This window comes from Haliotis rubra, unplaced genomic scaffold (genome assembly GCF_003918875.1).
Source record: "Haliotis rubra isolate DU_JTF1 unplaced genomic scaffold, ASM391887v1 Scf7, whole genome shotgun sequence".
Classification (NCBI taxonomy): domain Eukaryota; kingdom Metazoa; phylum Mollusca; class Gastropoda; order Lepetellida; family Haliotidae; genus Haliotis; species Haliotis rubra.
In genome coordinates this window covers 1,216,533-1,461,895 of record NW_025767412.1, presented here as the reverse complement: position 1 = coordinate 1,461,895, position 245,363 = coordinate 1,216,533, and the positions used below count along the sequence as shown (strand labels likewise).

Sequence of the window (245,363 nt, the reverse complement as noted above, 5' to 3'; positions counted from 1 at the left end):
TGTTGTTTGATTGTCTGTTGTTTAACGCTGCACTTATCAATATTTCAGCTATATGGTGGCGGTCTAAAATAATCGAATCAGGACAAGACAACCCAGGGATTAACATCATGAGCATCGAGTTATGCTATTAAGACACGATAACACGTGGCAACCACCCGATCCCGTTGGAAAATGCATTAAGGGGCATATTTTTGCCATGGCCAAAACATTTGACCATTTTCTACATTAAACATATATGTGAGTGAGTGAGTTTAGTTTTACGCCGCACTCAGCAATATTCAAGCTATATGGCGGCTATACATATATGTATGCCTGACCACCGGATCTCGACAAGCATGGGTTGCTGGAGATCAATTCTAACCCGGATTTTCACGGGTTGAATCAAAGATGAAACATCGGTGCAGGAGAATACCCAGTTACGACTATCCTAAGAAATAGATTCCATTTTGTGTAGGGAGCAAACGAACCGGGAAAATTCATATGAATGGATCACTTTAAATGCTTCCAGATATTTACTGTTTGTTTGCTCGTTTGTTGTATAAAACCGCAATATTCCGGCCTCATGTCGGTGGCCTGTAAATAGTCGAGTCTGGCCCAGACAATCTAGTGATTAACTTCATGAACAACGATCTACGCAATAGGGCACGATGACACGCATCAACCACGTCAGCGGGCCTGACAACACAATTCCGTTGATCGCCTCTTCCGTCAAGCATGAGTTGCTGAAAAACAATTCTAGTCCAAATCATCTCAGGAATACTACTGGAATAAAGTAACTAAGTAATAATGTAAAACAGGTCCCAGGTGGTCCGCCACTTATGTTTCATTTAGGCGTTTCTTCATTCCAAAAACAATTACAGAGTAAAAAAGGGCGTAATATATAAAGTAATGACATGACACGAATTTCACTCCTACGCGTATCTCCAAGGAGTACGTATCTCCCTGAAGATAAAGCTGAAACGTGTAGGAGGGAAATTGTTGGGTTATGGTTTCGTGAATTTCATTAGATATGTACTGGTGTATACTGCTATACATATACTACTGGAATAAAGTAACTGTGCATTAGTTGATGTTATGCCATTTCTTAATGCAAAAGGGGCGATGGGTAGCCCAGTGGATAAAGCGTTTGCTCGTCACGCCGAAGACCCGGGTTCGATTCCCCACATGGGTACACTGTGTGAAGGCCATTTCTGGTGTCCCCTGCCTTGATATTGCTGGAGTAATGATAAAAGCGGTGTAAAACCCAACTCACCCACTCACTCACTGACGTAATGCAAAAAGAAATAACATGATTTCTTGTGTTTTCCTAAATCACTTTTTAACTGTTGACAGGATAATATCGAAATATGTATGATTTGACACTAGGCATCATAACATGCCCTTTAAGAGATGTGGTGTCAAAAGTCCGTAAACAAATTCAGTATCGTGTGTGTCCACCATTGGTGTTGATGCAGGTTTGGCAACGACGACGCATAGACGACACTTAGCGATTGAAGAAAGCTTGGGAAGTTTTGTTCCATGTCTGAACCAACGCTTGTCCAAATTCAGCTAACGCCAAAGGCTGATTCTGGGCTTGACGTAAGCGTCGCTCCAGTTTTACGCCGCTTTTAGAAACATCACGGCGAGGGACACCAGAAATGGACTTCACACATTGTACCCATAGAATCAAGCCTGGATCTTCAGCGTGACGAGCGGACGCTTTTACCATCAGTCTACCCCGACGCTCCAACGCCTTGAGGGATCTGCAGAAGCCCACTGAAGGATGCGTAGACATCACAGTTCCGAATTGAACTGCGGATACAAAATGAACAGAGGTAGGAAAAAGCAACAGCCGGAACACAGCGTATCAATGAGATAAGAAAAATGAAAACTGGATTTGAAATCTCAAACGTGATCAAAACGTTACAAGGTAAAAAAACACCCGTGAAATGTGTGTATTTACTGTTAATCACATGTCTTTTTCACCGTTGCCATGCCCTGACACACAATGACGATTCGTGTGGTTGTGGTGGGTTCGAATCTCTCTAGCGACACACATGTTTCATTAAAATCGTATTTAAAGTTTGTAATAGAATACACGTTTTGCTATCTCAAAGTGATGTTTTACTGGCTGTTCACTTGGTTCACAAGTTCACAAATAAATCTTTGTCTGAGTCATATTTTGTGTCTGAAATGACAATGTCTCGGTATGTTTATGCTACGGTCGTTCTAGATTATTATTGAACAGATGATGTAACGTCATACTGATAGCATTGCACAAAGTTATCTGGCACTTCTGAGACTATGTAGAAATTAAAGCGACAAAACTACGTCCACGATCAGAGCGATCTACTACTGGCAAGGATAAGTTGGACCGGCGCAGAGAACGCGTTTACGAGAAGTAGGCGGTGCACGACAATGAGCAAACACATTTGGTTTGTGAAAGGTAGAGCAGATGTAGGCTAGTACACGTGCATTGCATGACGATGAAATTGATTCCACGCGTAGCTGCACACGCCTTGCTCATAAGACTCTCACGTCGGTGTAGCAAGTCGCACTACACTTGATCGCGGACAACTTGGGGTCCCTTCGCTTACGATGGCAAGCGCCAGTGGGCGGCACTCATACATGCTAATACCGATCAACTGTCAGGTCGATGCTCAACTTATCCTTGTTTGCCAGTAAGAGCTGAGCCCAACATAGGGTTCTGACTGTATTATGAGCACGTGTTTGTCACTATCACTTTGTGATGATACCTGATAAGAAGCAGAGCGTATCCTGTCCCACCGACCGAACCCGTCAAACAAGCTACATTAAACATTAACTACAAAGAGAAGGGTGGTTTCTTGTCTTGTAAAATAATAGATATGTCTTAACAACGGGCGCCTCTTGTAATACTTTGCAAAACCATGAATTGAGAGAAATTTGACAAGATGAACCATAAGGTTTATTCTTACAATTCACTATAATATAAGGCGGAAATGACCCAATTAATCTGCGTCAAAGGTAACACAGCGGTGAAAATGAAACACAATCAGATCACCAGGTGTTCGAGAGACGCCAACTCATTCACATTTCTGTAACAACACATTCTGGACAATGTTATATTTGCTTTTATTATCATGTCATTAGTGTATACGACATCCTGCGAGGATAACTGATTAGAATTGTTCACCCACTGTGAATGCGTATATGCCACAACAACAAAATCAAAATATCACATAATCGTCACAATTGTAATGCTTCGTGAAATGAACCATAGAGTGGCGGGGTGATATATTATGGGTTTTTTAAAACTTCATTTCGATTTCTTTCTTATTACAGATACGAAGTAGAATAAACATCAAATGTAACGGAATACGAGACGACACTCACTTGTTAGAGCTTTATAATTTAAGGTCAATTCAGGTGATTTGTATAAGAGAGAGATTCTAAATAAATTCTATCATCGTCCCCTGCCAAATCCGATATTTTAAAAGCTAAGATTATACAAATGCGGGTGTATATAGATTTAGATTCAAAATCAGATTATAAACTAGTTTTAATCCATTTAACTCCAGAAAGGTATTGCATCTCTTCATGATGTCGTGTTTCATTATGTGTTGTCATGTATAATGCTTCCTTGTTAAATCTGCATGTTCTCCTACAGAGCCAGTTCCGGTTGTGTTGGCGGTGTGTAAGCAACCCTGATATCACACAGTCATCCGTTCAATAACACCCTCGGACATGGATACAGATCAAATTATTCTAGGATTAGGTAAACATGACTAATTTGTATTTCGATGACATACACAAAAACAGTTTTACTTCCAACAGACAAATGTGTAAATGAGATGGACAGGATCGTTAACGGGCTTGGCAGTAGCTCCAACAACACAGACCACCCGTGTTCTCGTTGTAAGTAGTGTAATAGATTAAAGACATAACTCATTTTATTGATTTGTCGAGCAATTTGTCCTGCCAGTAAAAGTAGCGATTGTCGGGGATTATCTGCAATGGACACGTCTCGTGGGGATTCTTGGCCAGTACTAATAGGGGTATGGGATCGACTCACTGGCTGTTGTAAGACTCCTAGAATGGACATTGTCGCGTTCATATCCTTACAGAAGCAGAAACTGCGACAACGCGAGATGTTTATTTAAGCTTTACTGCATTATAGTGAGTGAGTGAGCTTATTTTACGCCGCTTTTAGCAATATTACAGCAAAATCACGGCGGGGAACAACAGAACTGGGCTTCACACATTGTACCCATGTGGGAAATCGAACCCGGGTCTTCAGCGTGACGAGTCGACGCTTAAACCACTAGGTTACCCCACCACCCTGTTGCACTGTAGACGTAGAAGTAATTTTAGTGCTTTTAAGAAAGGTCAACAATGCATTAAGGCTTTCCTTTGCTCATCGTTTAACGCCACACACAATATTCCAGCTATTTGGTGGCGGTCTGTAAATAATTGGGCATCGAGCTACCAATTGCGATACGATGACATGTGTCAAGCAAATCAGCGAGCCGGACCCTCCGGTCCCGTTAGACAACGCATTAAGGTACATGTGTCATGGTCAAAACATGTATCAAATAATGTATCTACACACATACTGAAATGGTTATGCGCCTGTTCAAAATACCACCGTCTTTTGTTCAGATGTTTCTGAAACAAATATACTAATGGCACAATTGTAGTCTGTTGACTTTTACTCCACTTAAAGATGGCATGAGTGAGTGAGTGAGTTGGATTTTAAGCCACTTTTTGCAATATTCCAGCAATATCACGTCGGGGGACACCAGAAATTTGCTTCACAAATTGTACCCAGGTGGGGAATCGAACCCGGGCCTTCAACGTGACGCTTTAACCAGAGGGCTACCCCACCGCCCCTTGAAGATGACACGCAATGCTATAACTGAAATACTGTTAACGGCGGCGTTCAATCCCCAAACGTCTACATATGTTACCTGAATGTAACCAGATTCTATTCGTCTAATTCTAAAACTGAATACAATTCCTCTTCATTACACGTGAGATGCAAATTATACCTCAAATACTAACGGTTCAAAGCAGCATTAAACTATTTACTCACTCATGATAGCCACATCGACGAAGCGCGCTCAGATGACAGAGTATCGCTATGATGACAAAGGAGGCTTGAAACTACACTCACTCAAAGCATCGGTGGTTTAATGAGCCAGGCAGTCCGACTTGACCAACACAGGAGAAACATTAGTACTATCAACGCGAACAACCCATCCTGTGGTATCCCACGAAGATTACTGGCAGACAATTACGACTTATATCCACCTTGATGACAGTTGCTTACAGGCTTGACGTAGACAGCCCCGGCGGACAGCGTTCCAAGACAGGACTCTGAGACAAGTAAATGTCATAACGATAAACATATTGTAAATTACAGTCGTGAAATGTTTGGAATTTGAATGTTGCAGACCATTATGTGCTCACCGAATAATTCACTTATAAACCCCAAATAAGACAGCTTGATTAGAACTGGTCAGTGAATGAATGTAAATGTATTATTTGACATAAGGAAATCATCATTTATGTGTCTGCCTTAATAATGTGTGAGTGAGCTAAAATATACTGTCACATCGGCGGTATTTCAGCCATATCGCGACTATACAAGTTCTAAATACACTTAGATTATATAAACCTGTAAACGGGCTAACAGATCGCCAGAACCTGAAGAAAGACCACCACACCAGGGACCATGGGGACTTACCTGCATGGACGCTAGCTGGATTGACACCTTTCTTTCAGCCATTGGGGATTGTACTCAAATGTAGCCAAAAATTTACCATTATTCCAACATCAGGGCGGGTGACTCAAGGAATGGGCTTCAGACATTGCACCCATGAATCGAACCCGGATCTTAGGCGTGACGAGCAAACTCTTAAACCAGGAGGCTACCCCATAGCCCCGACTAAACATAGTAACATACGGATATGTTTGTAGAGATGTTAATTATAAAACAAGCATGTCAGTTGTACGAAACATTCCAATGTAATAGTGATATTTAACCGTAGAAAAATCCATTTGTTTTGTCCGTTAATCCAATAATGAGAAATAGAAACATTAGGCGTGAACTGATAGTAATGAGTTTTCAATGTGACACAATCGATCGAAGCGCCCTATAAGACAGCAGTCGGGAGTATACACGTCTCATGTACAATCGATGCCAATATACAACATGTGTACATGCATGAGGGGCGCACGGATGGCCCGGTCTATCGTTGCAGATGTCAGCTGACAGGTAAAGTACATAAGCACACATAGTATGACCAGAAATTATTAAGAATTTTAGGAATATGTTCAATTGGATTTCTAGTATAAACAACCTTGACCAGCTATCAAGTGCTTGGTTTCATTCAAGAGAGACAACTCCGTTAATCCTTTTTCATTAGTTTGTGAAGAGTTATCCCCCTTTGTTTACTTCGCTAGCAGACGACATTTTCAGTGCTCCTCAGTATGGATGATTTAGAGAAGAGGAAGTTGATTTTAGAGTATTATAACAAGGACATCAGATCAGCTAAAGCGATTTCAAGTAGAACAGGCATCCCTTTGTCCACTGTTTATCGTGTTTTGAAAAATATTGCAAATGGATATGGCATTGAGCACCAGGGAGGCGCAGGTAGGTCCAGAAAATTGACTGTCGGTGACAGGAGGCGGCTTGGTATTCTTGTTTCTAAAAACAAACGAAGGAGTTTAGGAACTTTAAGGCTGGATATGATTGATAGAGGAACTGTGGCTGTCTGTAAGGAGACAATTAGAACTGAGCTGCATGCAATGGGTTGGCAGAAAAGTCGAGGAATTCCATCACCGATCATGAAACCTGAACAAAAGGAGCGAAGGTTGAACTGGTGCTTACAGCATAGAAAATTCATCTGGGACAATGTGATTTTCTCAGATGAAAGTTCTGTGTGGCTGTTTCCTAATACACTGCAATTCTGGACCAAACAAACTGAAAAACCTTTGTATCAGCGCCCAAAGTACAGTCCGAAATTTAACGTATGGGGTGGCATATCTGTGTTAGGGGCAACGCCCCTCTGTGTATTTGAAGGTAATATGAACAGTGAGCTGTGCACAGATATTCTCGAGGGACATTTACTTCCATCTGCTCACGCGTTCTATGGAAATGTTTGGATTTTCCAGCAGGACAACGACCCAAAACATTGTTCAAAGCATCCACAGGCCTGGTTTCGCACCCTAAATATGACATTATTAGATTGGCCATGCTATAGCCCTGACCTAAATCCAATAAAAAATGTTTTGGGACTTATGAAGGAAAGTGTCAATAAGAAAAATCTGACAAATATTGCTGAAATGAAGAAGAGTGGTCCGATCATGGGACAGCATGGACCACGACTTTGTAACTTCTTTGATCAGTAGTATGCCCCGCCGCATTGAAGCCTACATTGCTGCCTATGGTGACTTGACAAAATACTAACTGTTCACCTTTCTTTGAATCTGGAGTTATGTTCTGCTAATACTCACATTTAATACGTGAGTAATGTTTGAAAAAATAAATTACAATCTTTAAATTCTCAATAATTTCTGGTTGTACTGTCTGTGTGAATTGAGCTAATATGATTAGGGTGTCACAGTTGTGTTTTGGACCTTGTGTGAGTGAGTTTAATTTTACGCCGCACTCAGCAATATTACAGCTATACAGCGACGACCTGTAAATACTTGGGTCTGCACCAGACAAGCCAGTGATCCACAGCATGAGCATCGATCTACGCAGTTGGGATACGATGACATGTGTCAACGACCCCGACCACCCGATCCCGTTAGTCGCCTCTTACGACAAGCATGGTTTACTGAAGACCAATTCCACCCCGGATCTTCACGGGTGGTATTTTTTACCTTGTAACGTTTTCATCACGTTTGAGATTTCAAATCCAGTTTTCATTTTTCATATCGCATTGATACACAGTGTTCCGGCTGTTGCTTTTTCCTACCTCTGTTCTTTTTGTATCCGCAGTTCAATTCGGAACTGTGATGTCTACGCATCCTTCAGTGGGCTTCTGCAGATCCCTCAAGGCGTTGGGGCGTCGGGGTAGACTGATGGTAAAAGCGTCCGCTCGTCACGCTGAAAATCTGGGCTTGATTCTATGGGTACAATGTGTGAAGCCCATTTCTGGTGTCCCCCGCCGTGATATTGATAAAAGCGGCTTAAAACTGGAGAGACGTTTTAGTCAAGCCCAGAATCAGCCTTTGAAATTAGCTGAATTTGGACAAGCGTTGGTTCAACCTTAGGAACAACATTCCCCAAGCTTTCTTCAATCGCTAAGTGCCGTCTATGCAAAGTCGTTTTCTAGTGTACATCAACGCCAGTGGTGGACACACACGATTCTGAATTTGTTAACGGACTTTTGACACCACACGTCATCAAGTGCGTGTCACGGTGCCTTGAGTCAAAATTTCGAAATTTTCCTGTTAACAGGTACACGGTGATTCAGGAAAACACAACAATGTTATCATGTTATTATATTTTTGCACTAAAATGGCATAGAATGAAATATTGCACAGTTATTTTATACCATGAAATCCACACAATAATAATGACACAACACGAATTTCCTTTAGCTTTTTCTTCGGGGAGATAAGTACTCTGGTGATAAAGCTGAAAGGCGTAGGAGGGAACTTTGTGTTGTGTCATTATTGTGTGGATTACACACACACACACACATATATATACACTCTCTATATATATATATATATATATATATATATATATATATATATATATATATATATATTGCATAGATAAATAAAAACAGAATGCCTTTTTCTCCAACATGTCTCGTTCTTTACTCTTCAGGGAGATTGTAGCGGTCTGTAACCGCTACAATCTCCCCTGAAGAGTAAAGAACGAAACATGTTGGAGAAAAAGGCATTCTGTTTTTATTTATCTATGCAATATTTATGACTGAACACCTGTACTACTTTGGACATTTTGTGCGTATATATATATATATATATATATATATATATATATATATATATATATATATATATATATATATATATATATATATATAAATGAAACATAAGTGGCACCAACAAAAAAATGCCAATCTAAGTGACACGTCGTAATTACGTCATTCTTTCAAACGAACCACAGCTATTTCAGGATTACATTGATTTCAATGAAAAACAAATTTACCTCGTAATCGATGAGAGGCAGACATTCACCCGAGATGATAATTGAATAACAATATTTTGAACACGTTTCCGAAGCAGGATTCATATACTCACTCCTATATAATTGTATATACGGTGATGAAATCGCCGTGCGACTGACAAGGTAATAACTGCCTTTAGATTGACCAAACCGTATAATCACATTAAAGGTGTACCCGCCGCTATTTGTTAGCAAAAAGTGGTAGAAATATCTTACACGCCGGTAATCAGTTCATAATTTCGTTATGGGAACTATCATGGATGAAGGTATAAGATTCTGACCATTTGTACTTTTCGCGGGACTCAGTTTCACTATGTTTCGCAAACTAAATTGAGTGAACCGTACCTATATAAACACGTAAAGACACACGCTAAAGAAACGTCTTTATTGACGTCCGCAACTGATATCATGTCCGTCATGAACACAAGTGAGTGAGTGAGTGAGTTAAGATTTGAAGTCACATTGGTAATATTTCAGCCAAACAGTGACTAAAGCAAGTCATACATTGATAATGAATAAAGTTTGATTGTAAAATCTGTCGACAAAGAACAGTAAAACAACACAGATGTAGATTTTTCAACATTGAACTTAACAAAAATAGACGATACTATATAAAAACTGGCTGTAGATCGCCAGCAACGGAAGGTAGATCACCACCATACTAGGACCATGGGGATTTACCTGCATGGACCCAAGCAGGATTTACAACATCCTCCTAATCGCTGGCGAAAGTTAGGAATTTTAGGCAAAATAAAAATGATAAATATTCTAAGTTTAAAAAATCAGCGGTAGACAAAATATACCATGAATGGTGAACAATACTTGTACAGTACTTCAACCTTCTACAACGGTACTGCCACCATCAATCTTAGTTATCAATTATTCTACCAATTTCATATCAGTCAAAATCTGTGTAAGAACTCAATTTCTTTTCTTTTTTAATAAAACCCAAACAAACAAGAATTAAAAATGAACTTACATTTAAAAGATCCTTCGTTGATCAACCTTTGAAACAGTTGACCCTTGTGATGGTAAAGTCGATGGTCAAGCAGGGGATGCGTGTGATTCTTTCATTACAGGGGTTAGAAAAAGGAGGATCCTCACCTGTTAATAAATTGAGTAGGTCTTGCATGGCCAATACGACATAGTCGCGTTCTGACTTCCTGAAATCTGGACTGACAACCCAAGTAGGTGTAACCGATGGTTTCACGCAATTTATTGATACGTACTTGGGTGTCCCACTTCTTTTGCGTTAGATCACGGATGTAAATTCTATAAATATCTTTGTAATCGCTGCATGTGATGAGAAGTGGTGTCACAGATTTGTTGATAGCTGCTTTAGCAGCAGCATTAGCCACTGTGTTCCCAGTAATTCCGACATGGCTGGGTAACCACCGGAAGACGACGTCGTGTTGTCCAGTATTGAGATAAGTAAATAATGCAAGTATTTGGATTAAAGATGTGTGGTTGATATTTTTATGCCTGAAGAGAAGAAAGAGAGTCTGAACAAATTATAAATTTTTTCTCTTTTGCTTGCTTACCAATGTATTCTAGTGCTGGGAATATGTCTTTTGATTCGGCTTTTGATAATATGGAGTTATCCAGCAGCCTTGATGATATGGTCCTGGATCCAATGACGGTGGCCTGGCAACTCATACTATCATCCTTGGATCCATCGGTCAATATAGATTTGTACATATCATTTGTTTCTTGACTGGTTATACTCTTGTAGATAAATAGGTTGATTTGTTTCAGATATCTTCCGATATCTGTAAGATCCACCTCAGGCTCTGCTAGCAGCCATGAGAAGAGATAACTCTAGCGGGGGCTATATTTTTAAGATGTATTTTAGCAAAAGAAATGTCAGTGGATTCGAATTCCGACTGGCGGGATAAGAGAATATTTTTTCTGCATATTTCTTTAAAAAGAGGATTTAAAATACAATCGTGTATCGGATTGGATTTTGTAGAACAAAATTTCGAAACATACTGAAGTCGTAAGTTTATTCGACGTTGTTTCAGTGAAGGCTCATCAGCCGTAACGTACAAACTTTGAATTCAGCGAAGTTCTCAAAGCACCAAGGCAAAGCCATAGTGCTTGGTGATGAATTTGATATAATGGTTTTGAATTGCTTCTTCAAGCTCCGCCATAAATGATGGAGCTGTAGTCAAGTTTAGAGCGGATCAGCGTTCCATATAGTTTGAGGTGGGTTTTCTGATCCCCTTCCCATTTCGATTTCGAAACTTATAAAATATCAAGTCCCTTCGGGCATTTATTCTTTAAATATTCTATATGTGGCCGAGAGGTCAAATGGTGATTGGAAATAATACCCAGAAACTCGCCTTTTACAATTTTAATAGGAGTACCGTCTAAATCTAATTCTGGATCCTCTTTTCGTTCATATTTTCGACATAAAAATAGATACAAAATGGCTTTTGAAGAAATATCAAAATCATCCACAAATAGCAATCCATCAAACCATTTGAAACCTAATAGAGGCTATATATCGCAATGCCAAATAATGTGACAGACAAAATACTACTTTGTGGAAAAACCTGATATTGACTATGATAATCGGACATGCTGAATTGAAATTGTCTGGCAATTAAAAACTTTCATGTAAATTGTTTTCTATGTTGTTTTACGCCGCACCCAACAGTATGCCTACCATTCCGGCGGCGGTATGTAAATAATCGAGTCTAGACCAGACAATCCAGTGATCAACAACATGAGCATCAATCAACGCGATTGTGAGGTGAGGTGAAATGGGGTTTAACGTCGCTCTTAAGAATATTTCGCTCACATGACGACGTGCATGCGTGTGTATGTGTGGCTGCTTGTACTACTCCAGACTTAAGCTGGTTTTATAGTGCTAGCTCACTGAGATACCATGCCGCAGTTAAGCATGAATACCCCCCAGACACATTATACTGACTCCGAGCCGACCAGTCCTAGCTACCCACGGATGCCGAGCACCAGGCAGGGACCAACAAGTACCATATTTTAACGTCTTTTGGTATGACGCGGCCGGGGATCGAACCCGCGACCTTCCACGCTCTTACCACTCCACCACGGAACCGGTGTCAACGCAATTGGGATACGATGACATGTGTCAACCAAGTCAGCGAGCCTGACCACCCGATCCCGTTAGTCGCCTCTTACGACAAGCATGGGTTACTCGAGACCAAGTCTTACCCATATCTTCACGGGTCAAATATATACTCCACCAGAAAGTTTCTTGTGACACATACATTTTTGGATACATTTGATCAGGTTTAACAAAAACATAAAAACACACGTCCACAAGACGATAACAGAGCGTAGAAACGCAACTTTGAAGTGGCTGTTTGAAAGATAGGTGAGATTGATTTTGCACGTGCAATTTCGTGAAAAACAAATCAATTTGTGGGTATTTTAACATGGGTTGCGGATAGATTTTTCCATTTTGGATAAAGACACGTTCAGTGAGTGTTACCTGAAACAACACTGAATTTCGAACCACAAGAAAAATCTCTTTTGATGCCAAGGCTTTCTGAAAATGACCGATGGCACTTGGAATGTTCTAAGCCGGAAGTTGCTCGTCGATTAAGGTCCATAGAAACACTGTACGGAACTTGGTTCGAGATCATTCCGCGACGTCCATCAAGGGACCGATTCTCACGTAACAACATCGACAACGACGCATACAGTGGGAAAGACAGCATGGGAGATGCCCTATACGCTAGTGTGATAGTGTCCTGTTCACTGATGAGTCCAGGTTTATGTTAAACAGAGCTGATGGCCTTTCACGAGTGTATCATCGACGTGGCAAGCGCTACTCTGATAACTGCGTTATCGGGGTCGATCGGTTAGGAGGCGGGAGCGTAATGATCTGGGGTAAAATCAGGACTACACACAGGACAGATTTGATCATCATCGCCGGCAATCTGACTGGGCAACGGTATCGGGATGAGGTGCTTCAACCAACGGTTTTACCGTTCATAAACGCAACATGGATCAGGGGTGACATTACAGCAGGACAAGGCTAGACCACATATCCTTCCATGCGACGGAGGTAAAATAAAGGTGTCAATCCAGCTAGGGTTCATGCAGGTGGCAAAGTGAGTGAGTGAGTTTAGTTTTACGCCGCATTCAGCAATATTCCAGCTGTATGGAGGTGGTCTGTAAATAATCGAGCCTGGACCAGAAAATCCAGTGATCAACAGCATGAGCATCGATCTGCGGAATGGGGAACCGCTTTCTTTTCCCACAGAGGTTACTCCTGTCATATCTTCCTACGTAACCTCTGTTCTAATACGGCCCTATCATGGTGTGAGCGTTCAAGACTCGTGATTGGAGACAATCAGATTTAGTTGTGCAATCAGCGACGTTGTTTCAAAAGTGATCATTCGCAAGGCCTCGGTAATTTCCGTATGCTTCGAGAAAACTAAACTTCTTCCCCTGCGCGATGCGCAAACGTTTTTTCTAGACAGAACTCAGTCATGTTATTGCGGATCAGTGGCGTCGCCCTTGTTGACAACGGACAAGCTAGCCATTAAAAGTCTTGTGTGTAACATCAACACAAGTCCCCGGCAGATGGGGGATATTTGTGGCCCCACATTTGCTTGTGTTAGTCAAGTTGAATCTAAGTCGATGTAACAGGTGTTCTGATTGGATGGAAAGAAGGGAGATAATTCGTGTTGCGAGCTTTTGCCGCTAGGGGATTTTACGAGAACCGGGAAATATGGCCGTATTAGAACAGAGGTTACGTAGGAAGATATGACAGGAGTAACCTCTGTGGGAAGAGAATGTGGGAACCGATGACATGGGTCAACCAAGCCAGCGAGCCTGACCACCCGATCCTGTTAGTCGCCTCTTACGATAAGCACGGGTTACTGAAGGTTCATTCTAACCCGGACCTTCACGGGTCTGCAGGTAGCAAAAGTACTGTAAGTCCCCATGGTCCCAAGTATGGTGATCTTTCTTCTGTTGCTGGCGATCTATAGCCCGTTTTTATACTGCATTGTCTAGATAGCAATGCAATTTCAGAAATAAATACTAGTAGAAATTCAGTTGATCATACTCCAGGGTACATAAGTATATATAGTTTGTGGATAGTTTGGGGAAACGAAATGGCGTGTAGCACAAATATAACAAAGGTACCACAACTTGTTTGACATCTGTAGAAATACTCACTGCATTTGATATTCATGTGGCATTAAGGGTAACTTCCCCGGAGAAGGTATGTAAGTCCAATTTCTTTCAAGGTATTTTTCATATTACGCATTTTTAATCGCCGAATATGTGTTCTTTTAATTTGGGGCTACATTTGAGTACAATCGCCAATGGCTGAAAGAAAAGTGTCAATCCAGCTAGTGTCCATAAAGGTAGCAAAAGTACTGTAAGTCCCCATGGTCCCTGGTCTTTCTTCATTTGCTGGCGATCTTTAGCCCGTTTCTATATTGTATTGTTCTCATTGAAAATATTTTCATTCATTGAATTAGAGACAAATGCTAGTTTTATATTCATTTTCTGTGATATGCTAGTGTTTTTTACTGTCTTCGATGACACGTTTTTAGGATCTGAATGTATCCACCATCTATTTAGAACTATTTTAGTCACGATATGGCTTTAGTCACGATTATGGAGAATAATCCCAAATATAAACTCACGGGCAAAAGAAACGTCACCAAAATGATTTTTTTAAAACTTTTATCGTATACTAAGTGATTATTCATATCTGTAGTTCGAACTTTCATCATTCAGAATGTTGTAAATCCATTACTTTTCCAAATATGATTGTTAAATTTCCAGAATCTGAGCATATGTTACAGTCGATGCGTGTTAACTACGATTTATGTATATAGGTTATCCACATTCACATCTCAAGGGTAAAATAGAATGGCATCCTCCAGGGACGTGCTTTAGCATAGGTCATACACCTATCTTGTGTGATTTTGAATAATAATATAATTGTATGACTATTTAACCGACCTCGGACAGCCCCCTTTTCATTGCTGCTTTTGTCTGTAGATGCAGGAGGAAGAAGAAAATCACTTGAAGTAGTAAAACCGTAAGTATAAAGAGCGAGTATTGCTCATCAGCAATCTTGCAGCTAATCGCTGCGAGAAAATGTCATTTGTTTTACAATAAACAAACGAAATTAAAAGTGATCTTAAAAATCAATAAAATATCAGTAAAATATCACATTCAAGGGTACAAAACTGTTCTTTGAGATATAAAGTCTATATGTTTTCAAATATTAGTTAATGTTCAATTAAGGTACAGATAAAATAGACGTGAAGATCCGGGTTAGACTTGATCTTCAGTAGCCCATGCTTGTCGTAAGAGCGACTTACGGAATCGGGTAGTCAGGCTGATTTGGTTGACACATGTCATCGTAGATCAATCCTCATGCTATTGATCACTAAACTGTCTGGTCCAGACTCGATTATCTACAGACCGCCGCCAAATAACTGGAATATTGCTGAGTGCGGCGTCCAACTAAGCTTACTGACTCACTCAGATAAAATAGGAACATCATCATAAAACGCTGTCTAATATGCGAATCATGAACACATTCTAGCAAAATATGCTTGATATTAACGGGTCTATGACAAGGGATGCATTGCGTTGGATCTTCTCCTAGTATTACAAAGGAATGTGTATAATAACTATACCCTATACGACATCGCCGTTTGTAAGTATGCTATGCAATAGAACGAGTAAACAGATCTCACTACTGGAATATGGTTTTGTCAAATGTAAAATTTGCATTGTGTTTATTACTATTACTATAACATGGAGATTTTGTCAACGACTCGGCATTTATGCAGTCCAAACTTATTTAAATGATCATACAAGGTATCACGTGCTTCCAGTTGACTGTGACGCAGTTGATATGAATTCGGATTTAAAACATAATAAATGATATATTTTACCTAATATGTTTTCATTACTGTGTTTGGTAATTGTTTCACTTTTGCTACAGTCTAGTTGTATGTTTAATGTTATGATTGTTCTTTGTGTCGTAACATAATTGAATATAGCACTAGAATTAGATTTAGTTTTAGGCCTGGAGCTGGAAACCTATTTTTCCTTTTGAAAATATGGTGTTTTCACGTCCCTATTATGACGGCCGGACTTTGTTTTGCAGCGAACTGTAGCAAATGTGGATATCGTATTGTGATATGAGTATTATATACTGGTTTTAAATCTTTATCTGTATTTCTACTTCTTTCTCTTAGTTGAAAGACGTTTTAGTCATATGATAGATAACTTGTGACAGTCATGATATGGCTGCAATGCTGCTGATGTGACTTAACCTAGTAATTGATCACTCACTAAACTATTGCACGTACATTGATTGCTGCTGTCACACCAACCTGTTTCTAACACTATATAGTTGAACTCACTACTCGTCACAACATATGTTTCAAACTCACAAGTTACCAGAATTCACACTTCAGGGGGCATCGCTGTCCTATCTTGTGCCAGCCGTGAATGAAATAGTGACTCAGTAATCGGTAAATTGCTCCTGAGACTAATCATTCTTTTCTCTGTCAAACCGAATATGTCGTGAACACGGTTGCAGTTGATACATGAACAAATATCCGTATTATTTGAATCGAACTATTTCAAGCAACCTCTCAGAACAGGCTGGATTTCAGACGGCTTTCCCAGTATCTAGTTTATGATCATGGCCTTTTGTACATTATTTTCCAGATACAATTCATCAATGGAAGCACACGTGGATCAGACAATTCCTGAGAGAATCTGCTTCTGGGGAGAGACTGAGCCTGACACGCCCGCCTTCATTTTCTGGAGCAAGAATGGCAGACATGTCTTGTCACGGGGAGATGTCCTGGATCTGTCTAGTAGGTTTGCCTTCAGACTGACTGAACTTGGTGTTCAACCTGGAGATGTGGTGTGCATTGCTCTTCCCAACTGTCCAGAACGAGTCATCGTAAGCTTTGGTGTACATTTAGCTGGAGCTGTGGCTATGAACGGCCAAATTCTACGTTCTGATGGTCAAGATATTATTGAATCCATGCGAAAGGCTAACTGCAAAACTTTTATCACTGATCCAAATCAGGAAAATGGGGCTTGGAGTATATGCAGTGGGTTTTTCGAGGTCGTATTGGATGGCAAGTACAGCTCTGAAATCAAATGTGTCAATGTGCCAAGTCTCACGAATGTGGTATATTGCAAAACAAAGAAACCAGAATGTGAGTTTCTCAGATCACTGCCTTCAAATAATAGGTATGTGAACAACAAGATGAAGCCGTCAGATGTTGTTCAAATATTCACGACATCAGGGAGTTCAGGATACACGAAGCTGGTCCAACATTCACACAAGGCCCTTCTGACTATAGGAAAGATGTTGGTTGAGATAATGGGTGCATATGGCAAAAATGAGAAATCTATATATAATGCTGCTCCACTTGGTTGGGTTGGAGGATTCCCATATTTTTTCCTTTTGCTTGGATGGCATCAGATTCTGATAGATGATTCTGTTGGGGTCCCCACAGACGATCTCCAGTTCGTATGGAACATCATCAGTCAGGAAGATATCAAAATAGCATGGCTTTCTTCTTTCCAGATTGTCGGTATCTGCAAACAAAGAGACATGTGGGAATCAAAAAATCACAAATTGCATTTAGTTAACACTGGTGGGCAGCCATTGAAGAAAGAAAGTCTTGAGTCAATTGGGAAACTTACTGATGCTGTCTTAAACGGTTATGGCTCAACAGAAGTCGGGCTGGTCTGTACCATTATGTTCAATGAGGAGAACATGTGTGACTTCAAGGAAAATATAGTAGGTTTTGCAGCGTCAGGCGTGGATGTAAAAGTTGTTGATTCAAGAATGGTTGAAGTTCAACCCAATGCTCATGGAGAAATCCTCATACGATCAGAGACTGTAACTAAAGGATATCTCGGAGACCCACATTTATCAACCCTACAAGATGGCTGGTTTGTAACAGGGGACCTGGGTTATAAAGACACCAGAGGATGTTTGTTTATTGAAGGCCGAAGTTCTGACGCCATCATGCACGGCCCCTACATCCTTTATCCAACATGGCTTGAGGAGAAGCTTGCCAAATGCCCTGGGATAAAGCAGAACTATATTGTTCCCGTTCCCGACAAGGTTCTCCACCACGAGATATGTGCTTGTGTCCAACTGGAAGAGGGAGCCAAGCTGACTCAATATGACATCATAAACTTTGTGAAAGGGGAAGTTAGTGCAGGCATTTCATCAGCTATGAATGTTGTTCCAAAGTATGTTGAATTCTTTGACACATTTCCTGTCCTGAACGCAATCAAAGTTGACCGAAAAACGCTGGCAAAGCTAGCTCGAGATCGACTGCAACTCTAGCTGTATATATAATTGGTATAACTTCTACATATTGCTGACTGCGACAGTTGCTATCATCCAACCCCTCTCATGTATCTTGAATTATGTGGGATTTTATGCGACTAACCACTCGAAATATGTGTGAGTTCGAATCTCGGATGGGGCTCAACTCAAAAAGTACTAGAATTTGTACTTTACTAAGAAAGTGTAATCCCAAATATAACATATGTTGCATTTGACCACTTTCAAAATGGCATTGTGTAATCAAAGCTTTCGGCCGTGGGAGCCGTGCCAATTAACACTTATCAGAGGGGTACACAAAGCCGGTAGTCTAGACTACCAGTTGTCCGACTTCCATTTTTGTGGAAGTCGCGGTAGCTGAGCGGGTTAGGCGGCTGACTTTGTGTGCTGGCGATTAGGTGCCTGACTCTGAGGGTGTGAGTTCGAATCCCGGATGGGGCTGAACTCAAAAAGTACTAGAATTTGTACTTTACTAAGAAAGTGTAATCCCAAATATAACATATGTTGCACTCGAAATATGCCTCATCCAATGAATAATATGGACTATACCACTAGGGTATGTTATGTCCATTGTTTTGGCAGGTTGATTTTCTGTGTATCAACCTTCTATCTGCACGTGCAGAGGTTGATATGTGGATAACAACCTTGGCGGTGCAGGAAACGCACGTGCAACAAGCAATGGACGAGTACATTCGGCGCCCACGTGGTGTAAGTAGGTTAGCACACCACACACACCCACCACCCACCCCTCTGCGGGTGATATGGATTCAACTCTCGAGCCGTCAGACGAGAGCGTTGAATCCATATCACCTTTGAGGAGGGTGCTAACGTATACATATCAGGGCTTAAACCACGAGGTTTCTCACCCGCCCCGCGTAATATGACTAACAAAGGGAACACATATTTGACATTGCAATACAATACATGAAGTGGATATTTTTGTGGTTTCAACCACAAGTGACACTTTGCAGGACCCCTGTGGGAAGACAATGTCTTGGAAATTCCTAATATTCATATAAGGATAACATTTTGCATACCATGAAGGCTTATATTTATATATCCGGCTTCTTTTCAGTTCAATTTCTCCATGATATAATATATGCAGATAAGACCAGTGCCTTTATTCCCACAAAAGAAACTATGGTTTGAAATTTATTGCGTCATACCGAGATTACAGCCTGAGGTATGTGTACCTACACTATTTGCAATTATTAAAATAATTCACGGAAGTGGTGAACCATTAAAAAAGATCTATAGATGTACATATAATAATTCAGTCTGGTGTTATTTCCTTGGAGTTGATATTTATAATAGTATCCATGCAGTTTGGTTAGGAGTTTGTATTTGAATTTTTATCATATATCTATTGACTTACTTATAATCATATATTTATGCAGCAAATGCGGGGTATATGAAATCAATGATTTATGCTAATGATTAAAACAATGCTTTTGTCATTCTTTCTCTGCATTCAAGTATTTAACATATCCTTTGAAGTTTAGCATTTCAAAGGATATTAACCATATACTCACGTACATTGTGATCATATTTTGTGCAAACTGTCAATCAATATGTATAACAGGGACATTTGCTTTTTATATATTGTCATAGTCAGTGGATCTTGACGGGGCATGCAAGATGATTTTATCATGAAATAAGACTTTTAACTGTTTTTGACTGTAATGGTACTCAAGACAAAACAAGCAAGTCCATTGTTCACGTGAAAAAACATGGAAATGTATCCAAAATGTCTCCAATATATGCTTGGAATCTTTGCTGAGGCCTTGAATGTGGTACTTTCTTCAGACAACTTTTCAGAGCAGGTTCTATGAAATCAACTTTTTGAAAACGAAAGATCAAGGCAGTTGTGCAAGGCTGATACCAAAGCCTTAAAAGGAAAATAGATAGCCGGAAAGCTCTTGCTATGCAAACGATTGCCAAATAGTACCTTGTGAAGGTCTGTGATGTCGAATAAAAAGGACATATACGCATTTAATGTACCCTTTGTGTATAGATTTATGTTGGAAAGGCTTGATCTTCACTACGTTTTAAATATGTCAAACACCCACACAAAAACTTATACGCGTTGTATGAACCCTTTGGGAATAGAGATGCACAATTGAGAAGAGTTGGTCAGCATATGGTATCTCATTATGTCCACCAACATTAATATTCTGAAAGTTTATCCATCCTTTGCATGAAAGTCTCAAAAATCATACTGAATAACCTATCATAAAGCCGATTTGACCTTGACTGCATTTAAGATATATCACAAACTCACACTTACTCAGCTTAAATTGGAAAGGTCATCTTCCAGAGGCGTGTCCCTGAATAGAAGAATCACGTCTTCTGAAACTTTCAGTTACAGTCACGTTGCATAACTAATAATACACACACATTCCACTTGCATTAAGACTTTCGTATGTATATACAGGAGAGGGACAATTAGACAAGGAGCAAAAGAACTGTAAGTTTTGTATTCATGAATATCTTAATTTTCTGGTGTAGGTGACATAACCAGCGTTCATACACAATTAAAAAGTTGGGGAGATTCCATACAAAGTTGTATGAGTGTACATAGATTTAGAAAATGATTGACCATTAACAACGTGTCATAAATTTCGTCCAAACACACCAATATCGTTCAAGTGTTTTTTCATTATTTCAGCAAACGACATATAACAGCTCTTAACTATACTCTTCCAAAAAAGAAACTTGACATAGGACAAATTTGAATTTTAGGAAATTATTTGAACTAAACCAATCCATGCTGAATCCCAGCATGTGGGGGAATGGTTGCCGACGACAAAACGTTTGAAAAAAGAAACGTTTAACAAAAACGTAACGTTACACTCACGTCTGTAGTGAATCGCTAAAACGCACCCTACATAAAATGCACGATCATCATGCAATTGTGTATCGACCTGAGCTGAAGTCTACAAGGACGGACATCGCAGCATGATGTGGCAAGGCATTTCAGCGTGTCCAGACAGACCATCTCAAACCTATGGACCCGATACAAAAATACTGTGGGTGTTCATGACAGACCCAGGTCAGGTCGACTTGGAATTCCCACGCCGCCCAGGATCGCCACATCCAGTTGAGACATTTTCGTTCAAACACCACGGCCGCATCATCCACAACAATCCAAATCCCTGGACTGCGCCGAATCTCCGACCAGACAGTGCCCAATTGGCTAAGGAAAGCCAGACTTTTGCCAGAAGACCAATTCAAGTCGTTCCCTACATCAACGTCAACGGTGGATCTTTGAAGCATGACAATGCTCGACCTCACGTTGCACGTGTTTGACAGGTCTTCCTCCAGCAATGTTCAGTTGTTACCTTGGCCTTCTCCATCACCGGATTTGTCCCCCATTGAACATCTATGGGATACTCTTGATCGACGCTTGCGCCAGCGTAATCCGCCACCTCAGACATTACAAGAACTGCACACAGCACGTCAGTAAGAGTATCAAAACATTCCTCAAGACAGCATTCGGCATCTCCTTTCTTCTATGGGTCACCGCTGCCAAGCTGTTATCGATGTTCATGGTGGTCACACCAGATACTGACATTTTACTCTGACCAAGTGGCTTTAATAGTCCACTGTGGTTTTACCAAAAACTTTCTGGATAATCATGTTTTGGAAATTTGTAAAGTGATGATTTTACTGTAACTGAGCGATGATGTCATGTTTGAATCAGTTATATTCACTCAGTAAGTAAACTCCAAAACACCATGTCAAGTTTCTTGTTTTGAAGAGTATATATTAATAGACACTCCAAACAAAAGCAATGTATAATCTTTTCAAACTTTTCATTTCGTGCCTTCAGGCTATCAAACACGTATCTTGCAAACATCCACTTTTAGTGGAAATAATCGAGTTTAAAAACGATCTTGCTACTGCCAATATGATATCGTCTTCTGTTGGTTTCCCAGCCATGTTGGAATTACTGGTTACACAATGGCCGCTTCTGCTGCTGTAATACCACTTCTCATACCATACTCTGATTACAAATCCGTCATTAGATTTTATATCCGTGATCTAATACAAACGAAGTGGGACACCCAAGTAGCTATCGATAAATAACATCAAATAATACCAACTATCGGTTACACCTACTTGGGTTGTCAGTCCAGATTTGAAGAGGTTGTTATGCCACGATGTCGCATTGACCGTAAAAGATTCACTCATGAATATTTCTTGAAAGGTGAGGGTCAAATATGTCCTGCTTGAATATGTTGATTTTTCCATTCCAAGGGATAAATATTTCAGTGTAAAACAGTGAAGGATGTTCTTGGTAATATTAATGATCTTTTGATTATTGATTTTTAAAAGAAATATAACTAGTGGAACATTATTATTGTTTATGTATTGTAGATAGGTGTATTGTGTTCAAAACTGGAAGTTTACATTACTTACTCAGATTGTTAGTGGCTGTATCCTCAAAAGGGGTTAAAGTGTAGTAAAACTATTGTCCCCTGATAAGGTACATAACTCCCTAAATCATATATATACACCTAAAACTATCCATAAAACAATATTTCTGTCTTCAACAATACAGCATAAAAATGGGCTACAGGTCGCCAACAACTGAAGGTAGATCACCATACTAGTAACCATGGGGACGTATAGAACCTTTGCTACCTGCATGGACTCTAAATGGATGTACACCATCCCTTCAGATGTTAACGATTCTGACAACTTTAGCCATGAATTAAATGAATACATATCCTACGATTAAATCATGATACTAATATATGTACTTTGAATGACGTGGTCTTACGTACTAATTGCTAAAGTCGTACGAATTGCTAAAGTCGATGTGTGTTAACTACAATTTAGGTATACTGACGGGCAAAAGAAACTTTCCGCTCGTTCAATTGATCTCACTAAAAACATGGGTCGACATGGGGTCAAACGAGAGAATTCACTATCAGTGGGTCCATTCGAGAAACACAACAAAGCATGAACAGAAGTCTCTAATAGCGAGTATGTCCACCTCTGGCTAGAATACATGCAAACGCACGTCTTCTGACTGAAGTTGTGAGGCGTCTGATGACGCCAGCTGGGATATACCTCCATTCTTCAACAAGGGCTTGAGTCATTTGCTGTACTGTAACTGGTGGATTCTGTCTCCGTCGAATAACTCTATCAAGGTGGTCCTTCGACTCACTGGGTGACCGAGTGCTGTTGACGCTGATGACGTTACCGTCAGGAAACGGTTACTAAGGTGTAATGTCCTCAGGTGGCGGTCTTTCTGCGCAGTTGTCACCCGGGATCTGCCTGTCCGGGGCCTGTCTGAGGTCTGACCAGTCTGTTGGTAACGCCGACGAAGATTCCTGACGGTCACGACGGAGCAATTGAGGGTTCATGCAACGCGACCCGGTATAGCGTCCATTTGCAGCATTCCGATGGCCCTCTCTCGCTCTGCTGAAGTTAACCTCGGCATTGTAAAGTGGTTTTGCTGAAGTACGATCTGCTCTGTACTGTGAGGAAGGTTTATACCATGCATGCACGTTCATTTTACCCTTACTTGCAAAACACGTGCATTTTGTTGTTTTCGATGCAAAGTTGTCAAGAGGTGCGTTTGAGCGCTGCTGTTTGTCAGAATCGAACTCTTGTTGCATTAACTTGGCGATAACTATGGTATGCAATTTTGCATTTGATTATATTTTCTTATGTTAATATTTTGAAGAATTTTGCAACAGAAAGTTTCTTTTGCCCATCAGTATATATAGGTTATCACAAAGTCACACCTAATAAGGGTAACATAGAATGTCATCTTCTAGGTGCGTGCTTTAGCACAGATGATACACCTGTCCTGTGTGACTTTGAATAACAATCTCATTGCATGACTATTAAAACGACCTCACACAGCCTCTCTTCAGTGCGGCTTTTGTCTGTAGATGCAGGAGGGGGAAGAAAATTACTTGAAGTAGTTAAACCGTAAGTATAAAGACCGAGCATTGCTAATCAGCAGGTTTGCAGCTAATCTAATTTGCAGAAAATGTCTTTTGTTTTATAATAAACAAAGGAAATCAAAAGTGATGTTAAAAATCAGTAAAATATCACATTCAAGGATACAAAACTGTCCTTCCAGATATAAATTCTATATTTTTTTCATATATTAATTAATGTTCAGATATAAAGGTTCAGATAAAGGAGGAACATCATCACAAAACGTTGTATTATATGTGAAACATCAACACATTCTAGCAAAATATGCTTGATATTGATGGGTCTATGACAAAGGATGCAATGGGTTAGATCTTCTCCTTGTAATGACATGGAATGTGTGTAATAACTATGCCCTACACGACATCGCCGTTTGTAAATATTCTATGAATATCTTACTTATTTGCAGGACGTTTATCAATATTATAGCACCATAGAAAATGGGTCAACGACTCGGCATTTTTAGGTCCAAACTTTATGCTTCAAGGTATGACTTGGTTCCAGTTTGTTTGTGGTGAATTGGGATTTAATACACAATGCATGATTCATTTTAACTAAAATGTTTCCATTACTGTGTCTGTAAATTGTTTCACTTCTACTACCGTCAGCGTGTATGTTTATATTAGGGCTGTTCTTAGTGTCATAAAATAATTGTATATAGAACTAGAATTTCAGGGTTCCTTTAGATTTAGTGTTTGGCCTGGAGCTGGAAAACTATTTTTCCTTTTGAAAATATGGTCTTTTCACGTCCCTATTATGGCGGCCTCTTTGCTGGCCAAATTGTATATCGTATCGTTATTAATGTTATTAATCTAGTTTTATCATATCGTATTATATACTAAAGCGTTTTATACTATATCGTATTGTTATAAAGCGGCGTAAAACCAAACTCAGTCAGTTATACTATATACTAGTTTTAAACCTTTATCTGTATTTTCTACTTCTTTCTCTTAGTTGACAAGACTTTATTGTCATGTGATAAATAACTTGTGACAGTCATGATATGGCTGCAGTACTGACTTAAAATAGTAACTCATTCACTATTTCACGTACATTGATTGCTGCTGTCACACCAACCTATTTGTAACACTATATATTTGAGCTCACTACTCGTCACAACATATGTCACAAACTCACTAACTACCAGAATTCACACTTTTGAGGGCCTCGTTGTCCCATCTTGTGCCAGCCGTGAATGAAATAGTGATTCAGTAATCGGTAAATTGCTCCTGAGACTAATCATTCTTTTCTCTGTCAAACTCAAATATGTCGTGAACACGGTTGCAGTTGATACATGAACAAATATCCGTATTATTTGAATCAAACTATTTCAAGCAACCTCTCAGAACAGGCTGGATTTCAGACGGCTTTCCCAGTATCTAGTTTATGATCATGGCCTTTTGTACATTATTTTCCAGATACAATTCATCAATGGAAGCACACATGGATCAGACAATTCCTGAGAGAATCTGCTTCTGGGGAGAGACTGAGCCTGATACGCCTGCCTTCATTTTCTGGAGCAAGGATGGCAGACATGTCTTGTCACGGGGAGAAGTCCTGGATCTGTCTAGTAGGTTTGCCTTCAGACTGACTGAACTTGGTGTTCAACCTGGAGATGTGGTGTGCATTGCTCTTCCCAACTGTCCAGAACGAGTCATCGTAAGCTTTGGTGTACAATTAGCTGGAGCTGTGGCTATGAACGGCCAAATTCTACGTTCTGATGGTCAAGATATTATTGAATCCATGCGAAAGGCGAACTGCAAAACTTTCGTCACTGATCCAAATCAGGAAAATGGGGCTTGGGGTATATGCAGTGGGTTTTTCGAGGTCGTATCGGATGGAGAGTACAGCTCTGAAATCAAATGTGTCAATGTGCCAAGTCTCACGAATGTGGTATATTGCAAAACAAAGAAACCAGAATGTGAGTTTCTCAGATCACTGCCTTCAAATAATAGGTATGTGAACAACAAGATGAAGCCGTCAGATGTTGTTCAAATATTCACAACATCAGGGAGTTCAGGATACACGAAGCTCGTCCAACATTCACACAAGGCCCTTCTGATGTTGGGAAAGATGTTCATTGAGATGATGGGTGAACATGGCAAATATGAGAATTCTGTTTACAATGCTGCTCCACTTGGTTGGGCTGGAGGATTCCCATATTTTTTCCTTCTAGCTGGTTGGCAACAGATTCTAATAAATGATTCTGTTGGGGTCCCCACAGACGATCTCCAGTTCGTATGGAACATCATCAGTCAGGAAGATATCAGAATAGCAATGCTTTCATCTTTCCAGATTACCGGCATTTGCAAAAGAAGAGACATATGGGAATCAAAAAATCACAAACTCTATCTAATCGGGACTGGTGGGCAGCCATTGAAGAAAGGAAGTCTTGAATCCATTGGGCAACTTACTGATGCTGTCTTTAACGGTTATGGCTCGACAGAAGTAGGGGTGGTCAGTTCCATTATTTTCAATGAGGAGAACATGTGTGATTTCAAGGAAAATATAGTAGGTTTTGCAGCGTCAGGCGTGGATGTAAAAGTTGTTGATTCAAGAATGGTTGAAGTTCAACCCAATGCTCATGGAGAAATCCTCATACGATCAGAGACTGTAACTAAAGGATATCTCGGAGACCCACATTTATCAACCCTACAAGATGGCTGGTTTCGAACAGGGGACCTGGGTTATAAAGACACCAGAGGATGTTTGTTTATTGAAGGCCGAAGTTCTGACGCCATCATGCACGGCCCCTACATCCTTTATCCAACATGGCTTGAGGAGAAGCTTGCCAAATGCCCTGGGATTAAGCAGAACTATATTGTTCCTATTCCCGACAAGGTTCTCCACCACGAGATATGTGCTTGTGTCCAACTGGAAGAGGGAGCCAAGACGACTCAAGATGACATCTTACACTTTGTGAAAGGGGAAGTTGGTGCAGGCATTTCAACAGCTATGAATGTTGTTCCAAAGTATGTTGAATTCTTTGACACGTTTCCTGTTCTGAACTCTTTCAAAATTGACCGAAAGCAGCTGGCGAAGCTTGCTATTGAAAGACTGCAACTGTAGCTGCTGTGTCAGAGCTGAAATTGTTTACAAGCGCTCCTAAAATGTCTTAGTATAATTACTCCAGAAACGATGTTATCATTACTCATATTGACTGTTGAGATATTAATCCATTGACTCACACCTTACTGCATCATTTTCAAAATTATGCCATAACACACCCTTATGTTATTTCATCATTTAATTCTAATCAGAACCTAGCCCATGCTTTTGCCTCAGAAGAATAGATACTGAGATTAACATGCTTGGGTTGCTTTCCACATATAAGGATCTGGTGTGTGGTTGGTTTGTTTATTACCGACTGACAGGCTGACTAGCATTGACCATCATGCAACCACTCTCTTTGTTACACACCTTCACATTTATAGCCACTAGAACACTTGAAATATCTTTCATCTATTGTACCAATTCTAAGAATCACTCCCAGAACACTTTAATTACCAAGGATACTCCATCGGCCCCATGTAATATAACTAAGAAATAGAACAAACGTTTGACTTTGTAGTGGAACATAGATATTGTTCTTATTTCTTTTAATAGTTTCCTCCGTATAGATTTTTTGCCAATGCCTTTCAGAGTGAGTGAATGAATTACGTTTTACGCCGCAGTATCTGGGTATCTTCTTTGAGTGGCATTTTAGAAGTTGGGAAGTACAATATAGAACAAGCAACGGTACAAGAATCTGTATCGAAACGTCGCACTCACGAATAAAAGAAGTTGTTATCCATAAAGTTTGTTCTATATTGTCTTTTGGTATGCCGAGATCGGGGATCGAACCCGCGACCTTCCGCTCTCCGGGCGGGCGTACGTTGGTAAAGCTTCATGTTTTTCTCTGAAAGATCATGTCTTGACTTTAAAGGAGACATACAGTAAAAATCTGAAATGAAATTATTGATAAATATATTGAAGAAAATATATTCATAAGTCAACATTTATAGCCAAAAACATAAAAAAACTACTCGTGTTCCGGAAACTACCGAGAGTTACCTTGAGACATTACAATCATCCACAAAAAAAAACGTCAACAGAACCGTTGAACACTTTCCATAAACTATTTATATGCTTAACAGTATTACCGATAAAATGCTACCTTGTGGGACACCATGATCTTGATCATGAATATCTGACAATGTGGATCCCTCACGAACCTGAAAATGCCCATTTGTTACATCATATGCTTTTTGTATCGGCAACTGATCGTACAACACCTGGAGATCAGATTGTTGAAGAAGAAGGAATATACAAAGAGCAAAATGTAAACGCAGTGTGCAATGTAAGTCTAACAGTAGCAGGTTGATGAATCACCTCCAGTGACACATGGATGGGGATCACTAACAACCCCACTACGACTGAAGAACCTACAGTGGCCCTAACTCCAGAGGCGAAAAACAATGGTATGGGCTGTTATGACGTAAGTTACTTTTATTTGTCCCTTTTATATACGTTTCTTGCAGACAAAATGATGATGGGTAAAATGCTTGGACCAATAACAGTAAAAACTGTTTTAAACCCCCTGAGACTTCTATCTCTTCGGATGTTTCAAACTTGTTATACAGCTTGATGGGATCATCGGATACTTGAGGTTGTTTCGTACAAGAAGATGTTGTGTCCGTTTTGTACCTTGTTTTAACATGTTTCCCTTTTCCAGATTATGCTTTTGGTGAATAAACTGTGTTAGAGTCACAGAAGGTGAAGACTCAGAGGTCTGTGTGGCTGGAAATTGACCAGCAGTCTGCGTAGCAGATTCAGATGGTAAAATGTTGTTAGGGTTGATTAAATTCACACATGTCAAATCTGAATGACATTAAACTGGCACTGTCCGTGTTGACATTGTGGGTATTTTTGCCTCAGTATGTTCATATATTCCCTGTAGGGAATGTTTCTTGCGCTTTTATTTGTTGATTTCCATCTCTCTTTTCCGGAGAGGACAAGATTTACTGGATGAAGTATGAGATGCGGGACAGATCTTATAAATTTTGTAATCACTGGTACATTCTCTTGTGACACGGGTGGTTTCGATACAGTGTGCACATGTGATATCCTTGTTGCAGGAATTGACATTGATTTCGGACATTCAAACCGCTCAGCGGTTTTAAATTTCAACATCTATTTTATATATCCTACTGATTTGTAGGAAATGAAAAGGAAAAGAGGAACGTGTTTGTGTTGATTGTTGTAATACCTTTACGTCTGGTACACCTTTTCACAAATGAAACTCCTTGCTCTCTCATTTCAGAAACAATAACCAGTTTTGATATATCTACAGTGAGTCTATCCCGATCTTAATGATGTTCCGCTGCTAGTATTGAGGGCTCTGGCAACATATATGTTAACAAAGACTCCAAGTTCATCAACGGACATCAAGTTTGGTGGTTGTTGTGACCCATACAATAACAATTGATCTTGTTCTCAACCTGAATACATGATACGTTTTATTGATAACAACTTCTTGTAATTCTTAAACCAAGGTTTCAGAGTTAATTCCTTAAACAAACTTAAAGGATTTACACGTGTTGGTCGAGGAATTTCCTTCAAGACTTCTGTTCTCATATTTTTAACATTTTTCACTATTAAATGAATGCCCCAAGTTAGTTTTGCAAAAGGGTTCAGAAAAAATTGAGGCATTGTCGGGTGTTACCACCACAAGGAAATTTGACCGGTACTTTGGAATTGCGTTTTACATCCTCAGTCTCAGGATAATTTGCATGAGTTCGTTTTGGGTTATTAGGGGGTTTGGAAAGCTTAAAACCATATCGGTATGAGTAAATAGAAGCGGCAAAACCCTTTCCATATTCATAAGAAGTCTCTGCTAAATTATGACTGTATCATGAGTATGTATGTGTTTCAGCAGTATTACAGCTGGATAATATTATTTATAAGCATATCGCGTCTGGACCAGACACTCCAGTGATTGTCACCATGCGATACGATGACAGAGCATGTGTTTATGAATCACTATGAAATAGTGATGGTACCAGGTGTTTGCGGAAAGGTGAATGTATCTTGCCCCACCGGTGGCACCCGCCATAAACATTTGCTATGTCTAGTCATCTGTTCACCCCCCGAAATAATTCGAGACCCAATACTGCCGCTGTTACAGGTCACTGGCTCCCTCCCTCTGCAAGCAGTTTGAGTTCTGCTGTTTATTTTGTTGACAGTTACATAGACAGATTCTTTAATACAAATGCATAAAATCGGTGATTTACAATGTGCTTAGGTTGTCTGACAAAACATCCACTTGCACAGTTTGAGATCGATTGGGTCATTGGATGAAGAGATATTTACAAAAAAACGGGTCCACATGCATTTCATGCCAAACTATATATTGTTCCCGTTCCCGACAAGGTTCTCCACCACGACATATGTGATTGTGTCCAACTGGAAGAGGGAGCCAAGCTGACTCAAGATGACATCATAAACTTTGTGAAAGGGGAAGTTGGTGCAGGCATTTCATCAGCTATGAATGTTGTTCCAAAGTATGTTGAATTCTTTGACACATTTCCTGTCCTGAACGCATTCAAAGTTGACCGAAAAACGCTGGCAAAGCTAGCTCGGGAAAGACTGCAATTATAGCTGTCGTATCAGATTTGATCTGTAGTATAAATACCCCAGAAACGCAGTTTGCATTACTCACATTGGCTGTTGAGATATTAATTCATTGACTCAAATGTCACTGCATCATTGTCCAAACTATTCATTAACAGTCCCTTATGTTATTCCATCATTTAATGTCATCAGGACGTACTCCATGTGCATACCTCAGAAGAATAGAAACTGAGATTCACATGCTGGTGAATCTGGTATGTGACTGGTCTCTTTATACAGATTGACAGGCTGGTATAGTGCTGACTGGCATTGACCATCATGCAACCACTCTCCTTGCTCCACGCCTTCTCATTTATCATGAATTATGAGTGTAGGTTTACGTGTCTAAAACACTTGAGATATCCTTCAGCTATTGTACAAATTCGAAAGGTCAGTTCCAGAAAACTTTAACAAGTGTAATCCATGTAATACGACTACCAAATGGAACAAATATTTGACTTTGCAGCAGGAACATATATATTCTCCTTCTTGTTTCCATTTAGTTTAGTGCCAGTTCCTTTACAAGTCGAGAGTGAGTGAGTATGGCTTTACAACCCTTTTGGCAATATTCCTACAATATCACGGCGCGGGACATCAGAAATGGGCTTCACACATTGTACCCATGTTGGGAACAAATCGAGAAGTGAAGTATATGCAGCGAGACCTTACAGGAACTGGAGAGTAGAAGGCTTTTTGAAAACTACTATGGATATTAAGATTTACCATAACATTGTAAATGCTTCTTTATAGTTCAGTAGCCCAGGAACAATGTAATATTTCTGTAGTAGACATTGTATACACATTAAACCACTGTCTTTGTGTCAACAACGGAATCTTAAGTTTGTTATTTGTTGCTTCAAACACACATGTATAATCATATATCACCAGTGCGTTAAATTTGGAAACCATGAATCGTTTTGAATGCTTTGCTGAAGCTTCGTACAAAGTTCTCTTCGCAAACAATTTCCGAACCCGAATCGAATGAAACGTGTTTAAAATAGAAAAAGGTAGAAACGGCATTAATTCCTTATAGCAGTCCCACATACTCACCTTTACACCGGCTGTTTACTACGTTATCTAATACCGGCCTTGTACCGTTTGGAGTTAGGTCAGCAACCCATGGAAACGGACGGTGGAGTTAGGTCAGCAACCCATGGAAACGGGTGGTGGAGTTAGGTCAGCAACCCATGGAAACGGGTGGTGGAGTTAGGTCAGCAACCCATGGAAACGGGTGGTGGAGTTAGGTCAGCAACCCATGGAAACGGATGGTGGAGTTAGGTCAGCAACCTATGGAAACGGGTGGTGGAGTTAGGTCAGCAACCCATGGAAACGGATGGTGGAGTTAGGTCAGCAACCTATGGAAACGGGTGGTGGAGTTAGGTCAGCAACCTATGGAAACGGGTGGTGGAGTAAGGTCAGCAACCCATGGAAACGGGTGGTGGAGTTAGGTCAGCAACCCATGGAAACGGGTGGTAGAGTTAGGTCAGCAACCCATGGAAACGGGTGGTTGAGTTAGGTCAGCAACCCATGGAAACGGGTGGTGGAGTTAGGTCAGCAGCCCATGGAAACGGATGGTGGAGTTAGGTCAGCAACCTATGGAAACGGGTGGTGGAGTTAGGTCAGCAACCTATGGAAACGGGTGGTGGAGTTAGGTCAGCAACCCATGGAAACGAGGTGGTTGAGTTAGGTCAGCAACCCATGGAAACGGGTGGTGGAGTTAGGTCAGCAACCTATGGAAACGGGTGGTGGAGTTAGGTCAGCAACCCATGGAAACGGGTGGTGGAGTTAGGTCAGCAACCCATGGAAACGGGTGGTGGAGTTAGGTCAGCAACCCATGGAAACGGGTGGTGGAGTTAGGTCAGCAACCCATGGAAACGGGTGGTGGAGTTAGGTCAGCAACCTATGGAAACGGGTGGTGGAGTTAGGTCAGCAACCCATGGAAACGGGTGGTGGAGTTAGGTCAGCAACCCATGGAAACGGGTGGTGGAGTTAGGTCAGCAACCTATGGAAACGGGTGGTGGAGTTAGGTCAGCAACCTATGGAAACGGGTGGTGGAGTTAGGTCAGCAACCCATGGAAACGGGTGGTGGAGTTAGATCAGCAAACCATGGAAACGGGTGGTGGAGTTAGGTCAGCAACCCATGGAAACGGGTGGCCAGGTTTGCTGCTGCGTCGCTTGATGCTCATGATATCAAACACTGGATATGTTTTCTCCAGTCTAATATTGCGTTAAGCAACAAACAAACGCCATAAACAGAAGTGACAAAACCATTTCCACATTCAAAAGAAATCTCTGCAAAAAGCAGAGTCGATTGTACAATTGTGATTATATCATGAGCAGATATTTGTTTCAGCAGTATTACAGCTATATGGTGTTGTTTGTAAATAAATCGGCTCTGAACCAGATTCTCACCAACAAACCAACCTTATACAAGCAATGTATCTACTATATGAGAACATTCAGTTGCTGGTGATCTATAGCCCGTTTTGGATATTGTATTGTCCTGCATTGCAGTATAGAGTTTTTAAGTTACATGTTAATTTTACATCTCTATCTGTGATAACATAGTTGTCTTACTGCCCTTTGTCGACAGGCTTTAAGGAATAACTTTATTTATTATTAATGTATATCTTGTTTCTGTCACGATATGGCTGAAATATTGTTGATGTTACTTTATTTTAATTCATTCATTCACTCACTCACTCACTCACTCACTCACTCACTCACTCACTCACTCGCTTGAGTACACGAGTACATCACTGTCGTCTCTTTCACTAAAGATAGGGCAGACCAAGCTGAGGAAAGTGTGTGATGTGCCCGAGACGCAATTTTAATGACGTCTCAAGCAAACTGTTAACTAACTTAATGGCTAGAGAACTTTACAATTTTGCAACCAACTATTACCCTTCCTGTTCTTCAAGCCTGTGCTTGTCGGTTCCACTTTGTGAACACCATTGTTTTTCGCTGGCACAATGTGGTACAGCTGCTCATCGCGACCTATCCATGACAGGTAATACACACATAAGGATGAATCTTGGCATTGACTGAGAAAGGAAGTATGTGCAAATGTCTACAATACACCTATATCTCCATAGTAATCCGTGTGTCGTTTTGAGTGACCATGTTAGTGTTATCTGGGCACTATATAGAGTATTGAATTCAAGAGACTACAAATTGCTATTGATACATTATCTTTCATACATGTTCCTTCCAAGTCCACCAACCTGTGAAGATCCGGGTTACAGTTGGTCTTCAGCAACTCCATGTTTGGCGACTAACGCGATCCGGTGGTCAGGCTCGCTGACTTGGTTGACACATGTCATCGGAACCCAGTTGTATAGATCGATGCTCATGCTGTTGATCAGTGTATGATCACTGGATTGTCTGGTCCAGATTCGTTTATTTATAGAATATAGCTGAGTTTACATATAGCTGAGTGAGGCGTAAAACTACTCACTCACAACAGAGCCTATGCCACTCTTTTTGCTCTATCGGTTTGGAGGATGGATAGCGAAATTACTCTTGCCAATCATGCTGAAATGTTAACCCCATTTATTGAGTACCTTTTGTGATTTTGCTGGACAATAGCAGGAATATATATTATTATTCTCTTTTGAAGGCCTGGATTCGCCGGGGTTCTTTTTGCTTAATTGTAGCGATCCATATACGTTCTTGAGGATTAAATGAAAGGAAGTATTACATTGGTGCAAGTATGTGGGTATCATCCTGAGTGCTGTGCTAACCATCAGGCAAACATTGGAAACAAGAGTGAGTGAGTAACATTAGTTTTACGCCTCGTTTAGCAATATTCCAGCAATATCAAAGCGGGGACACCAGAAATGGGCTTCACACATTGTACCCATGTTGGGAATCGAACCTGGCTCTTCGGCGTTACGTGTGAAATCTTTCACCACAAGGCTACCCCAATATTTACGGCAGATCTACTTCTGGGACGATCTTTCGTCGAATTGAAACAGGTATATCGATACCATAATCGAGATATGGTGCTGTGGTGGACGTTGAAGTGTCTTGCAACGGCAGACTGGGACTTCAATGGCGATATTTCTGTCCGTAGCATTCAATCTTGGCATTTTTTTATTTTCGTTTAAGTCGTAAATTTCGTAATGAAATCATAAATTTGGTTTGGCCTTTTATAGTCGATGTCTCTACTCATGTTTCCGACACATTGCACGTGCATTACGTGGAAAACCTTTTCTGCATGCACTTTTCATGTATCGTTTTCAGTTTTATGAAAAACGTTTACAAACACATTTTGGGATGCGTTCGCGGGCAATACACAACACCCACGACATGATTAACGGGGATTCAAACAAAGGAACTGACGATTGCTGTCAAAATATATCGAAATGAACAGCTGAAAACGCCTGTGCGTATTTGAGATTACACTATCTCAGTGAAGTACAACCGCCTTCGTTGTGTAGTGGTTAGCGCTCCGCGCGGGAGGTCGCGGGTTCGAAAACCGGCCGGGTCATACCAAAAGACGTTAAAACATGGTACTTGTTGGTGCCTACCTGGCACTCGGCAGTAATCGGTAAAACAAGGACTTAGACCTTACCGTGGACCTATCCTCACCCCTCGTCATCGGCGTGAACGTCTACATTTGCCCTACAACACCAAAGCTGGCGATACAGGCAATGGAGAACTGTTCTGTTCACAGATGAGAGTCGGTACGGTGTATCAACTGCAGATGGCAGAACAAAAATATGGCGACGACGTGGCCAGCGTTACTCAGACCAATGTGTTATGGAAAGAAACTCATGGGGAGGTGCCAGCATCATGGTATGGGGTGGAATAGGCCTGAACGAGAGAGCCCATACTGCCAGAGCTACACGGGACTTCCTACAGCAGAACGGTGTCAACATTATGCAGTGGCCAGCCCTTAGTCCTGATTTAAACCCAATTGAACATCTTTGGGATGAAATTCAGAGGAGACTGAATAATGTCATACCAAGGCCAAACACAGCCGATTTATTGCGCCAGGCCTTTCTCAGAGTGTGGATCCAGGTGCCAATGGCCTTCATCAATCGACTGGTGCACTCCACGCATAGACGCTGTGCTGCAGTTATTGCCGCTCGTGGTGGTCACACTAGATACCGAAGTCAAGAGTCTGAATGGACTGTAAACGTTGACGTAATGCCTTGAATTTGTGCTGAGTTATTCATTGATGTGTCAAGATATTGTACACAAAAATGTTTTTTGATCCGCTTATTATGTCCACTTCTGTAATGATTTTATTACAGTGCCTATCAAATTTTGAATTCGTACTGACGGGTTTTTTTGCTGCTGAGTATATATACATACATATGAGCCCAGAGCTCCATACCTAAAAGCGGCCTTAGCTCTGAAGTGATCATATCTCCAGTGCTATAGCATTGGCTTACGATTATTATATCATAATGATAATGTTCACCACAAGGACACATGCCACAAAACCATTGTTTGATTTATCGAGCAGTATCAATGTCAGCTTTGAGTTCGGCGTATCTATTTTGGCAGTGTAGATAATTTCACGCCTGGCAATGTTAATTTCGGGTCCAGAGAATCAAAATATTAATTTTCTTTCGTGTGGACAGTTTACCTAGCGTTGGCACCAATATGATGGTAACACGTCCGGAAACAAATAACCAGTCAGTAGGCACCTGTAAGCCGATTGTGTAAAGTCGAGACATGATTGATCATAGTTATGCTGTGCTGCACCAGACAAATTGTACCCTTTCTATGCAAACTGTGCAGAACAAGATTTGCATACCCTTTTCACGATCAGCTGGTGTCAGTGAAATTCAGTTATAAATTCACATAACTGATATCTGGACCTCGGTCCACACAGTGCTCTTAGCGCTTAAGTGATCGTAACTCCCACGCGTAACTTTGGCCTACTGTTGTAGCGCTAAGATCGCTTTGTAGAACGGGGTCCAGGCCTTGTCGTGTATCATCCGGGTTAGAACTGGTCTTCAGTAACACATGCTTGTTTGCCCGTGAAGATCCGGGTTAGAATAGGCCTTCAGTTACCCATGCTTGTCGTAAGAGGCGACTAACGGAATCGGGTGGTCAAGCTCGCTGACTTGGTCGACACATGTCATCGTATCCCAACTGCGTAGATCGATGCTCATGCTGTCGATCACTGGATTGTCTAGTCCAGACTTGATTAATTACAGACCGCCGCCAAACAGCTGGAATATTGCTGATTGTGGCGTTAAACGAACGAACAAACAAACAAAACACCTTTATGTGGCATAGAAAACCGAGGCACTAATCCATGTCTCCCTCAATAGGCAAAGCTTCTAAACAGGTGAAACTATATCTTTACACTTTCTCAGTGCATTCAACAGCCACTGTGCCAAATGAGATTCGATTATTTACAGACAGCAATCATATACACTACACCGTGTCTACTGCCTAGCAACATATTAAACAACAAACAAACTTTAAAATTACAACTGTTAAGATATACGAACTATTTTATACATAACGAACTAATGTCAAGCTGACAGTAAGTTTCGTCTCCTTGTCCTATTTACCCGCTATTGAAAGGTAAACTTTTACCTACTCGTGGTCGTTGATAACTGGCTTGTCACAATGCCCTTGAATAGGTCCAGATATAGGACAATCTCGATTCGTGTCGTATCTTATCTAGAGATTGACTGTGTAGATATAGCCAATATTTACACTAGAGCATAGGTTTCGTCCCACATTGTGTTGCTGACTACAACAATATCACTTACCGAGTATGTGAATCAGTGATTCAGGAGCAGTAGTTAATGCTTGCATACAGCAAACTGAAGGACCGGTAAGTATAAAGTATTGCACATTCATTAGACGTTAAGTCAAATTTAGTACTTAATGCTGGATATAAATTAATGTCAAATGAGTCAGACATTTCCTGAAACAAATGCATGTATTAATGTATCCTGGGACCCTATCCACAAAGCGGTCGTAGCACTGCGTCATTCGTAAGCTAGTGATGTAGTATGGAGTTACGATAGGTCGTAACGTTACGAACGCTTTGTAGATTGGTACCCAGATCTTCTATACTACTTATGGTTTGCTAAGGATCGCCAATTGAAATGTAATTCGTCAATGGGTGTACATATTTACATGGACGATATTGCGTGAAGACAACACGTGAACGTTTGAATGTGACACAAAATACCAACAGTCATGTGAACAATACTGACGGGTCACAGAAGTATCTGACCATAACTGAAACACCAGAATATCCAGAAAACAAATTCAATTTCCATTATTCCATCTAAAGAAGGCATTAAAGACCATGGCACGATGATGCGGTGAGACATCGTCATGACGATGTAGCCCTATCCGATGACGATGTGTGCAGCATACGGTGTCTCGTATCCACCCACTGAGGCACACATCTGGTACATGTATAATGCAGTGCTGTAAGACATGACGGTCGGTCCTTTCTGCTGCATGATCCGACTCTAAATCCAGATCATATTCAACTACGATGGAATCCTGAAGTCCTCGAGAACGACAAAGTGTAAAGTCGACACATGAACTCGACCAATCAGTGACAAGTTACTGGACCCAAGTCCTGGCCCCGATTTCTCGAAACAAACTTAAGTTTTTACTCAAATTTCAAACTGAGTTTGACAAATTGAAACAGCTGAATTTTTTACTTAGCTGCATTTTTAAAATATAAAAGCCCAAACAACTTAAGTAATCTATCCACCAAACTCAAATTGTCTACTATGTTTGAGTGTAATATCGATTTCAGTTCATATCTGGGAAATCCATTTTTCTCAAATTTGAGTAAAAACTCTAACTTAAGCCAAAAACGTTTGTTTCGAGAAATCGGGGCCTGGTCTTTCCAGGTGACGTGACCTTCAGCCTAATGAACATGTGCCTGTGATATCAGCTATAATGACACTCTGTGTGGGACCAGAGTCACCATACCTGTTCAGTAGCATGCAAATGTATGCCTCCGTAGCCGGAGACAAGTTTCCACCGTCTCTGGTGAAACCTTAACGTTTGGCATCCCGCAGGTCATTTCTGACTGACTGACTGAGTCTACTTTTACGCCGCTTTTAGCAATATTCCAGCAATATCACGGCGGGGGACACCAGAAATGGGCTTAACACATTGTGCCCATGTGGGGAATCGAACCCGGGTCTTCGGCGTGACGAGCCAACGCTTTAACCACTAGGCTACCCCACCGCCCCAGGTCATTTCTGAGAGTGGTTGCAGTCACAATGTGATGACGTTTTCCTGCAACAGGGGACACCTGTCTTGACGCTGTGTGGTTGAATGCTGGAAGCCCGCTTCATCTCGGGGGAGAGCTGATCCAAACGTTTAGTATCAGTCCCATGCCCTGCTGTGACACTGCCTGACACTAAACACGTTTGCATCGTGTCATTGTGTGTTGACGACCCGTGAAGGTCCGGGTTAGAATGAGCCTTCGGTAACCCATGCTTGTCGTAAAAGGCGACTAACAGGATCGGTGGATCAGGCGCGCTGACTTGGTTGACACATGTCATCGGTTCCCAATTGCGCAGATTGATGCTCATGCTGTTGATCACCGGATTGTCTAGTCCAGACTCGATTATTTACAGACCGCCGCCATATAGTAGGAATATTGCTGAGTGCGGCGTAAAACTAAACTCACTCACTCATTGTGTGTTGACACAGTTAAAACCATGCCTATGCATTTTCCCAATTCTCCAATTCCCAAGTGAATTTAGAGGGAGCTGCAGTGCCTTCAGTTCTAGAAATTCTCAGTGTCAAATGTCGTGCTCTCAGAATGTCAACAATAACGATAAACCCAATCATACAATTGCCCTACCAATGGTTACCCAATCACTTGGTGAGTGAGTTTAGTTCTACGCCGTTTTTAGCAATATTCCAGCAATATCACGGCGGGGGACACCAGAATTGGGCTTCACACATTGTACCCATGTGGGGAATCGAACCCGGGTCTTCGTTGTGACGAGCGAACGCTTTAACCATTTTGCTACCCCACCGCCCCAAAATCACTCGGTAACGGGATATTCCAGTCTATATTAGTTGGAAGATTTTGTATTGTCAGGAAACTCTAAGCGTTATGTGAACATGATAACAGTATATATCGTTTTATCACTGCTTTTAATCACAGCATTATCCATGCCTCCTGTCGGATGACACTGTTTTACTTTATTTAGATAACGACATCAAGATGGAAGAGAGCAGAAGTATCTCCACTGGTCAAACATTTACCGATCGAATCTGCTTCTGGGGAAAGACTGAGCCTGACACGCCCGCCTTCATTTTCTGGAGCAAGAATGGCAGACATGTCTTGTCACGGGGAGAAGTCCTGGATCTGTCTAGTAGGTTTGCCTTCAGACTGACTGAACTTGGTGTTCAGCCTGGAGATGTGGTGTGCATTGCTCTTCCCAACTGTCCAGAAAGAATCATAGTTGATTTCGGTGTACACTTAGCCGGAGCTGTTACAATGAACGGCCAGACTCTACGTTCTGATGGTCAAGATATTATTGAATCAATGTGCAAAGCGAAATGCAGAGTTCTTATCGCTGATCCAGATCAAGACAACGGCGCATGTAGTATATGTAAGCAGCGGTTTGAGTTGGTATCTGATAACAAACACAGTTCTGTTATCAAGAGCGAAGATGTCCCAAGTTTGATGCATATGGTATATTGCAGAGCCAGAAAGTCTGAATTCCTGACATCTCTTCCAAGTGATACATATATCAGTAGGAGTAGAAAGCCCACAGATATCGCATCTATATTTACCACTTCAGGAAGTTCTGGATACAGCAAGCTGGTTCAACACACACACAAGGCTCTTCTGGTCATTTGTCACAGGTTAAGAGAAATCACCGGAATACGTAGCAAGGAAGATATTTCTTTTACTACAGCTCCTCTTGGGTGGATTGGCGGCTTCCCGGCATATTTCCTGTACTCTGGCGCTCCGACTGTCATCATCGATGACACAATTGGAGGAGAAGCTGACATGCTCAAGTTCATCTGGAACATAATCTGTGATGAAAATGTATCCATTGGAGGCTTTGCATCATTCCAGCTACTGGGCATTTTCAGTCGAAGAGAGCTTTGGGAATCTTCAGGAAAGAAACTGAAGAAGGTTTTAACTGGTGGGCAGCCTCTCAAGAGAGAATGCCTTGATGCAGTAGGTAATCTGTCAGACTCTATACTGAATTTCTATGCCTCAACAGAAGTTGGCGTAATTTGTGTTGTTGAGCTCAATGAAAGTAATAAACATGAATTCAAGAACAATATGACATTGAACCCGGTGTCGGGAATGGAGATGCGTGTGGTTGATTCAGAGCTGAAAGACGTGGCTGGTGAAACACGTGGGGAGATCGTTGTACGCTCCGAGACTCTAACTGTGGGATACATTGGAGACACTGGGTCAAACGCTTCGTTTCTTCCAGATGGTTGGTTTCGTACGGATGATGTGGGTTACGTTGACGCGAGAGGTGGTTTTTGTGTGGAAGGGAGAAGTTCAGACGCCATCATGCATGGAGCCTACATCCTCTACCCGACGTGGCTGGAGGAGAAACTTGCCTCATGTCCTGGAGTCCAACAGCTTGTCATTGTTCCTGTGCCAGACAAGCTTGTGCACCAAGAAATATGTGCCTGCGTCAAAAGGAGTGAAGGATCTCTGTCAAGAGAAGAAGACATCCTCCATTTTGCTAAAGCTGCAATCACAGGGAACATTCCTTCCGCCATGAACGTAGTTCCGAAATACGTTGTATTCTTTGAGGAGTTCCCTCTCACAAGAAGCCTTAAACTGAACCGAAAGGAGCTGGCAAAACTCGCCCGAGAGAGGCTTCAGTTATAGTTGCCGTAGTCTTCGTCATATATTTCAAAATGTGCGGTCAACATATGTTGTTGAATACGATAAACAAAATGGCACAACTGCCCAACAGTAAGCAGTACTCAAGACATGTAGAGATATTTTAATTAGTTTCACGAATACCATGTACTATTTGCAACAGAAGCTTTACATTCCAGTGATATGCAGACATTTTTCGCAATTAAACCAATCACACCCGGTCGCACGAATGCAATTAATTACGTCTTCCCTGACTGCCGTTTCTATGTTTATGAATATCATCCCATTGGCGTGCTCATTGACCAGTATTGCTCATACAGAATGCGATTATATATTCGCTATTATTAGTTACCCGTTGAAGATATCACTGTTAAATACATCTACAATGTTATTACACATTGTGTAACAAGCGAAAGCGAGATAGATACCAATTCCATTCACATGTTTCATAAATATGGTATTACACGGGACATCGTTTAGTATTCTCTACGTATATGCACAATATTGAGAATACTCGGATTGCCAGATATTCTTCATATACAGATCGCCCTGATCATACTAGCCAGCAAGTACACAATTGTTAATGATGAGTTGCTCTTAATTTACCGACATAATATTCAATGTACTTAGAGGTTTATCAGATAAATAAATGTTTAAATGTGGCTGTGTTTAGTGCTTTATCGTGTCATTGGAAAAATACATAGTTGATTATGGTGTGTTGTATGACTTTTATAAAGTAATGTCACAATGAAGCACGCTTTTTTTTACTGTGTTGTATTGTCTCTCAAAATTGATACTTATTTCCAAGTTTCAAAATTGCGCCGATCGATGCTCATGCTGTTGATCACGGATTGTTATGCCCAGACTCGATTATTTACAGACCGCCGCCATATAGCTGGAATATTGCTGAGTGCGGCGTAAAACTAAACTCACTCACTCACTCACTCCAAGTTTCAAATTTTAAGGATCTTTTTAAAACGTATTTTTTTCAATTAAGATAGGAGTATTCATTAGCTTTTGAATTAACATGTTTTAATTAACGTTGGTGTGATTGATAACTGTTACGGCAGGGCTACTTAATGGGGTTGAAGTATTGTAAGAAAATTGTCCTCGGATGATAGCTTGTGAGTACTGATACAATCACAGTACATTGCAGACAAGCAAAATTGTACACTTTCATATTGGGACATGTTTTAATTCATGGCTATCTTTGTCTACAACAACCAGTGACCACGGTGGTGGCATTAATCCTGCTGGGGATTCATGCAGGAAGCCGAAGCACTGTAGGTCCCTGTGACTAGCCTTGGTTGCTGGTAGTAAATAGCTCGTTTTAAATTTAATATTTCTGTTTGTTTCGAATAGAACATTTTTATAGTATTTAGACTCAAATAGTGCCATGATGCTAATGTACATGATAATGTTAACAGAGCTTTTCTCGTCACTATATGACTGTACTATTGCTGATGTGACGTTACATTTTAAATCACTAACCAGCTCAATCACAATAATAAGTTATAAATCCACGGCGTGGTCCAGAAATTTGAAAGGTACAGTCCAATAATGTGCTGGAAACCCAGTTCTCTCCGAATATGTTACTAGGTCTTTCAGTGTTTAACTATGCTTCTGCCTTTGTCAAAAGGTTAAGGCCTTACCCCTGTACTACGAGCTATCCCGTGGTGTAGTGGTCCGTCCGGAGAGCGGAAGGTCGCGGGTTCGATCCCCTGCCGCGTCATACCAAACGACGTTAAAATATGGTACTTGTTGGTCCCTGCCTGGTGGTCGGCATTAATGGGTACAACAAGGACTGGTCGGCTCGGAGTCATTATAATGTGTCTGAGTGGGGTATTCATGTTTAACTGCGTCATGGTATTTCAGTGGGCTAGCTAAGCCATGGCTAGTACAAGCAGTCACACATACACACGCATGCACGTCGTCATATGAGCGAAATATTCTCAAGTACGACGTTAAACCCCATTTCACCAACTTCGTGCTATCCCCACACATCAAGCTAACAAGTCGTGATACAACTGAAATATGATCACCTCGATCTTCACTCATGACGAGGTGTTCCGTCGGGTACATGCACGCAGTAAAAGCCTGATGTCAACAATAGATTCATTGATTCGAGAGTGTAGTTTTAAATGACGCTAGCGCTGAAGTGTCCCTTTTGTTTATCTTCTTATTTTGCAATAATACAAGTGTAAATATCACAAATGCCTTATCTTTTTGTGTCTATCACTGGACGCACATGTCAGTATGTTGCAATTGGGTCCGTGGCAGTGTTGGGGCGGTGGGGTAGCCTAGTGGATAAAGCGTTCGCTCGTCACGCCAAAGACCCGGGTTCGATTCCCCACATGGGTACAATGTGTGAAACCCATTTCTGGTATCCTCCGCCGTGATATTGCTGGAATATTGCTAAAAGCGGCGCAAAACCCAACTCACTCACTCACTCACTGTGGCAGCGTAACAGCTATACCCCAGTGGGTACTGCCTGAATAATCTTCACATGTGAGGATTCGAACCCGGGCCCTCGGTGCGAGGAGTGGACGTTTTATCACTGGGCTACCCCACCGACCCATATTACGATGCAATAATAACGTGATCATATCGTTGTGTACTTACTCGTGTCAGGTTAAAGTTTACTTAAGAATTGTAGATGAGTTGCGTCAGGTTGCCATAGTACAAGTTGCCGGATATCACGTTCTGAGCGTTAGTCACATGGTGGTCGGAGTGCGGTTATAGGTTTATAGGCACACCCGCCCACGTTGAACGTTTAACAGTGAACGTTAATATATGGATCAGAGGCGGACTCAGAAGAGGGGGGTTGGGGGTGGGGTGGGGGTGGCGGAGTTGCGTGATCGCCAAATATATACATATACCGTTCACTTCTGTGAAAATGTGTCCTTACTACAGACATAATCCCCAAAAATATTCGTGATTCTTCCCCGTATTTGTTTCGTATCAATACTAGAATCATGTTTCGACGCGTCAGTCAGATATATGTGCACATACATGTATATAGCAATATCGCACACGTCGTGTCAAGGTGTATTTTATTGGGCAGTTAGTTTCACTTTGAACATACATGTATATTCTCAAGGGGTATTTCACTGCGCAGTTATTTTCAATTTGAGTGGGTGGGTTCCTTTAACATAGCACATATTCTCAAGGGGTATTTTATTGGGTAATTATTTTCAATTTGAAAGGTGGGTGTTATAAACTGGTTCAAGATGTATTTGCACGCAATGATTACGGGTTCAACACTATGGAGCAGATAATCTGTGTCTCAATATACGAAACCAGTCATATACTGAAGACAGCATATTCAGTTGTGTCTGTAGCAATGTGTCTTGATCACAGACCCGTGAAGAATTGATCTTCAGCAACCCATGCCTGTCGTAAGAGGCGACTAACGGGATTGGTTGGTCAAGCACGCTGACTTGCTTTACACATTTCATCATATTCCAATTGCGTAAATCGATGCTCATGCTGTCGATAACTGGGGTGTCTGGTCCAGACTTGATTATTTACAGACCGCCGCCATGTAGCTGGGATATTGCTGAGTGCGGCGTAAAACTAAACTCACACAATCTTGATCACAGTGCACTAACCCTCCACAGAGGAGTTGTTGACATTGGCGTCTCTGCTGTGTTACTAATTTCCTTGCAGTGAAAACTAAGCAAAAGCCAAACAAGATATGGCTTGAGATAAGTTAAACATTACACTTTGCTGGATAAGTGTGCCCCCTGAAGTCAAAGCACAAGACTAGAATGTGGGACTGTGCCAGGCAAGTATGAACGTAATGACAGGTGGTCTCACAGAAATTGGAATAAATATTAATATACGTATTTACATTGATAATACGGTACAAATATCGTCTGATCATAATCCGTGTTTGCTCGCATTATAAGGAGGGTGTCGTGTCACACAGAAATTGTAAATACCCGGATGGTGGCTTGTGTTTGTGACAAAGTTAACTTTAATACGTTAGCGGCATGGGTTATCATTGTTCGTGTGATAATCGAGATAACGAGGGATGTTCTTCAGTGTCCGAAAACCAATAATAAGCTATATACGTTTGGTCCCCACATAGTTTTCTCTTTCTTTCTGTTTGTGTGTTGTTGATGGGTTTTTTCAAAGGACATTATCTGCTCTAACTTTTAATTTTTATAAGTACCACCACTATGGCAATACGCACATGTAAGAAGATCTAATTACATGCCCTTAGAACATCTTTTGGTGCATTATTATACATGTCCTTGTCAACTATCGGAGTATCTCTGTAAATAGGGTTATTTAAACGTTCGCTCGTCACGTCGTAGTCCCGGGTTCGATTCCCCACATGGGTACAATGTGTGAAACCCATTTCTGGATTTTGGTGAAATATTGCTAATATCGGCGTTAAACTAGACTCACTCACTCACTCTGTAACTGTTTCAGAAACTCGCTTGTATATGTCTATGCTGCGGAAATTTCAAATTAGATTTACAGGTTAACAGTGTGTAATCGTAATCACTTCCTGAAAACTGAAAAAAAGATTCATGACAGAAAAGGTCTCATCAAACAGCATAAACACTAAAGTATTTCATCCCACTGTCTTTTGATCGTCAGTTTCTTCATCAAATATTTCTACCTACCTGAAAACATTAACTGTCGCCATGTATGTAATGCCAACGTCGTCTAAATTATAGATGGTTCTTGTAATTGTTTGCTAACCTGTCGGCGTCCACAAACATGGTTCAGTTCATTTTGATTAGTTCCTAATCGAGTTCCGGGGAGAATAAAACGTTGGCAATAAGTCCCGGTAGCACGTCCCTGTTTTAACGTGGATGTAACATGTGTACCCTTTAACAACATTCCAAGCTGTGAGGCTTTAGAACCATAATCAGATATACTTTGTTGAGCATTACCATCTGTAATAATGATGATTAAGTCAAACGACTCCAGCATAATTTGTTTTGGTCGCTTGGTTTTTTCAAAATGATTTTGACTCAAATTGATTCTCATGGTCCATTACGACTGAAGCAAGGCCGTATGCTGGTGTTGCGAACACTAAACTCTGCCTGAGGTGTATACTTTATCTCGTACGGTCTGCTTGTCTTTAATGTAAATGCTGATGCTAAGAGACAACGTGTAGTTAAAGTGTAAACACATTTGTTCTTGAAACGAAACGTACACGAAGCCTGTGTCTCTTACATCAAACGGCAGACACTGGAATGTAATGTTTATCATGATTTGCGCTGTAAGTATTTTAAAGCATTACCAAATTACATAGATCAGCAATACTTTCCGGACACATTATCCTGTACCAAGTTGTCAACACTAACAAATTGTGCTTCTTACATTAACGAAGCATTGTCACTGCGTTCTTCATACATGTGAATCTGGTTGTCAAATGCCACTATCTTATAATTACACATGTTTATTTGTATTGTACGAGGGCCTAAGGCCTTGTTACGAAATGAACTTGATTGATTGAACGGCAGACACTGGAAAAGCCTCGTTTTTCAGGAACCAACAGAATGGGACAGTGTAAAAGTAAAATGTCACTATTAACTGAATTATATTTTCATTACCACCCGTTTGAACCTAAAGACACTTCCAGCGATGCATATATGTGGGGGTAGCTGAAATAACCGAGCCTGTATCCGGAAATCCACTAGTTTATTTTACAACAAATGTGCGTGTGCATGTGTATTTTGTGCGTATGTTTGTGTCTGTGTCTGTATTTAGGCGACTTCGTCACGCCAGATATTGCTAAATGCCGGCTAAACCCTCATTAACTCAACCATCTACCTTTCTCTAGAATCCCTTCATCAGCTGTATTTTGTGACTTTACTTTAACATTCATGACGTCCCTCTTCCGTCAAACGTTTTTGACATTTACATTCCATAACGGTTAAGTTACCTTTTTCGCTTCGGTAGCACAAACACAACTAAATCTATATGAGGGGTGTTTGGTTTTCGTAACTATAGCAATTGTCCAGTAGTATAATGGCATGGGACACAAGACATGGATTTCAACATCGAACATCGTCTTCCGCGTGACGTGATAACGTTTTAAAAACTAGAATAGCTGAGTCCCTCCACTACCTTATTTTTTTGCATAATAATTGCTTAAACAGTAAAAACAATACATCTTTTCATAAATAAAATTTCTTTTCAAACTTTAAAAATTGAAAAGAATAGCATAATACACAACTCTTGGTGGATGTCTCAGGCATCTTAAATAAAAATAGAAACCAAATGTGGCACTAATTCCCAGCTCTTTTAACATTGTCGTGGCCATATGGCTGCAAATTCATTTGTACTCCTGTCCTAATTGTCCCAGTGTGTTATATAAATTCTTTGATCACCCACAGAGTATTGTTTACAAACATTATGCAGGAATGACTTATGGTTAAATGGACACAATCAAATTTAACAAAGAGCAGGAATTTCTTTTGATTATAGAAAGGGTTTTCTCGATTTTCTTAACAGGTTAAATAGGTATAAAACTGTTCCCTGTTATAACGGTGGTTTGGGATTGATGATGATGATGACGACGACGACGATGATGATGATGATGATGATGATGATGATGACGACGACCACAACAACAACGATGGTGGTGATGATGATGATGATGATGACATGCCCTCTACATAGGAAAAATGTCACGCATTCGGTTTCACTCGAAATGACCTGTAACGTGTGATTGCTCAGACTCTTCAAACAATTCCTTAAGAACTGTCCTGTTTTTGCGTGATAAAAGCCACTGGTATGATATGGCTTTGCAACTGCTGGCTGATTATGGCCTTTATACCACTTTCAGCAATATTCCAGCAAAATCACGTGAGGTCAAATCATAAGCGTTTTTCACATAATACATTCATCCAGGGAATCTCTTCCGGGTCGGGCTTGACGAGTGAAAGTATTAACCACTAGGCAACCACACCGTTGGATATAACAACGAGTTTTCATGTGATCTGTCCAAAGTGAACCGATCTTTTAATTCTCAGCGCTATTTTCGCCCAGTGAAATATGTTTCTGCGAATAATCACAATTGTCTGGCGATGGCGTGTTCTATGTATTTGAGTAAATGAGTGAGTATGGTTTTCGCCGTTTTCAGCAATATTCCAGCAATATCACAGCGAGGAAAATGGGCTTCACACATTGTACCCATGTGGGGAATCGAACCCGGGTCTTCAGCATGACGAGCGAACGCTTTAACCATCAAGCTACCCCAAAGCCCGGATCTAGTCAAAAACTCAGTAGCATTTAACAGTTATGAGTCCAAAGAAATGTTTGGGCAGAAATTGATACTGGCCGAAAAGCGGACAAATATCGTATAAACAATTTTTTTTTCGTCACTCTTATCATTGATGACGAAATAGAAACTTGATGTGTCAGAACACGGGGTGCCTTCAGTTATCACGGTGGACCCTCCGTGGGCTGGTGGTGAGAGTCTGTCCAGGGAGCGGAAGATTGGTGGTTTTATGCCCGGTCACGCCGTACTAGAGGTACTAGAAATAGAAATATGGTGCTTGATGTATCCCTGTCTGGTGATCGACATTAAGTGGAAAATGCAAGGTGAGTGAGTGAGTATGGATTTACACCGCTTTTACACATATTCCAGCAATATCACGGCGCGGACACGGAAAATCCAAGGACGGGTCGGAATCAATATTCTGTGTCTGAGTTTGGTATTTCTGTGGGGCATTGTATCTCAGTGGACTATGAAACCGTTATCAGTCTTTCAAAGCTCACACGCACGCACGCACGAACGCATGGATAAGTGCAATAATCGTAAACGCGACGATAAACTCCTTTCCACCTCATGCTCTACGGTGGTGTCAGGGTAGGCGTTAGGTGGGTATCTGCCTGCCTTGTCGTTGAGACGTTATACGCTGGGACACCGAACATCAAATCAATTGCACGCATTTTCCACCGTGCCACTTGTCTCAGCAACTCCTTTGCTCCCCAAGGAATATCGCACGTTCTTCAATGCATGGTCAGAATTCACTTGAAGCGTAATACTGTTTTCCCATTCTTGCAATACTGGTAGTTAACCATGAAACGAAATGAGTCGAATTCCCTTTCAATGTCCATTCTTCTGTATGAACTTTCATTATCATGTGTCTAAATCAAACAGTCTTTGCATATATTCTAGCCTCCATTCATTCATGGAATGCACAATAATTGATTCAAATTACAATATTGCAAAATTTGAAATAACCGTTTGCATTGAGCAAAAGAAAAACATGCACCGATAGACTAATTTCTGAACAGCTTGGCCATTTTTATGAAACTCTAAATAACTGGTAATTCTTGAGGCTAGAATCACAGCACGACATAATCAACCTTCCCTACGACATTTGCATAGGGGTCGAGGTATTTTCGAGATATTGTTTTCGCCTTTAGAACTATCTTGCAGCAAATCACTATGTTTGATCTTCGCTAACCACAACGTCGGAGGTGGAGTATGTGATCTACAATCTGATACCGCCAGCGTGTGTGACAACCTTATGTTTTATTCAACTTTTGACATGTTGGTAATTGTGTAGTTAACGGGAATTCTGACGGAGCTGGGGCATTAACTCATATCGTCTCTCCCTGCGGAATATTCCATCCAGTGCTTCTGTCACATGAAACAAAACAAAGTTCAAAGGAAAAGCGAAAAGCACACAGGACGACATTCGTAAATCATAGAAACGTACAAATATTATCATATGTCCACAAAATAAGCCCTTCTCTTATATCGACAATGATTGGGTTACCTTTCAGACGGCAACAATATGAATCAACCCTTTGACATTTTTATTCCTCATACAACGGAGGTGATGAAGAGTGTTTCACTGAAGTGAACAACAGTACCTATTAATCTCTACTGCAAACACATCAGAACAAAAACAAAACGCAGAAAAAATAATGCCATGAGCATTTTGTGAATACACAGTCATTATTGTTCAATGATACGTCATTAAAAGACTACATACGATACACGGCGGCAGGACACGTTGTGGTTGACCTTTCGGGCAGTGTTCATGATCCTCAAGGACAAGCGTATGACAGTCGGAAGCATACCATACACTCCGCTTTTAGCAGACTTTTCCTATGATTTTAGAAATTCCCTTTTTCGCTTTCATATGAAAATAAATCTAAACTATATATTCCACAAGGCGTACATTTTCTCAGATATAATATTTTTTTGTCCATATAAATGTAGAAAACTGCTTGGCCACGTCCTATGTATTTTGCATGACATATTAAGTATGGTAGTACTGGTTTTGATCAGTACATAATGCACATGCAATGGTATATCTAATCACTGTCAGCTGTTCTCGTCGTAAAGATTCATTCCTTGCTTGCAGGCCATGAGTTGATCCAGGAATCGAATCCGATATTCAACTCAAGATTGATTAACATCATGTGGCCGATAACGACCCATAAAGAAACCATGTGTTTCTTCAAGTGAAATCACTCTTTTTGCTTTCTAAAATACATGTTCAAAATAACAAGCTTATAATATCAAGAATAATCTAATATATTCAGTTTCTTTGAATGGTATCCGCAGTGTCATATCTGTGATATGTGCATAAAATGTATATTTTAGCAATAAACAAGATATATAGAGAATCTCACCCAAGTGTCTTCTGACATTTTAGTTGATAAAGTAACAAATATCCGAGGCTTGCCGAGGTTATTTTAACTTTTATCAACGAGTGTTGATACATGAGATATCATAAGACACGAGGGTGAGATTGTATTTATCATCCAAAATCACTCTTCATTGGTTTTCAATGAAAATTGTACATCTCTGAACATGGTACTGCCATTAGACTTGCACTGCAGCGATGTCATAGTATTGTGACGTCATCAAGTTCATGACATCATAGCATTGTCAGGGCATTGTACAAAATCTACTATCAAAACGACATCTCCTAGGAGATATCGTTTGATCTCACACAGGCAATATCTCCTGTGGAACACAGTTTTGGATGATAAATGTTTATACATGTGCATGAGTCGTCAGCAGAAAGGGAATAATTACGACACATGTTTGTCTGAGTAATTTGAATGAATCCATGTAAATATCTCCTCCATGTAAATAGGCGGAGACTATTACACGAATACTTTACTTACATGCAACACTAACGTGTGTCTGCAAGCAGTCGATACAGAGTGACCTTTTAACAACGGTAGAGTATCGCATGTTTGTTTGGGTGGTTGTTTTACCTCCGCACACACCAATAACCAAGCTTGTTGACGACATGATGTTAATGAATGGGTCTGGACCAGACAAGCCAGTGATTGACATCGTGGGGAACGATCTGTTTTGATGCAATGACATGCATCATTCAAGTAAGCCAACCTGACCAACCGATCCCGCAAGATACGACAAGTATGGGTTGCTGAAGCCCAATTCTTGACGGGTCAGTAAGTGAAACCATGGCAAGTTAAATAATAATCCTATTGAATCTGAGATGGGAAGCAATTAATATTCTAACACGACACAGCGCCTTGGCTACTTTGCCCCGTACATTGTACCAAACATATGCGGTAGTATCGTACGTACATGTAAAACAAATGTTATATTTTATCAGTGAGTTAAATAAACATTTATATTATGTCGTGATAAACAATTATTAGTACAAGCGTGTAAATACACTTTCATTCATCTACGTTCACATCTGTTAAGCTTCACTAGACGATTAAAAGATGTGTCCAGGTCTGACTGAATTTGAATATTCCTCAGCTGGGCAGGAAGGATTATCTTCTAGACGTAAACCGTTTGAAACCACTGAAGGACAGAACAAGACAGGACATCATTCTTCCTATGATCAGATTACATGTAATACCAGGCTAATCATGTCGTTTCTGCTCTACAATGCCTTCCGCGTGCTAAGAGTGCAGATGGGCATAATTCAAATGGCCGGTTCCCATGAGCACTGAGACCTAGATCTGTCCGTCGTGTCATAAACGAAATGACATTAACAACACTAAATACTGAGCGTATTTCTTTATCACAGTTCTGTGTTTTTCCTTGTTTCCTTCCATTGTTCGATGAGAACTCTCAACATCCCCAATTGCTCTCTCCCCGCCATTTGCTAGGCATTGACCGGAAATAGACAGCCTAAGGCTACATCCGGTTGGTCGCGAGACAGCAACGAGGGCTTTTGTAACAAGTTTTCCGAAGATTATCAAATTATTTCTTCCACGAGATTGGGCGTAAAGCGATGATGTTTCCACTAAATTTAAGTTTACCTTCGGTCAGGCGGTTTTTCTGTTGTTTAAGAAACTGAGCACGTGTGATACTGTTCTATGATTGTAGTGCAGTCGTGTTTCTAAGAAGATTAACTCAGCGGTCTAATGGTACTATACAGTCACGAAATATAAAGTGTGTGATCTGAAATAAGAAACGATTTCAGCTTTATATCAATGTGTTGTGGGGTATTGCCAAAAATAATCTGGTCGTTGTCGTGTAGTATGTGCTTGTTTGTGCCTCACAAATATGTTGTTTGTTTCGTGTAAGAAGGTGGCGGACTGTAAATAAATTTGGAGAAGACAGCCCATTCTCAGCCCATGCAGTCTATAATCAATCCCCGGTTCAGCTTTGGGCTGAACTGAACAGAGCTGCGGTATCTCGCGTAGCTTTAGTCTCTCGTACAGACCCCGAGCACATACTTAAATAAATAAAATAATATACAATGAATAAAACGCTCTCTCCCATTCTCAGACAATTCTCAGACTCAGCAGCCTGTTTGGAGAAAACAGAAGACAGTGACTGACCGTGGAACGAAATTAGACAAGTTTATCTCTATATCTGTCTGTCTAACTTCACATAGCAGCGATCTAATTCACTACAGCTTTAATATGTTCAGACACATATCTGAAACCTGGAGGTATTTCATTCGCAATATATGACGATATCACAACAGTATTTGTCACAAGATCCCCGTGAGGATATCTGATTACAACTGTGAGTGAGTGAGTTGTTTACGTTTTACTCCACCTTTAGCAATAATTCAGCAATATCACGGTGGGAACACCAAACATGTACCCGCATGAGGAATCGAACCGGGTCTTCGGCGTGAAGAGCGAACACTTTCACCACCAGGCTACTCCACCGCCCGGCCGGCCCTGAGAACCAATGCTAGATCCTAGATAAGGTGTTCAGGGTCGATTGCTCTAAATACTGTCACTGTAGTCTGACGGTGAGGGACGTTTGTCATGATATCAATCACCGGTTGTTTGGTGGACTCTGATATTTGCATGCGATGTTTACTGCCGAGTGCGACGTAACACAAACAAATAATCAGTATTTTGTGAATCAGTGTCACACATTGGAATCAGTGGCTGTTACAAGTTCTGTTTGTATGCTATGTCATTCAACGAATAACCAATCATGTTACACCTCTCATATAACTTGCATCTGCAACTAACGGGATCGGGTGGTCAGGCTCGCTGGCTTGGATGACACATGTCATGGGTTCCCAATTGCGCAGATTGATGCTCATGCTGTTGATCACCGGATTGTCTGGTCCAGACTCGATTATTTACAGACCGCCGCCATATAGCTGGAATATTGCTGAGTGCGGCGTAAAACCAAACTCGCTCACTCACTCACTACTTCAAACAATGCAACCACGACAGTCAGCACAATGTCATCCATAACCAAGATGTATTTTGTAATAAAACGGTACTTAGTTTCCGAAAACAATCGCGCGTACATCAGTCTCTTACCGTCGCAGCTACAACAACTTCAGTCTCTCAAACAGACCCACAAAACAAATATTTCTTGAAACGATCCCACTACAACACTTTCTTGTTTCCTTCTTCCACTTTCTTGCAATGGTAGCCTTAGTCTCTGTTACAAGCATAATAGCATACATCTAAAAACAGTCACCGCCATGCCGCTTTCTTCCCTTCGTATCTCGGGCAGCCTTAGTGTCTGTTACAGACCCCATAGCATGTATGTAATCCAGCAATAATCCCCAATTCACTCTCCTCCCTTCTCAGGACTAGCAGCCCGTTTCTCTGTTACAAGCAACATAGCCTGTATGTACTCCAGCAATCATCCCCAATTCACTCTCCTCCCTTCTCAGGACTAGCAGCCCGTTTCTCTGTTACAAGCAACATAGCCTGTATGTACTCCAGCAATCCTCCCCCATTCACTTTCCTCCCTTCTCAGGACTAGCAGCAAGCAACATAGCATGTATGTACTCCAGCAATCATCCCCAATTCACTCTCCTCCCTTCTCAGGACTAGCAGCCCTTGTCTCTGTTACAAGCAACATAGCCTGTATGTTCTCCAGGAATCATCCCCAATTCACTCTCCTCCCTTCTCAGGACTAGCAGCCCTTGTCTCTGTTACAAGCAACATAGCATGTATGTTCTCCAGGAATCATCCCCAATTCACTCTCCTCCCTTCTCAGGACTAGCAGCCCTTGTCTCTGTTACAAGCAACATAGCATGTATGTTCTCCAGGAATCATCCCCAATTCACTCTCCTCCCTTCTCAGGACTAGCAGCCCTTGTCTCTGTTACAAGCAACATAGCATGTATGTAATCCAGCAATCATCCCCAATTCACTCTCCTCCCTTCTCAGGACTAGCAGCCCTTGTCTCTGTTACAAGCAACATAGCCTGTATGTACTCCAGCAATCATCCCCAATTCACTCTCCTCCCTTCTCAGGACTAGCAACCCTTGTCTCTGTTACAAGCAACATAGCATGTATGTAATCAAACAGCCTATCGTACAGAACGCATAGCACTTACACAATTCCAGAAGATATCATTCTCCCCGATTCCATTCGCAGCCCATGCAGTCTATAATCAAACCCCGGTTCAGCTTTAGGCTGAACTGAACAGAGCTGTGGTATCTCGCGTATCTCTAGTTTCTCGTACAGACCCCGAGCTTAAAAATAAATACAATCATACACAATGAATAAAACATTCTCAACGAACAACACGATCAACAGATTCCTACTTGAGGTCTTTTTATGGTGACTGGATGTTCTGTGAACTTCGAAAGTTCACCTGTAATGTTTGATTTTTACTCTATTTTGTGTATCATGTCAGCAAATGTTCATGAAGTCATGTAGAGTATATTTGTCGTTTAGACTTTATATAGAGGCCGACGTCACACACGCACACACACGCACATGCACATGCACACGCACGCACACATGCACTAACATTTGCACACATGTAGTCCTGCAGGTACCATCGTTTGGAGAGAAGATACAAGTTTTATTGATTATCTCATCAATGCCATTTACAAACCTCTTCATACAAATAAAAAGATAAAACGTCAATGCCAGAGAAATCTAATCCAGACGCTCCGCCGAGTGAGATTCCTCTTGGCGTCAATCAAAAAGTAGTTGACGGTGTGAACTTTTTATGAATGGATCCGTTACAATCCATGACAGAAGGTGTTCGCAAGAATGAAATGTATTTTGACACAATCATGCAATCTGCACTCTGATGTATTAGCTAAGATAATTTTGTAACGGCTGTGTGAGAAGTGATCAAAGGATACCAAATATTTCTCTTAAGCGACCGGTGATTAATACCTTCTGAAAGTTAATTATGAAAACTTGAATAGAAAAACTGAAAATGACAAGCTGGAAGATCAAAGACATGCACATAAATTGGGACTAAGAATCGCGTTTTGCGATACAACTCGCTGTGCATAGTTACGTCCCTTATCCATAGCAGGATCCGTGGCCCCTTGACGTGAACTCAGATCGTTTATCAGCTGGAACTGGACTGTCGGAGGATCGGAAGGCCGGTGTACAATCCCCGACCGCTTCATTCTAAAAGACATTACAAGGTTGTTACGGGGTAGGGGTGATCAAGTCGTCATATGCGCCGCAATTAGCCGTGCAGAGTTGCGTCCTTTGGTGAACCTATAATCTTGGGTTCAAATCCCGGCTCGCTCTAGTTGTTTCCAGGTGTATCGGTACCATACCCATGCTTTTGGCATTCGCTGAACTGGTCAACGTCAAAAAATTTAATAGCTTAAGTCTCTGTTCACACAGGAGGCAGACACGGAGGGGAAAATGAAACACTGTTAAACACGGTGTTTAACTCACTCACAGACAGTTCCACTGCTGGGTGCATGGGGAAGAAACTGAGAGATGGGTATCCTTTTTTATGCTGATGTATGGTATCGCAATGGGATAGCGCTGTGTATCTCAATGGGTAGATGCACACGTACATGCGGGTGGCAATGTACGTTCAATAATTTTGAACATGACTTTAATAATTCGCATTTCCTCTGACCATACTTCCGAGGCTCGAGAGCACCGACATGTATATTTGCAATGTGTAGAAACTGTGTAGAAGCTGCAGACAATTTCTTTTTGTTATCCAGACCCGTGTGGATCCGGGTTAGAATTGATCTTCAGCAACCCATGCTTGTCCCAAAAGACGACTAACGGAATCGGGTGGTCAGGCCAGCTGGCTTGATTGATACATTTCCATCGATTCTCAACTACGTAGATCGATGCTCATGTTGTCAATCACTGGGGCTTCACAATTCGATTACTTACAGACAGCCGTCATATAGCTGGCGTTAAGCATTAAACTACAACTGTTGAACATCACACAACAATACAGACCGCCTCCGCCTCCCAGTTCTCTCCGAATATGCTACTAGGTCTTTCAGTGTTTAACTATGCTTCTGCCTTTGTCAAAAGGTTAAGGTCTTACCCCTGTACTACGAGCTATCCCGTGGTGTAGTGGTCCGCCCGGAGTGCGGAAGGTCGCGGGTTCGATCCCCGACCGCGTCATACCAAACGACGTTAAAATATGGTACTTGTTGGTCCCTGCCTGTCGCTCGGCATTAATGGGTACAACAAGGACTGGTCGGCTCGGAGTCAGTATAATGAGTCTGAGTGGGGTATTCATGCTTCACTGCGGCATGGTATCTCAGTGGGCTAGCACTATAAAACCAGCTTCAGTCTGGGCTAGTACAAGCAGCCGCACATACACATACACACGCATGCACGTCGTCATATGAGCGAAATATTCTCAAGCACGACGTTAAACCTAATTCCACCACCACCACCACAACAAAACACATTTCCAGCCTAACTGAATCAACGCTTTCCATGCACAAGCTTGAATCTTCACTGATCCCAGATTTGTTGATCTCAAATGTAATGCACCAGCTGGCTCACACATGTCATCCCGTGGACCCATGTGGGAGTAAGCACATGAGAATAGTTCATACATGTGTCGACATGACATCATATTTATATGGGAATTACAATGTTTGAAAACATACACGCTATATAATATTCTGATCAATATGCACTGTAAGTGTGTTATTCCTCGTGGCAAATGCATAGCTGATGTCATTGTGATTGACATAATTGGAAAGGTTTCGTGTTGGATTGTAGTATTTATCTTGTCTTTGTTGATATTATGATAGAGAAGCACGTTTATTCAACTAAAGCAAACAACACTAGATTATTGAAATGTATACGGGATGGGCTCATGACACACACATGGAGGACTGATGACCCTTTCTAACCGGGAATCTAAATGGGAAGTCTAATTTGTATAACGACGGATTAATGTCTGTATTTCAGACAACAGCGCCATCTTCTAAAGATTTGTTGCATGTACACGGTCGAGACTGATGAGTCATATGTAAGCAGTGCATTGGGGCTGAGTGAGTATGGTTTTACGCCGCTTTTAGCAAACTTTTCCAGCAATATCACGGCGGGGTACACCAGAAATGGGCGTCAAACAATGTACCCATGTGGGGAATCGAACCTGGGCCTTCGGCATGACGAGCGGACGCTCTAACCACGAGGCTACCTCACCGCCCCGAATTGAAGCTGAAATGTATCTGAAATCTTATATGAAATCAGATGGCAAATAGTGTGTCAAAGTTGAAGGGAAGTATTTATACTTCGAGTAATGAGAGGCTAACACAACCAGAAAACGATGATTAATACAGATACCGAGCTTTTACTTCAAGACAACTGCATGTTCGACATATCAAAGTTCGACACAGCGGTGGTTGGTTATTTCTTTGTTTCGATTTGTTGTTTAACGACGCACTCAACAATATCCCAGCTATATGACGTCGATCTGTATATAATCGAGTCTGGACCAGACAATCCAGTGATCAACAACATGAGCATCGATCTACCCAATTGGGATACGATGACATGTGTCAACTAAGTCAGCGAGTCTGACCACCCGATCCCGTTAGTCGCCTCTTACGACAAAAAAGGCTGCTGAAGATCAATTCGAACCAGGATCTTCACGGGTCACTGTTTATGCTTAGGTATTGATGCAGTGTAGAAATATGTGGTTCTCTTTAAATAACGTCTAGCAAAGAATAACCAGACTCAAATATCCGACAAAACGAATTCCAGTGGGCCTAAATAGCAACAATTAAATTTGAAAATTATTTGAATGTACAGTGTGCGAAATAGCTACTGGGCCGCTAGCCCGTGGCTAGTAATAAAACCGTCTCGACAGTAAATATCCACAATCACTGGCCCGACTGGCGAGTGAATTTTCATGGGGTCATTTTGTAAATACGTCACTCTCTCCGACTTGTTAAGTTATACACTTTTAAATCATTGATGACCTAATGAAAAGGTTCATCATATTAGCAGCTTAATGATGAAACCCGTGTCATGCCGACAATATCTTATTCTCATCTATTTCTTTTCCTTAGTTTCTAAGCTAGTTTCGGGCCAATGAATTATTTTGTGGGCTAGTAATTTTCAGGCATAGCTATCCCGACTGGCTAGCAAAATATGGAAACTATTTCCTTGAATGTACCACTGAAAAATCAGTAACGACATCATGTCTTCGCGAAAAGGCTGACAATACTGCACGATGCAGCGCGGCGTTGCGGAGAGAACGTTTAAACGACTGAGACAACCTAACCTTTTCAGACACAGAGGAAGGTTGACATAACGTCACAGCGTCGACGTCAATGTACAGGGACTCCGGCAACTCAATTATTCAGTTCTGTGAAAATTATTCTTCAACTGAATGAGACAAATGGTCATCTGCAATTAATATTTAATTAGCGCTGTTCAAAGTAATACGTCTATCAGGGCCCCAATCTGGTTGAGTCTGTTCATTTTTCATACCACTTCTTGTTAAACTACCGTGACAATAGATATCTGTTTTCAGCAAAGGCAGTTTCCGTTTGACAAGTCTATCTATCAGCCCTGTTGAATTTGACTCTATGAATCAATTATTGATGATGATGTGTAGACTCATGGTCAGGGTGTGTTGCCTGCATCAGGAAGACTCTCGGCAGTTCCTGTGGGAAATTACTGAGAACCATGATTACAGATTGGCTCCGTAGTTTTGTTGAGGAAGCAAGCCTTGTTTGTCAGCACTGGGAGTGGACAAGTACTGTATCATTACCGTTGAAATGTCATCGGATTACCGAACTAATTTAGCATGCGTGGTATCATTAAATGTTAGTATTTGATATTATTTTGTAATCAGTAGGGATCTACACAGTGCACAATATTAATCAATAAATATTTCATGAAGCAAAGAATTACGTGACAACTTTTCCATGCTAGAAGTGGTCTTCAGCAACCCATGCTTGTCGTACGAGGCGACTAACGGGATGAGGTGGTCAGGCTTGCTGGCTTGGTTGACACAATGACATGTCAATAAATCCCAATTGCGTAGAACGATGCTCATGGTGCTGATCACTGGATTGTCTGGTCCAGACTAATTAATTATAGACCGCCGCCACATAGCTGGAATATTGCTGAGTACGGCCTTAAATAACAAACCAATCAACCAAACAACCTACCCAGTTGCTTAGATTGATGGTCATGCTCATGATCACTGGATTGTCAGGTCCATATTCGATTATTTATAAATTAATATAGCTGGAATACTGGAGTGCGACATTAAACAAAGAAAATGTGTCAGCTTTGTTTACGGGCTTCCATCACATGCCACGTCCACTGCTGTGCGGTAATAGGTAACAAACAAACACACACCTTTTATGCAGATGGTGAGTGGCGACTAGAACAGTACATTCCAACCCTTTTTGTAAACACCCGGTGTCATCTTATTTTCAGTGATCCATTCATGTAATTATCAACGCTATTTTGCTTGTTGCGCCCACTGGACTCGTGGATAATCTAGACTGGTCACTTCCTCAGGGGCGTAGCTACCATTATAAAAAAAGCCCGGGCTTACACATAATTCTTGCTAAAAAGGTTGGGCAAGCCCTCAATACTACCTAAAAATAAAAGCTTTCCATCCTATCTGGCTTACACGAAAACCTGGCTTGCTGCTCGCCTGTTTATGTATAACTAAAGTATCTAATAGAGACGTTTATTCATTCAGCCAGACGTGTGACCAGGTTTAAAATGACGCTTTGAATACTAGTATACATTACTTTTCCAAAGGGCGACGAAGGCGATTTGTAACTCCCACCTTTTTAGTTTTATTTTCTCTCAATTCATACTGTGATTATGGCAAAGAAAATATAAATGTGACAAGCACATCATATATCCTTCTGGACAAATGGACAAAATACCTACGCCACATTACCTCAGTCACAGTCATTGTATTCCGTTTATTACTATGCTTATAGCATTCCTCCACTTAGGTGTTTCAACATGCATGCATTCGAAAGTATATTCACGCTATTATATAGATATAACAGACACAGTCCCTCACAAACACTGAATCTCATACTCTCTCTCACTCTCTCTGTCTGTCTCTGTCTCTGTCTCTCTCTCTCTCTGTCTCTGTCTCTCTCTCTCTCACACACACACACACACACACACGCACACACGCACACACAATCACAGTCACCCTCTGGAACACACACACACACTCTCTCTCATATAGTCATATACTCATTCATACACATGTATGGAAATGCTGTGTGTCTTACCTTACGTTTAATTTACTTGCATTTAAACATTCAGTGACCTGTTGATATATCTCCATGTATCCCCATAGTGTACAAACGAAAACAGTGTCGCCAGGACACCCGTCATTGATGACGTCATCTCTGCACACACAGCTCATTACAGAGCATCGGCTAACATAAGGTAAAACTGAATTTAGATGCACGTGATGCACAGAGCCTCAACACAAACATTAGTCTGGGGCTCAGCAGCGAGACAAACGCTTCATTGTTCAAACTGTAGTTACTGATAAACATTGTGATGAGGTATATTCACTGAAGGTTTGATTTGGTTTGATGTACACTCTGCATGGCCGAGTACGCCGATCCAACAGGTAAACCGTATTCCCCTGGTGACAAGCCTACAACTTATAGTACACACATGCTGTCGGGTAGATAATTATCTGTTTAGTAAATACTTTCCACACGAATGCGTTATTTTAATCGGCGCCAGAAAACAAAACATTTCAAAGTGTTTGTGTATTTACAAATGGTTGCCATGACGACAATTGTGAGCAGGTGATGCGTTGCGGGTTTGTTTATCAATTTCTAACAACATCTAGGGAGTTTGTGTACTGAACAACAATAAGTGGTAGGATTAGATCGCAGTTTCTCACTGTACAGGCTGGAAGCGAGAAGAACATACAGGTAATAACCAACATTTATTTTTGTATAATTATTTATTTTGAATAATATTGTCTAAATACATGTCTTCTAAATTTTGTACTGTAACTTTCAAGATGAATCACATAAACAGATTATGTTAATGTAAAACGATAACGCTGACGGTCGTTCGTTCTTAGAATCATAAAAAATGTGGTTATACCATTCAGTGTCCACTACTATTGTCATAATAAATGGAGTTTTATGTGAACTGTTTTCGCTCAAGATGTTTTATTCGTTTTGTCTCTTAATTAGAATTATTGATTGTGAACACTGTCATTACGTTTTTAACAGAAATTCCATCAAAACCTTTCGTAGAATCTGAAGCGACCATGACAGAACCAACGGGTATGTAAATAACAAATGCGCGAACCAACTAATTGGTTGATTAAAAATAAACACAGCTTTTCATGTCAAACATGTTTTGTGGTGGTTCCTAACATTTATTGAAATCCTCCCAGCTTTAGTATGAGTGAGTCAGATTGGTTTAACGTCGGTTTGAACAATATTTCAGTTTTATCGCCTAGTGCTAGCTTGATGTGGAGCGGGGACGGTGGGGTAGCCTAGTGGTTAAAGCGATCGCTCGTCACGCCGAAGACTTGGTTCGATTCCCCACGTGGGTACAATGTGTGAAGTCCATTTCAGATGCCCCACGCCGTGATATTGCGGGAATATTGGTAAAAGCGGCGTAGAACTAAATTCACTTACTGACTATATACGTGTCTTTTGTACCCAAATGGACCCTTGAAGATCAAGAATACAATTGCTTAGCGTAAGCGGCGACTAACGGGATTGGGAGGTCAGGCTGCTGCACTGGATGACCCACATGTCATCGCATCCCAGTTGCGTAGATCGATGCTCATGATGTTGGTCACTGGATTGTCTGGTCCAGACTCGATTATTTACAGACTTGTCCATATAGCTGGAATATTGCTGAGTGCGGCGTTAAACAACAAACACACACGCAAACAAACGTATCCAAGGGACTTAATTTGACGTTGCGTCGTAGACGGTTAGTCCAGATTGACATTGGGTGATTGGCAAAACGTTTTATGCATAGGCAGAAAAATTACCAAACGAAAATTGATACCTTGAGCTTGGCTCAATAACTTTACATTTCTGTTCAGCAGACATCCATTCAAAGCAAAGAAGATAAGCAAATATATTCCTGTTCATCAATAGAATTACATGATTTTACGTCACTTCTCTCACAGTTTACCCTCCAACGTTGACTGAGCTGAGAGCCTTGTCTGAACAAGAAAATTTAGAATGCACGGAAAAGGAACTCGTCACTGTACAAGGTAAATATTCCTGGTCTCAACATAGCAGTTGCAAATAAACACGAATGTGAAAATATGTTGGTGAATATGTATTGTATACTATAACTATCAACACTGTTAGACACCCGTGAAGATCAGGGTTAAAATTATTCAGCAGCCCTTCTTGTCGTAAGAAGGAAAAGAACGGGATCGGGTGGTCAGGCGCGCTGACTTGCTTGACACATGTCTATGAATCCCATTTGCGTAGATCGATGCTCATGTTGTTGATCACTGGATTGTCAGGTCCAGTTTCGATTATTTACAGACAACCGCATTATAGCTTGAATATTGCTGAGTGCTTCGTTAAACAACAACCAAGCACTACAAGGAACTAATAACACTCTTAGATACATTATTATCCCCAAAATAAAGCAGTTTTAGACGTTGGACTTAGGTCCTATTTGCTAATGCCTGTAGAGTTCGTTTCGCTGCACAAGGGCAGCTTAATATGAAACATTGCGAAAATATTTGAACTGGTATATGCGGCATGTTTTGCCAACACATAAATAAGATAGTCATGTGGAAATTATGATGTATGGCTTTATTATCATTGGCGGATCCAGAGATGGGGTGGGGGGTGGGGTGGGAGGGGGTTCGAATCCCCTTTTTTGAAAATGACTTAAGACCACACTGAAGATTGTTTTTGCGTTGGCGGAGCCAATGGGGGGTTCAGGAGGTTCGAACACCCTGAAACCCCCCAACCCCTCACCCTTTCAAAATTCCTGGATCCGCCCATGCATAGCTGCTGTGATTTACAGAGTGTTTCTCCTACACGATGAATGCGTATGCTGCCATAGAGGAGATTCCCGAGCCTCGTCTTGAAGTAAAATATCCTCGAACCGCCGGCCCTCTGCCGACAGGGGAAGACAACCCATACAACGCATGGTAAGGCAACATGAGTTAATAGTCCTGACATTGATCCTTTTCGCGTGGAACGTTGGCGCCTTCCCCATGCAAATGTAATGCCTTAGACTAGTTGCCTGTCAATCTAAGGGCAGATAACCAACCAACATCGGCGCCATTAATTCAGCCAATACTCCTGATACCCGAAATATGCTTGATTGATTTATCATACTGTGCCACCATGCAAGTTGTTTTGTAAACGACATGGGACGATAAAGGTTCTGAAACGGAACTGGCTGACGTTAGACTTGCTTCTAACATTGGAATGCGATGGAATCTTTGACCGAAGATGGTGTTCATACTGGATGCACAAACCTAACTGCTGATACGGGAAATGATTCACCCTAGCTAGCAGACTTGTTGACAGTTCGATTTTCATTTGAACTTCCACAAAAAAAAAATTTCGTTAATTTTCATCATATTTCTGTATGTGACCGGTGAGAAGTGAAAACCCTGCGAGTGTAAGAAATAACAAAAGGTTAGTTGTCAGCCATTTTACTTTTCATAGCAACATATCAATTGTTTTCAGGAATTTTAAAATATAATATTTTCATTTGGCATAAAAGGACCCTTATTGTACTTTGTCCTTTACTTATTTCAATGTCAGGTTTGCCAAGTGTGACGTACAGAGTGCGGAGTCTGGTGATCTGAAAGACAAGGCTATTGGTATATCCGAGAACATCGCTCTGGCTGAGATCGCGATGAGTCCATCAGTTCTGCTGGGAGGCTACATCCCGGAGTACGATGCCACGGTTGTCACCAGAATTCTCAGTGAAGGTAACATTCACACAACCACGCGAACAACAATTTCTTATCAATTTAGTGGGTGACTGAGGTCAAATGTTTGATCTAACCAGCAGCGTCCTGATGATATGTCAGCAGCGTGCTGATGATATTCAACTTCTTAAAATGCCAATAAGTGCCGTAGCGATATGAAGCTGCAAGAAGTAATAATTCCCTTGACATACATTGTGTTTCTTTATGAGATATCCTGAGTGAGAAGTATAACGCCGTCCAGCTTTAGTTATAAAGGTCATATAAGTGCCGTATCGATAACTTCCGAGCGTCTGTCACATACAATTCATTTAAAAAATTGACAGGCAACTGAGTACAATTGTTACTCGATATTTATGTCGTCCAACACTGGGTTGTCTCTTACATATTCGAATGTTTGAAGACTGCAGTCATGTAGCTGGAATATTGTTGGGTGTTGCGCTAAACAACGCACAACGAAGTACAATGTATATGTGAATCAGCTGATTTCATCATCTAACCTCGTGTTACCTACTTTGTCTTTTCTCCAGGTGGTAACATCACCGGAAAGACCGCCAACAGCTCTACCAGTGGCAGTGGGTTTGTTGAAAACCCGCATGATAAAGCCCGTTTGGCCGGAACCGCTGATTCAGGTGGTGCTGCATTGGTAAGATGAAATTAGGGAATTTCCCATCCGAACCAAATAAACCTGGCTTATGTCTGAGTTTCCATAATATAGTGGGTGAGTGAATGTGGCTTTTCTCCGCTTTTAGCAATATTCCAGCAATATCTCTGCAGGGGGCACAAGAAATGGGTTTCACACATTGTACCCATGTGAGGAATCGAACCCGTGCCTTCGGCGTGACGAACGAACGCTTTAACCACTAGGCTACCCCAACGCCCCTTCCAATAATAGAAACGTATTGGGGAATGCCGGAACCAATAATCTAGTTCACAAACCATGTTGAATAAATACGTATTACTCAAGACAAGAACACTTAAGCAAGTCTAGATAGGCTTAGCTTTGATATTACAAATTATTCTTGTCTCCTTTTAGATTACATTTAATTTTATGTTGATTTTTTTTTTTAAATCTAAATAAAATAACAGTATTGTGGCACTAAATGTCAGTCTACCAACTGTACAATTGTAGATATGTTGTAGATGGTGAAGGTGGTTAATGTAGCAGTTGTTGTGATGTATTGACCTAGGTGTCTGGTGGTCAGCTTGACATGGCTGTGGGACTAGACCACGGAGGGTCACTTCGTATTGCCTCCAGCTGGACGGGGGTTATCGGACTTAAACCTACCTATGGTCTTGTCCCTTACACAGGGATCATAGCGTCCGAGGTGACGTTAGACCACGTGGGACCCATGGCCAAAACAGTCCACGATTGTGCAACTCTTCTCCAGGTTTGTTCCTTGCTTATTTTCTGTGCACAGCAATGTATTTAAATCTATTTGGGGACAATAACTGAATTGGATATAATGAAAATGGAGAATATCAATTGACACAAACCGTCAAAGGGAGAGTCTTGTTTCATCAAGTGTATATTCATCATGACATGAGCAAGATATTCGTTCATCAGTCTGCTAGTATATCTTATTTGTTCCCAATCCTCCGCCCCCCCAGTAATTTCATTCCTATGTGAACAAGTGGTAACATTCTTATCTCCATTTCCCCACCTCTATGGTACTCTATGCCACCATGTGGCAAGAAAAGTACTCATATCGTTCTTCGTTTATTCAAAAAGTGTTTCCGAAATAAATGTACGCGATCTACATAATAAATGAATATAGAGACTGTTACTAATTGGTGTAAATCTTCATCAAATATACTGAACAGCAAAAGAAACGCAAGTTTCGAAAAAATGAAATCTCATGAAGGTAAGCGTTCATGTTTATGGAACGTTCATGGTAAAGTGACGTAATGATCCCATGTTTGAGCGGAACCAGTTGCCTCAGGCATTCTTTCAGACTCTAGTGAACTCAATGAGGCCACGTTGCACGGCCTGTGTGCAAGCTCAAGGTGGCTATACGCGCTACTAAAGAGACTGTCACTTTTCGCGTTCAGGGGTATCTCCATTTGACGGACTGTGATCAATTTGAACGTATTGCAATTCAATGTCAACAGCAGCTTTTAGCTGTTACATTGACAGTGTTTTCTATAGAATAAATGATTAGACATAATTTGGGTTGTCCTCTATTCAAAAACTTGACAAAAAGCCAGACTTGCGTTTCTTTTGCTGTTCAGTATATATCACACAATAAGTGAAAACCATTTTTAATTTCTTTTAATTTTTTTAAGTTATATATATATATATATATTTTTAAATTTATATATATATATATATATATATATATATATATATATATATTGTCGATGGTGGACATGAGAACTGCAATAAAACAATATGGCCTCAGCCGACGTCAGCAAATGTTTTTGGTGGATTGAAAAATACTTGTTCGTTTTAACTACAGAAATATAAACGTATGTTCACAGACACTGTAACATGATAACATTAACTATTTAGCTTCAACTCCAATGTATAAAATTAAACCACTACTGTCACTAACAAACCCTTTTCAACATCAACGCCAGGTTCTCTCTGGGACAGACAACGACCTTGACCCACGCCAACCAACAACGCTGGAGTCCATTAACTTCCCTGGAAAGGTACTGTAACTATTGCTATCGATCCTCTGGAAGCAAGGAAACCACATCAGCTGAACCATGATTTCCAAACTTACAAATCATACCAAATAACGAATATTGGTTTGTTGTTTAACAGCACTCACTGTTCCAAATTTATGGCGGCGGGCTGAGAAGTAATCCAGTCTGGACCAGACAGTCCAGTGATTAACATAATGAGCATCGATCTACGCGATTGGAATATGTCAGCCAAGTTAGCGAGCGTATTACAGGATGTCGTTAGTCGCCTCTTACGACAACCAGGCGTTGCTGAAATCCAATTCTAACGCGGATCTTCACGGGTCCATATGACAAATAATCATGTTCACATTTTTTGTGAACACATGGAACATATCTATTTATAATTTTCACCGCTGTTACGTCAAAATACGTGTCACTATTTGAGACTGCTTACTCTCTGGCGTTAACGGTGTATATTCAGAATTGCTGCGTCGCCACTTCACTGTCAAGTAGAAATGGTTTGGTATCATCTAACTTGTGGTTATTTTCAAGAACTTGCTTTGACATGGTATTGCAACGTAGTTAAACATCTATTGAAACCACTAAACAATAAACCAGCCTAATGTTGCAGTAATAGATATGGACTGTTCTACTGCAGTTGGAGGAGTCTGTTGATGAATGCCGTATTGGGCTGCTGGAAGAAGGCTTTGGCCTTGCAGATGAGGAGGTGGCCAAAATAGTCAAGAAAGCTGCCATGAAACTGAAAACAAAAACCGCCGAGATTGACAGTGTTTCAGTTCCCGATCACTTGCATGGTATGTCTTTCGGAATAGTTTCAAACAATCCGTTTTGGTGTCACCCATTTTGGCGGAGGGGCGGTGGGGTAGCCTAGTGGTTTAAGCGTCCGCTCGTCACAATGAAGACCCATTTCTGGTGTCATTGCTGAAATATGGCTTAAAAGCGGCGTTAAATCATACCCATTCACTCACCTTTTATTTTCCACATAATGTCGAACGCCGGGCAGGGATACAACAAGTACCATATTTTGGCGGATTTGAAAAACAATATGCGACTTTTAAGTCTGCATAGCTGACAGGGACAAACCCTTGCAAAGCTTAGGTCACCAATAACCATGCAAACGTATCACCATATACAAAACATGCATTCTCACCTCGCTGGGGAGTATAAACATGTTACCCTAAAATGATAAAATATATCGAAAGCATATTCCAAAAGTTTCAATATATATCTGTTCATGTCTTGCTCATAGGTCGAGCTATCTGGGGCAGTATATTCCTGCAAGGATCAGTGAAGACACTGACCGAAGGGAAAGGTATGTATGAGTATCGTGATCTGAAGAAAATGTAGCTATTTTGCGTATATATTGGAGTCATTACTATTTGTCTATTTGACGAACAGAACGAGTCACAGCACAACTAAGTTCAATATTTTCTTGCAAATGAAAATGAAACTCGAGTATGTTCACTTACTTTAAATTAGTTAATAAAATATCAGAAGGATATGATAGGATCTCGACATTGAGTAGTTCAGTTAGTTTGATTGTTTAATTTAATTTAAAGTGACATTGGTTTGATTTTCATTCGCACATGGGGATTTCTATTCAAGGGGCAGTATTTCAGTATGTTCATCTGTCCACCCAGGTATAGGAGATGGCTTCAAGGGCTATTACCCTGGCAGTCTCCACGATGCTCTGACTGCAACACTGGGGAAGGAATCCAATAAGCTGTCTTCCATGTCCAAGGCTGTGTATCTCACTGCCAAGTATGTCAACCAGGAGACCAGCAACAAGTTCTACTGCAAGGCCCAGAATCTCAGTCTGAAGCTGAAGGCAGCGTATGACAAAGCCTTGGAGAAGTATGACGTGCTTGTCATGCCTACTGTACCCTTCATTGCACCCACATACACCAGTCAGAGCAATATGACATCAGGTAAGACTAACAGACAGTTAGTATTGTTTCTTCAATAGTCACCGTGATGATGATGATTTTAAGGTGGGGACACCCATTTTGTTCTGGGGAGGTAGGGGGAGTCATCAATTTTGTACGTACAGATATTAAAATAATTATGCTTCAAAATGTGGGAGGGGGGGGTCATTGATTTTGTACATGGCATGCAGTGTGGTCACTTACTTTGTACATAAATTTTAGTGGGGGTCACTCACATTGTACATAAAACCATTCATCACCCCACCTAGCCTTAAATTATGAACGGTCCCATATTGTTTTCCATGTTTTGTTCAGATATTGTCATTTTGATAGGTGATCTAACTGAACATTGGTAACATGTTTGTTGTCATTGTGAAGCTCGTGACAAACTAAACTCACGTGAAGCTCGTGACAAGGGACATTTCTTCATTAAACTCGTCCTTTTTCTCGGGGTATTTCAAGATGCACACAACTGGTATAACCTGTTACAAAGGTGGTGCCTGGCAAACTTGATACTGAGAGAAGTTCTTGAACGGAAGGGGCGCCGGGGTAGCCTAGTTGTTAAAGCGTTCGCTCGTCACAGACCCGGGTTCCATTCCCCACGTGGGTACAGTGTGTGAAACCAATTTCTGGTGTCTCCTACCCTGATATTAGTGGCATGTTGCTAAAAGCGGCGTAAAAGTAAACTCACTCACTCGTGAACGGGGAACCATGATGACATCAATGTATCTATTTCAGGTGACTATTTCAACGGCATGGAGATGGTGAGCAACACTTCTCCTTTCAACTGCACTGGTCATCCAGCTCTCACTATCAACGCTGGGAGTATTGACGGCCTGCCGGTTGGCATGATGCTGGTTGGCCGCCATTTTGATGAAGAGCTGTTGCTGCGGATCGCAAAGACGTTCGAGGGGGTACGAGATCAGAAAGAAGAAGACATGGAAATAGCACCCAATGAGGCTTAGGCACTGATGTCGATACTCGTGTTCGTAACAACAGGCTACAGATGTTGATGTCAATTTTGAAAGTCACCAGTTAAAACTGGACAAAGCACAAACATTGGTTTAAAGGACTCATCGTATTGCCTCAAGACATTCCGTTCTTGTCATGCATTTTGTCATATACAGAATGTCTGTTTCAACTTAGTGCACCTTTATATATATTGTTATGGAAATGTTACTTTACAATATCGAATACATGAAATTTAATTAACTTGGCCCAATCAGAGAAGTATTGCATCTGAATTATCAGACTTTCGTAAAGAAACAGACAGAAGGTGAACACCGTAAGATAAAAATATTAGCTAAACACAACAAGGGTGTAATCATGGTTCGTGAAAATAACATGTCTTCACATTCAACAGCAAAATACGTTTCTGTTCGTAAATACAGAAAAATACAAGAAAACTCTTAACCTATTGATGATCTCTGCATAAATATACTTGTTTTGTATTGATATTTTGACAGCATGATTCGTTCGATGAAAAATGTCATTTGTTGCGTACTCTCTGAATCGATTAGGGGGAGATATCGTTGATGCGACGTTAAGTTACACCCCACTCTACATGTATGCCTCTCCCACTCTGCGATATTACTCCACGTACAGCATACATCTCTATAGCTACTGACATTAGAAAGTCATATGTTAAATCAAATGTCATCTGTACTTTGATTGAAACTTTGAAACAAGTACGTTTTATTACACACCCATTTAATTTTACTTCCCATAACAAAACAGCCGTGCAAAACGGTGAACGAATTACGTATTGCACAACGTTTAGGTAACATTAGGAAAACATACGGCATTTTTGCCTAAGCTGTAGAGTATACGCACTAGTTCAGAATCAGCAGAGTTTGTTAAGGACGTACACATGTCGTCCATCAGGTAAAAGTTCCAGTCACACTTCCTGCACCTTCTGAATCAACCCAATAATTACAACCACAATTTACTGGTATATTACCTTCTTGTCTCATTAAGTAGGATATCGGTGTGTGCATACACAACAATCGGTTGTTGCTCAGTTAAAATGGTTCGTTTATATTTGATCTCAAAATTGGTTTCTTTACCCGGACGAAAAACTGTGCATTTAGCTTGTATTGTCAAAGTAGTTCCTTGCTGATTTAACTGATATTCTTTTCACACACATTATATTGTGCTGTTCTGTTAGCTTGATTTAATCTATAATTTAACTGAGACCTTTATTATTTGCTTCATACAGTTTGCGGTTCTGCTGTATTAGTTCTGGTATTATTTAATTGAAGTGTAGTTTATCTGCGTACACAAGTTCCATGAAGGTATCTGTCCTGATATATTGGTTCAACTTTCATTAATGAACATAAAGAATTTTCTGGATTTCATCTTCTGTTATTCTTTGATACAACGTTTCGGGGTCTGTTCCGGCCCCATCATCAGGTACAATTAATAAACAGCTAACCGTGCCATTGACTGTTTATTAGTTATACCGGATGGTGAGGCCGGATCAAAGAATAAAAGAAGATGAAATCCAGAAAATTCTTTATGTACATCAAATAGCATCTTCTAAAATGCTAATCAAGCATCTAAACTTGCGTTATTGTATAACTGAGATCAATGTTATTACATGCACAATATACATGTTGCTATTCTGGTAAAATGGTTTCTTTGTGATTTAACTGCACAAAAAACGTTTCCTGATACAGTCGACATATATACCGCTGGCATAGGCGAACACGAGAACGTACTTGTGATGACAACGTTGTCCACCAGCTGTGTGAACAGGTGACTGTGTGACCAGGTGACTGTGTGACCAGGTGACTGTGTGACCAGGTGACTGTGTGACCAGGTGACTGTGTGACCAGGTGACTGTGTGACCAGGTGACTGTGTGACCAGGTGACTGTGTGACCAGGTGACTGTGTGACCAGGTGACTGTGTGACCAGGTGACTGTGTGACCAGATGACTGTGTGACCAGATGACTGTGTGACCAGGTGACTGTGTGACCAGGTGACTGTGTGACCAGGTGACTGTGTTCCTTGGCGAACACCAGGTGTCATCACTGATTTTCAGTGATCCATTCACACACTGTTCACAAGTATTTCCATTAACACCAAGCGGAGTTTGTTTCTGAGGCTAGTCAAAGCAGGGTATTCTTTTGCACGTTCTATATTTAAACACACCTGTTTGATTGGTCGGCTAAGCTACAACATCGGTTCAAAGTTTCTAGAAGTTCAAACTTTATTTTCTTGTATACTCTCTGTATGACAAAGTAGTTCATGTTCAAATTGCCAGTGTACAGGAAAGATTGAGATTTGTGAGATTAAACAAAGCTTGACCTTGCTTAAGGCTATGACGGGCATCTTTCCGTTCTACGTCATCAATCATCAATTTTGCCACATATATTTGCGTAAATGGTGCGGCCATTGCGTTTTTGAAGAGGTCGTAGATTGCCGTGTTCCTTGATACGGACCCCAGGGAAATGAGTGTACATGGATAGTCTTCAGCTGCAACACGTCAGATATTACTTATACACTTGTCACACGTTAAACCTCAAGTTCATACCTGCATTAGATGTAGAAATTAACGATGTTACATGTCGGACACGACGTTACACATAGAAGATGACGTGGCATGTCGGACACGACGTTACACATAGAAGATGACGTGGCATGTCGGACACGACGTTACATATAGAAGATGACGTGGCATGTCGGACACGACGTTACATATAGAAGATGACGTGGCATGTCGGACATGACGTTACACATAGAAGATGACGTGGCATGTCGGACATGACGTTACACATAGAAGATGACGTGGCATGTCGGACACTGACGTTACATAGAAGATGACGTGGCATGTCGGACACGACGTTACACATAGAAGATGACGTAGCATGTCGGACACGACGTTACACATAGAAGATGACGTGGCATGTCGGACAAGACGTTACATATAGAAGATGACGTGGCATGTCGGACAAGACGTTACACGTAGAAGATGACGTGGCATGTCGGACACGACGTTACACATAGAAGATGACGTGGCATGTCGGACATGACGTTACACATAGAAGATGACGTGGCATGTCGGACAAGACGTTACATAGAAGATGACTTGGCATGTCGCACAAGACGTAACACATAGAATATGACGTGGCATGTCGGACATGACGTTACATATAGAAGATGACGTGGCATGTCGGACATGACGTTACACATAGAAGATGACGTGGCATGTCGGACATGACGTTACACATAGAAGATGACGTGGCATGTCGGACACGACGTTACATTATGGAAGATTACGTGGCATGTCGGACATGACGTTACACATAGAAGATGGCGTGACATGTCGGACACAACGTTACATATAGAAGATGACGTGGCATGTCTGACACGACGTTAAATATAGAAGATTACGTGGCATGTCGGACATGACGTTGCACATAGAAGATTACGTGGCATGTCGGACAAGACGTTACACATAGAAGATGACGTGGCATGTCGGACAAGATGTTACACATAGAAGATGGCGTGGCATGTCGGACGACGTTACACATAGAAGATGACGTGGTATGTCGGACAAGATGTTACACATAGAAGATGACGTGGCATATTGACATGACGTTACACATAGAAGATGACGTGGCATATCGGACACGACGTTACACATAGAAGATGACGTGGCATGTCGGACACGACGTTACACATAGAAGATTACGTGGCATGTCGGACACGACGTTACATAGAAGATGACGTGGCATGTTTTTGGTTCATAACATTGCATTCAGCACAAAAAGTTTGATCTACTACCCTGTAACGGTTCTAGACGTGGCATGTTGGACACGACGTTGCTACATAGAAGATGACGTAGCATGTCGGACACGACGTTACACATGGAAGATGGCGTGACATGTCGGACAAGACGTTACTACATAGAAGATGACGTGGCATGTCGGACAAGACGTTACATGTCGGACACGTCGTTACACGGTTCTAGACTGAAATAAAGGATTAATACAAAGAAGTAAAACCGTAGCTGAAACGGCAATTTCTGATATGCGCTTTAACGGTCACGTCACCTCATGCAGACATTCCACCTTAGAAACTGTACAATCAAGCGTTCGAAGTCCACACTGTCATTCATAACAACGTAAGCAATTGCAACTCTTTACAAGAAGCTTTTATCAACTTGGGTATCGAGGCTAGCCTCGTAGACGACACTCGCATTAGACCAAGCGAGAGGTTACTGTAGACGTGTCGATGTTCTACATCAGGTCAACACATGAACACTTGTTGTAGTGAATGTGGAGATTGTTTATGGTACACTGGTACAGAAGTGGCATTGTGGCCTAGAAGTTAAAGCATTTCTGTCGTTGAATTCTCCAAAGAGATCTTCCATGCTGACCCTCTCAAGTGAAAGTCAACGCATCGGTCAATATCGCCATGGTGGACTGCGGGACCGGGCGAGAAAGCGAGACGTTTTGGGACGCTGCCATCAAGGCAGGGCGAGTAGAAGATGGGGGAGGAGAAGGTGAATTTGTGCTAGTTTGTTCTGGATGGCTTTTCCCATACGGTCTTTCTCAGAATCGCCAACTCGCTGATAAACAGAGAGACGATACACTCTTGTGGTCAGTGACGGCCATAATTTGAGCTGCACCAAAGTGGCACCTCGATTAATAGCATGACCCCAGTGGCACGGATAGAGCGAATTTTGTACACTGTGGATAGATTGCAACTCTAGTGATTGCATGAATTTCTGGAGAGTATTGACTCCAACGGGTACGTTGCAATACCATATTGCTTCGTCATCTAGTGTTTGTTTACAACAGTGCAAGCAAAGGAGATAGCTCTTGACTGTATGTTGAACATTACTAGGGACGCGCGTGGTCCAGTTTAACATAGAAAACTATACCTGCGGCACGTGACCGGTTTTGACCAATGGGTAGGCGACATTGCTGTGCAAGTCGAGACAAAATTTAATATAACTCGACGTTACATGTAGAACACGACGTTACATGTAGAACACTACGTTACGTGTAGAACGCGACGTTACATGGAGGACAACTCCATACATATAGAACACAACATTACATATACGACACGACGTTACATATAGGACACGACGTTACATGGATCACACAACGTTACATATTACATGAGCATAAGTTCTGGATTTGCTTAGCGAAGAAACCGTTTTAAGAAAATCGAGTGAATATTATACAATTTGGTGACTGTGTGCTCTTTTGTACACTTTGTACGATATTGAAACGTCGAAAGTCATCACAGAGCCAGCTGACGGGAGGGCGCCATGAGTGTTAAAGCCACACGCTGCGCATCGAGACACAGTAACAACACAACGGTGCCAACAACACGTGAAATGGGTGCTTACCTGAACTCGAGAGATTCTGATAGGTTGCTTTATCAGCCGCCATAGCACACTCTCGGACAAAGTGGGCGTGGTCAGGGATCCGTGGTAGTAATAGTAACCACAGCTGGTAACTCGCGGTGACAGAAGTAGTTCCTGCCTCAGGGTATGACGAATACCACCTTCAGATAAGACGGAACATATATACGTTGATGCCAACTTGAAGTACATTGCATGCTTCTGTTGTCACCACAGGGTTCATAAATTCATAAAGTTATTAATCAGCTGAGCTGGTAATCTCATCTCTGTGCCACCCATTATCACTCACCACTGTTCTCGTTCCCTTGTAACACTCAACACTGTTCTCAGTCCCTTGTAACACTCACCGCTGTTCTCGTTCCCCGTGTCACTCACCGCTGTTCTCGTTCCTTGTATCACTCACCACAGTTCTTGTTCCCCTTGTATCACTCCACCACAGTTCTCGTTCCCTTGTATCACTCACCACTGTTCTCGTTACCTTGTATCACTCACCACTGTTCTCGTTCCCTTGTATCACTCACCACAGTGTCCGTTGCCTTGTATCACTCATCACAGTGTCCGTTGCCTGAAGCGTGATGTGGACACTTAGACTGTGGCTTTCCTTCACACAGTGGGTCTGTGGTAAAAGCAAGCAAATGGAAGGTCGTGAGCTCATCTCTAAGTTCCAACATTCCCACAGAGCCAGTATCGATGATTGCACATCCTACACTTTAATTCTCACAGTTTCAAATGGAATTACCTTTTCGTTTTCAAGCTTTACGATATCTCGACGATAATTTATCATGGCTGTTGTAAATATCGACTATGGTATTTGACATGTACAAAGACCATATCTGTTTCATAGGTTACATTGGTTACAACATCAGTAAAGCTGTACAAATACAGGAAGGCATATGGCTTTGCATTGTTGCATAAGGATTAAGCACCAATCTTGCATCGCATCTGTTGGAAATATATATACTTATGATACTGACCTACATTTTTTATAAATGTGTCAGATATCACCAATACCAGATGAATACATATCCATTTCACCACCCGGTCATACTATCAAGGTCATGTCAAATCATGCAAACCAATTGCAAGGATGGTCAATATACTATTGCCATGAACAAAACATTCTATGCATGATCCATATCGATATAAAGTGTATCTACATACTTCTGTGTCACTATGTAAACAAAAAGGACATGTGTGTAGTGAGAACACGATTTTCATTAATTGTTGGTTTTATATGAAAATATATAGACAGTTTTATGGTTATATTTCAGGTTTACACTTTACTGGGATGCTGTTTCACTGTTTACTTGTGATCGGAACACTGTAAATATTTACCCCCTTCATACTGCTGTATTGCTGGCACTTTGTTCAGGAGAGCGTCAACTTCACTGTTCCGTTGGCCTTCTGTGGTCTGTTAACGAAAGTATTCTGGCAAGTGAGTCAAAATTACACACACGCACGCATGAAAAGTACTCGTATGCAATCTGTATATAAAACACGAGCTGAACTGTTCTGTGGACTGATATACCGAAATAAACTACTACTACAAAACGCACAAGGAATTATATAAATAGCAGAATGGTGAGAAGGCTGGGTATCTGTGTAAAATGCATTGTCATCCGTCCTCAAAAAAGACAATTTGTGATGTGTGTAATGGAATGAATAAGTGAGTTAATATTTAATATCGGCAATGTTTCAGCCATATCGTGATGTGTGTGGAATGAAAATTTACCATTACTGTTCGAACCATTAAATCACAGTATTTATGATTCATGAATCTAGAATAAATCTGAATTTCCAATCTGAAACACTAGCGTTCTTTTTGTCATTGTACAACCGAGTAAGAAAGTATGGCTTGGCGAAGAACTTAGATTCCTGCTGAATGACGAAGAACTTTAACAGGATTCACCAAACGTATCACATGGACATTTTGGGAATACAACCTTTTGATCTTACAGAAAAAGTCCAAACACTTCATTTTAAAAGGTTCGTCTCTTTTAGATAGTACGCTTTCGATAGGACTGTTTGGGTGAGAGCGATCGTATGCCTTTATCTTTGTATGTATCGGGTTAAATTGGATTACTTAAATATTGATCAGAAGTATAAAGCATATTGGTTTCCCCGTGATGTAATGAGTTATTGAAAATGAACTTGAGGATAATGGTAAATGTATAATGCATGCTTTTGTTGTAAAGCAATTGCGCAAGTATGGCTTGAACAAAATACTGGTGACGAAAATGCATGTAGCTGTATTTAAACATCAATCTAACTGAACAGCAACGTGTTTGGAAACTGTGTATGCAAAAAATCTATGTCTCGGTTAAATGGCAATCGAGTCCAGTTGAATTCATATGAAAGTATAAACTAGGGTGAAAGTACAAATTGAATGACAGTGACAATAAAACATATTAAGGCACGTTTAGTAGCAATTATGTCATTGACAAGTAAATGTGTATGTGGTGTATGTTGATGTTGACGTTAATTTGTACTGTTAGATTTCCCTGTAGCACCACTATGTGAGATGTCCGTGTGAAAAATATGGGTAACCATACCATCACGTTTCCGCCACTAAATTTGTCCTCATGTCGAACGCAGTTCGGTGCCAAACGTTCATTTGGATCGATTATTTAGAACTGATCTTCAGTGACCCATGCTTGTTGTAAAAGGCAACTAACGGGATTACGTGGTCAGACTCGAGGGCTTGGTTGATGTCGTCGAATCCCAATTGTGTAGATCGATGTTCATGCTGGCCACTGGTTCAGATTCGAGTATTTACAGACCGTCGCTATAAAGCTGGAATTTTGCTGAGTGCGGCGTAAAACTAAACTCACTCACTCACTCATTTACAGACCGCCGTCATACAGTTGGAAACGTCGTTAAACAACAAACAAACAAAGGAATGAGAAAGTCATTCACTCACCAATTTGCTCGTTTAGTCGGTCACACGAGAAACAGAGCTCATCCTCCTGCTTCTGTCTGCACACCCCGCCTTTATCACTGGGCTTGGCCCGAGGCAGGGCACACAACGCACCTGGGACGGCGACAGAGACAGCGAAACCAACGCAGACAAAGTCAGTCATACCCATGTTGGGAGGAGGTAAGAGTGTTTTTGTCCGTGATTTTCCTGTGTTAAGTGCCTCTAAGACACGAATTATGAGGGGGTAGCTACAGTTTACAGTGATTGGTTGGTCCCAATTATCACATTCAACACAACAGGTAACTGTCAGGGTGGATTCGTCGTCACAAACGTGAAATAATATATCGCTGAAGGCATTTACCGGTCACCAGATTCTCCTGAATAAACATGAGTTGTCAAAGCAATATATCATCGTATCGGCAACTTAAAAATATTCAAAAAAGACGTTCAACACTTGGCAGGATTTGGGTGACAAACCGCTGTAATGTAACGGGAATGTTATTAGTCCTAATAAGGAACAATTGCCCAATTAGCATACATGTAGCCAATAAGCTTTCACGTTTTTGTGTATCGCCGCTTAAAACTGAATGTTGTCAGTGAATTGGTAGTACAAAAAGTGAGTGAGTGAGTATAGTTTTACGTCACTTTTAGCAATATCACGGCAAGGAATACCAGAAATGGGCTTCACACAGTGTACCAATATGGAGAATCGAACCCAGGTCCTCGGCGTGACGAGCGAACGCTTTAATCGCTAAGCTACCCCGCTGCTCTTGGTTCATATATAGCAACATACATATTCGTGCAGTTAGTCATCTTTTGCGCTTGTGTCGAGTGAGTGAATGTGGTTTTACGCCGCTATCAGCAATATTCCAACAATATCACGACGGGGGAGACCAGAAATGGACTTTATACATTGTACCCATGTGGGAAATCGAACCCGGGTCTTCAGCTTGACGAGCGAACGCTTTAACCACTAGGCTACCCCACAGCCCCGGGAACCTTTAGAATACAAAGGCTTAAAGGCTACCCTACTGCCCTTCAGTCTAACGGCTCATGAGTACACGTGTCGCTTTGGTAAAGTTTGTGGTGTTGTATTCTAAAGGTTCCCGGGGCTGTGGGTAGCCTAGTGGTTAAAGCGTTCGCTCGTCACCTCGAAGACCGGATTCGATTCCCAACATGCGTACAATGTGTGAAGCCCAGGTGTCCCCGCCCTGATATTTCTAAAAGGTGCTCCGTGATGCACGTGTACCATTTGTTGTTGTTTTTCCTTTCGCATTTTTAAAACCTTTTTCCCACAAAAACTTTGAAAGTTCACGATGAAATGGTTTAACGTGGGCTAATGGAAATTGTCCTGGAACTTGCACTGAAGTCACATTCACACGCTGCATTTGTTCAGCAAATGATTCTAAGGCTAACTCACTCACTATCACATGCTCAACACTGCATATGCACAATGAAATACACTGGAACAAGTATCGTTCGGCGGAGGTTCATTGATAGCGTGGAGGTGTCTCTCTCATGCCTGTAAACTATACCTTGTGACGATCAGACAAAATCTGATTAGACAAGGGTACATCGTTGACATCCTAGACGGCTATTGTACCACATTTTGATGATCATCCTGTGAACGTAAGGCAGTCTACATGGACTACAATGGTAGGCCACATCGTGCACATGCCGTTGGTGATTTCTTATATCAGGAGGCGGTAGCAACTCTACCTTGGTCCGCCAGGAGACAGATCTCAATCCATAGAGCATGTTTGTGACATCATTTTTTTGCAGAATACGCCAGAGATATCATCCAGCACAAACTGCTAATGTCTTGGCAAGAATGGAACGTCAAATTCAACGTGATACGGGGAGGCTATTGCAGCAGGTGGAGGTTACACCAGTTATGAACAGTGTGTGCGGTTATTGATACGCATGTGATTTCACGAGGATTGTATGTCAGAAATGGCCGCACTTGTAGTTCATACCCCAACCATTATCTGCACTACAAAGGTCTGTATTGCCCTTTTTACATCTATTTGTGTTCAGAATTGCCTTTTAATTAGTTCATGCGGGTTAATTTATCCAGATAGTAAGTTGAATTGAGGTTTGGATACATTCCGCAGCTATGGTTAATAGTAACATATTGATGCTAAAAATGTATGGGGTTTATAGATAAATATAAAACCATTGATAAGCTTCCTTTCGCCATCAGTTTATGTAGTGTATCCAAAGAACATAGATCCTAGTTAATCGCTGACAAAAAGCTGATTCCACAGAGCAACAACATGCATGGTATAGTGTATATGCAAAGGCTCTTATCCCATTAATGACAAGCGAATCAACGAGACAGCAATAACACGCTTGTATATTGTGACTGATAATTATGCGGTCGATTCAGAAAGTGCATGAGGTATGTTGGGTAGCCAATGTACGTCCTCAACAACCCGCTGTGATCCATAACGAGTACATGTTCTTTACAACTCAAGCAATGATCCTTTAAGGTAGCATACCCCAACATTGTTTGTGTACAAACTGACATGTTCCCCACCTGGGTATGTCATAGTGGCTGCAACAATAACCATCATATCCATGTACACCTTTCTAATGGAAACAGGTTTCCTGTAAAATGCCCTGTTTGTATGGCGGATATCTAAGATGAATATCATCTGTTATATATGTGTGTGATGCTTATGCCGATTTAAGAAAGGAGTATATTCCACAGAAGTATTTGGGTCACCCTACAAGGGAAACACTTATAATAATCTTATCATCAGAAGACGAATCTGTCCATATAAAATTAGCCCTGTTTTTAACACATTCGCTGGAAGAGTCTGGTTTCTCCTGTCAACTAATGTCGCAATGTCATGATGCTTTTCAATGTCCATACCTTGCCTGTCATTACAATACTATGTATACGGGCCAGAGGCCTTATGTACAATAAACCATCTTGATCTTGATCTTGACTGATAAACATAAAGGAGGCAGTCGTTGCCTTGTCAACGCCCACCTAGTAGCACATCCACAACATGCCGATATAACATGAAAACAGAAATAGCTGTTACCGGTCCTCAGTGGCGCGTATCTCTTAAAGCGTTCACTCGGCATGGAAGGGCCTAACACCTCGCTGACTTTTAACAGTGTATTAACACCTATGTTCGATTTTTATGTTACCCTCAAGACATTGCATGCAAAGGTGATAAATGGCCGTAATAAATGAGCATATATTAGTCCAATTATGTCACCGGCTATGTCACCTCATAATAAAACGTTGCGGAAATTGGGCTCACTCTCACCAGGGATACTCCACTATATAGTCTTCCTGCTAGAAATCAGGTCACTCATAACAAATTGGTGCTTTGTAATTAATGAGCTTGAACTCAGTGTGCCAAACGCTCATGTCCCCCAAATGAGACTATGGGTGACTTCTCACTGAAAACAGACTATAGCCAGCAAACTAGCGGACCGTTACGCATAATTTGTTATCATCACATCAGCAAAGTGGGATATGGTCACGTGACGAGGTGGTCCGACCGTGCGACCTACTTCGTGTTCGATATATACCTGCTCACAAAAAGTGGCCACTGTATAGGAAGGAGTGCAGTTCATGCAACACATCAGTCGTGTTTGGGTTTAGACATCATGAGGGTGAAGAAGACGAAGAGGACTGAGATGTATCGAGACAGAAAGGTATATGTGTTTGATGGCGTGAAGTACTTAAAGCGCCAAGATGCACAGGACTCTATATGTGATTCGGAAAAATTATCAAACGGACGATATTACGTCTCCCTGCAGAACTACGAAAAAGGTAGGATTCTTTATTTATGGACAAGTCTTCGAAGTCATGCCAGATCCTCCGCATCGAAAACAATAAGCAGCATAAAGAAATGGAAAAGAGTGGTTCAACAAGCTCAACATCGAGAAAGGTTACGCCCACTTATCCTCACCCTGAGACGTTATGGGTGTGGGAAGATCTTGATGCAATCAACAATCCACAAGAAGGCAAAACAAAACATGTATCTGAGGAAAAGGCGTATCTGCCCCAAAATGTAAAGCAGAAGGTATGCTCCAAACGTCGTATCTGAGCGAATGTACCTGTAGCACCTGTGAAAACTGGTTTGGTTGTGGACGAGAACCCAACGAAGTTCCCATTTTTAAATGTGGAACATGTAGACATACAGAGGGAAGATCTACTAGATCAATATATTCACCCATCTATCCATACAAATATGATTTGTGGTAGTCTTAAGTTTGACATCTTGTAAACTCATATACAGTCCGGAATAACATGTCAGAAGCTCAGTATGCATGTTTAGTGTGTATTCAATATATTATTGTGGTTTTCTATGGGGCTGTTGCGCATGATTTCAGTTGAAATGAGCTGCTCTACAGGTCAGTGCAAGATACCTCACCTCTGTGATATATGCCGTGGCCTGTAACCCGTGGATGGAAGTACTATCGCCCGTACCCCCACCCCCATTAAGTTTCATTTTAGGCAAATCATATCACTTGAATTCCTCATCTGATAAAGATGAGTTTTAACATGTTTCTTTAATTGTATTTGAAAATAATGAAAGACATATCCAGCTTCTAAAAATGCCACTCAAAGAAACTTCTCCTCCTGTACATGTCACGGGAAAGTTTAAGAACAAAACTCCCGGGTGTGTACAGAATTGACATACAAGCTTCAGCGCCATTCACAGGTTCACATATCTGAACTCTTGGGGCTCATAGAGGTTTTAATCAAAGTTTGGATAATTTCAGGTGCTTTAAAACTTGTTTTAAACATGTTTTCAAAGCCTATTTCTGTAAACAAAGGAGAAGTTGGAAGCTGCTAGTAAGGATTCTATGTTATTTTGGAAGATTTTGAAAAAGTGTAATTCTTCCGGTAATATTTCTCAGTCTATAACTAATCAGCAGTGGGTTTGTCTTTACTTGGTGCAGACCCGTGAAGGTCCGGGTTAGAATGTGCCGGGTCAGTAACCCGTAACCTGTTTATTTGTCAACAGAAGATCAGAAGGGCTTGATGATCCTATTCCCAGCAGGAAGTTTTATGTCAGATAGTTAATTCTGCTAATAACATATCTGGTTTTATAACGGTAATGTTATTGACACTGTATCATTTTACAGGTACCTTGGAATTATGTTCACTCCTAAATTAGCCTAGCGTAAAGCTACATCTTGTCTTGCATCAACAAGATAATAACGCAATATTCTCTGTTAAAATTGTTCTAAAGGAACGTGGCAGCATTAATTGTACAGATTTATTTAAGATTTTTGATTGTATGAAATCACGTATCCTATGTTATGGGTCTGAAATATGGTGCACATCCTACTGTAATACTATTAAATTTGCATATTAAATTTTGTAAATATGTTTTGAAACTTGGAAAATCCACCTGTAACAACATGGCCTTGGGTGAATGTGGAAGAGTGCCTTTACAGTTTACTTATACAACCAGTGCTGTGAAATACTGGTGCAGACTTCTAAACATGCCTGACTATAGATTACCCAAACAATGTTATTTTATGTTATTATCTTTACACAGGGTAGGACGAAATTCATGGGCAACTAAAATCAAATATATTCTTTTTCAATTTGGTATTGGACTTTTTGGATAAACCAGGAAATTGGTGATCACAAAATATTCATTAAATCATTTAAACAGATTACATAATAATGTATTGCAATCTTGGCAATCATCTTTGGATAGCAGACATAAATGTTTGTACTATAAGCAATTCAAATCTTTGTCAAATGTAGAGAGCTACTTGGTAAATGAGTGAGTTTAGTTTTATGCCACTCAGCAATATTCCAGCTATATGGCGACAGTCTGTAAATAATTGAGTCTGGACCAGACAATCCAGTGACCAACAGCATGAGCATCGATCAGCACAATTGGGAACCGATGACATGTTTCAACCAAGTCAGAGAGCCTGTCCACCCGATCCCCTTAGTCGCCTCTTACACTGACTGAGTTTAGTTTTACGCAGCTTTTAGCAATATTCCAGAAATGGGCTTCACACATTGTACCCATGTGGGGATTCGAACCCGGGTCTTCGGCGTGACGAGCCAACGCTTTAACCACTGGGCTACCCCACCGCCCCAGTCGCCTCTTACAAGAAGCATGGGTTGCTGAAGGCACATTCTAACCCGGACCTTCACGTGTACATTGTAATGATATCCCTCAATATTTAAATATTATATATGCCCGATTTCAGTGTTTCCGTGTTTTGAAACTGGTAGATACATTAATGTTACATATAATGAAGGCATTGCCTGTTTTGTAAATTAAATGGTATTTCCTTGTTGAAGATGAATGGCATGTATTTTATATCTGTGATACATATTCTCATATCAGAAATAAGTACATATCAACATATTTTACTGAATGTCCATCATTTATTAATACTATATCTATATTACAGAGTAAAAATGTTAATCTCATCAAGGATGTTTATTGCAGAGTAAAAATGTTAATATCATCAGGATGTATGTCTATATTTATACTATGACAAGAGACACAAATCTGAATGAAATACATTACATGTGTTCTAATTATCCATCAATTTATGGATATGTATTTTGGGACAGAGGCCTGTTACTGAAATAAAATTATGTTCTGTTCTGTTCCTTTGTGACCGCCACCTGTTTTCTTGTTTGTTTTGTAGGAGCTTATAGTTTATACTGTTTACATGCCTTAATCCCTGCAGGCCTTAATCCCTGCAGGCCTTAATCCCCGCATGCCTTAATCCCTGCAGGCCTTAATCCCTGCATGCCTTAATCCCCACATGCCTTAATCCCCGCAGGCCTTAATCCCTGCATGCCTAAATCCCCCCATGCCTTAATCCCTGCATGCCTTAATCCCCGCATGCCTTAATCCCACATGCCTTAATCCCATGAGAGCCTTAATCCCCATGCCTTAATTCCCGCAGGCCTTAATCCCCGCAGGCCTTAATCCCTGCATGTCTTAATCCCGCAGGCCTTAATCCCCACAGGCCTTAATCCCCTCATGCCTTAATCATGGGTTTCCAATCCAAGAATTGTTCTGAAACTTGTTCTTGGTCTTTTTATGTTGTTTACTCCCAAGAGAGCTGCCAATGAAAATTGAATCTACACATATCCATTGATGGTGCATAAACCTCATCCTTCTGAGGCAAGGGAAGTAACTGTCAAGCGAGATAAGTCCATTTTCCTTTTTTCCCCCGATCCCAGTCCATTATCAGTTGCCTCGAACATGCAATAACCTTATCCTATGAGCATTCACCTGAGTGGAATTTGTTCTATTTTCATGCAATAAAACCACAATCACATCAGTCAAGTCTATATTTCAAATTTACTTTATTCATCAGTTGTCTATACAGCAATAAAATAGTCGACCCAACAACAAATAACATCAGTAATTGTGTAATTCTGTAGATCATGACAAGAAAACAAATGAAACAAAATCACACAAAAATACTGCTTCCTGTCAACTATTTTCAAACAATGAATGTACATTAGGACTTCAAATGTTTTTAGACATTCTGGAAAAAAAAATACATAAAGTCTGAATCAAATTCTTCAAGTAATAACAAACTAATGTAGTTCGAATTGTAAAAGAAATAAAAGAAAGCTGCAAATATTGGTACATCTCTAATCTTGTCATCAAATGACTGAACAAAGCATGTGCTGGTGAAGACTGATTGACAATATTTCAACCTAAATCTTCAAGTGGGAATATTGAAATGTGGTGTGATTATGAAATGAAAACTTTCAACAACAATCAAGACATACAACTATTTGCTGTCTCTATAAATAAGAAAACATTCTCATAACTATACAAGCTCTGTGGTCAAGAATCAGGTCTTTTTCAGTAATGATAACAAACCTAACCATTCTTAATCAACTGAAAATACTATGCACAGTGAGACAAAATAGTTTGGCAAGCCTAGATACCATGTAACTCTGTTAGTTCATCAACCTGCATTAGCACTAGTTAGCACTATAGTCTAATGTAAGCATTTCATAGGACGACTTGATACAGTTCAAGGATTGGACTCAACTAGAATATGCTGATCAAATGTTCGCCAACCACAATGAAGATAATTTTGAGCAATAAGTTCTTCCTCTGTCTCAGCCTCCTCTCTCCTTGGACTACATCTACTTCCATGACTTGTGCTGGGTAAAATGCCCTTCGTCACTTCCTTCAGCCACAGCAACAACATCATAGCATTATGCCAAATCTTTATGATGTGTGGATGTTCCCATGAACCATGAAGATGTTAAAACATTATACCCTATCTTCTGGACACATCTTTCTCAATAATAAATGAGTGATCATGAATCATAGCAATGCTTATGTTTAAAAAAATGTCAAAACATAAGTGACAAAATCCTTACCCTATATCACCCATGTTTCTTGGAGAAAATGCACACTCAATAGATGATTCAAATAAACAGTTAAAGTCCAAACAAGTAATCATTGTGATGAAAGACAGCCAGAAATATCAGTTTGATCAAAATATGTTATGATGCATAAAACTTCTTCAAATCCAAACATCAGCCTTCACCTTGTTTATTCTCAAGGGAAATAACTCTGCCAGTTTGTAAGCAGTCCAGTAAATGTGGTTTTGTTTGTTTGTTGTCAGCATGAGCATCAATTTATGCAATTTGCATGTGTAACACGTGTCAACCAAGTTAGCGAGCCTGACCACCCGATCCTGTTAGTCACCTCTTATGAAAGCATGGGTTGAAGTGAAGTAAATGTGAGAATACCTTGATAGATGTTAGTGACACCCATTTTGTCATAGTAAATACATAGCCTGTTATACAAGACCAAAGAAAAATAACACCATAACACTTAAATATACTGGCAAAATATTTCTGCCAGTTGCATGTAACTATTTATCATTGGTTCTTAATTATAAATGTCAATATTACAGTTTAAAAAGTCAAAAATACTATTTTCACTGTACAATTCCTGTGTATACATTTAACGGTCCCCATGTTCATATTAATGTGAAATATCACCTAAATGATAATCTCCATAAAGGTATCATAAAATCTGAACACTATTAACCAGAGATATCATATCATAACTCACAATATATTTTGAAAATATGCTAGAAGAATATCTCGCTATTTCACATTCCAAAGCTGATCAACTGAGCTTCAGGGAAAATATGAAACATGCTACATACTTGATTAACTCTTTGAGTTTCACAATGACAAAATGATTTGTTTGTCGTCATAAATTAATAGTTGTTGTAACTCATTTTAATGAAAGATAAGACATCCTGCTATTCCATAGCAATATATATAATTTGGTGTATAAACTTCATATACTGTTTTAGATCAGTTGCTCTGATCAAATCTCAAGTCTATTATGCACTTAGTAATTAGTTGATTATATCAGTATTTAAGTATCACGATAGAAAAATCTTTACTCTATTATTACTGCAAATTGATGGTACATGTCTGTATTAGCAAGAGCATCTACAATTTCATATATTGAGGGACAGGAATTCTGAAAATGAATTTGTATTAATAATTAACTATCATTCATATACCACCAATCATCATCATCATCATCATCAACAAATAAATACTGATGTTCTCTGACTACTCCCTTGTTTATCAAATCACATTCAGACACTTCATCAAACTTTCGGATACATCAAATACTGGTGAAAACTGAAATAACACGAAGATTATACAAGCAAATATAACTTGAAACATGCACCTGTTCTTGACAGTTTCTGGGTTAAATGATATTGTGGCACTGACGTAACCTGACTGAATACAGTAGAGATGATATGTTTGGAAAATGCTTGCAACAATCTCCTGTCATCTGTGGTTCTATAAGATTCTGTGAACCTTAATTCAACTCTCAGAAATTCTATAAGATTCTGTGACCATGTACATAGGTGCCACACATCTTGAAGATTAATGTCAGAGTTTCAACTGCTTCAGACCACTTATATAGGTTAACATCTCAGAGATTAATGTCAGAGTTACTCAAGTTTCAAACGGCTTCTGTGACCACTTGTATATAGGTACCACACATCTCGAGATTAATGTCAGAGTTACTCAAGTTTCAAACGGCTTCTGTCACCACTTATATAGGTACCACACATCTCGAGATTAATGTCAGAGTTACTCAAGTTTCAAACGGCTTCTGTGACCATCTCAAGATTAATTATATAGGACACACATCTGAGATTAATGTCAGAGTTACTCAAGTTTCAAACTGCTTCTGTGACCACTTATATAGGTACCACACATCTCGAGATTAATGTCAGAGTTACTCAAGTTTCAAACGGCTTCTGTCACCACTTATATAGGTACCACACATCTCGAGATTAATGTCAGAGTTACTCAAGTTTCAAACGGCTTCTGTCACCACTTATATAGGTACCACACATCTGTGACCACTTAAGATTAATGTCAGAGTTACTCAAGTTTCAAACGGCTTCATCCGAGTTAACCATGTATCAAGTTTCGGGTACCACACATCTCAAGATTAATGTCAGAGTTACTCAAGTTTCAAACGGCTTCTGTTACCACTTATATAGGTACCACACATCTCGAGATTAATGTCAGAGTTACTCAAGTTTCAAACGGCTTCTGTCACCACTTATATAGGTACCACACATCTCGAGATTAATGTCAGAGTTAGAGTTTAAACTGCTTCTGTGACCACTTATATAGTACCACACAGTCGAGATTAATGTCAGAGTTTCAAGTTTCAAACGGCTTCTGTTACCACTTACATAGGTACCACACATCTCGAGATTAATGTCAGAGTTACTCAAGTTTCAAACGGCTTCTGTCACCACTTATATAGGTACCACACATCTCGAGATTAATGTCAGAGTTACTCAAGTTTCAAACTGCTTCTGATAACCTTAATATAGATGTCAGCTTAGTTGCAATGTCATGTCAATGTTACCCAGATTCAACACTGCTCTTGTTAACCTTAAATCAGCTGTCACATATCACATGTCGACACATCAGTGTTACCCATGATCCAGACACCTTCCGAGAACCTCAGTCTATTTATAGCTGGAGTCTTTCATACTGGTTGGTTGGTTTGTTGTTTAACGCCGCACTCAGCAATATTCCAGCTATATGGCAGCGGTCTGTACATAATCGTGTCTGGACCAGACAATCCAGTGATCAACAGCATTAGGGAGTCTTTCAGAGCAAGTACAGCATTTCGTGCAAGATATACTTGGAGACACATGGTCTGACTATTTCACAGTTCTCAACACTATAGCAATGGTACTGTGGGAGGTGCTATAATATTGATAAAATGTTATGTACCCATATTAATTAAATTCACATTCAAATATTAATTAAATTCACATTCAAATATTAATTAAATTCACATTCAAATATTAAATAAAACTAAGTCCTGGGTAACCAGTATAAAATTTCCAGAAAACGACGTCATGATTAGCATTCAATATGAAACGGAACAGGAATGTACAATAATATTATCTCTGTTATATACACATTTCATCTATGTACATCCTTCCACAGGTTCCACCATGATGGAGCAAAGCGAGTCTAAGAAAGGGATATTATGTCACCAAACATTATGGCCAGTCTGAGCATCACTTTCTAAAATACTGTGAAACCAGTAATCAGGGTAGTAGCATTTCCAATTACATTCTGATCAACATATTTCTGAATCATGGGAACAGAGTTACTTCCCTTTTTACAAATAGAATTTCTATCAGTTACCGTCATGTATCATTTGTTTGTCAACGCTACACTCAGCACTATTCTGACTTAGTGACGGTAGTCTGTAATCATCAAATTCAGGCCAGACAATCCAGTGATTGATATAATGAGCTACAAGTCATGATGTCATCATGATATAATGCTCAATCTGACATGTCACCAAGCCTGGCCTTGTGATGCATTAAGTAGTTTCTTACAACCGACATGAAGGCTGTGGACCCATCCTAATGGAGCGACAAGCATATGCTGCTGTTGACCTACTCAGATAAAAAATCCCAGCACGACTAGTACAGGGTCCCAGGGACCTACTGCAACCCAGAAATTCCAGGGGATTCTAGATTTACCCGGGTATTACAGACAAGGTTTCACTGTAACAAGCATGCAGACCAGATAAACTCAGTGATGTAAACTTCCACACCCAAACTTCAATAATGAAATGTTTCTACACTTCATGAAGTAAATGTAGTTGTGTATTATCCAGGACAATCACAAACGTTACTGACGGAAATGGAACACATTATAAATTTGTCTTTGGTTCATTTGTTCCCCTTACCAATTAAGATGATTGAGTAAGTGATTGAATTTACATTCTAGGTTATTTGAAAGCCATGGAGATACATACATGTGTAAAGGTTTGCCTTGAGATCAACACTAACACTACGACCCTAGGTCTGTTACATAGGCAATACATAGAATCCATATTTGGCATGACAAATGAAAAAAAGTGTTTTAACAAGAAAATTCATAACTCAAGACAAATCATAATTTCTCAAGTTCTCATAATGCCTCATACAATTTTCAAAAGAAAATATACATTTCAAGACAAATCATAATTTCAGCTTCTACTTCTCCTAAATGTCTTAATAGAGCTAAATATTAAACTGTGACCTTTGTGAAGCCCTACGTGTTTTGTTTTCTTCCTTGTCCAAACAAAAGCATATGTCTTAGCTGCACCACGAGAAAAACTTTCTGTCAAGGTTCTTTGTCTTAATGACTTAAATAAGAGAAGGCCTTCCAGCACTGCTGGTGTACATCCCACAGCTGGGTATATAAATAGAGGAAGATCCACAATCTGATGATCAGCTTCTCTGCCATCTTGTGTCCAGAACAGATCCTCATCTTGGTCCCAGTGTTTCCATGGTGTCCTCCATGGTAGCTATGTCTTCCTCTACACACTGTGTCAGTCTCTATGTACAAAGTGATGTCTGTCTGTAGAAGTATGTTGGTACTGATCCCTATCATGGTGTCTTCAACACAACAAGAGGACATCCTCTTTGACAAATTATTCAGTCTTCAACAAGTGGGTGTCATCAACACAAGAAGACATCTTTCTGAACGTTTTCAGTTTTCTAACATTGTTAACAAGAGGATGTCCTCCTTGACAAAGTGGTCAGTTTCCTCCTGCGAGTAGGTTTCTTCATCACTAAGGACGTCCTCCTGGACAAAGAGTTCAATCTTCTTCCACATCTGGGTTTCTTCATCACTGGAGGACGTCCTTGACAAACAGTTCAATCTCGTCCTACAATGGTTGTCTTCAAACACAGGAGGACATCCTCCTGAACATACCGTTCAGTCTTTTCCTACATGTGGGTGTCTTCAACACTACCAGAGGATACCCCTCTGTACATGCTTGTTCGTTTAGGAACAGGTGGGGGTGGAGTAGCACTTTCTTTAGGTGACGCTTGAGATGATGTGCCTACCTCTGGGAGGGGCGGGATGGAGGGCCGTGGGGGCACACGTGGAGGCAGAGGGGGGATCTTGTCTTCCCCACTGGCTTGTTCTTTCACAGCAGTTAAGCCTTGATCAAATGATCCATTGACAGCACTAAGATTCTGTGGAGAAATAACAAACATGTAGATCTTGTTCAGGAAATCCACCGAGAAGATGACACAGGACTGAAGTGTAAACTCAGGACGACCTGACTGACTATTGTTTTTTCATAAATATATCTGCTTTCTATTCAAAAGTTGTTACTTGTCTGTCAATTTAAGCAGCATTTCTAAGGTGATAAATATTCATATTTGAGGAGCATCATCCAACATCTAATCATACAGATTTAATCTTGGAAATTTATCCAGCACAAGTACAAGGCACAGATTCTCAGCAAAGAACAACTCAAGGATGAACAGTTACCCTTGCTCTGCTGGGTACGGCTGGTTTCTCTTCAGGTACTGGGGGTACATTGCCCGATGTTGGGGAGGGGACATTGTATGACAGGAACCGCAAATCTGTTCAAGGAAAAATGAATCAGTAAATACGTATCTCTATCATGGGAGCAGAAAAGAAACTATGGCAGTTGGCTTCACTGTAAAGGAGAAAAAAGCTTCTCTCACATCCAGTGTGCAGGTATAGAAGTGCTCATTTGTGTCTCAGGATGTGTCCATTCATGTGTGCAAGGTCTGGGGGCTGGTAGGGAGGTGAGGGGAGATGTCTGGTGGGTGAGGTGATTGGAATGTGAGGGGAGATGTCTGTACTGTCTGGGCGGTAGGGACGGAGTCTGATGGGTGGGGTGGGAGGTTGGAGTGGTGTCTGGAAGGTGAGGTGGTGAGGGATGATGTCTGTATGTACTGTCTGGGCAGTAGGGACAGAGTGTGATGGGTGGGGTGGGAGGTAGGGGTGGTGTCTGGTGGTTGAGGTGGTGGGGAGGTGAGGGGTAATGTCTGCATGTACTGTCTGGGCAGTAGAGACGGACTCTGATGGGTGGGGTGGGAGGTTGGGATGGTGTCTGATGGGTTGGGGTGGGAGGTAGGGGTGGTGTCTGGAGGGTGAGGTAGTGGGGGAGGTGAGGGGTGATACCTGGATGTACTGTCTGGGCAGTAGGGACGGACTCTGATGGGTGGGTTGGGCAGTAGGGACGGACTCTGATGGGTTGGGGTGGGAGGTTGGGTGGTGTCTCATGGGTGGGATTGGAGGTATGGGTGGTGTCTGGAGGGTGAGGTGGTGGGGAGGTGAGGGGTGATGTCTGTACTGTCTGGGCAGTAGGGACGGAGTCTGATGGGTGGGGTGGGAGGTAGGGTTGGTGTCTGCTGGGTGAGGTTGTGGTGAGGTGAGGAGCTGCTGCCTGTACTCACCATGTGTGGACTGTCTAGGTGGTGGGGGAAGAGGGAGGTACGTGTGTCATCTGGTGGGAGAGGCTGTAGGGAGGTAGGACTGTTGCCTTTACCAGGGAGACTATATAATGAGGAGTGGTCACTCCTCGAAAAGCCCCTTAGCGTATGCCTTGGCTCGTCACATGACCAGTGTAGCCAATATGGCGGCAGCTTAGAATTTAAGATTGAGCCCGGTATATTTTCAACAGCTGATCACATTCACTGAGTGTTGTGACAACTGAAAACCTTCAATTCTCGGTACACAGCGAAGAAAGACTAAATTCTATCGCTAAAAACTTCTTTCACATATTCGTTAGGGAAATATACCTTTAGTTGAAAGGCTCTTGCAAGTAATAGTGATAGTTTTATCATTTAAAAAAATTTGTTTGATGTGGGTGAAAAATATGACATATCACCGATCCGTTCTGATCCGCCATTGATGCTTGTGATGCTTGAGTGTTATAGTTCTAAAACTTCTTTCTTTCTTTCTTGTTGATCTTAGTATTTGACAAAACTGGAAAGGTGTTTACAACGCTCTGTAATAGTTCTAAACTTTCTGTTTTTGAGGGGTCTGTGACAGTGTCAGTTAACATTCTGTCAATGCCCATGCCATTCCACACATGCTATAAGATATCTGAATTAATTACAAATGTAAAAAAGGTCTCAAAGTAGTTTTTTTTTTAAAAAGGGCAGCTGATGTTAACACATGTGTTCTAGCGATAGTTTTGTGTTCTTTAACATGTTTGGGGAGGGATGGCCGTGGTGTATCATGTATTCTTTCATTCATGCACATACGTATTTCTTTCTTTTGTTCTCTTTCTTTATTTCTTCCATTCATTCACATATAGTTCTTGCTCTTAATACTTGCTATTCATTCATTCATTCATTCATTCATTCTAAAGTTCCGACTGATACAATAAACCAGCTGAAGTACTGTTAAACGCAGCCAAAGTTGCGCTGGGAACGAACCAAGTCACTGTGTGCGTTGGAGCATGAGGAGGCACACGCTAATTAGTACAAATGGTAAAGAAAGCAAGTGAGTGACCTATCCCTGTTGTAGATTATCCCTGCCTTTACTCACCATGTGTGGACTGCCTGGGTGGCGGGGGAGGTGGTCTTGTGTTCAGGATTCCAGTTCCAATTTCTGCAGAGTGATGGAGAAGAATTAAGACAAAGATTTACCTAAAACACATGTAAACAATCTCACACAATCCTAGTATAGTGCAATATATTCCAGGAAAGTCAGGTTTGTACAATATACTCCAGTAAGTTTAGTAGTCTTACCTGCAGCATTAGAGGTCCTCCTCTGGGGCAGGGGTGGGGGCGTGGAGGGGTCAGTGTTTGATGCATCTGGGCTCGACACCATTCGCTGCATGGTCGGTGTATCGGATGTCCTTGAGCCTGACCCAAGGTTGGAGCTGGACACTGAGGTGGTCAGAGCTACAATCACACAAAGATCATGATACCCAGGTATTTACCATGGTAATGTGTATACAACTTTAACATGAAGGAGTAGAAAGATTATATGTTGCTGTTCTCACTGAGAGCAATGTCATCACATTTAGACTGTGTTGTGATACTACTAGTGCTCAGTGTTTTTCAAATTAGTTGGATAAATAGATATTACAAAACAAGTAGGTGTTGAATATGGAAAATATTCCAACGAGATATGTTTAAACGTTTTGATCTGTTCACAAGGGGTGAAAGCTCGTGAATAAATCAAAACGTTTAAACATGTCTCGTTGGAATATTTTCCATATTCAACACTCACGAGTTTTGTGATCTATTCATAACACATAGGACGGGAAAACGGTACATTCAAAGAATCGAACATCAAGCAGATGATGCCAAATGGAAACAAAACAAAAGGGAGCTAACTCTGTCACGACTACTTTACACATGAAAATAAACAATTAAAAATAATCAATTGAAAAATAATACTAATCCCCAGGACACACCGAAATTGAATTTTAACTATCCACAAAACTAATGTTTTGTTTGCCTGACATTTTTTTATCAAAAGCTACTTGAATGTTAATTTAAAATATCAAGGAGGCAACAGAAGGTCACTTGCACTAAAGCAGTTCAGCATCATGACGTTACTATCGTTGAATAACCTAGTTTGGTTACACAACACTCATTGGATAACTTTCAAGTGGTTACAAAACACCTGGTTTCAACTATCCAAAATAATCTCATAAAGATATTCAGAACATGCGTGTAATAAACAAATGTAGGGACTTATATGACTTATATCAGCAGTAACTGTCCACAACACAGGATGTCCAGGCAAACAAGGGTTTGTGGTTTATCTGACATGCAGTTTACCTTGAAAAATATTACGCAGTTTTGATTGTTTATGGTTTGATCTCACAAGATATTTGAAAGATATTCTGTAGTGAAAATCGTTTATGACTTGGATTTGATCCAGATATATGGTAAACATAAAGATGGCCTCAATATGGCACAAAATGCATGTGAACAAATAAGATGTGTTCATAATGGTTGTTGATGCTGACAGTCTGGCAAGTGATTCAGTGATGATAGTTACTATGACAATCAGATATATTCCTGATCTATCATAGCGGCCTGTAACTAAGCCAATGGTCGATACTATGAGCAACATGCTATTGGGGCATCATGACACATATTCAACAAAGTGTGACTGCCTGATCCATCTTTTGTTTGTTTTGTTAGTTTGTTATTTATCGCCACACGCCAGCTATATGGCCGTGGTCTGTAAATGATTGAGTCTGGACCAGACAATCCAGTGATCAACAGCATGATCATCATTCTATGCACCCGATCCTGTTCGTAGCCTCTTATGACAAGCATGGGTTGCTGGAGAACAATTCTAAGCCAGATATTCATGGGTCTGATTCATTCTAGTCACCTCACATGACAAGAATAGGTTACTGGTGATCAAATCTCTCCTGGGTCGCTACAGGGTAAGACTCCTCATTCATGGAGAGATGGCTGACTACCTCTCTGACTACTTACCTCTCTGACTACTGGGAGACTGGTTGAGCACTGGGTCACTACCGGTAACACCTCGTGACTGCTGCAGTCGATTTGTTAGCTGAAACATATATATACATATTGTCAATGTAGGCTGCAGTCTACAAAACTCACTGTAGTCATTATCATTATTATCACCTGAAACAATATACACATGGCATCAGTACAATCAGTTGCAACAATATATACACTGTATCAGTACAGTCAGTTGCAACAATATATACACTGTATCAGTACAGTCAGTTGCAACAATATATACACAGTATCAGTACAGTCAGTTGCAACAATATATACACAGTAGCAGTACAGTCAGTTGCAACAATATATACACTGTATCAGTACAGTCAGTTGCAACAATATACATATATGGTGTCAGTAGTCAGTTGCAACAAATATATACAACAGTAGCAGTACAGTCAGTTGCAACAATATATACACAGTATCAGTACAGTCAGTTGCAACAATATATACACAGTAGCAGTACAGTCAGTTGCAACAATATATACACTGTATCAGTACAGTCAGTTGCAACAATATACACATGGTGTCAGTATAGTCAGTTGCAACAATATATACACAGTAGCAATACAGTCGGTTGCAACAATATATACCATCAGTTGCAGCATAATATATACACAGTAGCAATACAGTCGGTTGCAACAATATATACACAGTGTCAGTATAGTCAGTTGCAACAATATATACACTTACCAATACAGTCGGTTGCAACAATATATACACAGTGTCAGTATAGTCAGTTGCAACCATATATACACAGTACTGGTAGTCAGTTGCAACAATATATACACAGTAGTGGTACAGTCAGTTGCAACAATATACACATGGTGTCAGTATAGTCAGTTGCAACAATATATACACTTACCAATACAGTCGGTTGCAACAATATATACAGTGTTATCACTTGCAACAATATCTACACAGAATCAGTACAGTGTGCTGAAACAATATATACAATATCACTACTGATAGTCAGCTGAACATCTGGTGTTAACACTTGTGACTTCTGTACTCACACTGAAACACCAATATCAAACAACACCTTTACACTTTCATTGTTGTATGATTAAGAGATACTTTGTATGAAAACTGATGTATTTTTAATTTTCAATAATTATGGAAGCATATCAAAATTAACTATTAGTAAAAAAGAAATTGATGTTTAGTGTTTTAGATGAAGCAGAAATGTTTAGAAAAAGTTCCTATAAAATCCCATAAAATTGGAATGAAAGACAAAAAAACCCAGTTTATCAGACAAGAGTGGTCAGAAAGTAGTACAATTGAGCATTCGCACCAACAAAAATACATAGACATGTAAAATACCAACAGAAAATCACATTCCCAGCATCACAACAGTTGCACAACCAATATTCACAAAAACAAGAAACTGAGAAATACATCAACATATCCACATCTACATCTACATATCCACACAAAAGGAATCAACAATAACCTACAACTAACACATCTACCAATCCACTAGTTATACTCACTTCAATATGTCACAAACAGACTAACTTGACCTTAGAGCTGGCAAGAACAGACTGATCATTGCTATATTAACAAGCCATTAAGGACCTGCCAATCTTAATTATAACTTGAAGTATGTCTCATACTAGGTAGTACCCCGGAAGTATCATTTTACACGCTTTCCTCTCATTAACTTGTGACGGTCGGCATGTTACACTTGCCACATGAAATACAGCTGTATCACACAACAAATCTGTGTCAACTTGTACAAAATATTATGTAAGAAATTTAGATTGAAATTTACTGAAGTTAGTTTTAAAAACATTTAAGTAGCCTTGCATGTTCCACTTGTTTATGTAGACGATATATGCTTCTCAAGGTTATTCATTATTGGTGTTGCAAACTTGTAATATTGACAATAATTTCTGTCAGTCTGTAATTGTTTGAAAATGTTTCCCTAACCCTTGCAAGTATGTTCAGGCTGTTGAAAAACACGATACTTGATGCCAGAGGCCATATATCAGTATATGGTCTTGGTGATGCTCGTCAAGGCCATGGATTGTTGAGTATAAGCTGGTTATTGAATTCTTGGGTAATATTGACAAAATTTCTGTCAGTTTGTAACTATTCAAAAATGTTTCTATAACCCTTGCAAATACTTCAATCTATTGGGCATAATCATGCTGGAAGCCACGGTGGCTGATCAGTCTAGGCAGCTGACTTTGTGTGCTGGCGATCTGACGGGGGTTCGAATCCCAGATGGAGAAAACCCAACAAAAGTAGTACAATCTGTACTTCACTAAGAAAGTGTAATCCCAAACATAACAGATGTTACATAATCATCTTCATAACTTAAGATGACATCCGCATGGCAGCATGGCGACTGAGATCAGTTCCAACAAACGTTCTGTTTCTATTTTACAACATAGTTGACTTTATTAAAGTCAAACCATGGAGGCATGAAAATATTTAGTCTTGGTCACACAAACCTAGGGTTGATATTAAGAGCACTGTAACAGTCAACCAAGTCAGCCAGACTGACCAACGGACTAACTTTAATCTTGCTACATGCAGTACAGTGTTGGGTATCTAAGGAAGGGCTTCTTATGATTGTGCAGCAATCTATTTAAAATGTTTTAATATATCGCTTGCATTGTTGGCCCACATTGACCCCATACATATGTACTTATGCATCACTATCAGAATATTTCAAGATGCATGAATTTCTGGGTAAGGAGCGGTCCCCGCAGACGTGGAATCAGGTAATGCATCCCATCTGTATTGTACTATGACTAGGGTTGGGTATTGCCAACATTTTCACATTGCGATATATTGTAATGTGTGTTGGCGTATTGCAATATATTGTGACAGTGTAACACATGGTTAAGGCAATGAAATTCTTGTTTCCTTTCTATTGAAACAATGCCAGAGGCCACTGTCAGGAATCAGTTGTGCTTGTACAAGAGATCAATTGAAAATGTTTCCAAATTGAAGACTTCGCTCTAAAGTTTGGAACTCGAGAAAATGCGTCTAACGCTATGCGTTCAGTTCCAAATGAAATTTAGAGACTATCAATTCTGCCTAACATTCATCTAATTTCCCAACACAGTACGTTTATCTCCTGATTCAGAATCGTTCAAGTTTATTAGATAAAAGTTCAAACGGTATGTGCGAATGTTAACTTTCGCGATTTGGTAAGCTGTGTTCTGATTGGTCAGTCCAAAAGGTTAGCTGACACGACCTTCTACTAGGTTTTGTTAGAGCCTAAGTTTACTTAGACTGGTGAACAAGTGAGTTTCCACAGACCTATTTTCACTAGAAACAAGCTATGGTAACACAATATTTATTGTGTCATAGCTGTGTCTATGAGTACCTCATGTCCATTAGCACTGTACTTATCCTGAGATAATTTGTTGGACTCTACAACACTGTCGATGGCATGTCAAACACCTACAGGATTGTTGGCCATGATATCAATCAATGACACAATTATTAAAAAACTGCCATCAAATAGCTGGAATATTGCTGAGTTGGCATAAAAAAGCAAACAAACAAATATATTAATACATTTATGAGACAAGTAAGAAGGTGTGGATACCATCCAAAAAAGACGCACAGAAACATGGATGACAATATAACGGCTGTTAGTAAGGTTTCAGGAAAATAGTTTCCAAGCAAATAGATCTAGTCATTACAGCTTCTTGATAGTGGCATAAGCTGAAAACACGTTTAGGATTAGTAATGTTTCATTGTAGGAGGTAGTAATGAATCCTGGCACAGACAAACCAATGTTTAAGAGTGACAGCAACGAACCCCTCAAGTTGAGATGGGTGGCAGTCTTCAGCAGCGATATCACAGAAAAGAGAGGACATCAAAGATGGCAACCTATCCAAGTACAGTAACTGCTCAGCGTAATCCAATCTTAACGGCAAAGGAGGAGACTTGGAAGCTTTAGATAACGAACAGGAAGTCATTCAGAACTCATAGTAAAGCAATATCGTAAAAAGATTAATACTAAAAACAGAAATACGAAGAAACAAACACACAACAACAACCATAGATGTGGATGAGGTCTGCCAGCACTTCCGGCTCTGTAGACATGTAGACAGACAGGCAACATGGAGGAGGAGAGAGCTCTGTACAACAGTCAACATGCTCCATTCACAAACCTACAGGTGGGAGGCTACTGGCAGTGAGTCCTGCAGTGAGTCCTGCAGCAGTCTGATGTCCTGGATGCCAAGTAGCTGACACCATACAGTATTGCTACACAGGGGAAGAGCATTTCCTGACCAGTGTGGCCCTAACTGTCCATGTCCGAGTGGACTCCTGAGAGAGACCAATGCCAGTGAGCCTCCCTTCCATGTAGCCTTGTAGTAACAAACCTGTTGTAGTGCCGATCCGGACACCAGCGCAGAGGCCGGGCGGGAGGGAATGGGGGGTGCCTGCTGACCCCCAGGTAAGCCCCATAGTTTGCAAGACGGGAGCCAATTCTCCGTTTCTCAGGGGGAAGGGGAGGTATACCCGAGTCCTAACAATCAAAACCAGGGTCATCCAGAAAATAAGACAGAAAACACCATAACATATAGGAAAACTTCACATCTGTATTAACTGGGATGTTATGAAATAAGTTGCTTCCGTAGACAACTTCATAAAAGTAGCATTTGAAATCAATCTGCAACTTTCAACCACAAAACATCTATTTGCTTAAACCGAAACTGCAAATTTCTCAATAAAATTATCAATGATTTAACTTTTGTTGATATTATTTTAGTATATCTTATCAAACAAAGATGTCAAGGCATTAAACTTAACTGATAACAATCGGTATATTTTACACAGGCTGTCAGCACTATGAATATATACTGCTCAACAGAACTTTAGAACATGTGATTCTTTGATGTTACTATTTATAATTGGTAGTGTGTTCCTTAACTTCTTTTGAGTAGTATATTTGCCTGAAGCTTAACACTGAGACACTTTAGTACCATTAATCTTGCTGCTGAACACAAGCAACAGTAGAGCTTCTTGTGGTAAATTGCAACAACACTAAGGCTATAATGTTAACCGTATGAGTGAGTGAGTGAGTTTTACGCTGCTTTTAGCAATATTCCAGCAATATGACAGAAATGGGCGTCACACATTGCACCCATGTGGGGAATCGAAATCGAACCCGGGTCTTCAGCGTGACGAGCAAACGCTTTAACCACCAGGTTACCCCACAACCCCCTGTAACTGTATGAGAAAATGAAGAACTTGTAAGCACCTAAGCGGGTAGGGACCACAGTCAGTGGACTCAAATTTAAATTTTGTCACCATACCATTATAGATAGTCACAGCTTCAGTTACTGAATATAGTTATATAACGCTTTTATAATTATTTTCATGCAATATTATGGTAGGTGACACCAAAAATGCTTTTCACACATTTCCACTCGCGCTAACACTTTAACCACTTGGCTACCCTACTGCCCTGCAGTGAAACTGACAACACTGTTCAGAAAAAGGACCAAACATAGTACCCCTGTTGGATTCAAACCTGGGCAAACACTGTAACCACTTGGCTACCCCACTGCCCTACAGAGAAACTGACTACCCTGTGCAATAACAAGCACTAAATCTTGTACCTGAGTAGGCATCAAATCCTAACAAACACTTTAACCACTTGGCCACCCCACTGCCCTACAGAGAAACTGACTACCCTGTGCAATAACAAGCACTAAATCTTGTACCTATGTAGGCATCAAATCCTAGCAAACACTTTAACCACCTGGCTACCCTACTGCCTTGCAGAGAAACTGACTACCCTGTGCAATAACAAGCACTAAATCTTGTACCTGAGTAGGCATCAAATCCTAGCAAACACTTTAACCACTTGGCTACCCCACTGCCCTACAGAGAAACTGACTACCCTGTGCAATAACAAGCACTAAATCTTGTACCTGAGTAGGCATCAAATCCTAGCACACACTTTAACCACTTGGCTACCCTACTGCCCTGCAGAGAAACTGACTACCCTGTGCAATAACAAGCACTAAATCTTGTACCTGAGTAGGCATCAAATCCTAGCAAACACTTTAACCACTTGGCTACCCTACTGCCTTACAGTGACACTGTTCAGGCACTGTTGATGAACAACAAGAAAAAACAAAATACATGGTGTTTCCTTATTTTTACGAGTATTAAATGGAAATGAACTCAACTTCAACTTTTCAATATCCTGGCTTTCTTTCCTTAATGTTGACATTATGAAGTAAAATCCTGATACAGAAATAATAGAATTTGACCTAGTACAAGGGAACTTGCTTTAGCAAGGCACAAAAAATCAAAACACCTTTAATGGTCGTATTCACACATAATGAATGCAACCAACAATATACCAGAGCATTATAAACCCTGTAGCCAGTCCCTGTCGCCTTAACGGCAAGATACATAAAGTATCTGTACTGTTAACTGTAGGATACATAAAGTATTTGTACTGTGAACTGTAGTATATATTAAGTATCTGTTGCCTCAGCTGTATGATACATCAAGTCACTGAGTCAGTGATACAGGATACATCAAATAATGAAAGCCAGAATGGTAGGATACATCAAGTCCCTGTAGAATCAACTGTAGGACACATTAGGTCCTGTAGAATGAACTGTAGGATACATTACATAACTGAAGCCAGTACAATGGCACATATCAATACTGAGTAAGTCCATCAATACTGAAGGATTAGTCAACTTAGATGGAACTGTATGATACATCAGCGAGTAAGTGAGTCTGTGAGTTAGGTTGTATGCCCCTTGAAGCAGTATTCCAGTTATATCATGGAAAGTCAGCTGCCTGTGGGAGGAGAGTCCTGATGATGCAGGTCTCAGACATTTATGAACCCACAAGTAGGATACACTAAGTTAGAAGCATCTGTAGGGTAAATTAAGTTAGTCACAACTGTAGGATACAGATAGCTAGAAGATATGAGTAGTTGTCGACCATGTACCTAGTGTACAATGACAGACACCCTGCACCAGTAATGGAGCATACTTACAGGCAGCAGTGGATCTACCTTGATAAAACAACAGGGGGAGCACAAGATAACACTTCACTCACCTTTCACAAATGTGAAATGAATGTACTTCTAATTAAGGATTTTTTAAACATTTGTCAATAACTCCAATACATATACATGTACTACCAACTGACTGAGCTGTGACAACTCATGACAAGCACTTGCTTTAAGACTTTAGAGATGAACACATCTGTACACTCCCAAGGGAGTTCAGAATAGAATTTGACCAGGTATAATAAACTGTTCACAAGCCACTGCACTAGAAGTTTTCCACCATATGGAACGTGCTGCATAAGTGTACTATATCATTATATTATTATTATTTTTGTACATACATTTTTATTAAAAATTACTCAAACCGATATTTCTAAGCCACCTTTGGCTGAAATAATTATTGTTTTGTTTTTCTGCCCCCATGTAACGCTCCATCAAAAAGTGTTTCCACTACATGGCTGAAGGCCAGCTAATGGCAGGTTTACCTCAGGTGGGTCCATGTAGATGTTGTCTCCGTCCTGGGAAATGGCCTCTGCTGAAGTGATGGAGGACCTGTTGCTGAAACAGAGAGTTCTTGAGTCAGTCTGGTTTCATGCTGCCTTAAACAATATTCTTGCACTATCACAGCATGCATGGGGTTGCATAACTAACTCATGTAGAAATCGAACTTCAGAGTCTTACCTGCTGCTTGAGTTGAGGGATCCGCTCCCGGGGGTGCCGGGGCGAGGCACTGCTCCCAGAGATCCACCCCGTAACCTTCCCGCTCTCGGAGACCCCTGGAATCATGGAAATCACACTGGTCTAAAGCATTGAGTTTTGATATTGTTGAGATCAGATCATTTTCGTTTACTTCATAAAATGTCATGATATGAACAGCAACAGTCATTCAATCACTGTCTGTGTGGTCTTCAGTCACTGCTCCAAGTCAGTTCCTCACCATTCTGTTTTCCAGCTGAAGTCTATGTTCTTTGAACAGCAAAATATCAACATGCCAGTGTGCAAGTTGGTGTTAACATGAGGCTGAATCTTGCAGTTTCAGTTTGTACCAGTGCCAGTTCTAAATGTCATTACAAGGCTACAAGTGTGGTAGGTGAAAGTAAGGTGGGGTGTAGGAAAGTAAGGTGAGGTGGAGGAAAGTAAGGTGGGGTGTAGGAAAGTAAGGTGGGTGGAGGAAAGTAAGGTGGTGTGGAGAAGGAAGTAAGGTGGGGTGGAGGAAAAGTAAAAGGTGGGGTGGAGGGTGGAGGAAAATAAGGTGGGGTGTAGGAAAGTAAGGTGGGGTGGAGGAAAGTAAGGTTGGGTGGAGGAAAGTAAAGTGGGGTGGAGGAAAGGTGGGGGTGGAGGAAAGTAAGGTGGGTGGAGGAAAGTAAGGTGGGGTGGAGGAAAGCAAGGTGGGTGGAGGAAAGTAAGGTGGGTGTGTAGGAAAGTAAGGTGGGTGGAGGACAAAAAGGTGGGGTGTAGGAAAGTAAGGTTGGGTGGAGGAAAGTAAGGTGGGGAAAGGAAAAAGGTGGGGTGGAGGGAAAGTAAAGGTGGGGGTGTAGGAAAGTTAGGGTGGGTGAAAGGAAAGTAAAGGTGGGTGGAGGAAAGTAAGGTGGGGTGGTGGAGGAAAGTAAGGTGGGGTGGAGGAAATAAGGTGGGGTGGAGGGACAGTAAGGTGGGGTGGAGAAAGGAAGTGGAGAAAAGGTGGGGTGGAGAGGAACGGCCTGTGACTTACAGACTCGGTGATGTCCTGCTTAAGTTTGGAGAACATCTCCACCAGAGTCTTCTGCAGGGGCTTCATCTCCTCAGTGCACATGGACTCGGTCTTCTGCAGACCTCGCTCCATCAGGTCCACCTGGAACAAGAGGACAAAGGTGTAAACAAACATGTGTTCATTTGAGAGGTAATAGATTTTCAATGGTAAATATTTACCTGGCCACATGCAAGCAACATACCTGAACAAGTTTAATAAATTATTGCTTTCTACCATCAGAGTTCCATAAGTTTTTCTGAACAATGATCATCAAGCATCTTTCAAAATATATAGAGAATACTACACAAGGTCTCATTACATACGAATTATACGAAACAAGTGTCCTTCCTATGGTATCTGACTGAGCGAAAGCTTCATATAATTCGTATGTAATGAGACCGAGTGTGGTATTTTATTTATTACCCACGTCTTACATGCATTAAATTGACAAAATGGTTTTAAACCGAAACCGGTTTCGGAAGAGTTTTGTACTGTACTGTAGTACAATATTTGCATGATGTCACACTGTAATAGCGTCACTAGCAATATGGCAAGCGTTAAGCAATGTTTACATTCCCACAATGCGTTTAAGTTGTAGAATGAATTAATTCACATGTTTGTTATGAATGAAAAAATAGTTACGTCAGAATGTTTCACAATATATATCAATACTAACACAGTTCAGTCATGTATTCAACATTAACTCAAAGGACAAGAAAACAATTTGAGCGGTAAATACTAATTTGCATGACAAAGCATGATTACACAGTGACCAAATGACATTATTGTGTCTTATTACACAGATCACAATATAAAATTTGTTGCCATTTTGTCAAATAATACCAAATTAAGATATGCGATGTCAAATTGTTTCAATATATACAAGGGACATATTTCTACAGCCTTACAACTTTATCACAATGAGAGCAAAGTATAACAAAGAATATGAATACCTCTAGAATTATACCAAAGTTTGACAACTGCAATCACAACCCAAATTCTGCCATGTACACAGTTTCCTGATCAAGCGAGACTAATGACTCTCTCACCTGCTCCACCAACAGCAACTTCAGCTCCGTCAGGTGGCACACTTCATCAGGGTGCTTCGATGCAAACTCATCACAGAAGAAGGCCTGCAATCACACTTACAACTCATCACTGTGACTTATGACAGAATTGTGGTCTGTGGTTATATAGCATTACGTACACACTGAGGTGCTGTTTGTTGTTATCACAGCAGTGTTCAAAAAGTCCAAGACCCGTGAAGATCCGGGGTAGAATAGGTCTTCAGCAACCCATTCTTGTCATAAAAGGCGACTATGCTTGTCGTAAAAGGCGACTAACGGGATCGGGTGGTCAGACTCGCTGACTTGGTTGACACATGTCATCGGTTCCCAATTGCGCAGATCGATGCTCATGCTGTTGATCACTGGATTGTCTGGTCCAGACTCGATTATTTACAGACCGCCGCCATATAGCTGGAATATTGCTGAGTGCGGCGTAAAACTAAACTCACTCACTCACTCAAAAAGTCCAAATTGAACCTGATTCAGGATTAGGCTAGCTGGATGTGACTTTTCCATAACAAATACTCACAATAATAAGTGAGTGAGTTTAGTTTTACAGCTGTATTTCAGCTTAATAATGGTGGTCAAACCAAAACTGGCCTCCCACTGCAGAACTGCAGAACCAGAGGTAAAAGGTCTGCAAGTGGTAATCTATCGTATATATTCTTGTTGTTTGCATGTTGTTGAGTGCACTTCAGTACCAGATTCTAACATTATCTAATGCATACTGATACAAAATTAGATGTGACATTTCCGAAGTTTGTTCATCAGTTGTCATCAAGGAAATAATTCTCAAGGTCCAGTTGTCTCCCCTTACCTCCTGGTACTTGGGCAGGCCGCCGTTGACCACGCTGTTGATCACCCCTTGTAGTCTCATCATCAACTGCTGGAAGAACATGTCTGTGTTGGACTTACACCGGCCGGTCAGGTAGTCTATCTCCGTGTTGACCGTCCTCATGTTCTCAACCGCTACCAGAATGGGAGGCAGATGTATCACCTCTGTCTGTACCACCTCGTACCATCTCAGTATCCCTGGCAACTTGTAGCTGGTCTTCAACACCTTTCTCTCAAGGCACAGTGTCTGGAAACAAACAGAGAAAGTACTGGTAGCTTACTTACTGAATAGTTTCAGATTTGTTATTTTGGTTTGTGTTTTACACTCTAGTCTACAATATTCCTGCCATGATGTGCAGTCTGTATATAATTTAGTCTGAGGAAGAAAAAACAGTGGATGTTTTAATAAGGGCGAATGAGTAACTTTAGTTTTATGCCACTTTTAGCAATATACCAACAATATCATGACAGAGGAGCCCAGAAATGGCCTTCACACATTGTACCCATGCAGGGAATCGAACCTGGGTCTTCCGCGTGACAAGCGGACGTTTTGACCACTAGGCTAACCCACCGCCCCATTTTAATATGGGATATCTCACATCATTGAAAGGCAATGACATCTTATGATCAAGGACACAGCACCTGAGCACTACATCCACCTCAGTTGCTTCTCAGGACAGGCAAGGCTTATTGGGGGAAAATCTGGCCTGTGCTCACTAAGCATAACATTCTGGTGTTATTATTTACAAGCAAATGGTCAGTAAGATGGGGAGAGAGTTTAAAAACGTCTTCATGATTAGACGACTGTATGTGTGATAATACTTGACAAGAAACCAGAATGTGAATTGTATCCCATGATGCATCCTTGACGGTGCACGGATCTTTGTCTGTTACTTCTGTAAGCTGGTTTATGTAAACCAAGTGAGCATTTAATTAGCACCTAAGAAGATCCTGTTTACAACAAACAAAAAGTCAGTTATTACTGAGAATGCACAGAAATGTATAAATTTCACACATGGTATTTTACAATGGCTGGACCAAGTAAGGGCACAAGACTACTACTCTGTAATCTCAACTTGTTGCTTTCAACACCCACCTTAAATTCATTGTCCTTATTCCTTTCTCCTCGGTGGTAGGGTAGGTCAAACTGAAACATATCCACCTCGTTGACGCTGTAGAAGTTGCTGATCTCCATGGGAACTGTGTGACCTTGAAACTCTGACCTCTCAGAAGGCACAGGTTTCACGCTGCTGATCTGGATGCCTTCACAAGGGTCAAGGTCAAATATCTATTTTACAGTTCCATAATCACTAACATCAGAAATAACATGTACTGTCCCTATTCACAGAACCATGAAATGTGTTCAACTATAGAAAGGTTTTTCTTTACCTTGTTCGTTTCCAGTACCTACCCTGAGTAAGTGAGTGAGTGAAATCTTCACATAGACAAGCCAAAAACCATAATTACAAACAGCCTGGTATAAACCTGCAACATACACGTGACCTATTCCAACCTAGAATACCAACTAGTTGAGAGTGTGTGTAGAACTGGACATTTAACAACTTGCAATCAGGAAAGGATACATTGCTGCTCCCCTTCCCGGACTTTGTCGTCTGGAGGGGCCTTGCTGGTGAGAATAGAGGCTGATGGGAACTCCGTGGTCAGGTGACTCATGATGGTGGCTAGCTTTAGACACTCGTCTCCACGGTAGACAAACTCCTTGTTCTGGAATATTCAGGGGTGAAAATTAGATAAATTTACAACAACAAAAATATATATATATATAAAATACATTGCAGTTTTATATCAAACAGTGGGGCACCAAAATGTCCTTTGATAAAGTAAATGGACTTTCATCAGTCACTGGAGAATGAAGGGTAAGGGTGACACCTGGTGTTCTAGGATTAAGTCCTTGACAGAAACTTGTGCTATATGAATGCTTACAGCACATGAATAATAACACCTGGTGTTCTAGGATTAAGTCCTTGACAGAAACTTGTGCTATATGAATGCTTACAGCACATGAATAATAACAACTGGTGTTCTATGATTAAGTCCTTGACAGAAACTTGTGCTATATGAATGTTTACAGCACATGAATAATAACAACTGGTGTTCTATGATTAAGTCCTTGACAGAAACTTGTGCTATATGAATGCTTACAGCACATGAATAATAACAACTGGTGTTCTATGATTAAGTCCTTGACAGAAACTTGTGCTATATGAATGCTTACAGCACATAAATAATAACAACTGGTGTTCTAGGATTAAGTCCTTGACAGAAACTTGTGCTATATGAATGCTTACAGTACATGATTAATAACACCTGGTGTTCTATGATTAAGTCCTTGACAGAAACTTGTGCTATATGAATGCCTACAGCACATGAATAATAACAACTGGTGTTCTATGATTAAGTCCTTGACAGAAACTTGTGCTATATGAATGCTTACAGCACATGAATAATAACACCTGGTGTTCTATGATTAAGTCCTTGACAGAAACTTGTGCTATATGAATGCTTACAGCACATGAATAATAACACCTGGTGTTCTATGATTAAGTCCTTGACAGAAACTTGTGCCATATGAATGCTTACAGCACATGAATAATAACAACTGGTGTTCTATGATTAAGTCCAAGACTGAAATTAGAGCAGGATAACACCAGGTGTTCTTTGATGTAAATGATTAACAGCTACATAGAAACATGTACTTCAATTTACTAACCTGAGAAAGATTGAGAGAAGGAATAATTTCTTATAAAGCCAGCTCCATGTTTAGAATGTTAAACTTTTCATTAGTTCAATAAATACAGTGGAATGGAGTTCATCAAGTCACTAGGCTGCATGAGTCAACACAAAGGGTTACATTGTCTAAAGTTTGTAGACCTGTGAATGTCTGACTTGACATCACACCTGTTGGACAGTGCTTAATCCTTATTCAGGATTTACAAAGTTTTTCCCAAACATGGAGCACCATCTTTGTTCAGCTGATTAAATGTTTAAATTCCTTCTAAATACCAGATTATCTTTGGTGTGTATACAAGATGTCTTCCTACGAAACAAGTACGTACTCTGACAAATGGTGGGAAGCTCATGCCGTAGTAAGCCACTCTGTAGTAGGAAGGGTTCTGTCTCAAGGAGGATCCCTCTAGGATATTGTTGAAGAACGCTGCCTCTCGTTGCTGTGGTAACACAAGAAAGCAGCAACTCTATATATAACTAACATAGCATACAAAACAACAGTGTATCAACCTGACAAAAAATTCCATATAGTTTTAATTCAGTATATCAAAATCAAGAAAAAATTCTCTCCTTTCATGTATGGTCTCAAGGGAGACTACTCTGCCAACCATAATTAACAATGTTCACAATTTCCTAATTATCCAAATTAAGCTAAGATAATAAACTAAATTTCAAATTAAGTAAAATAAAGTTGATAATGAATTTGTATAAAATTAACACAAACACTGTCAATACAATACTATAACAAAGTTTAGCCTGTGTCACTTGTTGCATTGAAGTGTTCCCACCCTGTGGTGTCCCCTGACATTTACAGACTCCCTGCCATACTTCCGCAGACAGATTTAGATCTGGCGACCCAGGACAAAGCAGGCTGCAGAGTATCAGGCACGGTCTACGACAAGTTTGAGGGGGTCAAAGAGATAATAGTTCCAATTACAGGTCACAATTATTCTTTGTTTGTCTGGATTTAACCACTTCAGGTCTGTGAAGTATCAGTTGGATGTATCAAGATGTCCAACAAACTGAATTTGAGCTGATGTAAAATACTAACATGTGACAGTCTGCAGATTCAGCCGTAAGTCTGAAGCCAGAGTGTAGCAAAATGCCAGTAAGAGTCAAGTTCAGGCTATGAGTGAGATGAGATTAACTGCCTTATACAATAGGTCAATGCTACACTTTAGTCCTCAGGACATCTACAGACAATGCTTATTTGAGGAAAGACAGTCAAAGTTACTGATTTGTGAACTGAAACATTTGACAAAGTCATACAAGAAATGTATTTATTATGTATAAACTATAAATGTCTAATTTTTCATGAAATTACTTGGATAACTTAACAAGTGAAAACAGCAGGCTAATGTTTGTCAAACTAGCCAAATTTGTAAACAGCATACCAATATTTGACTCAGCTTCTTGTAGTTGAACAGCTTCTTCTCATAGACCTCCGCCAGCTCCTTGCAGAGTGGAATCCCATACTCCCAGGCCTGGAACACAGGGTGAGATCAGGTGACAAGGGGTCATATACTACAGTGTCCACAATTAAGTCAGAAGTAGACAAGCCCGTGTCCGTTAGATTATGTTTAACTAGAAATCAAAGAGTAATGCTCCCTCCGAGGGTCACATCCTCGCTCAGCAGACATTGTTATCATTTATCAAAGTTTCAAACTATTCAACTCAACAAATCCTTGCCAATTGTATTTCATATTATTGAAAGTATCACAAATCATGAGGATTCTTGGCTAAAAAAATACAACAAAAATGTCACTGACCTTGCCCTTGTCGAAGCACTCAATGACCTTGAGGGTGAGTTCTTCTTTCCTTTCCCATTCCTTCTGCGAGGGGTACCCGAGGTTGGCGGACAACTGGTCCGTGGTCCACCGCAACAGCTGTGCATACAGTTGCAGGGTGAGTCCAGCCTCGACAAAGTTGTTGGCGTCGTGATGGAGAATGAACAACTTGTTGATGTAGCGGATGTACATCTCCTCGCGGTTGATGTTGTCCTTGTAGAAATTCTGGAACAAACCTCCACTGTAGCATGTTCTGCTTATAACAATATCATTACTATTATTTTCATTTCCAATATCATACACATGGCAACAAGTGTGGGGCACAAGGGGCCTATATCCTGTATTGGTGACCCTACATAGGGACAAGTGTGGGGCACAAGGGGCCTATATCCTGTCTTGGTGCCCCTACAAAGGGACAAGTGTGGGGCACAAGGGGCCTATATCCTGTCTTGGTGCCCCTACATAGGGACAAGTGTGGGGCACAAGGGGCCTATATCCTGTCTTGGTGCCCCTACATAGGGACAAGTGTGGGGCACAAGGGGCCTATATCCTGTCTTGGTGCCCCAACATAGGGACAAGTGTGGGGCACAAGGGGCCTATATCCTGTCTTGGTGCCCCAACATAGGGACAAGTGTGGGGCACAAGGGGCCTATATATCCTGTCTTGGTGTCTTGGTGCCCCTACATAGGGACAATATCCTGTCTTGGTGCCCCACATAGGGACAAGTGTAGGGCACAAAGGGGCCTATATCCTGTCTTGGTGTGGGCACAAGGGGCCTATATCCTGTCTTGGTGCCCCTACATAGGGACAAGTGTGGGGCACAAGGGGCCTATATCCTGTCTTGGTGCCCCTACATAGGGACAAGTGTGGGGCACAAGGGGCCTATATCCTGTCTTGGTGCCCCAACATAGGGACAAGTGTGGGGCACAAGGGGACTTATATCCCATATTGGGGCACCAACACACTCACAAGTATAGGAAGCAGGGCATCTACATCCTGTCTTGGTGCCCAAACTGAGCAACAAGTATGGAGCACAAGGGACCTATCTATATCCTGCCTTGGTATGTTCAAGTATATATACAAGTATGGGGCAAAACTGATCTACTGAAAACCCCAAAGTTAAAATACAGGAAACGCAATTGTAGATTTCTGCCTTCAAATGAAATAAATTGTGGTTCATAGGACATATTTGGCAGACCTTGGTAAACAGCTGCTTATGTAAGTAACGATTAAAACAACTCACAAGAATGTTAAAAGTGCAGTGCATCTTCTTGTCTCGGTGTTCCTCCCCCTCAATAACTTGTCTGAAACAAACAGAATGGCAAAGTCAGAAAAACAAATCAGATCCCAAAGAAAAAAAAAGACTGTCACAGAACATTTCATAGTTACTGAAACTCTGTTATGACAGCAAAATAATTATGACAAGGATTATGCAAGGTTTATTTATGAAGTTAAAATGAACAGATGGATCAACAGAAGTTCCAGATCCAGAACATGTGTTGATGATTGTTGGCTTTTGTACTGGAGGTGGGTGGGCCGGTGGAGGTTCTACAGCTAGATCTCTCACAACTGTCCTGATGGTTGTTGGGTTTTGTACTGGAGGTGGGTGGGCCGGTGGAGGTTCTACAGCTAGATCTCTCACAACTGTCCTGATGGTTGTTGGGTTTTGTACTGGAGGTGGGTGGGCCGGTGGAGGTTCTACAGCTAGATCTCTCACAACTGTCCTGATGGTTGTTGGGTTTTGTACTGGAGGTGGGTGGGCCGGTGGAGGTTCTACAACTAGATCTCTCACAACTGTCCTGATGGTTGTTGGGTTATGTACTGGAGGTGGGTGGGCCGGTGGAGGTTCTACAGCTAGATCTCTCACAACTGTCCTGATGGTTGTTGGGTTTTGTACTGGAGGTGGGTGGGCCGGTGGAGGTTCTACAGCTAGATCTCTCACAACTGTCCTGATGGTTGTTGGGTTATGTACTGGAGGTGGGTGGGCCGGTGGAGGTTCTACAACTAGATCTCTCACAACTGTCCTGATGGTTGTTGGGTTATGTACTGGAGGTGGGTGGGCCGGTGGAGGTTCTACAACTAGATCTCTCACAACTGTCCTGATGGTTGTTGGGTTTTGTACTGGAGGTGGGTGGGCCAATGGAGGTTCTACAACTAGATCTCTCACAACTGTCCTGATGGTTGTTGGGTTTTGTACTGGAGGTGGGTGGGCCGGTGGAGGTTCTACAACTAGATCTCTAACAACTGTCCTGATGGTTGTTGGGTTTTGTACTGGAGGTGGGTGGGCCGGTGGAGGTTCTACAACTAGATCTCTCACAACTGTCCTGATGGTTGTTGGGTTTTGTACTGGAGGTGGGTGGGCCGGTGGAGGTTCTACAACTAGATCTCTCACAACTGTCCTGATGGTTGTTGGGTTATGTACTGGAGGTGGGTGGGCCGGTGGAGGTTCTACAACTAGATCTCTCACAACTGTGCTGATGGTTGTTGGGTTATGTACTGGAGGTGGGTGGGCGGTGGAGGTTTACAACTAGATCTCTCTCACAACTGTCCTGATGGTTGTTGGGTTTTGTACTGGAGGTGGGTGGGCGGTGGAGGTTCTACAACTAGATCTCTCACAACTGTCCTGATGGTTGTTGGGTTTTGTACTGGAGGTGGGTGGGCCGGTGGAGGTTCTACAACTAGATCTCTCACAACTGTCCTGATGGTTGTTGGGTTTTGTACTGGAGGTGGGTGGGCGGTGGAGGTTCTACAACTAGATCTCTCACAACTGTCCTGATGGTTGTTGGGTTTTGTACTGGAGGTGGGTGGTGGCCGGTAGAGGTTCTACAACTAGATCTCTCACAACTGTGCTGATGGTTGTTGGGTTTTGTACTGGAGGTGGGTGGGCCGGTGGAGGTTCTACAACTAGATCTCTCACAACTGTCCTGATGGTTGTTGGGTTTTGTACTGGAGGTGGGTGGGCGGTGGAGGTTCTACAACTAGATCTCTCTAACAACTGTCCTGATGGTTGTTGGGTTTTGTACTGGAAGTGGGTGGGCGGTGGAGGTTCTACAACTAAATCTCTCACAACTGTCCTGATGGTTGTTGGGTTTTGTACTGGAGGTGGGTGGGCCGGTGGAGGTTCTACAACTAGATCTCTCACAACTGTCCTGATGGTTGTTGGGTTTGTACTGGAGGTGGGTGGGCCGGTGGAGGTTCTACAACTAGATCTCTCACAACTGTCCTGATGGTTGTTGGGTTTTGTACTGGAGAAGGGTGGGCCGGTGGAGGTTCTACAACTAGATCTCTCACAACTGTCCTGATGGTTGTTGGGTTTGTACTGGAGAAGGGTGGGCCGGTGGAGGTTCTACAACTAGATCTCTCACAACTGTCCTGATGGTTGTTGGGTTTTGTACTGGAAAAGGGTTGAACATGAAAAGTTCTAGATCTTCATCTCTCATAACTGTGTTGATGATTGTTGGTTTTTGTACTAGCAGTGGTTGTGCCAGGTCAGGTTCCAGAACTAGATCTCTAACAACCTGTGTTGATGGTTGCTGGTTTTTGTACTGGCAGTGGGTCAGTGAGAAGTTCTAGAGCTAGATCTCTCACAACTGTGCTGACAGTGGTTGATGGTTGTTAGTTTTGCTTCTAGTGGTGGGTGGGTCACTGCAGATACTAGAATTATATTTCGTACAACCTCCCAGATACCACCAAACTGGTTGTATCACTTATACCCATTAGGAAGTCAAACCTGAGTACTCAGTAAACACACTAACCAGCGGGCTACTACATACTGTGTTAATCATAACCTCAATGGTTTCAAAATCAACTTAGTTCATACATCTACAGGTAACACAGTTGTAAATTAAAATCATGCAGGAACCTACTCCTTGGCAGACATTTAAGAATATTGAAACTTTTTACAGTACAGGTGTTCATTGCTAATGTATTCGTGCATTTCTGAAGCAATCAAAGACACGTCAAATTATGATATTATTTCCAGACGGGGTGAACTGCACTCAGTACACGAGTAAATTGTCATTATAGGAGTGTTGGGTTTCACACTCAAATTAACCTATATCTGTCAATGCTATGACCAAATTAAAGCAAACATTTCCGTGATTACTTTTCCTGTTACTTCAATTACAGTGCCACAGTTATCTGTTTATCTAATTGGTTTATTTGAAAACCCATCAACTCCACACTCTGAAATGTCCCAACGATGCATGATCACAAGTGTAACTATTTCTGTCAAGCCAGTTTACAAACACCTCTCGGAGTTCACTGCATTTCACAGAAAGTCAAAGCAACTCTATCCAAGTACAGTTACTTTTAGGATGCCCAGATCTATGAGTCTAGCCGGATATGTATCTTGGCACTTCCCTGTGTTTCACAAAGGGTCAATCCAACTCTATCTAGGTACATTCTCAGGCTTGCCATGATCAATGAGTCTAGCTTGTAAAATCTAGGTACGTGTCTGTTACATTAGGTCAATTCAACACTATCTTGATACAGACTTAGAGGTGTGCAGATCTTATGAGTCTACAGAAGGCCAATCCAACACTTTCTCAATACAGACTTTGGGGTGCCATGATCTATGAGTCTAGCTTGTAAAATCTGGGCACTAGTGTGTTTTACAGAAGGCCAATCCAACACTATCTCGATACAGACTTTGGGGTGCCATGATCCATGAGTCTAGCTTGTAAAATCTGGGCACTTGTGTTTTACAGAAGGCCAATCCAACACTATCTCGATACAGACTTTGGGGTGCCATGATCCATGAGTCTAGCTTGTAAAATCTGGGCACTTGTACAGAAGGTCAATCCAACACTATGGCACAGACTTTGGGGTGTGATCCATGAGTCTAGCTTGCAAAATCTGGGCAGAAGAAGGCCAATCCAACACTATCTCGATGCAGACTTTGGGGTGCCATGATCCATGAGTCTAGCTTGTAAAATCTGGGCACTTGTGTTGTGTTTTACAGAAGGCCAATCCAACACTATCTCGATGCAGACTTTGGGGTGCCATGATCCATGAGTCTAGCTTGTAAAATCTGGGCACTTGTGTTTTACAGAAGGCCAATCCAACACTATCTCGATGCAGACTTTGGGGTGCCATGATCCATGAGTCTAGCTTGTAAAATCTGGGCACTTGTGTTTTACAGAAGGTCAATACAACACTATCTCGATACAGACTTTGGGGTGCCTAGATCTATGAGTTTAGCTTATAAAATCTTGGCACTTGTGTTTTACAGAGGGCTAGTCCAACACTTTCTCGATACAGACTTTGGGGTGCCATGATCTATGAGTCTAGCTTGTAATATCTTGGCAAGTGTGTTTTACAGAAGGCCAATCCAACACTTTCTCGATACAGACTTTGGGGTGCCATGATCTGTGAGTCTAGATTGTAAAATCTTAGTATGTTCCTGTGTTTTACAGGTCATTCCAACACAATCTGAGTCCATGCTAAAAGTTGACCTGATATATGATTCTGTTTGGTGACATCTTTTCACTTCACTGAGTTTCACATGATTCCAATCATAAGTCACAATAAGATTTGAATGTCCTGAAAGATGCTATCCAGATGATGAAAAGTGATATTTGTTGTTGTGCACATACCAATTTGATGACCTCAGTTATTTCTAACCCAACAATTAATCAAAGAGGATAAACTGTTGAAGCCAGATCCAGTGACACTGGCCATGAGGTCCCAACTTTCTAATTGCAAAGAGAAACCTGAAATGATTTCATTATTTTGCTGACATTTATCATTTATTTATAAATAAATCTGTAAATGAAGAAACCAATATATTCAAGCCAAACTCTATAACAATCTTCTGTGGCAAGCTTTAAAGAATCAATAATACTTGAATGATAGATTGAAAACACTGCTTGTATCATAACTATTTACCTTGTACCATGGACACCAACAACCTACAGGCTACTTCAGGTGACAATCTTGGAACTGTACATTTTCAAGAAACAGTCTTGGTACTGTGTATGTTGGACAAGAAACACAGTCTTGGGACTGTATGTCTTCAAGAAACAGTCTCGGGACTGTATGTCTTCAAAAAACATAATCTTGGGACTGTATGTCTTCAAGAAACAGTCTCGGGACTGTATGTCTTCAAGAAACAGTCTTGGGACTGTATGTCTTCAAGAAACACAGTCTTGGGACTGTATGTCTTCAAGAAACATAATCTTTGGAATGTATGTCTTCACGAAACACAGTCTTGGGACTGTATGTCTTCAAGAAACATAATCTTGAGACTGTATGTCTTCAAGAAACATAATCTTTGGACTGTATGTCTTCAAGAAACAGAGTCTTGGGACTGTATGTCTTCAAGAAACACAGTCTTGGAAGTTAAGTTAGTGTCTTCACAAATGTTAGACCAGCTACATGGGCGTCAGCTTTAAGGTTGCACACTCCTGAGTTTTATGTCTTCAACAAATGTACAGAACAACTATGTCGGCATCATCTGTGTAGTCGCAGTGTCATGTGACCACATGACCTGAGACATGACGACAGCTACATTGGTAATCATCACAATCAGTAGAATCTTGATCCTGATCGTTGAGGAAAATGTTTCACAAAGCCTATACTTGTACCGAAATAGACAAAGAAAAAGGGGAAATAATGGGGAATTCGCTTCACTTCAGCAAGACTTCCTCATACACCTGGCAGAGCCTGTTTCTCACGGAAATATCGCATTAGTAGGATATAAATGTTCATGAACATTCTACCCCATTACTTACTAGTCCAGACAGTCTCAATGTCCAAGTCAGATTCTAGCCTCAAATTCTACGAATAAAATCATGCATTTCTATATGATTGATTGGTTGACTTAGCAAAGAATGAGCATGTTGTTTTCTCCAGGATATTATTAGGATTTATTCAATACACTGGCAGAACCCTGAACCAAAGAGGTTACGTGTCATGAATGGTGATGGTGAAGGGCTGTTGTGAGGAGGAGTGAGGAGGGGTGGGGATGGTGGGGAGGGGTGGGGATGGTGGAGAGGGGTGAAGTGAGGAACAGGAGCAGGTGTGTTGGAGGAGACAGGTGTGAAGGAGGAGACAAGTGTGTAGGAGGAGGCAGGTGTGTAGGAGGAGACAGGTGTGTAGGAGGAGACAGGTGTGAAGGAGGAGACAGGAGTGAAGGAGGAGAGATGTGTGTAGGAAGAGACACATGTGTAGTAGGAGAGAGGTGTGTTGGAGGAGACAGGAGTGAAGGAGGAGACAGGTGTGAAGGAGGAGACAAGTGTGTAGGAGGAGGCAGGTGTGTAGGAGGAGACAGGTGTATAGGAAGAGACAAGTGTGTAGTAGGAGACAGGTGTGTAGGGTAGGAGACAGATGTGAAGGAGACAGGTGTAAAGAAGGAAACAGGTGTATAGGAGGAGACAGGTGTGTAGGAGGAGAGAAATGTGAAGGCGACAGGTGTGTAGAAAGAAAGTTTGTAGGAAGAGACAGGTGTGTAGGAGGAGACAGGTGTGTAGGAAGAGAAAGCTATGATGGAGGAGATAGGCATGTAGGAGGAGACAGGTGTGTAGGAGGAGACAGGTATGTAGGAAGAGACAGGTATGATGGAGGAAATAGGCGTGTAGGAGGACACAGGTGTGTAGGAGGAGACAGGTATGTAGGAAGAGACAGGTATGATGGAGCAGACAGGTGTGTAGGAGGGGACAGGTGTGTAGAAAGAGACAGGTATGATGGAGGAGATAGGCATGTAGGAGGAGACAGGTGTGTAGGAAAAGACAGGTATGATGGAGCAGACAGGTGTGTAGGAGGGGACAGGTGTGTAGAAAGAGACAGGTATGATGGAGGAGATAGGCATGTAGGAGGAGACAGGTGTGTAGGAAAAGACAGGTATGATGGAGGAGATAGGCATGTAGGAGGAGACAGGTGTGTAGGAGGAGACAGGTATGTAGGAAGAGACAGGTATGATGGAGCAGACAGGTGTGTAGGAGGAGACAGGTGTGTAGGAGGGGACAGGTGTGTAGGAAAAGACAGGTGTGTAGGAAAAGACAGGTGTAATGGAGCAGACAGGTGTGTATAGGAAGCTTGTACTATAAGCTGAGAAGTTGTTTAATAGTGAAATGACACAACAACATACTGCTATCAAAACATATTCACCGGAACATATTTAGAGAACACAACAATGGTAATCAGTTTCAAGGCTGAGTTCACCTAAAGTTGACTGTTAACATTGAGGATACCCTTTACAACACTGAAACATTTACCCAGGAAATAATTACCATATAAATACCATCAAAAACCTCCAAGTAAGAGTGGATATCTTTAATGATTCTCAATGATACATTGACTCCTTCACTGTAATTAAATTAACCTCATAATCTAACTCCACAAAATAAAAAGTAAATCCAGCAAATTATAAGATCTGACAAACAGGAAGCAGAGATCCTTGAGAGCCCTCAAATCATCTTTAAATTCCTTCCCAATTGGAGCCAGCTGGCCCAAGAGACATGATGATAAAAATATTAAAATTCCACACAGAGCGTGCTTCTCCAGCAGGAAGTGATGGTTGGAGACAGAGGTAAACAAAGAGTAGCAGCAGCAGCAGCAGCTGCCTGGGGTCCTTCAGTGGTAGGTCACATAGACGCAGACAAGTCACTACATCAATACCAGTGGAAGAGACAGGAAACACCAGAGCAATAGTTGTATGGTAATGTATTCCAGACTCGAGGATTCTGTATGTAAAGTTTCCAGAAATATTGATGAATTGAAACAGAGGAGGCTTTTTAAGTTAGTGTTCATGTTTGTGTAGTTGAAGATTGGCAAAATTGTGCTTGTACAGCCCTATATTTATGCTGAGAATTATTTTCAGAATATGTTAATATCCAGGAAGTCCTAAACTTATGCTTAGTCCATGAATATATATAATTTTGATAGTAACAAATAATCCCATTTGAATTGAAAAGGAGCCCCGATGAGATGGGAAATTAAGATAAAATCTAAACTTGCTTCATTTAGATCTTTAGTATTGCAGGAAGGGCTAGGCAGGAGGGAAAATAATGTGGTACAGGGACTGTGACACAGACAAAGGGAGTCACAAAACAACCACTTTGCGAAACAATCATTCACTGAAACAGATCTGTCTGTGGTACAATATAGATAAAGAACACTCTACATGCATATGATTATTCGGTTTCATTGTGTATTCATAAACACTTACAATATATTTCAGCATTAAAGGCCATCGGCCATCAATACAATCATATGAATATTCATTACATTCTGCTTGCAAGGATACTTATATGGAATCAGTATTTTCTATTTCATCTTTTGAGAAGTTTGTACGCCAAAAGAAGAACACAAAGTCATTCATTAAAGAAAAGGAGGGCAGTGGACGGAGCAAGAATATTCTCGTTCAAGCCCCTAAGCTGTAACCTTTTAGACCATAACTTAAAGACGTAGAGACTAATATGATGCAGATGAAATAGAGCAAGTCAATGTTAAGAATCATAATGTCTCCTCCTTATAAAACTAACATTTTAAGGAACAACATGGAAATGCAAAAGTTCTTCATAAAAAAAAATAGTTTTACTCACAGAAAATCAATCTGCCACTGATTTGTCATATTGACTGTCATGGTATCATCAATGTTCTCATAAACATGCTAATTGTTCACACGTTATTAACATGGTTCAGACAGAGTTTCAAGGAAATAACCTTGGAACAAATAGCCTTTGCAGGAAGAACATGGTACAAACATATCCCCGCTGTAGTGTTGCAAATCAGTTGGGTCAAATAAGAAAAGATGATCGGCCCTTGAATATACAGCAGTATGTATTGAAATGGTTGTTCCTCTGTGGGTCTGTTTAACAGGAAAGATATCTAATGGTTTCAGGAAATAAACTTTATGTCTAAATGACACATTCCTTTAGCTCACCTGGTATGAGACAAGTATGCATGCAACATAGATTAAATTTATTGCTTTTCAAAATCGATGTTGGCTATTCACTTGTCTATAACCATTTTAAGCTTAGATGCTATGGTGTGTTTTCCTAGTTAAATAAACTCCAGCTTTTCCTGGTGAACTAAACTGACTATGGATTGTGTGTCCTACTGAACTAAATCATGGTCAGGGTGTTCCTGTGAACTTAATGGTCTAATGGTTGTTTGTCCTAGTGAACTCACCTGTCTAGGCCTGGTTGTCCTAGCAAACTCACCTGTGTAGACCTGGTTGTCTTAACGAACTCACCTGTCTAGGCCTGCTTGTCCTAGCGAACTCACCTGTCTAGGCAAACTAAACTGTGTAGGCCTGTTTGTCCTTGTGAACTAAACTGTATGTGGCCTGTTTGTTCCAGTGAACTCACCTGTCTAGGCATGTTTGTCCTAGTAAACTAAACAGTCTAGGCATGTTTGTCTTAATGAACTAAACTGTCTGAAGCCTGTTTGTCCTTGTGAATTCACTGGTCTAGGCCTGTTTTAGTAAACTAAATTGTAAGTGGCTTGTTTGTCCCAGTTAACTAAACTGGCTGTGGCCTTTTTGTCCTAGTAAACTCACCTGTCTAGGCCTGTTTGTCCTAGTAAACTCACCTGTCTAGGCCTTTTGTCCTTGTAAACTCACCTGTCTAGTTCTTTTGTCCTTGTGAACTCACCTGTCTAGGCCTGTTTGTCCCAGTGTCCTAAACTGTCCGTGGACAGCTTGTCTTTGGATCATTTATATGCTTCAAGTAAAGAATGTTTTGATATTTCCTGTTTATCCCAGTCAAAACTGGTTATGGCTCTTTTGGCCTTGTAATCTAAACTGTGTTCTTAGAAACAGTATCACTTTCAGAACACTTTTTTTCATCTCGAGAATAACTTACTTGAAACAGACAACTATTTCAGTTTCACATCCTTGTTTATGAAGAGTTTCTTCAAGCTGCAGGATCCTCACGTGTTGTTTCAATAACTGTCTATCTATCATTCTCTATCTATCATTCAATAACTGTCTATCTATCATTATGGCTGTGTTTAAAGTCTGCTTGTGTCAAAGTAGTCCACCAGATGTTTGGATTGATTAAGCCACTATATAAAATGAACGATTTTTCGGTGTTTGTTTTATATATACTCATGGAAACGAATAAGGGAACACATGAAAGTACAAGTGTTCCTTTATTCTTTTCCATGTTTCTTCACAAGGTATGTATTGCACTGTAAGTGAAATTCTGGAAGAATAAAGGAACACTTGTACTTTCATGTGTTCCCTTATTTGTTTCCATGAGTATATTTTGTCTGTAGGTATTACTTAATAATAATATGTATTTCTGGGAGATAATGTCAGCCTAGTGTTAAAGGGCAGTGGGAGTCTGTTATACAGACCCTGAAACAATCATATCCAAGAAAGCCCATACAAGTCTAGAATATGTGGCAAGTCTAGATAACCACAGTTTCAGAAACTGATGAAAGTCACTGGGATCTGTTTCATTATGTTTTATGAAATGTTTTATCTGTTAATATTTTCCTTTCAGAGACAAGATGTTAGTCTAGGGTAGTGGACGTGTGTTGCTCATGTCCTGAAATCCCAGCCTAGGTCTTCTGTAGCTGATGAATGGCATCTGGTCCTAGTCAACACACATCCCCATCTTCAGCTGATGTTTGCCTTCCATCTAGCAGTGGACTACAGCACTGAGAGGAGCCACAGCTCTACTTTGTTATGGGAAGATTAAACTGAGCCTGACGCCCTAACCAAACAGCAATTACCTTTTCTTTGAAGTGAGACACATACCACATGTAATACTGAGTGGGAGAAACTGGTGGGTGGGACCAGAGAAGAGACAGTAACAAGGAAGGTTAAACATTGTGGCCTGTGTTGTGCTGGGTGGGACCAGAGAAGGGACAAAACAAGGAATGGTAAACATTGTAGCCTGTGTTGTGGTGAGTGGGACCAGAGAAGGGACAAAACAAGGAATGGTAAACATTGTAGCCTGTGTTGTGGTGGGTGGGACCAGAGAAGGGACAAAACAAGGAATGGTAAACATTGTAGCCTGTGTTGTGGTGGGTGGGACTAGAGAAGGGACAAAACAAGGAATGGTAAACATTGTAGCCTGTGTTGTGGTGGGTGGAACTAGAGAAGGGACAAAACAAGGAATGGTAAACATTGTAGCCTGTGTTGTGGTGGGTGGGACCAGAGAAGGGACAAAACAAGGAATGGTAAACATTGTAGCCTGTGTTGTGGTGGGTGTGGACTAGAGAAGGGACAAAACAAGGAATGGTAAACATTGTAGCCTGTGTTGTGGTGGAGTGGGACTAGAGAAGGGACAAAACAAGGAATGGTAAACATTGTAGCCTGTGTTGTGGTGGGTGGAACTAGAGAAGGGACAAAACAAGGAATGGTAAACATTGTAGCCTGTGTTGTGGTGGGTGGAACTAGAGAAGGGACAAAACAAGGAATGGTAAACATTGTAGCCTGTGTTGTGGTAGGTGGAACTAGAGAAGGGACAAAAAAAAGGAATGGTAAACATTGTAGCCTGTGTTGTGGTGGGTGGGACCAGAGAAGGGACAAAACAAGGAATGGTAAACATTGTAGCCTGTGTTGTGGTAGGTGGAACTAGAGAAGGGACAAAACAAGGAATGGTAAACATTGTAGCCTGTGTTGTGGTGGGTGGGACTAGAGAAGGGACAAAACAAGGAATGGTAAACATTGTAGCCTGTGTTGTGGTGGGTGGGTAAAGATGTGTTTCTGGTTTTAGGTTTTAGGTGGAAGGGTTGGTTTAGGTTCTGAAAGTAGGGCATGGGAGAGAGGAATTAGATTTAGGAAAAAGTAGAGTGAGTGAGATTTGTTTGAATACTCCAGAAAATTTCAGGCTAAACACATTGTTTCGTGGTAAAGGTTTTAATCAGAGGGAAAGACATATGTTCAGTGGAATAGGACAATATTCATGATACTGTCTCCATGTATACAGCAATGGAGGCACACATGGTGACAAAAGAAAAGATAAGGACACTTGAGTTTGGCTTTGTGAAAACATCTCCACTTGTTTTTTCAAATTCTAACATGGTGGCTGTGGCTCAGGCAAGCCAGAAGTAGAATAATCCAGTCACGCACGCTTCACATTCAGTACACCAGGAAAATAAAAGAATGGATGAGCCAACAAAGACGTTGAAAGGTTGCATGACTTGTATTCAGTATCAGAAATTATCACTTCAGTCTTGACAACTACTTCCATTACACTTGCTAACCATGACCTAGGAGTGTCTACCAGCTGGACTGCATCCAGTACAACACTACCTCAGAGACCAGGCTATATTAGGCTGTTATGACAAAGCTTCAAAAACAGGCTTATCATTCAAGCAGCCCTGAAAGGTTCACTGACAAGAATCTACAGCTAAACACTGACATTAAAAGCTTCCCTGGCTGTGTTGGGAGGTGTGCCATGTCAATATGACTGTTGTATCATTAACGCACAATAACATCTGTACTATTTTGATGCATGCTGTCTGAATGGTCTCCTTGTGGCGGGAGATGTCATCATGGGATTAGGGACTCTTACTGTATCCCAGATCAGATGCAAGTGTACCAAAGTGGAGTGAATGGTTCAGTGTTTGGGTGGTTAAGAGTGTGGTTGAGAAGCAGGCAGGGGCATGTTGTAGGAGTGATGTGATACAAGATACAAGATATTTTATTGCGCAAACGTTCCACGTAGAAAACACTTGTGAAGGTGTTGTACATTCAGTAACCCATGCTTGTCGTAAGAGGTAACTAACGGGATAGGGTGGTCAGGCTTGCTGGCTTGGTTGACACATGTCATCGGTTCCCAATTGCGAAGATTGATGCTCATGCTGTTGATCACTGGATTGTCTGGTCCAGCCTCGATTATTTACAGACCGCCGCCATATAGCTGGAATATTGCTGAGTGGTGGCGTAAAACTAAACTCACTCACTCACCATGTAGAAACAGTGACAATATTCTATAAACTACATAAACGAGATACATAATGGGTCAGAGCAACAATACATATGCTAACACAAATGTGCATAATCACCTAGGACAATCTTGAGATCTTCTTGATTTATTTGAAGTTGTATGTATGGTAGCAGATTATTTCTATTCTATCTGGTTCATTATTTGTAAACAGGAGGCTAAATTTTTCTGTGGTGGTATGGCTGTGTAAGTAAATATTTTGAGAGGACAGGGAATTAAATGTGATGGTGGTGTGGTGGTGGTGGTGCATTGCAGGGCATTGTGGTGTGGTGTGGTGTGGTGCGGTGCGGTGCGGTGCGGAGCGGTGCGGTGCGGTGCGGTGCAGTATGGGTGTGGTTTGGTGTGGTGCGGTGCGGTGCGGTGCTGTGTGGTGTGGTGCGGTGTAGTATGGGTGTGCTGTGGTGTATTGTCATGAATTTTCTGGTAATTTCCTTTCTTTGAAACCTTCAATGGGAACATTTACGCACAAAACAGCAATTAAAACGTCCTATGGTCTCTGATGAATAAAGATTCCAGGAAACTACAGAACACAGAGAAATATAAGTGAGGCAACTGACACTGTTGACGTAATCACTCAGTTTTTAGAAAATCTCACAGAGTAAAGTTTCCCAAAACAAATGTCAGTCACTGGCCAAACACCCAAAGAAAGCTTCACCTTTTAAAGCATGTTTACCCACAAATAGACGGGTCTAGGTCAAAAGCCCCTTGGGACAAAAGCCCTTGGACCAAAAGCCCCCAAGGACAAAAGCCCCTTGAAAAATGACCAAAAGCCCCTCACTTTATGTATTAATGGAAAATAAGATTAAAGACAAGAAATGATCAATAACATGAAACAATTTATTGCTTCATAAAATAATGGCCCTAATTACTATATAAATTAATATGTAATTAGCAAATAATTTTAGTGAATAAGAAATATATATCATCAAACAAATGAAAACACATCAACAAGAATTTATTAATGCCTCAAAAAATTGTTTTACATAATAAATAATAATGCAAAAAAATCAACACAACCTAATGTTGTGGCCTATGGTGGAAAGAAAGTCCTCAGTAGAATGGACAGCGTTCTATTTTCAAAGCACAGCTTTTTGAGGCAGTGTATTAACTCCATGATCAAGTTTTAGTCAAATGTTTTCTACAGAAAAATATATACACCTCACTCATACTTGAGCAAATTAGCTCCATTTCCATTACTGGTATGATAAAATACTTTATAAAATATAAAAGAGCAATGAGAAATGTTTATTCTTTTTATGAAATACATGAATCGAGGGGCTTTTGACAGGGATGCTCAAATTACCGGTAGTGAGGGTCTTTTGTCCAGAGGGGCTTTTGGTCGAGGGGCTTTTGTCCTGAGGGGCTTTTGGTCGAGGGGCTTTTGTCCTGAGGGGCTTTTGGTCGAGGGGCTTTTGTCCTGAGGGGCTTTTGGTCGAGGGGCTTTTGTCCAGAGGGGCTTTTGGTCGAGGGGCTTTTTGTCCTGAGGGGCTTTTGTCCAGAGGGCCAAGGTGAGGGGCTTTTGTCCTGAGGGGCTTTTGGCCGGTCCCCAAATAGACATTGCCATTTCCCATGACACCAGTGTAAAGCACAAAACCTTCATGCAGATGTTTAATCATTCCTGCATTTGTGATTGTTCTAATCAACATATGATCTTGGAAACTTCATTCTTTCTTTGAATTGAGCAAATCAATATTTTAAGCTGACTGACTACAAAAGGAAACAAAGTATAAAAAAACGGCAAGTTGTCCTCTGTGAAGAAAGGGACAGATAAACACAGAAACCTCGCTGTCATTATTAAGTATAGTTTTACAGAGTTTTCATCAATATTCCAGCAATATCCTGGCAAGTGACACCAGAAATGGACTCCAGTATCACAATGATGTATATATACAGTTCCAGAAACAGGCACATGCTCCTGTAAGGCTGCAACAAGCATGTCCCTGACATCTGAGACCCTGCTGCTGCAGTAACCTGAGCTCTGTTCTTCTAGTTGTTCCTAAACAAGTGACACCTTCTTCCTCTCCAGGGAACAACCTCACAGAAGGACCACACAAATGTTCCAAACAATGAACTTGGGGAAATACAACAATAAACACCAACAACAAGTGAGTCTGACTGAGAAGGTCCCCAGCTGGTGGTACCACACTTGGAGGACAAATCACAAGTTAGTGCCATAGCTACCATGGTTACCCAAACAAGGCATGGTTCTTTACAAATTAAGTAAATTATGGTAATTCAGTACCTACAGGTGTCTCAGCTGGGGATGGAGCCCTATATGCCATGATTGCTGGGTTACACCTTGTGATCTCAGCACAAAGACTATCCCAATTTCTATACCAGTACATTGACCAATGCAGTTCTCCTAACTCTCTCTGGTGTACTTGTAATGCACTTGTGTACATGTTTAAGTGAATGAGTCAGTTTAGTTTTACGCTGCTTTTAGCAATATTCCAGCAATATCACAGCAAGGAACACCAGAAATGGGCTTCACACATTGTACCCATGTGGGGAATCGAAACCGGGTCTTCGGCATGACAAGCGAATGCTTTAACTATTAGGCTACCCCACAGCCCCCTGTGTACATGTATAAACTTGGTGTCATAGTTACATGGCTCAAATAAAGCCAATGCAATGTTAAATTTTAGCTCACTCAATCTGACTTCTCACATGTTTGACCAATGCAATGTTAAATCTTAACTCACTCAATCTGACTTCTCACATGTTTGAAGTTAAGCAAGAAAAGACAGCATCCTCTGCTATGCCCTAATGCTAAACGTAAAACATGTAGAAAGTCACTGCTAGAGTTGTAAAGATATGGGTGCGATACAATTCAATATTGCCTCCCTTTTTGCGGGTAATCACACCCCTGAATTAATTGTTATCAAATTTCAGAGAGCAAACATGGAATACTGTAGGGATAAACATATAAGCTTGGGGCATTTTGCAGATTTTGCTATTCACAGCCAGCCTAGAAATATCCCAGAATCTGCATAAACTGGTCCTTACAGTTTCTGTTTTCATTCCAAAATTTTTACATAAAGATAACTTGTAATGTAACGTATCTAGTCTGTTAAACAGTTGCTGATCCACAATAGTTTTCCTTCTGCAATACAATAGCTCCATATGAAGCAATTTCTTCAGGTCTGAATCTCTGAGCTCACTGGGGCTGCTTTTCAATTTAATAGGAGTTCCTTGTTTGTCTCAGAATTATATATATTCAGAGACACAGTCTTAGTCTATAATGTATCCTATGTATTGCGATACAGGAGTTGTAAATTGATGCATTGTATCGAGTGCCTTGTATCTCGATACAATATTGTATTGATGTATGTACCCTCGCACACTTAGTCCCAACATCCATATACTACAGGTATCAAACCTCCACGACCCTAGTATGTATCCTCACACACTTAGTCCCAACATCCATATACTACAGGCATCAAACCTCCACGACCCTAGTATGTCCCTTAATTTCAGCATGGCTTCTCGATACAGCATCTGCGCTTAGTGCTTAAACTAGTAATATCAATATTTCAATGCTAAATCTCAGCAGTTCTCAGAGTCAATGACCCTACAATCAAAGGCCTACCCTTCACATTCTAAGTGGGACGGATTAACAATGGATGCAAAATTGAGCTGACTCAAAGCTAAAAAAATCACAGCCTATTTGATAAAAGCTTTTCCTTAACTTCATATCAAGTCAAATATCATATTCTCGTAACAAAAAATTGTGATCGAAAAAAAAAATGCGTACAAAACACTTCCAATAAGTCTCCCAATCATGTAATAAACACCATCTGAATGTTTGACATTTGCGCAGGACAGCCATTCAAGATGATTTCTGGTATCATACTTAAGCTACCCTTGCTGGAGAATCACTTCCTGTAATAGGCAGCCCAGCACTGGCGGCTCCTTGGATAATGGTGATAACGGACCATAATGTCTGCTTCATCTACATGCTGATTCTTATTAACTAGCAGCAATGGTGTGTGAAATTACAGTCCTGAGGTAATTAAGGACGAAACATATCCAGTGTTGATGATGTGTCTGAATTCTGTAACTTCATCTAACAAATATACAGTTATGATGGATGGAAGGCTGACATCTTTTCCACTGAGTGATTAAAGTGATCAGAGTGAATATATATATATGTAATGGATTGATAAAGTCGAGTAAATGAGATGATATAGTCTTAGTTTTAGAATGTCAGTGAGTGAATGAGTGAAAAATTACAACAAAAATGAGAGAATGAGGTCGGGAAGAATAAATGGGAGAATGAGTTGAGTGACTGTGTGAGTGAGCGTAATGCAAGAATTACAATACAAGTCAGTGAGTTGGTTTAATGCAAGAAACACAATTCAAGTGAGTGAGTGAGTGAGTGAGTGAGTGAGTGAGTGAGTGAGTGAGTGAGTGAGTGAGTGAGTGAGTGAGTGAGTGAGTGAGTGAGTGAGTGAGTGAGTGTAATGTAAGAATAACACTAAGTCAGTGAGTTGGTTTACTGCAAGAGTTTCACTATACGTGAGTGGGCAGCTGGTAAAATGAATGAGTTACAATTCAAATGAGAGAGTTGGTTCAATGAAAGAGTTACAATACTATTTAACTATTGAACTGGTTAAATGCAAGAGTTATGATATGAGTGAGTGACAGAATTGGTTTAATGCTACTTCAAACTACAACATAGTGAAAACATCAAAAATGTACTTCACACAAGTTTTTAGCCTGACAAGCAAACACAAGCCCACAACCTAACATGACATTATAGATGTGTCTGCTTCACAGAAGGTGAGAAAAGAAAAAGTTCAAAATTTCAACTTTGCACATATGAAAGAAGACTATACAGAAATTACCAGTAACATTGGCTGGAGAATTGACACTAAGCTTCCCCAACCCATACTAAAGGCAGGTGGAGGTCTTTACAGCAGGAAGCCTGCTCAGTGAAAGTCATTCATCCTGACCCAAAAGAGGCCGAAAATGACAAAATGGCCACCATGGGAATCTCCTTGACAAGTCTGCAACAAGCTGTATTGAGTATCAGGCAGATGAGTGACACACAATGGGTGTGCTGAGCTGCTCCCTGGTGTCTGCTGATGGAGGGGGTGCCACACCAGAAGATGGAGGGATTACACAGATGGAGGTGCAATCAGGGGAGGAGTGTCTGTGGGTGGGGTTGTAGTGTTCACATTGCTCTGCAAGGTCTGGTGGAGGAATCAGATAAAAACTCCAGACCTGAATGTATGTTATTGTTTCACTGTTTTAGATGAGCGAGAGTTTGTGTTTTTTCATAACAAATTGTTTTGGGTGGGTTTCAATTTGCCTCAATTGGACTATTCTATCACAAAACTATCAAGTTACCTTGATAAAGTTAAAGATAAAGTATTTATTGTGCAAACGTTCCATACAGAAAGTGACAATGTTCTATAAACTACATAAACAAGATATATAATGAATCATTTATATATGATGAGTAACAATTGATTGTCTCTTATGAAGACCCACTGACCTTCAGATACCATGGCATTAAAAAAATGTTATTAATTATCTCAATTCAGATCAGATGTCACTTAACGAATGTTTTAAAATCTTGAAAACTGATTATTAAGTGATACACATGAAGGAGGAAAAAATGATGGATGTCTGCTGTATTATGAGGAACTTGATGTTTTGGACTATATTCTTACACCTGAAGAATCGGTAAGAATTTACTTGAAAACATCATGTTCATCATTATACAGAAGCAGACATCCATCCCTTAAAAGTTTTAAAGTATTCAATCATATAACCTTGATCCAAACTATTAAATGATCACCGCACTTCCAGTTCCACGGAAACAATGCATCGATCACTGAATACTTCCAACTACATTATCTGAATGACCCTGTGTACCTTTGGTGTCTAAGCTGTAAATTGACTAGGAACAAATGTTCCCAGGAAGAAGTACTGTTGCTTGACAGTTCCAGTGATGAAGTGGGAGTCTGAGCCACTGACAGACTGGTTCGGCACCGACTGTATTAATGTCCCTCCTCACTGCAGACAGAGAAGACACTTATCCTTCCAAGGACAAGACCTACTGGGGACACTCCACACCAAAAGTAGGGAATACTGGTCTAAAACTTCCAATGTAACAGGTACATTAATGGATTAAATTAGCATGAAAGAATTAATTATTCGACACTCTAACCCGCCTGCCTGCCTGCAGTGTAATTAACCCTTCTGGTATTCTCATTCGTCTTTGTCAAAAGAAAAACAATCTCATTTGGGGTTGGAGTAATTCAAGACAACAATCTGGGTGATTGAGAAGGTGACCCCATCTTTCACTACAACCAAACTCTCCAGGTCTTGAAACCACCAGGAAGTACAAAACTTGAGTGAGTGAGTTAACATTCATTGCATTGGCATTATCTCATTCCTGCTTACTACAGTACAAGAGTCTGTACCCAAACATTGCACTCATGAGTGAGTGAGAGTTTAGTTTAACACCGCTTTAGGAATATTCCAGCAATATCACAGCAGGGGCCAGAAATGGCTTCACACATTGTACCCATGTGTGGAATTGAACCCGGGTCTGACGAGCGAACGCTTTAACCATGAGGCCACACTCATGAAATAAAAGAAGTTATTATCCATAAAGTTTGTCTATATGGCATTATTTCAGCTGTATAGCGACATGACCGAGTTAACATATAGCCATTATTTACACACAAAAGGAAGTTTTTCATATAGACATTTTAACATCACAATATTTTCCATTTACAGTTTAGAGCAATGGCTATAACAATATTATTTACAATTCTAAAATTTTGTCACAACATTACTTTTTACATCTGGAACACGAGTCACATGATGTTACTATGTGCATCCAAGTATATCTATACTTAACAGGAAATGACTGACTGACTGACTGAGTTTGGTTTTACGCCGCTTTTAGCAATATTCCAGCAACATCACGGCAGGGGACACCAGAAATGGGCTTCACACATTGTACCCATGTGGGGATTCGAACCCGGGTCTTCGGCGTGACGAGCCAACGCTTTAACCACTAGGCTACCCCACCGCCCCAACAGGAAATGAAACAATAGGATTGACACATATCCTGAATATAGTTCAGTGAATATAGATACCTCATCACATGCTTTTCCAACACACTGAACTAAAACGTTTCACTTTTCATTTCCTCATCGAAGGTAACATTGTCCTATAAATGGTGTTTACAGTAACTCAAAAATGTTTCTGGAAAATATTTTAGAATATGTTGTGATGTGACCTTGGTTTCTATTTCTGTACAAAAAGGAAATTTTAACACCTTATTTGTTTTGAGTGAGAGAGTTTAGTTTTATGCCGCTATATGGCGGCGGTCTGTAAATAATCGAGGCTGGACCAGACAATCCAGTGATTAACAGCATGAGCATCGATTTGCCCAATTGGGAACCGATGACATGTGTCAACCAAGTTAGTCGCCTCTTACGACAAGCATAGTCGCCTTTTGTGGCAAGCATGGGTTGCTGAAGACCTATTCTACCCTGGATCTTCACAGGTCTATTTGTATTGAAAGTAGCTGTACGATAAAGATGATATTGCAGGTACAACAAATTATCCATAGTTGAGAGCAAAGAAGACATCTGTTAAGTTTGGTTTTAGTGTGAGTGCCATCATGAGCATACATAGTCTCATATATCTGCAGAAACAAAAGTTCCATAGTGTGAAAAAGGCAAAATAGCATTAATATATATGAATTAATTCCTGAAAATCAGTGATGACAAAGGGTGTTGGCAACAATGGGATGTGTTCTACAATTAGCACCTGCAGGTTTCTTGTAGAAAGTGCCTGTTTGTTTACCAATACTTCAATACAACAGTTGAGTCTAGACCAAGGTCAAGGGTAAAGTATATGAGTATAATGACAGCTGATGGAGGAATGGCTTTGGGGAATGTTTAAACTGGGGTCAGAGATCTGGTTCTCCCTCATTCAGACTTCATTACAGAGATAGCAACGGAACTGATCTTCCTTCCAGCAATGGCTGACCACATTACGCTGCAACATCACAGAAACAGTTGCTGCTGATTACAAGGTCAAATTATGGCCATTATGTGTGTAATGTGCCCACTTCCTTCTGCACGATCAGATTCAGCAACTTGAAACAGCTGTCGGAAACAGATTAACATCTTCACTGGATGGAAGTCTATACCAGCATGAACTGCTAAAATGAACTGTTTATTTACTAAAAGAGTATTGGAAACCATTGACACACTTGCCTGACTACTTGTCAATAAACATAAAAGACACTTTGGTGAGTGACTTGGGTTTAACATGGGTTTTGTTTCACCTTTATCATGGTGTGTGTGCAGATTGTGGAAGGAAACGTAATGGGTGCAGGTAGCACCAAATGTGACAAACATCATGGCCTTGACCTCTTTAGTTTGTGGAAAGACAAACAGGACAAACATCATAGACATGCCTTGACCTCTTCAGTTTGTGGAAAGCCAAACATGACAAACGTCAAAGATAGGCCTTTACCTTTTCAGTCTGTCACCTTAGCCAATAATCTGAAGCTATTTGAATATCTGTAGTGCCTGTTGTCTTGGTTAATGTAGGGGTGTGACTGCGATTACCTGGCACAGCAATTTATGCCAGCAGTTTTAGCAATATTCCAGCAATGTCACCAGAAAGGGGTTCCACACGATACCCACACGGCAAACTGAACCCGGGTGTTAGGGACGATGGGATGCATGTCCTATATGCCGACCGCTATGGCACATCTCAGTGCACAGCTGAATTGATGAACAATGCACCCCACAATATAGGCCAATATAGCCTACAGTCTCACATTTGTATTTGTCCACTAACAATTCATAACACTTGGAACCTTCTCAGCACGGAAACCCCCAAGGAATTCCTAAGACATTAAAAGAGCACTATAAACCCATCTTATACATATTGTGTTCACGCTAGGAATTACGCAGGACCATGAATACTGATCTTAGCTCAGCACAACTATCAATGGGACAAGTCGATTTCAGCCATTGCAAGTGTTGCTGTTCCATACCTTGTCAACAAGAATGAACAATTTTGTCAATCACGACCGTTCAGTCCCCCAGAGGACTATAATCTTGTCCTATTCCCTGGCATAATCCCACGGGCTTACAGCAATCTGCTTGATCAAGTGTGTAGACAGACACAATAATGACATTGTCAGTGCTACTATGTCAGCTTACAGACATGAGACTTGCAGGGGTTTAAAATGTTTCCAGAATAGATCTAGATCTTGTAATTCACTATCATGTACAGTGACAGCAAATTGGGGAATAATCTGTGATAAACAAATGCAAGAGATGAGTAAATGAGTTGATTTGATCTTAGTGTTATTGGCGTCGTACGTATATCGTCGACTGGGAATTAGCTCATGTTTAAGATGAAGTGTACGTACAATACGTTGACAAGACGAAGGAATACGTTGAGCTCAAACTTCTTTAGTTACATGACAAACAAATACACAAGGCATAAAAGAGGTGGTGAGCGGAGTACCTCCTCAACCCCAGGGCGTTTCCTACGAGCGACATTCTCCTTCTGCTCGTGGTCGTCCCTACAGACAGTCGGAATACCGGACTCGTACTCCTTCACAGTGTAGATGTGAGCATACTAAGTATATATACAGTGTTTGACAACAATGGGCAGGCGACGACTCAACAATGGACAAAGAGAAAAACAATAGCACTTCCTTGACCAGTTGATGCGATGGCAGACACGGCCAAGGGGGGTGACCAATTAGGTTATAAATGTCATATACAGTAATTAACTGCCTGACAAGTCAATGTACAATGCGGAAAGTGATAAGGATTACATAGAATACAGATTAGCGTCATATAAATAATAACAATAAAGTCTCACATGTTTTGAGTACATAGTTTTTACTTTTTAAATATTTGGATGATGGCTGTCCAGAATTAGTCCCTATAACATTATAATGCCTGTGAGTAAATGAGTTGGTAAAATGGGAAAACTTACAGGGGTTGAGTTGGTTGAGTGAAGAATTACAATTAAAGTGAATTAGTTGGCTATATGCAAGTGAGTGAGTGGGTGAGTGAGTGAGTGGATGTGTGGGTGAGTGAGTGAGTGAGTGGATGTGTGGGTGAGTGAGTGGGTGGGTGGGTGGGTGAGTGAGTGGATGTGTGGGTGGGTGGGTGAGTGAGTGAGTAGGTGAGTGAGTGAGTGAGTGAGTGAGTGAGTGAGTGAGTGAGTGAGTGAGTGAGTGAGTGAGTGGGTGGGATTTGGGTAGGTGGATGAGTGTGTGAATGAGCAGTGTGTGAATGAGTGAGTTCCCAACTACATTTTTTATATCACATAAATCACATAAATAGAAATATTGCCTTACCTGTAGTCAAGAAGCTTCTCCAGGAGGTTAGTGACCGAGACAACAAAGCGACGGCCATCTTCCCGTAGAACTGGCTCCGTCTGTACCTTGTCCAAGAGTCTGGAGAAAAATTTCATTGCTGACATCACTTGTGAAAATACACACGTTTAATCACGTCCATCAGGTAAACGTCACAATGAACATCTCAAAATTGCCGCACCATTGAATAAAGATAGTGTCATGATATCCATGAAAATATTTTCATACTGACAGTTCCCATGATTGATAACAGCCTGTGACAACCTTATTCTGGTCCATCATGAATCAGAGAAACAACACTTCCTTGATTGTTTCTAACTCCAGGTTTCGGTTTCAGTGACAACATGAGACATCGACAGCAGCGGCGTATTCACCATCAGCAAACAGTCCTCACACAACCACATCTCCACAACACAGCATCTGTGAGTCTTTCCTCTAATTAAAAACACAGGTATCACATGTTCTCGTTAACAGTGAGCGTTACACCATTGTTGTTGATGTTGTCGCCTCTAATCAGCAGCATCAGGCCATGAGCTGCACAGCCACAGGGTGAGTTGTCTAGTCAGTCATGCACAACCGTTCCCATGCACATCAGTGTCTGTGCACCCAAGTCAACACTTACAGTCAATGTATATATCTTTATGTAAAAAGAAACAAAAAAATGAACCCAATCATTCAAGAATAATTGAATATTCTGTGACAAATTACTGAAAACCTGTAAAATGTCTTGTCAATCAAGAAAGCTTAAAACATGAAAGGTAACTTCTTGTTCAATGATGATGTAAAAGTTTGTCTTCCATGATTGAAATATCTCATGTTTTAATTAATATTTCCACAAGATATCCACATCCAGTTTATCCAGAAAATATACTTGCTCCAAGTTTCTCAACAACCAGAAATATCCCCAGCCTGTGGCACTATGAGCTCTGAAGGCTAGGAGCAAGTTGTCCTGGTACAAGCCCCAGGCTAATCACATCACAATTGACCTTATCAGCTGGCGAGTCAAACAAAGCCATCAGGTTCTGTTGCAGTAACTCCTGACATAACCCTCTGCACCGATCTGACATCATTATCAGTAATCATCTCCAGTGTTACGTCTCTACATTTCCATAAACCGCCTCCACTGACTACATCAACGGTGGGGGGACTGAGACACTATAATCACCTCCAGCGTTACATCTCCGTATACACCTTCCGTATACCACCTACACTGAAGGCACACACTACCCCCAACTGTATCACCAGCGGGAACTGAGAAACTGCTATAACCTCCAGCGTTACATCTCCGTATACACCGTCTGTATACCACCTTCACTGAATGCACACACTACACTCAACCATATCACCAGCAGGGACTGAGACACTGCAGTCACCTCCAGCGTTACATCTCCATATACACCTTCCGTATACCACTTCCACTGACTGCACACTCTACCCCCTGTAGCGTGGAATGAGACAGTGCAATCCTGGCAGCATGTAATCCCTCCTACACAGAGTTCTTCCCTTCCTGTCAATGGTGTCCTCTTACTGTGTAAACGGTTATCTTAAGCTTCCCATCTCTCATCAGAAACAATCCAAGCTGCCTGCACATGGATATCACCAGGACACCTAAGCCACAGTCAAATATGGATTTATATCAAGAAGCCAACCATATGGTCTTCATCAGATATCAGGGGTTATGACTGACACTTCATCATCGATCAGGAACACTCTCAGGAACACTCTCGGAAACTTTGTCACAACAAGAGCTATTCATGTCACAAATTACAGTCAAGTCAAAGAACATGATCGTATTTGTTTAAAAGAAATGTTCCTCATTCTAAAACCTGGGTTGAATCAAGCTTCCATTTAAATGGCAGTTGAAAACATCATTGCCCTGGGGGCAACTGTTCATCCCCAACATTGTATCTGCTATACAAATGAGGTTATCAACTTTTTCCTTTTCCCAAGTGACCTAACTCAGATTTCTTTAGGATTGATCTGAGAAATTCTTTAATTTCAAAGAAGCCGATTATACAGTTAAGAGACTAGCTGAATCCAACGAATTGATCCTTACTCATACATAGACCTTACAACAGAGAGTTGCTCATTTTCCCCAAGTGAATACATAACATTTGATAGAGGGTAAATCATTTAGGATGTTCAAGGGTTTGTGGCAGCGATGGCTGATCACACTTCAACACGAAGCAGAAAAACTTGTCCTCTCCACACACTTGAGATGTAATTTTCTCCCTCATTAAAAAAAATCAATGATCAGTGAGGAGTCTGAAGTATGGCGCAAGTCAGTTGACAACATCCTGAATCCCGAAACACCCCCAAAGTTCCTCCCAGACCCAGCACTAATCCATTTAGTTTTACATAGCAGACACTTAGCTCAGTCATCTCTGATAAAGAAGTTTCAACGATTTCTTAAAAGAATCTCCCAAAATAAGAACCCATATTCATATTCCAAGTCAGGTGATCAATGTACAGACACCACTCTTTCAAGAATCAGGTGATCAATGTACAGACACCACTCTTTCAAGAATCAGGTGATCAATGTACAGACACCACTCTTTCAAGAATCAGGTGATCAATGTACAGACACCACTCTTTCAAGAATCAGGTGATCAATGTACAGACACCACTCTTTCAAGAATCAGGTGATCAATGTACAGACACCACTCTTTCAAGAATCAGGTGATCAATGTACAGACACCACTCTTTCAAGAATCAGGTGATCAATGTACAGACACCACTCTTTCAAGGATCAGGTGATCAATGTACAGACACCACTCTTTCAAGAATCAGAAAATTCATCTACTAAGGAAACCATTTGCTGATTAGTGCCAAGAATTTCATGTAATCCATTAAAGCATAAACCACAATTTTCTGTAAATTTTAATCATTTTACCAACTGAACTACATTTTGTGAATATTTTGCAAAAAAATCAATCAAAATAATTTATTGAATATATCTCCGTTTATATCGCTTACTAAGCCATTCCAAACACATCATTTTAAATAGCTGGGATGCACATCAGAATAAAAACACAGTATTCCAAATATTATTAAAATAGTCACAGTCTCAAATTTTGCCATAAATATAAAATCTGTCTGGGATCTATTAAGTGATTGCAACAAATCTGTTTATTTTGTTTTGGAGAAGAAAGGTTTCTGTGACAACACATATCGCCATGGGGATATTTGATTATTCCGTATTTTGTTTTTTATTCTGGTGCCATCGTAACAGTAATACGTGGGATGGCGGCATCGATTATATGATTCCTGGAAGCTGTTACTCGCAATCGTCACTTCTCCCACACACAAACTGAAACTCCACACACAGCTTAGGAAAAGAAAGGAAGACTAACTCAGGTGTTTGTTCTTTAATAGCTTTATGTCTCCAACACTCTCACATCCGAAGAAAAAACAAACAACAGCCTGAATTACTGACACTCTTCTCCACGTAATGTCTCTCCTGGTTACAAGTCTTGACACCAGGAAAGAAATCAAATTATGGAGGCGATTAATCGGTTGGTGCCACCCAACCCATTACCAGGGCTCCTGAGAATTGAAGTCACTTTCCCTGATCAGATAACCAAACAAATTCAGCAAATGGATGAAAAATAAGCTACACGTTGATACTGTTTTACCAGCCTCAACGAAAAACTGGCAAAAGACAGCACCATAGCCTGTCTTCCTTTAAGGCTTAGAATGAGTTATTGAAAAAGTGAAAGTAGTCATAATACCGATTTTGAAATTAGTACTTGATGCCAATGATCACACAAGATAAGAATCAGCTGGGGAGATTAAGGTGTCTATTACCCCCTCTCCCTCTCCCCCACAGCATGGGGAGAAGGTGGTTCAGACCTACTTGAGACAGCGAGTGGAAAACACAGCACCTCCAGTACCAGTGATGTTTTCAACCAGTTACTGATCAAATGATTCTATCACTGCCTAATGGCTACTATGTGTCAAAACTATTTCATGTTGGCCATCAGTGGTGACGATCTGACCAGCAGATTTAACCTGAAGTGTCTGCTCCTACTGCAGGAGGACTTCCATGATGTGCAAATTGGAGCCAGTGGACGAGTGAGTGACAAGACTGGCTTTAAACGCTATTCCTGTGGGAATATTATAGGAGATGGTTCACACATCAAACCCAGCTCCTTGGCATGCCCAGATAATGGTTTTACAACTTTGAAAGCCACATATATAAGTGTATCAGAATATTGCCTACAGAAGCCTCACTCATCATATCGAAGACTCGGGTTTGATTTCCAACATGGCTACATTGTGTGAAGCCATTTCAGTTGTCCTCTGCCATAATATTGCTGGAATATTACTAAATGTGGCATGAAACTAAACTCACTCACTCCTACACAAGCCAAAGGTTACCAAAACATCCACCCACAAACCACATCCCAAAAAATATGGGTATCAGAAAATTGTCGACACGTCCAATGGCAACCAAAACATCGAACCAGAGAACACATGCCCATTTTTGTTTAAAGAAATTCTACACCCTTAGCCATTTGGTGACCAACCATGACAACTACCATCACTGATGACCTTGTCCAGTGAGCAGGCACCAGTGGGACACCAACGTCTTATTTATATTTTCATCAATTTCAAAGCAAGTTCTGAACTGTCTGGTGAATTACTTTCTTTGGGATTCCAAAAACATTTTATCACGAATGAATGTCCCAGGGACCATGATGATTGATATATGATTTAACAGAGGAAAATTAGCATGTACTGGTTAATAAATCATGTGACACAGTATCTTCATGATGCTGAAATTGCACTTTGCACAAATTAATTCGAAAAAGCAATATTTCACGTCACGAAGCTTCACTGTGCTCCTCTATCACATCAACAGAAACATTTGCTCAGCGTAAATGTCACACGTTTCTCTTGGAAATTCCATTTTCCATTTTCATGTAATTCAAGCAAGTATTTTTTGCTGGCACAAATTTATTACTGTAGATTTAGTTTTCAAACCATTACAAGGCCGGTGTCCTAGAACCCGAGCAGCACAACACATGACAGTGCTGTGTGGACGGTCGGGGAATATCAACTTTACTTCATAATGAAAAGAAACAGGTTTTTTCAACTTTAATGTTTTACTTTAGATTTGACACTTTCCTAAAAGGATTTTATAATTTGACAAATATACTTGAAGGTGGAATGGAAATTTGTTGGGTAATGAAAATAAATATCTTTTTGGAGCACCACTTTAACATGAGTGAGTGAGTGAGTGAGTTAGTTTTACGCCGCACTCAGCAATATTCCAGCTATATGGTGGCTGTCTGTAAATAAGTGAGTCCAGACCAGACAATCCAGTGATCAACAGCATGAGCATATTGGGAACCAATGACATGTGTCAACCAAGACCCGATGAGACAAGCATGGGTTACTGAAGGCTTATTTTAACCCGGACCTTCACAGGTCACTTAAACATGGACATACATTTGTAATGAATGGCAGATTTAAGGACATTAGCATACACCCCCACCCCATCTTACCTAGAACCAAACCTGGGGCAGTGGGGTAGCCAAGTGGTTAAAGTGTTTGCTTGTCAGGCAAGACCCGAGTTCGATTCCCCACCTGGGTTCATTTCTGTTCTGTTCAACCTTCAGCATGATATTGCTGGAATATTGCTAAAAGCAGCGTAAACCATCCTCACTCACTCAACCCACACCTGCCTGCAATACATAACAAGTTGCTAGACAAAACAATTCTGATTACAGCAATGTACTTGTAACAATCAAGTAATACCATCCTGTATGTGTGAAGTGGATCTGTGAGAAAGTCAGACCAACCACCTCCAGGTGTGTCAAAGTTGACAGCCTATTGTCAACATCCAGCCTACAGCTAAGAGTGACCACTGACTTGTTTAACCCTTCAACACTATCACACACACAAAGAGTACTTCCCATACAACAGGATGTAGAAGCCTGTGAGCCATATGTAAAGTAAACATAAAGTGTTCCCTTCCTGCATTCTGTCATACATAAATAAAATAAATGCATGACATTCATAAATATTTTGTATTATTTTCAAATGCAAAAAACATGCTTTCGTTTTAGCTTTGGAAAGTGACACTCAAATAGTGATACATTTTGGCTTTAAAACAAAAATATGTACATCAATTTTGTCAGTCAAATCTTGATATATACTAGCACTTTGCTCAGGTAAAAAGCTAATAGAACTTTAAGTTCTCTCCACATACCTAATTTCAACCTCATGTTAAAGTTCCATAAAATCCTTAATACACAAATACTATATGTGTTTACATCCACCAACAAAATATCACAACACTGTAATTTTCTCTCTACATATCTACTTTAACCACTGTGAGTACAAACCAAAGGTTCCTCAAAACATCACCAATAAGCATTTTTTCTCACTTTTCTACATTTGAGAACAAAAAATATCACAGGATTCCAACAAAACATAAAAAGTTTCCAATTTATGACAAAAAGTTAATCTTCAGAGAGCTAAGAGAACTTTCAAAGAAATTAGCAGAAAAATTCCTACGATTTCTCACGCTTCCAAGCAATGATCCTCATCCTGGCAGCAGGCCGAGGGGCACCTCTCTGCTTAGTGGAGGGAGAAATGATGCCGATTAAACCCATGTGGCTACTTTAAACATCAGCTAACAACTCTCAACAGGCAGAGAAATTAACCCTCCAACCACAAGGCTAGTTCACACATGAAGCTGCTCAATCATCCCATGGCAGCTGCTGAAGCTACTTTTTTCACCCCCAACGACCATTTTACAGACGTCACAGTGATCTGTGTTTAGCATGCCCTGATCTTTCTGTTTCCCTGGGCAGTAGGGTCTGGCTCGCTTCAGGACTCCAGGCTCTTCATCCCCTCAAATTAAGAGCTAGTCGAGAATGATACCATGAAGCATACTAGTCATCACAGACCTGCCTGAACATCAGTTCAATCAGACCCAAATCAAAGCTTGGATTTATGTACAGATATCCTCACAGTGCCTCAGGACTGTGGTCCGATGAGGACGCTTCTTTGTGGGGTTAATCTGTGTTAATAATTGAAGACATGGGAATATGAAATGTGTGTAATGACACAATTACAAGCCAAACATGCACTGGATGACTTGCAGCTCTGCTTACATGAAGCTCTTTTAAGAAATCACTCTCAGAATGGTTATTACAGCTTATTATCATGATTTGGTCTTCAGCAATCTATGTTTGTCCTGAGAGGCGACAATGCTGATCACAAGAGGTCACTAATGGGATCGGGGATTCATGCTCGCTGACTTGGTTGCTGCATGTCATCATACCCCAATTACATACATTGATGCTCATGATGTCAATCACTTGATTGAATAGTCCATACCAAAATATTTACAGTTAGTTGTGGTATATTGGTAAGAGCAATTTAGTCAAACAATAGACAAAAACAGAAAAAACTGTCCTAATAAACAAAACTGTACATGTGGTAGTGTACTGATATCTCTAGTTTCTCGTACAGACCCTGAAGCAAATATATCCAAGAAAGCCCACGCAAGTCTAGAAAATGTGGCAAGTCTAGATTTCCACAGCTTCAGGTCAATAAAGAAAGTCTCAGGGCTCCTTTTCATTATATTTTTTGTTTTTACTATGAACATTTTTTTCAGTAAATTATGTTCATTTCAGAGACTAGATGTTAGTCTAGATGTCTCCACAGTTAGGTGGCAATATTATTATACTTCTTTTTTATTATACAAATATCAACACATCAGTCATCGACAAATATGACAAAAATAATATTTTCCTCACACACAATTATTACAGAACTACTTCCACTTTTGCCTATAGTATATAATTTATCCTTGATATCTCGGTTGTTTGTTGTTTAACGCCTCACTCAGCAATATTCCAGCTATATGACGGCGGTCTGTAAATAATCGTCTGGACCAGACAATCCAGTGATCAACGTCATGAGCATCGATATACACAGTTGGGATACAATGACATGTGTCAACCAAGTCAGCGTGCCTAACCATCCCATTAGTCACCTCTTAAGACAAGCATGGGTGGCTGAAGGCCAATTCTAACCCTGATCTTCATCTTTGTGACAAGTACTACTTTCATGAACATGACAGCTGAGGTTTTACATCTAAACTATAAGACCTGCTTAGAGGTTTTACATTTGAATTGTGAGACCAACATTTTACAGTTTATCGTAGAAGCAGTCTTTGATATGTTTCAAATGTAAACCATAACTGTCTTTAATATTATATATGTTACATGAAAATTCCATGACCTGATTGTATCAGCTGGATGGTCAGGTAAGGTATGCAGTATATATAACAGTGTTTTCCCCAGCTGGTAGCGGTACAGTCTCACCGAGATCCACAAGGTCATGTGTCTACTATAACATGAAGCATGTGTATGAGATCACCACTAGACAATGTTTCCTTGTTGGACTATAACCCAACACAAATTCCTCCAAAGTACAAACAAGAATGTGTTCCGGTTAATATCTGTTCTGGTTAATTATTAAGTTGGTTTTAGTTTCAGAATATAAACTGTTTCATGGAAAAACAAGCATTGTCACTAAGGTGACATAATCCCCCGCCGCAAATTATCAAATCAAACTTATAAAGTAATGAAAGTTAAAGATGAAGTTAAATGTCAACAAAAACATGACCAGTCAACCTCTCTTGATATCTTCAACACTGACTTTGACCTTGACATGAATGTCATAGTGTATGAAATAAATATGCAAAATTAGTACTAAAGAAATTGCTTATTGAAAAACATTCAAGGGAGGTCTTGAAAGTCTATGAAGAAAATCCAGGGAACCGTTCTTAAAATATCTTGCTGACAATTCAGGTTAACATGCTGAAATCTTCAAAGTGTCGTCGTGACCCTAAAAATTATGTGAAGGTCACCAAAATTGACTGGGCCCTGGGCCTTCCCTAGATGAAGCTTGGTGTCAAATATGAAGAAAATCCAGTGAATATGTTTTGCGATATCTTGATGACTATCTTAACATGCGATTAACATGCTGAAATCTTCAAAGTGTCTCTCTGACCTTGAAAATTAAGTGAAGGTCACCAAAATTGACTGGGCCCTGCGCCTTCCCTGGATGAAGCTTGGTGTCAAATAAAAAGAAACTCCAGTGAATGGCTCTTGAGGTATCGTGCTGACAAGCATAACATGTAGGTTAATATGCTGAAATCTTCAAAGTGTCTCTGTGACCTTGAAAATTAAGTGAAGGTCACCAAAATTGACTGGGCCCTGCGCCTTCCCTGGATGGATGAAGCTCTTGAGGTATCGTGTGACAAATAACATGTAAAATGCTGAAATCTTCAAACTGTGACCTTGAAAATTAAAGTGAAGGTCACCAAAAATGCCCTGCGCCTTCCCTAGATAAAGCTTGTTAAATATGAAGAAAATCCAGGATACAGTTCTTGACAAGCATAACATGCAGGTTAACATGCTGAAATTTTCAAAGTGTCGCCATGACCTTGAAAATTAGGTGAAGGTCACCAAAATCACATGCGCCTTCCCTAGATAAAGCTTGGTACTAACTATGAAGAAAATCCAGTGAATGGTTCTTGAGATAGCTTAACGTGCAGGAAAAACGTTAAAGTCCCCTTGTGACCTTGAAATGAAGGTCAAGGTCACCAAACCTAATTGGCACCTTCCTTTTACTGTGATGAACCTAGGTACCAAATATGAAAAGAATCTGTTCTTAAGATATTCCAATTCGTACGGCAGGAAGGAGCCTAATACTATATCCTCCGCTAAACGCGCGGCGGGGGATAATAAGTTAAAGTATTGACAAATTCTTCCATTATCAATGTTTTACTCATGTTTATTCTTTATCAAATTTCAATCAAAATTAATGTGATCTTGTTTGCCTTTAATCATTAGACATATTTGCATGAACAAATTTGTATAGAAAGACTGGCAGGGGACAATAGTTACTCATGTAACCCTAATTTCTGTTGCAATGTGTTCCGTGATTGTGGGGACGGTGGGGTAGCCTCATGGTTAAAGCGTTCACTCGTTTTACAAAGACCCGGGTTCGATTCCCCACATGGGTACAATGTGTGAAGCCCATTTCTGGTGTCCCCCACAGTGATATTGCTGGAATATTGCTAAAAGTGGCGTAAAACAATGCTCACTCACTCACTCAGTGGTTGTGAATATGTATTTCCTCAAATACATATAATTTATTCTACATCAAGGATGGATCACTTGATAAACTGATGTCACTTGGCTGGCTTGCTGAATACAAAACTTGCTTTACTGTCTGATGAATACCATATACAGCGTGGAGCCATACATGCTGAACATGTATGCAAATGAAATTCTTTGTAAAAAATTGCCTTGATCCCTCTTCACATATTTTAAAAATTTGGAAATATATTTCATAATAAACAGATTGACATCTTCACAGAAAGAGACAGACTGTTTATCATGCACTCAAAGTATTCCACAGAGACATCCAACTGTATTTCATTAGAGCTTGAATACCGTTTTAGGTTTAGGCAAAATTCACAAATATTCACCATGTTTCCAAAAAACTACAAGCATATAAATGTTGTAGCTGTTTTGAAAAGAGTGAGTGAGTTAATATTTAACGTCACATCGCAATATTTCAGCCATATCGTGACAATATTTTGAAAAGAACAGACAGTAATTCCTCATTGTTTTCTGAGTTGCCTGTTTTGCTGATGTTCTGAACAGACAAAGCACGGTATGAAACTAGTATTCTCTTTCAACTGATTTGATAGCCATAATTTTCCCACAATAAGTGTTTGTAAAACTAACTTAAACAAAGCCATTATTTCAGTTTGACTTGAGAAAAGTGAACATTATATAGGACTAGATTTCATGGAATCCATAACATTGTAAATAATCAATTAATACCTGTATTTAGGGATGATTACTACAGGTACAACTTAAATTGTGATTTATCAATCTTTAGTATCCCATGCTTGTCGAACCAGGCGAACTAACGGGATCGGGTGGTCAGGCTCGCTGACTTGGTTGACACATGTCATCGGTTCCCAATTACATAGATCAATGCTCATGCTGTTGTTCACTGGATTGTCTGGTCAAGACTTGCTTATTCACAGACTGCTGCCATAAAGCTGGAATATTGCCAGTGTGACGTTAAACAACAAACAACCGAGATATCAAGGATATCTTATATACTATAGGCAAAAGTAGTAGTTCTGTAATAATTGTGTGTGAGGAAAAAAATATTTTGTCAGATTCGTCGATAACTGATGCATTGATATTTGTATGATTGCCACCTAACTGTGGAGACATCACTTGTACAGGTTTGTTTATCAGGACAGTTTTAATCACTCACTTAATGTCTCTGACATCCTCCACATCCAGTTCATATATACCAGAGCGTATATACATCAACCAACAATGTGATTCATTCTACAGCACTCCACTACACTTAAATCCTCAACAAGTGATCACTGCAACATTACATTTGGCAAACCAGCCAGTCAATAAAGACACTGAATGCACAGGAGTCTCTAATCTAGTGTCTATTGCAAGAGAGGCTGGAGCTGACACTGGTAATCCACAGTTCCAGTCCCTCTATTGATTATAGTGTACACTTTAGTAAAACATCTTCAAAATCCATCTCAAACATACGGCCGGATGCAAACTGTCATTTGTAATTTACAAAATACATAAATCATTGTGAAATTTAAAACTTGTGTTTTTGTTCCAAGAGTGGTTAACTAGCTTGCTCTACATAACTGAAACCCACACAATGTCTCACTTACAGGACCCAAACACCAAACGTCTGTTGCCTTCATATGAACATATTGTCGGACACCCTCACTCCCTCTGTTAATGGTGGTCTGTAGGTGTTGCTGTTATACCAAACACAGCACCTAAATCCCTAATACCCTCACTCACTCTGTGGTTTAATATTAGTCTGTAGGTGTTGATGTTATAACCAACACAACCCTAACACCCTCACTCACTCTGTGGTTTAATACTGGTCTGTAGGCGTTGCTGTTATACCCAATACAGCACCTACCACTCTAACACCCTCACTCACTCCATGGTTTAATATTGGTCTGTAGGTGTTGCTGTTATACCCAATACAGCACCTACCACTCTAACACCCTCACTCACTCCATGGTTTAATATTGGTCTGTAGGTGTTGCTGTTATACCCAATACAGCACCTACCACTCTAACACCCTCACTCACTCTGTGGTTTAATACAGGTCTGTAGGTGTTGATGTTATAACCAACACAACTCTAACACCCTCACTCACTCTGTTGTCACATGTTGGTCTGTAGGTGTTGCTGTTATACCTAACAGAGCACCCCCAGCTCTACCACACTCACTCACTCTCTACATTTCTGTTATACCCAACACAGCTCTACCACACTCACTCACTCTCTACATTTCAAAAACTCTTTACGAAGCAAGTATATATAGAGCTCCTTAGGTTCCTCTCAGTTCATGGGGGCTTGTTTCAACTTAAAATGGAATTATCTTGTATTATCATTACCTATATTCAGACACAAATCATTTAGGTCCAGCCTGATCCTTCAATATTTCCCATTAACTACACACTTTCTTCAACACCTCCTGAATGGTGTAGACCAGCAGATGGTAACTAGTCTCAGAGCAATGATATATTTACTTTAATCACAGTTCCTATCTTGTAAAAACATACACAAGATGTCCCTATGAAAGACTGGCATCCTATCTTGACATGCAAATTGTTAGGATAGAATTACCATACATCCATGGTATAGCATGGCTTGGAGACCAGTAGTCTTGTCTCTGTCTCTGAACCACATTATTTCCCTTCCACCCAGCCCTCTCTGCAATGCTTAATTAAGCCTTAAATGAAACAAGTCTAGATTTCCTCAGGTTCTGAATCTCCCAACTCAGGGTTCCTTTTCAATTTAAAATTATATATATTCAGAGACTAAGCATCAGTGAAGGAGACCAGCTCAGAGTGGAGTTTCACTTGGAATTTAAACAGTGAGGCTGACTTTAATAAGTCTGGAAATGAGACTTTGGCTTGATGCCACTTGGAACTGTCTTTTCAGATATGTCACAGAATGTTAGCTTGCTGTGGGAGGAAAGCATGAAATGATGCAGGCATTAGAGGGTACCACTCTGGTGAAACTAGTCTGTCTTACAGACCTTGAAGCAAATATATCCAACAATTTGAGCCAACACAAGTCTAGAAAATGTGGCAAGTCTAGATTTCCTCAGCTTAAGAAAGTCTCAGGGCTCCTTTTCATTATATTTTATTTTTGTTTTACTATGAACTTTTTTTCAGTAAAATATGCTTATTTCAGAGACTAGTTGTTAGTCTATGGTGAAACCTACACAGGTACAAAACTAAGAATATGACTGAACTGAGCGGATCTTCAAACAATCCCAGGTTACAGGCAGGTAACCTGTCATACAGATTACATCACAAGTATACCCAATACAGGCCATGAATGTCTAGAATATGTGGCAAGTCTAGATGAATTATGAAGAACGTTCCTGAACACCTCTTTATTCTATTTTAAGAGTATATATTGAAGAACTGTTTTTATTGGAAAATGTGTTCATCTCTTGATGTTATTCTAGCCTAACCTAGTATGGGTTGGAAATTCAAGTACTTTTGATGACATGGATACTGTTGCTCTAAAGTCATCTTTGTGATGATATTTATTAAGAAGTCTGCGATCAATTTTTTCTTACAAAAGCAAACTGGAAAAATACATGGAAAATGGACATTTAGACACACTAAACACAGAGTATCATTAAGCAACAAGTGATTGTAACACTACAACTGTTGTAACCCTATGTTAAAGTTGGAGCCTCAATCGTTTTGTTGAATAAGACTAGGGATTTCAAAAAAGGAAAATTATCATTAACAATGAAAAGGGAGGGGCTACTTAAAACATCTGCATAATACATAGATTATAGATCATGTTGAAATAATAAAGATGGATCAAAAGTACGGCCTTGTATCTGAGGCCAGATTCCTGACAAACCCTTAAATTATGGCACTATCGAAGTGTAAGCCATATATCAATGGTTTTCTCAAGGACACTACTGTGATTCATGTGAACTAAACCTTCTTCGTGCACAACTGACATAAAGGTGTCAGTTAGAAATGATCTACTGTGAAAGATGGCCACACACTGAATACACCCAGCTGTGGAGATTAATTAAACCAGGTAGTTAACCAATTACTACATTCCACATTAATCACCCCCTCTGAAGGAGCTCATCAGATCCTGGCAATTAGAACAACTTTGTTCCTCAATGTCAAACACATGGGAGCTCTCCAGGAACATATAATCTTCCTCACAACAGGTGTGCGTTTTTCTTTCATTATCACTTTTTAATCATCATTACTTCTCACACGTAGCTTCATACTCACATCTGGACCCGTAAATCAAGTTAACTAATGATTGACCAGTAAGTATCTTTGTATGTACTTCAATGCTTTGATTTATTGAAAAAAAGCAACAAAGACATTTCCATAATCACAAGAAATCTCTTCATTGTATGCTTCTGACAACATCATAAGCATATGAATCACTATCAAATGGTAATGATACCACGTGTTCATGAAAAGGAGTTTAGATTTAGTTTCACGCTGCACTCAGCAATATTCCAGCTATATGGTGTTAGTCTGTAAATAGTCGAGTCTGGATCAGACAATCCAGTGATCAACAGCATGAGTATCAATCTACGCAATTGGGATGCGGTGATATGTCAACCAAGACAGCGCGCCTGACCACCTGATCTCGTTAGTTGCCTCTTACTCATAAAAAGGAGAGTGTATCCTGTGCCAACAGTGGTATCATCACAAACACATGCAAAGGCAAGGCAACTGTTCATTGGAAAACACCTGAGGACATATGATACCTGTCAAAATAAGAGATAGCATCAGACATTGTTTTTGTCCACTTTGGAAACTCTTGCTTGACAACGGTAACAAGAAGCTATACCGAAACGTCGCATCATAAGAAATAAAGAAGTTGTTATCCATAAAGTATTATTCTTCTCTATTATCCATCAACTTCTAGAATGCCAATCAAACAGATCAGTTTGGAAATATTCTCCATCCCATAAAAACTTCTAACAGGTTTACTGAAGCCTTTAGTAAGCTTTTTCAAAAACAAGAAGCTTGGATTTTTATTAAAGATCATTTCTTACAAATATGAACAAAGCTGAAGAATGAAGATTTACCTAATGCCAAACTGGAGCCTTTATGACTTACATGTATTTGCTAAACATCATCATTCATTAGTTCTCTTGTTAACGTCGTTTTCTGGTATTGACATTATGGCCTTTACTTTTGTTTGCTTTCAAGATCGATCAGTTATCGATCTTGGTAACAATATGTCCATCACTCACAATGATGGAAACGCTTGTCCACATTAACAGTTTCACTCCTGAATATGAGCCTACAGTAATCTGAAGAGAGAGGATGGAAGTATACCGCTTAAACAGAAAAAAAAATTCCACTAAAGAATTGCTTTTCTATTCCCCTTATAGTGAGGAAAAATGTGATTTACAAACTCCTGGTTTTACCGTCACTATATTCACAAGAGATTTGATTAAGAATCCAACTGTGAATCCTGAAAAATACGAGTATCATGTGACATCTAATTATTGTTCTAGTCGTAACACTTTACGAGAAATTCCTATGTTTTTTTCCAGAATATTATCATTTCCTACAGAAAAACAAACATGGCTGTTCTTTCCTTGTTAACCCACGTTTTGTTACAGTTCAAGTCACCAGAAATCTTCACTCATCCGTGCAATTGTTTCATGATGGGCTACCAGGATTTGTTTAAATATAAATATTGTGTTTAACCTCCAATTTCCAGTGCTGTGAGGTGTAGCTAAAACCATTATCATAATATTCAGAATTAGACTCTGAAAATCTCCTTTGAGACCAGTATTTGGAATGTTCAGTTAAATCAACAGAATTGTCAAGGTTTTCATTCTTATCAGGTTTACACAATCAACTGTTTTTCCTGGGAGGTGATTTATTGGCTGGATATTCCAGCACGAAAACAGCCCCATGGAGACTCCATCAATTTGGTCAAATGCACCGAATCTCAGAAAGTAGAACCGATTCCAATATTCCATCGTTAGACTCTTCTAAAGCTATACTGAATGATAAATTCCCATTTGTGTATAGCAAGTGTATCCTTACAATAGACAATCCTTGAAAAGCGTGCAGAACAAGGATGGCAATCTTTTATAGGAACAACATCTTATTATCATTTTTACAATCTAGAATACACTGAATATGAAATTTGAACTCCTAGATATTGCCTTAGAGACTTGAACAAATCAGCTCTACCATCACAGAAAGATGATTTACTATAACACTACACTCCATGTCTCAATACATGTGAGATACAATTGATCCTTGAAAATAGAATTACAAAATGTTGAAACAGTTACAGCCTTTAATATAAAACACCGCCCACAGATTTCCCTTGCCTTACAAAACTATGGATCCAGGAGATAACTAATTAGAAATTTCTAGGGTCCTCACAAGAAAAGTAATGAAATTGCGTTCTGCACTGTGAGATATTATAATTACATTTATAACAGGAACATAATATTTCTTGTTGAGAATGTTGGTAAAATGAAAAGTATTGTGTATCCCTCAGGATAAAAATACATATTTGTTTCTGCATCCATTCAACATGTTTGTGCGTACTGTACATTTCTGCACCTTCTTATCATCCACAAGTGTAAATATGACGAGTAATTTGACAAGTTAAACAGTAATCATCTGAAACTTTCTATATAAATATTGACATGAAAGATTTGGTTCATGAAAGTGAATTACATGCCTGATATTTGGTATTTTGGAGCTGACTGTTTAAGACTGCATTTCAAACCTTAAATTTAATATTTTAATAACTTGAAACAACAATCCAGTAAAAATACCTTTTGACAAAGCAAAAGTAATCCCAGTCCTTTGGAAAGGAGATCATAAACAATCAAGGATCTGCACAAATTGGTCAAACCACCTGTTCTGATTCAACTCTGAAAATCCCCATATTGCAAGCACCAGACTAATAACCCTGTCAGGAGCTATCTATCCCCTATCCACTCAAACTGCTGGTTCCAATTAGCAGGTCAAGGATCACACCAACTCTGGACATCACTATGGTTTTCCTCCCCTTCACCCAGTCAGACACATGCATCACGATAAGGACAAACATTTGGCAGTTCCCAGCTTCCTTTCTGGAAGAAAACATGTCTTTATCAAGTTTAACAGGCCACCTACCTTCTGTAACCTGTAGATGGGTTCAGCCATTATATTCTTGTCTCACTATCCTGTTTGTCTAAAGTGAAGACAGTGAAAACCTAAAGCAACGCTATTCACCTCTGGATAAAATATGTTTCAGTTACGATCTGTTAATGTACGGATATTGAGCTACATTTTTTACAACAAAAAACAAGAAATCAGCTAAATTTAATTGTTTTATCTTTTGGACAAAATCATGAAATATCAACAACCTTCTATTAAAATATATGGCCCATTTGTGTACTCTTCTATGACAGAATTACACAAGAACAAAGATTGTCACCTGAAGACGAGACAAATTTCAATGGGCATGCTTCTTTAGCCCACAGTTGGATATATGCTGTCATGATCAGCTTCGATCTGCATCATGTGCAGATGTGTGCACTTTGTTAAGTCCCTAGGACTGGGGGTAGGCATCCCTAACATAGCTACAATACATATTCTCTTTCATCTTATAATCCCTATTTATTGTATATACATGCTTAAAATCACTATGGCTTCATGTACATTGCTAGTATATATATCCTGTATATTTGTTACTTAGCATTCACCTGACGAAGGGGCAAGGAATAGCCCAGAACCGTTGTGTATACAATAAAGAAGAAGTTGACATCCATAATATTTTGCCTTATACAATGCATAGTTACATCAGTTATTGTTACACTGGCTCAGCCTTGAGCAAGCACTAGTTATTGTTACACTGGATAACTGACCATGAGGTAACTCACTCTCCTATCCTGAGGTCCATGCAGCCAGCATAGAGTCTCTGCCACAGGCAGCTGCCTCAATGTGACAATTCATCAAACTGCATTTATTTTCCATCTGTTTCATGAGCCTACACAAACTAAACATCTGCGATAGAATGATCTACTTTCATTGTGGAAATATCCTCAAACGTGAAACACTATATTTTGATCAGAGTACTTTTGTGCTGTTTCCACATACTGTCACTCTCACTATGGAGAGCTAGCGATATGGTCCATTTGATGTATAAATATGAATCCACCTCCACCTACAGAGTGGTAATATCGCAGTTGTAGTAGAATATCTACTTAACTAAGTGCACCTAAATGTGAGTGAGTGAGTGAGTGAGTTTTAACCGCTTTTAGCAGTATTCCAGCAATATCGGGGCGGTGGGGTAGTCTAGTGGTTAAAGCATTGGCTCATCACACCGAAGACCTGGGTTCGAATCCCCACATGGGTACAATGAGTGAAGCCCATTTCTGGTGTCCCCCGCCGTGATATTGCTGGAATATTGCTAAAAGCGGCGTAAAACCAAACTCAGTCAGTCAGTCAGTCCAGCAATATCACGGCAGGGGACACCAGAAATGGGATTCACACATTGTACCCATGTAGCACCTAAAAGTTCGCATAAGGCTGCTCTCATCTGATTTCATAATAAGTACCGGTATGTTTATTTACAAACAAGAGAAAAGTCTGGTCATGTGATATGCAAATTAGCCTGTGGCAGTGATGTCACGATAATTCATCCCTGCACCAGAGTGTGCTCAGTGATGTCCCAATTTCAAGATATGTTTCCCCCACTGAGCAATGTTGTATATAGGCACTTAAAATAATCTTTACATCAGACAAGAAACCTAACAGTTTATTAAACTGTACAAGTAAGTAAGTTTGTCCTCATGATTTTACTGATGATGGGACACAAGTGACTAAGTTGTCTTGGGCATGGCAATTTGCTGTACACAGTTATGCCCCTTGGAAATGCCAGGAACCTCTGATCATGGGCTCAAATCCATTTTGCTTTCATCTAACTTCCAGATTTATCAGCATTAAATGTGTGTCCAAGGTAAGCGAGAAAGAGTCGCATCAGTCGGGGCTGCCCTCCCACATTCTTGGTTTGGTTGTTGTTTAACGCCGCACTCACCAATATTCCAGCTATATGGCGCCGGTCTGTAAACAATCCAGTCTGGACCAGACAATCCAGTGATCAACAGCATGAGCATCCATATACACAAATGTGATATGATGACATGTGTCAAACAAGTCAGGGGGCCTGACCACCAGATCCCGTTAGTCGCCTCTTACATCGGTCACTCAGAACACCTGGAATTCTAACCCAGATCTTCCCAGCTTCCTCCCACATCAAGCTGACATGCCGTCTTATAACTGAAATACTGTTCAAAGTGGTGTATGCCCCAACTCACTCACTCACTCTTGATCACCACACAATCATTGTTCTGTTTGTTTCAAGAAGCATTAACAAGTCAGCCAGCCTGACCACCCAATCCCGATCCAGTAAGTTGCCTCTGAAGACAAGCATGGGTTGCCAGACCAGTTCTAACCCAAATCTTCACAGGATCACAATCATCTTCTCATTACATATTTCATCAATTACTGTATCATGAAGATTAAAATCAGAAATTTGTATTTATGCTGCAATTAAAAAGTTCACAATCACTCACTGAATATATAACTGATTACAACCATTATATCCCACAAATCAGCACTGTAAAAAAAAAGATACTTGTCACAATGTTGAGTACGTATTTTTCAACACTTAACACATAAGACACAACTGTGGAAAGAAACAAATTCAAACATCAATTACGCTACCATTCATATTTTCATTCCATACACAGCAATTGATATTGAACAAGAGCATCTTAAAACTATAAATATCATATAATTCTATGTTATGTTACATATACCTTTTCTTGTGATGCGACATCTGATTCTTTTGCATCCTGGTCAAACATATTCAATCTACGCTAAGTGTATCATCTTCCATCTGATCCCTTCGTAATATTTGGATATACTTTTCCAGTTTTAACGAAAACCAACCGGATATTGACAAGTGTCCCACTATCTCCAAGTGAACGTGTGCCCTGAATCTTTCAACACTGTCCCAGCACTGACATTCATTGCTAGTCATGTTCTGTTTATAATTGTTGCACATTATCAGCTGGTTGTGTATAATTGTTACACATTGCCGGGATATAACAGACACAAGTGACAGTCCTAATTACCTCATATTATCAATAATAACACAGACTGGATATTATGAGCTGATAAAATGTGCTCATTATGTAAACATCTCTGGGAAGGAGAATGCAGTTGGCCTGCTTGATAAATGATATTTTTAGCAATTGAGGGATATAGTTATCATTTGATCTTACATCTGACAGTTTGTGTTACACCTAAAGTAGGTGGTCACTCAACAGGAAGTACCCCAAGTTATTAGATTAGGGACTGTTCATAATTTATGGCTAGGGGGGTGATGATGAGTTTTATGGAGAAGCATGTACAATGTGAATGACCCCCTCCCCCCCCCTAAAATTTATTTCAAAATAAGTGACACCCCTGCATGTCATGTACAAAATCAATGACACCCCCATAATTTCTAAGCATAATTTTAAAAGATTTTTATGTACAAAATTGCTGACACCCCCTAGTACATGTGTACAAAATTGATGACCCCTAGCTCCCCAGAACAAAATGTGACCCCCTTAAAATCATCACACACCCCACCCACCCCCAGCCATAAATTACGAACGGTCCCTTATCACATCTAATATGGAAACAGTTATCATTGCATAAACAAAAGTGTACAACAATTTTAGCTCTTGCTGATAATCTTCTGTGACACTTAAAGTGCATGAGCTTTACATAGACAGTTTGTATGATATGGATAATTTTTGTATAATATTTCATATGACATTTTCGTAATATATATGTATCAACAATGCACATGACAAAAGACACATGGATGAAATGGGTGTTTAATGAGTCTATATAAAAAAATATTTTGTATAAAAAACTATCCTCCTCTATTTGTAAGCCCTGACAAATAACAAAGTTTCAAACCATTGAAAAAGTAGTTTGAAAAGTTGTTTTTACACTATTAAATTAAATTTAAACTCACAAAATCCAAAAACTAGAGAATTTGAAAATATACCCATACTGGAAGTAAATATATTTAAAGTTCTTAAAAGTGTAAACACACACACACTATCCTGTGTTCAATTAAGTTAAGTTCAGACTGCCTCACTGGCCCTCCTGATGAAACCTGGATTTGTTCAACCCTGACATTTGAGTGGTAATTGAGTTACTGTACTTTATTACCTTCACATCTTAATTCTTGGAAACACGCCAGTTCCAAACACATCAGCACACCAACCCCACAAGAACAACGTCTCAAAACTGTAACTGCTTCCTTTCAATTTGAACCAAACATACTTCTTTATGTTGTGTCCATTGTCCACTAGGTGCATTGCTATATTATCTTCCGTGATTGACTATAATTATGCTGCTAACCACAAATCATGCTCAAATCGTCATCTCAAACCTTGGACGCACAATATCATTAACCAGGTTTTTCCTTTACAAACATTTTGTTTTCCCTGATTAGAAGAAATGAGAGAGTTGTTTGTTTGTTGGCTTGTTGTTTAACACTCTTTCAGCAATATTCCAGCTATATGGTGGCGGTCTGTAAATAATCAAGTCTGGATCAGACAATCCAGTGATCAACTGCATGAGCATCAATCTACGCAATTGGGATACGATGACATGTGTCAACCAAGTCAGCAAGCCTGACCACCCGATCCTGTTAGTCATGTTTCCAACTATTTAAGTTTTCTTACATCCCAACTGGAAAAGGTTTTTTGTACCTAATATATATGGGCATTTATTGTTTTTGTCATGAGATCTGCTAATTCTTCAATGCAACATTTACTCTGGGATTAGATTTTCTTAGTAAAGGCATTGTGTATTCATAGATTTCTTCCATGCATATGTAAACTTGTCAGACAAGTACACAAAGTAGGTAATCTAGACTTCCAGTTGTCAGCCTTCTATATCTGGACATCCATGGTGGCTGAGTGGGTTAGATCTCTGACTTTGTGTGGTGGAAATTAGCTGTCTCACTTTGAGGGTGTAGGTTTTAATCCTGGATGAGACAAACCCCCACCCCTAGTACTAGAATCTGTACTTTACTAAGGAAGTAAAGTCACAAGTAAAGCATGTGTTACATTTGACCACTTTTTCCAAGGCATTGTGTGTTCATACTTACATCTGGTTGAACAGAGTCCTGTACTCAGTGTCCCCATTGTTCCCAGTGATCAGGATGTCAATCTTCTTAATTATCTCGATCTCCAGCTGCCAAGACACACAGAGATTACATACTAGTATGGCCTCAGAATACTGATATCTCATATGGACATTCTTGACTGAGAACATTAATGGGCATTCCAAACTGAGAACACATACTGACAGTCAAGACTACACTGGAGTGTAGGTGGGGTAGCCTAGCAGTTAAGGTGTTCACTCATCATGCCTAAGGCCCAGTTCGATTCTCTACATGTGTACAATATGGGAAGCCCATTTCGCCGTGATATTGCTGGAACATTGTCAAAATGGCGTAAAACTATTGTAGGTGTTGAGCCAACTTTCGCACGACAAAGTCTATGAGGAAAGACAGCTATAGTGCGTCGACGATCAGAAGTCTATGAGTAAGTACAATTATTATGGATAACAACTTCTTTTATCATGAGTACGACATTTCAATACAGATTCTTGTACTGTTGTCAAGCAGTCAATATTGTGCTTCCCAACTTCTAAAATGCCACTCAAAGAAGTCTGTGAGGAAGCACCTGAGACAACTGTTCTGGTGCAGCTCCCGGAAGCCATGTTGACATAACTGTCTGTAATGCTAAGATCACTTGGCGGAACCAGGCCATAGTAATCACAAGAATATTTGGTGTCTGTCAGAAAATTGTATGTTCTATGACAATTAGCTGGAAGCATACATAAAATCTCTAGTTCAACAAAACGTAGCATGGGAAGGGTTGTAGCTCAACTGGATACTAACAGAGTGAGTGAGTGAGTGAGTTTAGTTTTACACCGCTCTCAGCGATATTCCAGCTATATGGCGGCGGTCTGTACATAATCAAGTCTGGACCAGACAATCCAGTGATCAACAGCATGTGTATCGATCTACGCAATTGGGATACGATGACAGGTGTCAACCAAGTCAGTGAGCCTGACCACCCAATCCCCTTAGTCGCCTCTTATGACAAGCATGGGTTACTGAAGATCAATTCTAACCTGGATCTTCACGGGTGGATACTTACAGAGGTGAAGGTTAAACATGGATTGAAATCCTTACAGAAGTGCAAGTTTAACTAGTATCGTAGAACTTATAGAAGTGAAGGTTTAAGTAACATCGTGATGAAGTGAAGGTTTAACTGGTGTTAAACTACTTCCTGAGGTGAAGGTTTAACTGGTGTTGTACTACTTCCTGAAGTGAAGGTTTAACTGGTGTTGTACTACTTCCTGAGGTAAAGGTTTAACTAGTGTTGTACTACTTCCTGAGGTGAAGGTTTAACTGGTGTTGTACTACTTCCTGAGGTGAAGGTTTAACTGGTGGTGTACTACTTCCCTGAGGTGAAGGTTTAACTGGTGTTGTACTACTTCCTGAGGTGAAGGTTTAACTGGTGTTGTACTACTTCCTGAGGTGAAGGTTTAACAGGTATTGTAATACTTACTGAGGTAAAGTTTCCTTTTACTTGCTGTTCACACAACATCATGTCAAAGAATATTGGAATGGTTGCCTTCCTGACATCTGTCTCTGGTACCATGGTAACCTCTAGGAATGGACCAACCAGGGATGGAATGAAATGTCTCTTTTGATTTCCTGGGAAATGAAAACACTTTTTTTATTTTCTTAACACTATGTTCCTAAATTACAGACATTTAACATGCACATAGAAATACAATTAAGTTGTATTTCTCTCATCAAAATTCATCTATAGGTAAACCCTTGATCATGATTTTAAAACATTGATCATTTCTAGATGATTGGGAAGCCTAATTCTTATAGCATTCATTCATTATACTGAAGGGGCGGTGGGCTAGCCTAGTGGTTAAAGCATTCGCTCATCACGCTGAAGGCCCAGGTTCGATTCCTCACATGGGTACAATTTGTGAAGACAATTTCTGGTGTCCCCCGCCTTGATATTGCTGGACCATGCTAAAAGCGGCGTAATACCATACTCAGTCAGTCATTATACTGAAAATCCAGGTTTGATTCCACACCTTAGTGGTTAAAGCGTTTGCTCTTCATGCCAATTTATTGTATAAATTGTTTTCGTCATGATATGGCTGCGATATTGCCGATGTGACGTTAAATATTAACTCACTCACTCACTCTTCATGCCGAAGACCCAGGTTTGATTGTGCTACATGGGTACAGGGTGTTAAGCCCATTTTGGGCTCCCCTGCCTTGATATTGCGTTAAGCCTCACTCACTCACTCACTCACATATATCTCCCATTATGACCCTCAAAGCACCACAACCTAGACCGAAGCTGGATATCATTACCTAATCCATTCCATAAGGTCTGAATCTGTAAACCAATGAGAACTCTCATGTCTTGGTACCTGAAACAGAAATCCAAACAATAAGAATTCTAAACTTTAAGCTTTTATTCTCAGCTATTATTTAGCTATTATTCATAGCCAATATGCCAGTAAAAATTTACAATAGTGCTCTGAACTACGAAAACTACTGCTCTTAACTGCTTCAAATGTTGGGCCCATTTAACACGCGTGATCGTACCACTATGGTGATCTTAACTCCTGTCCTATAGTATTGACTTACAATAGTTACCCGTGAAGATCCAGGTTAGACTGGTCTTCAGCAAACCATACTTGTTGAAAGAGGGTGGGTGGGGATCGGGTGGTCAGGCTAGCTGACTTGGTTGACACATGTCATCGTATCCCAATTGCATAGATCGATGCTCATGCTGTTGATCACTGGATTGTCTGGTCCAGACTCGATTATGTACAGACAGCCACCATATAGCTGGAATATTGCTGAGAGAGGCGTAAAACTCACTCACTCACTTACGATAGTTGTAGAGGTAAGATTGTTTTGTGGCCTCACCTATACTGAAATCGGCTTGTTTCTGCTCTGAAACTAATACCTGAACTCAGGAGCACTGACCTGTCCTTGACCTTGTTTCTCTTGGCGTCAGAGATCTTCTCTAGCTGCAGACTGGGCTGTGTCACGAAGGATACCGCCAGATCAAAGTAGTTGCTCCACAACTGGGGAAAAAGACCTCAATATTACTTATCAGTGCCTTATTAACACACTATATCTTTCAGGTAACAGAGTATGTTAATGTGTGGAAAGGGTACCCTTACACATACCATTTAGGAATCTTTTTTAACAAATTCATCACAAATCTGAATGAACTGAATCTCTCCTAATGCTACCAGTTTTATTTTAAAAACAATTTTCAACATATCTGTAACGTTATTGTTATTTTCTTCTTTTCTCATTTCCATAATCCTACTGGATGCAGGAAACACATACACACACCATGCTGTGCTTCCCCCATATCTCACCTGGTTATCGAAGTCTATCCCAGTGAGGAAGTCTTCGGTGAGAGACTGGGCTACGTACTGGATGGCAGTCAGGATCACACTGAAACAGATCAGTAAATGATGGCTGTAATAAACCACAGGCAGTTGAAACACTCAAATAATTGGTGAATTCCACATTCAAACTCATTATAAATCTGGAAATTTTCACTATCAATAATTGATTAACTGACTTAAAACCAGCAGAACTCACTACTCAAGCAATCAAACCAGTGAATTAATTAATATTGTACCATGTCAGTCAGCAAAAACAGAACTTATCACTGTAGAACAATCTGTGTGTTGTACTTCCGTGGTGTGATTTCTATATAAATTTCAATAACAATTTTAAAATGTTGATGATCTGTGGGAGAACTGTGGTACGACAGTGGATAGACTATTGATCAACAACCTCTGTGGACTGCTGGGGGATGTAGGTCAACTGTGGGTGGACTGTGGAGGGATGTAGGTCAACTGGGTGTGGACTGTAGAGGAATGTAGGTCAACTGTGTGTGGACTGTGGAGGAATGTATGTCAACTGTGTGTGGACTGTAGAGGAATGTAGGTCAACTGTGTGTGGACTGTGGAGGGATGTAGGTCAACTGTGTGTGGACTGTGGAGGAATGTAAGTCAACTGTGTGTGGACTGTAGAGGAATGTAGGTCAACTGTGTGTGGACTAGAGGAATGGAGGAATGTAGTGATCAACATGTGGGTGGACTGTGGAGGAATGTAGGTCAACTGTGTCTGGACTGTAGAGAAATGTAGGTCAACTGTGTGTGGACTGAGGAGAAATGTAGGTCAACTGTGTGTGGACTGGAGGAATGTACATCAACTGTGGGTGGACTGTGGAGGGATGTAGGTCAACTGGGGTGGACTGTGGAGGATTTAGGTCAACTGTGTGTGGACTGTGGAGGAATGTAGGTCATATGTAGAGGAATGTAGGTCAACTGGGTGGACTGTGGAGGGATGTAGGCCAGCTGTGGGTGGACTGGAGGAATGTAGGTCAACTGTAGAGGAATGAAGGTCAACTGTAGGTAGACTGGAGGGGCGTAGGGTCAACTGCGGGTGGACTGTGGAGGAATGTAGGTCAACGGGGTGGACTGTGGAGAGATGTAGGTCGACTGTGGGTAGACTGTGGAGGAATGTAGGTCAGCTGGGGAGGACCGTGAATGTAGGTCAACTGGCGAGAGCTGAGGAGAAATGTAGGTCAACTGGGGAAGACTGTGAATGTACTATGGCTCAACTGTGAGAGGCAGACTGTTGGTCAATTGGAGTGGACTGTAGGTGGATAGTGGGTCCACTGTGAGTAGACTGTGGGAGGACTGAGGTGGCTACTCACTGATTGGTGGCCATCCTCATAACAGTCCAGTTGGCGGGAAAGACATCCCGCTTGATGAGGTCACGGAACACCAGCAGCACTCGGATAAGGAAGTCCTGCAATATACACCAGCCATGACACACACTAACACACTAACACACTGTCACCAAGTGATTCTCTCTGATATATTATATACAAGCTTTAATTCACAATAAAATGACAAAAATCATAATCTGGAGTAAACATGCATAAAAGCATAATTACAGGATAAAAATATTTAAAAAATGCACCAAAATCATAATGGTTGGCATCTTTGCAAATTCTGCTTGACAAACTGCTACTCCCATCATTATATGAGATCTGAGAAAAGGAGTAGGGATGATGAAACAGTGCTTTGGGCATTTTCACATAATGAATCTGACATCAAACCATATCATAACCATATTCAAAGAAAGATTTATAAAGAAGAGTTAAGTTATTGCCCTAAGCAGATTTCAGAAAGTAAGTCCTGTGGATGGGGAGGATTACCTTGAGTGGCCTCCCCTTGGGGTACGTGTTCATGAGAGAGGTGTAGTGGAGCTCCTCCATCTTCCTCAGTAGCTCCATCAGGCAGCAGATCATTATGCCCTGCAGACACAGAGTGAGTGAGTGAGTTGGGTTTAATGCTGCTTCTAAGAGTATTCCATTCATATCGAGGTGTGTTGGCTCAAATTTGGGAGGAATCAGTGAGTGACTAGTTTTACGCTGTTTTAAGCAATATTTTAGCAATATCACGGAGGGGACACCAGAAATGGGCTTCACATATTGTACCCATGTGGGGAATCGAACCCAGGTCTTCCGTGTGACGAGCAAACGCTTTAACCACTAGGCTACCCCATCGTCCCAAATTTGGGAGGAAAGCCTGATATAATGCAGGTTTACAACTTTAATAAATATGACAAGCTTAGGTATGTCCATGACAAACCTAATCAATTGGGTAAGCCTGTGCAGACTGAGAAGGGAGTACACTGTTCCACAGCTCAAAACAGCTATACATTAGATTAACACTTAGTCACCAAATAAAGTGATCTTACTTTCAAATATATATCAACTAAATCAAATAACATTCAAATGGAGCCCAGAACAATGCTTAGATTATAGTTGAGGGAATCTTGACATGACAAATCATTCATGACTTGTGTCTAACTCATTTCTTATGTATTCCCAAAGGCCAGTGAGACAGCCGGTATAGACCATGCATCAGCAGTAAGCCCTGAACACTCTCCCTCACTATGGAGAAGATTGCAGAATTATCTCGTAATTGAATTATTTATTATTGAAAACATATTTTTCAAAATCAAAATCTGCCTTCTTGTTTTATATACACACACATAATGTAGTTATCTTATCATAACATGTTGTCATATGTTTGAGATATTTTGATGGAGGATTCCTCAGTTTGATACGTTCCCAATGTTCATGCTGAGGTGTTGAATGACCCCTGTATCAACACTACTCACCCCAGCTTCCTCTTGCTGCGCCTCGTCCATGGTCAACAGAGTCTGCATCAGCAGGTCAAACAGGATCTTCAGGACATACTGACTGTCTCCGTCATGCACCGAGATCTGTACAGACAGGAACACATGTACTTTACTCTTGTACACATAGGAACACGTTCACACAACATAGAAAGAACACCTACAATGACAACACAGAAAGGACACCCCACTATGACAACACAGAAGGAACACCCCACTATAACACAGAAAGGACACCCCACTATGACAACACAGAAAGGACACCCCAATATGACATCACAGGAATGACACCCCACTATAACACAGAAAGAACACCCCACTATGACAACACAGAAAGGACACCCCAATATGACATCACAGGAATGACACCCCACTATAACACAGAAAGGACACCCCACTATGACAACACAGAAAGGACACCCCAATATGACATCACAGGAATGACACCCCACTATAACACAGAAAGAACACCCCACTATGACAACACAGAAAGGACACCACACTTTGACAACACAGAAATAACACCACACTTTCACAACACAGAAATAATATGTCTGACAACATAGAAATAAGCCCCAATATGAAAACACAGAAAAAACACCCCATTATGACAACATGGAAAGAACACCCCACTATGACAACACAGAAGGAACACCCCAATATGACAACACAGAAAAAACACCCCATTATGACAACATGGAAAGAACACCCCACAATGACAACACAGAAGGAACACCCAACTATGACAACACAGAAGGAACACCCAACTATGACAACACAGATGGAACACCCCAATATGACAACACTGAAAGGACACCCCAATATGACAACACAGAAGGAACACCCCAATATGACAACACAGAAGGAACACCCCAATATGACAACACAGAGAAGGACACCCCAATATGACAACACAGACAGAACACCCCACTATGACAACACAGACGGAACACCCCAATATGACAACATAGACAGAACACCCCACTATGACAACACAGAAGGATCACCCCAATATGACAACACAGAAGGAAGACAATGACAACCACCCTATGACAACACTATGACAACATAGACAGAACACCCCACTATGACAACACAGAAGGAACACCCCACTATGACAACACAGACAGAACACCCAAATATGACAACATGGAAAGAACACCCCATTATGACACCACAGAAAGAACACCCCAATATGACAACACAGAAGGAACACCCCACTATGACAACACAGAAGGAACACCCCACTATGACAACACAGACGGAACACCCCAATATGACAACATAGACAGAACACCCCACTATGACAACACAGAAGGATCACCCCACTATGACAACACAGAAAGAACACCCCACTATGACAACATAGACAGAACACCCCACTATGACAACACAGAAGGAACACCCCACTATGACAACACAGACAGAACACCCAAATATGACAACATGGAAAGAACACCCCATTATGACACCACAGAAAGAACACCCCAATATGACAACACAGAAGGAACACCCCACTATGACAACACAGAAGGAACACCCCAACTATGACAACACAGAAAGAACACCCCACTATGACAACACAGAAGGAACACCCCATTATGACAACACAGAAGGAACACCCCAATATGACAACACAGAAGGAACACCCCACTATGACAACACAGAAGGAACACCCCAATATGACAACACAGAAAGAACACCCCACTATGACAACACAGAAGGAACACCCAACTATGACAACATAGGAGGATAGCCTTGCTGTAATGCTGACCTCTCTGAACCGGTCCAGGATGTCCCCCAAGGTCTGAGATGCCAGAGGAAGAACCCGCTTGGTGATAAGGCATTTCTTGATGGCTGACATACACATGGGCAACACAATATCCCTGGACGCTGCAACATAATATGACAGCTGTTAGTATATTCAATTTCAACAAACCTTAATCTCAGACAAAGAGAACTAATAGCCAACCAAACATAAGCCAGAACAAGCTCAGGAAACTTAAGGTACTTGTTTAGTTCAGCAATGACTGCCTACCTTGTTCTGGGAAGAGGTCAGAGTTGACCATCTCACGGCACAGTTGCACCTTGGCTTCCAGCAACAAGGGCTGCAGATCTTTGGACATCTTGCTGCACATGTCCTGGACAAGACCCGCCAGTTCCTTGCGGGTGATGATCTTCAGCAGCGACTGGAACGTCTTGTTCAGCTGCTTCAGCAGCATCACCTGTAGGGAAGGACAACATTCAGGTGACTGGAGTGAGTGAGTGAGATTGCCTTAACAGTTGAGTAAAGTTGAGTGCAGAATTTAAATCAAATAAAATCACTGAAATTAATGCACACCTGAGACATGAGAAACAGTATGGTCTTAACACACAGTATGAGCCACCCTGAATCCCATCTGATTTTCCTCATATGCTCATCCTTGGAACCTTAATACTACTAAACACAGACATTAAACTACCTCTGCACCTGACAAAACCAGTGTTCTAACTATGACAACTTGCACTGATTCACCTGTCAACCTGACAAGACCACAGTGTTTTAACTATGACAATCTGCACTGATTCACCTGTCAACCTGACAAGACCACAGTGTTTTAACTATGACAACCTGCACTGATTCACCTGTCAACCTGACAAGACCACAGTGTTTTAACTATGACAATCTGCACTGATTCACCTGTCAACCTGACAAGACCACAGTGTTTTTTAACTATGACAACCTGCACTGATTCACCTGATTCACCTGTCAACCTGACAAGACCACAGTGTTTTAACTATGACAACCTGCACTGATTCACCTGTCAACCTGACAAGACCACAGTGTTTTAACTATGACAACCTGCACTGATTCACCTGTCAACCTGACAAGACCACAGTGTTTTAACTATGACAAAAACAACACCTGTGCACCACTGATTCACCTGTGATTCACCTGTGACAAGACCACAGTGTTTTAATTATGACAACCTGCACTGATTCACCTGTCAACCTGACAAGACCACAGTGTTTTAACACCTATGACAACCTGCACTGATTCACCTGTCAACCTGACAAGACACAGTGTTTTAACTATGACAACCTGCACTGATTCACCTGTCAACCTGACAAGACCAAGTTTTAATTATGACAAGTGATTTTGACAAGACCACAGTGTTTTAACTATGACAACCTGCACTGATTCACCTGTCAACCTGACAAGACCACAGTGTTTTAATTATGACAACCTGCACTGATTCACCTGTCAACCTGACAAGACCACAGTGTTTTAACTATGACAACCTGCACTGATTCACCTGTCAACCTGACAAGACCACAGTGTTTTAACTATGACAACCTGCACTGATTCACCTGTCAACCTGACAAGACCACAGTGTTTTTTAACTATGACAACCTGCACTGATTCACCTGTCAACCTGACAAGACCACAGTGTTTTAATTATGACAACCTGCACTGATTCACCTGTCAACCTGACAAGACCACAGTGTTTTAACTATGACAACCTGCACTGATTCACCTGTCAACCGGACAAGACCACAGTGTTTTAATTATGACAACCTGCACTGATTCACCTGTCAACCGGACAAGACCACAGTGTTTTAATTATGACAACCTGCACTGATTCACCTGTCAACCTGACAAGACCACAGTGTTTTTACTATGACAACCTGCACAGATTCACCTGTGTACCGGACAAGACCACAATGTTTTAACTATGACAATCTGCACTGACTCACCTGTGCACCGGACAAGACCACAATGTTTCATCCCTGACAGTCTGCACTGACTCACCTGTGCACCGGACAAGACTACAATGTTTAAACTATGACAATCTGCACTGACTCACCTGTGCTTTACGTAAGGCTGCTTCACTGGATGACATGATTCTCCCGAAGCTTCGAAACACACTGCCCAGGAGCTGCTTGAAGTTGTCTTTCTGAACTCCATATTGTCTGCAAAAACAGTGTGTGAGTGAGTGAGTGTGTTTTAGCAATATTCCAGCGATATAACTACAGAAACTACAAAATGGGCTCCACACATTGTACCCATGTGGGGAATAAAACCCTGGCCTTCGGCATGAGCAAATGCTTGAACCGCAAGGCTACCACTCCACTATGTCCTCACGATGAACACATTTCCAGTGGACCGCCTCCGTGGTGTAGTGGTTAGAGCGTCCGCCCAGAGAGCGGAAGGTCGCTGGTTCAATCCCCGACCGCGTCATACCAAAAGACGTTAAAATATGGTATTTGTTGGTCCCTGCCTGGCGCTCGGCATTAATGGGTACAACAAGGACTAGTCGGCTCGGAGTCAGTATAATGTGTCTTAGTGGGGTATTCATGCTTCACTGCGGCATGGTATCTCAGTGGGCTTGCACTATAAAACCAGCTTAAGTCTGGGCTAGTACAAGCAGCCGCACAAACACATACACACGCATGCACGTCGTCATATGAGCGAAATATTCTCAAGCACGACGTAAAACCCAATTTCACCTCACCTCACCTCACATTTCCAGTGAAATATCACTTCATTTGTCTTTTAAGTGTTATATCACATAAGGGTAACAAGATTGTTCAGGACAGTACGATGTGCAGAAGCCTTGGGTCTGCCACTTACAGCCTGCCATCTACAGGGCTTTGGGCTAAACTGGATTTAATTCATAGTTCATGTTGAATTTGTTCAAAGTGAAAGGGCACTGAATATCATACTAAAAGTGTCAGTGTCATTTACTATTTTTCTGCTCAACACAAGCAGTTTGTGACATTACCCCATTCATTTCTGTTTTTGTAAATAGTAAACACAGAGCATTGTTACCCACCCCTGGAACAGCTTGTAGGACTTCTCTATAAACCTGAAAATCTGTTCTAGCACCTGTTCAAACAGAAGCACAACATCAAAATCATTGTACTTATAAAGCTCAAATATAGCTACATAAAAAATCGCGGAGGTGTACAGCCACCTTTCTTACATGTATGTTTTGACAAATTGCTTACAAATCATTCAAAGTAAACTGTATTTTTACAACAAAAAAACATTTTGCTTGCAGCACAATATGCAAAAGTAAGAAATGTCTTTTAACCATTTTTATAGATCTTTCTTTGTCAAAAGGTATGTGGTTTAGACAAAACTTAACATTTTCACTGACCTGAAAAACATTTTCCACAGTATATTCCTTGTCAAAGTCAGCACAGCTGACTGCAAGCTCCGACTTCTCTTGAAGGCAAATAAGAAGATCTCTGAAAAAATCACATACACGCTCGTTGTACACCATCTGATTTTGAGATCAGGTCCCAATTTCTCGAAACAAACTTAGGTCTGAGTTTTTACTCAAATTTGAGAAACGCAGGAAAATGCATTTCTCGGAATGAACTGAAATCGATATTAAACTCAAACATAGTAGACAATTTGAGTTTCGTGGATAGATTACTCAAGTTGTTTGGGCTTTTTATTTTAAAAATGCAGTTGAGTTCAATTGCTGTTTCAAATTGTCAAACTCAGTTTGAGATTTGAGTAAAAATTAAGTTTGTTTCGAGAAATCGGGGCCAGGGCCTGTTACCTATACTGACTGGTAGCTATACTGACTGGTAGCTATACTCACTAATGTCCATACTCACAGCTATGCTCACTGGTAGATATGCCAAGGTACCGTATATTACCATAGATAAGCCGAATTTTGAAGACCGAAAAACAGTCTGTAGAAGGGGGTCGGCTTATCTATGGGTTATGCTTTCGTCAAAACTTTTTTCCAGGGGTAAGAAAACAACATCGTATCACTTCGCATGAACAAACAACAGAAGACAACTTTGTCACTAAAGACGTCAAATTTGCAATTAAACATCAATAGACATGATTATTTTCCTTTTAAGTTCTAAGTTGTTTTTGCTTGGCATTGTATTATTTGCAGGGATTAAGATTACCGTGTAAATTTGAGCCGGAAATAGCAATCAGCTGTGCACACGTTTCCCAGCGATCAAGTTCAAACATATGCACAATAATATAATATAACGGAATGAATTCTGATGCAGTCATCAGTAAAATATAATACAGAATACTATTATTTAACCCAAAGAAATATATCCTAGCATTGTGTAATTTTAATTACGGTTTTTGCTCCATAAATTAATTAAGATCAAGATTACTGTGTGTATTTGAGCCGGAAATAGCAATCAGCTTTGCACACTTTTCCGGCGATTAAGTTCAAACATGCACAATAATATAACGGAATTAATTCTGACGCAGTCATCAGTAAAATATAATACAGAGTACTATTATTTAACCCAAAGAAATATATCCTAGCATTGTGTAATTTTAATTACAGTTTTTGCTCTACAAATGTGAAATATATATAATCAACACTAAGGTTATACGGACCCTCATGAACGTGGTAAGCGGAAGTTGTACGCACATGGAATGGGGTAAAATAAGCAAGCCATTTGAATTCACACATTTTTGCCTATGTTACTGAAAACTAGCAGTCCATGGAAAACGAGGCGGTAATCAGTTTGTGATTGTTGAATGGGGTAAAATAAGCAAGCCAGTTTGTTGACATGTGATCGTCCAGCTACAAAAAGGATGATATTTAGCGAAACAAAATGTAATTTTCTGAATAAAATTGATATTTTATACTTATCCTGACTCATGCTTAATGCTTGTCTCCTTCCTCTTGCGAACGTTAGTGGAACACTTGTATCTCCTATTGAAGCTCCCTTCAATAAAGAACAGACGTAAAATCACTCCTCCCAAGAGTTATCTCTCCAGCTGTTGAGGCGGGAAACTGTGGCGCCACCATCCCCACATGCTTCACTCTCTCCTGATTATGAGCCCGACACTTGAATTGGAGGTGAGTCAGGATAAGTATAAAATATCAATTTTATTCAGAAAATTACATATTTTTCCTTATCCTGACTCATGCTTAATGCTTGTAGAAACTGACGGAAAAAGGCGGCGGGCAAGTTACTTTGGATTTCATGTAGTGATTTACGTCTCTATACCCCCCTATGGGAACTTCGTGTTGGAACTGTATTTAACTGCTAATCTCTGCTGCTGCTGCGACCCTGTCCTTCCAGCTGCCTTTAGATGGGGGGACCACAATAGTTAACTTTTGGTCCTTCTGATCAGAAGTCGGACGCCTTGTCCACATGACCAAAGAGGTTAGCAAGCTGACAAGGTAGGGATGTCATCTGTGGGATGACTCCACGCCCTGCTACCCTTTCTTCTGTTAACATTTTATGTGGATTTTGCGACTCCATCTCTTGATGCAAGCACCGAGTGGAGAAGCAACCCATTCCTGTACAAGTATCCTTACAAGTACTGGGTCAGATTACTTATGCTAGTCTGTCCTAGACGTGCATATAGACTTAAAGCAAAACTCTCCGGAGTGTAGGCTTTGTAAGTCATGTGATAAAAGGGCGAGACTCCGTCTCAGCACCTTTTTGGGACTGTCAATTGTTGTGCTACAACAATTGGGCTGAAATGGTGAATGCCAGAGCCATCCTCAGTGGCGACGTCCTTCAGGTAGAGGTTGGCAAACATCCTGTCCCATTTCCAGAAGCAGCCCTCCATTATCGTACTGATAGAGCGATTCCCATGTAGAGCGAGCGTTGATGCCAGAGCTCTAACTTCATGTGGGTTGGAGACTCTTGGAGGATCAAGTCCTGCTGCTTTGTAGGCCCGTAGTATGACAGTTCTGTTCCAGCTTGATATATTAGTGCGGCAGACCTCCGTCTGTGTCGCTGTCTATATCGAGACGAAAAGACCCTTGAATTTCCGTCACCTGGACCTGGATCTTTGTTGGTAGACTTTCAATGCTCTCACTGGGTACAAGGATAGGACCTGCGTACCCTGTGGTCCAAGGACTGATGATAGTGTTGGGATGTGGAACTGTCTGTCTGGATGACCTGGCAGTTGATTCTTTGCTATGAAGTCCCATCTCAGTCCCATATGCACAATGTTTTGATTTGCATCAAATCGTGTTCTCTCGAAGTCCAGAGCATGTATTTCCAACATCCTTGCTGCTGTTACTAAGGTTATCAGGAACAGCGTCATCTGCGTCAAGAACTCGAATGATGTTCTCTGTAATGGTTTGTAGATCTCGCTAGTGAGATGTCGTAGAACTACGTTGAGGTCCCACGCCGGAGCTTTAAATCTCTGATGTTGGTCCTCCAATTAAAAGCATGAGTGAGTGAGGCCAGTACTCTGGTACTTTTGTCAGTTGCACTCGTCCTCATGGCGATAACTGAGCTCAATGCCGCTAGGTATGTTGAGAGAGTTGACCCTTTTAACCGCTTCCTTTGTCTAGGTGACAAAGGTAGTCCGCCACTTGAGGATATGTCACTTTCATGGCTGTGAAGCCGATCCTCGAAACGTATCTTTTGTCTCAAAGCTTCACCACTTGTCGTCGGACAAGTTGCGTGAAGACTTGCGTAAAGCTAGTGTGACTGCTTTCGCTGCCCTGGCGAAATATCCTCTCTTGTTCAAGCATGCCTTGATACAGTCCACACGTGTAGCCGGCACACCTCTGGGTTGCCGTGCGCCTGCTTTGTGTGAGGATGTACTAGTAGATTTGTCCACATCTGGTAGTTGCAGTTGAGGCAGTCCTAGGTCTTGTATGAGAATAGGAAACCATATTCTCGCTGGCCAATAAGGCGCGCCCCAAATAGTTGTGGGTCTCTCGCCTGACTGATTTTCTGCAACACCCTCAGTATTAGAGCTGGTGGTGGAAATGCGTAAGTGTTTAGTCCTAGCCAGGAGATGCTTAGCGTGTCCGTTGCCCATGCCCGTGGATCTGGTATTGGTGAGACGAATGTTATCAGTTGACCCTTGTTGCCAAGAGGTCTATTAATGGTGCTCCCATCTCTTGTATGATCTGCTTGAAGATCTCTGAATGTAGCATCCAGTCTGTTGAGAATGGCTGCGTTGGACAGGATAGTGTATCTGCTATCACATTCTTAGCTCTTGGAATGTGGCATACTCTGATGTGGACATTCAGGTTGACTGTTATGCTGACCAGTTGAAAGCAGAGGTCCAGAAGGTTCACCGACTTTGTTGATCCTTCTGTGGATGTAGAACGCCACTGTGGAGGTGACTGTATATACCGTCAGATGAGCATTCTTCAAAATGCTGGTCCAGTGGAGTATGGCGTTTATCACTGCTTTCATTTCCAGCATGTGGAAGTGCAGATCTTCTCTGCTATGGTCCATATCCCAGCTGACACATCGTTGTCGAGGTGTGCTCCCCAATCTTGGAGAGATGCGTCCACATAGAGATGCGTCTTGTACTCCGGCTCTGCTAAATAGGTGTGTCTGCGACCTTCCTATCTCTGAGTCCACCATATTAAATATGGATTTAATCTGTCCGGGAGTCCGAAGGGGTCCAGATCGTTCAGTTGTACATTCACGAAGACCTGTAATGGGCGTAGTTGTAGACTCCCTCTGCGTGTCATGTCTTGTGCTGACATGAGAAGAACCAACAGACTCTGCCACTTCGTAGTAATAACGGAGAAAGTAGTGCTTGAGATACAAGGACTTGTATCTATATCCTACGATCTTGAAACCCTTGCCGTGTCCGTAAGGGAAATGAAGCGATGTCCGACTCTGTGACTGCCATCGTTGGGAAGTCTATATAAAGTCGTCTGGCTGCCGCCACCTAAGTCCGGTCAACTTATGTTGCTGCAAGTCGTCTGAAGAATCGTCTTCAATGATGACAGGGAAGGTCTCTAACCTCATGAAGGCAGCCAAATCACGTAGGTCCCGTCTAACTGGACTGTAATTGAGGCCTTCCTCGCTCGCTGACTGTAATTGAGGCCTTCCTCGCTCGCTGACATGTTGTTGTCACTTGTAACCCATTTCTTGACCTGTGAACTACGTCCGACCTCTGCGCAGGGCATTGTCTCTCGTGGTCCAATCAAAATAAAGCATTTTGATTCCTTTGGCTTGCCGCGCTGTGACGTCACCGGTGTAGCAGGAAAAAAGGTCCTTGTAGAATTTAGTGCCGCCGTTGATATCTGATCAATTGTTGGTCTTGTCCGTAGCCTTCCGAAGTTACGGGAGTGACCACGTGTATCGAGGGTTGAATGGTAAACGGCGAAATATTTTGGCGCGAAATATTTCGCCGCGTAATACCGATGTGGGTATGCTGTTTTCCTGGCTGCTGTGACTGTTACTTCAGTCCTGAAGATAATGCCGTCGCCCTTTATACCGATGATCAACTTAAATCTTCACGTTGTCAGCTTGTAGACTGCATACATCAATGAAGCGTCGTAATTGTAGAATTAATGCTGAACTTTGTTGTAAATTCTACTCAGGGAATCGTTGACGAGTATGTATTTTCCTAGCCGTAGCAAGGCTGCTGTTGAACCACGCCAGTGAGAATATCTGCAGATCTGTACGAAAGTGAAGATCTTCTATATGGCCAAGAGTCTTCTAATGTAGATATATCAATCTAAGTGAATCCCTGACCTGGATTCAGTCTGAAGATCCGTGCGGTGATGAAGTCGGACAAGAGTACCCCTCTTGAACTGTATTACATGTCCTTCAGTCTGTGTACCGACGAAGATCTTTCCCCCTCTAGGGTGACGATACCTCGTGTCCTGGTTGAATAACCTTGAAGATCTGCATAGCGATCTGCGCGGTGGTCGGCGTGGTGTGACTGTATGGCCTTGCGTGTAGGTAATCGTCTCAGTAGTCCGGGATTGCCTTCCTGGCAATATATTCAAAATGGTGATTCCCGGTGATGATCGCGCAGGGCCGTTGATGCCCTTGATGTAGGTAGTCGGCCTGAAGATCCTTTATTAGGCTCATCATCTGTTGACAGTCTCTGAAGATAGCGCCGTCCTTCGCGCAAGTTGTAGATGACATGTAGCGTTCTGTTAAGAAGCTAAGTACTGCGACGGCTCTGCCTTGTAGATGGCCTGTGCGAATGCCTTCGAGCAGGCTCGGTGATGGCATGTAGCGTTCTGTTGAGAATCTAAGTACTGCAGCGTCTCTGCATTGTAGATGGCCTGCGCGAATGCGTTCGCGCAGGCTTGTTGATGGCATGTAGCGTTCAGTTGAGAGACTAAGTACTGCGATGTCTCTGCTTCGCTGTGGATCTGCTTGGAGACCTGCATGGAGACCTGCGTGAAGACCTGCGCGGAAACCTGCTTGGAGACCTGCGCGGAGATTGGCGTGGAGATCGCGTGGGGAGTGGCCCGCTTAACCGCGTCTGTAGGGTGACCTGCGCGGAGATGAGCGACTGTGGGTTCGCGAATGTCTCGGCGAATCCCTCGACGGATTGTTGAGTCGACCTTCGCGCAGGCTGTTCCGGGAGTGTAGTTCTGCTGGCAGAAGTCACGTTGATGGAGGGCCCCTCAGAGATGACGTCTGCGTTGGAGCCTTCGCGAAGGCTCGGGACCTGGGCTGGCTGTGACTTCTTTTCCAGGCCGTAACGCTGCTCCATCATCTCCATGATCTGTTGGGAGAACTGCTGCATGAAGTCGCCCGGGTTGAAGGTCTGCGGTGGTACTGGCGCTGCCCTTTCTGCTGTGATAGCGACGGGGCCCACTGGACGGTCATCTGTTGTCAACGTTGATACCTCGGGTTGAGTAGAGATCTGCGCTGACGTCACCGTAGCTGAGACCAATCGCTTTTTGGGATGAACCTCTGGGATGATGATTCGGTTGATCATCGTAGAGTCCCTGTTCCGTCATCGGGACAATCTCGGCAGAGAAAGTCCTTGTAGTCTGCGCAGACGTCCCCGTAGAGTTGGTCGTCATCTGAGGGGTGTGTAGCCTTCTCTGGGTAGAGGATGGCTTCTATTCATCGTCTGCGATGATTGTAGAGCTGCCCTCTCTGCGTTGATAGCGATATGGTCCAGGGATCGCTCATCTGTCGCCCTCGGACTGCGTGCTGTATCTCTGGGATGATCAGCAGCGGCTCATCATGAAGTCATCTCACTGCCATCGGGATGATGTCTGTGAGGCTTCATTCTGCGTTGAGGATGGCTTCTTCTTCTACGTCTGCGTTGAGGGGTTGTCCGATGTAGAAGCCAACGTCTTCGAAGTAATGGCGGACAACATCCCACACCCATCCTCCGAGGACACCTCCGGCAGGTCACTTGATGGTAGTAAGTCGTCTAACAGCAGTAGACAGCTCGTGAGGGACTCAGCCAGTTTATCCATGACTTGGAAAGTCACCTGGATTTGTCGGTAGTACATCTAAGCACAGAAAAAAATTATTTATTAAATAAAGGGATACTCTACAACAGGGATAGGTCACTCGCTTGCTTTCTTTACCATTTGTACTAATTAACGTGTGCCTCGTCATGCTCCAACGCACACAGTGACTTGGTTCGTTCCCAGCGCAACTTCGGCTGCGTTTAACAGTACTTCAGCCAGTTTATTGTATCAGTCGGAATTTTACAATGAATGAATGAATGAATGAATTAAGAGCAAGAATTATATGTGAATGAATGAAATAAATAAAGAAAAAGAACAAAAGAAAGAAATACATATGTGAATGAATGAAAGCATAAATGATACACCACGGCCATCCCTCCCCAAACATGTTAAAGAACGCAAAACTATCAGTAGAACACGTGTTAACATCAGCTGTCCTTTTTTTTTAAAATCTACTTTGAGACATTTTTTTACATTAGTAACTAATTCAGATATCTTATTGCATGTGTGGAATGGCATGGGCATTGACAGAATGTTAACTGACACTGTCACAGACCCCTCAAAAACAGAAAGCTTAGAACTATCACAAAGCGTTGTAAACACCTTTCCAGTTTTGTCAAATACTAAGATCAACAAGAAAGAAAGCAGTTTTAGAACTATAACACTCAAGCATCACAAGCATCAATGGCGTATCAGAACAGATCGGCGATATGTCATATTTTTCACACACCTCAAATACACCCTAACAAAAAAAATTTAAATTATAAAACTATCACTATTACTTGCAAACACCTTTCACCTGATGGTATATTCCCCTCATAAAAATGAAAGGTGTATGTGAAAGATGTTTTAGAACAATAACTAGAAACACTCAAACAACGCCCTGTAGTATTTCAATGGCAGATCGGCGATATGTCATATTTTTCACACACCTCAAATACACCCTAACAAAAAAAATTAAATTATAAAACTATCACTATTACTTGCAAACACCTTTCACCTGATGGTATATTCCCCTCATAAAAATGAAAGGTGTATGTGAAAGATGTTTTAGAACAATAACTAGAAACACTCAAACAACTTTGTAGTATTTCAATGGCAGATCGGCGATATGTCATATTTTTCACACACCCTCAAATACACCCTAACAAAAAAATTAAATTATAAAACTATCACTATTACTTGCAAACACCTTTCACCTGATGGTATATTCCCCTCATAAAAATAAAAGGTGTATGTGAAAGATGTTTTAGAACAATAACTAGAAAAGCACTCAAACAACTCCTGTACTGTACTAATACTGACACTATTTCAATGGCAGATTGACAGATATGTCATATATTTTCACACACCTCAAATACAATCCTAACAAAAAAAACTTTTTCAATCTTAAATAAACTATCACTGGTCATTACTTGCAAAAGGGGCTTTCCGAGGAGTGACCACTCCCTCTTATATAGTCTCCCTGATTAAATTGAATTTCTATTAAATGCTGATAAAGATTACAGCTATAGCTGGAAGTACATGTTGTTGTGCAGCTAGGGCACAGTCAATGCGGGTTTGCAGCAGCAACCTAAACCTACAACGAAAATCAGTTTTCATGAAATGTAAACAACTGAACAAACACGGACAATTCCGTGAATAAACAGTGCTAAATACTGATTAAATATCAAACCATATTGTTGAAGAATACTAACTAAACCTCTATAAAAGTAGAATAGAGGAGAATAACTAAGTAATTAAAGGATATAGTGCCGTATAGGAGACACAGGCGCTCTCACAACCTGCCCACAGGGCGAAGAAGGAGAGAGTGAAGCATGTGGGGACGGTGGCGCCACAGTTTCCCGCCTAAACAGCTGGAGAGATAACTCTTGGGAGGAGTGATTTTACGTCTGTTCTTTATTGAAGGGAGCTTCAATAGGAGATACAAGTGTTCCACTAACGTTCGCAAGAGGAAGGAGACAAGCATTAAGCATGAGTCAGGATAAGGAAAAATATATATTATCCATTTTCTGTCAACTACACTTCATTTCGATGCGCGAGTAGATGCAATATGATTGTGAATTCTTTGAATAATGTGGACTAAAGTTATAATTATTGGTAACTGCCAGTTGTCTGTTGTCTGTGTTTGCCGCGATTAGGACCCCATCACGGGGGGTCGGCTTATGTACGAAACATACAATTTTGACACTGATTTTAAGGGTCAAGTTTGGGGGTCGGCTTATCTATGGGGTCAGCTTATCTACGGTAATATACGGTACTTCCAACCGACAGCTACACACACCAATACTCACTGATAAGCACTCACGACAGCCTCACTCACTGATAGCTGTACCAAGTTACACTCTTCAACAGCCACGAGACCCAGCAGGCATACTCACCGATACACAAGGGGGTAGGAAAAGTTCTCCTCCAGATAGGCTTCTAGCACACAAAGAAACTTCTCAAACTTGCTGTCCTGCAGCAGGTTGAATATATGGACCTGGAAACAAGGGTAACATCCTGAAGCTGGTGAAGGTCCCCTGACTCAGACAACATATTAGTTGGGATAGGAGGGACCTATTTATCTGATGATCAATACAGGAATGGTAGTATAGACACAAATGATACTGTAGAACTATGTCGTGTTTCAAATCATTGCACAAATATAGTGACTCAGTGTCTGTGAGTGAGCGAGTCTGTGTGTGCATGCCTGTGTGTGTGTTCATGTTTGTTCATTTGTGTGTGTGTTTCAGTGCAGTTGTCTCGCTGTGTCTGCTAGTTCTAGTCCTGAGTTATGTTGGATTATAGTGACCCACAGTAACAACAAGTACCTTTTTAAACATCCTTTATATATCCCAAATATAACATACGTTTCATCCTTTGTCAGGACATGGCAGCTACTCAAAACCGTCCTTTCTATATTTTACATCCAATTAAACATAGAACACCCAAAAGCCATCTCAGCACCTTAATATCTTTATATTGAAGAAGAGAAGTTAGGATGTCTTAACAACCAGATCGGTGGAATAAAGCCCTACTTACTAAGGCATGAAAGACTTCTGCGGAGTGTTTGAAGCGCTCCCCTTCACTGCTGGAGTTTCCGACCATGTAGAACAAGGAGTCCAGGATGTCCTGCAAGTACTGGAAGTACAGTGGCATATTAGATGTAGGAATACTAGTCATAGGGTAAATGTGAAAAAATGGTCTGATGTTTGTAGCGGTTGTCAGTACAGCAGAAGAAACATCATGCTGAATCTGCTTATTACAGAGGATTATAATGACAGGTCACTTCTGAAGAGAAGGGTTTGTTCTCTTCAGAGGTTCATTCTTCATCAGGAATAGAAATGTTAATTGAGTGAGTGAGTTTAGCTAGGAAGCTGTCTTATAATGAGGGTAGCATGGAGTGCTTGGGCGGATGGACAAGAGAGGCCAAGGGAAAAAAGTTTACATCGTTCGACTCAGTGTCGAATCAAGAGAGAGAAGTGCATACCGTGAGATAGGATAAGTTTAAAGATTAATAATTTAGTCATAGTATAGTTTTGAGAAATATTGGCTTTTTTTCAAGCCATATTTGTGAATGAGCATCACAAAGACCTTAGTGTGTTGCACGTCTATATCTCAACTGTGTTAATCCAATAGGTGATGTAAGGAGTTACCTACCCTGACAACCTCCTGGCCACGGAGGTTAATAAGATTGCGCAGACTCTGCTCAATGCACTCTTGTCTACTACTGGACTGGAATACGCCGACAAGGTCCGCTGAAACATCAGATCAATATTAATGTACAACACAAATAATATGTCATGAATGTGTTATAGTGCATCAGAGGCTCATTTTAAGGTAGTGGACCAGCTGGTGACTTTGTGAAGATGACTTAGTGGACCAGCTGGTGACTTTGTGAAGATGACTTAGTGGACCAGCTGGTGACTTTGTGAAGATGACTTAGTGGACCAGAGGGTGACTTTGTAAAGATGACTTAGTGGCTTTGTAAAGATGACTTAGTGGACCAGCTGATGACTTTGTGAAGATGACTTAGTGGACCAGCTGATGACTTTGTAAAGATGACTTAGTGGACCAGCTGGTGACTTTGTGAAGATGACTTAGTAGACCAGCTGGTGACTTTGTAAAGATGACTTTGTAAAGATGACTTAGTGGACCAGCTGATGACTTTGTGAAGATGACTTAGTGGACCAGCTGGTGACTTTGTAAAGATGACTTAGTGGACCAGCTGTTGACATGAAACATGACTTAGTGGACCAGCTGGTGACTTTGTAAAGATGACTTAGTGGACCAGCTGACTTAGTGGACCGGCTATTGACTTTGTAAAGATGACTTAGTGGACCAGCTGATGACTTGGTGAAGATGACTTAGTGGACTGGCTGGTGACTTTGTAAAGATGACTTAGTGGACCAGCTGTTGACATTGTAAAGATGACTTAGTAGGCTTTGTAAAGATGACTTAGTGGACCAGCTGATGACTTGGTGAAGATGACTTAGAGGACCAGATGGTGACTTTGTAAAGATGACTTAGTGGGCTTTGTAAAGATGACTTAGTGGACCAGCTGATGACTTGGTGAAGATGACTTAGGTAAATGGCTGGTGACTTTGTAAAGATGACTTAGTGGACCGGCTGGTGACTTTGTAAAGATGACTTGTTGACTTTATAAAGATGACTTAGTGGACCAGCTGATGACTTGGTGAAGATGACTTAGTGGACCAGCTGGTGACTTTGTAAAGATGACTTAGTGGACCTTAGTGGCTGGCTTTGTAAAGATGACTTAGTAGGCTTTGTAAAGATGACTTAGTGGACCAGCTGATGACTTGGTGAAGATGACTTAGAGGACCAGATGGTGACTTTGTAAAGATGACTTAGTGGGCTTTATAAAGATGACTTAGTGGACCAGCTGATGACTTTGTGAAGATGACTTAGAGGACCAGCAGGTGACTTTGTACAGATGAATTAGTTGACCAGCTGGTGACTTTGTGATTTTGTTAAGCTACCAACTTGTCTGTGGACAGCTCAATACAGAATCAGACCACTACAGTAACTCATCTTACTTTGTAGGAACAGACCAGCCTGGCTACCACCTTGGTTGTATGCAGTGGTCGAAATTAACGTTGGTCCTTAGGCCAGAAACCAAGTGAAAACCACTTGGACCCACAGCTTTGTTTTCTGCAGGTCCTTATGGCCGACAGCTTTTTCATCCCCAATATATAAGAGTATTATTTCCATATTAAAATATATGGCCTACACATTCTGATCAGGACCCACAAGTTTCTGTGGTTCAGGGTCCTGCAACTTTTCAGGGTTAAGGGCAAACACTGGGTGTATGAGACTTTAATCCTCCACGGAAATCATAAAACACTGGCCATAATTAACGTAAGGAGATTCACAAACAATGCCCTTCACACATCTGTATTGAGATCTTGGAACAAGACAACATCTACCTGTATGAGACTGTAAGCCTCCTTACCTTGCTGGGTGAACTTGGTTGAACAGAGGAATGTTGTCACAGTGAGGTACTCCTTGCTGCTGCGACTATACGGAAGCTGGTTGGGCAAATTGGCCGTTACTTTCGGGTCACTAAAGTCATCTTGGAATGATGGGAATTTCAAATAGTTCTTGATTTTGCTTGCAGTGTCACACTGGATGTACATAGATGGAAAAAGGAATGAATTAACAGAACAGCATTTACAATAATGTGTGTGTTCACATGTGCCTTAAGATATTTTGTATATATGTACACAGAATGTGAATTCAAAACTTCGGTTTGTTTTGTTGGTCTGTTTGTTTGTTGTTTAATGTCGCAGTCCAGCTATATGGCAGCGGCCTGTGAATAATAGTCTGGACCAGACAATCGAGAGGTCCACATCATGAGCATGAGTGTCAACCAAGTCAGCAAGCCTGACTACCTAATCCTATAGACCACTTTCTAAAAGGCATTGTGTAATCATAGCTTTCGGACGTGGGAGCCGTGCCAATTTACACTTATCAGAGGGATACACAAAGTCCGCAATCTGGACTACCAGTTGTCCGACTTCCATTTTTGTGGAAGTTGCGGTGGCTGAGCGTGTTAAGCGGCTGACTTTGTGTGCTGGCGATTTGGTGCCTGACTCTGATGGTGTGGGTTCGAATCCCGGATGGGACTCAACCCCCAAAAGTACTAGAATTTGTACTTTACTAAGAAAGTGTAATCCCAAACATAACAAAGGTTGCTCATCCTATTAGTCGCCTCTTATGACAAGCATGGGCTGCTAAAGACCAAGTTTTACCCGGATCTTCACGAGTTCCTGAACTTCTATATACAATGTGTGTGTGTTCCTACCTTATATATACACAGGGCGTGTGTGCCATCTGCTTGAGTGGCAGAGTCATAAGGATTGAGAGGAAGAAAGGCGAAACCATACAGCTGCTTTTCAGTCTTGTCCCTAGCTGCAAGAAATCATGAAACACTGGCCATAAATTACCCTGGCTGCATCAAATATACTCCTAAAAATGACAATTTTGAAAATTCAAAATACCAAGCTATATCTAGAAAATGAAACTCTTTAACCAGATCTCCATGGAATCAAATATTGTTATAGATAATTTATTTACGATCCCATCAGAATCCTTACCCACCCCAGTATCTAATATTTGCAATTTGCTTGTCTTGAAGTACAGTATTTGATAACATTTCAAATATAAGACCCCATTACCATGGTTTCAACTGCACGTGGAAGTGGTAATAGAAACAGTTTGCTTTAAATTTGATTATTTTTCAATCTGATCTCAGATTACCGGTACTTACTGGAGCAATGGCAAAATTCAAATCGTATATGAGCACACTGGAATTTGTCTATTGGAATGGACAGCTGAAACAGGAAAAACAAGACTGTCAGTGATCACTAGTAGTAGTCATCATCTCTACTGTACAGATTTTTTCAGCTGTTGCTCATTCAGAGAGATGTACAGAATCTCACCTGATGGTCTTTCGATCTATTTGTTCAAGCAAACTCATTCACTCAGCTTTTCAGTTTTTTGTACAGTAATAAGCACTGGCTGTCTGGAGTATAAAAATACAGATATCCAGCTTCAATGGTACACCTAATTTTTGTCAGCTCTTATGACAAGCAAGGTGTGCTGGGGAATACATATTAGGCAGTTGTCATTATACAGACAACAGTTCAGATTATTTTTTATTACACAATCAGCCCGTTGTATTTATGTATCATTACACTACAAGTGTGAGTTATATCTATTGAGTGAGTGAGTGAGTGAGTGAGCAATATTCCAGCTATATGGCGGCGGTCTGTAAATAATCGAGTCTGGACCAGACAATCCAGTGATCAACAGCATAAAAATCAATCAACGCAATTGCAAAACAATGACATGTGTCAACCAAGTCAGCGAGTCTGACCACCCGATCCCGTTAGTCGCTTCTTTTGACAACCAAAGGCTGCTGAAGAACAATCTACCCCGGATTGTTATGTATCCATGTGTGTCAAGGTATCATTCGGCGCTAATGGCACCCAAACATCAGCTGATTAGCACCCTTTTCTATGGGTGATATAGACTTCAATTCTTTCGGAAAATGCCTCCCCGGCTGAGTGTTGAAAGACTACATGGCTTTTGAGGATGCAGCTGGCCTGTACGTTCTACATCCGTGTGCTGATCACTGGGATGACAGTCACTAGACCAGCTCTGCCCTACCCACCTGAAGTGATACTTACACGTATAGTATCGTTCCACTTGGGGTTGTTGTTGTGGTAGAAGATGGAGGAGAAGTATTTGGTGACAGCATCTTCCCCACATCCACCTGTTATGCACTCCTGACAGACAAAAACATGGTATTAGCTGTCAGTAGAGAAGTACCTATTCCACTCTCCTAGAGACAAAGTAGAAGATACAAGAGTTATCCAGACTTTACATTTTATAAAATTATTACTCTGCATATAAAACTAAAATAAACATAAAGCAGTTATTCTGACAACCTGATTACCTTTCCCGGCTAGTGGGTACAAACTGCATAGGTACCTTAAATGCCCTAGAATCCCTACATGAAAACTTGTCTAGGAGAGAGAGTACTGTTGGCATTATTTCACTGGAATTTTTCCAGTAATTAGTTTGAGCAATATCTACAACAAAATTAATTGAACTGCACATAACACAGAGGGAAAAGGTTCTATAATGGCCAAGAAGAGAGTGCCAGTATATGCAAGACATCTTCACATTTTTGTCTTGGCATATCTCTCCATAAGATTGTTGGAGCAAAGCTGACCAAAGTAACTCTCACCGGTATCAGGTCACCATTGCTGTCATACACTGTAACCGTGACCTCCACATTCTTGGCTGCTTTCTTACTGCCTCGATCAAACTCGCTGTTGACCAGGGTCAGGTAAAGGTCATTCCGTACTTCACCTGCGGAAGGAGAATTAGATTCATTCCATGAATGACTGACTAACATTCCCACACAGACACACAGATATTGCACACACCCATGCACACAAACACATTCAAAACAGTTTTGGAGAGACCTTTGTTAGCTGTCTGAGAGTCAGAAAACTCACCTGGGTTTATGGAGTCTGAGAAGCCAATTTTCTGTACCACTGTGACACCCTTGCTGAACATCATGGGTTGTTCCGGCTTGACGGTGGTCAGGTCTCCATGGAACAACTTCAGAGAGACAGCAATACCTGGACAAAACAGGGTGTGTCTAGTTTGTAGGATTTAACAGGTACGCAATTGCCAGTCGGTAACTGGTCAAAAATATACCTGTATACAACAGCCAGTGTCTATTTACTAGGAATATACTTATACACAATAATCAGTGCATAACTGGTGGAAATATGACCCAACAATCAGTTTAAATTCCTGTCACAAAATCAGCATCATTCCTGAAGTTAGTGTTTGAGAAACCCCAGAAAGACCATAGTGGAGAAGGACGATCATCATGAGATTGAAACGTGACACAATGGGGTACCTATTGATTGCTTGTCTTTCTCAGTGGCGGTGAAACCTTTTCCAATTATCATGCTCTGTTTCTTGATCAATGTCTCGTGGAGGTTTGGAAAGGAAGACTCACTCTCCACACAACTGTAATAAACAAACATCACTGTCTTTATCTCTGCGAAAAGTGACAATTATCAGTGTCTTACTTTCAACATGGCTGTAATATACAAACATCACCATCTTACTCTCATCACAGCTTTAGTAAACAAATATGTAATTTTTAAAGTAAAAATGTAATTTTCTGGATAAAATTGATATTTTATACTTATCCTGACTCAGGCTTATATGCTTATCTCCTTCTTCTATGCAAATGATAGTGGAACATGTGAATCCCTTGTAGTTCCCTGAAGAGGACGTAAAAGTTCACTCACCCACGGGTTGCTTCCCTTTCCCCGCGGAAACAGTCATGTGACCTGCCATGCTTGTCACTCTCTCCTGAATAAGCCCTAGCACCTGGGTTTCCTGGGAACCCGAAGTGTCTTCAGCGTGGAGGTTGGGAGGGCTTGACACCATGAGTCAGGATAAGTATAAAATATCAATTTACTTTAAAAATTACATATTTTTCCTTATCCTAACTCATGCTTATATGCTTCCAGAATCCAGCGGAATTGGTGGTGGGTCAAGCCACTTCGTGGATTCCTCAGTTGTCCTTAGATACGTCCTGTATCCCCCCATTGGGAACTGCGTAATCGGCACTTCCTAGATCCTATTCTTCCAACTTCCGCTGGGGGACTTCTCTAAGACAAGAGAATCTCTTAGATTCACCTGGTTTTTAGATATACTAGTATCTTCTTCTTACTAGTTATCTATAAACAACCCAGAGATTATGATAAGATCGTTACCATAATGAGTTGCGACCCCTTAATGTACAGGTAAGATCGTTACCCGTACAGAGTCTTAATCACTCATGCTAGTCTAGCCTAGACGGTGCGCATGGACTTTCAACCACAACTCTCCAGAGTAAGGGTTATCAACAAGTCAACGTGATAAAGGGTGAGATTTCCAATTCTGCGCCTTTGTGGAACCGTTAGTTGTTGTGCTACAACAAGTGGCCCAAACTGGTGAATGCTGGAGACGTCTTCAGTGGCAATGTCTCTGAGGTAGTGGTTGGCAAACACCGCGTCTGACTTCCAAAAGCAGCCCTCCATGATTGATGATATCAAGCAGTTTCCGTGCAGAGCTAGTGTTGACGCCAGTGCTCTGACTTCGTGTGGGTTGGAAGCTCTTGGAGGTTCTAGTCCTGCTGCTTTGTAGGCCCTCAGTATAACGGCTCTCATCCAAAATGATATTGTCGTTCTTGAGACTTCTGTAGACGTCTCTGGTGAAAAGGGGATGAATAGGCTCTTGAATTTTCTTCTCCTTGTTTAACTCTTTTGAAGATATATTACAGGGCTCTGACAGAACACAAGGATGAGTCCTGGGTGTCCTCTGGTCCGAGGATCGTAGATAGTGCTGGGAGGTGGAACTGTCTGTCCGGCTGGCCAGGTAACTGATTTCGTAGAACTATGTTCAGATCCCAGGCTGGTGCTCTGAATTTCTTCTGCTGGTCCTCCAGCTTGAAGGAGCGTAGTAGAGCAAGTAGTTCTGGCACTTTTGTCAGTTTGATGCCTGTCTTCATGGTGATGACTGTACTGATAGCTGCCAGGTATGTAGATAGCATCGAACCTTTCAATCGCCTCATATATCTAAGGTGACATAGATATTCCGCCACTTGAGTTGCTTTCATTGCTGTGAAGCCTTTCCGCACTGCATACTGTTCAAATCTCTGCCACTTGTCGTCGTACAAGTTGATCTGCGTAGAGCTAGAGTTACTGCTTTTGCTGCTCTGGTAGAGTACCCTCTTTTCTTCAAGCAAGTCTTGATATGGTCCATACGTGTAGTTGGAATGTTAGCAGGTTTCCGTGTGCTTGCTTGGTGTGTGGATGTATGACTGGAAACCAGACTCTCGCTGGCCAGTAGGACGCGACCAAAGTCAGTTGTAGCACTCGGGTCTGCTTGATCTTCAGCAGTACTTGCGATAGTAGAACTGGAGGTGGAAACACATATGCGTTTAGTCCTTCCCATGACATGCTCAGTGCACCTGTTGTCCAGGCTTGGGGATCTGGTACCGGTGAGACGAATGTCTGTAGTTGTTTATTGAACCTTGTGGCGAACAGGTCCATGGAGGGAGATCCTATTTCCCTGATGATGAGCCGGAACGCTTCTGGGTGGAGCATCCATTCCGTGGGTGACAGATGAAGTGGGCGAGATAGAGCGTCTGCTAGCACATTCTTGGCTCCCGGAATGTGACATGCCTTTAGCCAGATGTTTAATTCGTCTACGATGTTGAACAACTGGAATGTGAGCTGGAGCAGGTTTGGTGATCCCGTTGATCCCTGCCAGTTTATGTAGAATGCCACTGTTGAGTTGTCTGTGTGAACCGTCAGCATGTGGTTGACCAGTGGGCTCGACCAGTGTTGAATGGCGTTGATCACAGCTTTCATCCCCAGTTGTTTGATGTGAAGATGTTGTTCTTGTTTCGACCACTTCCCTGATGCCACTTCATTGTCGAGATGCGCTCCCCATCCTTGTAGTGAGGCATCTACGTAAAGGTGTGTGTCGCAGACCGGCTCTTGTAAATAGATCCCTCCGCAGACATTCAATTTGTGAGTCCTCCATAACAGGTATATCTTGAGACTGTCTGGTATGGAGATCAGGTCCGTGCTGTCCAGGTGTCCTGCCAGGAATCGGTGAAGCGGACGTAATTGTAGTCTTCCTGTGCGAGTCAGGTTCTGCGCTGAGGTGAGCAGACCGAGTAGACATTGCAATGTTCCTAGTGGTAATGGAGAGATGACTGCTTCTGGAATCATGGCTTGAATCTTGACCCAACGATCTTCTTGGACCACAATACGATTCTGTGTTGTGATGAACCTTATTCCCAGGAACTGGTTCCAACTCTGACTTCATCAAGTTTACTAGACATCCCAGTTGTGTGAGCAGATGGTGAAGTCTAGCTGCTGTCTTAGTTGATTGGCTTCTTGATGATCTAGTATCCCGTCGTCCAGATAGAAGGCACTGCTTAGACCTCGACAATGTAGATAGGTGACGATGAGTGTGGTCACTTGTGTGAATAACTACGGAGCCGACAATATTCCAAACGGTAGGACGCTCCATTGGTAGTGTCGACCTCTGAACAGGAATCTTAGGTGCTTTCTTGATTCCGGATGAATCGGGATGTGTAGATATGCATCCTGTAGGTCTATGCTGGCCAAGTAATCTGCTGGACAGACGAGTTGTCTGAGTTGAGGCAGGTGGATCATCTTGAATCTCTCTGGCTTGAGTAGATAGCCTTGGTTGAATTTATCACTTCTACGGTGTTCTTGGCCAATGGCAAGTTGATGGCTTCTTCTAACTTTACTGCCTGGTCGTCTGCGTAGCTGAAGACTACCGGGTCGAGGGTCAGAGGTGGTGTGGCCTTCAGCTGCACTCTGTAGCCTTCTCGCAGTACTTGTGAGACGTAGATGAAAGGAGCTCTTCCTGCCTCTGGAGCTGGAGTATTTCTTCGCCTTCGCTTTCTGTATTCCGGAGAACTTAGACTTGTTGCTGTATCTCTGCGACGATACAGCGACGTTGGCCGACGAATGACATTGGCCAACATGTCAATAGACTTGATCATCATGACTTCTCTGGAATCATGAGTGACTTCCCTGGCAACTTCATCAATCTCTCCGCCGAGGATAGTAGGCGCGGCCAAGTGATCCGACATGAAATGTTGGTCCTTTTTCAGAGGTAATAGTGCAGATAGAATCCTTCTATCTTCCTCCATCTTGGGCTTCTGGAATCTGGATATCAACGTCTCGTTGATCGCTCTGGATCTCACCAGGCCGAAGAATGTTCTTCTAGTCGTTGGTGTCGAAGTTGAGCAATTTTCTTGTCTTCCACTTTGTAAGACTAGTTCTGGGAGTCGTTAATCAACTTTGTGATATCATCCAAGCTGGTGCTCTCAAAAAAGGGTCCATATGATGCAGAGGGAATCTCCTAGCATTAAATGTAGGTAGACGTTGATTCTGGTGTCGGGTTGCTTTTCCAAACGCTGCATGGAGGTTAGCAGACACCTTGGAGATCGGTTCAATTGGTGGAATCATGAGGGTGTCGAAGTCATCCTTCCACATCTTGTATGTGAATGCTGCATCAGATTCCTTGGAGGGGGAGTCCAAGTCCAGGCCGTTAGCAATCCACGATGTGACCTCTGCTTCCGAGAAGATGAAGTGGCCCTCTTCTTCAGATAGTTCCGGGTCCGCCGAACCTTCCCTCCGTGAACCTTCCTTCTGTGAACGTACGTTTGATGAACCTTCCTTCCGCGAACGTTTGTACGAACGTGGCGACGCTGATCTGTGTGTATGGGAGCTGCAGGATACTGATGTAGAACAACTGGATCTCGAGGGGCATCTTCCTCCGTCTGACATTCTCAAACGAGGAGGGTTCACCGAACCTCTTGTAGATTCAGGGACGTTTGCTGAACCTTCTTCCTCCAAGATGACTAGGTCCGCAGAAGGTGAATGTTCGCTGACATTGTTTTCAGCCGTACTCTTGTGGGATGAGGCTGTAGGTGTCTCAGGAACAGGTTCTCTCAAGGCAGAGGTTCACCGAACGTTGTCTGACATCGTAGGGTTCTGCCATGCAGCTCTCTCTTCGACAAATCTCTGCTCCATCAATGCCATCATTTGCGTTGTAAACTGTCTCATGAACTCACCTGGGTCGAAGTTCTGCGATGTAGGTCAGAACTGATGCGGTGTAGATGAAGCGTTCAAGAACGCTGAGGCGTCAAGAGCGTCTACTTGCAACTGCGATGATGCTACGCTGTTGTTGTCTATGTTTTACAGCTGCAGTTAACAACATATGGTTACTGGCATTATCTGCGGATATATCAGCAGTGACTTGAGATGATTTCCTTACCCGGTCCATCGCACGTTTATGAACGTAAGACAAACAATGATTAAATTGCCAATCTGGTAAATCAATACAATATCTGCAACGCAAGCTAGAAGAACATGGATTAACTCTTTCAACACCAGTCAACCAGAGTCATTTACTGCCATGACACCGAGTTCCCAGAGACTCTAAGGTCACAAATGAAGCCTATGTTTATCAAGGAAATTATAAGCTTGTAAAACTTTATTGCTACTACATCTCATACACCATTTAAAAGATCTAATCCCACTGTTGATAAATATGACGTTTATTTTTATAATGTTATTCAAATAATACAACTACAACTTAAATAGATTTATTTTTGTAATGAAAATGCAAGCTTACATTTATAATGTCCAGATAAACCGAGAAAGAAGTAAAAACTATGGTGATTTTTTTCCATTGTGACATGTCATAACATGCCCGTGCTTTTTTCGTTTATATTGTAATTTTTACGTAATCAGAATATTATCATAAAAAGATTTCTTAATTAATATGTATGGTCGCCTATTTCTCGATATCAGTGGCTTTCCAGTCGGTAACACGACACAACAACGGAAAATACCTCCGTTTTCGAAGCTTCGTATGAATAACATGGGAGGCGAATCGTTTGATGTTGGGTATCGTTTGAAAGCTCTGAACATCAACAACATCACTGAACCCTTGCTGAGAGTATTTTCACAGTTGTAAGAAGCGATTTTATTGGATATAGATTGGTTTCTAATGACGCTTTTTCGCCAGAGGGTCAAAATCAGACACGTGACCTAAGGCAGCCAATCATATTACGGCAATGGATACCATCTTCGTAAACGAAAACTTGTAGATTTAGACGAAAGTTTTGGGTAAAATAATGCTATTTTAAACATATTAAGCAAGAAATTGCTACCTATACGTAAATTATGGAACTTATTGGACGTATCGTGCTAGGTTATGACCTGTGACAAAAATGCTTCATGCATATATTTTCGCATTAAACATCGTGTCCGAGCGTGAAGATTGAGGCGGTGAGAGCCGAGATGTCACTTGTCAGTGACTTGACTTACATTACATGATCGCACAAAAAGATGGAAATAGTAATTTTATATGTACGTTTGACATCTTTTATGAATGCTGTTGTTGATTTTAGCAATTAGTTTATTCAATATATTTAATGATTTCCTCGAACCATCGTTACTTTGCTCTTTGACAATGTTATTGTGGACCCGCTGCTAAAGCATGTGTCCAAGAATTGTTTTTTTCAATAACATTGCAAAAATAGTTTAGAATTCTAATCCTGTCGATAATATATGGTCATTTGAAATTTATTAAGTGTTTTCAGACACTGAGAAAGTGATAGATTTGATAAAAGAATCATATGTTAGTTAGGTTCCTAAAATTATATATAAGTTTGATGCGACTACTGCCTGGCCGGTTTACCGGCCTACGGTGTCTAGGGACTGGTGACGTCTTAGCCGGTTTTCCGGCCTACGGTGTTGAATGGGTTAATGCATGACGAGAATTGGGGGTGAGGATCAGCCGCTGATAACCTGTATAACTGCAAGATTTCATCAAATGTAAACAAACTACATTATGATGAGAACGAGTGACAAAATATGAATAATTTTTTCAACATTTTGACATACAATTAAAGTTTAATATAACCAGAAACCATACACAGCTTAATCTGGATAAAAGGATCTAAATATAAAGGAAATGGTGCCGTATAGCGGACTCCAGTGCTCGCCCAACCTTCCGCTTGGGCAGTGAAGGAGAGAGTGACAAGCATGGCAAGTCACATGACTGTTTGCGTGGGAAAAGGGAGGCAACTCGTGGGTGAGTGAACTTTTACGTCCTCTTCAGAGGGAACTACAAGGGATTCAAGTGTTCCACTACCAATCACATAGAGGAAGGAGATAACGAATATGCATGAGCCAGGATAAGGAAAAATAGCATAGAACACTAGTAACTGATTAACACCATGCTCAGCAATATTCACATTTAATGATGGCAGTAATTGAGTCCGGACCAGACAAACCAGTGACTGACATCATGACCATCAATCAGCACAAATGACTTACAATGACAGGAACAAACCAACTCAACAACCCTTAGTACAAGCAGTGTTTTCTGAAGGTGAGTTTAACGTGCATCTTCATTACCAGAAGTGAATAATGACATTATACTGGAAAGTAACATGGACGCTAACATATGCAACCACCTGGTTCTTCAGTGCAACTTACCTCTGGACCTTCATGTGAAAGTCAAGCTCCTCTTCACGTTTCAATGCAAAGACATCCTTGAGGAATAACACTGTCAAAAATATGAACGTTTCATAAGTTTAATTTATATACAGAAAATATTTACATTTAGAAGATTCAAACAATATAGAACTGGCTTTGAAAAACTAAAAACATTTTAAATTGACATTGCTTACATTGTTCAGAATTAGTGGTCAAAGTTCAAAACTGCTTGACAACAATTAATTTTTTCAACATTAAGATAAACAATAACACAAAATTTCTTCATTCAGTGAGGATCCAGAAGTGAGTAGTATAACAAGCATTGTCACTAAGGTGACATGATCCCCCACCGCAAATTATCGAATCAAACTTATAAAGTAATGAAAGTTTAAGATGAAGTTAAATGTCAACAAAAACATGACTAATCAACCTCTCTTGATATCTTGCTCTTTAGTTGTTCAACACACACATATTTTCAAGACTGACTTTGACCTTGACATGAACGTCATAGTGTATGAAATATGCAAAACTAGTACTAAAGAAATTGCTTATTGAAAAACATTCAAGAGAAGTCTTAAAAGTCTATGAAGAAAATCAAGTGAACCGTTCTTAAAATATCTTGCTGACAATTCAGGTTAACATGCTGAAATCTTCAAAGTGTCGTCGTGACCCTAAAACTTATGTCGTCTGGGCCCTGAGCTTTCCCTAGATAAAGCTTTGTATTGAATATGAAGAAAATCCAGTGAATGGTTCTTGATATAGCTTAACATGCAGGTAAAATGTTAAAGTCCCCTTGTGACCTTGAAATGAAGGTCAAGGTCACCAAATCTGAGTTGGACCTTTCTAAACTGTGATGAAACTAGGTACCAAATATGAAAAGAATCTAGTGAACGGTTCTTAAGATATTCCAATTCGTACATACGTACGGATGGACGGAGCCTAATACTATATCCCCCGCTTTGCGCTAAACGCGCGGCGGGGGATAACAACTCCTTATATAACTGCAGTGTGCGAGTTGACAATGCAATCCACGTCCCCACAGCAAGAGAGACAGCATACAAATCAGACAACAGAATGTACGTGATATCTCACCTGCGGTTCCCCACGGTCGGCGGTAACGGAACTTGGGGATCTTCTTGCTGGATGATTCCTGGAGCATCCGACCTGTACAATAAACAACCAATCAGCAACAATCTCCCAGGAACAGTAATCTCTACATGCACACTAACATCACTTACTCCATTACAACACCTATGTGAAGGTCTGACCAACTCTCCAGAGTGACTGAGAAAGGTTTTATGCCACTTTTGGCAATATTTTAGCAACATCAAGCCGGGGGGACACCAGAAATGAGCTTCACACATTGCCACCATGTGGGCTATTGAACCTGAGTCTTCACTATGACAAGAGAATGATTTACCCAATAGGCTACCCCGACGCCCTTCTCCACAAGAATTCAAATCAGATGAAACCTGAGTGAACAGAACCGCTCAGTCTACCCTGAGGACTCCAGTTTTTTCAGCCAATAAGAAGACATCTGGGTAATCTGGGTAAGATGCCTCCAGTGTTCCAGGTCTTAAGACATTTACCCATTTGGTGAGTCATAACCACAGGTAAGATGCAGACAAACCAAAATTATTTGGCAAACAAGGATTTGAACACTCAATACTGACTGCTATTTCCCCCAAGGGATACAACTCTGTACATCGACCTAGTGAGTGAGTGAGTTTAGTTTTACGCCGCACTCAGCAATATTCCAGCTATATGGTGGCGGTCTGTAAATAATCGAGTCTGGACCAGATAATCCAGTGTTCAACAACATGAGCATCGATCTGCGCAATTGGGACCGATGACATGTGTCAACCAAGTCAGCGAGCCTGACCACCCAATACCGTTAGTCGCCTCTTACAACAAGCATCGGTTACTGAAGATCAATATTCTAACCCGGACCTTCACGGGTCACATCGACCTGGAGCAACTTAGACAACTGGGCCACACTGAGGATACCAGGTTGCAAACTGCAACGACTTAGACTGCTAGGTCATCTGTGCCCCTTAACACATCTAAACATGAAAAGGATAAGTTATATGACATCATGCTAAGGAGAAAAACATATTAATAACATTATTGTTCTAAATACAGATGTTCTCTTAAAATCAAGTAATGACTTATCATCACAGGCAATGCAGTCTACATGCAGAAAGACGATGTCAAAACAGGACACACAAGTTCTACAATACACAGCATGTAAGTACCATCCTCTACCTGTAGGAGAACTATACTGGCTACCAAACAGATATCGCCATATTTTAGCGGTATTTACAATATTACTCCTCTGTTTGTTAAATTAATGAAACAGAATTAATTATGATACTTCCCCGATGTGTCCAGCCCGTTCAGTGCCACCAATCATGTTTTTATATAACGCAGTCGGAAGGGAATCATTGCAGTATAAATAGATGTTTTCTCACAATTAACTGTAACAGTTATCACCATCCAAATGTCTCATGCCATTCGTGAAATACTACATATTCATATCATACAGTAACCTCGAATAATTGATTGTGTGACTATTTGAGCGTTTCTGCTACAGTAGATTGATAGGGAATGGAACAATGACTTGTGTACTTGAACTTGCTATTACATAGGTTGTGGGCAATCCCCCCACGACTAAGTTAAAAACAATTCATAGGGTTCATAACTTTATCTTTAATTTTTTTCTTATGTTACTCGCCGTGAAGAATTTTCTTTTGCTTTCCTTTATTGTTGTCAAATACCATGGGGAAAAATACCGGAATTGTAATTGACCGGAACTGCGCACGTGTGATACTGATGTAATGGCGATAACTGGTACGCGGTGATAACTGTTCGCTAGCCAGTAGCGTTAGTTGTCTTTCAACACAGAATAATGCAGACAGGATACAAAGTTACATATATACTGAACAAAATAAATAACGAAACATGATTTTTGTAAGGAAAATAATCATGGATTTTTTGCTCACCCTTCATAACCAACAAAACAATATCCCCCAAATACTTATGATCCCTAAGTTTTTTAAGTATATAAGGGATAAGAGTCTAATTCTAGTTAGTATATATGTCTGTATGACAGCAAGCTACATCATTGGCTTGCTGACACATGCAATCAATATATATAGAGAGTAAATAAAGGAATGTCCAAGTGTGTGTTTACAGTGCTGGCACTGAGACTGCATCAGGAAATATAATGCAAGAAGACAATACTTCAAAACACCATCTCATCAATTGCCAAAAAAAGGCCCAAAGAATGTGGACAGAGAATTCCATGACATCATATAGGTATAATGGCAGCATTATTTTCTCACAAACTAACTTCTCCCACTTATGAACTTCTGTCTATGAAATCAAACTATTCAGAAGAGGTCAAATGAGGATTATTCAAAGCAGATAGGTCAAATCAAATGAGACTGTTACGACTCCAAGTGTTGGTATAATGCACTGATGATGATGATGATGATGATGATGATGATGATGATGATGATAATGAAGATGTTCTTTCCTTTACTAAGCATTTGTTAGGCAAGTAAGCAGATACATAACAACTATAATCACATGACATAACTATTTTCTGCAGTCTGTCTATAATCCCAATTCCTCATGCTATTTGATATTGCAAGAGTTTACGAGTGCTTCTGGTACAGTCAATTTCACACCAAGTAAGCTGGTTGTTGAAACACAAATGGGCAAAATTGTATTTACCCTGCTGTTGTATGCTTGACATTATCAGCAATGAATGAGAACCCTTTAGCAATAATTATAAGATAATTTGACATGGTTATGGCCACACACACAGTACCTATTACGATTAGGTAAATTACCTGGGAAACGATCTAGTTAATGATCTCTAGAGCATCTAATGTTTGAAGTCCTAATTGTTCCTAATGGAATTTTCAACACTATTTATAGATACTTGTCATCAGCTTCCAAATTGACCAGGTTGTATATCTGAAAATATGCATCCAGTAACCTTTCTAATGACTGAAACATTGTTCAAAGTAAACTTAAACTCAGTTTACAAATTAAGTGTGCAACTAACTTTGTGTTTCTTGTTATGAATTGTTGTAAAATTAACTGCAGTGATTAATGGACATGTGAAAATGATGCATGTTTCCTAAAGACTTCCCTGAGTCCAACAGAGGACCAATCATGATGTTAATTTGTGAGTGAAGCCTCAATATGTGTCACAAACAGGTATTCACAGCATTGTACCTAAGTCTTAGTAGATAGACACACAGTAATATCTTCCATCTAGCACATGCAATGTTTTTCATCAAATCGTTTCAGAGATGCTTATGAAGGTAACCGATCATGACAACTTTTGACAAATGAAAGATCATAATCTGATTATGATTAATGTGATGGCATATCTTGACCATAAACTCATGCACCCCATTCTGATAAACAGCAACATCCTTGATGCAGACAACACAATGGCCTCAACCCTATTCTATCTCGTTTCCAAGCACTGTTAGGTTGCAAGGCAACATGCGGTGATACAACATCTTCAGTTCTTCATGGGCATGTATAAGGTATACACTATGCATCTCCATCACCTGTGAGGGATTGGGCAAACTTGTGGTGTGGTAGTGAAGTGGCTATTTTCGGTCAGCTAATTAAACGAGGTCATGTAAAAGTAGCTGAAGACAAGTGAACCCAATCCTGTGCTTGACCTTTGCGTGAACCATTCCACTACTGGACCCAGAAGCAATGTATAGATCAGATACCTACAGGTTCACACACGTTGTATACACAAGAAACATTGGTCTCAGAACCCACAAGCATCCTTACTTTGTAACTTAAATTCTTTGGTATTATTTTATTATTTTTTCTTTTATGCCCAGTGGAATATGTTAGCATGTTTCTCTGGTGTTGATGTCAAACATGTTATAATGACAGAACGATGGAGGAATATAGTGTGTACAAACCTGAGAAGAATTGACAATGACATAGTTACAGTTGCTGTTCAACACGATGCTCTACAACAGGCTACAACAACATTATGGTTGCTAGGCAACAAGCTACAACACTGCTACAGTTGCTAAGCAACAAGCTTCAACACTGCTACAGTTGCTAGGCAACAGGTGACATCACGGATACAGCTGTTAGACAATAGGCAAGAACATAGTTGCTAGGCAACAGGTGACATCACTATTACAGTTGTTAAACAACAGGCAACAACACAGTTGCTAAACAACAAAGTTGCTAGGCAACAGGTGACAGCACAGTTGCTAGACAACAGGTGACAACAATGTTACAGTTGCTGGACGACGACAGGTGACAAAAATGTTACAGTTGCTAGGCAACAGGCGACAACAATGTTATTTTGGCTACAACAAACACAAGATGCGGTGCAGAATACCTTTACTCTTGGGTAGGGTTTGCTGCTCACTGCTTTGTAACATAGACGTAGCTGAACAACCAAAGATTGCACATATCAGCCAGTGAATATTTTTGTATGCAAGTCAGCATTATAACAGCCATGTTTAGCTATTATTTAGTACCAGTTCTTTACTATACACCCCTTTAATTTATAACACAAGCAAATGAATGTTCCTGTTTGGAAAGTCTGCATTATTACAGTTATATTCCAGACACTTGTGAGTTCTTGACACTGGAACAGACAAACCAGTGGAAGTCAGCATGAGCATCAACCATTCTGTTGATGTACCGCAATGAAAAGTGTAGGAGTTCAAGAAACAACAGGCACCAGTTTCAATTATTTGAAAAATCCACTGGAGATTGAATTAAATATTATTCAACTTGAAATGATGGGTTTTATTAATCAACCTTAACTTGCCTCAAAAAGTGTCACAGCAACATCCTACCACTTCTAACAACTTCTCCAGAACATGACACAATATGAAGTCACCAATTAATCATTGTTTAGATATGCATATATTCCTGCTCTGAATTATTTCTGCCTGAAATACTGACCAAGATCCTCCACTTGTAACTGTCCATGTTCAAATTCCATCCAGTTATTCACAATTGAAACACTTGTCCTACGCTCACAACAGTTTCACATCATGACCCACTATTTCAGTGAAAATCATATACAGTAATGAAGAACTGCTTATCTGAAACTACCCCTGACGAAGCCAATTAAGTGTAGCACATAATGACTGTTTTCACTTTCCTAACCTTATTTACCACTTCCTGCAAGATGTTTACCTCTCACATGGAAACACCATACATAAGTTATGGGTACCTCGGCAACTACAAACATATGATGTGTAGGGCAGCTAGACTCTGATTCCACACTTGTGCCCGTTGTATCAGGCTTTCCATATGCAAAGGACGACACTATCCACAAGAAGGCAGTAATCTCAGTGTGTGTGAGTGAGCTGGGAGTAATGATGCTTTGCGTGAGTTTAGTTTTATGCCGTTCTTAGCAATATTCCAGCAATATCACGGAAGGGGATACCATGGGCTTCACACATTGTACCCATGTAGGGAATCGAACATGGATCTTAGACATGTCTAGGTTACCCCACTGCCCCAGTGATGCAGTCAGGTCACAGCATTGCAGCTTCCTATGGGAGGAAAGTTCAAAGTAATACAGGTCTTGGACAATTAACCACTTTGGTGAAACCCAGGAAGACAGGTATGTTGCTTTTCAGCTTTGAAACAATATCAGGTGTGTTCCAGGAGTCAGGGATTTATAGGACATGAATTCCTGTGTCCTATACGCATAAAAATTGACAATGGAGGCATCAAAATTTATAACCGCGTCCACAGAGACTCAGAAAAAAGTCCAAATACTTTTTGTAAAAATTCCAATCAAATGACAATAAGTTATCACTGAGTTTGCTACTAGCTGGGTTATGGTATTATTTGCAATTTAATTACTGTAACAATGTGACGATCATGATACACAATACAATAATAATGTTTAAGTGTCTGGGACCCCCATTTTCTTGTCCAGACCCCTGAAAATTAAGAGTTTGAGTCCCAGGGACCCTCAAATACAGGACTCCATGTAACTTCCTGAGGAGTGGAAGCAATCCTGTCATGCCTAAGGGACATAACTGTGTATTGTGATTTTCAGCCACTTTGAAAGCTTGGTCACCTGTTCCAGACTTTCAATACTGTAAAGGAACAATGAGACTAGGATTTCAAGTAACAAATATTCAGAGAGGCATGGCAGGACTAGAAGACTTCTGCCCGAATGTGGGGGCACAGGTTGGCCCAGACGTTTTGGTATTTGTTGTAGAGTTGTGCCCACTGGGCACATCGGGAGCCAGTGACTGGGTTTGAATCCCAGTGTTACCTCAGTAATGTCTTTAGGTTTGTCAGCACCATACCATGTCCCTGGGTTACATGTCAGTGGTTATGTAAGACCTGCAAACCTCAATACTGTACCCTCAGAGTTTGCTGACATGACGCTATATAACTGGAAAAACGTTCAACACGGCATTTAACCCAACTCACTCACTCTCCTAGAATGTAGCAAAATTCCTTAAAACATGACTTTAATAAAGCTGGATTCAATTCATTGTGACTACATATATAGAGGATATTATATGAGTGCCCATGTCATACTATGTTTACGACATGAGTGCCTAAATGTTGGTATTTCATGAGCGAGGCGAGAGCGAGGGATATACCGATATTTAGGCACAAGTGTCGTAAACATAGTATGACATGGGCACAAATATGATATTCTGTTTATTACCGAAGTCGTCAAATTGAGGAAAATATACCCAAATCTACTTTCAAACATAGGCTGGCTACCCACTGTCGCCGCAGTTTGAACTCAACGTCACAGAAGAAACGTGACATCATAGCATTGTTCATGACGTCACGTCACCATGACAAAGTGATATTTTGCCCTAGGGCATCGTATGAAAATTATGAACCCCATATTTTAGCCCTCGGAGGTAATAAACATAAGCTGCAACACTAGTTATTCTGTTAACAATACAATGATGAGATGTATTAACTGGTATTACAATATCTCTTCAGTGATCAAGTCAACAACATAAGGCTATATGATTGCACATGAAGCACAAGTTAGCAATGCATGTGAAACATAAAAGCTCCACTGCTTCCATCATAGAACTGGCAGTTAAGACAATGCAAGTGGCAGATAAATGAATACCGGTAAGCTTCACTTTCAAACAACATAAGCCACTCATATTAAGGAAAGCCATTTGTATGCATAATTAGCTGTATAGACATATTTTCATATTTATATTTACATGAAAACTGATGAAGATTCCATTTTATTACAACATGTAAACACAACCATCAAATAAACATAACTTACAAATTCAGTGTATCAAAAGAAATATAAATAGGTTGTTCCCCCCCTCCCCCAAATATTGCTTTAAAGAGGTTTCCATTATTTTGCCAACACCCACAGGAAAAGATACACCACAGACTTTGTTTTATTTGTTAATTTTAGGGGATCACTTTGAGTCTAATATCAGTGATGAATATGTTTCTATTTACATCCAAACACAATTGCACTTTCACAGGATAACAAATCTCTTCTAGCCTGTATATATTTACAATCTTCTCATTGAACCTATTTTAGTCAAGCTCTCACCTGATCGGAATATTTGAGCCACCAAATAGAGATCTCTTTCCAAATCTGCTTCATTCAGGTCCTGTTGATGACAAAAAAAGATGCATTGTTTCATTACACTGATATTGTATAATTAAGTCACATTTCCCACAGGACATGCTTCACAAGAAAACATAGAACAATATGTCACATCGATCATACTGTGGGACATGTTTTCTTGGGCACAGACACAAAGAGACAAGGAATTGTGCTTTGCCAAAATGACACATCACATGCCAAACCATCCAATCATTATTTCAGTCAGCTCTTCTGGTTATGGAGACAAGATACCCCTCTCAGTGGAAATTTTAAAGACCCATCTTATCATGAAGATCCTCCTGTAGCTGTGAAAATCCTTTACCATGAAATTCCCCACAAAACTTTGAAGTTCCCTTTACATGGAAGATTGTCGGTAGTTGTGAAGCTCACCTTTCCATGAAGATCCCCCTATAGTTGTGAAGTGCACCTTTCCATGAAGATCCCCCTACAGTTGTGAAGCTCACCTTTCCATGAAGATCCCCCTATAGTTGTGAAGCTCACATTTCCATGAAGATCCCCATGTAGTTGAGAAGCTCACCTTACCATGAAGATCCCCTATAGTTGTGAATCTCACCTTTCCATGAAGATCCCCACCTGTTGTGAATGAAGATCCCCCTATAGTTGTGAAGCTCACCTTTCCATGTAGATCCCCCATGTCCCCTATAGTTGTGAAGCTCACATTTCCATGAAGATCCCCATGTAGTTGAGAAGCTCACCTTACCATGAAGATCCCCCTATAGTTGTGAAGCTCACATTTCCATGTAGATCCCCATGTAGTTGTGAAGCTCACCTTTCCATGAAGATCCCCTATGGTTGTGAAGCTCACCTTACATGAAGATCCCCCTATAGTTGTGAAGCTCCCCCCACCTTTTTCCATGAAGATCCCCTATAGTTGTGAATCACATTTCATATTTCCATGAAGATCCCCATGTTGCTTGTGAAGCTCACCTTTCCATGAAGATCCCCTCATGAAGCTCACCTTTCCATGAAGATCCCCTATAGTTGTGAAGCTCACATTTCCATGAAGATCCCCATGTTGTTGTGAAGACCTTCCATGAAGATCCCCATGTTGTGAAGCTCACCTTACCATGAAGATCCCCTACCCCAGTTGTGAAGCTCACATTTCCATGTAAGATCCCCATGTTGTTGTTGTGAAGCTCACCTTTCCATGAAGATCCCCCTATAGTTGTGAAGCTCACATTTCCATGAAGATCCCCATGTTGTTGCAAAGCTCACCTTACCATGAAGATCCCCATGTAGTTGTTATGTTTCTTTACCATAGCACCCCACCCTTACCATGAAGATACTCTGTATTTGTTAAGACCCTTTACATCAAAGATTGTCTGTAGTTGTGAAGCTCCCCTTACCATGAAGATCCCCCTATAGTTGTGAAGTTTGTCCATGTTGACAGGCATACCCTTGTTAGTGTTCCGAACCAAGAACTTCTCACTGAAAATAACAACAATAAATATGATCCACAGCATATCAACTATCAGTGCTGGGAGTCACTATTTGGGTATATGTGATCGGGAGACAATGTGTAAATACATGTCTTGAATCAAACTCTTATAATCCCTCAAAATTCACCCATACTACACTGTGCTGAAGAGAACTGCTGGGGAGAAGGACAACAGCCACCTGGACAAAAACCACCCGGACAAATGCCATCCGGACAAAAGCCACCCAGTTATTTTACCATTACAGAGAGGACAATTACCACCCTTATTGACTTTAATAAACAAAATGTTTAAGTGTTTAATTTAAAAAGAATTTGTTTCCGATAAATGGTTGACTTTGATAGAAAGGCTGATTTTGTTGTAAAATTATGTAGATTTTGATGAATAATTTAGTTTCTTTTTAAAAAATGTTCGCTTTGATAAAAACTTTGATATGGATGTAAAATTTGGATTTCATAGTAATGTTGACTTTATAACAATGTTAACGTAAATGGCTGTAAAATTTGATTTAAGAAATAGTTTGACCTTGAATTTGGTTTAAACATATTTTTATTTTGCCCAAGCAGAAGCCTGGATAGGTAAACAAGCCTAGTGGTTTATATAAACGCTGCTCCAGTACATTGTTCCAATAGCTGGATACATAAATGATTAATTTCACAACAAAAGAATAATACTGAGACAAAATAACAGATATATGATTGAGTAATTAATATCTTCGTTATGGTGTTGGTTATGCCTAACTTCTGGTAGTCCACATTGACAAGCATAATTTGATGGCATAATACTGGATCAGCTTTCCATCACACTTGTTCTCTCCCATCTTATTTACCCTCAAATATACTCATATCTCTTGTCTACACAATCCCTTTTATTACAGCACAGCCACATACACTAGTTCCATGAAGAGTCCACATTGAACAGATCATGCAAACCATGCTCTTCTGTTTTCTGCTGAATCCACACACCCATGGTTGAAGTACATAAAGTGGACCAGTTGCCCAAGTGACACCCGATGGACCAGGGTCTACTTGCACAGAGCAATCTTTGCGATAATGTGATCGTAACTTCAACACAGTAACATAGACTTACGATTCCCATGGTGCAAATATCACTTTGTGCAAGTGGATCCTGCACCTATGGCTGCAATGGTCAGAGTTTTGAATGGGCACTGAGCACTCTTCAAACAGTTTGACCTATCGAGCGAGAAACAATCATGACAGTTCTGGCATGTTTAACTGATGCAACTCAACAGAGTGGACTGCATCAACCTCACCTGATGAACTTGCTGGTGCTGCTGTCAAACAGGGAGAAGTAGGTCTCCGATTCGTCACCAACATTGCAAGCAAGTGACTTGAAGTTGACCACAAGATGAGACATAGATGACGCCACCTTCTCCCGACTACTCCGCACCTTGTCTCTCATAGTCTGTTTGCGAGGCTGGAAAAGCATAGCATTCTTTCTGACTCAATGGTGAAATTGATATTTGTGAATGTATCAAAGTTTTAACAAGAATCACACATACATAATTTGTTCTGAACACACCAACGGATGCAAGATCACTACTCTCCATTATGTATGAATTTCATTCTCAACTCCCTGGGGAGAATTGCGTTATGAGAAGCCATTTTCCTGGTAGCCCATTACTACTGGGTGAAACAAACTTCCTTGTTAGCACATGTGTAACATGTTTTAATGTCAGGCAAGACTCTAGATTCAAGATTTACAAGTTTGGTCACCTCTCTATTTTTCACCATGAGCGATATCACCTGACTTGTGACCCCTAAATGCTTTTTGGTGATGAGGTGGAATGTAAGGTTTCTAAAGAAGACCTGAACAGTGAAAACTGCCCACTAATGTAGTGTGAACTACCTACACTGGTTCCCTTGCTTGCCTCCATGCTCTGACAGTGTAGTCTGTACAGCTCGATGAAGCTGCAGTTGTCCGGGTCAACTTGCTTCCCTTCTCGACGTGGGACCAGGTCCAAACCAAGCTTCCTGAAACAAACATTCAGGCCCTCTCTATGAAGACAGCTACCCAGACATACAAGCATCCTCGATATAACTGTACAGATGATTCGCACCACTGCCCCAGCCTTTGCAGAAGATACTAGTCAATTGCCCCAGTCTATATGGGAGATACTCACCCATTGCCCCAGTCTATACGGGAGATACTCACCCACTGCCCCAGTCTATACAAGGGATACTCATCCTTTGCCCAAGTCTATACAATGGGTCCCAGTCTACACAAGGGATACTCACCCATTGCCTGGGATACTCACCATTGCCCCTAGTCTACACAAACACAAGGATACTCACCCATTGCCCCAGTCTATACAAGGGATACTCACCCATTGCCCCAGTCTAAACAAGGGATACTCACCCATTGCCCCAGTCTACACAAGGGATACTCACCCATTGCCCCAGTCTACACAAGGGATACTCACCCATTGCCCCAGTCTATACAAGAGATACTCACTCCATTGCCCCAGTCTAACAAAGGGATACAAAGTCTATACAAGGGATACTCACCCATTGCCCAAGTCTATACAAGGGATACTCACCCATTGCCCCAGTCTATACAAGGGATACTCACCCATTGCCCCAGTCTATACAAGGGATACTCACCCATTGCCCCAGTCTACACAAGGGATACTCACCCATTGCCCCAGTCTAAACAAGGGATACTCACTCATTGCCCCAGTCTACACAAGGGATACTCACCCATTGCCCCAGTCTACACAAGGGATACTCACCCATTGCCCCAGTCTACACAAGGGATACACCCATGCCCCAGTCTATACAAAGGATACTCACCCATTGCCCCAGTCTATACAAAGGATACTCACCCATTGCCCAAGTCTATCACTCACCCATTGCCCCAGTCTATACAAGGGAGATACTCACCCATTGCCCCAGTCTACAAGGGATACAAGGGATACTCATACTCACCCATTGCCCCAGTCTACACAAGGGATACTCACCCATTGCCCCAGTCTACACAAGGGATACTCACCCATTGCCCCAGTCTATACATGAGATACTAGTCTATTGCCCCAGTCTATACAAGAGGATACTCACCCATTGCCCAAGTCTAAACAGGAGATACTCACCCATTGCCCCAGTCTATACAAAGGATACTCACCCATTGCCCCAGTCTATACAAAGGATACTCACCCATTGCCCCAGTCTATACAAAGGATACTCACCCATTGCCCCAGTCTATACAAGGGATACTCACCCATTGCCCCAATCTATACAAGGGATACTCACCCATTGCCCCAGTCTAAACGTGAGATACTCACCCATCGAGCCCCAGTCTATACAAGGGATACTCACCCATTGCCCCAGTCTATACAAGATATACTCACCCATTGCCCAAGTCTAAACAAAGGATACTTACCCATTGCCCCAGTCTATACAAGGGATACTCACCCATTGCCCCAGTCTATACAAAAGATACTCACCCATTGCCCCAGTCTATTCGGGAGATGATCTGTTCTTTCATGTCTCGGGACTGGTCATTGGTCAGAGTATTGGCAAGAAGTTGGCACCGGAAGCTCATGAGGTCTACAATGACGGTGTTGATTGTCCTGAACAGCCTGTTGTCTTCCTGCAATAGAAAGAACCTTTAATGTTTACTTATGCTTAAGCTGTGTAACAAGGTAGGTGTTAGAGAATTAATTAAGAACGCTACCCAACTATCCGATTTGCTGAGTCTAAAATACCTCAGCTTTGAAATTGGGCAATGTTCCAAGCTCCAGTTGGATCCTATTTTTCATTTTCTGGACATATATTTTTGAATAGGATGACCTTATTTCTGTGACTATATGTGTAACAGCAAAAAACACCCCTGAAAATCTGAATTTAATACAACTCAAATTTTGGGTCTATAGATAAAATTACACTTGGGCATGACATCATCTGTCCAAAGTTTAGAGTCTCGGGTATTGTTCCAATCACTGATGGAGTGCTGATTGTGTGACTTACCACAAAGAGTTGCTTCCAGATGAGATTCCATTCTCGCAACACGAAGGTCACCTCCTTGATAATCGCATCCTCTATGGGAATCACACTCTCGTAGGGGCTGACAGCAGAAACAAATGAGCCCAAATTAGCAAATTACAACTAAAGCTGCAAATACTTGTCTACCAAAGCCCTCGGACAAAAAAACTCCTACCCCCGTCTACCAGAACTCTCTGGCAATATTTGGTGAACAAAGATTTACTTTTTCATAGGAAACACCTGTATCTCCTCACATTTAATCTTTTGAGGAGCTTTTGGAACGGAAACACATCACATAAATAGATGTGTCCTAAACTTCTCGAGAAGCTGTACATGTAATATGAATGATTTGTTAGTTGTTTCAAGCCACAACATACTCCAGCAATCTGATCACAAAATGTAACGATTCAAATCCTGACCAAAAAGCTAGTGAGTGATAGTATGAGCAAAGACTGAAACCATCACAGTACACTGACATGCCATCAAGCAAACCACTGAGCCTGACGACTTAATCAGTGACGGACAACTAACATCAATGGCTTGAATAAGCTCCAAACACTATACTTTATTTTTAACATTACATAGGACAATAATAAGCACATCTTTCCAACTATGTATGATAAAGTATACTTCTTTTATAAAATGAACCAAACCAGAATAAATAAATAACTCACCCCTCGTTTTCTACTTTGCATTCTTTCAGGTGGACGAATGATGCCGGAAATATGCCCTATATGACAAAATAGAATTTGATTTACATGTAGAAAACTAAGAGAAAAACTTTAACTTTACTGTGAAATTATTTCTATTATCTTATAAACATAACAAAAGCTTCACCAAAAGAAAAATTTCTAAAACTCAGTCTGAGACAAGATGATATGCACTTACCTTGGCTTTCCGGTTGTGGAAGGAGTAGCCTCGATACCATGTTGCTGGAACAGACGATTGAGTGAGCGAGTGAATGGGTTAAACTCTACTTGGAAGAATGTTTCAGTATCACTTGGGACGAAGGACCAAAGTAATAGTGGTTGTAGCTCTGTACTACGGCGGTCAAGTCAATGGAATACTGACACAGTTTTACTCTCAACCCACAGAAATCAGAGACTCACAACAACCTGTCACCGGCAGGCACTACCACATGATTTCTACAAAGGAAATCTTTGGGGTTCTATCATTTAAGATTGATGATATTCTGTTTCTCCAAACTGTTCGGTCATCAGTTATGACTACAGTCCGTTTGAGTCAGAAACGGACCGATGAATTGCAAATTTTATCATTGTACAAAATTGCCACATAAATATAAATGGTACACATGTTTATCATTTACTAATACCCAACAGCTTTCTTATATTTGAAAATTTTCCGGACTCCACCAAAAAGGTTCTTTAAGAAACTATCATTAAAATTTTGACACAGTTCACTATTTGTTACGAGGGAAGAGTGCAGAGAAAGGGACTGCCAAGTGTTAGAGAAGCACGTGCACAAGAGCCCACCAAGTTATTGATTCATTAGCCTATGCTGTGCCGTCTCCATCCTTTCTCGCACACCTGGCTGCCCCTTTCTCTGCACTCCTCCCTCGTAACAAATAGTGAACTGTGTCAAAATTTTAATAGTTTCTTAAAGAACTTTTTTGGTGGAGTCGGAAAATTTTCAAATATAAGAAAGCTGTTGGGTATTAGTAAATGATAAACATGTGTACCATTTATATTTATGTGGCAATTTTGTACAATGATAAATTTGCAATTCATCGGTCCGTCTCTGACTCAAACGGACTGTACTTACTGACATTTTAGGATTTTCCTCAAAATTCATTACAAAAGAATATATACATTATATCTAACTATATCATGCTATTCTTAGCACAACATCCCTGTGTAATACACTTTAGCAGGAAGTCCATGCAATTTCTAAATTTATGGTTTGGCATTTTAAAACTATTTTTCCAAGTTTTGTCAACACATCAAAGTCAAGCTATAATCATTGGATCCAGCAAAATGTTTTCTTGATTACTAGACAACAGTTCCATTTTCACAGCTGAAGCAACTGCCATTATATCTGCTCTTAAATATATCAGTAAACAGTCGATATAAAAACAACACATCATATTTTCAGATTCTCTTTCTTGCCTACAGACCATTATTCACATGTCAAAAACATCCACTTTTAATTCCAATTCTCAAATAACACAATGATCTTGCTATTGCCCAGTATGAACTCGTCTTCTGTTGGTTAGTTACCCAGCCATGTTGGAATTTTGGGTAACACGGTGGCTGACTGAAGCCAACACGTAAAGCAAGGACCCATCCAGCGAGCAAAATTGGACTATGTTAATGTTTGATATCACAAGGTTATGCCCCTTCCTAAGTCACTTGGTGTGCTAACTATATCATTCTTGAATACCCTACTAAACACTGGGTAATATGTTACATTACTGTGGAATACACTACAGCAATGTGTAAGACACCATATACACTATACCCCTGAAGGTCCGGGTTAGAATATTGATCTTCAGTAACCCATGCTTGTCGTAAGACGTGACTAACGGGATCGGGTGGTCAGGCTCGCTGACTTGGTTGACACATGTCATTGGTTCCCAATTACGCAGATTGATGCTCATGCTGTTGATCACTGGATTGTCTGGTCCAGACTTGATTATTTACAGACCGCTGCCATATAGCTGGAATATTGCTGAGTGCGGCGTAAAACTAAACTCACACACTCACTTCCATATACACTATGCATAAAAAGGGCCAGAACAAAAGAATAGTCAAATATATAGAAAAATATATGTGTTGACACAAAAAGTTTGGTTAAAGGGTGAGCATGTGCTGCCCTATCACTTTGTAATATACTTATTACTGTTGAATACACTACATCACTGTGTAATATACTTACTACTGTTGAATACACTACATCACTGTGTAATATACTTATTACTGTTGAATACACTACATCACTGTGTAATATACTTATTACTGTTGAATACACTACATCACTGTGTAATATACTTATTACTGTTGAATACACTACATCACTGTGTAATATACTTATTACTGTTGAATACACTACATCACTGTGTAATATACTTACTACTGTTGAATACACTACATCACTGTGTAATATACCTATTACTGTTGAATACACTACATCACTGAGTAATATACGTATTACTATTGAATACACTACATCACTGTGTAATATACGTATTACTGTTGAATACACTACATTGCTGTGTAATATACTTACTACTGTTGAATACACTACATCACTGTGTAATATACTTATTGTTGTTGAATACACTACATCACTGTGTAATATACTTATTACTGTTGAATACACTACATCACTCTGTAATATACTTATTACTGTTGAATACACTACATCACTCTGTAATATACGTATTACTGTTGAATACACTACATCACTGTGTAATATACGTATTACTGTTGAATACACTACATCACTGTGTAATATATTTATTACTGTTGAATACACTACATCACTGTGTAATATACGTATTACTATTGAATACACTACATCACTGTGTAATATACGTATTACTATTGAATACACTACATCACTGTGTAATATACTTATTACTGTTGAATACACTACATCACTGAGTAATATACGTATTACTATTGAATACACTACATCACTGTGTAATATACGTATTACTGTTGAATACACTACATCACTGTGTAATATACTTATTAATGTTGAATACACTACATCACTGTGTAATATACGTATTACTGTTGAATACACTACATCACTGTGTAATATACTTATTACTGTTGAATACACTACATCACTGTGTAATATATTTATTACTGTTGAATACACTACATCACTGTGTAATATACTTATTACTGTTGAATACACTACATCACTGTGCTATAAGTGCAATAATGCAGTCTGTCCAATACACCTTGAAAATGTGGAAGACACTAAAAGAACTGTAACACATTTTATGCAACATACGTTATATTTGGGATTACACTTTCTCAGTAAAGTACAAATTCTAGTACTTTTTGGGGTTGAGTCCAATCCGGGAGTCGATCCCACACCCTCAGAGTCAGGCACCTAATCGCCAGCACATTAAGTCAGATGACTACTCAGCCACCGCGGTTTCCACAAAATGGAAGTCGGACAACTGGTAGTCTAGACTGCGGACTCTGTACCCCTCTGATAAGTGTGAATTGGCACGACTCCCACGGCCGAATGTTTGTAATGTTACACTACATTGCTCTTGAATACACTATAGCACAGTGGAATACACTACATTGCTGTGGAATACACTATAGCATTGTGGAATACACTATAGCACTGTGGAATACACTATAGCACTGTGGAATACACTATAGCACTGTGGAATACACTACATTTCTCTTGAATACACTATAGCACTGTGGAATACACTACATTGCTATGGAATACACTATAGCACTGTGGAATACACTACAGCACTGTGGAATACACTATAGCACTGTGGAATACACTACACTGCTCTTGAATACACTATAGCACTGTGGAATATATTATAGCAATGTGGAATACACTACATTGCCCTTGAATACACTATAGCACTGTGGAATACACTATAGCACTGTGGAATACACTACATTGCTGTGGAATACACTATAGCACTGTGGAATACACTACATTGCTGTGGAATACACTATAGCACCGTGGAATACACTATAGCACTGTGGAATACACTACATTGCTGTGGAATACACTATAGCACTGTGGAATACACTACACTACACTAGTGTAATCTGAATAATCCACTAATATTTTCTAAAGCACAATGGAATACACTACATTGCTGTGGAATACACAATAACATTGAGTAATACACCTAAGCACTATGGAATACACTATAGCACTGTGGAATTGCACTATAACATTGTGTAATACACTACATTGCTGTGGAATACACTATAACATTGTGTAATACACTACATTCCTGTGGAATACACTATAGCACCACACATTATATCATAACAATGTGTAAGGCTGTAATGCAAACCCTAAGGCATTTATTACCTTTGCCCTATGGAACAATGCCTGCCTATCCAATTACTCCCTAATGTCATCTCCTGCAATACATGCACCTGACATGTTCCACTGCATTAGGGTTGAACAGTGACATTAGCTTGGTGTGCAGCCAACGGAGATATCTTAATGCAAAGCATCATGGTCAAACTCAACACTCACATATACTTTACGTGACGAAAGCTCATCTATTTCAGTTGACTGGACATGCCTTTGTTAAAACTAAAACTAACCATTTATTCAAGTTAACTTATAGATATTGTATGTGTCATGTGTACATCATGAATACATTATACATGAATACATAGTACATTAATTCCAATCTTTATAGAAGACCTACAATGATACTCTTACCACAAGTAACTTTTCAAGTAACATAACATATAATACATATACCACAGTGAAGCCTAAAATTTATAAATTCGTTTACTTGGTAAAAGTAACCTAACCTAAATTATGATGTTGAATAATAAGTCACTGTGCTCAAGAAACAATTATTGAAAAAATACAGATGAAGAAAGATCAAGCTGACACTTATTCTTAATGGGGTGCAGGGCTCGAGCAGACTTAGCTTACTTCAATCATTTCAAACATTTTCTTTGGTGATGATACACAAACAGTAAGAGCTTAAAAGAAACACATTTCCTACACGTAGTAATTTTTTAGATAATCTTCAAGCTACATGTATATTGTAAAAATACACATCAACAAATATGAATATGCCAACAATGAAGAGGCAGTATGATAAAACAACAACCCCCCAAAATGTAAGCAAGGCTCACTAAGACTCTCGACCATGACACCCAATTTCAGCTGAACAGCAATTAATAATTATTATTCTTGAAAAAATGCACGAACTGCATCCAAGTTTGAATTGTACCTTTCCTACAAACAAAGAAGTTACTATTACCCAAATCTGAATAATCCACTAAATTGTTAATTTGATATGGGACGTTTTCCCCAGAGTTCAGGGGATCTAGTTTGTGATAATTCTAGATTAATTAAATATATCAATATATGGTGTTGCACTGCACCTGTGCAACAGCTATGGAGGGTGATCCCCCAAATTAGAAAACACTCTATTCAGGTCACTGGTTAAACAACAATGTCTTCAAACGAATGGATGGATGGAATTCCTTAGTATAACTATATACTACAAAAAGTGCAATTTCCAACTCAAATCTAATCTCCCGCTGAGTTCATGATACGTTTGTTTAAGTAAGAAAGATAAAAGAAAAAGACGAACACAATTCATGTCAATCCAATATTAGCTGTCCTCAGTGACAATTGAAATGGACCCCACACAGCTGACTGTTGACAGGTGTAACACGATTCTACCTGCACTTCACTTCCTGGTTGGATATATATCCTATAACAGGCCACCAGCTCATTATATCATCCTGTTTCAAAACTCACACTTACCTGTGCAGATCTAGGGCATCTCACCTGGCCACTCTGATAACCTGATACAGGTGTGTGATGGGTTACAGCATGCAGTAGCAGTTACAGATAATATAGCATGTTATTCAGGTCACCAAAGAAAGCACACCATGTACTTCCTTCATGTGAATATACAATGCCTTTTAGAAAGTGGTGAAAAGTAACATAGGTTATATTTAGGATAACATTCTCTCAGTAATGTACAGATTTTAAAAGAGTTTCAAGAGTCCCATCTTGGATTCGAACCCACATTCACAGAGTGAGGCACCTGATCGCAAGCATACAAAGTCATCAATCTAACCCACTCAACTGTGGTAGAACTTTTGTGCCTTAATGTGATTATATCCTGACATCACAAATTGACAGGGCAAAGAGGTCATAATTTCCACCTAACCATTCAATATCATTTCAAAATTTCATGAAAATATTTTAAAAATTGATTATAATGGACAAATCAGATTATCTGCTCAGCAAACTAACAATTTAGGCAGGAAGCTATATTTAACATATATAGAAGGGAACTGTTTAGGTAACTATTAGTTTGAAGATTAACCACTAAGTTAAACAATCGTCAGAAGTAAACAGCTGGCTATGACTTGGAAAAAGTAAATGTTTAGTTGACCAACCATCAGGAGAAGGGACCTGTCTAGATAACCAATAATTGGGAGAGGAAACAGTATCCAGAGCCAATCAGTATTAAAGGCAAGAATTTATGGATGTCAACTTCTTTATTTGAGGAACATGACATTTCGGAGCATATTCTGATCAAGAAGTCAGTACTCTGAAACATCATGCCTTAAAAATAAAGAAGTTGACATCCATAAATTCTTACCTTTATGTGAAGCACTTCTAATTTTACTTCAAATATTCAATCAGTATTAAGTAAGAGGAATCCAGTCACTGGGAGATACAACTGGTTAGTTAACTCTGACCAAGCAGAGGAAAAGGAAAGAGTTTTGTTCACTGATCATCAACAGAGGTAACTTAAACCCTGGACATCCACGAGTGGTCTGGTCTGTTCTATAGAGCATCCAGGCCCTAGATTTTCGAAGCTCTCTTAGCGCTAAGATAGTCAGTTGTAAGTTAATGTTAATGTATAGCACTTACGACTATCTTAGCTCTAAGAGAGCTTCGAAAATCTAGGCCCAGCAATGCAGGGATCTTTCAGTTGGCCATGTTCTTAGGAAGGGAACTTTACAGCTTATATCAGACAGGGAACAGTATCGGTGACCATCCATACAGAGATGCAAGTCCTTCCACTGAACCGCCATCAAGTCTACCAGAGCAAATTTTACCAGCTACTGGCCAATTAATTAGATTATCAAAATTGCGGCTGTCAGTAAAGAACTTAATAATTTGATAAACAAAGACAAAGCTGATTCAGACAAACAGAAACATTGTTTAACATTGTATTCATGAATAATTCACTTATAGCCATATTGTCAGTGGATGAAACCATGGACTTTCACTTTCTGGACACAGTCTCTATCAACTCAGCCATGGAGGTGGTTAGACAGGGAATGGACAACATAACTGAAAAAGGGCACCTGATAACCCAGTTCAGCCTTCATTCATTAAATATTGTTTGTAACTTCAATGCATTGTACAAACAGCATTTGACATTCAATGCTCCGGACATTCACTGATTTCATTAAAAATCAGAGATAGTCTTATGGAAAAGTTATGAGCTGGTACGAGACCCCTCTCCCTACTGATTTGTTGTTTTACCTTTCCGGTCAGCTCCCGATCCTGTACAGTACTCTTCCAGGATGTGGACGCATTCTCCGATTTCCAAGGGGAGACAACCCTTCACATCACCAGTTGTGTAGTTGTACACAACTGAAAAATACAATTTGTTCACTTTACTTATTCAAGTAAAAAAAGATCTTCAGGTATGTTCCCTTCCAATTATAAACCTGAAATTAGTTTTGAAATGCATTCAAGTATTAAGATATTACAACACAGCTACAGTTTGTATAATTATTCAGAAATGGAGTCTGTAAATGAATATATTTTACAGAAAACAACAACAGTTCTTTCATTATTTTAATGAAATATTATGAAAGGGAACTCAGAGAGCAGAGATGCCAACCCCAAGGTGTTGCAAATAGTAGTTTCAAGGATCAAAATTAGTAGTTTGACCAACAGCAAATTCCCTAATTATCAGCATTACATTTCTTTTTGTATTTAATTGACAAAAATATGTTTTTGCCTGTATATCAGAATATTAATGAATTGTTTTCATCTTTTGTAGAATTTCTAGTGCAATCGGACCGCCTCCGTGGTGTAGTGGTTAGAGCGTCCGCCCGGAGAGCAGGTTCGATACCCGACCGCGTCATACCCAAATGCGTTAAAATTAAAGGGTACAACAAGGACTGGTCGGCTCGGTGTCAGTATAATGTGTCTGTGTGGGGTATTCATGCTTCACTGCGGCATGGCATCTCAGTGGGCTAGCACTATAAAACAAGCTTCAGTCTGGGCTAGTACAAGCAGCCGCACATACACATACACACGCATGCCCGTCGTCATATGAGCGAAATATTCTCAATCACGACGTTAAACCCAATTTCACCTCACCTCTAGTGCAAACGTATTGGTGTAGTTTGAGGCTAAAAAACCGTAGCGACTACGATAAACTCATAGAGGTTGGCATCTCTGACAGAGTTTCTTCATCCCAAAACTGCAGTAATCTAGACTTGCCAAGAATTATAGTCCTGCGTTGACTGTGTTGGATATTTTTGTTTCAGGGTCTGTATGACAAACTAATAGAATAACCAGGCAATACTTGCAGGGTTTGTTTATCTGCTTTAACACTTTAACATGTTGCTTGAGTTCAAACACATTGTCAATACTTCACAGGTATGAACTATTTTACTGATTCATCTAAGACAAATGCATGCATCCAATATTCAGTTAAGTTATAAACAAGGATTCAACCATTGGTCTGGTCTGAGCACCCGAGAAGCCAGTAAATTCGCAGACTATTGAGTACTGAGTTCACATCATTCACTGACAATACCATCCAAACAAATTGAGGTCTCAACATGAGATTAGGACATTTTTTTTTTCTCAGGAAAAATGACTATGGGTAACATAAAGAAAATGGGAGTGACAAGGAATAACCAATTATTAAAGTTTCATATGTGAAATACATCCTATAGTGCTGGTCTCAAATTATAAATACTAAAATAATAATAATATGATAATGTCCATTTACATGGAGCTAAACTCTACTGGGGCGTGCCCATAACGCATACTAAAGTTGAAATCCTTGGACCATACACCATGGTTTGATCAGGGCCCCGTTTCACAAAGCTATCGTAGCACTCCGACTGTCGTAAGTCAATGTTAGAGTATAGGAGGTACGATTGCTACGAGAAAAGTTACAAGATCTTAGGCTTACGGGAGCTTTGTGAAATGGGGTCCAGAGTGATAAACCTCTGCCACTTGCATCAGATTCAGCTTGAGCACCCCACAAGCAGGCATGTCATGTAACGCTGTAAATATTCTTATCAGATGATAAACTAAACCCATTCAGTATGTTAACCATCACCCTGTAGCATTGTACAGCAAGAGTATTTCATTATTGTCATTAAACATGAAACAGGAGACACTTCAAACAGCAACGATGATAAATTATCTCCAAGGCTGAAAAAGCTGGACCCATGGTGACAGAACCCTGAAACTGGTCCGCAAGGCCAAAAAAAGATTTGTTCAGTGGAATGTCTGTCTTCTTTTTGAAAAATATGATTGATTCAATTAAACATGATCAACTTACAAAAATTCACTTTGAGGCGTCACACGTTTCAGTTAAACAAGGCTTAGAAATTGTACATGACAGGAGGCCGAAGAAAGAGACGACAATCAAAAATGTTATTTTTCATTATTTTGAAAACATAGTCATACTTAAACATTATTTTTTCATATTGTAACATAAGGCCAGACCAATTTTATTTCTTGTTTTATGGATCCGCCGGTCGTACTTTTTCAAGAAAAATAAAAAAATAAATAATAATTTTCCCCACTCAAAAAATAAAATCCTCATAAACTTCATAAATTGCCAAAAATAAAATACTTTTAGTATTTAAAAGAAAAATTATTTGGACTAGTGATTTTTATTTTTTATTTTTTTTCCTCCTGCCTTTAGGTTTTCTGAGGACAAAAATCTGTAAAACAAGAAATAAAATTGGTCTGGCCTAATTAAAGTTCATTTTAGCAAATTAACCTCAAATCCACACAATTTCCAGAGTTTAATGCTTGAATTCAGCATCTGAAATACTGACTAAACATGTGAAACAGAAAAAACTTTGGTCGTGTGAAGTTTGGTCTGGTTGATAAGCTTATGGCCATATCAGTGAAAATGGTCGGTATGTGGGACATCACTAGTGAATATGGTGAAGTCTTTATCACTGAACTACATTCATGTCATAGCAGATACATCAAGGTTCACACCAGGAATAGAATGTAATACTACCTGGTTAAACTCAGTGAAGGAAGTGTTTAACTGTCATATCCTGGCAGTTATATAAAGAATACTAAACTATGTCCCGTGTAATACCATATTTATGAAACGAGTGAATGGTTTGGTATCTAACTCTCTTTCGCTCGGGGGACATAGTTTAGTATCTCATTTATTACTCACCCAACATTAGCAAAATAATACGGAGTAAAGTACTTCTTTCCTAAGAATTTAACAAGTGTGATGACTCTCAGCTTTCCGCGAGTCAAGCAAGGTCTAATACTATTGAGACAGAGGTACTAGCATTGTGACATCATAACTGTAAACCACCTTGACGTCATACGTACCGCATCGCTTGATGTTATTACACAATGTGTTAAAATTATTAAAAAAGTGATATCTTCAACGGGTGAGTAATTAAACAGTATAAGTTACACAGACCGTATAATGATGTGTACAGTGTGGAGCTGGCAATCAAATGGTAAATATCAGATCTGTAACCATAATGTATACAACCATGATTTACAGATCTCATGAGCACATTGGGCAGACTTACACATAGTTTCTGACTCCAGAAAAATTGATAAAGAGTCCCAGCATGTGGGACATTCAGAACCTAAATCTGGACTCTTTTCATTTAAAATTTCCCATCACGGTTGGGAGAAAGGGAAAGTGATGTGGTTCAGGGGCTGAGACAGACTACCAATTGGAGTGCCCTAATCAACTGGAACTTCTGTTTCCTCGACAAGATGATGTCTGAAGAAACCGTGAATTGAATAATGAGGTTCAGCTATAGCTGGAAGGCCTGGGTGCTAATACTTCATTTATAAATGTAACATTTATAAGTTACAGAGTGTGAACATAATTGTGACATGATGATCAATACCTCGCCCTTTGTTTCACTTCACAGAAAAATTGGCTTGTCATCATGGTAACCTGACAACGGTCAAATTACAAGTCATCAAACTGATGTCTCATGTAGGTTATGATCTGAAGACCATGCAAATGTAATGAGCTGATGATAGCCAATCATGGTAACCACCAGCAGCTCTGTCATCTACACATTATGTGTAATAATGGCTTCTGCTCCAAGGAGGCTACAAGTGCTGAGTAACAACTGCAGAGGGGGTAACATGGAGATGGGGTGACAATTGGTAGAGTGAGTGAGTTTGGTTTTATGCCACACACAGCAATATTCCAGCTATATGGCTGTAGTCTATAAAAATCGAGTCTGGACCAGACAATCCAGTGATCAACAGCAGGAGCATCGATCTACACAATTGGGATACAATGATATGTGTCAACCAAGTCAGCGAGCCTGATCACCCGATGCCGTCAGTCGCCTCTTACGACAAATATGGGTTACTGAAGATCAATTCTAACCCGGATCTTCACGAGTCAATAATTGGTAGGGGTGTTGAACTTGGTTATGGGGTAACAGAGAGGGAAAAGCAGAGGTAACATGAGGGACGGGGTAGCATGGGAGGGTGTAACATAATAATGATAATAATAATAAATGGATATTTCTTGTATGCTATAGTCCACCCAGACCATGTTCAAAGCGCTAAATATAATAACCACTAGAGTTCATGAGGACAATATGACAGTTTGTCAAAAAGACCATCAGAATATTTGGTAGTTATAGGTAGTTGAATTTTTGGAAGAGGTAGGTTTCTGAGTCCTGACTTGAATGCTTCTAAAGATGAAGAAGCATTTTTGATGGGAGAAAGAAGACTGTTCCACAGGAAGGGTGCTGCAAATTTGAATGATATATGTCCAATGTGTTTGAGATGAACTTGGAGAACTGAGAGAAGATCTTGATTCTGTGGGCAGAGAGAATGGGCAGGCATATAAGTTGACAACAACAGAGAGAGGTATGAAGGAGCCATGTCTGCAGCAGAAGACAGAGTGAGGGCAACATAGAGATAGGGCAACATGAGGAGGAGTGCACATGGGAGGAGGGTTTCATTGAGATGAAAGGGTAAAAGATCTAGCATGCAAGGGAGGGTAACCATTGGTAAAGGGGTAGAATGGGTTATGGGTTTGGGGGTTACACAAGGAAAGGTTTGTGTTGGGATTATATGGGGAGGAATTAAATAGGAATACAGTTATTGAAGGGATGGAGTTATATGTTTGGTAAATACAGAGTCCGGTAAATGATTGCATCAATACAGCAAGCCACAGTTATTGAAAGGGTGGAGTTATATGTTTGGCACATACAGAGTCTGGTAAATGATTGCATCGATACAGCAAGTCACAGGTGGATCCTTGAGACAATTCTTTCCCATTAATTCATCCTGATAAATATATTTCAAGATTTAAGATTCATTTGAACTAATAAATATCAATTAGTGCTATAGTCGTGTGACCAGAGTACTCATTCTGTGAGATAAGATCAACACTGTTACATTGTTCGTAGATTTGTCAACAAATATTTAACTTTTGTCATGAATATGTGCACAGTAGTGATCAATTTCAGGTAATAAAATGGTAATAAAATCAAGATTGATGATCAGCTCACACTGACTGATCAATCATCACAGCATTAAGTGTCAGTTTGCTGTTCATCTTTGTTCAGTTAAATAAATCTAGATCACACCAAACACAATTTAAATACATCAGCATTATATTTTTCCAAAAGACCTTTTTCACATTTTTTCAGCTTTTTGCATGTACTAAACAGCAAAATGAGAATAAAGCTTTTCAGGACACAAATTATCATGAAAATAGGGGGCAAAATAGTGTTAAATTGCTTGATTGTTCAAACGTGATCAATCTTCCATTATTATAACGTCCGTCAATCAGAATACCATTTGTACTGATCCTTAAGTCAATAACCCCTAATGGACAACAGATTTGTAGAAAATTGTTTCTGATCAAAAGGTCTTGGTATAACTTGAGCATTATTCATAATTATTAATGTATTATTAATTCACAAATATTTTCATACTCATGTCATGTTTCTGTTTGCTGAGGATTTAATCCAGAATTTAAATGTCAGTGCCCTTTAATAAAATCAATACGAATACTTTAAAATCCAGCACATGCTCCGAGGACATAATTTATTTATAGATCAATTAGCAGGTCATCCATCATGTCAACAGCCCAAACAGGAAAAACTTCAAATGTTCTGATTAATGGCTGTACAAATCTCAGCATTTTCATTGTTAAAGTTAAGCTTATAAGTTCCATTCTGAAGCTTATGTTCCCGTATATCAAACCGTTTCTTACTCACCTCATTAATATGTTATTTATGATCAACAAAATTGACCCTATCATTGAAGATAGTTTTGCTAAACTGATAGAAAATCATAGTAATGTATGATTATACTACAATATACAAAACACTATTGTGATGGCTCTAATGCCGTATGGGAATTTGTAACCATGGTAACAGTTTAAAAAGTGATCAAACAATCATCCATTAAACAATCGATCATAAATAAAATGAAATTCAATATATAGCACTTAATTTTTCAACATATCGGCATGAACAGACTGTATCCCTCATGCAAGTAACACCATGATGTTACTATTATTTATTGTAGTTTTTAACACAAACACATCTACAAATATTACTCCAACTTAAGCCATAGGACCAAAAACCATAACTGTGAACACATTTCTAAATTGTTACACACATTTATTTTTCAAACTGATACGATTGGTTACACAAGATCGCATTTATTTAATACACATGATAAATATAATATAGTACTGATCATATACGAACATGTACATCCCTTTAAACAAATTAATTGTATTTGGGAAAAAATTAATGCAATTTTCGAGAACTGTTTCTGGGGGGGGGGGGTAGTCCCAGGAAAGCTTAGTGGTCGAGGTGTTTTCTTGTCACAACAAAGGTTCAGGTTTGATTCTTCACATGGTTTGTGTGAAGTCACCATGATATTGCTGGAATATTGTGGCATAATATTCTTAGTGGCATAAAAGCTATCAGTATTGGAACAGTAGGTGTGACTGAGAGAGTCTGGGTTTAATTAAGCAGCATCCCAGCAGAGCACACCAGAATAGACTTTCATACATTAAACCTATGTGGAGAACCAAACCAGATCAGTCCAACAAGCAAACACTTGAACCACTACACTACCCTATCACTCCGTTCACTGAGTGGGTTCCAAATGAGCCCAGTATAGATGTCAGCTGCATTTATGTACCTTTACACTCAGGCCAAGGACAATGTCAGTCCAGTCTAAAGTGACAATGTCATCAGTCTACAAGTGTACCATAGTATGTGCACATCTTATCCAGAAGTCTCAAGTCATTCCAGTCATTGTTTGACTGCTGGCCAACCTTGATATGTTCTCTGGCGTTCAAAAGCTGTTGGATCTATCAAATGAGGTGTTATCAGTTATCACTGGCTTTAAAAAGAATATGAGTACCCAAGGTTTGTTCTCAGATTATAGAATGCACTAGGCATATATATATATATATTTTAAATTACTTATTTAAAAATGGGGAAAATAATAAACGTTTTATTTCACATTGAAGTCAATGCAGTACTGGTAATACAATATATGCTAGCAAGCATGAATGCTTCTTCCTGGGCCTGTTATCAAACAAAATGTCATTAATTTTTAAATATAATAAAGCTAGTCAAACTAACATTTGACATTTTTGTGTATAAAGCCAGAGTTTATGCCTTAATAGTTGAGTTTTCACATAAATATTTATGCGATCAGCTGATTTACTGGATAATCATAATCTCATTGAGATTTATGCCTGTACCCAACAGTAAAACTTGAATTCCACCCAACAGTAAAACTTGTCTGTCTGCTGGCTCTGTCAGACGCTCTGGTGAATTACCTCCCTTTGAATTACCATTTCTTTTTATTGACTTTTTCTACATTTCAGTGAAGCATTCACTGTCATCACCATAGAGACTATTGCAGATTTTTCCTATCCTATATAGAACACATTATTGATGAATCAGCATTATAAAACCTACTGAGGTTCGATAAAATATTAAACATCTCTATAACTCATAGTACAAGATCAAATGCTGATGGGGTTCTCGAAACCATGGCAACCTGACCTATGTTTTATTGATCTTACACTAATCACTTTAAACTTTCCAGTATACTGTTGAATTTCCTTGACTGAAATCGATCACAGCCTCGTTCCAATATACATAAAAGTTAAAAAACACAGGCTTTTGCCCATGATGGCCAGCCTTGAAACAACTTGTGGATGGACTGAATATGTCGAATGTTGCCTGATCCTTTTCTTCTGAATTCATATTTAACACTTCCAATCACTACACGTCCACAGAATACTCAAGTCACTTCATTCAAACCCACAGTAAAGACCTTACCTTTTCAGTTACTGCTTCAAGACAGATAAATTTAGTCTCTTAAAGTAGTCATCAAACAAAAGTTTCTGTTTCATTATTAACACATTATTCAATTTATTGCTTTATATCCTGAAGCGGTGGGTAGCCCAGTGGTTAAAGCATTAAAGCAGAAGGCCTGGGTTCCATTCCCCACATGGGTACATTAGGTGAAGCCCATTTCTAGCGATCCCCAGCCGTGACAATGCTGGAATATTGGTAAAAGCAGCATAAAACCCAACTCACTCACTCACTCTGCATATCCAGACTGCCTAGTGAATAATTATACTGGTTTTTTTGTAATTTTTTGCCAATTAATTTTTTCTGGTACTTGCTAGAACAAATTATTTGTAAGAAGCACAATGAACAGAAGTACCTTAGATTACTGGGCCGTCCATGGCCCTAAACTATGAGAAGACTGTGGACTTCGACACAGAAAATCGATTCCTTTCAAACATGCCCAAAACCTGTGTACTTTACATAGGATAGCAGTTCAGCCAGACAGGAGTGGGCGTTATGCATGTTATAATCGCTGGGCAAACCTGTTTGAAGTGCCTGAAGAAGAAAAATATGGGCCGTGGGTTGAGGTAGTGATGACTAATTGAAATACAGATGTTAAATATTGAAAGGCAATTGGTATATGTTACTGCTAGTGGTGGCAGTGGTCCTTTACAACAGAGTCCACTGGTCTACCTTACCCTTTCACACAGTCAGTCGACATGATCTACCGGTACCTGATTGTTTGATCGGCAATCTTACAGTAGATGAGTCAGTAATGAAGCATACAAATTTATGAATAACAACTTCTTGTTCATTGCTAGCGACATTTCAGTGTAAGTTCTTACGTTATCAAGCTGATGCTCTATGCAATAAACAAGAAGTTGTCATCCATAAAGTAGTATGATTCATCAGTGATTCGCCTTTTTATTCCTTTCTCTCGCTACTTTCTTTCATTCATGTACACCAATCTATCTCTGATGTCACTTCCTTCTTTCAATCCACCCATGTACAACTTACTTCACACTCTGCCTTCATCCCTTACGTCTTCCATATTAATTTTCAGCCTGTTTTTCTGTGATTCGTATGTGGAGAATAGAGAGAATGCTGTCCACACAGTGATGATTCACATCAATTACTGGAAGTAATTCACTCAACAAGCATTCACACATCATATATATTGGTACTTAGCAGTATTCGCATCACATCACTACTTGAGACCTGTAGACGATCCTACCCCACCCAATCCCCAATAAACTTGGATTATATTTTCAATCCATTTGAAACAATTCATGTAATAAAATCACTTTTTCAGACAAGATAATAATAAGGGACTTTTCTTTTATTCAATATCTAATATTTCACAAAATGAAAGAAAATCAACATCATACTAGGTCATTTGTTTACAAAAATGTCTAAAAAGTGCAAAGGGAAAACAAAATGGAACATAAACTTCACAATTTAATTTTACACAGTCATATCTGATTTAAAGATATCACAAGACAAACTGGAATAACCTGTAGTGTCAGACAGGAAAGCTTGACTGACACCATTGTGCATACCAGCTGAAAAAGGAAGATCGAATACACGTTTGTCACAACACTTCCTAGATCCCGACCCCTTGCATGCCTTTGATCTGCCAAGCATGTCAAAACAACAGGTGTCATCTGTCTTCTTTGTGATCATGCTAACATACACACACTGGGACACACAGGGACTGAAAATACATTAAGGCAGAAGCAATTCATCATGCTTACAGTTGAATGCGTTCCTTCAAAGGACCTTTATGCTAAATTTAGGGCTGCACTTACGTATGTACAGGCATACTTTGCAAACCTCACTGGGGCAATGGGGTAGCTTAGTGGTTGAAGTGTTCGCTTGTCAAGATGAAGACCCAAGTTCCATTCCCCACATGGGTAAAATGTGAGAAGCCCATTTCTGGTGCCCCCTCACTCACTCCTAACCTGCCTACTCACCACTCATGCAGGTACAATTTTATTGATTCATTCATTCATTCAATTACTTATTTAAACCATCTATTGAGTAATTTCAGCAACATAATCTTTTATCTATTTAATTATATAGCTTGTATTTTGCTAAATGTAAAAAGCTGTTGTTTTTGTCCACAAAACAGAAGTTCTGAAAAAACACGGGACTTGCTGCGATCATTGGACAAGTTCCAGGCCCTGACACTGAAGCCAGTCACTGAAAACACCATGAGCACGATCAGTGTGGGCGTGTTTGCTTACTAAGCCTACCCAAGGGGAAAAATGTGCTTTTACAAATGTACCACTCGGCAAGCATTTAAAGAGTGCCCTTTAGAACTTAAATGTCAACTTTAAGAGTAATTTTTTTTAATTCATCTGCATGTATACAAGGTAAATGTTATTTTAGCTGGAGCAAGATAAGGTGCCATAATGGTTTACCTACTTCCTTTGTACTGAAAGTGATAGCAAGCTACAGGGGTGGTGGGGTAGCCTAGTGGTTAAAGCGTTTGCCCGTCACACCGAAGGCCTGATTCCCCACATGGGTACAATGTGTGAAGCCCATTTCTGGTGTCCCCAGCCGTGATATTATAATAATTGCTGGAATATTGTTAAAGCGGTGTAAAACCATACTCAGTCAGTCAGTAAGTGATCAGCAAGCTACACAACTGTATTCTATCGTCTATTTTGTAATCATAATTAATACTGTTTATGGAGCAGGTTTGTCAATACATATTCTCTGTACTCAGAATTCCAGAAATGGGCTCCACACATTGTACCCATGTAGGGCTGTAATGGGAAGACACCACAGAATGGGTCAGTTCATTAACCAGCTAACTAGTCAAGTTCATTTTAGTAGGGGCAGAACAGGTCAGATCAGTGTATTCACTTCCTGATCACTGGACCGTATCATGTTGTTTTAACCTGTAGGCAGTTTGGGAATATACCAAACTAACAAGGCTTGTGGCTCACAATGTCAATCACTGGATTGTCAGTTCCAGGCTAGAGTATCAGTCAATGGCGAGGAGGCTTCTATAATGATTACAGCAAGTAACTGAAGTGAGAGCAGCATCACTTGACTGAAATACAAAAACACCACAGCAAATTGTAATTTTATGTATTCCATTAAGAAAACAAGTTGAGGTGTGTTTTTCACAATCTGTCAAAAAACTGACCAGTTCTCTGAAACAAGTGAATAGTTTTGACTGGCCAAGACAGTATTCATCCTAACTTAAGTTTTATAACTCAAATATATTTCCTTGGTAACAGATCACCTCCGTGGTGTAGTGGTTAGAGCGCCCGCCCGGAGAGCGGAAGGTCGAGGGTTCGATCCCCAACCGCGTCATACCAAAAGACGTCTGGTGCTCAGCATTAATGGGTACAACAAGGACTGGTTGGCTTGGAGTAAAACCCAGTTTCATCTCACCTCCTTGGTAACACATCTGAGAATACTCACAACTAACAATGGCAATGAACTGGAACACACATAACTTAGAGTAGAGGCTCCTATGGTTAACAAATACTGTAAGGTGACACAGTAGCTGTCAGATTGAAGTGTGTGTGTGTGTGTGTGTGTGTGTGTGTGTGTGTGTGCGTGCACGCAGCACGTGCATGTGTGTGTGTTAGTGCGTGCATGAAAATATTGCCACCTATATTATCCATACTGAATATTTACAAAGTTGGCCTCTTATCTTATTTAACATGTTAAAAGCTATTCTGATTTGCTGATTCTTATCAGGGAAATTTGACAAGTTAATAGTGTTCTAATCAGAATAAATTACCTGTATCCAACTCTAAACATAGAAATGATGTATAGTTCAATCCAGAAATCCTTCAGCAACCCATGCTTGTTGTAAAAGGCGATTGGGTAGTCAGACTCGCTGACTTGTTTGACACAACATCATATCCCAGTTGCGTAGATCGATGCTCAGGATGTTGACCACTGGATTGTCTGGTCCAGACTTGATATTTACAGACCTCCACCATAGAGCTGGAGTGAGTGAGTTTAGTTTTACGGCGCTTCAGAAAAGGGCTTCACACATTGTTCCCATGTGGGGAATCTAACCCTGGTCTGCAGCGGCGTGACAAGCAAACACTTTAACCACTATGCTACCCCACCACCCCTCACATAGCTGGAATAGTGCTGAGTGCGGCGTTGAATCAACCAACCAACCAACCAATCCATAAATCAGTACATGACTACAGAAATGCCAGGGAAAACAGGTTGTAATTGAGTTATACCACTCATGCTGGCAGTTAAACAATTTCACCATTTGTTCATTTTGAGAAAACAGGAGCAATGGTGATTTCAAAATGACAAAACTTGGGCAGGGTAAAGTCAAATTATACATGCCATTTGGGTAAATATGATTTACACGTCAACTGTTTTCTTCTTCACACATACCTGCTCACCAACAGTTTTTCAATTCAGCATGCTCAGTCTCCATTTTGTTTTATTTGAACATTTCCTTTTAAGCATCGAGACATTTTGATAAATTATATCAGCAAGTTTATATTCCAATTATATGTTGTATTGTACATATTACTTCCTTCCATGATAAACTGCTGAACTGATTCTCTGTAACTAGTTGTCATGAACACAGCTTTACTTATTTGATAATTACGTTGTCCTAAATCAAAGGTAATTACAACTGAATAAATGAATGGCAGTCACTCAAGTGATGATTGACACAACATGATCTGTACAGACATAAAACAGTGGAGATTGTGTGTGGGCTGCATTGTCCATCAGTGATCATCGGCCAGTCACGATACAGCAATCAAGATGAGGATGTTCTGAGTATTCATGCCGCTGCATGTCGGTGCATCATGAAACTAATAATTACATGTTAAAAAAAACTTGCGTGCTGAAAAAATACCCAAAGAGACATTATATCTGGTAAAGAGTTCATTGTGAAACTACATACAGTTAAACCTTACTTTTTCCAAAACTTACGTTTTCCAAAATATTTTCTCAAAAATCCTATTACCAGATATCTGAATCTGTTGTTAGTTACCTTCCTACTAAACAGAAACATCCAACCAAAAACCAGTTCATAAGAAAATTAACAAAAACAAGAAAAGATATCTGAACTTTGAAGTTTGCTTAAAAATATTGCTCAGGGAAATTGATTATTAAATGTCAAAATTCAATTTGGCAAAAATCAAAAACAAAATACAAAATCACCAAAGAAAACATCATCCAAATTCTTGATTCCCTGTAGGCAAAGTTTAAGTTTCGGACAGTACGAAAAAGAAAATGGAACAACTGAGTGCAACAAATGGTACTGGTAAAAAAACGACCCACCATGGATTCCAATGAAAGGTTTTGGGAGCAATCGTGATCTATACCCAGCAACTGCACCCTCAAGGAACCGTGGGTAGGGGAGTACAATGTGATGTACATGACAAAATACGGTCACCATTTGTGTGCTTCATTACACCTGATTGATGTTTTTGTAAAGTCCCAATCTAATATGGCACCAGGACCTGATAGTATATTCAAAACAGGTAATTGGAAACTGTTATCTTGTCCCCATTACTTCAAGGCTTCAATTCTCTCATGGATACATGTGCTCCTTGGTTCTGCAAAGATTGAACAATACTTCTCCCAAATAAATTGTGATTTGACTGATCACAAAAACATCTGAATACACAGTACAAATTATTTACAGGGTGTCTTGATTCTGTGTCATCCTACTGGTCCTCCCATGATATTATGTACATGCAGCAGAAAGGAGCCTGAAAGATGTTAGAGGTGAAAGATGAAATGTTGGTTCAAAAACTTATCCTTCAAGAGGCTAAAACTGTCTTCAAACGCAGAGCTCATGTGAAGTCGTGACTGTGTGGCCAAAACTTAAGTTCAAACACAGAGCTCACCTGATGTCGGGACTGTGTAGTCAAAACTTGGTCCACAAAAGCTGTCATAGGCACTTACACCAAGACATAGTTTACACACTGGACCCAAGAGCTGTCATAGGCACGTACACCAAGACATAGTTCACACACTGGACCCAAGAGCTGTCATAGGCATGTACACCAAGACATAGTTCACACACTGGACCCAAGAGCTGTCATAGGCACGTACACCAAGACATAGTTTCACACACTGGACCCAAGAGTCATAGGCAGCTGTCACACTGGAGGCAAGAGCTGTCATAGGCACGCATACAAGACATAGTTTACACACTGGACCCAAGAGCTGTCATAGGCACGTACACCAAGGACATAGTTTACACACTGGACCCAAGAGCTGTCATAGGCACATACACCAAGACACAGTTTACACACTGGACCCAAGAGCTGTCATAGGCACGTACACCAAGACATAGTTTACACACTGGACCCAAGAGCTGTCATAGGCATGTACACCAAGACACAGTTTACAGACCCAAGAGCTTTACACACACCAAGACCCAGAGCTGTCAAGAGCTGTCATAGGCATGTACACCAAGACATAGTTTACACACTGGACCCAAGAGCTGTCATAGGCACGTACACCAAGACATAGTTTACACACTGGACCCAAGAGCTGTCATAGGCACGTACACCAAGACATAGTTTACACACTGGACCCAAGAGCTGTCATAGGCACGTACACCAAGACATAGTTTACACACTGGACCCAAGAGCTGTCATAGGCACGTACACCAAGACATAGTTTACACACTGGACCCAAGAGCTGTCATAGGCACGTACACCAAGACATAGTTTACACACTGGACCCAAGAGCTGTCATAGGCACGTACACCAAGACATAGTTTACACACTGGACCCAAGAGCTGTCATAGGCACATACACCAAGACATAGTTTACACACTGGACCCAAGAGCTGTCATAGGCACATACGCATACACAACACTGACCCAAGAGTTTACACACTGGACCACAAGGACATAGTTTACACACTGGACCCAAGAGCTGTCATAGGCACATACATACACCAAGACATAGTTTACACACTGGACCCAAGAGCTGTCATAGGCACATCATAGGCACAAGACATGGTTTACACACTGGACCCAAGAGCTGTCATAGGCACGCATAGTTTACACAAGACATGGCTTCATACACACTGGACCCAAGAGCTGTCATAGGACCCAAGAGCTGTCATACGCACCAAGACACAGTTTACACTGGACCCAAGAGCTGTCATAGGCACGTACACCAAGACATAGTTTACACACTGGACCCAAGAGCTGTCATAGGCACGTACACAAGACATAGTTTACACACTGGACCCAAGAGCTGTCATAGGCACGTACACCAAGACATAGTTCACACACTGGACCCAAGAGCTGTCATAGGCACAAACACCAAGACATAGTTCACACACTGGACCCAAGAGCTGTCATAGGCACGTACACCAAGACATAGTTTACACACTGGACCCAAGAGCTGTCATAGGCACGCACGCATACACAAAGACATAGTTCACACACTGGACCCAAGAGCTGTCATAGGCACATACACAAGGACATAGTTTACACACTGGACCCAAGAGCTGTCATAGGCACACACACCAAGACATGGTTTACACACTGGACCCAAGAGCTGTCATAGAGCAGGCATTACACCAAGACATAGTTTACACACTGGACCCAAGAAGAGCTGTCATAGGCAAGACATAGTTTACACACTGGACCCAAGACATAGTTCACACACTGGACCCAAGAGCTGTCATAGGCACGCATTACACCAAGACATAGTTTACACACTGGACCCAAGAGCTGTCATAGGCACGTACACCAAGACATAGTTTACACACTGGACCCAAGAGCTGTCATAGGCACATACACCAAGACATAGTTCACACACTGGACCCAAGAGCTGTCATAGGCACGTACACCAAGACATAGTTTACACACTGGACCCAAGAGCTGTCATAGGCACGTACACACAAGACATAGTTTACACACTGGACCCAAGAGCTGTCATAGGCATAGTTTACACCAAGACATGGTTGTCACACACCAAGACATGGACCCAAGAGCTGTCATAGGCACGTACACCAAGACATAGTTACACGGGACCCAAGAGCTGTCACTGGACCCAAGAGCTGTCATAGGCACATACACCAAGACATAGTTTACACACTGGACCCAAGAGCTGTCATAGGCACGTACACCAAGACATAGTTTACACACTGGACCCAAGAGCTGTCATAGGCACGTACACCAAGACATGGTTCACACACTGGACCCAAGAGCTGTCATAGGCACGTACACCAAGACATAGTTTACACACTGGACCCAAGAGCTGTCATAGGCATTACACCCAAGACATAGTTCACACACTGGACCCAAGAGCTGTCATATGGCACATACACCAAGACATAGTTTACACACTGGACCCAAGAGCTGTCATAGGCACGTACACCAAGACATAGTTTACACACTGGACCCAAGAGCTGTCATAGGCACATACACCAAGACATAGTTTACACACTGGACCCAAGAGCTGTCATAGGCACATACACAAGGACATAGTTTACACACTGGACCCAAGAGCTGTCATTCACACACTGGACCCAGACATAGTTTACACACTGGACCCAAGAGCTGTCATAGGCACATTACACCAAGACACAGTTTACACACTGGACCCAAGAGCTGTCATAGGCACGTACACCAGAAGACACAGTTTACACACTGGACCCAAGAGCTGTCATAGGCACATACACCAAGACATGGCTTCATAGGCACGCACACACTGGACCCAAGAGCTGTCATAGGCACATACACCAAGACATAGTTTACACACTGGACCCAAGAGCTGTCATAGGCACGTACACCAAGACATAGTTCACACACTGGACCCAAGAGCTGTCATAGGCACGTACACCAAGACACAGTTTACACACTGGACCCAAGAGCTGTCATAGGCACATACACCAAGACATAGTTTACACACTGCACCCAAGAGCTGTCAAAGGCACATACACCAAGACACAGTTCACACACTGGACCCAAGAGCTGGTTAGCTATCCTGATGCCCTACTGATTTCATGAGAAACTGAAAAATTCAAAATATTGATCAGAAGTGAGTTTTTGTGACACAAGCCTGCTGTGAAATGTGCAATTTACATAAAAATAAGCCATTAAAGCATTCTAAAACTGCATCGTTTGCACATCCATGACAGTCTCTGTGTTCTTAGCCTGCACAATCAAAACACTTACACAGGGTTGGTTCAAGGAAACTTTATGACTTGAACATCATAAATATCGTGGGATTTCATTTCAGGAACATTAATCATGCTTTGGCCAAGTTCCTTTCTGATCAAGGAAGACATCAATGTGCCTGATAGTAGGGTTTCAGGAAACTTTCCATGCCTTGAATGGAAATAGCCCTCCCTTGTGAATGATCTTCTGGGCTGTTGCTAACATAATTTGTTTCACAATCATCAGCACACACAAAACAGATATTGATTCAAACATGACGAAATATCCTGGCTGTGGCACAACCTTTGACTTAGAGGCTTCACACCAGTAATGTAATCCCGATGTGATGGAAGCATGGCCAGTGAAAATGGAGAAATGTTGACATTTATAATAAAATGATTTTTTAGAGTTTTGATAGGCTGAAACCTCAGAATTAAACCTTTTAAAATACTATATCATATTCTGTGCAACACCACTCCAAAAAGTTGGGGATTCAAGGTACTCGTGAAGGTCCGGGTTAGAATATTGATCTTCAGTAACCCATGCTTGTCTTAAGAGGCAACTAACGGGATCGGGAAGACACATGTCATCGGTTCCCAAAAGCGCAGATCGATGCTCATGCTGTTGATCACTGGATTGTATGGTCCAGACTTGATTATTTACAGACCGTCGCCATATAGCTGGAATATTGCTGAGTGTGGCATAAAACTAAACTCACTCACTCACTCAAGGCATTCAATGTCTGTAGTCCCTTGGGGATTCAGTGTAGTGAGTTACATCTGATCACCAGCAAACAATACTTGTCTCCACGAGGAGATTCAACAAAGTATAGCCTTGATCCCACCAGATTCCCCTGGTTGTTGTCTGTCTAGGATTCACAGCAGTGAATTACCGAACTTGATCTGTATCCAATACTTGTCTTCACCTTCCCGGGATTCAACATAATTACACACAGTACTTGTCACCCTCTGGGCATCAAGGCAATGAAGTTTCACAATGCTAACTAGCTTGTCTCAGATAATGTCCGACTCTTTAACAGCAACACTGTGTGTTTAAACATGGTAAATATGATAAGAATACAGAGAAACATTATCATACATCCCACCATACATTTGGGGAATATTCGCACGGATTGATCAGTCAGAGATATGACACAAATAACACCCTTTGATTTAAACAGCTGATAACAGCATAACCATGGAAAGGTACACAATATCTTTCTAGTTCCCTCTTCCTGTTGACTTATGAAGTTTCTGTGTCACTCATATTTTACCATCATATTTTATGGAGTGAGTGAGTTTAGTTTTATGACGCACTAAGCAATATTCCAGCTATATGGCGGTCTGTTAATAATTGATCAAGTCTCGACAATCCAGTGATCCAGTGATCAACAGCATGAGCATCGATCTGCGCTATTGGGAACCGATGACATGTGTCATCCCGATCCCGTTAGTCGTCTCTTAAGACAAGCGTGGGTTACTGAAGATCAATATTCTAACCCGGACCTTCATGGGTCATATATCTATGTATCATCTACTGATGTAAAAGAACAAACCTGAGTAAAAACAGCACTGCGATTTGTTTCAAAGCTTAATCACAGTTGTCTACTTTATTCTGATTGAAAACCCTCTCAATACGCTGGACTGAACCAATGTCTCTTCTCTCAAAAAAGTTCGCAATTATTTTTGTTAAAGTTGAATGGAGATAAATCTTCAAAATTGCAGGAGTCACGCTGTCGATTAGATTTATATACTTATTAACACATCGGAAACCTGAGTCTAGATTCCCAAACTAGAATAAGAGTCATCCAACATTCAACAGGACTACCTCACTGAAGTCTAATCCAGCTTCAATTCATTCCAACTATCTAAATTTGAAACTTAAGCATGATACATCTGGTCAAGAACTAAGAGGTTTCAAACATGCAAATCAGTAATGAATAAAATGGAATGAAAAGTTAATGGTTTGATGTCCGTTCCAACAAGGCAGAGTACATGTTAGATAACGCACACATTTTCATGATGGAAAACGAATACAGCAACAACAGCCAGAGATAACATGTCAGAATTGGTGCTTCAGGAACATGGCTACATCATTAGTGTTGATTACGCTTTCACAACATCTGACATTTCAGTTTGGGCTTCAGCACAGAACATCCTGTCTAATGGTCAAAGAGTGGGTGACTTGGGTCAAAAAGAATTTAAATGCCTGGTCACCTCTTGTGCACTTCAACTTATACTTAGGGAAAGATTCACAACAAAACTATAAATAGGTTGCGGTGATTTGATAAAGGCATGTACTTTGGCTGTAACATTAAATGCCTGAGTACGTGAAGTGACATGCACAAAACATTATAATGTAACTTTGGCCATTGGGCCATTACAACATATTAAACTGTCTATCATATTCCAAACAGATATGCCATGGAGTATCTTCTCTGTGATAAAGTAAATCATTCCAAAGGTTCAACAGACAATTAAGCTGTAAAGTCCAACCTCTTTGAAACTGCAGTCCTCAACGTTTTGTAACACAAGAATAGACAAAACAATAATTTGATACTCATGGATGTTATGCTGCACATCAAAACAGCCCAATAGTTTTCTGAAATTTGAGCATCATGATCATGAGCGATCAAATATAATTATTTTGTCTTACTATGGACAGAGTTAGCTCATGTTGGAAGACCTGCTGAAGTCTGGATACCCTAGTGTTGACATTATCAAATGAATTATATGCCCATTCTAGTTAAATACAAGAAAAACTACACCGTATTGCTTCAAGTGAATGAAGTGGAGGTAACAGACTTGGTCAAAGAAAATATGGGATAAAACATCAACAAAGGGGTATTAAAATAATTCAAGCCCTTAGTCTTTAAATAACACAGACTGAATAGTTTCAAAATATAGGGAAGTACCTGAAGAAAACAGCACATGACTGTGTGGGTTGCCTCCCTTACCAATACCAGGATAAACTTGTCCTGCTTTGTGCACTGAGTGACCCAGCAAATATGCAGTTCTGTCTGATACACACATTTTCTGCCTAGTTTCAGACATTGTAATTGTACTGGTAGAACAAATTAGATTTGGGACTGCCAATCTGCCACTGCCTAATTCTAGGGAAGTTGTGTTGTGCAATGACATGAAGCATACAAGCCTGTTCCACTATTGATCCTAGAATTAGAAAAGACATGTCACCTCTACAGAGCTTTAACAATAAGATTAGTAACAACTGCATTAACATGACTAGGGAATTTCTTAATTTCCAGGGATAGCCTAGTGGTTATAGTGTTCGCTCATTACGCGGGAGGCCTGGGTTTGATTCCCCACATGGGTACAATGTGTGAAGCCTATTTCCTGCCATGATATTGCTGGAATAGTGCTAAAAGCAGCATAAAATCATACTCACTCACCCTAATTTCCAGGTTAGATATTATATTGACATTTACCGCAGGCCTGAGGTGGAGTACTGGCCTCTAATCAGGCCTAGCAGAGATTTACCTTGAGTCCTGTTTTTGAGGGTCCCTGGGACTCATACTCCTAAATTTCAGGGGTCCTGGACAACAAAATGGGGGCTCCATACACTTAAATATTATTATTAATAGTGCTGTTGTCCGGTGTATCATGATCATCACATTATTGCTACAGTAATTGAACTGCAAATGATACCATAACCCAGTTAGTAGCAAACCCTTTGATAACTTATTGTTACTTGGTTGAAATTTTTACAAAAAGTATTTGGACTTTTTCTGCGTCCCAGTGGATGCACTAATAAATTTTGTTGCATCCATTGCCAATTTTTATGTGTACAGGATGCAGAAATTTGCGTCCTGTAAATCCCTGCCTAGATAAATCACTGAGTGAACGGTGAAACTTTGTACAATATGCAGTCCACAAAGTGTTTGTTTGTGATAGCATTGTCAGGGCATAAGTGAACCCACTCACTCAGACCAGGTCTTTTATCAGTAGGCTTTACAAATTCCGATAGTGAAATCTTAGTGCACTACTTTTAAAATTTAACTTTAATTTTGAAATTTATCTGGGTTTTAAAACTTTGATTTGGATTGATAGGTGATAAAAATATATCAGCTGGGCCTGGTGAGTGAGCTGAGCGAGCGAGCGAGTGAGTGAGTGAGTGAGTGAGTTTAGTTTTACACTGCTTTTAGCAATATTCCAGCAATATCACGGTAGGGGACACCAAAATGGGCTTCAGCCGGGCCTGGTGAGTGACCTCACAAACATTGTATATCTAACATCCGACCAGGGATAACAGTAGATGTCACGGTCATTTGTATTGTAAAAGTAAAATTTACCATAAGTGCAATATAAAAGAACTGTCATTTTTTAATTCATTTCTTTCTGAAATTTATATATTTACCATCTGTAAACCAAATAGTAGAAATGTAAGGCCTCATGTGTAGTAATTCAATCATACGGACATGGCAGGAATGATAGGAACTGTTGTGTAGTTGTAAATCTACACTCTGCCAACTTTTTTCAATCACAAAAGCTAATATACGATATTACTGATAACACAATTTTCATATCGATAATCATTAATATATTTTCCTATCAACAGAATTTCTGATTATCGATCATTTCAGGCAGCCCTAAAATAAACCATTATTAATCAACAGATCAATCCCCTCTCAAAAAATAACTTCTCTCTTTCAACATTGATTATCTATAATTGCTTATGTCATTTCACACTGACAAACACTGTTTCACTAGAGGCAAGATGTCTGCGGATAAACACGATATTTTGGAGTTAATTCTTATTCCTTCAAATATACAGACATCACCATTACCTGACCAATTTAAACACTGCGTATATTCAGACATGACACATGTTCATGTTGAGTAGGTGCAACCACGAGTCTGAGATAAGGTGAGTCATGGGACACATGTTCATGTTGAACACTCCATGCAACTAGGTAGTGTCAGTGAACACTCCATGCAACAATCACGAGTCTGAGATAAGGTGAGTCCATGACACTAGATCTCTGTGTAGTGGAGAAAGATTAGCAACTGAAGTAGTGTCAGTGAACACTCCATGCAACTGAAGTAGTGTCAGTGAACACTCCATGCAACTGAAGTAGTGTCAGTGAACACTCCATGCAACTGAAGTAGTGTCAGTGAACATGCAACTGAAGTAGTGTCAGTGAACACTCCATGCAACTGAAGTAGTGTCAGTGAACACTCCATGCAACTGAAGTAGTGTCAGTGAACACTCCATGCAACTGAAGTAGTGTCAGTGAACACTCCATGCAACTGAAGTAGTGTCAGTGAACACTCCATATATTTATTGACTTTTGCCTAGGGGTAAACAAACAAAACACTGGAAATAAATAACATTTCTATTTCCTATAAAAGCGAAAATATATTTATTGACTTACATGGTACATACATTCTCAATGTCACTGGATCTCTAAGTCTTTCTTCAGGTAATTATTGTTTTTAATCATTTAGCCCAAGTGCAAAACTGGGTCTTCTTGAAGCACTCTTAAAATCTGAAATTACAAACTCCTCATCATAATCATTAATCATCATCCAGATTCCCTTGGTTCACTCTGCTGGGTACTTTTAACCAATGAACAGATAGTTCTAAACACCATTAATAATTCTGCTCAGAAACAGTATCAGACAACTAATAAACTGCATCTATTCATGTGCTGACCAAGCATTTCACATCGCCTCATTATGGCGATACATATTTCTGTTACAACAAGCAGGACAAGGTGTATCACAACCCCAAAGTTCAATTTTCTTAGACCTATACCAGTTAAGGCACACATAACAAAACATACGTGAGTGAGTGAGTGAGTGATGAGCAATATAATCTTTCTGTAAGAAATGATACAACTCTATAAACATATTAACTTAAACACAACATGCCAACCATAAATAAAAGTTACATCACAAAAAGACAAGCTGCTGCAGCAGCTAGACCATGGTGTGGCAAGGGTTGGTGACTCCAGGGTGCTAGAGTGACTCCTATTGGGTGAAGACGGCATTTCACTAGTAAATATAGATCTCATAGGAAAACATGCTAATGCCACATTTGGTAAATACACACTGTTATTATGCTATTTGGTTGTGAAAGTTATCCATGCATACCTGTATACAATCAACTCATAGTGTATTCAGAAATAGGGCTGACACATGCTGGTTGGACTTCTCATTATATTTCCTGGTTACTTTGACATACAATAGTTCAGAACAGATTGGTATTAGATAAATATTATTCAGGGCAAACTTACTGTTTGATAGGTACACCATAATTCAGGTTAGATAGTGCTTAGGAAGGCAAACTGACTTACACACCCATTTGAAAATGCCAAAACCATGCCAGGATCAGGCTATTTAGGATTCTTGAATTACGACTATACTAAACCAAGACAATTTTCTTAACATACAAGCACACACACACACACCCATATATGCACACAAACACACTGATATGACACAGTAGAGTGGGCAGTGGGCAGGTTGATGCCTTGGTCCCTGTTAACGGCTTTCTTGTATTCATGTGTGTGAAGGTGTGAAGAATCCTTATTTCATGCCGAGAAATATCATGGTCATAATTGTGACAGTCAGATGATGACTGGTTTGACAACACTATACCTTCAGTGACCCAATTCAAACGTCAGCTCAAGATGTTCTTATTCAACTAGCACTTTGTGTTCCACCTGTGCTACTCTGACATGTACTTTCCAACCTCCCTGTCGTGCTATGAGAATACATATGTATGGAATTAAGGGCTAAATAAGCAACCTTATTATTAACCTTATTATATAGAGGATATTATATGAGTGCCCATGTCATACTATGTTTACGACACGAGTGCCTAAATTTTGGTATTTCCCGAGCAAAAGCTAGGAATATACCGATATTTAGGCACGAGTGTCGTAAACATAGTATGATATGGGCACTCATATAATATTCTATATATTACCGAAGTCGTCAAATTGAGGAAAATAAACCCAAATCTACTTTCAAACATAGGCTGGCTACCCGCCATCACCGCATGTAGAACGCAACGTCACAGAAGAAACGTGATGGCATAGCATTGTTCATGACGTCACGTTACCATGACAAAGTGATATTTTACCCTAAGGCATCGTATGAAAAACATGAACCCCGATATGTTTGCCCTTGTAGGTAATAAAACACAATATGCACCACACTGAGTCTTCCTTTATCTTATTATTATACGTTATTGCAAGATCCAGCAAAATATATAAAAAAGACTAAATAACACATTAAAAACATTAGACAGTCATTTGTCATTTTCCTACTAATGATGATTAATCATGACATAAATATTCACAAAACTGGCATGATTCATTGACACAGTAATATCCAAAATACTGTCACTTAATAGTGCCAATCAGTGCCAATAGTGCCAACTAACGAAATTCTGGCTTTTCTTTTAAGATATCAAGTGATATTTTTCATATATTAGATACAGAAAACATTCATATCAATGGCTAATTTGTATGTTAGTGTGAGAATATATGTGACTAATATACTCATACAAATTAGAGTCTAGCTACATCATCTCCAGATACAACGTTTTCGGGACTGAATGTGATAAAAATTGTTATTCAATAGTTTACCACGCAACAGTGTTCATAGTGCCAGTGTTATCTGTTAGTGGTGTTAACACAATGATATTGTACATACTCTACACGTGTGGTTTTCCCATGCTATCAGTGGATAACTTGTAAATATATCATAATCAACGAAGCAGTATCACACAGATCTCCACATAGTATCTAAAGATATTGTCTAGAAATACACAACCCACGGATGTAACAAGTGGCATAATATTCCCGTAGTAGTGTGTCTTGTGAATGAACTGTCAGTGTCACTGTCAGCTGTCGAGACCACTTCTCGCCTCGTCAGTCAGATCGGGTTGTAATTAAAACTGTATATAGTATGATTCCACTTACCAACGCCGTATTTCCTCCTGGCTGCTTTCCACGAGAAATCCCCCATGACTGTGCTACCTTCCTATCGGCATGGTATCACTTCCTTGTTGTAGTAGCCTTCGAGTTGAGCATGCGACCCGCCATTGTCAACATGAATCTAAAAGTAGGAACAGGAAGCGAAATAGGATATCAAAATGGCTCTGCCGACTTCAACTACCTGTCGTTCGTCAGTTTGTCTATATGATCAGTGATATGATTAGGCTATCATTTGTAGTGACTAGCACTAGGTATGAAGGTCGGAAGATAAGCACCATAGGGTATGAAGGTCGGAAGATAAGCACCATAGGGTCACACAGTAAATGTTCAATCATTGTTCCATACCTGTGACAAGAAATTGCGTAATTTACCCAAACCTAAACATTAGAGTGAACAAATATCAAACAACACCAAAATTTAAAAGTCACCTTAAAAATGTCAGGTGTACTTGAACGTCTTTTGAATAGTATATAATGGAGTGAAACCAAAGGTTGATTGTCTGCAACATCCTTAAAAGTCAGGTTCCGCTGAATGGAAATTGTGACCACCAGGTCGGTCTCCTTAGGAAAGATACTTTGTTCAACATATGCCCAGCAGTGAATGGGGACCCGTTAGGGTGAGATGAGACTTTTCACTTTCGAGCAGCTTGGGCTGAATATTCCCCAGGGAGTTGAGAATGTAAATTGTCCGGGGTAATCACAGACGCTGGTGTAGCCTAATGATGTAAGTACCTTGCCTCGATTGCGGAACGTGAGCATTTTAAATTATACATTCTGGCAATGTTATGTAGATGAAGAAATTGCAGTTTTTATATCACCGATGGGCGTTATATGGCTGAAAAAATGCCGTCGCGACGTAAAATTTTATCTCTACTACTTTAATAATTGATGGCGTAGCTATCTGCATGACTTCAAGGGAGACTCCAGCTTGTACGGTGTTCTTTCCCGGTTTTGGTCTCGACGTTCTAATTAAAGCTGTCTTAAATAGTGCCGCTTACTGAAGAAGACTCTGTTACCTTCTTCCCCTCGTCCCATGTAGTGAGGGGGTGAGTTTAGTTTTACGCCGCATTTAGCAATACATGCATTTCAGCAATATCACAGAGAGGGACACCAGAAATGGGCTTCCCACATTGTACTCATGTGAGAATTCGAACCCGGGTCTTTGGCGTGACCAGAGAACGCTTTAGCCACTAGGCTACTACACTGCCCTGTTGTGAGAGGACATTGTTTTAGAGTGAGTGAGTGAGACACAACGTTACGTATTTTGTGCACTTACATCCATATTCTGTGGCGAATCTGAAACTATGAGTATGTCTAGTGTAGCTATCGTTAGTGAAGGTATTGTTATGAAAATTGCAGGTTGTTACAGAGCGCGTTTCATCTCCAATTGTATATCACAGTGACATTTAGAAAGCTCCGCTGTATCCGCACAGATAGTGATTGGAGGTCGAGCGAGGGCGATACACGTGATAACTATACTGTGAAATAACTACGGCAGCTGTTCAAAAGTTCGATGGCGCATAAAACACTTAATTTATTTTAAAGGATTTCTTTTTCATTTATTGAACTGTTATTTATCGACCCTGAAATGTATATTTTGCTGGGAAATGTGCAAATCTGACCCTGTATCCTTCATTAAAACTTTATTCCTCTTAAAAGAAAACTTTTTTATTTATTGAACTGTTATTTATCGACCCTGAAATGTATATTTTGCTGGGAAATGTGCATATCTGACCCAGAACAAAAAGACAGTTCTTGTTAGTCGTTCTGCCATCAAGTTCAAGGAACCAAAGCAAGAACACACACCTGTAAGACACACACACTCACGCGGACACGCGTTGGCGTACACACAAGCACACACATACATATGAGTGAGTGGTTGCAGTTTAACACTGCTTGGAGACATATGTTAGTATTATTCCATCACGTCGAAGACACCAAGAAACGACTTCACCTTTTGAAACCACTCAAGAATCGAACTCGGCTCTTCGTCTTTACCGGGGGCGGTGGGGTAGCCTAGTGGCTAAAGCGTTGGCTCGTCACGCTGAAGACCCTGGTTCGAATCCCCACATGGGTACAATTTGTGAAGCCCATTTCTGGTGTCCCCCGCCGTGATGTTGCTGGAATATTGCTAAAAGCGGCGTAAAACCAAACTCAGTCAGTCAGTCAGTCAGTCGTCTTTACCGACTTCCCGAGGAAAATGGATGTCAATTGTCACTAACTCCGCGCAAACGCCTTTCCAAGTTAACTAAATTAGCAACATATTGCTATATATAGAGATGTTGTCAACAGCTATGCATGCCAGTTAATTGATTAACTGTATCCTCTATATACGTATACACAAGTAGATACTTCCTCAGTGTGACAGTGGAAGCATCCAGATCGGAAGTGTGATTTCATCTCAGCTCTGCGTCTATTTTGATAGTGTTATATATCCTTGTTGATAAGTCTTGGCTGACCAATTGATGAATGGTTAATTGTGTCAGGCCGTAACGACTACTAGAGCACGCCAGGGCCTATATTTTCGAAGCTCTCTTAGCGCTAAGATAGTCGTAAGTGCCATACATTAACATTAACTTACGATTATCTTAGCGCTAAGAGAGCTTCGAAAATATAGGCCCTGGCTCGTTGACTTGGTTGACACATGTCATCGTACCCCGATTTCGTAGATAGATGTTCGTGATGTTGATCACTGGATTGTCTGGTCCAGACTCGATTTATTACAGCCCGCCACCATTTAGCTGGAATAATGCTGAGTGCGGCGTAAAACAACAAACAAACAACTAGATCATGCAGAACATGTATTATACTATACCCTGTTCCTGTTATACTCACAGTTCCTAAATGAGAACTTAATGTCTCAGGAACATTTCAGGATCAGTTCAAGATTTTAGGACAAAATAGTTTCAGCAAGTAAGTAACAAGACGATTTTAACTTGATAACATTTCAAAGCTGGTTAAGTTGGACAATGAAGACGTTATCCTTTGCTGGTCACACAAAACAAACACCCAGATCAATGAATTGGTCACACATGGATGACTTTGTCCAATCACACGCCTTACAAGTTCCTTTCTTGATGGTTTTATGGCGAAATCGAATTGTGGCGAAAGAAAATTATTTCTGAAGTTTCCTGTTTCGTTTTCAGGTCTCACTTTTGTACAAACTGTTTATAAATATTTTCATCACGTGACATTTTGACCTAGAAACCTGACAGGCTTCGTGTTTGTTTTGTCAGAAGCTGCGCCAACATTAACTTTATCATTAATTTCAAAACACATGTTGCTGTAGCAACTACGACTTTAAGATAAAGTCATTAATATTCAATGTATTCATGCAAATGACGGTAACTGAGATACCAAGGTTATTTCCCTTTAGAGAAATCTTTCCTTGAGAAGTAAAGAAAATCAAATGTTTTCCGGATTTTGATATCGGACAACACCAAACAAAATGTGTTGCCATGTACATATGTGCTTTTGAACGTAAAGATTGAATTTTAGAACATTGAACAACACAACAGAAATTAATTATCGTATATGGAATGTGTTTGCTGCTTAATTTATGTTACTCGTTTTCTCACACCTTCGAGTGCGATTTTTGTGAGAATTCTGTGCCTCATACCTGTGCTTTATTGTAACATTATCAGAAATATTTATCAAAACAGAATGGAAATACACAATAGCAGCTGTGTGTATGATATGTACACGTGGACTGGTGATAACATAATTCATATTTTTTTTCACGACATTGCATTGAAAATACTTACTCCGGAATACGGACACAGACGTTTTCACTGAATTATTTTAACATGACCCCCGAAACATCAACTACATTGCATGTAATTGTCTGAGTCAGTGAGTAAGTGTGGTTTTATGCCGCTTTAGCATAATAGTCCAGCAATATCACGGCGGGGGAAACCAGGCATGGGCCTCACACATTGCACTCATGAGTGTGGAGAATCACGAACCAGGTCTTCGGAACCTTAACCCCCGCCCCTGTAATTTCGTTTCGCAATTACAATGAGGTGATATTTGAACACTTTTGCCAAAACAAATGTTTGCTCTATTACACATTCACCAGTAATTACGACTTTGATGTAACAATGGGGATGTGTGACTTTTATACAACAAATACAGTTAAAAATCGTTGCGTCGAAGGATCAAGGTACATACTTCGAGTTATCCGGGGTTCAACACTGCCGAAAAGTAAACGAGCATAGAAAGTATACGAATGAACCAACCTTTCAATACGAGACATTCGTACGGTGTTGGCTGTACTTGTTTTCTGAATAATCATGATGTATTTTAAA

General features: G+C 40.5%; 6 protein-coding genes and 2 long non-coding RNA genes across 10 annotated transcripts; 5 read left to right on the top strand and 3 right to left on the bottom strand.

Annotated features, from left to right (window-relative positions):
• Positions 1-16,889: 16,889 nt before the first annotated feature.
• LOC124258588 (3-[(3aS,4S,7aS)-7a-methyl-1,5-dioxo-octahydro-1H-inden-4-yl]propanoyl:CoA ligase-like) lies at positions 16,890-18,637 on the top strand. Its single transcript, XM_046692654.1, has one exon. It carries the CDS (start codon positions 16,890-16,892, stop codon positions 18,525-18,527), a length of 1,638 nt encoding a protein of 545 aa, XP_046548610.1. The 3' UTR covers positions 18,528-18,637.
• Positions 18,638-25,853: 7,216 nt separating this feature from the next.
• On the top strand, positions 25,854-27,788 carry LOC124258706 (3-[(3aS,4S,7aS)-7a-methyl-1,5-dioxo-octahydro-1H-inden-4-yl]propanoyl:CoA ligase-like). Its single transcript, XM_046692780.1, has one exon. The coding sequence runs from the start codon at positions 25,872-25,874 to the stop codon at positions 27,552-27,554; it is 1,683 nt and encodes a 560-aa protein (XP_046548736.1). The 5' UTR covers positions 25,854-25,871; the 3' UTR covers positions 27,555-27,788.
• A 10,037-nt stretch (positions 27,789-37,825) lies between these two features.
• On the top strand, positions 37,826-42,626 carry LOC124258574 (3-[(3aS,4S,7aS)-7a-methyl-1,5-dioxo-octahydro-1H-inden-4-yl]propanoyl:CoA ligase-like). Its single transcript, XM_046692639.1, has 2 exons — positions 37,826-37,944; positions 40,313-42,626. Exon 2 carries the CDS (start codon positions 40,327-40,329, stop codon positions 41,968-41,970), a length of 1,644 nt encoding a protein of 547 aa, XP_046548595.1. The 5' UTR covers positions 37,826-37,944; positions 40,313-40,326; the 3' UTR covers positions 41,971-42,626.
• A 19,800-nt stretch (positions 42,627-62,426) lies between these two features.
• LOC124258659 (amidase-like) lies at positions 62,427-71,593 on the top strand. The gene is made up of 12 exons (XM_046692730.1): positions 62,427-62,524; positions 62,834-62,887; positions 63,754-63,840; positions 64,617-64,743; positions 65,369-65,538; positions 66,066-66,181; positions 66,726-66,926; positions 68,116-68,190; positions 68,825-68,981; positions 69,437-69,499; positions 69,828-70,115; positions 70,851-71,593. Exons 2-12 carry the CDS (start codon positions 62,872-62,874, stop codon positions 71,075-71,077), a joined length of 1,527 nt encoding a protein of 508 aa, XP_046548686.1. The 5' UTR covers positions 62,427-62,524; positions 62,834-62,871; the 3' UTR covers positions 71,078-71,593.
• A 1,870-nt stretch (positions 71,594-73,463) lies between these two features.
• On the bottom strand, positions 73,464-79,581 carry LOC124258587 (carbonic anhydrase 4-like). The gene is made up of 7 exons (XM_046692652.1): positions 79,416-79,581; positions 78,228-78,232; positions 77,831-77,906; positions 77,049-77,111; positions 76,481-76,638; positions 76,145-76,155; positions 73,464-73,584 (listed from the first exon to the last, which is right to left on the bottom strand). Exons 1-7 carry the CDS (start codon positions 79,579-79,581, stop codon positions 73,464-73,466), a joined length of 600 nt encoding a protein of 199 aa, XP_046548608.1.
• A 9,749-nt stretch (positions 79,582-89,330) lies between these two features.
• LOC124258691 lies at positions 89,331-89,715 on the bottom strand. Its single transcript, XR_006893650.1, has 3 exons — positions 89,649-89,715; positions 89,401-89,570; positions 89,331-89,346 (listed from the first exon to the last, which is right to left on the bottom strand). It is a non-coding gene; the product is annotated as an uncharacterized LOC124258691 (long non-coding RNA).
• On the top strand, positions 89,436-90,217 carry LOC124258692. The gene is made up of 4 exons (XR_006893651.1): positions 89,436-89,508; positions 89,657-89,796; positions 89,958-90,027; positions 90,160-90,217. It is a non-coding gene; the product is annotated as an uncharacterized LOC124258692 (long non-coding RNA).
• A 388-nt stretch (positions 90,218-90,605) lies between these two features.
• LOC124258690 (dedicator of cytokinesis protein 3-like) lies at positions 90,606-241,187 on the bottom strand. 3 transcript variants are annotated; one of them, XM_046692763.1, is made up of 53 exons: positions 241,043-241,187; positions 215,872-215,982; positions 208,531-208,574; positions 208,317-208,372; positions 207,628-207,724; positions 207,105-207,250; positions 205,515-205,635; positions 204,915-205,078; positions 203,552-203,633; positions 202,128-202,188; positions 194,630-194,701; positions 193,538-193,607; positions 186,340-186,452; positions 185,927-186,052; positions 185,653-185,777; positions 185,090-185,188; positions 184,168-184,231; positions 183,703-183,809; positions 182,851-183,022; positions 181,038-181,135; positions 180,420-180,518; positions 179,777-179,877; positions 170,388-170,478; positions 170,061-170,113; positions 169,092-169,197; positions 167,282-167,468; positions 167,018-167,136; positions 165,226-165,330; positions 164,255-164,353; positions 163,748-163,842; positions 162,393-162,471; positions 161,989-162,089; positions 161,365-161,423; positions 160,529-160,677; positions 159,055-159,140; positions 136,710-136,808; positions 113,680-113,740; positions 112,419-112,661; positions 112,044-112,133; positions 110,979-111,089; positions 109,485-109,626; positions 108,998-109,164; positions 107,885-108,148; positions 107,050-107,133; positions 105,983-106,102; positions 104,953-105,047; positions 104,757-104,829; positions 104,257-104,274; positions 97,221-97,299; positions 95,505-95,660; positions 95,302-95,364; positions 93,265-93,359; positions 90,606-92,963 (listed from the first exon to the last, which is right to left on the bottom strand). In XM_046692763.1, the coding sequence occupies exons 1-53, from the start codon at positions 241,086-241,088 to the stop codon at positions 92,712-92,714; spliced, it is 5,715 nt and encodes a 1,904-aa protein (XP_046548719.1). In that variant the 5' UTR covers positions 241,089-241,187; the 3' UTR covers positions 90,606-92,711. The 3 variants fall into 3 exon arrangements, with proteins under 3 accessions (XP_046548719.1, XP_046548720.1, XP_046548722.1); XM_046692764.1 differs by lacking the exon at positions 104,257-104,274; XM_046692766.1 differs by lacking the exons at positions 90,606-92,963; positions 93,265-93,359; positions 95,302-95,364; positions 95,505-95,660; positions 104,257-104,274 and adding an exon at positions 101,609-101,754.
• Positions 241,188-245,363: the final 4,176 nt, after the last annotated feature.

Bases quoted from the DNA above. Each gene is read 5' to 3' on its own strand.
- LOC124258690 (XM_046692763.1), bottom strand. From the start codon at position 241,088: ATGGGGGATTTCTCGTGGAAAGCAGCCAGGAGGAAATACGGCGTTG. The intron at 215,983-241,042 runs GTAAGTGGAATC...TGTATTTTTCAG, and splicing joins CAGGAGGAAATACGGCGTTG to TTGTGTACAACTACACAACT. The intron at 205,636-207,104 runs GTGAGTATCTTT...TGTTTGTTTCAG, and splicing joins CGAATAGACTGGGGCAATGG to GAAGCTTGGTTTGGACCTGG.
- LOC124258659 (XM_046692730.1), top strand. The intron at 65,539-66,065 runs GTAACATTCACA...TCTTTTCTCCAG, and splicing joins CACCAGAATTCTCAGTGAAG to GTGGTAACATCACCGGAAAG. The intron at 69,500-69,827 runs GTATGTATGAGT...CTGTCCACCCAG, and splicing joins GACACTGACCGAAGGGAAAG to GTATAGGAGATGGCTTCAAG.
- LOC124258587 (XM_046692652.1), bottom strand. From the start codon at position 79,581: ATGGGTATGACTGACTTTGTCTGCGTTGGTTTCGCTGTCTCTGTCGCC. The intron at 77,112-77,830 runs GTAAATATTTAC...CTTTTACCACAG, and splicing joins AATACAGCAGTATGAAGGGG to ACCCACTGTGTGAAGGAAAG. The intron at 76,639-77,048 runs GTGATGAGTGAT...TCTTATCTGAAG, and splicing joins CGCTTCAGGCAACGGACACT to GTGGTATTCGTCATACCCTG.
- LOC124258706 (XM_046692780.1), top strand. From the start codon at position 25,872: ATGATCATGGCCTTTTGTACATTATTTTCCAGATACAATTCATCAATG.
- LOC124258574 (XM_046692639.1), top strand. From the start codon at position 40,327: ATGGAAGAGAGCAGAAGTATCTCCACTGGTCAAACATTTACCGATCGA.
- LOC124258588 (XM_046692654.1), top strand. From the start codon at position 16,890: ATGGAAGCACACGTGGATCAGACAATTCCTGAGAGAATCTGCTTCTGG.